At 42.7% G+C, this 243,793-nt stretch overlaps 1 protein-coding gene, 2 long non-coding RNA genes and 1 pseudogene across 23 annotated transcripts; all 4 read right to left on the bottom strand.

The window, feature by feature from the left end:
• Positions 1 to 691: 691 nt before the first annotated feature.
• Positions 692 to 167,044, bottom strand: LOC141575745 (ankyrin repeat domain-containing protein 26-like). Of its 21 annotated transcripts, none has more exons than XM_074355877.1 (32): positions 166,902 to 167,044; positions 148,602 to 148,774; positions 53,096 to 53,225; positions 52,630 to 52,738; positions 52,394 to 52,504; positions 51,827 to 51,960; positions 50,488 to 50,624; positions 48,445 to 48,480; positions 44,990 to 45,104; positions 44,655 to 44,828; positions 41,391 to 41,497; positions 39,953 to 40,090; positions 38,415 to 38,497; positions 36,186 to 36,338; positions 35,529 to 35,580; positions 35,077 to 35,146; positions 30,676 to 30,769; positions 28,201 to 28,229; positions 27,943 to 28,015; positions 24,500 to 24,573; positions 23,867 to 24,008; positions 21,514 to 21,724; positions 20,154 to 20,334; positions 19,167 to 19,301; positions 17,214 to 17,726; positions 15,603 to 15,755; positions 9,436 to 9,801; positions 8,665 to 8,855; positions 6,887 to 7,097; positions 2,140 to 6,146; positions 1,132 to 1,294; positions 692 to 977 (listed from the first exon to the last, which is right to left on the bottom strand). In XM_074355877.1, exons 7-29 carry the CDS (start codon positions 50,601 to 50,603, stop codon positions 6,905 to 6,907), a joined length of 3,399 nt encoding a protein of 1,132 aa, XP_074211978.1. In that variant the 5' UTR covers positions 50,604 to 50,624; positions 51,827 to 51,960; positions 52,394 to 52,504; positions 52,630 to 52,738; positions 53,096 to 53,225; positions 148,602 to 148,774; positions 166,902 to 167,044; the 3' UTR covers positions 692 to 977; positions 1,132 to 1,294; positions 2,140 to 6,146; positions 6,887 to 6,904. The 21 variants fall into 21 exon arrangements, with proteins under 21 accessions (XP_074211978.1, XP_074211979.1, XP_074211980.1 ...); XM_074355878.1 differs by having other exon boundaries at positions 1,132 to 1,258; XM_074355879.1 differs by having other exon boundaries at positions 692 to 1,294; positions 2,140 to 2,178; positions 5,986 to 6,146.
• On the bottom strand, positions 92,864 to 94,647 carry LOC141575780 (NEDD4 family-interacting protein 1 pseudogene; annotated as a pseudogene).
• Positions 167,045 to 168,720: 1,676 nt separating the features above from the next.
• LOC141575794 (uncharacterized) lies at positions 168,721 to 184,345 on the bottom strand. The gene is made up of 8 exons (XR_012503629.1): positions 184,115 to 184,345; positions 177,601 to 180,957; positions 177,220 to 177,414; positions 176,680 to 176,807; positions 175,802 to 176,517; positions 173,318 to 173,418; positions 171,194 to 171,317; positions 168,721 to 168,931 (listed from the first exon to the last, which is right to left on the bottom strand). It is a non-coding gene; the product is annotated as an uncharacterized LOC141575794 (long non-coding RNA).
• Positions 184,346 to 208,450: 24,105 nt separating this feature from the next.
• On the bottom strand, positions 208,451 to 212,025 carry LOC141575812 (uncharacterized). Its single transcript, XR_012503698.1, has 3 exons — positions 211,782 to 212,025; positions 211,135 to 211,619; positions 208,451 to 208,512 (listed from the first exon to the last, which is right to left on the bottom strand). It is a non-coding gene; the product is annotated as an uncharacterized LOC141575812 (long non-coding RNA).
• Positions 212,026 to 243,793: the final 31,768 nt, after the last annotated feature.

Genomic DNA, 243,793 nt, shown 5'->3' with positions numbered 1-243,793 from the left:
CAGATTACTGTGAGAAAAAAATTACGTATGAATACATGCAAGAGTTCACAAAGCAATGGGATTTGAAGGGGTGGCTAGAAGTGGGGGCTTATATGCAATTTAATATGTGACAGGAAAAGGATAAAGGCATTTTCTGAAAAACAAATGACTTCTTGGTGAGAGGGGAGAGAAAGGGCATTTATGGTAGAACAAGTGACATTTAGGGAAGATAGATAACGCCTTAGGAGAATGTATGGGAGAGATGGCAGGTTTGTGACAATGTCCGTTTGAGTCTGGTGCTCGGAACTTGTCTCTAATTTTAAGACTGTTTCCAAAAAGTAAATAGAGAAAATGAAAAGCCGGAGGCAGATTTCATTTCTCCATGAGGAAACATCTGTGAGTCAGTGTTTAAGGTAACAGATAGAAAGCTTGATGGCACTGTAGCGATTGTTGTGATCCATCAGAACACTGCAACAGCCACAGCAGATCCAAACGCTGTCTGTCTAAATCTTTAGGTCTATAGACAGTGCTTAACGCTGGAAAATTCAAAAAAGCTATCAATCAACACGGCTCAATATCAACGACAAGTTTGGTGGGTGGCTGGGTGCTGTTTAAACAGCTGGCATCTGGGCTCAGTTTGAGTATATAATACTCCAAAGTGCTGGGTTTTATTCCCAAAATCTGCTTAAAAGTCAATGAGATGCAGAGAAACGTGGTTTAAAATACTACATCAATTTTAATCATGCACATATAATACAACAAGAGTATTTTCCCTTAATAAACAGTGTCAGTATCTTACATAACGGGAAATAACTAAAATGTTAGGCAAACAGCCCAGCAGGTAAATGTTTAGTATTTATCTTGCAGATCATATGCTTATTCTTCAAAATCTCCACATACTCTTCACATGCTTTTGAAACCAGATCTGGACTTAGACTTGACTCGTCCATCAAGGCTACGAGAGAGTCTGCAGGACTTAGATTCAAGTTCAGTAGTAGCTGGAAAGAAAATGAAAGAATTAGATTCTTTACTTAAAATACTTCATAGGTAACTAAATGTCAGTTTATTTTTTAAGAAAAGCTGAGACTCTTCTAAGTTTTAAGAAGAATGAAAAATACCTACATACAATTACAACACAAAATACAAGATTACCACTCTAGACTTTGCCCAGGGCTGCACGTTGAATTAACTGCTCTTGTGGCTAAGGATCAGAGCCCCTGGTTTTCTCATTCTTCATTCATTTACTCAGCAACCATGTGCTAAGGCACTGTGACAAGCACTGGAATCACAAGATGGGAAGATGACAGAGTCCACCCTGAAAAATCATGTACCGTAAACTGGAAAAATAGATGAACAGGCAATTTTGGTACAGAGACATAAATGCCATGACAGGCATAAAAGAGGGCACAGTTGGAACACTAGAAGGGACGTCCAGCTTTGTGTCGATACTGTTCCCTCTGGTGGCCGTGATGTGTAAGCAGATACCCGAAGGAGGAGGAGAAAGTGTGGGAGGGAGAGGCAAGAAGCAAACACAAAGAGCGGAGGCAGGAAGGGCGCCCGCGGAGCTGGACGCAGTCTGCCCAGCCGCTGGAGCCAAGGGGCAGAGCAGGGGAGTAAAGGGATACGGCTGAAGACTTTGGCAAGAGCCAGATCGATGTGGGCGTTTTTCTTCCAAGCTAAGGAATTTGGAATTTTTCCTGAGGGCAAAAGGTTAACCCCTGACAAAGTGAATGACAGGGAATTAATTGTCACCCACCAGGGGACAGGCACATAAACTATGATTGCTTGAGTCTGGGTTTTTGGCCTCAGTCACTACCAAACTTGAGAAGCTGATGACCTCCATGCTTTCTGAGAACAGGTCCGTGTGCAGATGACAGGCCCACGGGGACAGCGGGAGAGGAAGGGCACAGCCAGAAATAGAGAGAGAACACAGACTTCTTGAGATTTTTTTTAAAGCTATGGATCATGATGAATAAATGAGGAATAAGAACATTTATCATTATGAATGAAATTATGCTTTCACATTTTTCATTAGATATGTGTAAGAAAAATTTAACATAGTATCTGTTATTCAAACAATAGAAAGAGGTGCCATTTACTGTTTACAGTGCATTTCGGAAATCAATGTCTAAATTTAATTCAGAAATGTTGGCAACATACCTTTAATCCTCTAGCTATATTATTCATTGACTTCTGCATCTGAAATAAGTCAAATATTATTTTTAATGTTTAAGTTAAACAAGAAACACTATCATAGGAATGACAGCTAGTTTATGAAATGTGGCCTTTAAATAAATACTTTTAGAGACTTGACCTAACTTGGGGATTGCTTAAATAGAAGAAATAATCTCAGGAATAAAATAAAATAAACTCCTACTTACTTTGATTTTAGATAATAGAGAACATGTATCTGTAAGGCTATTTAGATTCCCCTGATGGAAAGCACAGTAAACACTGCCCTGTCAGATACACGTAATCTCAGAGGGCGATGCCCGATCTTATGAGCACAGAGTTTAAACAATTCAAGTCACGTTCTACACTGAATGCATTACTTTGCAGTTCTCAGAAAAACTGCCCTTTATAAAAGTTTAATTTTTCTAACGTTAATGGATTTTTCCTTAAAATGAGCTTTCCATTCCTGCACTTTTAGAAAACTAAAATTTTAAGGTCTGTCCTTGCTAATGTTTTTAGCACAGAATCGTAGATGCATAAAATGAAGAAAAGGGTTCTGTTATAATGTCAAGTGAAAATTCTACTGGCAAACAAGTTAAGCAAATGTATTTTGCTCTCTGTATATAACTAAAATATTTATATCAGAAAATCTGCTTGAAGAAAAGAAGAAAGGCTAGCACCAGTTTTCAAAGTTGGTTTCTGATTCACAACTTCCTAGAGTTAGAAATCAGGAAAACAATACGTAATTTTTTAACTATAACTTTGTTTCTATTCTAGAAATTAGGGCCAACTTTTTGAAACTTGACTTAATTAGTTATGTATTTAATTATGAAATGTGTGGGGACATTTCAAACTACAGGTGTCCCCACCTAGAGTGTTCTTTTAAAAATCTGTCTTATAAAAGTCACCCACTCACTAAACAGGGTCTAAACTAGTCCACCAGACATAATAAACACTGTGGTGATAACAATGACACGAGAGCCGAGGCCTTTGTAAATGTTAGGTGCAAAGACAAAATTTGGGGCTACCATTTGCCAGTATTTTCAGAGACTATTTTCCGTAACACTGCCTGACAAGAGCATTCTACAGAGGCCTTCTGCCATCAACAACGTGACAACAGTGCCAGGTGGGTCTGGTGAAGTGAAAAACGCCTAACAGAATAAGGGAGAAGACTTTACTGAAATAAATTCATATAACCGTTAATAAACACTATGCAAAATGTAGATCACACTTTTACATGAGCTGAATGTAAGATTACTATCTTTTCCTCTGCAAAGCTATTTTCCTAAATAGGTACTTCTGGGACCTTTATGTTTATTTCTAGGTGAGGACCCCCATGTCCAGATGGTGGAAGTGGTCTGAAGCCCAACATTAATAAGGAGAAGACACCTGCAGTTTTACTTAAACTTTTCCATTTAACAAAAACACAGAAAGGTGAGAAAATTATACACAGGAAGACAAATGTTATCAGCAAGTTTTAATTCTAATGATTTTTAATTAGGAGGATTCTCTCATAACTGGCAGTTTGCAGACTATGTCCCATAGAAATGGAAGATCCCACTGGAGACACTGCAGGATTGAGGTCAAAACTGAGGTCACAGGCTGGAAGATAATGCTGCCCTCTCTTTCCAAGATCAATTTGATAACAACACACTTGCCACACACGTATACACACATGTTCATTTCCAAAGTGAATATGTTTTCAGATTATTGATAATTTTCAGTTAAAATTTGGTGTCATTCTTATTTTAAATGTTATAAAAATAAGTACAATTCCAGAAATGTAATAGAATCAAGTCATTTAACCGCTTTGATTCATTATCCTGTTGTAAATAAGTTAATGTATGAAGGAAATGACACTTGTCAGTTTGTAACTATTAAATACATGTATTCTGCTGCAGAGAAAAGAAATGAGAAAGAATTTGTTGATCAAGGAGCTAAAAACTTAAGTACAGAGAAAAAAGTGAATGAAAGAAAAAGAACTGGAAGAAGTTGAGTGATTGTCTTTCAAAAGATAACACGCTTCCTCATTTGTCCATTCAGACAAAATGAAATGAGGGCAGGAGGGAGTCCACAGGGCAGAGAGCTGATACCAGAAACAAGGTTACTGAACTCTGCCTCTGCCTTATGAGAAGTGAGCTTAACTACTGTGATAGTTTGATTACAATTAAAATTCAGAGTGGATGTTCCCCGCCTTGGAAGCCTACTTTTAAAAGAAACGTGACCAGATTCTGCTGAGATGCAGTGCTGCGTCATGTGAAAAGTTAAAGTCTTAGAATGTTAATCATTTTAGCTCTGGTGCACTGGTATAATCTCATTTAGAAAAAGGGCTGCTAAACTGAATGGACATTTGAGAAATTTAAAAGTTACTTAAATAAATCATTAGAAAATGTTTGAAAGTGTCAGTAATACACCAAAAGTCCAAAATCAATCAGTGTAAAATTTAGTCTTCCTATTTAAAATAGATTTGAAGGACATTTATTAACTATGGCCATGCTTCATATTAGGCACACCAATACTTAAAAACTCTTGAACATAAAAAAATCTTTAAAACAGAGAAACTTTGTCTGTTATAATATTGTCTGGAATCCATTTTTTAAGTTTTCAGTTCTCAGAAAAAAATTCTATGTGCAAGAAAAGCTAACAGTGATGTATCTGCTCGGCTAATTTTAACTTTTAGTATTTTATAGTAATATAATTAAATAACACAATTGAGTAAAAACTGTAAAGTTGCTTCTGACGTGTAGGACAAAACATCCCAGAAATAAACTAGAATGTGAAATCTGAGGGTAAAAATTAACAAAACAGATACGGGATCCATCTGTCACCACTACAACAATGTCACGTGACAAGGCTATACTTCATGCAGCAGTAAGAGAGGCAATAAACCCAAGTGTTATGAACTGGAAAAAACTTGCTTCGACAACCAGCACGACTGAAATCACAGGCTTAGAGCAATACTTGTCAAGTTAGAAAAAAATGCTGAGTAAGCTGGAACTTCACAGTAGAACAGTCCAAAATGTTAAAACCTTGCACATAAAGGAGAATGTTAAATTCAATCCCAATGCCATTTTTAACATTTTGCTTTCTAGAGCCGTAGCTGAAAAGCTACGGAAGTCTGTTGTTTTGTTAAGCCCCATGCAAAAACCCATCCCTTCCTGTCATTTTAAACAGTATGTTCACACCTCTCATAGCATTACTTTATGTTTTCCCAGCAGAAGTAATTACATCCCTAGCCATTCCACAAGGCACCTTCTTTCTCTAAGTCTGACTAAGAAATCTGTAAGCAGTAACTGTACAGTAACTCCTGTGAGGCGCCCGACAGTGCTGAGGGAGACGTGTCTCTGCACCCGGACAGAGCGGGGCTTGTTAACCTCCCTGCTAAACCTAGCATGATTCGGCCCCTCGGCCCCACAGAAGAACTATGTGTACCTCGGAACTACGACACTGAGTTTAAAATAAATCATTTTCCGGTGTATCTAGAAGTACTAAAACATAGACACCTCTTTCCCCCAAAAACATTAAAGGAGAAAACTGTCCTCAGGAGCTTTCTCTTGCATTGCTTTTGCACTCACACTCTTCCACCATCATCCTGCAAAGTGATACACTGTCGATTTTTTGGTGACAACTAATGAAAACATTTTGAGTTTGCATCATGCTTAGCCACTGGCGGAAGTGTCAGCCATGCATTTTTTTTTTTAACGCCACGCAGTCGTTTCATGACTCTGAAGCACTTAGACTCAATTTACCCACAACACTGTCTACGAAACCTGAGCTTTTTTCTTCTTTGATTTATTATGACATGAAGCCAAGTGAGAAGAAACAAGTTGAGACCTCACTTAACAAGGGCCCGTGCTACCCTTCTCTGGATCAAGAAGATCATGAAAACACCATCAAACCATAAACCAACCGCTTTAAATGGCTATTTTAACAACGATACACGATGAAAACTGGTTGTAATTTAAAGACTCCGTATTGTTGCCACCTCGGTATTCCTGCAGGTGAGGGTAAGACAGAGACATAAGTGAACTTCATTTTAAAAATTTAAGTATTTGCTTTACTTGACTACATATTTAGAAATGTTCTACAACTGCTCAGTAAGACATTTTATAACAATTAAAACAACAACGCTATAAGTAAAATAGCAATTAAGGATGTACTCTTACAGAAGAAAATGATAAAAATTTTAAACTTAAAAATGGAACTTAATGTTTTTAGTGTTACAAGTTTATTGAATTCATAAAAAGAATTTATTTTGTATTCCTTTAAATAAAAAACATCCGCATGTGGTTAAGTAGCTCAATGCCAATCATTTACTTATGCTTAGGGGTAGAAAAACTGGGGTGCAGCAAAACTTGAAAATTACTATCAACCAATGCCAAACTGAAATCAATCAGAAACTAAGCCAAGCACTGGAAAGTGGATCTCTAGTTATTTGGCACTAATACTTAATTTCTAAAATAGAATTTAAAATGGAGCTTTTTAAGAAACTCAAAATTTGTCAGTTTAGTTGCATTTATTGAATAAAGTTAATGACAGGTATCTCTTGAAAATTACAAGTCCAGGGACTTTAAAAAATTATAAAATTTCTGTCTCCTTTCTTTATTAGCACAACTAATTATGGCTTTTACTTAGTGTGCATAAGTCAAATAAACAACTCAGAATTTCATCAAATTAAAATCAAGAATTATATCAGAAATCTGAAACCCAAAGAAAAAAACATCATATAACTAACCTGGAACAAGTGATCGCTCTAGGTGGTTGAAGGGTCTGAAAAAGTCCTGAAGTTCCTTCTTCGAGTAGGACTCCTTTTGGCCTCCACGCTAGTACCAGCGGCAGAAGGCGGTCCGCCAACAGGCCTTGCAGGAACAAAGCCAGGGAAAGAGCGCTTGTGCTGTCTCTCCAGCAGAAGCTCAGTGCTCACCTCGGCCAGCCTCTCATTAACCCTGCGAGGATCACAAAGCACACATTTCATTCATTTCATTTTCTTCCTAAGTGATGTGTATTTTTAAAGTTGCTATAATAGTAAACAGATTGTCCCATTAAACTGCGTTTTAACACCAAAAATACGTCAGTGAAGACCTACTGTAAACAATTACAGTTTAAAACTGTCCTAAAGAAGGACGTATGTGCCTGGGGGGGCCCTTAACTAACAAGTACTTCAAAGTGGGGAGAGTCAGAGATGGAGACGCCCCCACAGAGGACCCCCACTGCCTTCTGCACCGGCTGCATCTAGACATACTCACCCTCAGGAAACCAGTTTAGAAATAAAAAACCATCCCTCAAAGCCATTTTCAAGCATTTGCTTTCACTCCCCTTATATACACATCGCACTCATTACCTGGGAGAAATTAAGCATGCGGCACTGAGCAACAGTTTAGAGCCACCACCTCTGGGGGGCACCAGGCGGCAGAGTGGATGGTGGGAAAGAACTACCACAGTGCCAGGGGCAATTTCAAGTGTCCCCCAATTTCCCAAAGCTCACTTTGTTACTTCACTTTTACCAGAGGCCTACGTCGGCACGTTTTCCATAACCAAACAAAATCTCAAGCGGATTTTCACCTTTATGGAAAAAAAGCAAAAAGCCAGAATAGCGCTGGGTGTTTGTTTTAGCCCAAGCCATCAGAGGGGCAACGAGCACCCCGAGCAGCGAGAGGGGCCCCACCGAGCTCCTTCCCCAGAACCACACTCAGTGTCCCGGCATCACGCCGCCACGGCTTTGGACTGTGTGTGTGAGCGCCTGTGCTTTATGCATGTTTATTTCATGCACCCACCAGCAAGTTGCGTCCTAAGGCAACTGCCTCTTTGCTTTACACTGACAACTTTCACAGGAACGCTCTACTTTCGGATAGAGGGGAGACCTGTAGCTTGTAACACTGCTATGTGGGACCCACCCTTTCTGTCTTCCACACACCCCCTCGGGCAGGCCACCATATTCTTAGCCACTTTGTGAACCACTATGCTGCCCTTCACCCCTATGTGAAGCCCCCTATTTCCCAAGCATGCCTTTATGTAGCGGAGACAAACTTGAAGGGTACAGCACTTCGTCTCAGGGCGCCCACGAGCGGTGACACCAAATATCACAATCAAGAAAGTAAATTCATCAAACACCAGCATGGGGCCCCTTGGGTTTACGTTGTGCTCTTCCAAAACACAGTTAATTTTACTCATTAACATTTCTATTTATGGGAATTCCAGCTAGAAATTTTGTGATAATATGGCTGCCTAAATTACAAAGTTTGCAAAACCCCTAGCTTAAAGACTAGATCAGGTTAAATATATGCAAATATAAAAAATAAAGTCATGTAAAAGCAACAAAAGGCAGGGAGATGCAAACTGCCCTGGACTGGTATTTTAAAGGAGAGTTCATTTGCTAACATCATTTCCCAAAATTACACCATCTAGTTAGCTTTCACTTGCTACTCACCGCAAGAACCTGGCTCAATAAGAATTATGCCTTAGAGGCAAATTAACGACCTAAATTATTTTCTATAATTCTATGTTTTGACTTACGAGGTTAGCTGACTTGACAAAGACTTTCTATTTTCTAGCTCTTTCAGGTACAGTTGCTTGTATTTTTCCAATTTGTTTTCATTAGAATCACTTTTCAGTTCAGGTTCCAGGTCTTTAACTCTGTGTTCCGTTTGACTTACTGAAGCACGTTTATGCTCTCTTAACACGTTTTCTTGAAATGCTGCTTGTGCCTAAAGCAAATTAAAAGGATACAATTTTAAAAATAATTATAACCTAAGTAATTACAGTCTATTTGTTCCCTTTAGTTTTGAGTCAATGACTCAGAGAGCAATTTTAAGTGTGAGAAAAAAGCTGAATGTTAAACTACTTATCATCAATGTCAAGTGAATTAAATCTGAATTACAAAATTAAAGTTGAATCACTCTTATATTAGTACTCATGTAACATGATAGTTCAAAGAATAATAGGATCAATTTAAAATTTTAAAAATTGAACAATACAACCTAAGAGTAATCCCAGAGTGTGGCACAGTATTTACACCACAATATATTCTTCTCCTCCTAGTCGTCTTGATTTACACCAATTGGTCTTAAAAATGATTCTCTAGTGAGAATTGTTCTGAAAGATCAATTTAGTGATAGTGATGATGGAAACTGAATTATTTAAAGGGAGTAACAAATGCGGCCTTCCTTCCAGAAATCTACAAAACAAACTGCTATATGGGAAGTAGAGGAAACACATAAAATGTACACATCCAAACTGTCATTCTCAGCGAAGTGAGTTAGAGCACGTTACAGATCAATGTTTCACCTGTAAAAACTGGCTGATTTCTTTCAGTTTTTCTACTACACCATGTCTTGCTTGCTCTTCAGTTTTCTGTCTGTGCTGCACAGCTCGCCCGAGTTCTTTCAGTGCTTCTGCTACATCCCGTCTTGCTTGCTCCTCAGTCTCCCGTTCGTACTGCCCCACTTGACTGCGTTCCACTGGGTTCATTTCGAGGTGACGTCTCAGGTTTACTGCTTCTTCCTCCAACTTCTTCTTCTCCTCCTCTAGTGCTTCACATTTCTTCTGCATCTCTTTCACAGGTAATAACTCCTTTAGAAGAAGCTGAGTTTCTGCACTCAGACGGAGAAGTACTGAAGATGTAGATTCCTCTTTTGCTGGAAGATCAGCATTCTGCATGAAAAAGATAAAATTGTTTGGTAATGAGGTTATTAGCAGACTGAGAACAGCCTAACTCTAACCCAGCATCAAAGGTTGAAATCAATTCAGTTGCAATAAAATGGTGTATCTACCTTGTGGCATGGAGAAACTCAGATTACTCAGAAAATCAAGAAAAAGAGTTCAAACCACCAAGAGTCACAAAAATATACTGTTCACTGTCATCATCTTTGTTATACATTTGTACTTGATTTTACACTTATTTTTCTGTAATTGTTTCATGTCTTTCCTATATAAAATGACTATAAGGCACCTCTTAGTAGAAAGTCTCTTACCCCTTCCTTCCCCAAGTCTTAACTCTTCATCATTTTTAAAGTTTTAGGGAGATCACATTGAGTTACTTAGGGCTGAATTAATAAATGCCTCCCAAAACAAGACTTTGAAAAAAAGACTGCAATTAACACATCTTACAAATATGGATTCTAATGCCATAAGCCTTTCTCTGAACTACAAATATTTTATGCTAGTTTGAATTGCATTCCAAGGAGCAATGAATGATTCACAGAGTTAAGGAGAAATCCATCTCCTAGTGTAGAGGTTTAGTAAGATGACCCATACATTTTTCTAAACAAACAAACAAAAAAGCCTTAATTCTTGTAATCCTTTGTGGCTCTCCACAAAACAAGAGAACATACTCAACAAAAACAAACAAAAAAACTTGCTGGAATTTCAGTGACACTGACTTGGGAAGAACTGCTTTCCTTCAGATAGACGCATTATTTGGTGAGACAAGGCAGGTGGAGGTGGTGGTTGTAAAACATCTCTACAAATTCCTTGACACTTCCCCTGCGAAATTCCCTCCCCTGAAGTATGTACTGGCCTCAGTCAACTGCTTTCTAGGGGACAGAATGTGGGGGCACTGCTGTGTGATTTCTAAGGCTAAATGGCCTCTGACTTTCACTCCATAGGGATGCTCACCCTTAGAACCCAGCCATCACGTTGTGAAGCCCAGGCCACCTACTGAGTGTACATGCAGCTGTCCCAGCTGATGACCCCAGGGAATGTCCTTAACCCAAGCCAGCTCCAACTTCCAGACATGTGCATGAACAAGCCTTTAGATTATTCTAGTGCCTGCTTGATGCCAAGTGGAGAAGAAATGAGCTGGCTCCACTGAGCCTTGTCTAAAGAGACTTTGGAACCAAGCAAATACTGTTTTGAGTCACCAGGTTTTGAGGCAGTTTATTATATAAATTAGCAATAAATAACTGGCACAGATATTGATGTTAAAAATGGGGCACAGCCATTAAAAAAGAACCCAAAATGTGGGGATGCCTTTGCACCTGGAGGTAGGTGAAACCTGAACAGATGTAGAGAAGAGTAAGAGTGAAAACCCAAAGCGTTCACAAGACTGTGAGTGGAAGCCTGAGGGCCCTTGAAGGGCTGAGAGTGAAGGCTTCTAGGCCAGGGAAGAAAATGACACTGAAACCGGAGGAAACGGGACTCTTGCTACCGAACAGCTGGAAGTAAAATTGACAAGAGAGATAAGCTAAAACAAACAAAAAGATTATTAAATATAAAGGAAACAGGACTCACTGGGTTCAAGTATCTGTATCCCATTTAAAGCATCTCCACATGCCCAACTGTCACATAATGGGTAAGCAGAGAAATGGCTTCTGGGCTAAGATCAAATCTAGGGTGCTGCCAGGAAAACGGTCTAAAGGTGAAGCCAAGACTTTAAGACCTTGGAAAGATTTAACGTGCTGCCTCAAATTCCTTTAAAGACCTTAAAAGCATAAGAATTTCAAAGGCATGGTCCCACAACAGCTTCACAGGAAGCCCAAGGTGAAGAGTTTATCTCAAAAAGATGTGAGAATAGCTTTTCCAATGGCAGGGACCCCAATAAAATTCACAGGAAACTCAGTTTTAAAGAGAACTGTGGTAGCAAAACTACTACTTGCTAGCTTGGACTGAAAGAGACAAAGTGCAAAACGGAAAGAGGCCTTTGCGTTTTTCTTAGGTCTACAAGGAGGAAGCTGGCTCGAGAGAACTACTCAGCTGCAAACACTGGTCACTGCTCATGAAAGGGACAGAACAAAGAGCTCAGAGAGGGCGGCGAAGGAGAGCCCCCCCCCCCCCCGGGTTGGGACTAAGTCCTAGTCAAAGAGCCGGCAGCATCGGGCTGCACTTCAGAAGCCACAAAGACTGCTTAGGTGTTCCAGGGGAGGTGGTCCACCTGCCTGCCCCACCTAAGCCACAGCCCACCGCCAACATCAACCATCAGACATCAACGGATGAACCTTCAAGTGATTCCAGCCCCCTGCCTTTGAGCTGCCCCACCTGAAGCTGAGAGGAATAGAGGCCAGCTGTCTTGGCCACACTTTTCATAAGTGTAGGTTGTGAACAAAATAAATGCTTATTTAAGCCACTGAACTTTGGGGAGTTTGTTAGGCAAAAACAGATAAACAGAAGAGTGGATGAAAAAAGACAGTGAGAAATGTAACTTGAATATAGTAGAAATTGGTCTCCTATAAACTGGAATATAACAAGTGTTGAGATTAACTTATTAATGACAAAGTGCTGATGAGAAGAAGCAGATAACTGAAAGAAAGACCTAAGAACTAGTGAGAAGGAAGATACTTCAGAGTTCCCTCCAATTACAGTTTCTTACACACTGGCATGTATTTCACAGTTTCCCCTCAACTTTGAGGATAAGGAACACTGGTAAGCAAGGAGACATAGGATTTGAAGTCTAGCAACTGAAAAACAACTAGAAATAGTCAGTTTACCAAAATCAACCTTTTTACCTCATTTCAATTAACTGAAATTCTAAGAGACAGGCAGCTTTGAGAACTTATTAATCTAACACTCACTCTTCATTTTCCTTTCCTCAGAGAGAAAATAAAATATTATGGAATCATAAATGTAGTGTCCTTTGGCAGTATTTAAATACCATTTTTCCTTTACCTTACTTCAAAGCTGGTTGGTAAGGGAAGGTAAGACTGTCTCAGCTTCATGTTGTAGCACACTGCTTCTCCATATCACAGATTGGCTTTGAACTTTTGAAATTCAAATTACTGATCTGTTATCTGTTTCTGATAAACTGATTGTATATTATCTAATTTTTAACAGCTGTACTCTTGGAAAATTTTCCTTGGATGGGATGAAATATTTATTTCATTAATTATGCATTAAGCTATAGAATACAGCTAGGCACCTCTCCTTTTAAGTAAAAGGAGGTAGACACAGGAAGCTGAGAATGCAGGATCTACACCAAGAACAAGATCGGCACCAGTGTTACATAGAAGAACCAAGCCAAAAGAGGACTTCATTGTGAACCGCAAGATGATGGATTAGAGAGGCTTCCAAAGAGGAAGGTTGAATTAATCTTTTCCAGGCTTAATCTTTTGCCTCTAGATAGTGAAATCTGTGGATGAGTCTATGAATTATAATGAGTGCAACATAATGAAGTATATTGCAGACTGAGTCAGCAGATCCCGTGACCATGATTTGATGGAAACTGGAGTGAAGTGGGAGGAATTGGGTGAGAAACTAAAGGCCTGAATGGGGGGGAAGGAATGGACTTTATCTTTGCAAGCCTACTTTCTGTCATGTCACAGAGTCAGCAAGGCATAAGCTGGCCACAGGCTCCTTCAGGAAGCAGCCCGTCTCCACAGAAGTAGTTACAGACATTCCACGACACTGACTTTTTATTATTATGTAAAACAACTGCTAATATGCAAGAAGACTCAGAAAGAGTTCTCATAACATCTGAATTGGTACTGGCACAGGACAGACATAGATCAATGCATCACCACTGAGAATCTAAAAGAAACCCTCACACTTACAGTCAACTGATTTTCAATACGAGTGTCAAATAACTGAATGAGACAATAATAGTCTTTTTAACAAATGGTACTGGGACAACTGGATATCCACATGCAAAAGAACAAAATTCGACCTCTACCTCATACAATATATATATGAAATTAACTCAAAATGAAAAAGCTAAAACTACAAAATTCTTAGAAGAAAACACAGGCGTGTGTCTTCATGACTGGATCTGGCACTTGTTTCTTAGGACAGTAAAAGACAGAAATAGATTAACTGAACTTCATCAATATTAAAAACTTCTACTCTTCAAAATACACCAACAAGAAGGTAAGAAGGCAAGCTCCTGAGCAGGAGGAAATACTTGAAAATCCTACATCTGATCAAAGACTTGCACCCAGGATACAAAAGAACTCTTACAAGTCAACCATAAAAAGACAATCCAATTTTAAAATGGGCAAAAACCTACACAGACAGGTCTTCAAAGAAGGTACACAAATGGATAAGCACACGAGAAGATCCCCAACATCCTTAGTCATCAGAAAAATGCAAATGAAAGCCACAAGGAGATGCCAGTTCACACCCACCAGGAGAGCTGATGACCAGCGGTGACAGGAATGCACAGAAATTGGGAGAATTATACACTTTGGATAAAAATGTGAGATGGTGCAGCCGCTCTGGAAAACAGTATGGCAGGTCCTCAAAAGGTTAAACAGTTACCATACGACCCATACGACAGCATTTCCATCCTTAAGTCTGTTCCCCAAAGAAATGGAAACATGTTTACACCCAAACTTGGACAGAAATGTTCCCAGCAGCATTGTTAGCAAGAGCCAAAACGCAGAGGCAGCCCAAAGGTCCATCGACGGATGGGTAAATGGTTTAGCCCCACAACCGAGTAATGTTCGACAATAAACAGAAATGGAAATACTGACAAGCGCTGTAACATGGATGAAGCTTGAAGACGTTCTGTCAAATGAAAAAAGCTAATCATGAAGGACCACACAGCATGAGATTCCATTCCCGGGAAACACCCAGAACAGGCACATCTATAGAGACAGAAATCAGAATGGTGGTTGCCGGGGGATGAGGGGGCTGCGGTGCTGGGGGTGATGGCCAAGGGATGCAGGCTTTCTTTTCGGGGTGATGGGAATGTTCTAAAATTGACTGTGGTGGCGGCTGCACATCTCTGAATATACTAGGAGATACTAACTATGCATCCTAAATGGGCGAATTATATGATACGTGAATTTTTTTCTTTTTTAGTGGAGGGAAGTAATTAGGTTTTACTTATTTATTTTTAGAGGAGGTACAGGGGATCGAACCCAGGACCTTGTGTATGCTAAGCATGTACTCAACCACTTGAGTTATGCAATCCCCCTATAATATGTGAATTATATCTCAACAAAGTTAAAAAAATCCAAAGGCAGGATCTAGACAATTTTCTTAATTCTCTATTTTGGGTGTACAGACGTGATCTGAACTTCTCCATGCTTTGACAACATGTCTAAAATGAAGAGAAAATGAAGGCAATGCCTAACTTCAACTGGTCTGTATAATGACCTTTCAGCACAAGGTATTCTGAAATCCATGAAATAAATACACACAGATTCTATATCCATTCACAAAAGTGAAGATGAGACATGACAATTTTCTGGAACATTCCATGAAACATTATCATACCTCTGATTTTATCTAGCTTGCCTCATTGTGGTGAGAGATCACTAAAAAATACTGTTTAATAGGAAAAAAAGTTAACTTCTGTGAGGAAAGAGATATAATTCTCAACTTCTCTAAGGGTAAATATTATAAGAAAAAAATAAAGAAATGGCAGAATGAAAGTCAAAGTTTAAGAAACAAGTGCATTATAAAGATAATAAAAGTGTAATTATAATGAAGATGCAAAAGAAAGCTGTCCCTGAAAAGCTCGTGTCCTGCAACACTCTGCGCTGCACACTCACGGCCGACGTGCTCAATTTCACACGTACTGGGTTCGCAGTTCCATGTGACTTCCTCTCTCCATCCCGTCTCTTGTTTTCTGAATTACTCTGATGATGTGCTGTCACCTCCAGGGACGCTTCCAACATGGACACTTTCTTTCGGGTGTCAGTCAGCTCTTGTTGAAGCTGTCTCATACGGGCCTAAAAAAATAACTCTGTTACTGAATTTCAAGTCACCTTATCATTGAGTTACTTAATAATATATAACTCCAAAAAATGGACTTTGAGAACTATCCCCACAGACATCAATTCACCTTCTTTTCCTCATAGGCACACATTCCTGTTTACTGAATTTCGTTAAAGACACAGAAGGCGAGACCCTCCTGCCTTATTGACAGTAAGTTAACTTAGACAATGGATGCAGCCCCACCAGCCATTCCCTGCCCCTCCAGGAAGTGGCCAAGCTTTACCCCCACTGAAGTCTCAAACAGAAAGGGGTGTGTGGGTGGTATGAGTGGTGGTAAATTCCACACTGTGGAACATTCTCCCTCTTTCTCATTAGAGGCTTAAGTTCAGAGTTCTTCACATATTCAATCTGGTGTTTAAATCCTTCCAATAGACTCCCATCTCACAATAAAAATGAGGTTATTCCAACAGCCTTTGGGGACCCAAGACAACCTGGCCTCCCCTGCCTCCTGGACTGCAGCTCCTACAGCTCCCCCCACCCTTCCCACTCACTCCCTTCCTGCCACTCAGGACTCTGGCTGCTCCTGCTTAGTCTGAAAATGGGACCCCAGTGCCAAACTCAAACATCACAGAGCACTCCAGTTCCTCTGTACTGGACAAACTTAGATCCAAATGACAGTAACTGAGCCTTGCAATGAGAACTGTGAGCACATTATTTGAAAAAATGTTCAAAGTAAATTATAAATAGAACAGGGGAGACTAAGTCAAACACAGTTTTGCTAAAATTTACATTTGTCCCAAATTATGACTGACTGAAAAGTAGATGCCTTTAAGGAGTGGAGAGGTCATAACAATACATGATTTGAGATGGAAATATTTCTAAATTTAATTCCAATTGACATGAATAAAAATAAAGTTATATCAACTAAAAATGTATGAAAAGCTACTGAAGGAAAAGTACTGCAAGATACAGCATTTACACATCAGTTCATCTGGGAAATCTGGATTTAACTGTCAAGGTAATCCACACAGTTGAATCTTTTCTCTCTCTCTCTCTTTTTTTCTTTTTTGTTTACTTTTTTGTTCACACAACTGAATCTTAATTTCAAAATACTCATTTTAGGTCTGACCATTTCATTTATCTGCTTCACGATACTAAAATGTGGTGACAGAAAGATTAAAATGATTTGGGCAGTATAAATTGCTAAGACCTGCCTGTACCTGTCAACAACTTATAGCTTAATCTCTTAGAATTTCAGGTGACACGGCATCTTTACTCAAAGTAAAGCACCTCTCAGGTCTAATTTTTGTTTGCTGGATACAAGAAATGCCTTTAGGCTGTTTTACAGTGTATATATTTATAGCCCGCACATTTCATATATTCAACTAGTTTCAACGTTTAGCTTTCATCAGATACTACTTTGAATTTTCTTTGAGGAAGTCTGAAAATTGGTTCCCTTTCTGGGTACTTACTTCCATTTCTGCTCTGTCAGTTTCATACTGACACAGTCTGTGCTTTAAACATCTGCATTCATCGATTAGCTCCTTGTTTCCTTCCTCCAGCATCAGAACTCGTCTGCTCATGGCTTCAAGTTTTCCCATGTGATCCAGAAACAGCTGTGGGGCATTAAGTATTGTCTCTTCGCTTCCGCCTTCATTTTGAGCAACTTCCAGTCGCTGTCGAAGCAACGTGTTTTCACTCTGTAGTTTACATACTCTCTCCTCCAAGAACGCCTGCTTCCCAGTGTATTTGCTGACTTCCCCTTGTTTGCTCTGAGACAAGGGTTCAGTTTCCTTGTTTGAACGCTGGGCTTGGCCTCGGTCTCTACGCACACATTCTAATACCAACGTCGTTGGTCTAAGAGCATCTCTCCTGGGATGGAGCTCAATTTCTGGGCCACGGAATTGACGTTCAGCTTCAGGAAGTTGCTGAGGAAGCACCTCGCTGCTATCTTTTGGGTCAGACAGCTCAAAATCCATTGTGTCCTGTAAGTGAAACCCCTCATCTCTTACTCTTTGAACTGTACGCAATAAACTGACATATCATAATTTCCTTTGAAGTCAAAGACTAATCTCTAAGTTTATACAACAAAAAGTTTGCAGTAACTGGGTATCCAACTGGAAAAACTTAAGGTGGATACAAATCTCAAACTTTAAACAACCAGAAATGCCCCAAAGTTCAAAAGTTTAATTAAAGACAGTGAATCCATGAAAGTAAAAAAGAAACCACAAAAGGATGTTTAAGAAGCTCAGAATCGGAAAGGCCTTTCTTTCTCTGAAATACAACAAACCCAAAAGGCTTAAAATAGAAAGTGAATAAATCTGACTACACTCAAAAATTATATCTGACATCTAACCTTTACAGCTACCCCCAAAGTAAGAGCCTTAGCTCTGTATAAATTGGGACAGGTTAGATTTCCTAAAAAATTCTTTCCTGAGGAAAGAATTTCTCCCTTTCTAACATTTTTAGAGCGAGTTACAAGAATTACATCTACAGATAAGTGATAAATCTAAGCACTGTACTAAGCACGTCTACAAACATCAGTTAACTCAGTTAGCTGTGACAATTCTGGAATAAAGGGTTAAAAACACAAGCAAGCTGCAGGGTTTCCCCCAGGGCTTCTGACTCTCTGACTCTTACACCAAACCAAAGCTACTTCTCTAGGATAAATACATGAACACAAGAGAAGCCTTCTATTTCCCTAATGGTGAATACACTAAAGGTAAAGAAGGTCAAATTTACAGAGCTCTTCTTAGAAAACCAGAAGACTATTTGCTTCTGCAATAATTTTTATTTCTTCTTCATGGTGTTTATAACAGTAATGGATGTGAAATAGCAGGGAAATACAGTGAACTGTTTTATTAAAAATAAAATACTGATATAAATAAATTATCATTAAGTATAGGTTATGGCGTATCTATCACTATATTCGAAAGCTCCTTGTACTGAAATCGGATACCACATGGAGCAGAGCGTTACTTTTTATCACACGTAGGAGAATGACACCCAAACTACGGTTTCTGAGCTGGCTATACTTTTCCCTCCTTACCATCACTGGAAATGATAAAGTAACCTCTCCAATCATCTATCAAAGGAGTGAGATCACTGCCAGAAACTGGAATGCCTGCCGTTAGTAGCAACAGTTTTGAGATAATGGAAAGTTCATCAATTCCTATGGACAATATTAACAGCCTCTCCTTGGATGAGGCCATTGTGAATGTCACTACATCACTGTTGCCGGCAAGTGGACTTGAATTCAAAATATTGCTTTATCCAATAGACCGGAAATGAAACCTCCAGAAAATATATTTACATATATAGGCTTTTAAAACCCTCTATACTTTGGGTACCTACAGTATTGGTTTTTAAACTATGTAAGTATACAAATTCATACACACACGTTTGAAGATGACTAAAGAAAATACCTCAGCATTCATTTTCTTAGCCTTTTCTGCCTCCTTTTGTTGGGAAAGATGATGGGCCAGGATTTCATCTTGTATTACTCTGGCATTCTGCTCTTGAGAAAGTTGTCTCTGAGCGTCATTTCGCTCTTCTAAAACCTGGAGACATATTACATTAGGTTTTGGGTTTTATACCATGAAAAAAAGTCAAAAAAAAGCTTAGAAGGGGAATCGTTCAAAAAAAATTTTTAAACCTGTTAAAAAGAAGTAGCCTTTTTAAGCACAGGGACCTTTAATGCACATAAATAACTCAAATTCTAATATACATGATAGCTAAATTTATCACAGGGCAAAAACACAAGGGATGTAGTACCATGAAAGAAAAACTTTTTAAAACACTTTTTAAATTGAGTTATAGTCATTTTACCATGTTGTGTCAAATTCCAGTGTAGAGCACAATTTTTCAGTTGTACATGAACATATATAGATTCATTGTGACTGTTTTTTGTTGTGAGCTACCACAAGATCTTGCATATATTTCCCTGTGCTATACAGTATAATCTTGTTTATCTATTCTGCATATGTCTGTCAGTATCTACAAATTTTGAAATCCCAGTGAAAGAAAATTTCTTTATAAGGCATTTAACCAGTTCCATCATAGTCTCAAGGTGATTTAGCCTGGATTTTAACTTCAAAAAGCCAAAATTAACACATGGATTTGAATTAGACTTGTTACTTTGTTGAATGGACCAAAACAGTCAATCCTTATGTTAATGATTAAGCTCCATTTAACTTCCATTCCTTCATTCAGAAAAGACACAGAGCATCTATTAGATGCCAAGAACACCAAGAAATTAGTAAATTAAGCTCTAAATGTCATAGTTCATATTTAGGATGAGATAACTTTTATTTGTTTTAAATGAAAATATAGATTAATTCAAAAGAATATTATAAATAATATTGATGAAACAGTGTTAGAGATATGAAACTTTCACATTAAGACTAATTTACCTGATTTGGTTTATTCCTTACGCTCTTCGGTTTGCATTCGAGTGCTCGGGCAGTGCTTTCAAGCTGTTGTTTCAGGTAAACTTGCTCATTGTCTTGTTTCTCTTTTCTTTTTAAATCATCCTTAGATTTTTCATATAATGTATAAGCATTTTTCTTCTTTGTTTCTTGTTCTAATGTGAATCTGCAGTGAAATATGCTTACCTTAAAATTTATTTTGTTAGAAAATAAAAAGTTCATTTTATGATCTGGTTCTTCACATGCTGATTTATTACCCTAATGGAATTTCTATGTTCTCAATTTTTTTTTCAATTCTAAGTCTCACATTTTAAATTCCTCACTTCAATCTCTTCATAAAGATACACACACACACACACACACACACACACACACACACACACACATTTGAAAAGTAGCAATGAAAAGACATAATGCTACTGAATTTCAGTCAAGAGTAACTCTGGTCAATAGTGTAGGAAAGAAATTTTGCAATTATTCAGTAAGGTTTGAATTGAAAATTACCCTTTTTCCCCCACATAGTCATAAATTACTCCTTCACTGGGACAGAGGATTTAGTTACTAATTAAAAGAGAAGTTGCTATTTAGAAACAAGTTTATAAGTTCATGAGAGATAAAATTTCAACTTCATGAAGTATTACAGGGACTCCTACATGATCTCCAGCAGAAGGTAACATCCGCAGGCGTCTTTTCCAGAACACAGACCGGCTAATTAGCATAATCCAAGGCGAGGCTGGGGAGTCTACTCCCTGATGCCCTACATTTTGTTTCTTCTTTTGCAACACTTTGAACTTACCTTGTTGAATATTATTTATTTAGTTAATCATTTTTAAATCCCTTTTGGTACAAGGCAGGATCCATAGTAAGTAATTAAAAAGTAAAGAGTAATCCATGCTTTCAGCATAGACCTTTTAACTAATCATCTCTGTATGAGAGAGATGCTGAATAAACTAACCAGTAATCACTTTCCACTTTACTTTTTAGTTCATCCATTCATATGTTAAGAATCAAACTGCATAAATTTTTTTTAAAGTTTCTGCCTTGAGAAAAATGGTCATTTCATAATTCTGCAAGTGGGAATGTAAAGTAATATAAACTTTCTGGAGGACAATTGAGAGAGAAGGATCAAAGATTTTTTTTAAAGAAATATAGAATGAGGAGATACATATATATATATATTGCTGTGTTATTTCCAAGAGTCTCATATTCCACAATATTAATGAAATTTCCTCCCCTGTAAAATCCCAAAAGGTAAGTTAGCAATTATGACTTCTCCTACATACCTACAGTATTAAAGTAAATATAAAGAGTTCAAATATTTCTTTAAAACCAAGAAATTCAGTACCTCATGTGGCGGAGCTCTCGTTCCCACTCCACATTTTGAAGTTTTAACTGTGATTTTGCTTCTCTTGTTTTCAGCAGCTCTGTGTGTAGCCAGTTCACCTTGTTTTCCATTTCTTTAAGTTTTCCTCTAAGTCGTGTAGAGTCAGATTCTTTAAGTTCTACTGATCTGAATGAATCAACTGGATCCTGAATTTTCAATAACCTATCAGAATCTGCATTAGGAGGAAAACAAAAATAGAAACAAAATATATGAATAATTTTTGTGTCTAAAGGACTGCATTTTCACATTCATTCATCCATACATTGAACAAATGGATATTGAGCATCTATAACGTGGAAGACATTCTTCTAAGCTCTGCAGATATTAAAAGAATGACAAAGTATTATGAACATTATGCAAGTAAATTTGACAATTCAGATGAAGTGGGTAAAATTCCTTGAAAGAGAGGAATTACAAAAGCTCAATTAAGAAAGAACAAATAAGCTAAAAAGCCCTACATCTTAAAAACCAAAAGTCCTATTTAAAGACCTTACGACAAAGAAAATTCCAGTCCCAATGGTTACACTGGTGAATTCTACCAAATATTTTAGGGAAATTTAATACCAATTCTACACAAGTTCTCCTCAAAAAACGAAGAGGAAAAAATATGTCCTCATTCTATAAAACTGACATTACCCTGAATCCAAAACCAGACAAAGGTATTACAAGAAAGAAAACTAATGTCATGAAAATGGAGGTGAAAATTCTAAACAAAACATTAGCGAATTAAATCCAACAATACAGAATAATTCATCGTGACCAGGTCAGGTGTATCCCAAGAATGCAGGGCTGTTTTAACACGTAAAAATCAATGTTATTCATCCTATTAACAAACTAAAAAATAAACCATATGATCGTGTCAGTGGATAAAAAGAGGCACTTGCCAAACCTCAACATCTATTCCTGATAAAAACTTCCAGCAAACTAGGAACCAAGGGAACGTCTTCACTATGACAAAGATCCGTGCTAAGCCTACAGCTGACACCATACGCAACGGTGAAAAACGGAACGCTTTTCCCGGAAGTTGAGGAACCGGACAGGAGTGGCTTCTGTTACTCCTTCTATTCAGCACTGTACTGGAGCCAGTGCAATCAGGCAGAATAAAGAACCAAAAGGCATCTGTGTGGGAAATGAAGAGGTAAAAGTGTCTGCTAATCAGCGGGGAATATGATTACATGGTGCGAGTCAGCTAACTCCAACCTGTGGGCTGGGTTGCTTGCTTTGGTAAATAAACTTACTGAAATACAGCCACGTCCATTAACTTGTGTATTGTCTATGGCTACTCTTGTTGCAACGGTGACAGAGCTGCTTAGCTGTGACAGAGAATGTATTTATTGGCTGCAAGTCTTAAATGTGAACTATCCTTAGTAACACAGTAGTTTAAAGAAGAAAAAGCTTGACAACATTTGGTTATGTAGAAAATCTGAGAGAATCCATAAAAACACTACTAGAACTAACAAATGGGTTCAGCCAGGTTGGAGGGCACAGAGTCAGTATACAGAAATCAACTGTATTTCTATCATCAGAAACTAAAATTTAAAATATATTATTTTAAAACAAATAAATAAAAATATACTACTTATAACCTCACTGAAAAATAAGAAATACAGGTAAACTCATAAAAGATGGAAAGACCCAGACACTAAAAACTCTAAAATATTACCGAGAAAATCAAGGAAGACCTATATAAATGGAGAAATAAACTTTGTTTGGGTTTAAAAATTCCATATTGTTAAGAAGTCAATTCTCCCCAAATTAATCTACAGATTCAACATAATCTACATCTCATTTCCAGGACACTAGCAGACTTTTTTTTTTTTTACATTGACAAGCTGATTCTAAAATTCATGTGGAAAGAAGGGTAATAAAAGGAAACAAGATGAAGCCAGAGGACTGTGGCCTTTAACCATGGAGCTACGAGAAGCAGGAGCTGGATTTTAGGCAAGGAGGTAACAAAGACCTGAATTTTAAAAACTGTCTAGTAATCATGGTTGTGGTGTAGACCAAGGTCCCAGGAGGCGGAATGGCGGAGAAGAAAGTCCTGAGGTGATTTCAGTGTTCTAGGAGGGAAGTAGTGATACCCTGACCTTGGGTGAAGGCGTAGGAGCAGCAGAGTCAACAGAAAGCACAGGGAGAGGGAACGGTCACAGCCCCTGGCTGGCAGCGCACAACACGTCTGCTTCTGCTTTAACACAGAGCGGGTTTCTGAGGCGCAGCAGACTGTAACGTAGCCGTGCTCCCTGGGGCAGTACTAGGTGTGCACACGTTACCGCGAGACACTTAAAAAGGCTGTGTAGTCACACAGGGGTCCTACCTTTACTCTCCGGGCCAAGTCGTTCGATTAGCCTCAGGGTGTTCTTATAATTAGGGAAAAGCGACTCGCAATCCTCGGAAGCTGTCCCCGGTGACAGAGTTAAGTCATCGAGGCCATCCACAGAATTCATCTGCTCTTTGACCTACAAGTAAATAATGCTATTTCACAGTGTCTCCAACATAGTTATAAAATACGCTCAGTGTACAGAGGTGATAGATATCCATCTTTTTATGAGAGCAAAAACAGACACTTCTCGAAAGAACTGATTTCTGTCAAAAGGCTAACTTTATCAGTAGTGTTTCTAAATGATTTTTAAGTAAATGTTTCTACAACAAAGGAGGACTTTCTGTTTTTCCACTCGATCTTTTATAATTTTTTTTTTTACTACAGGAAAACAATATTCAGGAAGGTTTTTTGCCTCAATTCCAAGGATAAAATTTAACTATAAATTATTATAGATCCTAACAATACTTTAAGTTTTGTAACTAGATAAAATGCTATTAAAAACTAGATATTAAATAATTATTTATTGACTCTAAAGGTCTAGTTTGAAAGGCAATTTCTTTTGAACTGTGGTATTAAAGCACAGAAAACAGTATTAAACAAGAAATTTAAATTTACATTTTTACATACCTGTGAGTGGTTATTTTCACTTCCATCAAGTCTTTCTTGCTCTTCCTCAGATGTGCTTTCTAAGTCTAGGTCTGCTGAAAAATGAATATGCTTAGTTAAATTTCACTACTTAGAACAGCTAGATAAAAGGCATCATCTTTATAAAAACATAAAACACATTTCATCAATTGACAGTTTAAATTAAGCTTAATCTTTAGCTGGATATTTGCTTCTTTAAGAAATACTTCTAATTATTTAAAACTTCAACAAACTATTTGGGAAATACTAGATGTTACCAGATTAAAGGCATACAAACATCTCAAAGTTTCACTCACAAATTGATTCACCAGACATGAACAAAACAAAGAGAAATAAAACGAGATTTAAAAATACAGTAGAAATATACAAAGTCACGACAGACTCTATTCTCTACCTCCTAACAGTACGTTTTTAACAACATACCAAGCTTCAAGAGCAATGTTATTCATGGTTTCCAAAATTACTGTTACTTTTTATGCTTTTATCTTTCCTTTATCTGAAAAGTTTCCCTCTATTGTTCTGACAAGTTCCTTTTCCTCTTTGAAGACTCAGCCTGCTCTGTGAAGTCCTTGATTACAGCTTTCTGCAGAGACACAGGGATCTCTTTCCTTGGAGTTACCTTGGTACTTCACAGATTTTTCTAGTGTGTCTTCACCAGCTGAACTGTAAACTATTTCTTTACATGTCTGTCCTCTTTGCTCCTCTGCTGCCGAGGACGAACTCTTAAAAGTATCTTTGTATAAACAGTATTTATTAGAAAAACTTTGAGTTTATAGCTTGTAGTGACTACTATAGGAGATAACAGAATTTTTTGTAAATATGACATTAATTCTACAGGTAAGGATACAAAAGATAAAACTATAGGAGCAGAAAAAATACTGTATGATTTATTACTACAGCTCTGATTATATCACTGATTAAGGCACTAAATTAATTGGTATATAAAGTAGAACACACATTAGATGTGGTTAATCAACAGACCAGGTATCCTAGAAGAATTAGAATTGATATTCCATATATTATTTTTAAGTGATAAACCACTCCTTAAAAACCAACATCCTTTTCAACCTATCAATCCATTAAAAATAATAAAACAAGGTGATATACTATGTGGACACAGTTAAGAAGGAGGTCCTGTGTAGCAAATTCCCAATGTCTGCCACTACCGCTGGGAAAGCTACTTCTAAAATACAGAAAGGCAGAGAATATACTAGAAATATTTTGATATTTAGTTGCAGAGGTGCTTTTTCAGTTACACTGAATATAGCTATAACTAATACTTATAAATTCAGAGCTAGATAAAGATAAAGCTAAGAAACCGTATTTTCAGAAGGGAATCTTTGGATGTCCACTTAGATTTCCCAACTAGACATCACTCTCCTACCCACTCTCAGGAGTATGCTAAATACTAGTCTAAATGAACTTACTTTCTCCTAATTCTCTTTGCTATTTAACATGCTGCTTTGGTCAGAGGATGAATGTAAATGTCATGCCAAAAGGTATTGTCCCGTTGCAGGTTGCATAAAAGGAGTAAACACAGAGGAGATCCTGCCAAATGATCTCTGCAAAGTCGGAGGATGGTGAAGCCACGCACAGGTAGACTATGGCTAGCTCTCTATGCTGCTTTATTACCTTTTTTGCTGCTTCTGTTCTCTGGCAGCTGTGATTCACACAGGCCACGGAGCGCTGCATTTTCTGACAGAGACACGGCTCCAATATTCATCCGGTCTTTATCTATTGGGTTCTCTTCCCAGAGCAGCAGGCCCACGTCCTCCTCTCCCCCCAAACACACTACTCCTTCCCAGCTGGTTGTACTTTACATGTCACTGCTGTTCACATAGGGAACCACTGTCTCTCTTTTTCCTACTTTTAATTTCCTAGTATTACTTATTTGGATTCACTCATCACTCTCCATAAAACAGTCTATATTCCGTAAGAGCTTTATGAATAATTATATTTCTTCAACATATGAATTTTTTCATTAACAAAATGTATGTCTAACCAGCCATTTACCAGATGTTTAAATATGCGTAACAGTATTGTGTCCTAGAGACATGGGCTTTAAGAAAACTTTTACTGAATGGTACTACTTAAATTACAATGAGACAGTCTTTCCTCATGTACCAATATCTTCAGAATTCTTACCTTAAGCCTTGGATAAACATCATAAACTTATATAAGAAAGGATAGCCTTGAGTGACTAATTTTTTCCATATAAAAATAGGGTAAGTCTAGGTACAAACTAGATCCAAAGAGTACAGGGTGCCACGAGACAGGAAATACGTAACAAAAAATGTTTTCCTTTTCTTAAAAGAATTAAGTTGTCAGATTTAAACTTTTAGAGACGAGTTACAGAAAAAAAGGCAAGAAATGTAGACGTGAACTTTAAAGCCCACTTCATCACAAGGGCCCCTTTATCATTTCACATCCATGAACCCTGTTTAAAACAGCAGTTCTCAAGTGCCATCTGAGAAGCCCTGAAGCCCCAGGTTCCCTCCATCTAGGGAGTCCAGGAGGTCAAAACTAATTTCACAATAATACTGAATGCTATTTTCATTCTCATTCTCCGTTAAGTGTGCAGTGGAGGTTTCCAGATACATGACATGTGATAACATCATAGCTCTAATGGCTAATGGAATGTTTCTGTGTGCTTGTTTTTTAAATCTTTCAGTTTTATTTTCTAATATACTAAACATCAATAGATACAACCCACTTAAAAGTTCTTCAGAATTCTCAATAATTTTTAATAGTATAAAAAATATCCTAAACCCCAAAACTTTTAGGATTATTGTTTTAAAAGATCATGTCTACCAAATACTAAGGTAGGACTAATAACTTCCATCATTTTTAATAATCAAAGACACCACACACACACACACACACTCTCTCCTAATCAAAACATCCAGTTGGCTTAAGATCTTTGGGCTAGGGAAATAGCTCAGTGGTAGAGCACATGCTTATCATGCACAGGTTCTGGGTTCAATCCCTAGGACCTCCATTAATAAATAAATACAGAAATAAATATCATCAATGTGATAGCACTAGATGAAATAATTGAAGTGAAATATGACTGACATGTTAGCAAGTGAAGCTTTACCCTACGTAAAGGTCAGAATTCAATTAAGCATTTTAAAACTCTGGAAAAATCTTAGAACCTAATAATCAATCTTTCAGAATCCCTGAGAAGTATAGGGACTCCAAACTGAGCACTTTAGTGTCTCCCAACATCAACAGAAACATCCGAGTCAAAGTTGACATTTTAAAAATCTATTTCTTATGCTTATATATATTTTTCAAACATGGATACTGATCATAACATCTGCCTTACTTATGTCATCTTTCAATTACATTTGAAAAAATAAAAGGAATTAGGGATAAGAAGACTGTACTTCATTTCAGGCTTAAATTTGTATTGCAAAATTTACCTGATTTGAATCTTTGTAAATTCTTCATTGCTCCTGTTTTCTTAGGAACAGAATCTTTCACTCCAACTGCAGGCTGAATGGTTTTTGAAACAAACCGATTAATAATGTACATTTGATACAATCTGTAGTAATAATTCAAGGGGGGAGGGCCTAGCTCAGTGGCAGAGTGACTGCTTAGCAGTGCATGAGGTCCTAGGCTAAATTCCCAGTACCCTCATTAAAAAAAAAAATTCAAGATAAAAGTATAAAAGTTTTTACCTTCAGGTGAGGATATTTTTCAGTAGACTCTAAAAGCGAAAAGGGACACATAATCAATTACAAGTAAATATGAAAGCCAACTATCCAGTCATGCAATTAGTACTGAGTGCAATCCTCATGCTTGCTTTGGAAATGAACACGTTAGGTTTCGGTGTTTTGTTTTTCAGGGGCAGTTAGGACAGCAACAAGGCAGAAATATGAGTCCATTATAGGTACTGAATAAAGAGCAGGAATACAGATTTAACAAAACATGCAGTTAAGATTTCAAAAGTACGATTATGTTTCAAATGACTTTACAAACTAGAAACGTGCACATATACAAGGGTGAACATGCTGCCTGAGGAGGAGAAAAGCGATCTTTAATCAGAGGAGCAAGTCACGGCTCCAAGAAGACAGATGTGAAAGCTGACGGTAAAACGCAACAGCACATCTTCCATGCGACTGACACCATTAGACTACAAGTATTTATCATGCTCTTCAATTCGTCCTGTGATTTAGGAAGTCCACAGTTGTGATGGCAGTTCATTTGAATGTGCAATTCACTTCTCGTCACAGAAAGTGTTATGAATTGATCAGCTTGGATACACACTTGTAGAATAATCGTTCATAAAAATATTCATTTTTTCCCATACCCACATGGGCTACTGGTCTGCCTACATTTCTTGGATCCTCTAGCCGTCAAAGTTTCTTGATCCACTCATGCAAGAAAGAATGTATACTGAGTTTTCAATATTGAAATCTGGTGATCAAAAAAAAAATTTCATTGCCAAAGAATTATTAGACATTAAAAGTCTTTTATATTTCAAAACCTGTGTAGTATTCACTGAAAATAACAACTTTAGCATTTATGGAATGAAGCCTATTAATTTCTTTTATTTCCAAAATTGGTTTGGTAAATCAGACTAATATTTAAAAGGATTTTTGTGAAACAAGTATCTTATCAAAAAATTAGGTTATCATTAAAAAAAAACAAAAACAACAACAACACAGCCAATGCTTCATATTCAAATTAATCTCACTTGAATAACGAATACCAATACAACATGTATCTTTGAAGCCTGAAAGGAGGAGTGGCTGTGGTTTACCCCAATTCTAGGCCCCCTCCTGATTCCAGTATTCTCTGGAGTGGCAGTGATCTAACCTGGCTTCAGTGCAAAATATACTGATGCCATCGAAAAGGAGTTCTCTCAAGTTTCCCCTCAATTCCAAAATCACCTACCTGCGGCCTTTTTTCCCTCTTTCCTTCCTTTCACTTTCCTCTTCAAAGGTACCTCTAGATCTGTGGTCTTAATTCTTCCCCTTCTCTATTCTTTGGACGGATGATGCCCACCACTTCTTTTCCCTCTCTGCTTAGCGGCAGTAGCTTACGTCTCTAATTTCTACTTCAACTCTTTGCCTCGCTCTGGCTATGAATGTGCTCAGAAAGAAAAACAAAATCATGCTTTTCCTTGATGCTGTTGTGTCTTTAACTCCCCAGTGGCTCTTCTTCCAGATTCCCCTAAACACAAGTCTACCCTCCGAGCGTGATCTAAAGACCAGCAACAAGGGCATCACCTGAGAACTTATTAGAAACGCAGACCCACTGCTCAGAATGTGCACTTTTCACTGGGTCCCCAGGTGACTGAGTGAAATGTGAGAAACTCCGGTCTATACCGAGTCTGCTTCTACAGCACTCGGACTTAACTGATCCTTCTGAAATCCAGCCGCACGTGTCTCACTGTAACACTTCCCCAAAAGCTGCAACAGGAGTGGCAGACTTTCCAGTGGACTCTTTACCGGGCTCCAGCTCCCCTGACCTCCCCGGAACGCACCCTGCCCTCTTCCTCTTTCCCACTCTCTTCTGTTGGCCTATGAGACACCATCCTATAAGGCAGCAACACACTGCATGACACGAAGGTCCAGACATTGACAGCTGACCACACACGCCTGTGCTCACCCACGGCAGGCACACCCAGCTCTGCGTGATCAGGTACCGCAGTCCTCGCTGCCTTCCTAAGGGTCAGGGGGATGGGGGAGTGGAACATTCTGCTGTGCTTCCCGGACAAGCTTTGGTGCTGGAAGCAGCTCACTTCACACCCATCTCATTTCAAACACTCCTCTTCCTTCTTCTAAAGAACTATTCTACATTCATTACCACCTCCTGCCAGGGACCCCCCCCCCCCCACTTTTCCTTCATTTACTCCCCTCCTCTCTACCTCTCTCATTCTTCGCTCCCTCCTTCCCTCCTCCTGATTTCCTGACTGTCCTCAGGTCACAGAGCATCTTGAAAGAAAGCTAACAACTGAGCTCCTTAAACAGCATTCTAGTTTAATCTGTTGCTGACACCTGATAAGATACACAATTTACTTCCTTTCCTCCTCTTTTTTCTCCCTATACGTTCAACAGGTGATTTTCCTTGGCTGAGAGAATAGATCCAAATCCATGTTTTAAATCAACATTCTGTCAAATGAGTTTTTTATAAAATACAGTGCTTACTTTCTGTTTGTCCATTTAATGTATTTTTTTCTCGTAGACCTGCAGCTCCAGATAAATGGCCAACATGCTTTGGTAGTTGAATCTCAGAGGTACTCTGTAAAAATTAATATTAATAATGAGTTGCATAAAGATTTCCTGATCCCTTTCTAACAAAATACCTGTGTTTCCTATCTTATTATTATTTTTTAATTTCCTACTTTAAAAGCAATTAGACTTAAAAACAAAATAAGCATATCCTGGAAACCCAAACATTTAAATAGAAAATTTCATATACACTCTCTAGATCAAGTCTATCTTTTATCTTTACTTGGCTTTTGACTCTGTAAACTGAGCATGGAAAGCCAGAGCAAATATTTTCATAGACAAAATACTGACCTATGTGCAGATTTCAACAAAGAATTAACTTCAAAACACCTAATTCCATTTTGCATTCCTCGACAAAAGAAGAGGACATTTTAAAAAATACATATTTTTATATGTATAACTGAATTGCTTTGCAGTACACTTGAAACTAACATTATAAACTGACTACACTTCAATAAAAAATAAAATTAAAAATACACATATTTAAATATATTCTTTAATAAGTATATGTGCTATAAATTTAAAATGTTTCTTAGGACAGATATTGTTTTTAATATTAAAATAACATACTTGGCATGAAAAGAAGCCTTGGGTTCTGTCATGTTGACTATTAACAGATCACCGTAGAAACTGCTACATTTCAGTAAACAAAGGCTTAGCAGAATCTAACAATTATTTGATAAAACTTTTATTGATAGGAAAAATAGTGGAATAAAGTACCGAAGTAGAAAGAAAAACATTTACGTTTAAATTAACAGCAGAGAAATTTTAAATGTAGTTACGCAGCTCTTCAAAAAAGTACCATAAGCTTTCCTTTACTAAGGGAAGAATAAGAACACTGTTTAGTGACCATCTGCATGTGCCAGGCCCTTATTATGCACATTCTCTTCTCTACACACAATTATAAAACTGATTCTAAGGACGCTTACCCACTTGCTGCTTCCTGGCCACTCCAAGATGCTGGAGCACCGTGATGAGCAGACGTGACCTGCTGTTCTCTCTGTCCGGAACATCCCTCCCCTGGACCTTTGTGTGACTGGCTCCTTCCTGTCCATCACCTGGCAGCTTTGGTCACACTCAGCTCTTTTCTGACTACTACATTCCACCCTTACTCCACCCCCGTCCTAACTACAAACTCCCCCACTGTTGTCTAACCTAACGCTCTCCACGTTCCTGAAGGACTTACTGTCCCTGATAAAGGGTTCCTGTTTACTTGTTCTTCTGTTCCTGCCACTACAGCCTAACCCCTCAACTGCTACATTCAGTGCCTACCTGCCTAGTGCTAGTTGGTGTTCAGGAACAGGAATTTACTTAAAGTCAAAACATCTAAAGTCCCCAGAAGGCGTCAAGTACCAAAGCACTACATACCTATCGGAGATGTCCGATAATAGTTTACTGACACTTAACGTACCCCAAATGAGAACTCCCCATGCCCGCTCTAACTTTCCCATTTTATTATCCTTCAGATTTTAAAAAAGTGTCCTCAACATTTCAGTAGGTCCCTAGTGGCCACTGTGATCATTCTGTCTTACATTTCTATAGCACCCTTTACAGTTGACAATGTGTTTTCACATTTGTTCCCACATTTTTGTTCATGACACATAACCTGAGAGGTAGGTATCAGTACCATGTTTTTGAACGAGGTCACTGACATTCAAGCAAGTCAGACAAGTGTTTCCAAGATCCCACAGTGGGTCAGAACCAGGATGCTACGTCTGCTGACTTCAAGTACAGTGCTGTGCCACTAGGCAGGAGCTGCCGGGATCCAAGGGCTCAGGCTCTTACCTCTTTCCACGGCTATCACCTTGGAATAGGTCATCACTACCCTGCACTTAGCTTCCTTCAAGTTCGGTCGCCATAAAGGTACTCAGTGCACGCTATTTTCCCTACCCAAAATGGGCTGTCCTCATTAAAACATCACTAAACCAAACTGCTGGTATTTTAAACCCACATACTTATTACTATTCCCCATGCTTTTGCTTCTCCTGAAATGTTCTCTGCAGCTCTAATTGACAATCCAAATATAATAATACTTTGAAGTCACAAGCACTGTCTTTTCAAGGTCAAAGTGGTTAAACAAACAAAAACACTGTTTCGTTTTTTTTTTTTTTAGTACAACCTGTTTCTGTCTCAATCTCACTAAGAGTTTTACACATTCATTTATAACAAAGAAACAGCTGGTCACAGGCTGACCAAGAATTATTTTCTTTAGTTTTTAGAAAATTTAACTTCAGAACCCAAGCTGATTCCCTATGACTTCTAAGCCTTGGTTTTTGCACTACATACACCAGTTTCATTAGGTGAGTCTGGAAAATTAACAGAAGTGCAGTCTGCAGCGGTATGACGTGTAGCACGGAATGACTTTACTAAGTGTGGGTTAAAATGAGGAAAAAATTTTGCTGGGCAAATGTAAAAGTGAGAAAGTGACATCCCTCCATTTATGTTTTAACATGACTAGTCAAGTACAAACTTAAGGCAAGAAAAAAAGGAAAATGTAAGTATAACAAGGTGTGTGGAGAAATACATGTATTTCAGCATTTATAGATAATAGATCGGTGATGTGTCAGTATTGTCAGGGATATACTATGAATGAAAGCCTCTGTTTTACCTTTTTATTATATATATAAAAATATATAAATTACATATGCAAGTATATATATTATTCTTCAGCAAATTTTATAAAAATATCAAAATATATGATATATAAAACAAAGGCCTTTGTTCATAGTATATCCCCAATAATACTGACTTGTATTAATCCACAACCGTTTGTTTGTAAATACTACTTTAAGTAAGAGTTAAATTTTGTCACTAGTAGTCACTCAATTGAACACGGTCATCTCGCACTACCTGAGCACTGTGAATTATTATGAGAGAGAGAAAAACAGATGTTAGAAAGTTCCTAACACATCAACTTTCCACCTAAAGAACAGGTAATGAGGATTCTGATAATATATAGCTTGAAAAGATATATTGAATGGAACATGAGAGGGGGCTAAAAAGAAGGTTAAAAAGTTTTCATCTCAAATTCTAAGCTCACAATTGGTAGATACTGAAAAACAGACTGTAACTTATTCCTATTCATCATATACTTCTTATCTATTTCCTTGGCATTTATGACTATTTCCTGTCATAACAACTGAACTTTTACAACCTAAACAAAGGGAATAGAAATTTAAGTCATATTTTTAGAATTCAAAGAGATTTCATTATGACATAGTACATGTATTATATTACCTGTAACCATCAAATGGATTTCATTATGATAGAGTGTGCATGTTATATAACCTGCAGCATGGTGAAGAATTCCATGTCTCTTCCATTCACATTCAAAAAATACTAAAATGCTTCTTACATTTAAGACCTTATTCTAGGTGCTCCAGGAAATGCACAATTACATTCCCTAATCTCTAGCTCTGTATACTGACGCAGGGGTTATAAAATGAATATGTAAATAACTACACTACAAAGCATCTGAAACTTGAAATTTTAGAATGGGACACGAGGACTGGACATACTTTTTTAAACTATACTACAAAAGAATTCTGAAGTAGGTTTTATCATATGGTTGTTATTAAGAGTCTACTTTGAGAGCTGGTTGTTATTTCAGGAGAAACATGTATTCTTCAATTAGATGAAGAGTTTTGAATATACTCTTAATGGGATAATTTAGAAAACACAGAGGAATCTATAATATGGATTTTGAGAAACAGAATTTTAATTTCTAAATTTCTATAATTTCAACTATTATTTTAGTCTTAATGCAGAACCAGAGAGAGAAATAAAGTAAAACAAACAAACAAAACAAAAACCTCTTTCCTCACAGCTCTATGATACCAAAATAAAAAGTGTCCAAGGGGAAAGAAAAAGACACATGCTATGCAGTTTTGGAACTGAAAGGCCCCAGGAAGAGGCCATGATTATCACAGTAAGTAGCTGTGTACATTGAAGATGTCCCTGAGGCATGAGTATTATACAAGCGCCGTCAGTGTGGTTTAAAAGTCAAAGAACCCTTATCCTTGGCCAAGCTTCACACTTCCTCTGTTGTGGGAAACCTTTTCACAGTACAGATTTCCTGTCACTATGTATCTTCTAGTCCATTTTGCTTCAGCCTTATCTTCAGTATTTACCAAAGTAAAAAAAAAAAAAAAAAAAAAAAATCAACGTGTCGTATTTTTATAAAATGGTTTACTCTGACCAACTTTCTAATACAAACGTAAAACAATGATAGGCAGACCACCACTAAGTTTTAAGAGTAAATACTACACAAAACTAAATTCAGAGCAGAAAAATTAATTTCACAAGAGAACACTTTACCTTGGGAGCAAGAGCTAAGTCATCATCTGATGGAGGCCTTGAATCATCAGTATCATGTTTGGGTGAAACTCTTTGGAGCAAAAATACACATCAAAAATGAGTAAGTTCACTTCTTTAAACAAACAAGTCACAAAAGTCTATGCTGAGGGATAAGAAAGCAGATTTGGGAGCCTGGCTGCCTGATGGTCAAGTCACAGGTCAACTACTTGCTAACCATGGAATCATGGGTCAACTAGTCAACCTCCTTAAGCTACAGTTGCCTAGTTAACTAGCAGTAAGCTGTAACAGCACAGCTACTCTGCAAAGCTGTTGTGGTGACTGTACGAGGTTAACAAATGTCAAGTACATAACACGGTGTGTCTAAGCCAGAGTAGGACACTCAACAAGCCTTGTTTCTTTTCTCTGTGTTCCCTTAGTCAACATGTAATTTTTAAAAATCCATAAAATCCTACCTGATGACAGAGATATCTTCATTACTTGGTGAAACCTCAACCACTAAATCTGCTATTAAAGAAAAAAGTAAGACTTCATATCAGCAAGAGAAAAATACAGAATACTGAAAGTATAAGACCAATGTTCTGTTAACAAGCATTCCTTTGGGACCACACCTGGAGACTACACACTTGAGTGAATACTGAGTATACTCCTGGTAGGTAATTAATGCATAAAAACCACTTCCCCTCCTTTATATTTATCAAAAACAAAGGATGTTTATCCAAATTTGGTATCTTGAAGTGAACTGCTGTTTACAAGGACCAAAATCCCAACCAAACTTTATGAGACTCACAAAAGAATAATCATTAGTAGAATCAGTATCCTAAACTGACACTGTCAAGCTCACACAGCGTGGTGTTTCTGGACGACACCCATGGGACTAACCCACCCTGCCATTTGGCTTTGTCAGCCTCGTGTTATCTGGGTACGGTCATCCTTATTCGCTCACATACGGTCTAGGGCTGCCTTCACACTGCAATGGCAGACATGAGTAGATGTGACAGACACCACATGGCCTAAAATATTGACTCTCTGGCCCTGTATAGAAAAAGCTTGTGCATCCCTGCTTTATGACATAACCAGGAAACCCTAAGATTCAAATCGAATCTTCTTACTCTTCTGCTCAACATTCTTCAGTGGATCCACGCGGCTGCCATTGCTGGTTCCCAACTTGACAACCATTTCTTCTTTGTCGTCCTTGCCGGACAATTGCAACTTTTCTTGGATGTTTTCTGCCCCAGTATGCGAAGAAGGTAAACTCTTCTTAGCTGCAAAAAGAGAAATGATTATTCTGCGGTCATCACAGTAACTGTATCTCCTTCCCCCGTGGCTGGTTTAGGAACGAGCATGAGATGTAGCCCAGCCAATAAGATGCTAGGGGAAGTCTACCAGAAGTGTCTCTGTTTTCTTCCTCGTTAACAGGAAACATGCAGAGAGAAGCAGCCCTCCTCGCCTGCAGATACTGTCATGTGAGAAGATGACGCTTGGAACTGCTGCCAACCAGCAGACCAGAAAAGGTGACATCAAACACCAGCAGCCTCACAGCTGAAGGAGGGACAGCGTCTGGGATCCTGACGACATCACCGAACCTTCTGACCAATCCTGACTCCTGTTGCTGTAGCCACTGTTACTTAGGGCTCCTATTGTTATTTGTGGCTAAAAGCATTCTGACAGATTTCCCAAGGTCTACAGCAGACCTCCTCCTTTCTATAGTACTAGAAAGGCTTTCAGAAGCGTGCCTGAGCTAGGTAGTCACCTCGTTCCCAACCATTCCTACAGCATCCTTCCTGCACCAACAACATGAAACTCATAGATCCTGCAAAGTTCACTGGCACATCTTAGCCTTTGCACCGCTGTCCTTTCTGCCAAGTGTAATCTTCAAAGATGTTCTGCCCACCAAACACTGCCCTTCTGCCTCCTTCCCTGGCAAACTTCTACTCGCTCTGCATGGCTTACCTGACATCCTACCCACTTTTAAAAAACTTCTTTCCTCACCATGGACTTAAAGTATTTGGCACATATTAAATACCAATAAAAATATATATAAAGACAGTTACAAAGTCCTAGTGGGCTCTGGGACACAGTAAGCACAGAATAAAGTAAAGCAAATCATAAAAATGGTGATGACAGTAACAAGCTCCTGGCGGCCAGGAACTGTGCTTTTGACCTGTTTGCATTCTGTAACGTCAGAGTGCTGCTTAGTACCTAAACGACACTTGAGAGTCATCTGTTAAGTGGATGAATTAACAGATAAGAATGTTTTCTTTGAAAATCCTGTTTAAAAATAATACAGACATTTACCAGGGACAACTCTGTTGTGTTATGAGCACCTTGAAGACCAAAACTGTCTATTCCATCTTTGTATTTCCTACAACAGAAGTTCTTTGCTTGATCCAGGTCTACCAAGTTAAAGGTGCCCTCATACAGTTCAGACCGAACAGCACGCTAGGGGTCACATCTAGGCAACACAGTCTTTTTTTTTTTTTTTAATGTGAAGCACTTCTGTGCTTTTATTACAATTTGTTGAGTCCTGAGTTGTGCTATTTGAGCATTTATTATGACAATCCTTTAACTAATGGCAATAGAAAATCTTGTTCCAACAAAATATAGTTTCATGACAAGTATCCCCCAAAAAGAAGAAAACATCTGACTCTCATGAAGGCAACATATCTCATTCTGTTTGCACTTCTGAGGAATGCAATCGGTAAGAAAGAGACCTTGTTGGTGTAATGATGCGAAAAGTAACCAGTGCTTCTCAACAAGGCACTGCTTTCCTGATTTCTGCACTATCACTAGGTATCTTTAAAAAACAATCTCTTATTAGTATGCTACACACTGGCTCAGCTGTGCAGTTCTAATTGTTGGCCATTTGTTTACAGCACCAGGAAGGTATTGCTGAGCTCCCAGTTTTAAAGACAGTAACTTTTTAGTGAGACTACTCATTATGCAATAACTAGCATTCATTTGCCCGATGTAATCCATTTGCTGTAAAAATTAAAAGATCCAGTTCTGTAACAAGGCCAACTTGTTATAATGTTAGAGGAAATGTACAACAAAGTTAAAACCCTGTTTTTCTTATTTACACAAAGATATAATATGGGATTTCAGGAGCCATGATTAAATAAATGAATTTCTTTTCAGACCATATTGTCTCAGATTTTAAATTACCTACAATTAACTTCTTAAGTACTTCTGAATACTAGACCATTAAGAAAAAATTAATGAAAAAAATAAAAACACACATGAAATTTACACACTGGCTTGTTTCACTGCTCTTTCATTATCAAAACTTCCTCACTCTTACTTCCGTATCTATGGTGGGCCCAACAAGAGTAACTTATTACCAGAACTCTGTCCTGGGTCGCTACTTTGAGGGGGAATATTTGGTATCTTTCCGTCTTTGTAGTCGACAATCATCTGGTAAATGCTATGTATAAAAAAATGGGATAAATAAATATTACTACTTGAATACTAATATGAAAAACAATTACCAAGTATATTAAATTCTTAGATTATTTCAGACAATATCAGAGGTAATATCAAAACTTCAACTGTCCCATATACTTCAAATTTGTACAATCTACACTTTTAAATTTAGGATGTATAATTAAAAAAGAAAAAAAAAGTAAGGTGAAGTAGTCATGAACTGAGGGTAGTACAGCTCAGTAAGTTAACTAGAGCGAGCCTGACATATGGAAGGTATCTTGAACTCAGAAGCCCCAGCTCTATAACCAACAGCTATTTGTTCCTGGAAAAGTTGCTTCTCTTCAGCTCAGTCTTCCTTTATAAAACTGGGATCTTACTGTCTTGTTAGGCAGTTAGTTATTAATACTCATAAGAGTATTACGAAGATTTAATGAGATAATGTATCCCCCAGATGCTCAGAGAAATAGTGGAAGAATGGAATAATCTGTTCTTGAACTTTAATGCTGGAACTATTTGAGAATCCTAAATAAAACCCAATGTGTGTGTTTTTCATAGGTGTAACATTTAAATGTGGCAGTTTTCAGAAAATGTTACAAATTATGGTGATTAGCTGTTCTTCATGGTTTATAATTCAGGGCACCTCAGCTACTATGTAACTCGTAGCTAAACTCATTTATAAATATATGACCTCATACAAGCATACGTATGAGAACTAAACAAGCTGTCACGCTTAAGTTTACGTGTCGATCGCCATGAAGACCGCGGAAACTGGATCAGCACAGGCATCCCAGGAGCAGAGGTCAATCATGACCCGACTGAAGGACCAGTTTCTTTTTCCTTTTCTTCTTTTAAGATTTTATTAAAGGTCTTTAGAGAGCAACATCCAGACCCCAGACTCAGCTGCCAAGGAGATCCTGTTAAAACTAGTTTTAGTACCAACGCTGCAGCAACAGAATCAAGGGAAACAAGAGAATGATTAGCATGCCCTCACCCTGCCCCAATGCCTTGTGCGAGAGGATTGTCACTGTGGCCTTACGGAATCCCTTAGGTTCTTGAAAAATTCAAGAGGAAGATTATAGAAGAAAGCCCCCAAAGGAAAATACAGGATTTTCTGCTCTACTAAACATTTCAAGACCCAAATAACTAGTTAGAAAAATCAGATATGTGATATTATTTGGACCCCATGCATAGGGGTTACACTGGAATGAAATGGAGACCAGTAGGACCCTAAGGATAAAGGTCTTACAAACCCCGAGATAAAGAACCCTGTGCCCACTGCTCCATCTCACTAGTCTGGCCTTTTGCTGGTTTCCAGCTGGTGATGTGGAGTGTCTCACTGCCATCCCCAAAGTTCCTGCTCCCAACTAGGAACTCTCACCTGTCACGTAACAAGTAACAGTTAGGTCATTTTCAACCTCAGTTTACATTACAGTGCCAGTTATCTCTAAACACTTACTGTTTAAAACCATTACAACAAGCATATCTTTCAGCAGACCATCCTTGAAAATCTAGAGAACAGGCATTAACATGCTTCTGAAGAAGCAGCTTGACTATGTCTGGTGAGTCATGATGTGCAGCAAGCATGAGCGCTGATCTAAAATAAAAGAGACAACTTCACCCTTAGGAACTTAGCGTAACTTAAACAGTTAATTTGGTCTAGTTTACCAAGTTAATATCCTGCCCACCCCTGGAGAACTGACCACTTACATGCTCGAGTGCTCATCTTTGCAAATTACCTCCAAGGCCAAAATGGAGGGACAAAAAAGAAGCCTCCTGTCCTACTTGGGTAGCACATAGTAGAAGTTGCTAATTTAAAGTCCTCTGATGGACAAGAAAGGATGCTGAGGTCACTTATCTGAAGTAGGTAAAGATTTAAATAAAGGATTCCCCATTTCTTCCCTAGTCTGAAATATAATACTTTAAAATCAGCTAGAGGTCAGGTAAGGAGAAGCTGTTTGCAGGCTGAAAACAGTAATATGAATAAAAATGGCAACAAAAATAGTCACGGCTGCAGTTAACCACGCTGAGAAGCATGTGCCCGGCACTAACCTGAACAGTCTACGTATGGTCTTTCTTTGGCACAACCGCCCTTGAAGGATGTACCCTCCTTTACGTGTCAGGAAACATACTGGTTGGTGCTAAGTCATGTACCCCAGGTAACACACCTGGCCAGCAGGAGAGCTGGGAATTCAACCTCGTCTGACTCTAAAGCCCAGCTCTTTCCTCTTTATCATCCACCAATGACTTGTCTTCTTTAAAGGGAATGTTTATTCAATAATTAAAGCTATTTTTCTTCCTTCTACCATTATCAATTAAAAATAAAAACATCAAAATGTACTAGAAATGAAAAAGGATAAAAACTGATGAGCCCACAGTATCTGGTCATAGTTACTCTCTTAGTGATATTCACTTAGTGATAACCTAATAATATCAGTATCCTTCAAAGAAAGTAATTTAAAGCAGAATCATCCAAAAGGCAAAACAAACTCCTCTGTTTAATATGCATCTTTTAAGAAAAAAATATACACCAAGTAGAGGTTAAAAAAATTATAAAAGAATGAAGAAATTCAACACTGTCTCATAAGGTAAATTAAAATTACAGTCCATACTAATAAAACTAAAATGAAATCCCTGAACTACTGTAAGATCATATGACCAAAAAAGTCAGGTTGCAAACGACAGCAGTCACTATTATAAAGGAAGATGAATCCTGCTGCATACCGTTCGTTCTTTGACACCAGGCAGAATAATTGCTTTTCTACCTAACTGATGATGTGTTGATTCTAAGTTAATCCTCTTCTTATTAAGTTAATCTTTCTGATTGGCTGTTACTACTTTAGAACAACATTAAGATTAAACAAAAAAAGAGAGGGAGAGGGAACAAATTATTGTACCTTTGCCGCATGTCGACTGCATGTACATTTGCCCCGTTCTCTATCAAAAATTCGACCATCTCTTCTTTGTTCTCCCTGACGGCGACTAAAAATGGTGTGAAGTTATACTGTAAAATAGTAAAAAACAGTTGATAATGTACAAAATTACATATACATTTCAAAACTGAATTTAAAAACTTAAGTCTCTGAACTTAAAACATATACTATAAAATAGTAAATAACAAGCAGCCCCTTCCTCCTTGCCCATCTGTGCTCCTTCTCTTGAAAAGGTTCCTCCTTGACCTCTTTGGAAGTTTCCCTGTGAAGTCATTCTCTGAAACTCACTTCAGACATTTGCTGGTTCCAAGAACCTTCGCTTCTATCGCAGTGTGTATCAGGCATTCTCTAGTTACCTTACTGCTCAACTACTACTCCTGACACTCTAAACACTGCTCCAGAGAGAACCATTTAGCTACTGAATCAACTACATTTTTAAGGAGCCACGCTGAGGAGAAAGATACCATACTGTCTGCAACATGCTTAACCTATCCAATTACAACTACGACTAATCTCATAAAGCTTGCAGACATTCCAATGGGAATATGACTATTTGCATGTAAAGAAAAAGTTTTTCTTAAACCAATTTATAAATCCTAATTCGAAAAATTCCATCCCACTCTTAAGGGATTATTATAAAATATGAAGTAGACTATAAATTAATATACTGTCTTTAAAATATTGAAATATTTATCAAAATATACAACAGGAATTGTAAATTCAAATGCTTACAGAGGCGACATAGGTGGCCCAAGTAAGTGAAGATCCCAGGTGAGGACAGCACACCGGAGAACACACGCCCCACTGAGAAGGGGCCACCTCTGCAGGGCAGACCGCATAGCAGCCTGGGCTCAAGGGGGACCAGATTTGATTCTTTAGGAGAAGTTCTGAAGTGCAGATTTCTGCACGTCTCCTAAATTTTAAATGTTGACTCAATGTGTGGAGACAAACTGAACATACCCAGGGCCATGTTTAGTCTATAGCCCACTTGTGTTTTTATGTTTGCTGTGTTTCCAAACAGTTGGGTATAAATCAAGTATTTGTATGTAAAACCTTGCCTTTCTGTAGAATCATGTCTTACACACAAAAACACTGGGCCCCAACATGTAATAAAAATTGTGATTAAGACTCATAATACCCACTTCAAGAATTTTTCCAATGCCTGCTAAAACTACAATCTACCTGTATCTAATTCTCCCTGATTGTTAATCAAATGGATAATCAGTTGATAAGATGGCCGAAACTGAATTATTACAACAATTCCAATTTGTTACTAATGTCATGGGTCTTGCTGTTTAAAACTGCCATCTTGCATGGTATACTTATATATAATGGAATACGACTCAGCCATAAAAAAGAATGAAATAATGCCATTTGCAGCAACATGGAAGGACCTAGAGATTCTCACCCTGAGCGAGGTAAGTCAGAAAGAGAAAGACAAATCCCATAGGGTATCACTTATATGTGGAGGACTCTAAAATATGATACAAATGACCTTATTTACAAAGCAGAAACAGACTCACATAGAAAACAAACTGATGGTTACCAAAGGGGAAAGGGAGTGGGAGAAGAATAAATTCGCAGTTTTGGACTAGCAGATAGAAACTACTATATATAAAATAGATGAACAAGGTCCTACTGTATATACTACAGGGAACTATACTCAATATCCTGTAATAAACCGTAACGGAAAAGAATGTGAATATATATATGTATATACATATAACTGAAAAAGAATATATATAACTGAATAAGAATATATATAACTGAGTACGAATTTTATATATAACTGAAAAAATATATATATAACTGAATAAGAAAATATATATAACTGAATAAGGATAACTGAATAAGAATTTTATATAACTGAATAAGAATATATATATATAACTGAAAAAGAATGTATATATAACCGAATAAGAATATATATAGCTGAATAAGAATATACATACATATAACTGAATAAGAATATATATATATATGTATATATATAAAATAGAATCACTTTGCTGTACACCAGAAACTATCACAACACTGTAAATGAACTAGACTTTAATTTTAAAAAGCTGTCATCTTGATTATGCTAGGGCTCAGTGAATCTAACAGATATATTGCAAGAATCTGTCACACAGCTTTAACCAAAAGAAGGCTCATGATTTCCTATTACTGCAATCAGAAAAACCCTGTTGACCTAATGACCTGGATGGGAACAAAAGGTGCAAAATCTTCAAAGGGTCCGACTCTACTTACTGAATCACTCACCACGACCAAGTTTCTAAGACTGTCTGAGTGCCAATGAATGATCAGTGGTTAGAAGGGAAAAGGAGCTATTCTTCAAGGCAATAGACATTGCCAGTAATATTGCCAGGAAGAGACGGATAAAAATCAGGCTAACACGGCTGGAAACGAGAGCACTGAATGAAGCAACATCTATCAAACCCCCGCTCTTCCAGAGACGTCTTATTTTTGAGATCTGTGAATTTACATGTATTACACATATCCATTCAATAGTCCTTAACTGAGGGTTGTATCAGAATCTCAGGGAAGTATTTCTAAATACCTGTGTCCAGACCTGAGTAGACTTATTCAATCAAAATCTTCAGGGGAGAGCCAGGAGGAAAAGCAGGACCAGCTACGCCATCACTTGCTCCCCACCTACAGCCACAGCCCCACAGGGGAGCTGCACCCGGCTGAGCGTGGAAGACCCCAAGGTGTACGTGGAGGGCCACGTGGCCACCAGCACAAGTGAATGCCCCTGCTGGCTGTCAAACATGACCTGACCTCACTTGCCCAGATTCTAGAACCTGGGATCCTGGGGTGCTCAGGGCCTGCGGTTTGCCACCTCCCCTGCCCAGGTGCAGTCACCCAGCTCCCCCTGCCGGGTACTGGGTTCCTTCCTCCTCCCACCCATCCCCAGGCAGGCAGCCAGCCCTTGCCATTGCTTCACTCCCTGCAAGCCTTCATCTTCTGTAGGCTCTGAGCCTACCACCCACTCCCAGGCACTTCCTAATGGGAAGTTGTTCCTTCTGGGGTACAAGTGCGGCTGGGAGACAGAGCTCTGCCCTTTCTGTGGGCACTACCTCTAGCCCCTGGCCTTGGCTTTGGAGTTGTTTCCATGATAACAGGGCCTGATGTATTCAGTATATATACTACTATAAATAAAACACCTGTAACTAGAAAAGGCCCTGTATTTCAAATATCTTGTAAATAAAGTCAGTTGAGCTATACCTTGTTTATCGCCTCGATATTTGCCTTATAGCGGAGCAGCTCTGCTGCAACTGATGTATCTTCAGCCAAGACGGCATAATGCAGAGCAGTGTTTTGACAGTCATCCGCAAGATTTGGGTCAGCACCCCGTTTCAGCAGGATACTGACACACGCTTCTTTCCGGCATTGTACAGCCTGTTGGTATCACGCCAAGAAACAGACTGTAAGTGCTAGGCATTCCAAGTTAACATTCCCCAAGTTCCAGCAGTTCGTTATATTTAAAACAGATAAATTCATTTTTATTCTAAATAATAAATCGAATCCATCTCACGTGGACACGGTTGGCTGCTACACACCTTGATGAGAGCTGTCTTGCTTTCCTTGTCACGAGCATCCAGGTCACACTTCCACTGGATAAGGAGAGCCACCACTGATGACCGGCCGCTGGCGCAGGCTAAGTGTAGGGCAGTCCTGCGAACATGAGAGGACTTTTTAGGAAATTAAGAGCATACTAGTTCAAAGATACAGTTACTCGTGTAATTGTAAACATTCAACAGCATGCTATTCCTACCCCTTTAAAACTAACATTTGGTCTTCTTATCTTAGTTCTTTCTATGGGGAAAGAACAATATTTATTAGCTCTTATTACTCACATTAATGGAAGAACTACCTGTTTGAATAGGAAGGGCATGCCGTTGATATTCAGCTCAACTTGGGTCTGACTTCTCCTTTAACACTGTCACTTATTAGCTCTCACTTAGCCTGTCTCTGCCTCAATCTCCTCATCAACAAAATGGGCATGAAGTAGTAGTTATCTTACAGGATGCCACTGTGATGCTTAAATGAAAAGCTATGCAAAGTGTCTGGCAGTTGAACAGCTCAATGTTAGATAATGTTATAATTGTTACCGTTACTATTTTACAAAGACAACATTTCAATTAAGTAAGATGATAGTGTATCTACTTTGCTGCTGCAAGGATGAGAGGGAACACTGTACTTCAATGATTCTAACATGCTCACTGTCTCACACTTCAACACCTCTGACATGAAAAGGCAATTTAAAATTCATGTCTTACAACCACAGTTGGCAGCTCCTCCCAGGCCCGCCCCGCCCCGCCCCGCCGCTGTTACCTGTTCTGCCTGTCTCTGCTGTCTACATTTTTCTTATGTGACAGCAACTCCTGCACTGTACGCGTGTCACCTAAATATGCGGCTTTGTGGAACTCCTTTAGCTCACACTTATGGACGTGATACCCAGGCACGGGCTTCTCACGATTCCTGCGCTCTCTCTGATGGATGCTGAAGTCCACCCAGCTCACGAACTCAAAGAGTCTCTTCTTCATCTGGCTTATCGCCTTCCGACACCGCTCACTTCCCTCCTGGCCTCTTGCCACCTCCCGATCTCAGCGCTGGCGCTGCAGAAGAGCCACAGAGGTCTCGCTGCCACACCTTGGCTGTGAAGCTCAGCGGCTTGGAATGTTTGGTCCGGAACACTCGTAGCCTAGCAACAGCACTGACCCTCAACTGTCCCTCAACTGTCCCTCCAGAGCCAGTGTCCCTGTGAGTGCGCACAGAGGCCCGGAGGCCCAGTGTGCCCGGTGCGCACGTGGGCGCCTAAGGCATTTCAGATCTCTGCAATTGCTTGTGGGCCATTCTGGATTCCCTTCAAATGTTGGTGCTAGGTGGCTGAGTGTTTTCGGACATTTCCAGAAGTGAGGCTTGCCCCTGAGAAAGCCGTGTTTGTATGCAACTGTGGTTAGAGTAGGGTGGAACCACAGGATGCTGAAGGCCTAGTCCCCCAGAGAGCTCCCCACCAAAAATCTCTACATCTCCTTATCCCTCAGTTTCTTTCTTTCCCCATCCCTCTGGGCCCCAGCCAGTCTCCAGGGAATTTAGCAGATGCAAACAGCAGAAAGCTGTTTTCATGGTTTCAGAGATTGTGGCAATACGTATCATTAAGTACAAACTTGAGAAACCAACACACGTTCTCCAGATGAAATGATGTGTTTCCACATGTCTGCTGACCCTGCTCTGTGGCTCAGCCTTACGTTTACACACTTTCTTCACTATTTTTTTTGCTTTTATTTCCACCAACTAAATCTTGAATCAATCCAAGATTTATTTGGGAGCATGGTATAACATTTGAGAACTTTTTAACCACGTAACTATGAAAACACCACGTCAGCTACTCAGCGAGGCCACGCTGCTGGCTGACCACTTGCAGGAGAGGGGGAAGGCAGGGCAGGCCTCTTCTTCCTGCCTAACTCCATCCTTCCTCCCTCAGCTGGCTAATTACGGCTTCTGGCCCTGCCAGGATCAAAACTGCAGGGGGCGGTAGAGTTCCTAAGTGGCTGACACTCCTGGGAGCTGGTCTTGAGTGGACTGGACCTGGCAAGTGTTTTGAAGCTGACTCTCTCAGGGGCATTTCTGTGCCCCCACCTGCCCTCACCTGCAACTCCCCTGACCTAAGGGAATGTGGTGTTACTAACTTCCCCTGTTAATCTATCTTTTCTATTAGCATATACTGTTATTTCCCTCATCTTAAAAAACAGAGATGAGTTCACATTCCAACTGCAGCCCCATTTCTCTGCTCTCCTGTACGAACGTCTCCTGACCCTGCAAAGGAGTTGTTCCGATTCGCTTTCTCTGATTCCTCTCATTTTCCATCCAAGCAAGTGTGTCCACTCACTGCAACTGCTCACGACAGGGTCACCCACCACCCACCAGGTGCTGATTCCACGGGGAGCTCTCAGTCCTCTCCTCGCACGGCCCGGCAGCCACCCTTCCCACCGCTGCTCTCCCCGACTTCCTGAAGCCCTTTCTTCATGGGGCTTCCCCGGCCTCAGGCTGCTCTGGTTTCCTCCCACGGCCCTGGCTGGTCTTCTCAGTCCCAGCCCCTGAATGCTGGCACACAGCACCCCTGAGTCTCAGTCTTCTGGCCTCTACTACTGTCTGCTGCCGCCCACATCAGCCTTAGGGCTTTATGTATTATCTACAAGTTGGTAACTTCCAAACTGCTATTTCCAATCCAGACCTCCCTCCTGTATTCCCGACTCAAATACCCATTGCCTCTCAACGTCATCTCTTGGAAGTTTAATAGGACTTCTCCTGAGCCTGCCCTCTCTTGGTCCAGCCCTCTCCTAGGCCTGCCATGACCTGGGTCTGACCTTACCCGGACATGCTCTCACTTGGGCCTGACCTCTCCTGTTCCTGCCCTCTCCTGGGCCTGCCCTTACCTGTCTTGCCCTCTCCTCTGCCTGCCTTCTCTTTGGCCTGCCCTCTTCTGGTCCTACCCTCTCCTTGGCCTGCCCTGACCTGGGCCTGGCATCTCCTGGTCCTACCCTCTCCTAGTTACTGCCCTCTCCTGGACCTACCCTCACTTGCACCAGCCTTCTCCTGGGCCTGCCCCCACCTGTGCTTAGCCTCTCCTGTTCCTGCCCTAAGCTGGGCCTGCCCTCTCCTAGGCCTGTACTCTCCTGCACCTGCCCTCTCCTGGGGCTGCACTCTCCTGCACCTGCCCTCTCCTGGGGCTGCACTCTCCTGCACCTGCCCTCTCCTGGGGCTGCACTCTCCTAGGCGTACCCTCACCAGGGCCTCCCTGTCCTTTGCCTGCCCTCCCCTGGGCCTGCTCTCACCTGGGTCTGCCCTCGGGTTTGTCTGCCCACCCCTAGGACTGCCCTCTTCTGGTCCTGCCCTCACCTGGCCCTGCCCTCACCAGGTCCTGCTCTTTCCTGGGCCTGCCCTCTCCTGGTCCTGCCCTCACCTGGGCCTGCCCTCACCTGGGCCAGCCCTCTCCTGGGCCTGCACTCACCTGGGCCTGCCTTCTCCTGGTCTTGCCCTCTCTCTCCTGGGGAAGTAAGCCAGAAAGAGAAAGAAAAATAACCATATGAGATCACTCATATGTGAAAATCTAAAAAAAAAACCCCAAAATATAAATACAAGACAGTAACAGACTCATAGAATACAAACTCGTGGTTGCCAAGGGGGTGGGGGGTGGAAAAGGACAGACTGGGAGCTCGAAACTTGTAGATACTGACAGGCATATGTAGAATAGATAAACAAGATTATACTGTATAGCACAGGGAAATACATACAAGGTTTTATGGTAGCTCACAAGGAAAAAAATTGTGACAATGAATATATGTATGTTAATGTATAAGTGAAAAATTGTGCTCTACACTGAAAATTGACACAACACTGTAAACTGACTATAAGTCAATTAAAAAAAATGTTAAAAAAAGAAAAGGTGTTCCATTCAGAGATATGGTTACATTCTGATCTTTTAGGGACAGAGACTAGGTTGGAACCTAAATGTACAAACTGGGAGAGAAAGGGATTTCAACTATTCTGACCAATTCCTGTTGAATGAAACAGAGAGGCCAAGCCCTCCCATTTCAAAAGTGCCCAGTTGGTGAGAAGACCCACCGCAGGGCAGGAGAAGGGAAGGAACCTCCTTAACAAAGGTCCCAGATGAGAAAACGGCCCAGTGACACTCACTCAGCCCAGAGGGCCTTCAGCCTGAATGTGAACGTGAGGAACCCGGGCAGAAGTAGGCGTGAGCCCTTCCCTCACCTGCACAAGGTGCAGGCAGCTTTCAGCACCCTCCTCACCACCCACCTGCCCAGCCTTCCTCACTGAGTCACAGGGGAACTGGGTGGAAAGGATTTCAGCCTGTGTTTGGCCCTGGGCGGGGCTGGGGTTCCCCTTCCATCTGAGTGGAGGGCAATGATGTCCCCAGAATAGGGTGTGTCTGGAATCAGCTGCTCCAAGTGCCCCATGTGGGTGTTTCCTGGCACCACAATCTAGAGGGGAGGACCTGACAAATTCTGTCTGACGACAACCTAAATGCTTACCGAGTCTTTTATTAGTCAGCATTATAACGTTTATAGCAAAGGGCTGAGCCCAGACACAGCAGAAGTCAACCTCTGTGCCACCTCATGAGATCTGCCCAGGCCACAGCACTGGATGTAATTTACTCTCATAAATTCCCTCTGCGTTAAATGTGAGCTCACACTTGACCCTTAGCAACTTCAACAACCTCCCATTTAGGTTCCTGGGGAAGGTTCTCACATACAACATCCAGGGCTTATGATAGTGACCCCAAAGCATCCCAAATGTTAGAGACATGTACACCTAAGATACACTTCTCGGGGAGAGATCTCTCTATTAAAACAGCTACTCCAGGCAGTGGATAAGAGCAGTGTTGTCTGAACATGTCTTGCCACACACAGGATGCAAGTCAACATTCGGACAGGCTCAAGTTTTGATTATCTTTGTTCATGGTCCCTGCTTCTTTTTGTAAAGTCTTGTAAGTTTACTTGCCCTCCGATGTTCTGATACTCTTCCTACTCAAATTAGTAATTTCTGCTCTCTGTATTATTATTCTACTTAGAAAATGGAATAGTACTAAGACAGATTGGCAATCTGTTAAGAGCCAATGAAGGCAAACTTTCAGGTAGGTTCCTAACAAAGACGTGTCTATTACAATGAAAGCCCATATTGACAGGGTCTATGAATGATTTGCATTTACTACTGGGGTTTTTTAACTCATATATAGCTAATCTGCATTTTCCCCAAATTCATTTTTGCTTACTAACCCTACAGTTGATACCCTTATGACTTAATTCATCAAAAGCAATCACTTAAGCATTGTACGCAGGCATGTTTGTGGCCTGCGTTCTCACAGGCTGCCAAGCACGACACAAACATGAGACTAAGTTCATCAAGAAATGAGTGTGCACGTGACCCAGGGCCACACCAACTCATCTACTGCCCTGCGTCAGCAACCACAGCAGAAGGCACCATAAAATCTACAAAATTCTTCTGCCAGCTCTGAGCCAACAACAGTACTTACAGGTTCCGGAGGCCTCGTACCAGCCAGGGCAGTGCACACACGTGGCGCTGCTGCACCGGCCAGGGGCAGGGTCCAGCCAACGTCCCCGCTGTTCGGTGGATCGTACGCTTGGACATTTCTGGCCAGTCCTCTCACCACTGAGAAAAGAAAAGGCAACACATACTTCTTATGCCTATTTACACATGGCAAGCTATCACTTACCCCGAACTTCTGCTCTGTAGTAGGAGAAATACTGACTTCCTTAAACTTTGAATTATCTACACACAAAAGCACATGAAAACTCTCCAGATCCACATTTAGCCAAACTCAGCCAACTAGGGCCTTGGTCTCTACAGAAGCTAAATTGTCAATAAAAACAAGGCAGTAAAAGTAGTAATACTGGGTTGGCCACAAAAGGACAAGGGACAAGGGGCAAGAGCGAGAAACTGGAAAAGCAGCTTCAGTCTTCCAGCACAGGTCATGGAAAGAGAGACAAGAGGATTCTATCATCTCTGCCTCTAAATGAGAACTGACAACACGGAGGACGCCCATCTAATCTGGGCAGCTAGATTAGCTGGTTTCAATCATTCATTTCTTCTCATTCAACAGACACTGAATGTCTTCTGTGATTCAAAGAAAAGGCAAACATAGGGAGAAATCAAAGATACACTCAGTTCTCAGTTAACTGCCCCAATAGGGACTTAGAAAAACATGCAAATTAAATCCATGTATTATCTCCAAATTCCACTTTAGGAATAACATCATTTTTCTAGACCACTAATCTTTTGCCAAAAGAAGTCATCCATACTTGCTTTCTTTGAGCCATCAGCATGTATATTCTTAAGCCAAAAAAAATATTTAGAGGTATGCACCAAAGCCTTTAAACAATACTACAAAGAATTGTAAAACCACTATAAACTGGTTTCTCAGCATGTTAATAAGCAAATGAAAGCACAGAGATTTTCAATGCCAAAAAGCACTTCATCAGCAGAGAAATGTGCTATCAAGTAACATGACCAGCAGATTTCAACAACTGACACTGAAGGCCAGTGACAAAACACTGCTTCGTACAAATTTATTGAGCACAAAGCAAAGCTCATGAACTTTTGTCAGTGACAGAGAATATTGATAACTGTACACACATTTAGAAATCCTGAAGTTACCACTTCAGAAGAATGTCACTTTTATTTCATACACTAAAATATTAACAATTGGTGGGGGTTGGAAGGTAACTATGTGTAATTGTTACATTTTTATTCCATCATTATATATTTCCCAAATTTTCTTTCTACTTTAAACTTTACGCTATACTAAAGAGCAAAATGCATCATGAAAACACTGAATTTGTCTGCCTTCTTACTTCCATGTCCTTCCAGTGTCTGGTGTACGTCCTCCATCACCCTCAGGATAAAGGGGAACCACTGTAACAGTGTCTGGGACATCTGGCTGCAGATTCCTAAGAACGGCATCATTGGTATTCCCAGGGATTGGCACCTAAAGATTTTAATAAAATGTAAAGTACTTGATTTGAAAACCTTGTATAAGAAATAATACTTTGAACAACCAAACACTCAAAATACTAACTGAAGACCAAGTCGAGAAGCAGGTTCTGTACTATTGGGACCTAAGGATGTGCCCCCATACAACCTGTTCTAAGAGTTGATGAAGGCCTCTCTGCACACGCTCAGCTCCTTCTTGAAAAGCCCCTGGAATGATTTGATCCCCCAGCCCCAGTCCCCCAAAAGCCCCCATCACCCAGGCACTGAGGCCCCAACCGACTACCCTCCGTCAGGTTCTACAGAAGGAACACGAACTCCTTCGGCGCTACGGTACACTAGTTAACTCTTGATCCTCACTTCGCAATCTACAGCTGAAACTAACACACACTTTTCCCTACAGGAAATAGTGACCAGTTCCTCCAGACCACCTGCTGTGGGTGCATAGAAGAGCTTGTACTGATGAGGATTTTGCTCTGTGTGCTCCCAGCGAACACTCAAAGTGCTGGTGGAAGAGTCGTACACCGAGGTATTCAAAGGTTCTGAAAGGCACAGAAAGCACACCACGCGTGACCCTAACAACCGAGCACACACGAAGCCCAGGTTTACTGATGGGTCCTGGGAACCCTAGAACCCAGGATCCCTTTAGTAGGCACCCCACAAATACCTGTTGAAGTAGTGAATAAAGGAAAAAATGTGGTCATCAGGTACATGTTTCATCCCTCCACAAGGTATCTTGGCCTCAGAGCATAATTTGTTCATTTGTCTGTGTTATCCTAGAAGGTAATAAACACCTTTCTCCAAGACCAGAGACAGGTAACTCCAGTAAGGATATTAAAAGCAATTTAGATCTTTGGGGGGAGGGTATAGCTCAGGGCTACAGTGTATGCTTAGTGTGTGCACGAGGTCCTGTGTTCAATCCCCAGTACCTCCACTAAAAAATAAATAAAACCTAACTACCCCCACCCCCAACAGAGATAAAAAAAAAAAAAAGAAAAAAGAAAAAGAGCATTATTAACATGCATTTTAAAAGTTTAGCAAACCTCTGTGTCCCCCCAGTGTTTCCAGTGGAAGATGTGATTCCATCCCCATGACGGTTACTAAAACAGCCACAGGAGTCCAGGTTCACTTACTGGTCTCGCCTCTTCCTGTCATCGGACCTCCTTCCACATCACAACACAGGGAGGACAGGGTGATGGTGTAAGGAGTGTCAGGCTTCAGCTTCTGCAGGACCACACTGTTCTGCTGTCCACCTATCCTGGTCTGGAGTAAAACAGGGATAAGTGTCAGCTTTGCTCTCTCCAGCTCACTCATTTGTTAGGAAAAGCTCTTTCTCTGTTAGAGGCCTTTGCCAAAATCTGGAAACACGCCCCACTGTGAAAGTTTAAAATGTATCCTAGGGTATCATTTTAAATGTAAACGAGACCCCTTAAATCATAAAAAGGATTCTAAGCCTTAAAGTACTGATCTTAAAAAGATATTTCAACTGTCAAGAGACCAGCACTGTGAAATTCCATCCAAAAGCAAAATAATAATAATAAGTGGGGCTACAATAGACTAAAAGAATGATGCACAGCAAAAGATACAATAAATGTTATGATAACTCACAGAGAAAAAAATGTGACAATGAGTGTGTTTATGTCCATGAATGACTGAAAAATTGTGCTGAACACTGGAATTTGACACAACATTGTAAAATGATTATAAATAAATAAAAAATGTTAAAAAAAAGATACAATCAACAAAATGAAAAGGCAACCTATGGAATGGAAGGATATCTTTGCAATCCATCTATCAGATAGGGGGTTAATATCAAAGTAAATAAGGAACTCACACAATTCAAGAGCAAAATAAAAGCAATCTGCTTTTAAAATTGTACAGAAGACCTCAGTAGATATTTTTCCCAAGAAGACGTACAAATGACTAACAGATAATTGGCATCACTAATCATCAGGAAAATGCAAATCAAAACCACAATGACATATCACCTCCACCTGTCAGAATGGCTATTATCAAAAAGACAAGAAATAAACTGGGGCTGTGAATTTCACCACTCACGAGAGCAGTATGTCAGAGTTTGGGTTAATTTAGTAGGTATCGATTTCCTTGACTGCGCCTTTGAAACTTGTTTCAGCTTCTTCTAGCCATGGCTTTATTGTTGTTTTCCTTACTCCTCATTATTTCCTTTTCACTGACATGACATATTGAATTAATGTAAATTAAATGTGTTTATCATGTAACTCCACTGTACGTTCTACATTCATATTATATGAGTAGTAAAGGATGAAAGGATATATGCAACCTGTATGTATGTGCTGTATTTGGGCATTTTCTTGAAAACTAACTAATAGCCAGCTTATTTATGATTATTAGTTTAATAAGCTTCTGTGTGGCAGAAAAAAATTTAGATTTAAAACTAACAACTAAATCATGGTTTTGGGCTAGGATCTAAATATACAGGTTTAAAGCTTGCTGCAAACTCTCAGATATATTTTGATAGACGTGTTACTCCATGATGGAAACAAGCAGGAACTAAATAATCAAATGTCATCAACCAAAAATGACTGAAGAATCAAATGTTGGAGATATTTTTAGATGTTTTTGTTACTAGCTATTTTGAGTTCAATGAAAACAAAGAACAACAACAACAAAAAGACAAGAAATAACAAGTGTTGGTGAAAATGTGGAGAAAAGGGAACATTTGTGCACTGTTGGTGGGACTATAAACTGGTGCAACCACTATGGAAAACAGTATGGAGTTTCCTTAAAAAAATTAAAGATACAATTACTAAATGATCCAGCAATCCCACTTGGGGATATAGATTTGAGGAAAATGAAATCAAGATCTTAAAAAGATATCACCACTCCTAGGAATATATATCACTGAGAAGCTCTTGTACATGTGAACCATTACAATACGAACAGGACTGTAAAAGCAAGCAGAGTCATCCCAAATTAGAAAGTATTTAACAGGTAAAATGGAAAACTATGCTGCGGTAGAATCAAACAACAGAAATACTCTACAGTAATGCAGACGAACGAGCTAGAGCTACTGGCAACACTAGTGACTCTTACAGACGGTTGAACAAAAGAAGTAAGGTATAACAAAGTAAATCTATGATTCCATAGGTCCTATTAATATGCAACTCAAAAATAAGCAAAACTAAATTGTATTGTTCAGAGGTGTAAACATAGGAGATATGACCATAAGGCAAAGCAAATAAATGGTTATTACCATGAAATTCAAGAGTATGATTGCATACAAACTGGAGTAAGATGTTTTGAACTTGAAAGAACATGCATATTCTTTCTGGGGACCTGCAATTTTCTATTTCATAACCATTGCATTCGCGTTTGCATTGTAATACTTTGCTCAATTGTATATCTATGTTTCATTTACTTCTTTGCACATACACTGTGTTTCAAAATAAAAAGTTTAAAAATTGTGTATTACTTATCTGTTGTATAGAAATTGATCACAAAATTTAACAGTTTAAATGAGCAAATACTTATTATCTCACACATTTCTGAAGGCAAGGCTTTAGGGAGTGTCTTAGGCGGGTGGCTTTGCTTTGATGTCAAGTCATCGGCCAGGGCTGTGGTCATATGAAGGCTTGACTAGGGCTGAAAGATCCACTTCTATGAAAGTTTACACACATGTCTGTTGGCTGGAGGCCTCAGCTCCTTTCCATGTAAGCCTCTTCATAGGGCTGTCACTTTATCACATACTATTCATTAAAAGGAAGTCATTAAAGCCCAGTCCATGCTGAAAGACAGAGGAATTTACCTCCATCTCTTCAAAGGAAAGTATGAAAGTATCTGTGTACTTAAAATCACCATAAGTTTTATAGAAAGTCTACTATAAACAAGTTCAGTGTAGAGCAGCTATATTAGGGAAAGTATCTGCAACATCTATGAAAGCAAAATGATTGAATCTATTATAAATGAGGAAATGAAATGAAACACAATGAAAAAGACAAGACATTCTCATGAGATTGTAAGAGGAGAAATACAAACATTGCTAGTGAAAATGAAAATCTGAGTTTCCCGTTTTGGGGGGAAGAAACATCACAATGTATTTTAGCACGAAGACTTCAGCCACTTAACATATGAATGATTTATTCTTAAAGGGGACCACCATGAATCAAATATGTATGGAGATCTTTACTTCACAATATTTGTAGAAGTAAAAAGCTGAAGCCAATTGAACGACCAATAAATACAGAGAAGTTTGAATAAATTATGACACATCTGTGCTGTGGAAACATTTTTAAACATTCTACTGAAAAATACTGTACATACAGAAAAATGCAATATTGCATGTCTAAAGCCCCCCAAAATATCACAATCTGGTCAGACTCATGAAGTCAGCATTCTCATCAAGTAAGAGAACAATACTGGGACCCCCAAAGCCCTCTCAACTTCCCTCTAGCCTGAACCTCTCAGGGTAGCCACCGTCCTGACATCTGAGAGCACAGATTAGTGTTGCTTTGTTTTGTACTTTGCACGCATGAAATCAGATAGTGTGTTATGTGGTATACTACACACAGCTGACCCTAGAATGCACTGTCTTGGACTGTGGGTCCACTTATATGTGGCTATATTTCAACAGTAAATAGTACAGGACTACATAGTCTGTGGCTGATTGAATCTACACAAGCAGAGTAACCGTGGATACAGAGGGCCGACTGTAAGTTACACACAGGTTAACCCGTGTGTTGTTCAAGGATCAACTGTAGTTTTATTTTCCTTCATGTTGTCTTTGTCAGATTCATCCGTATCACATGCAGTTATAGGTATCTGATTCTCATTGCTGCACAGTAGTTTAGTGTGTCTCAATTTGTTTACCCACACCACTGTTGACAGATAGTTACAGTTTCCAGCTTGGGACTATTATGATTAATGCTATGAACATTCTAGTACATGTCTTTCGATAAATCTATGTGCATATTGGTGATAGATATAGACCTAGGAGTAGAATTGCTGGGTCATGGGGTATGCACGGGTTTGGCTTAAGTACACTCCACCAAACAATGTTCCTAAGTGGCTGGACCAATTTGTGCTCCCATCAAGAGTGTGTGAGATTTGCTAATGCTCCACATTCATGCCAACACTTGCTTTTTCCATCTTTTAGATTTCAACTATCAGGTGTGTATCATGAAGTGGTTCTCATGTTTTAGCCTAGAAGTCAAATCGTTTTTTCTTCACATTTAGGTACGCAATCCATATGGAGTCAGTTTTCACGTATGGTATAAGTTAAGGGTCGAGTCACATTATTTCTTTCATATAGATATTCAACTGACCCAGCACCATTTGTTGAAAAGGTTAGCCTTTACCATACTGTTTTGATGAGTGTAGCTTTGTAGTAGCACAGTTTGAAGTCAGGGAGCATGATACCTCCAGCTTTGTTCTTCTTTATCAAGACTGTTTGGCTATTTAGGTCTTTTGTGTGGGAAAGTATACTGTGTTCATATATTGGAAGAATTAATATTGTTGAAATGACCATACAATCAAAGGAAATCTGCAGACTCAATGCAACACCTATCAAAATGCCAATGGCACTTTTCACAAAATTGCAACAAATCATTCTAAAATTTGTATGAAAACACAGAAGATACTGAAATAAGGGAAACCTCCTAATTCATTCTATGAGGCCAGCATTACCAAAACCAGATAGTCTTCACAAGAAAACTACAGACCACTATCTCTCATGAAAACAAATGCAACAATCATCAACAAAATACTAGCAAATCAAAACCAACAATATATGAAAAGAATTACACACCAAGACTATGTGAGATTAATCCCAGTTATGCAAGGTTGGTTAACATTTGGATATCCATTAATGCAATCCATTACATCAGCAGCTAAAGAAGAAAAAAACCCACATGATTATATCAATGCATACAGAAAAAAATCTTTGACAAAGTTCAACATTCATTCTTGATAAAAAAAAACTCTCAGCAAGTTAGGAATAGAGGGGAACTCCCTCAACTTAATAAAGAATAGCTACAGTGAACTGATCTTAATGAATCACAAAGGTACGACAATGGAGAAAAGATAATCTCTTCAACAAATGGCAGTGGAACAACCAGACATCCACATATTAAAAAACCTAGGAGTCTAGAGACAGACCTTATACCTTTCAAAAAAAAGTAACTTAAAATGGATGATAGACCTTAATGTAAAATGCAAAATTATAAAATTCCTAGGAGGTAATATAGAAAAAATTCTAGATGGTGCTCGGTATGGTGGTGACTTTTTAGATATAACAGCAAAGGCACGGTCCATGAAAGAAAGAATTGATAAGGTACACTCATAACAACAACAACAACAACAACAAAGTTCTTCTCTGTGAAAGACACTGGCAAGAGAATGAGAAAACAAGCCACAAACTGAAAGAAAACATTTGCAAAAGATTTATTCAATAAAGGACTGTTATTCACAATATACAAAGAACTCTTAAAATTAAATAACAACCTGATTTAAAAATGGGCAAAAGACCTGAACAGATACCTCACTGAAGAGGATAAACATGAGAAATTAGCATATGAAAAAATGCTCAACATTATATACCGTTAGAAAGTTGTAAACTAAAACAACAGTAAGCTACCACTACATACCTATCAGAATGGCCAGACATCTGTAACACTGAGAACACCAAATGCTGACAAGGATGTGGAGCAACAAGAACTCTCCTCTTTTGCTGGTGGGAATGCAAACATGGAACAGTCACTTTGGGAGACAGCTGGACAGTTTCTTACAAAGCTAAACATACTCCTACCACACGATCCAGCAATCGTACCCCTCGGTATTTACCCAAAGGAATTAAAAGCTTGTGTACCTGCACATGGATACAAAAACCTGCACATGGAAGTTTATAACAGCTTTATTCACAATTTCAAAAACTTGGAAGCAACCAACTTGTCCTTCATTTGGTGAATTAATAAGTAAACCATGGTACATCCAGGCAATGTAACGTTATTCAGCACTAAAAGGAAATGAGCTCTCAAGCCATGGAAAGACATGGAAGAAACTTAAATGCCTGTTACTAAATGGAAGAAGACAATCGGAAATGGCTGCATACTGTATGATTCCAATATATGAAATTCTAGATCAGGTACAGTTACACAGACAGTAAAAAGATCAGTGATTTCCAGGGGTTCAGAAAGAGGGAGGAAGGTAAAGTAACTCTGGAGCACAGAGGATTTTTAGGGCCGTGTAACTATTCCATATGGCAGTATAATAGTGATACATGTCACTATACATTTGTCAAAACCCACAGAATGAACCCTAATGGACTTTTGGTGTAGTGTATCAATGATGTACCAATTTAGATTGATTATCCAATAACATACAAATGTACTCTCTGGTACAAGCGTTGGTAGTGGGGGAGGTTGTGCATGTCTGGGAGCAAGGGGTAACTTCTGTATTTTCTGCTCAATTTTGCTATGAACATAAAATAAACATAAAATAAACACAGCCTCTTAAGAAAATATTTTTAAATAAAAAATAGAAAAAAAGAGACAATCCCCTACTCACTTTTGAGGCTAGTATTAGCCTTAAAAGACCTTGTAAGAAAATTACAAATCAGTATCTTATGAAAACAGACATACAATTTTCTAGTAAAATTATAGCAAATTAAATCCAGAAATTTATAAATGGAATACTACATCACAAACAAGTGGGGGGGGGCGGTTTCTTGTGATGCAAACCTAGTTAAAGAGACATCACTGATGTAACCCATTATATTAACTGACTAAAGGATGATGCAGCAATTTTTTTCAGTAAAGGACCAAACAGCAAATATTTTAAGCTTTGTGGGTGACATACACTTTTTACAGAATATTATTCTTCTTTTTACAATCCGTTAAAAAAAATGTAAAAAATGTGTTTTAGCTTGCTGCCTCTACACAAACAGCCAGGGGGCAGGATTCAGTCTGTGGGTCACAGTATGCTGATCCCTGGACTAAGGAAAAATCAAAACCATATGATTATATCAGCTGATGCAGAAAAATAACCTGAAACTTTCAAAATATATCCATCATTAAAAACTCTAGCCAATTAGGAATACAAGGGGACTTCCTTAATCTGATGAAGGGCATCTACAGAAAAAATCTACAGCTAACATCATACATAGTAGTAAAAGATTTAATGTTTTATCCCAGAATCAAGAACAAAGCAAGGATATAAAACTTTTACCACTCCTGTTCAACATCCTACATTGACTAGTCAGTACAATAAAGCAAGGGGGAAAAAAGCATAGAAATTGGAAAGGATGACATGATCATGAAAGTAGAAATCTCCAGAATCTATAAAAAGTTGGAATTAGTAAGTGAATTTAGCAAAGTTGCACAATAAAAGGTCAACGTACAAAAATTAAATTGTAATGTATAGAATATTAATGAAAAATAAGAAGCCAACTTTTTTTAAATGCCACTTAAATAGCTTTTTTTTAAAAAAACAAATACTTTGATACAAATCTAAGAAATATATGCAGCGCTGTATACTTAAAACTAAAAAAAGCTAACAAAAGAAAACAAAGGATGTCTGAAAGTCTAAATAAATGGAAAGATAGATCATGCTCATGGATTGAAAGACTCAATAGAGTTAAAATATCAATTTTTTAAAACAAAAAAAATCTATAGATTTAACCCAATTTCAATAAAACCCCCAGTATTACCTATTGTGTATATTGACACATTAATTTTAAACTCTATACAGAAAGTGATAATAACTAGAATAGCAAAAATATTTTTGAAAAGAAAAAAATCTTATTTTAAGACTTACTACAAAGTGACAGTTACGACACTCAAGATAATATGGTACTGATGAAAGGAAAGACATACAGATCAATGGAACCAGACAGTTCATGAATCCACACAAATACAGGCTTTTCTATTGAGGTAAAATTACATAACGTAAAATTCATCATTTTAACTGTTTTTAAGAGTACAATTCTGTGCTATCTTTGGAACTAAGGTCTGTAGTAATTTCCTTACTTTCATTTCTGATTTTAGTAATTTGAGGCTTTTTTTTTTCTGATCACTCTAGCTAAGGTTTTGTCAATTTTGTTGCCCTTTTAAATGATTTTGGTCCATTTATTTTCTCTCGTTTTTCTATTCTCTATCTCCGCTACAATCTTGACTATTTCCTTCCTTCTACTCATTTTGTATTTAGTTTATTCTTCTTGATTAATTGATTTGAGATATTTATTTTTAATATAGACATTTAAAACTATACATTTCTCTGAGTATATACTTCATTGCATCACGTAAGTTTGGGTACAGCAAGTTTATGTTTTTTGTTTTCATTTGTTTTAAGGTATTTTCTAATTTCTCTTGATCTTTTTTTTTTTTTTTTTGGTCCATTGGTTGGTTGTGTTGTTACTGTTGATGTATATGTGAATTTTCCAGTTTTTCTTCTCTTATGTCAGGGACACTTTCATGGGAATTTCTCTATTTCCTTGGGCAGAGGAAGGAATTCATGAGTAGACCAGAAAAAAGCAGAACAAAGTGGAATGGATTCTGGCCACCTATTCACAGAGCTACTTGTCTTCAACATTTAATAAAATAAGTTTATATTTTATTTAAATGACTCTCTCCAGCAATGACAGTGACAACTACAGTGACAACTACAACTGTTGGTGAGAATGAAAAATGGTACAGCCCTATTGGAAAATAATCTAAAAGTTACTTAAATTTTAAACACAGTGTTACTATTTGACCCAACAATTTCATCACTAGGTGTAAATACCCAAGAACAATGGAAATAAATAGACTATGAGAACTTACACACGAATGTTAAGAGCATTATATATAATAGCCAAAAGTCAAATCAACCCAAACATTCATCAACTGGTGAATGGATAAATACAATTGTGGTGCACCCCTACGATACAGTATCACTTGTCCATAAAAATATCAAAGCCCTGATACATGCTACAACTTGTATGGACCTTGAAAACATGGTAAGTGAAAGAAGCCAGCCACACAAGATCCCACATTATTTCTTTTATATAAAATGACAAGAATAGGCAAATCCATAAAGTAGATCAGCATTTACTTAGGATCTGGGAAGACCGAGGCATTGAAAGGTGATAGCTAATGGGCATGGGCTTTCATTTTTAGGTGATGAAAAAAGTTCTAAATTTGATCGTGGTTATAGTTTCACAACTATGTAAACATTCAAAATATCATTGAATTGTACTCTTTATGTGAAATGTCTGGCATGTGAATTTGTGAATTCTATCTCAGTAAAGCTACTTACAAAAAAAATTGTTGTCCATATATGTGTCACTCTATTTCTAGACTTCCCAATCTTTTTTCATTGATTCACTTGTCTATGTTGTGGTAAAAACACACCATCATAATTTTACAGGTTTATAGTGACTTTTGAAATCAGGTTTGCCTTTTGACTTTGTCCTTATTTTTTGAAAGTTATTGTGGCAATTCTAGGTCCTTGGAATTTCTGAATGAATTAAACCACATGTCAATTTCTATAAGAAGCCTGCTGAGATTTTAATAGTTACTTTATTTATCATTTACTTTAGATATATTTGACCTCATCATAATGTTAAAAGTCCTGAGACAGGACCAAGGTACCCATCTTTTATTTTAGCCTTCTTTAATTGCTTAACAGCAATCAACAATATTTTTAGTTCCCACTTTGCAGGTCTCATACATTTTCTTTAAGACTTACTGTATATTTGATATTATTATACGTGTTATTTGTATTCTAATTTCAGATTTTTAAAATTTCAGATGATTTTTTTATATTGGCATTACATCCTGCAACCTTCCTATATTCATACATTAGTTCTACTAACATTTTTATAAATCCATCAGATTTTCTACATAGATTATTCTGTAGTCTGCAAATTAAGATAGTTTTACTTCTCGCTTTCCAATCCGGATACCCTTTTTCCTATCTTATTACACTTACTAAAACCTCCAGCACAATGTTAAATAGAAGTTGTGAGAGAATGGATATACTTGTCTTTTTCCTGATTTTAAGGGGAAAACATTGTCATTTGCTCTGAATTAAGATGCTAGCTGTAGAGTTGAGGTAGATGCTTGTATCAGGCTGAAGAAACCCTTTTCTCCTAGCTTGTTGAAACTTTCTCTTATCAAAGGTGAATTCTGGATTTTGTTCAATTTCTCTTGGATATAATGAGATGACTGAAATTTGCCATGACTAATCAGAAGCAATCTCCAGCTCAATATGGGAGCACCTTCACCTCAATCACACATTAGAGGAGTGAGCACCTGAAACAAATTAATGGAAGCGATGGATTTGGGGTAGAAACAAATAGCAGCCATTCACCTGTCTTTCAGGTGAAGCCACTTTTTCCTATCACCCAAAACTTGTCATCAGCCAAGACTGAAGTGCTCAGAGCGTACTCTTTTAGGCTTCTCTGCCTTTGTATATTCTGTTCAGTGTTTACGATTTATTTGCACACTCTCAATATCACCATGTGCATGATGTACCTCCAACCATACTTTGTCTCAAAAATTAATTAGGACAGCAGCAACATGGATGCTCCTGGAGAATGTCATTCTAAGTGAAGTAAGCCAGAAAGAGAAAGAAAAATACCATATGAGATCGCTCATATGCGGAATCTAAAAAACAAAAACAAAGCGTAAATACAGGACAGAAATAGACTCACAGACAGAGAATACAGACTTGTGGTTGCCAGGGGGGTGGAGGGTGGGAAGGGATAGACTGGGATTTCAAAATTGCAGAATAGATAAACAAGATTACACTGTATAGCACAGGGAAATATACACAAAATGTTATGATAACTCACAGACAAAAAATGTGACAATGAGTGTGTATATGTCCATGAATGACTGAAAAATTGTGCTGAACACTGGAATTTGACACAACATTGTAAAATGATTATAAATCAATAAAAAATGTTAAAAAAAAAAAAGATCACTAATCATCAGAGAAATGCAAAAAAAAAAAAATTAGGACATGTTTTACACAGGGAGGCAGTAACTTCCTTTCCAGGCTTCTACATGGAAACACAAATGGAGTGCTGTACTTTTTAATACAGAACACTAATAGTACAATATGGAGAGTATTTTGGGAACTGAGTGAGGACTTCACATCACAGCAGCAACTGGGAGCTAAGTAATATTTTGCAAAGTGTTTAGAAATTTTCCATTTCACTGAGACACATACTCTGCTGGGTCATTCAGAACTACATTTTGGATTTTAAAATTCACTAAATACTACTTCCACATAATCTAACTTGTCTGAATCTAAACATTTCCTCTTGGTTTAAATGTTGAATAAAATATGGTCATCAGAGTAATGATAAATACTGCAGAGTTTACCAGAGTGTCACTAGATCTCAGTTCTCCTTTATTTAATACTATTTACAAACTGTCCTAAATGAAGTAATGAATAGTGTAACAAGGCGATGCTTATGTAACTTTAAAATACAGAGTTTCTAGGGAAAATAAAATCACAATCAAATAGATAAAATCATGGATTTTAGACAGTCATTGTGACTAATCCATGGCTATTAGAAATGATAACATATAAAAGACTTAAGATTAATTAAAACATTTCACAAAGAATAGTGATATAGCATAGTCAACAAACGAAATAAAATCTATAAATATAATAGTAAATACAAAATGAAGAGACATCCTGTACTAAGACTGGAAATCGATATTATCACTGGTGGGACTGCAGCTGCAGTACTGTGTTAGTTCTGGGGCACTTCAATGCCAGGCACGTGTAGCAACACTGGAAAAAAATCCAGGAAAAAAAACAACCGAATAATGAGAAGGAAAGACTGATTTATGGGGGGAGATTAAAGCAACATAATATTTATAGCTGGGCTAAAGGAATTTGAAAATGATCTGCAAATATTTGAAAGATGTAAATAACAAGTAGAAAAGGAATTCTCGAGGAGGAAGCAGAATTAGAGGCGATGCAATCTGAATGGGAAGTGGCAGGGTTATTTATGCCAAGTAAAGATTAAAACACACATATAACTTCCTGACTGGACTACTAAAAGGAAGAGCACGCTTTCTCCTTAAGCACTGAATGCCTCCCTCCTGCATGAAGCGCTAAAAGGTGTTATTTTATGGATTACTCATGCATTGACAGGCAGAGAGTGTGAATTATTTTATCAAAATCAGAACAGAAATATATAGGATATGTCGTCTGACTCCATCTGAACCTACCAAGTAGAATTCCATTTTTTGCTTTGATTTAGGAATGTAGAGACTTATTTTTTGTTTTTTAAATCCTTCACATAAGAAGTTATTTGTGATGACTGGGAATTAGTCATCACTAAAATCAGCAGGGAAGATTTATACAGAAAAGCTGTACTAGGATCCTTCTCCAAGAGGAAAGGACGGATGATTGGCATTTAAGTAGACCTACAGATGATAGCGTCTCCAGTGTAGTGCTTCAGTGTGCTCATCTATTAATCTGGCTTCTCAATTGCTTGAATTTCTCTCTTCCAATTATCTTACTTAGCAACATGAATTGATGATATCGCTGGCAAAAACCCATTATCAGGGAATAAAAATGGAATTTAGGGAGAGTTCTGGTCAAGATGGCAGAGTGTTAGGACCATAAGCTTACCTCTCCTTGTGACTACAATGAAACCACAACTGAATGCTGAACAACCATCAGAAAAAGACTGGAACCTAGCAAAAAAGATCTCCTGCAACTGGAAACATAAAGAGGGAACCATAGCAGGACAGTAGGAGGGGTGTGCTCATGATATAATGGGGACCCATACCCACAAACTGAAGATTTATTAAGTCACAGAAGCCCTCCCACAGGAGTGAGGGCTCTAAGTCCCACGTCAGGCTCCCCAGCTCAGGTCCCAGCATTGGGAAGAGACCCCAGGACATCTGGTTTTGAAGTCCAGTGGGGCTTGGCTCTGGGAGCCTTATGGGACTAGGGGAAATGCAGACTCCATTTGCTTGAGAAGTGTACACAGAAACTCACGTGCACCAGGTCCAAGGGCAGGGACAGTGATTTCATAGGAACCTGGGCCAGACCTGCCTGCTGGATTTCGAGGGTCTCCTGGGGACATGGGGACTGGATGCGGCTCACTCAGGGGACATAAAAGCTGGTGGTGGACATTCTGGGAGTGTTCATCTACATGAGCTTTCCTCGAGGCTGACATCTTGATTGGATCATTAGCCCCAAGACCTAGCCCCACCCAACAGCCTGTAGGGAATAGAACAGACAAAAAATTGCTTTGGCTGTTTGGGGTCTTTTGTGGTTCCTTATAAATTTTGGAATTGTTGTGGGTATTTTGACAGGGGTTGCACAGGATCTATAGACTGCTTTGGGTAGTGTGGCCATTTTGATAGTGCTGATTCTTCCAATCCAAGAGCACAAGAAATTTTTCCATTTCTTTGTGTCACTTCAGTTTTTGGAGTATAGGTAACCTCCTTGGTTAATTGTATTTCTAGGTATTTTGTCATTTTGATGTAATCAGATGTTTATGCTGGTTATAAAATTCTGGTTTTTGAAGTGAAAAAAAAGTGGATGAAGGGCCACAAATGGCAGAATATCCTTCTTTCTTATGGGTGAGTTGTATTCCATTACATGTATGTATGCTGCATCTTCATTATCTGTTCAACTATTGATGTGCTCTTAGGATGCTTCCAAGTCTTGGCAATTATGAATAATGTTGCTGTTAATAGCAAGGTGTATGTATCTTTGTGAACTAATTCTTATTTTCTGGTTGGCTCTAATCTTTTGATAACTATGTAAGTTTAAAAAGCTAAAATTTTAAACGTTCTTAGAAATAATGAATAGTATATATATGTAAATTTTAAAAAGTATGTGCAGTGAAAAAAATGAGCTATCAAGCCATGAAAGACATAGAAGAAACTTAAAAGACATATTACTGAGTGAAAGAAGCCAGTCTGAAAAGGCTACAAACTGATTCCAACCAAATGACATTCTGGAAAAGGCACAGCTACCGAAACAATAAAAAGATCATGGTTTCCAGGGGCTTGAGGAGAGGGAGAGAGGGAGGAATAGATGGAGCACAAAGGATCTTTAGGGCAATGAAATTATTCTGTATGATGCTATAGGGGTGGCTACATGTCATTATGCATTTGTCAAAACCCATAGAATGTACAACATCGAGAGTGAACCCTAATGTAAACCATGGAATTTGGTAGATAATAATGTGCCCATGTTGGTTCATCGATTGTACCAAATATGCCACAGTGATGAGGGATGTTGAGGGTAGGGGAGTATGTATGTGTGGGTGGGGAGGGCTATGTGCGAACTCTGTATTTTCTGCTCAATTCTGCTGTGAACCTGAAACTGCTCTAAAAAAATAAGTCTATTAAAAAAATGCTCTCAGCAATGTTTTAAGGGAAAGGGGAGGCAGAGCCTATAAAAAGATATATGGAATACATGATAGTGTTTAAAAAATGTATATTATAGGGGGAGGGTATAGCTTAGTGGTCAAGTGTGTGCTTAGCATGCACGACGCCCTGAGTTCAATCCCCAGTTCCTCCATTAAAATAAATAAATAAATAAACAAATAAATAAATAACCCTAATTACCTCCCCCCCAAAATTTTAAAAATTGTATACTGTAAAACCACCAATCAGAAGAAAGATAGAATAGCTGCATGAATATCAGAAAAAAGTGCACTTCAGAACAAAGACTATTACCCTACAAAAACAGGTGCGTTTCATAATGATAAAGGCAACCTTTCAAAAAGAATAATCCTAAGTGAGCAGACATCTAATATCACTGCCCCAAAACACATGAGCTAAACCCTGAGAGAACGGAAAGGAGAAACAGATCACAGGCAGAGCTCAATACCCTCACTTCCTGAGAGACTCTGAAGGCATAAGAGTCATCAAGGATAAGTTATTTATAGAAGATTTTATCCAACCTCAGAATATACTTTGTTTTCAAGGTCACATGTTAATTAATCAAAGTGAACACGATTCTGAGACATGATGCTAATCTCTGTATATTCAAAAGGACTAAAATAAATTATGTTCTCAGACCAATACACAATGAAACTAGACAATAATAACAAAGATATTTTGAAAACTTTTAAATATTTGGAAATTAAGCAACATACTTCTAAACAATCAATGGGTCAAAAATAAAATAAATAGGAGTATTTTAAGCAATGAAAATTAAAACACATCATATCAAAATGTGTGGGATGCAATTAAAGTAGTGCCTGGTAGGAAATTTATAATATGAAGTGCTCATGTTAGTAAAAAGACAGATCTCAAGTCAATGATCTAAGTTTTCACCTTAAGAAACATGGAACCCAAGAGCAAATGAACTTCAAAGCAAGCAAAGGGAAGGAAAGTTACATGTTTTAAAAACATTCATTCATTCAGTTCATTTAATATCAGTCATCAAGCTTATTAACTTGTTCAGATTATTCCTGTTATTCTTTTAATGTCCATAGGATCTATAGATATGTTCCCTTTATTCATGATTTTATTTGTTTCTTCTCTTTTTTCTTGATTAATTTTCTTAGGTATTATCAACTTTATTAATCATTCTGAAGAACTGGTTTTGGGCTTCACTGACTTTTTTCTAGAGTATTTTTGTTTGCTATTTCATTGATTATGCAAACTCTTTCAGAAATTATGAGGTGGGAATATTTCCCACTTTATTCCATGAGGTTAGCAGTACCCCAAAACCCACACTGGAAAACAATACTACAAAAAAATATAAACCAATATTCCTTACAAACACAGATCCAAAAATCATTAACAAAATCCTAGCAAACAAAATCCAAAGTAACTTTAAAAGAATAATCCCCTGTGATCAACAAGATTTATCTGAGGATTACAAAGTTGGATCAACATTTGAAAATCAACAAATATGACTCACTGTATTAACAGCTTAAAAAGAAAAATCATACGATCATCTCAATAGATGCAGAAAATGCACTTGACAAAACTGAGCACACATTCCTGATAAAAGTTCTCAACAACCTAGGAACATGAGAAACATCCTTAAACTGATAAGAGCAACTATAAATAAAACATAGCTAATACCATTTCAAATTATGTTTTAATTAAGGAAGAACATGCTTTCTACTTAACATAAGGAATGAAGCAGAGATGTTTGCTGGAATCTCTTCTGGTCAACAATTGATTGCAATAGGTCAAGAAAATGAGATAAAAATTATGTGGATTGGAGAGGATGAAGTGAAACTCAATTTACAGATGACACTATGGTCTACATAGACTATCCTAATGAACCTACCAATAAGCAACTCAAACTAATAAGCTCAGCAAGATTGCAGTATGGAAGGTTAATGTGTACAAATAGTTGTGTTTTTTTATTCTAGCAATGAACAGTTGGAAACTGAAATGGAACAAATAACAGCATTTACATCAAAAACAAATACTTAATGATAAATTTAACAATGCACATGGCAAGTCTTGCCTACCAAAAACTATACAACATTGCTGAGAAAAATTATAAAAACCCAACTAAATGGAATGTTACGCCATATTCAAACAGTGGAAGATCTGATGTTCTTAAGATGCCAATTTTTCCCAAGTTGACCTATAGATTTAATGTAATCCCAATCAAATCTTAGCAGTCTTTAAAAAAAAATAGTGGTAATAGTTTCTTTTTTTATTTGAATATACTTTAGGAAACGATATACATAACCGAGCTTTCCCACCATCACCAGGTAACAGCAGGAAGCTCCAGCTACACACATTCAGCGTTTTGTGATGGCTGAGAACAGCAGTCAGCACCAGACGTGAACAGTCAGCTGCGACACAAACATCCTTCCAAATGAAATGTCATCATAGCAAGACAGGTAAACCAGGGTTTAACAAGTGACAGCCATCTGGGACATGACTTCATCATTCTTGTTAAATTTCACATTTCATTCAGTATTCTTACACACAATTCTCTGTTTATAGGTTTTAGACAAAACCTCCCTTAATTATTTCAATTAAGTATAAATGTTCAACAATAGTTGAACATTTCTGATAAACACTAGTTGAATAGTTCTGATAAGGAATCCCCAGGCAGTTCAAATTCTAATATGCATTGACCAAAGGAAAATAAAAATAACAATTTTTGTTTGTTCTAACATGTTAATTACAACAGATACATTTCACATCTGATCAGCTTTTCTCCCCCTTTCCCCTCCCATAACCATGTTTATCAGGCCATTTCCCTATATTTGAGCAAACCATGTACTTTCAGCACACATGCCCAGCAGTGCTTTAAAATCCATTCTTACAAGGTGCAAATGGGTTTCAATAATTTATACACACAAGTGGGTTATGCTCAATCACTGCAATTTTAAGCTACTGTACACAGGAATGGAAAGGTTACAGAAAAGTGCCATAGCCACAGTGCCTGAAGAAAGGAGGGAAAGAGGAGCCTTAAAAAATGGATAAAATCAGATGAAGGATTTCAGAGGGAAATGGAACACATGGGCAATGAAAAACATTCCTCTGCAAAACAAATGGAGAAGCACTGCTCTTGACCATCAGGTGCAAGTGTGGGAACAGGTGTTTGATGACATTGTATCCACTGCCTGTATGGTTCACAGTCATATCTTCAGACACAGATCACCTGATGCTTGCACTGAATTTTTGAAAATACAAGATTTCTAAATGATAAATTAACCCGCTAATTTTGCAGACAGGTTTACACGTAAAAGGCTAAGTATTTAGCCGCCTCAGCATTGATTAGTTTTGGGTGTCTAAGCTCTGTTACACATGACTTCCCATGTGTAACAGATGAAGAATGCATCTACAAGAAACCTACATTTCAAGGGTTTTACAATCAATCTTGTATCTTTCCCCTGAATTGAATCTCACAGACTGCCGTCCCCTTGTCATTTGTTTTGCCCAGCTTAACAGTCTTCCTCTACTTAAATGCAGCTCAAAAATGTTATGATTGGGCAATAGATTTACAGTTCCTGTACTCAACACCATGTGCAATTATGAGCATACTTGGTAATGACTGGCTCATACCTACAGGAAATGGTAATTTAAAATGAGGATCAATGGGCCATGTGATAAAATAAACTCTAGTTTAAGGTCAATATATACTTTATCGACTTTATAATTTGTCTGGATTAACATACCTGGGAAAACAATTTTACATAGGCCCCTGAAAAAGTAAGGAAAAGGCCCCACCAAAGGGTGACTAAAAAACAGCATTCATTTATAGTTAAAAAGGAAAAAGTGCACTAATTTAAAAAACCCATGCTCAAATATCTAATTTACCCAACATGGTGAAAGGCCAATGTATGCCAGATAAGTGATTTTCTCAACAGAAAAAATGTTCAGAGTATCACAACATTTCTAAGACTTAAAGGAATTTTACTCCAGATGTGGTACACATTTGGAAAATGCATGCCTAATTGCTCCTACTTCAGATGACTTCACTTGCTTGGCTTCTGGAGTTTTCCATCCTGCTTTTAGTGGCATTTCTCTCACGGCCATCACTGTCAGGCTACCAGCAACCGATTCGTAGAATGATGGCATATTAGCTTTTAGAAATCGGAAATCTGTACCCCTCTGTCACTTGCTCTGTTTGTCTTTTTTAAAAATAAAGACAACAACCCGGACTTTAAACCATCATACATTCTAGCCTATTTCAACAACATAAACCATCATAACTTTTTTAATTAAAAAAAAAAAAAAAAGAGAGAGAGAGAGAAGTAATACTAAGTGAAAGCAGAGTAAGAGCTGGTAGGCTTTCCTGGGACTCCAGCTCCCTCAGTGAGCAAACTTGTTGGCTATTCTAATATTCTTCCCTGCTTTCTAAGTTTCTGATTATATCCTCCTTGGTTGAAGCCATTTGAAATCCAACCTCTACATTACTGGTATATTACTGCACTTTCAAAGAAAGGGGAGAAATCCCTTTTCTTGACACTGGACCCTGTGGAGACCCTGAAATGAAGCCCACAGGTGGCTTCCCACACAGGCCTGAACATCAATGCAAGTTGTGTTTCTCTTTCTGATTTTTAAAAACAGCTGCTCGGCATCACGGTGGAAGATAAGCCATTTTCTCGTGAATTCCTTGCCCAGATTAAATTATGCTTCATAAAAAGTCCTGTGTTAATAAGCAGAAGTATTCTCCAACGCTGGAATCTTACATGATTTGCAAGTTCATCTACTTCAAAAGAATCCAAATCTAGTCCTGATTTTATAAAAGGCCTTTTGTTATTTTGCTATTTGCTATTCTGTTAATTCATACACTCAATAATTCAGATGTTCCTAAACGGATGCCACAAAAATTTAATTATATGACCACAGAGATCTTTATAATGAACGATCGAGATGTTTTCATCAAGTTGCTGCATGGGATGCTACTATAAGATTGAAAATTAGCACCATGAGGAAAGTTTCATTTTTCAACAGGACTTTTAAAAATATTATAACTAGAAACGGCACCTAGAGATAGAGACAGGAAGTGGGGTCCCTACTCTGGAAGCAGGTTCCATCAGCGGCTCAGGTGGCAGTGGGAGAAGCAGGGATGGGTTTTAAAAATGCCAAATGGACTGCTCTGGCTTTATCCTATTCCCCTCATCCTCCCCCAAATCTCTCAGGAGGGAAAAATGGTCCCCATTCGAGTTACAAAGTCAGAATAGAAGGGAGAGACGCAGGCTCTGGGGGTGGCCCTGTGTGAGGTGGGGGAGGGGCGGGCAGGCAAGCAGCAGTGATCACTTTGGAGATTATGAATGTATCACTGTGGACCGAACAAAATCCAGATAACCAGAGGTCTGTGCCCAGTTCAAGGACAGTAGTGCTCTGCCACTTGAGGGAGATTTAAGATCTAGAAGCACATTGAAAACTGGAGAGAGAGTTAAGAGATGGTGTTCAACTCCCCTGTCTTGCTTCACGTGCACTCGGAGACTCGGGCATGTCACCTGGACTCCTCCTCTAATCTGAAAAAGCAGCCTGAAGTGCAGTCTTTGCAGCTCCCTGAGAGTATGTCACCCAGACTAAGTACTTCTGCATCTATCTCAGAACACAGCGTCTATAATCCTGGAATGAAAACTACGTCCATATGTTCAGACGATACTAGGACTTCTTTTAAATTTCAAATATTCTCTCATTAGCAGGCTATTTTTTATTCCATAGCTGCTTTACTGATTTTCCCCTTATTTCTAGGCACATAATATTCATCCTCAATCGTATCATTATCAACTATTTCATACAACTTTGGGCAACTTAAAGACACATTTTCAACTCCCAGTTAAAATTTCTGATCACTGATTTAAATATATCAAACAGCCATGGTATACTGAAATTGAAAACTTCAATACTGTCAAAACAGCAGTTCCTGCAAAGTGACAACACGGCAATGAAACAGATGTGTGTAAACACCCATGTTGTATGAGCTTGTGATTGACAGATGTAAAGCCAGTCAGATCTACCAAGAACCCCAAGAACGCACAGCCAGAGCTTGTTCATACTGTTCACCTCATGGAAAACTCCGGTTCTTCCGGTAAGTCCAGCAAACCTGTCTTCCTCCCAACCACTACCCACCCTCAGTTTTAACTAGCCCGTCTGGTAACCCCCTAGATCTTGGTCAGAGTCCCCACCGTAACACCAGTCATCATCTGTGGTGGTTGCTTGCACGTTTGTCTCCTCTCCTAGCTCACGAGTGCGCCAAGGGCAGGGTCTGTGATTTGTCTGGCTTTGGGTCTGGCACGCTGGCTGCCAGTAATGGGTGTGAAGTAAAGATCTGCAGGTGACCGAAGACAGGTTAGCTCTCTTGAACAACAATAAATTGTCATATATATATATAATACATAATACATGCATAATATAATACATATGTATTATACATACATATATGTGTCCATATATATGTATATATAAAAACAAATGTCAGAAAAGTACTTGTGAAAACTCTGGATTAGTAATAAATGAAAAAATAGGATTACTAATCACTGCCCCTTCCCTCAAAAGGCAAGGCAATCTGATACAGGAAACAAATATTGAATACCCATTTTTCTTAAAATATTCTATGAAAATTCCACCCTTCAACTATATCTTTGAGACAACAAATTGTCCATCAAATCATAAACCAGAAATTAAGCATTATACATGCTAACCACATAAATATAAAGGAGAGCTCTAAGCAGATAAATAAGCATGCTATTTGTAAAATGTTTGAAGAGATTTGTAACTTTCCACTTTTAAACTCTAATGCTATGCATTATTTTCTCAAAGTATAGATCCAGTAACACACTTCAATATTACTGACAAGTATTTAATTAAATCTACTTCACCGCCATCCCTACGAAGTGCCGCCTGCTGACACACGTCACACAAAGTGACAGAGGGGCTGCCGGGGCTTGTCCACCAGGAGCACCAGAGCAGACAGACGTGCTTCCAGGCGAAGGGTCTCTCCTGCCGACTGACTCACGCAGATTTATCCTCACACTTCAAACGTACGCCTGTCTTTTCAAAGATAAACATTTACACAGCCTTGGTTGACTGATTCTTGCAGCTGACTTTGTAAATAAATGAACAGGAAAAAATTTCCCCCAAAGCCTGGCTACAGATAATAAAAAGGGCTTGAGGGGGCTTGTGAAGGAAAAGAACTCACTCTGTAACGTGTGCGCTCCGGTCAGTTTGGGTTATGTTAATTTATGGATGTAAATGCAAGCAAACCTGTTAATTATTTAAACAAAAGGTTGTGCGTTTTCAGAGCCTGAAGTGATTAATAATTAGTTCAGACAGGTTACATATTACAGAGGAACATAGCCACTGACCAGTTCCAGGACCATAAAAATAATAAAGCTACTTCAGGAAGATAGATGTATCATTCAAATGTGATTTTTCTTTTCTTCTTTCAAATGTGGCTCCATTATGGAGGTAAGAATAAAAAGTAGTATTTTGGTTTCCAGAAAATACAAAAGTTACACATTTTGTGCTCTCTGAAATTATCATTTCACTATGAAAGTTGTGGTGCTTGGGCAACAAATATGGAAAGAAGAACTAAGAAAATCTGATCAAAGTTGGTGAGGCTGAATAGAAGTCTATAACCTACAGACAACCATAGGGACCTGGAGAGATGAACTTTAATAGGTAACTGTACATCTGACCCCTACATACTCATTTATCACCACTTTGGAATTGTATATAATTTTAAAAAATACTTTTCTGAGACAAAGGACAACTTTGTTAGGTGAAAAAATTGTTAAAAACTCAAAGGAAATCTTAGAAAAGAGAGAGAGAAAAGAAACTAGGATTTGTTTCCTCCTACATGTTAGGTGACTGGGCCGGGGGTGCTACACATTTGTAGGTCCATGCCCTGCAAGTCTGTGACACAGGAGCTGTTAAAACTCCAGTTTTACAAATGAAATAACCATGACTCAGGGAGGTTGGTTACTTTACCTAAGGTCACACAGTCAGTAAGTGGTGGAGCTAACATGTAAACTTTAGTCTGTCTTATGCTTCCCCAAACTGTTTACCTAAATCATGTATTTATTGTCAAGAACTTAAAGAGTTGGTTTCCTAAAACTACATAGGTTCGCAACAAAATAAAGGCAACACATCTAATTGAGGAAAGCATTATTCTAAGAATCAGGAAAGAAACCCTAATTCTAGGTCCTCCTTTTTTATCTATTTACTAAGCTATGTCCCGGAAAAATTAAAACAACCAGGCCGTAGGAACCTAAGATGAGTGGGTGGAGAAGGAGCAGGACATGGAACTCAGGTTGGTCTCTCTTACCTGTAAGTAAATGCTATGGACTGAATGTGGCCCCCAAATTCATATTCTGAATCCTGACATCCAGTGTGATAGGGATTGGGGGTGTAGCCTTTGGGAGGTGATCAGGTCACCAGCGCCAAGCCCTAATGAATGGGATCGATACTCTTATGGAAGAGGACCCCAGAGAGCTTGCGTGCCCCTCAGCCACAGGAGACCATGGTTAAAAGACCCATCTATGAACCAGGAAGTGGGCTCCATCTATGAACCAGGAAGTGGGCTCCATCATATACCAAACCTGCCAGCATCTTCACCTGGAACCTCCCAGCCTCTAGAACTGTAAGAAGTAAATTTCTGTCATTTATGAGCTCCCCAGTCTCTGGTATTTTGTTATAGCAGCTGGAACAAATTAACACAGTATAACTTCCAGCAATTGAATTGATTCTGATTCCATAGTCTTAAAAATAACAGAGTAACAAACTTGTATCATTCTAAAAGTATAACCAGAACCCAGATTTCTAAATTTTAAATCCAAAATATGCTTTGCCCTATTGTCTCTAATATTCTGAGCCACTGCTTCATTGTTATTTCAAGAGACATAGGACCCTCTTACATGCAAATGGGGGGAAAAGGTATTATACCAAAAATAAATGTAAATGATGTAAAGTTATTTCCCACATTCTCCCAAATTATTCATTACATGTAAATAGGATATATAACAACTTTGTGATAAAACCTGAAGCCTAATTTTTAAAATTTCCTCAATGACTAAAGTTCAAATTAATGTATTTTTTCTTATTCAGGGAATGACAGCTTTTAAATTCAAAAAGCTAAACCAACAACACTGATTGATTGATTGCAGGGGGAGGTAATTAGGTTTATTTATTAATATTATTATTTCTTCTTTAATGGAGGTACTGGGGATTGAACCCAGGACCTCATGCATGCTAAGTCTGCATTCTACCACTTGAGCTATACCTTCGCTCCTAAGACTTCCTAAAAACTTTAATAACTTCAACATCCTTTGACCCTGTGGGCTATAGAACATACCATATTGAAAAAGGGAGGCAACTTTGGGAGCTCTGATCAACATCAAGAAACTTTATCACCAGTACTTTGGAGCCAAGTGGCTTTTTATTTTCTTTCCTTAAAGAGAAAATAAAATACATATACTTCAACAAAAGTTCTTTTGAATTATGCAATTTGGTCTTTAGAGGAAAAAACCTAAGAAGCCAAAAAGTATGACCATAACCTAATTAAAAAAAAATGTATAGTTTATAAGCATTTAGGAGTATACCATTTTCAAGGCTCAAAACCCCACTATGCCACTTATAGGACTTCCTAAATCAAACGACACACGTAAGTATTTTACAATCCTTTTTTGCATCCAACTACCTATGTTTTTAAATTCGACATCAGGGTTTCTGACTAAATCATCACAATTTTGGTTTAAGGGTTAAGACTTTCAACAACCACTGATCATTATTATTTTGAACTGTCTCTTGAAGTCAACGTTTAATTTCAAGTACTACTTGAAAATTATGCAGTTGTCAAAAATCCAGAAGACAGTACACTTTTCCTAATGGCATAGCTTGAGAAAATACACTCAGAAATGGTACTGTGTGAAATTAAATTGTAAAAATAATTAGGGTCAGCTAGGTGACCTACCACTGTATGGAAAGAATCTAGAAAATTGGAGTTAAATATACAAATTTATTTAAAAATAATCTACAATGATTTATATTCTATCCTATGCCATTTATACAGTGCTAAGATGTCTGAAATTTAAGCACTATTGTGAGCTTCCCAGTGAATGCCAATAACTGGTCAGAGTTTTCTCTAACTAAACTATTAAACCAACAGATTTTAACATGAATTTGTGGCTACATAAACACAACCTACATCTTATCAAAAATGAAGTTATTTTCTATACTGGTAATTATAACATTTTACTTTAAAAAGAAGTACATTGACTCAAAAACCATATAGACTTCCAGTGAACTTTTGCAGAATATCATAGTTAGATCAATAAAGATATTTGGAAACAGAGGGTAAAAAAGGGAAACGGAAAGTTTAAAAATGTTCATCTTCAATTTATTTCATACGTCACTGTTATCCCAGCTAATAAAATAATTAAAAACATGCAAGCAGCTGGTACTACAGCTAAACAGATGAACGTAATAGTCTGTGGTCATATGTGCTGGCAAGGGGCTTGCCTCTTTGGAGAGGAGGAGGTCAGCTACCCTTGGGGAGGGGAGTCGGGGAGAGGGAGCAGTCCCTCCACCAAAGGGCCAGGAGCTGCAGTCCCTAAGTTAAATGTCCACTGCCAGCTGTGCATCGGCAAACTCCTTTCACACCCAGCAATGGTCTTTAAGTTTTCATGGTTAAATAAGACCCGGAGAAAGCTCATTTCATCTAACAGAAAACATTAAATGGGTCTTTAAAAAGCACAAGACAGGTTGCATAAACCAAGTTTTCTCAGTTTTTATGATCTTTCCACTTTAATGCAACATCTGCAAATGAGCTGGGTGATAAATAATCAAATTTTAACAAAAACTTCCACGACAAAATCTAGGCTATTATTACCCGGGCATCACGGAATGACCACACTGGTGCCTTAGGAGTTAAATGCAGCTGGGCTCTATCTGAATCAATGAAGCAAAACCACAAACCCGAAGTAAAACCTCCTAGCCTATGAACAACACGTCTGTGAGCGTGAGGCACATAAAGCTATGGTTAGGGTCCATCGATTGTAGATTTCAAAATTTGCCAAAATTCCAAAAACCCTCCTCTGAACTTACACCGGTCCTAACACAACTGCCCTCTCTCCCTGCTGCGCGTGTGCGTCTGTCACACGGGGAGCCTGGAACACAGGGCAGAGGCTGAGAGCGCCAAGCCTCACGTGGCACTCGTCTCAGCCCCCTCTCTGCTAACAGACAGCTGTTATTTTCCTGTAAGACGTTCTGGGCTTCAATCTTCCTTTTGGTGTCTAATTCTACAGTGCCTGAAGACAAGCGGTGGTGACGGTGATGATGGCATCGACTGGGAGACAAAACCAGCTCATACTCACTCGGCATTTGCCACACAGCATTATCCAGCATTAACTCCTTGAAGCAAGTGTGATTTCTCACCCTCACGCCCGAAGTGAGGAAACTAAGACTTGTCCAAAGTCTCTGGGGTCAGACATGCACCAACTCACTATGTCTACATATTATTACCAAACGAAAACTGAAACAACAAAAAGCAGACTGTGCCGTTTTAAAACTGACCATGTGAGACCACAATAATGTAAGCAAATAATGGAAAGAACACAGATTTAGGGGACGAATTCAAGACTGGATTCAAAAGCTAATAAAGCCTCAGCCTATACCAGGGTGCACACAGAGATGACGGCAAAAAGTTGCCACTTTCCATGAGGGGAACACAAAGAACTACAAATAGTAACGCATGGTTTTGCATTCAGATTTTCAAAAGGCTTCATCTTACACAATTCTACCGCAGTCTTTAAAACAGCTGTGACAAGGAAGCAGGCTGGACACTATGATGTCCACTTTACAGATGACAGAGCAAAGCCAGTCACTAGCGCAGACACAAGCAGAGGCAGCTCGAGGGTGTCGGGGCCCAGCCCACAGCCAGAGCTGTCTGTGAAGGAAGGTCCGGATTTCTGAGGCGGTTTGAATAGTACAAACGTAGATCTGTCAGGCTGAAGGACGTTGGGGGCTGGAACATTCGTATTTTTCTAATAACCTATTTCTGGTTGATTTAAACGAGCTATGATAGTAACAAAAAATTTTCATTTTCAAAACTGAATTTCACTGACACTTCTTATGGCCATGTTAGTGTGATTCTGCAACAGTTCCTGGCTTTCACTGGTTGACCTTATATGAAAATATGCCCCAGAGCTGTGCTGCCATGAATTCTGCATTTAAGCCAAGTGTCAGAGTCACAAGTAAGCTCAGTATGTTGTAAGAGCTTTTGCCCACTGAGTAGAAAAATATTCATTTCACACCTTAAATGCTGTACTACTACTTAATAACAGCACTGGCCTGCCAACGATTAAAAGCTCATTTTTATATACTGTACGACTTGAGCTTTTTATCTTGCCATTTTAATTACCACAATAAATTAGTATCTTAACATTACAACACTGAGAGGCATTGATTAAAACTATTAGTTAACAACATTAGTATTCATTGTGCAAAGTTGTATTAGGAGTTTGTTTCAAAGTACAATTATCATTCAGTAATACTACGCTACTATAATCTTCAAACTACTCAAGAAAACGAACTACAAGACAATACTGTGCCTTCACATTGACATATTTCTCTTCACTTTATATTATGTCCATTATTTATTATAATTAGCTAAACTACAAATGTATTTGTGAAATATAATTTACCAACAAAATTTATATATACATGAGGATTTTCCTTCCTTTGCAATAACATCTTTATTTTCCTTTTGTCTTGGGCTTTTTTAAATTGTATTTATATCTAATGCTATTTCCACCATGTATTTCACATATTATCACATTCGCATTCCTCAGTTACATACCAAACATGAGTATTTATTTAAATACCTCTTAAATTCACATTTTGTTGCTGTTGGGATCAACATGCTGAGATAGAGGATTCCACCTATTATTTAATATGTCAAATTCCAAGCTTTCTACTGCACTTCAGTACTAAGAGAGGGATCTGGAGCACTCTAACCCTTACCAGGTGGGACGGGTGCAGAAAACGTAATGACAACATACGAGCTTTACTGCCACAATACCCTTCTACAATACCACGGGAACATAGGCTTTTTGTAACTCCCGTGACACTTGAATCACTGATTATTTCGAAAGACCCCAACTGGCATAAAATAAAGATGTCAAGCATCTCAATTACCATCTCATTTCTGGAATTCATAAACAAATTGTAAAAACCTTCACAATCACTGCATTCTTGTTAGGTGCTTCCTGTGTATAAGGCCCTACTGTGGATGTTAAAAGCTTGCCTGGGAGCTGAAGAAACAAATGATACACTTCCAATCAGGGATACAGAATATGTAGTCAAGAATATAAAGAACCTAACCACAAATTCCATCTTTATGATACAAAAGAAGGGATTACAGCTTAGTATTTGAATGTTTCCAAGTGAAGAGTGGTTCCTGCATAGATTTTAGAGCGTCAGTGCACAAGAATCAGAACTTATTAACCCTAAGGACAACGCACTCCAATCAAAGGATTTCTTCAAGAATCTGCACTGCTACCTACAATGCCAAAAGGTATTATTATTTGATCTGTACTTTATTCTCCCTAAAAAAACACTGCCCAGTTCTTATATCACTCTGGTTCAGTAGATGGATTTCTAATACTACTGGAAATACTTTAATCTTTCCACTTCCTAGGTTTCCCTATTAAGAAGATACAAAATCCAAAAACATTTACTCAAGCAAATTCAAGTTACATAGAGAATATTAACAAATGACTAGATAAGATGCATGTTTTCTTAATTAGTGTATCCTTTTTAAAAATTGCTAATTGAGATATAACTGCCCTGTTTGTTGAGTGAAACGGGGTATTAACAAACAGCCCTTAACATAAGCATGGATTACATTTCAGACTCTCTCAGATGCTCATAAGCAGGTACTCTGAATTACTGGGAAACGTAGGCAATCAAAGGAAGCCTTTAGTATCATAAGAGATATACTGGAAAAGCAAAAATAAAAATGAATTATGATGAAGCTTAATACTACACGTGCATTCATTCCAATTATCTTGCTATAGGATAACAAGATATTTACAGTGAGTCCATTTACTCAAGAACTAAGAATGGTTATATTTTCCTCTACTCAATCAGCTTGCAGAACAACTGTGTATCACAATATTGTTTGCATTTGTCATATTAAAAGCACAGATTACAGGTCCTCACAACTCTGAGATTAGAATCCTGTAAGATTAGGCATCTTGTACATTATCTTATAATATTATGTATCTGTGTATTCATTACCTACCTGTAGGAATTAGAAGTCCCATCAGAATCTAACGTAGAACTTGCTCTTCTTCCATTTTTGTTTGAAATCTCCTGGGAAAAAAATTCTGAAACACTGAAATAATGGAGATTATGAAACTGCGTATTTCAGCTGAAAAGTTACTATGATAGGTCTACGCAGTACGCCGAGTCCAGAAACATATACCCTTTACCCTCCCCCAAATATCTTTTGTAATCAGAAAGCTTTAAGGAAAAAATTCATTTTGATGCTAAAATATAGGCTATCACCACAAGTCCAACTTGGACAGGAGCACTACACCACGGTCACTGCTAACAGGAACGAATGAAGTATACAGTATAGCCATTTTCTTCTGAATAGCAGACAAAACCAGAATTTATAAACCATTTAATCACACACTAATGTTTACAAACAAAGCACAGCTTTTTTAAAAGACATTTTTATTGATGTATAATCATTTTACAATGTTGTGTCAAATTCCAGTGTAGAGTACAATTTTTCAGTTACACATAAACATATATATAGTCACTGCCACATTTTTTTCTCTGTGAGCTACCATAAGATCTTGTATATATTTCCCTGTGCTATACAGTATAATCTTGTTTATCTATTCCACAGTTTTGAAATCCCAGTGTATCCCTTCCCACCCCCCCACCCCCTTGGGAACCACAAATTTGTATTCTATGTCTATGAATCTGTTTCTGTTTTGTATTTATGCTTTGTTTTTTTTAGATTCCACATATGAGTGATCTCATATGATATTTTTCTTTCTCTTTCTGGCTTACTTCACTTAGAATGACATTCTCCAGGAGCATCCATGTTGCTGCAAATGGTGGTATGTTGTCAGTTTTTATGGCTGAGTAGTATTCCATTGTATAAATATACCACATCTTCTTTATCCAGTCACCTGTTGATGGACATATAGGCTGTTTCCATGTCTTGGCTATTGTAAATAGTGCTGCTATGAACATTGGGGTGCAGGTGTCATCCTGAAGTGGGGTTCCTTCTGGATATAAGCCCAGGAGCAGGATTCCTGAGTCATACGGTAAGTCTATTCCTAGTCTTTTGAGGAATCTCCATACTGTTTTCCACAGTGGCTGCACCAAACTGCATTCCCACCAGCAGTGTAGGAGGGTTCCCTTTTCTCCACAGCCTCTCTAGCATTTGTCATTTGCAGATTTTTGAATGATGGACATTCTGACTGATGTGAGGTGATACCTCATCGTAGTTTTGATTTGCATTTCTCTGATAATTAGTGATATTGAGCATTTTTTCATGTGCCTATTGATCATTTGTATGTCTTCCTTGGAGAATTGCTTGTTTAGGTCTTCTGCCCAGTTTTGGATTGGGTCACAGAGCACAACTTTTATCAGTGACCAAGTCACCCATCCTGTCCACTGCTGGGGTCGAAAGTGAGCAGGCAAAGAGCAGACCTGGAATGTTTCCCTGGCCCGGCCCTCCACGCTCTAGGAACGTGGCCAGCAGACAGGGAGAACAAAGAGCTGCCTGGAGAGATGGTGATCAACAGTGCCTTCCAGTGAGTTTTTAATACACCTTCATAATCTTCCCCAAACTTTTATGTCTTAACTGTGGGCAAAAGTTCAGCAGTTTAAAAAAATGAAAAAAAAAAAAAAAACCCCAGAAATCAAACAGCAACTCAGCATCAAAAGGTTATTTCTGCCTCATGCAGTAGTATCAAACTTCTGGGAAAAAACATTTGCACTCGAGCTTATTCAAAAAATTAGACTGAGAACAAATTCTACCTATCAGTTCAAAGATCACAGAGTAAAAATACATTTTCTAAAGAAGTTAAAAACATGCTTACCAATGACATAAAATATTCTTATTGAAAGAAATATAACTTTAGCTTAAATTTTAAAATATGTACTTCAAAGTGTACTTTTTATGAAACCATAGTGTGCTACTACTAAACATACCATTTATTCTTAGAAACAGATTAAAAAGACCAGATTCTGATTACATTTTATACTAATTCCTGTTATGTAACTTTCAAACATCAGGTTATATTCACTTTTATGATATTTAAAGCCTAATAACTTAATGATTTCTTTAATTTTAACTTATACTTTTAATCCATTCTGAACATTCTAAGATACCACTGGAGGTCATCACAGTGGTCTTGTTAAGTCAAACAGCAATTACACAGTTTTCAGTTTAGAGATGAGATTATTTTTAATTACTGAATACAGCACTTAAGGTACCATACTTATATGATTATGCTGCTCATTAAATGGTTATTGAAAGCTAAAATGTAATTTTAATGACAGTTGCCTATTTTTCTTTGCACATTTTATAGTCGACAGATTAATCAAGAATGTTGGTTCTCTTCAAAATCTTTGCAGCTGCACCCAAAGTGTTTAGAAGAAAGAGAACTGGTCTGAACCCATTTGATTAACTTTTAAGTCTACTCTTTCTTCAAAATGTACTTTGAGGTTTTTTTTTTTATTAAACAAAAATCCTGAAATTGATTACAGTATTGGAAAATGTTGCCAAATTCTATAGAAGAAAAGAATCCAAAACACTTAAATGTTTAAGAACAACCTCACTGAATGTATTTTCTTAATTCTTGGAAAATATGGGTACCATAAGATAACTCAAACAACATATTTCATTTTCCTTTTTAAAAAATTAATGGTGTTATCATAAAGAAATGAAACAGATTTAAGGAAAAATAGTCTCTGTCTTGCTAAGTGAAAATTTCCTACAACACATGTTACTTAACAGCTTGCAGACATTTCCTGTGAAACTTTCCATAATCAGCACAGAGTAAGTACTATATCATACGTTTAAAATATGAGCTTTCATTCTCCTTAAAACTAAAGAGTATGATTACTTAAATATACAAAAATCTCACCAACACAGTATCTCTTGCCCTCTGCTGATATTTATCATATCAACTATAAAATATTTCAAAATTAGGAGACTTCCAGTTTTTAAACAACTAGGTTTTGCCATCAAAATATATTACAAAGGTTTTCTTCATTTTATACCTGTTTGGAAATGAATATATCACATTGAATGTAAACTTCAAAGATGATAATAAGGGAAAAAAGCAGTTTTACTTTCTCAAAAACATATTGAATAAGGAATGCAATTGTTACTCTGAACAATATTACAAGATTTCAGAGTTTGCTATACGGGGAAAAGGTAATAAAGTTTAAGTGGGAAAAACTGCTTTGTTCCTTCAATCCTCTAGTTGAAATTAATTATAGCAAATGTTTATGAAAACATCTGTTATAAATTCTTATAAATTCTTAATTTTAATATGGATGATTACAGACTCTTATTTTGGACGGAAACTATCTGACAATTGAAAGGTTTACAAAAGAACAGTCAGAATTTGTAATCCTGGAAAACTGTATACACAGGGTGCTATGTCCTGTACAGATTTTCATTTTTGTGTGTGAAATACTCAGAGGGGCTTAAAATTGATATCTAGGAAAAATCAAAGACAAACACAAGGTCTCATTTTTCATTTAAGCTGTTATGCAATAAAAAGATATCTGTATCATGAGAAAAAATAACTAAGAATTAAAAACAAATGCTCCTTTACTATCTGGAGGTAAGTATAATACACCAAGTATTAATTTTATCAGAGATTTTAGTTAGTCTAATGCCAATATAGTCATAGAAAGGAGTGTGTGGTAATCCCCCAAAATAACAACAGAGGGTGCAAGAGAGTTTAATATGATGTGTTTAGTTGCTGTTTCGATTACTGAACCAAGTTGTCAACTGTAACTGTAACAAGGATGCATAGGTTGTTTTCAAATCTCTCTCTTGCTCACAACCCCCCCCCACACACACATTAGTAATCTCGCACAAAGACCTTTAAATGATCAAACAGCACAAATACTTAAAAATGTTTTAAGACAACAGTCTTTCACTTGCTTGAAAAATAATTTAACCATAGACTAAACTTTAAAAAGACAATTGTGATTTTAAAGGTAGTTGATATTTAACTTAAACTAACCAATAAAATAAACTGGATATATTTATTGAGTAATTTAAAATAAATAAACAAATTATATACAATATATAATACAAGTTTTATATGTCACTATGTATATGCATAACATTGTACAACATATACATTTATAGGAACAGTTCATCAATTACTTGTGACAACTACAGTTAGAATTTTACATAACACATTCATTTCTCATTAGTTCGTAACTTTGTAAAATGAGTTCATAACATTCACAATGAAAGTAAGCTGGCTGATTTGAAAAAAAAAATGCTTGTAGTTATATTATTTTTAATGAAGCCACAAAGAGCATAGTATTTTCCATTAGTAATTCCCAAAATACATGTATCTAACTTGCTAAGCCTCTAATATGTATAATGGTGACTTAAACTTCAAAAATAGGATAAATTAAATTTGGACTCCTTTGCAGTGTTTACTGCAGTCATGTCTAGCTAAGGGCATTTACAGTATCTATCTGTGCATGTTGAAATCACGTTAAATGAAGGTTTACAATAGATTTCTATAGTGCTTTTCATACACAAACATCTGCTTCCTGAAGGGAGAACAAGATTTTAGACTAGGTGAGGTTAAAAACAGCTAGAATAATGCTATAATTATATATATAACATATATATATATAATTAAACACATCTACTTAACTGTACCTTCACTTTACACATAAAAAAAATCAAGTTTAAAAGTATGTCACACTAGATATGAGTTCTGAGAAGTACTACATAATAAAAAAAGGTTGATCTCTGAATTTAGAGAAATGTCATCAAGTGTGTGTGATAAATATTTAATAGTAAGAGGAAGAAATATTTTATTCAAACTAAGTTGAAAACAAAGCTATAGGTAGCCATATTTTAGCTGTGACAGGGTAATAAGGCATAAATGAATAGTGTGAACACCTAAAACCTTTTGTCTTTGAATGAGGATTACTACTGAAATGTTTTAGATAAATTTAAAATCCCATTCAAAGTGAATGATGCAAAAAAATCTATCAATTAAGTATATTCATGTGTTGATACAGTTAAAGCAAAGCATAGTAAGTAACTCAGCATTGTCTATGAAGACAGTAGCCACAAAGGATACTTATTACCTTATTTTAGAAATCAGGTAAACAGCAGTCTCTCTGGGCTAATTATTTATGCTAAAAATCTAGGACCACCTATTAGGTGTAAGAGCCAGGGCTCAAGTACACACAAGAGATTTGTTTACTTAATAAGTCTTCCTGTCCTCTTAATTATTGTTAATATGTCTACATTCTAATTATGTAAAGGCCATATTTAGTTCTCTAATATTTTCAAGTTATTAACTAAGATAATGAAACTCAGATGTAAAACAAATACGTAAGATCAATTTTAAATAAGTAAAATTTCAAGTGGACAATTTTAATTTAGGAAGATAATACTGGTTACTTCTGTTCAATTATCAACAGAATTCTTCTTAAAAAGAAAGCAGAGTGACATCAGCCGAGTGGAAGAAAATACAGCTCCAAGTTCTCATCCTCCCGCAGAAACACTGAAAAACAGGAAGTCACTATCAGGACCATCTATCTAATAGCTCTGGAAAACAAATGAACAATGCGCCAAGAAAAAGGCAACCTGAAAGCTCTGTGGGGCTTTGACTTGCTTGCTCTGCCCTCTCCCTAGCCAGAGTGTCAGCCGTCCTGAAGAAGGAAGCTAGTTCCCAGAGTGGGAGAACAGTACCTGGTTCCGGAGGGGGCAGAGCAGACTATATGTGCACAGTACTGTGTAAATCAATTCTCACTTGTTAGGAGCTACCTGAAGAACTCATACAAGACAAATGTTTCTTTTTCATCTAACTGAAAAAAAAAAAGAAGAAGAAGAAAAATAAGTAGATGGACATTGCTCTTGAAAACGCTGCAAGTCAAATTGAGAGCCAGCAGATGCCTGTGGCAAAAGGTTACAAATGAACATAAAACAGACCACCTAAGGCCTGGGAAAAAAAGCTAGTGAGAGTTTCTCTGAGAAACCAGCACATTCAAAAGCACCCACATATACACGGGAACGTAAAAGGCCTTGCACATGCCAGGAGAAGATGCACGGTGATACAGAAATGGAGAAGACCAAAAGTTTCCACCTGAAGCTGACCACTAGGGTGAGTGCAAGCCTGGCGACATGATGAAGGCTGCTGCAGCACAGAGCCGATCTGCAAAGGCAAGGAGAGGTTCTGGGTTTTGTTGGTCTTTTAGCAACTGGCATTCAAAAATCTGTCAAAATTCTAGCTGAATACAACTTTAGAAATAAAGACTTCAGTGACTACGTATGTCAAAGAGTAAGTATTTGCAAAAAAAAAAAAAAAAACCTCAGGAAAATAACTAAACAAATTGACTGAAACAATCTTCAAGAATATAAAAAAGCCAGCAAACCCTGGAGAAGGGGATAATCTGATTTCCAATATCAAGTCGTCAAGAAAAACAGTATCACGAAGCATACAGAGAAACAGGAAGCATGGCTTAGCAGCTCATCAAAGGAACAAAAGTAAATTGACAAACTATCCTTGAGAAATCTAAAAACTTGATTTACTGGACAAAGATGTTTAAACAGTTGTCTTAAGGATGTTCAAAGAGCAAAACAAAAACATGGACCAAAAAAGGAAACATGATGCAGAGAATAAATTAACAAAATGAGACAATCAATAAAGAGGTAGAAATTAAAGAGGAAATAGAATTTCTGGAGCTGAAAAATTCAATCACTGAATTGAAAAATTCACTAGAGGGTTCAACAATAGGTGGGAGAAGGCAGAAGACAAATAACAAACTTGAACATAGGACAATTGAAATGATAAAGTCTGAGAAGCAAAAAGAGGGGGAAAAATGAAGAAAAGTGAAGAGAGCCTAGGAGACCTGTGTGGCGCCATCAAGCACATTAACATGCATTATGAGAGTCTGAAAAGAAGGAAAGAAATAGAAAGAAAATTTGAAGAAATAATGGCCAAAAACTTCCCAAATTTGATGAAAGAAAAAAAATTTACAAACCCAAGAAGTGAAGTTAACTCTAGGTAGGATTAACTCAGCAACTTACATCCATTATAAGCAAACTGTTCAAAAACAAAAACAAAGAAACAGTCCTAAAAGGAACAATAAAGAAGTACTTTGTCACAACAGTCACAATAAGTAACTAGTAATCAGTAAGATTAATAGCAGATTCCTCATCAGACAACATGCAGCCAAAAGAGCAGGGTGATACACACATATTAAAGTGCTTTTTAAAAAAAGGCAATCAACCAACAATCTTATCTCTAGCAAAATACTCCTTTGAAAATTAGTGAGAAGTTAGGATATTCCTAGAAACACGAAAGCTGAGACAAGACATGCTTTAAAGGAAAGCTAATGGCAATCTTTCAGATCAAAAGGAAAGAACAGTAGACAGTAACTCCAAGCTGTGGGAAGAAGTAAAGCTCTCTGGTAAAGGCAAATAACGTGAGCACGTGTAAAGCCACTATTATTGTATTTAAGCTTTGGAATGTCACACTTTGATTCCTACAGGATATAAAAAGTAAACAGAAAAAAACTGTAAGTTGATGCTACTGAGCAACAATGTATAAAAATGTAATTTGTGATACAACATAAAAAGGGAAAAGGACAGAGCAATATGGAAGCAGATCTTTCTGCAGAATTAAGTTTGGTTATCAACTTGAAGTAGATTGTTAGCAATTTAGAATTTACATGTAATCTCTATGATAACCACAAAGAACATACCTAAAAACATTACCCAGTAGGAATGAGAAGGGAACTCAAATGGTCACTACAAAAATAAACAGACAAGCCAACAAAAAAACACTAATGGGGGAAATGAGAGGAAATAGGGTCTAAAAGATACAGAAAACAATAGCAAAATGGCAGAAGTAAGTTCTTTCTTATCAGCAGTTACTTTAAATGTAACTGGATTAAAGTTTCCAATTAAAAGGCAGAGATGAGCAAAACTTAATTTAAAAACAGCATGATGCAACTGTATGCTGTCTGCAAGAGGCTCACTTAAGACACAAAGTAAAAGTATGGAAAAGATATTTCATGTAAAAATAACCCAATACAGAGATACTGTGGTACCAATATTAGACAAAACAGACGAAGTCAAAAACTGTTTCTTTTTTTTTTGACAAACAAGGACCTTTATATATTGATAAAAGTCAATCCATGAAGAAGATACAATGATTTCAAACATATATGCAGCAAACAACAGAACATGAAAATATATAAAGCAAATATCAACAGAACTGAAGGGAGAAATAGAAGGTTCTACCATAAAAGTTGCCAGAACATCTAGACAGATCAGCGAGAAAACCAAGGACTTGAACAAGGTTGTAAACCAACTAGACCTAACAGACATACATAAAACACTCCAGCTGACAAGAGAATATGCAATCTTCTCAGATGCACATGGAACATTCTCTAGGACATACCATATGTTAAGCCATACAACAAGTCTCAATATATTTAAAAAGACAAATCATACAAAATATCTCCTCTGACTACAACAGAATAAAGCGAGAAGTCAATTACTGAAGGAAAACTGGAAAATTCTCAAGTATAAGACATGTATCTATAGGTGGAAATATAGACAGATATATAAATAAGTGGGTACGGTCTGTATGACCACACACTGGTTGTAAATTTTAAGCGAAAAAAAAAGCCGACAATGATCTCTGATTAAACTTTGAAGTAATTTCCAGGAAAAAAACTTAAACAATTGGTAAAATTAAGCTGTCACATTTAGTGTAATGAAATTGCGAAGTAGAGGCATTACAGCATTGGGATTAAAGGCTACGGCTCAGGCAGGATGCACCTGAGTACATGCTCCACCCTTTACTTACCCTGTTACTTAATTGTTCAATAGCTGTTTCCTCATCTATAAAATGAGGATGCTAACAGTCTCTATCACAAAGCGTGGTTAGGAGGATTAGATAAGTGCAAATAAAGAGCTTAGTACAGCACATGGTACAATATAAGTCCTCAATAAATGTTAGTATCATTTTTATGAACATTTTAATCAATGAATGTGTTCAAAATACTGGCTCCAGTGAAGGAATACAAGTAGAAGTCTATTAGTTCTATGTAAAGAGAATAAACTTATTCATAATTTAAACAACTGAAAATTGCAACTATTCTTAGTGTTCTGCTTTTTAGAAGGTTTCCTAGATTACTGTGACAACCCAGAAGTCTTTCCCAGTACAAAATAATAAACTGTTATGGTGCTAAAAGTGACAATCTCTTGTTGAAGGCCATTTAATTTGCCCCAAAAAGAATGTCGTTTGTGCCATCATTTACAATGAACAATCAATGTAGCATAATCTTTGATCACATTTACCAGCGGTGGTAATGGACTGCTTGCTGTGAGCTACGCCAGTTCTGAACATGACCCTAACATGATCAGTCGCATCAATGGTTATTGGGAGAGGGTGCAGAAGGGAGATGCCAAGCAGAGCACTGCTACTGGCCTGTGTGGTCCTCCTGGGGACCCCTTGCGTCTCAAAAGCGCCTCCTACAAAAGAGCTACACAATGCCAAGGCTATATAACTCAGACAACGGCACAGTTATAGGAAGCAGATAAACAGCAAAATAGATTTTACAAAGAGCTTCCTCAGAAGTAAATGTGGACAAAGAACATCTGAAAATATTGCTTTAAAACTTGAAGAAAGAGTATCACGGCCAAGGATGATTATTACATGATTTGCCCTTTGACACACTTTTTCTCTTAACAAAAATACAAATAATAATTTGGTTTAAATTTTGACTAATATTTTTAGATTTTCTGCTATTTTTATGCAAGTTTTAATGAAATATCTCACATCTACATACGAACAGACAAACAGAAATACACAGTAGCTTTACAAAGAGAATCTAACTGATACCCAATGGAACTCTAAACCTGACATTAAATTACCTCTTCAGTGACCAAATAATATAGCAGAAATAATGAACATATTATTTACTAAATGAAATAAGAGTATACCTGCTACTGAAGTCCTACTTCACCTTCTATAAACTTTTCACAAAATAACTCATAGAACGTGTATTAATTATTCTTTCTTCAATATATAAAGGACGTATCTTTTTCTGTAACACAGATTCCTTTGAGCAACTCTCATTTCCACCATTGATTACAATCAATTCCAGACCCTTTAATGGATGTTCTAGAGCAGGGTTTGACAAACCATGGTGTGGGCCAGCCACATGGTGTATTAAATTTTACTGAAACAGAATCATGCCCATATGTTTATGTACTGAGGCTGCTTTTGTACTACAATGGAAGAGCTGGGTAGCCGAAACAGAGGTCATAAAGCAAACAAGCCTTAAATATATATTATACTGTCCTGTAAGAAAGTATTTTCTGACTCTTGGTCTACAATATATATATTTAATACATCAGAGCTGTCCTCAAACAATACTATACAGCCGTAAGTAATGCCAGGGCCTTCTTAAAGGAGTATATTCCCAATTCTTCCCTCTCATCCTCTGCGTCACTGTCATCTTATATTTCACTATTACATATGCTGTAAACACACAATATATTGCTCCTATTTTTGTTTTAGACAGCCATATTTTTAATTAAAAAGAAAAATGGTTTTATTTTACTTTCATTCACTCCACTTCGTATGTCCTTTCTTTTCCTTGTACAAATTCAAGTTTCTTTGTCCTATTATGTTCGTTCTGACAATCCTCCTGTAACACCTCTTATAGGGGTGGTTTGCTAATAAATTCCAGTGCTTTTTGTATATCTAGAAAGTAGATATGTCTTTCCCATTTTCTTAAAAATATTTTTTCATCAAGTATAGAAATCTGGTTTGAGAAGGCAATTTTTGTTGTTTTTTGTTTCCCTTTCAGCATATTAAAGATGTTACTCTGTCGTCTTCAGCTAGCATGATTTCTGAAGAGAAATTTGCTCTAATTCTTACCTAGTTCTTATATCTACATGTGATTTTTTTATTAGTTTTCTATTATTACTGTAAAATTTTTTTATGGTTGCCTTTATTTATCTTTTGACTTTATCAGTTTGAATATAATGTGATCATGTTTTGAAATTACTTTTATTTATGTTTGTTCTCTGTGTTTTTTATGCTTTGTGTTCTCTGAGCTGCTTCGCTCTAGTTCGGTATCTGTCATTAATTTGCGGCAATTATCAACCATTATTTCTTCAACTGTTTCTTCTGAGATTCCAATTACATGTACCATTTGATATTGTTTCATACTTTTTAGGTGTTCTGTTTAATTCTTTTTTTTTTTTTTTTGGCTACACAAGAGACATTTATTAATGTTTTGTTTATTTACAGTTTTAACATAGCAAACCAAGGAGAATTACCACTTGGCAGAAAGCACATCACTCTACATTTGTAACACATTGGTCTCTGCTAACACCTTGTAAAAGCAAGGAATACAGTATGTTAGGGATCATCTCAAAAGTTCCAAGCTAATTCTTTCTTTGCTCCTAGTACCTAATCCCCTCCCTACTCCCAGCCCCTGTTCTAATCATCAGGAGACAAAAGAAAAAAAAGGGCAGGGTCTATAATCATACAGAAAGTGTCAAGAATTGCATTTTAGTAATTAGGCTGCATTTGTCCTTGTCCTTTCTATTTTATGCAGTGACAACACCTTTACAATCCCTTAGGCACACAACACAGAATAAGGTACTGCAAAATTAGAATACAGACTATGAAAAATTAATGCTTATTATTTACCAATTAAGAATATATTCTTGACCACACCATAAATGTATTTTGCACTATGACTTTGCTTCCAGGTGTTCACAGTACAATTAAATAAATTTCTAGATTAATTTTAACAGCAAAATGGATTATGTGCAGAAATGCAGTCGTAACAAAAGTTTTAACTTTTGAGAAAACCACTTTTAAATGGCCAGCATTATACATATCTTACACTAAAATATTTAATTCCAAATTCATTTTTGAGATGGAGGATGAATAAAGCAAGATTGCCCCCTACTGACTACAGGGACAAGGCTCATGCTATTTAAAATGACTACAAACAACAGATAAGGCATTATTAATACATCACAGACTTGATTGTGAGAGCTTTTTCAAACATTAACCACTAATGATTCAATGATTACAGAATTTTGCATTAACTATTAAAATTTTACACCTAGAACAAATAGAAATGATCTTTTTCGACAGTACATTATTTTTTTAAAGCAGGTAATTATTCCTCTGTGTTCTGCATCTTGATTCACTTCCTGCAGGTGTTCTCTTGCTTCTTGAGAGAGAATTCATAAATGCAGGAAGGCCTCTGCCAGAAAACATCTTTAACAAATAAAGAGAACTCTGGTCCTGGGGAGATTTGAGAAGGTATCTGGCATCTTCCGAACTTTTGCATAATTGATAAATTCTCTGAGAAACAGGAGAAAGCCTAAAACCAGGAACACCCACCAGAGCCAGTACTGACCATCAAAATATCCAGGGAAATAGGTGGAAGACCTGACAATCAGGATCCACTTGATCAGAGAGAGACCAAATCCTGAAATGGCCCCATACCTTCCTGCAGCTGAAGTGGTCAGGCAAAAAGACAGGAAAAACCCAATCCAGTTAAAGAGGAATGCCATGAAAAAAGTTAACATGAAAATCCCATCGTTTCCTATCCTCATCTGGTCAGGATCATCAAAATCACCCCGACCCACAAAATCCTCATCTCTTCCAGGTACCAAAGGGTTCTCTCGGCTTCATCATAACTGGGCAGTGTGGTAGCCACATTGTAAGAGGGAAGCTTTGGAAACCCAGACTCACCTTTGTAGTCAAAATATGCTGCACTCTCTGCGGAGATGCTGCTGTAAGGTGGAGGAGCGTCCCCCGCAGCCTGCTGCGGCTCTCCAGACTCCTCTTCATTCTGCAGCTGCTGGTACCGGCTGCCAGAGGCCGGCTCGACCGCCGCCAGCGCCGCCAACGCCAACGCCATGGCGCAGCCGGTCGCAGGGAAGGAGGGTGGGCGGGCGAGCGGGCGAGCGGGCGGGCGAGCGAGCGAGCGAGCTGAAGGGGCGCGGGCGCTGAGGCCTGGGGGCGCCGGGACGCTGGCGGGGACGCGCCTCGGGTGGGTCTCAGTGGCCGCCGCTGCTGCTGGGCCAGCGGTGCTCCGCGGGCTGTCTGCTTAATTCTTATTTCTCTTTGTTTCAATTTGGTCATTTCTATTGATATATTTCCGTTTGTTGATTCCTTTTTTTTTTTTTTTTTTTGCTTTGTCAACTCTACTGGTGACCCTTGTCATAGACATTCTCTATTTCTGTTACTGTGTTTTTCATTTCTAGGATTTCAATTCAGTTTGTCGGTATAATTTTCATCTCTCTGCTGAAATTAACCATCTAATCTTGCATGTTGACCAGCTTTTCTACTAGAGCATCTAACATCATTATTTAAATTTCCTTGTGAGATAGAGCTAACATAACTGTGCCTGACTCCGATGAGTACTTTGTCTCCTTTGTGTGTGTGTGTGTATGTGTGTTTTGGGTCCTTTTCCCTTTCATATGCTTTTTAATTTTTTGTTGAAGTTCTTATGAATTACTGTCATCAGGTATACGGTAGTAGACACTAAGGTAGTTTTTATGCTTAGAAATGAGTACAAACTTCTAGACCTTCCAGAACTCTAGCACAGGGGTTTGAGTTAACCCAATAAGGAGTTGAGCTAGGTTTGAAGTTTACTGTTGCTATGGTTACACTTGGGAACCATAGGCTATAAATTCCTCTCTATCGTTTTAGGGATGCGGGATTTAGTTTGCCAAAGGTTTTTTTTTTATTATTATTATTCTCATAACTGTTCCATACTCAGTCTTAAGACTCTGTGTTCCAAAAAGGCCTGTCTCCAGCAAGTTACTTATTATTTGACACTTGTTATCCTGGCAACAGGGAGCGAAAAATGGAGGAGAGTGTTCTTTGATCCTCCAATTAAGTCTTAGTCTTGGTTGAGCACTGTGTCCCTAGGTCTCATGTGTATGCCTCTCCTCAGTGATCCTTCCCCTTGCCTGGTATAGTTCTGGCTCCTGTAGATATTCTTGCCTCTGCCCTGAGGGTTGAGGTTTATTATTTTTTTCCCCTGTTCCTAATCCTTAGCTTCAGAGAAACTCCACTGGTGCCCTAGGGCAACAGTAGTTATTTCAGCTTCTCAACAGAGTTTAGTTTTGTTCCATAGAAGAGGGAGAAGAGTCCAGATGGAGTTTATTGCTCCTCTTGTTATGGCTGCTGTGCCCCTACCCTAGTTCTTCACCACATGGGAGATTTTCTTTGGCTGATGGGGTTCATGAAGAAAAATGCACACAAGAGGTTGTGGAGTCTTCCTATTTTTGTGCCTTTCAGTGGCTTCACTTCTCACTGGTACACACCTGCTTCCATCATTCAACAGCCATTTTAGTTGAACTCTTTATACAGGTGTCTGGCTGAGTCTGGCCCTGGTAAGTTAATACTTGCACCCTGCCTCCCTCTGCAAGAGAAAAATCTGTGTCTCCCTAGACTCTGGACCAGGTCTTTGCCTTGTACCTTCAGCACTCAGTGGGGTCATGAAAAGTAGTGAACTTGCTGTTTCTCCAGCTTTTTACTGTTGTAAGGTTGTAAATGATTTTTTCCACCTTCCTCCACCTTGATCAGAAAACAGAAGCCATTGCAACTATTTCTATTTAACTCCGCATGTTATGATTTTCAAAGCTTACCCTCGTAAGTTTTGACTTAAGCTCACTCACTCATCAAATGTCCACCTAAAGCTTACTATGTGGCAGGCATGGGAGCAGAAGCTGATGACTTCATTCTGCCAAAGTTAAGCAGCTAACTACTATCTGTCATAGAAATGCCCCACCAAGACCAGCTGCCCCAACCTCTAACCTTAAGGGTAAGTATGCATGGGTCAAGGAAAAAGATTCCATGATTGTATTTACATGCAGTTAGGTTTAGACAAATATTGTACTTTAATTCAAACAACTTAAAACACTTCTGTGTGGTGCTACAGAGAGTATAGATATGAGTAAGATAAAATACTTCATCTCCTGTCTCTGTATGACTTGCATATAGAGAATAGCTCAAACATTTAAAAAAGACTGTGGAGCAACTTTACTCCTCAGTTTTATGTGCTTAGGAGCATTTTAAGGCGTGGCTAAGTGATTAAGACTCACTATTCACAGGTAGCAGGTTGATGAATTGAAGCCAAAAATGCCTTAGAAAAATATGGAGTTTTCTTTGCAAAATTAATCCTGTAAGTTTACAGCAAACAGCAGTCAAGGTCAGGATTAAAGAAAATAACCCAGGAGGATATATCATTTATTTTATATTATATTATGTTATGTTATGTTATGTTATATTATATTATATTATATATTATATTACATTATATTATAATCATATCTTATCATACCATATTATATTATATTATAGGAATTTACTGCATGGAATTGAGGGCAGCCTTCATGGAATGTGGTCTGTTTGTCTCTGTACCTCTAGGGCTCTAATGGCAAGTACTCAGCCTTAAATCCTGAAGGCTGAGTTTTTCAGTACATCTGATTTTCCTGAAGGCAGGTATTTCAAGCCAATTCTGTTCATATAAGAAATTAAAGTATATGTACCAATTAATGAATGTGTTTTATGTGGAGCCAAAAAAAACCCCAGAATCTGTGAGAAGATCAAATATTTGTGAGAGACTAAAAACTACAGTCTCTACACGTAAGAAAAAGTACCTGGGAAGTCAAGGTTTCAGAACAGAAGTTGACAAGGAAAATGCCACAGTTTTATGAAAGGAAACTAGGAAGATGCTGCTTTAAATGGCTTCAAAGTCTTTTAACTTGATACATTCATCCTTCCACACCTCTGGAGATAACTATTGGGAACATTATGGTTTTCTAAAACAACTGCTCCTTCTGTAGCTAATCCTCAAACGGTTATTACTAATATTTACTGCTTTCCATTTCCCTGTCACAGATTAAGTTATTCCCTAGGGATGCCAGCATCGTGAGTCACATCACACCCAAGGCTGGATCTGGTCTCTGTCATTTTGCCTCTCTAATATGGCCATTCCTACTATGCCATGTATTTTACATAGATCTTATCATTTGAATCTCAAGAGGTAATGTTTTAAAATTTTTCCAGTTCTAAGTATATATTCCCCACTATTTCATTTCAGTATATATTATGAAAGAACAGAAGATTATGAATTGTTTAAATACCACTTAAATATCAACTCATGGGGCTACAAAAGTTAAGTAAAAGAAAAGATACTACACAGCAAGGTTGGTAATCATACAATAACAAAAATTTGCTTCAGTATAATAGTGGGTCAAAGAGATTACTACACCAGCACATGTATGATTCAATCTTTGATTTAAAAAAGCACTGTAACTTTGAGTTATAAAAAGCTCTGAGAACTGGAAACAGAAATGCAGTCTAGGATAGATTATTCAGACTAATATAGAAGCCTTGGCATGAATAAGGAGAGAACTGTGGTCGACCCACAGAACAGTTGGATTATGAACCAGAATATGCAAATCAGGTAACTACGATAATTATTAAAATGTTAACTTGCAAATAAAGCACAGAAAGTAACATTCTACAGTAGGTTGATTCAAGCACAGTACAGGACAAGACTGTATGATTAGAAGTAGACGTACTTTATGAGATGTTATTTCTCCGAGGCATGTTAGTACCAAAGCAGTAATGCAAGCACAGTCTGACTTCTAGTTTCAGTTAGGCTAAGTGTCCATGACTTCTCTGCACATACGCACACAGGCAGCGGGAGCACACACCCACACAGACCTTTCCTCACATTTCCAGCGGTTTCTGTATAACTGGGTTTCATGTATTTACAGTAGGTTTCTCTCAAATCCCAGACTTGCAAGTTCCCACTCTTCCACCTCTGCTGGGTAGTTCCTGAGCTGTGCCGGTTTACTCACTGCCCACAGTGCTTTCAAGCTGCTCACACGGCTGGTTCTCCATCTGCAAAGCCACCACACTCTGCCTTCACAGCCTAACCTGCGGACTGCTGCCGCTCAAAGGATGCGTTGTCTGCTTTCGTTTTCTCCCTTAATAGTTCTAAAAATAACTATCAGAATAATCTTCACATAAATAACCATGTTTATCAAGGTAAGACGTAAGTCAAGGGCTTACAATGCTCTGTGTGTGCGTGTGTATGTGGTTTTACCTGATGACTATTCAAGTCTAAACTCCCAACCAAAGAATCAAAGGTCCTGGGAAGTGGTTTCCTATCTTGCTTCACTCCCAGTTCTAGAATCCCAATGTTCTAGAAGGAACTTTGTTTTTCATCACACCTACTGCTTCATTTTATACAGTCCTTTCAATTTGTCCTGTCTATGCTTTGAATTTCTGCTTTATTGATTCTGTTCTTTACTGCCTTTAATGGGTATTTCATTTCAGCTATTATATTTTAATTTCTTTCCAGCTCCCTCATCTTTTCCTATATTCCAGCCAGATTTCTTTCACCTCAGTATTTTAGCATCTTTCATGCTTCGTTTCAAAAGAACGTGTATGCTTATTGAAAATATTTTAACAAGAGTTACTTCTTTTTCCTAGATTTAAGTCTTTTGCACAAATACGTCTTTTCTCTGTCCCCTAAGAACAGTGTTCTCCTGATTTTGCACTACTGTATCCTTGGGTCTTTGTGGGGCTGTTTACTCATTCCTGAAAAAATCAACCCTGTCCTTCACTAGTAAGTGGGACAGAAGAGGATGGCGGCAGTAAATTAATTTTCTTGGTTTCCTTCATTACCCACATACTTCTGTTTAAATCTTTTAGGCCTTAAGGACTTTTGCCAAATTTCTAATATTACTTGTCATTTGCTTGCTATGGCTCTGAAGAAATGAGCTCTCCTGGGCTCCACTGCATCAGTCTACAGGAAAAAAAAAATCCTGGATAAACTGAAGCATTACCTTCTCTTTAGAGGTACAGCAATAAAAATGCGAAGCCAGACAGTATAGATTCCACAGTTCAACACACCTTCCTGGCATTAATTTTCCTGCTTCAGGATGAAATGTGCCATTTACCTAGCTTCTTTTACCTTGGCCACAACACGTTATCCGGAACTTCACTTCTGTTAAAAGCAATGGAATTAAAAACAAACTAAAACAAAAAAAATTTAAAACCTACTGCCATTCTGCCTCCACATCCATTTACATTTTGCTTTGGATAAATTCTTCATGGTGTTTGGCAGATTACTGGAAATTTTTCCAGATTGCAGCAGTGCTTAATTTTGAACCTATTTCTACCAGCATGCTGAAGGTGGCATGAGAAATTACGGACTGACTCAACCCGTAACTTAACTTGCTGGTCTCATTTTGCCTGCTTCTAGGTTCTACCGCATCGGATACTGAGGTCCATCTTCCCAAGCTCATGTTCTCTAAGATCCTGTGTTCTGGCTTCTTTGATAACCAGCTATGTTCTCCGAGTCAATCATCAACTCTGGAAGACCTCACTGTTTGTTCAACAAATTTGGGCTGGGATTAGGGTGAAGTGAGCGAGGAAAGTTAGGCACTTATGTGGCTCATAAAATTTAAGGGGATGCCAAAAACTCAGTTAAGATAAAAACACTTTTAATGTAATATATTTTAAAAATCACATGAATGCTAAAAAAAATCAATGATTAACAAAAGAAAAATTTAAATGAAGGTTAGTAACACTGCTATTCCAAGCCACAGTGAAGCCTAAGACAAAGGAAAAAAATCACTAATACTGATGCTTTCAACCTGCCTCATCCTAATCTGAGCCATCTTAGTCTTGAAATATGATTTGAGCGACTCTGCTTCTCAGCCACTGATCTGTGCTCTGGTCACTGCAGAAGGAAGACCAGGCGGCCTACTGACAGGATCCACCCAACTCTGTGATCCTATCTCAGCTCTATCCTTTTCTCATGTTGGTGATTTTATTAATTTTATTTACAGATTATTTCTCAAATTCCTCATCTGTACTTGCCCTCCTTACTCTTACTAAGTAAACTAAAATCAAGATCATTGAATAAAAGTTACTGGTTGTTCAACTGAAAGAATCACCGCATTCTTCTCATACTCAACACTTGTCTGAATTTTCACCTACTTTCTTCTGCTTCTCTCCTACCTCAGAGGAAAAGGGTTTTCTCTTGATTGCTGATCTTTTATTCTCTCTTTTCTCCTCTACTGGGACCTTTTCCTTCAAGCACTCATTTCTACATCAACTTCAAATCCTTCCTCTTTCAAGGGAAACTGGGTCCCACAGGCTGAGAAGTCCTTTCTAGAGCTAGAGCATTCTTTCTCTGACCTTATTTCACTGACTTCACCACTGCTTCCAACAGTGCTGCACAGACACTCCTTCCCCCTCGTCTGCGTGCCCACACACGTGTAATTCGTGGCTTCTGTCCCCACCACCTGATTAAAACTATACAAGAATCACCTTGTCCAGTTTTGTATCTCTAACCTTTCTCATCCAGAATCACTTTTTCATCTATATCCTTCTTCCATTATCAGCACTATGTCCCTTCTTAACAGTGCCTTCTTAACATCTCACAGCCAAATGAAACAGCCTGCTAACTGGTGACCTGTCCTTCTAACTAGTGGCTTGGTTCTCTCTCTCCATTTTGTAATCCACTCTATACTTGGCCACTCTCATTCCCTTCTCTCTCTGCCAACACCAACAAGAAATCTCTGCTCTGCTCAAACCCAGATAATCACCCTTTTCAACATGTTGTATGCCTCTTTCTGCCATCTTTAATTTTTCACCCCCTATATTTTGAATGCTCCTCCCATTCCTCCCTAGTAAAAGCTAGCCATGTACAAGGTACATTTTAAGTGAGATCTTTATTTTCTCACCAGATTATAAATTCCTTGAACCCAGGGGTTTTCTCATTCATTCCGATGTTCCCAGCACCAAACAAAAGAATGTGCCCACCTTAACAAAAAGGAACAGATGGGCCAGTCCCATACTGTACAGCTATCTTCTTTGGAAAACTTGAACTATCTGGTAAGTAATTTGGTTTTCTTCAAGATAATGACAGATACCATCAAAATCATAATCTATTGAGAAGAAAAGGAATTTTCAAGCAAGCAAGGCCCAACTGTGATTCTTCCTGAACAAAAATTGAGATTGGGGGTCCTCAAATTACCACTGCTTTATATATGGCCTAATGAGCTAAGAATGGTTTCTATATTTTAAAATATTTTTAAATCAAACGAAGGCTATTTTGTGACCCATGAAAATTATATGACATTAAAAGTTGAGTCATCATCAGTACAGTCTTATTGGAGCACAGCCACACTCATTCATTTACATGATTCCTGCGGCTGCTTTCACATTACAAGGACACAGCTGAGTGTTGCTGCAGACCATATGGCCTGCAAGGCCTAAAATATTTACTATCTGGCTATTTACAGAAAAAAAATCTGTCCACTCCTGCTCAGGATCAGCAAAGTAATACTGTGAGAAACATCCCCACCAAGAGGCAAGGGTGTTATGTGAGATAAAGAAAGGCCCTGGGGGCCACAGCAAAGAACACTTCTTCTCTAATGTCCAACGGGGAGTTTTCTGTGAGGGGGAAAGGCTTGAGAGGAAAGTCCTAGTGGTTGACAGAAAGCAACCAGGTAAGGAATAAAACTTGACTGTTCACTTTTCTATCATTCCTCATCCTCAGAAAAAGAAACTGCCTCCCTCCACTCTCCAAATTAGCCCTCCCACCCCAAAACTTACTTTAAATTTATTTATACACTTTATAAACATGGATATACTGACACCCAACTTCCTGGCTGTGGCAAACAGGAATATACCTACAAATAGATTATAAGGTTACATTATCATAAACTGAGAAGTATTTCAAGAAGCAATGAATCCTACAATGTAACCACTGACAGTAAGAAAACTCAGTATCAAATATAGCCAAATTCAAATCTTTGTTTTTGGTGGCCACTTTCTAGTGAACAAGTGGTAAATGCCAAACAAAGTCCATTAAGCAGGGCAATTCCTGGAAGAATCATATTTTTAGCCAGTTCCTTCGGGTTCAGTAAGAGGAGATTAACTTCGACTCAGATGTTGTGCAGACCTGAGTTGCCTAATGACAACTGATTACATGTTCTCTTCATACTTTCCAGTTCCTTGCCATCTTTTGTGGCACACGACTCTGAGGTATCAACACAGTATTTTTTTCACATGGATTGCCTCTTGAAAAATATTTTGGCTCTGTCTGTAAGCATCCCTGCAGTCCACATCAACAGAAGAGCAGACCGCAGCGAGAATATACATTGGCATTCTCACATCACGACGATACGGGGCTGCCCTGCCGTAAGCATTTTGGTAGCTACAACATCCGAGTCAGTTTATTTAGCAAAACCTTACCGAGCGTCTGCTGTGTGCCTAAGGGAATTCAGGGATGAAACACAACAGCCTCTGCTTTCAGAGAACAAATAGTTTAGCTGGGAAAACAGATGAATAAACCAAATACACAAAATTATCTGTTCAAGATGCTCCTGAACTGGTAACTCCATAGTTCCAATTAAGCAGCAGAGACAGCCAACGTGTCATAAAAATCATCTAAGGCAACATGCAGGGAAACTTTTAAAAAATTACCTCATTTCCTTTTCTCTTCTCTATTTGCTTACTTTCTCTTTTCCCTAACTCCAGGAAACAGTGATGGGGATTTTAGATAGTTTATTGGCTAGGAATATAATTTGGGTTGGCAGACAGTGATCTAATACAGAGTCTAGCCAGCATTTCCTTAAAGGATTCTTTTTTCCCCCTTCTCTTTGGACCAAGTGAGACCGTTAGACAAGAGATTCCTATAAGAATAAAAGGGCCTAGATCTGACTGGCTTAGGCCCTTCCCTGAGAATTTTATATATATATATATATATGTATGTATTTTTTTTTTTAGGAATTACACTCTTAATTTTGTTTTTTACTGTTATCAAAGGTGGCTAAAGTAGTCCATCTTCCATAGGAACAGTTAAGTTACTGAAAAATATCAGGATTGGAAAATTTATCACCAAGAAATTTTAAAGTTTATCATAAAAACAGGATGAGGAAGACTGAATTTTGAAGGTAAATTTTGGAAAGCCCCAGTACATATTTTGTTTTCTAAAATAAAGCAATAATACTAAAAAGAAGATATGCTGTGTGATTCCTGTGTAAGAATAGTGGGTACGACAATCCATTTCCACGTAGCCACTCTTGTTTTTAAAAACCCTATCAGGCTCTCTCTTCCCCTCAAATTTTAATGAGATGATTACAAACACTTTGCTTTGCTACAGATAAAATAGACACTGAGAAGTATTTCCAGTTGTTCTTATTCTGGGTCTTACCCTTCATCCAACTGTTCAGTGCCTTTCTGACTTTATCAGGTAGGATGCTGACTCCAAAATTAAGCAAGACAGGGTCCAGTTTCTGCCACTCCTCCTAGCCGACCCTCAGTTCTCTCCCCCGCGACAGAGGGAACAGTTAGTTTCAAGGTCAAAGGGGTACAGATACAAAAAGCTACAGTTATTCCAGAGAACAGGATGATGAATCATGAGCAAATCTTTATGAATATTTATCCATTTTCTTTAAAATATACTTATCAATAACTTTCAAAGATCAATGATTAGATAAGAGCCAATTTGATTGCTTCCTTTTGAAGTTAATGCCAAGAAATACTTTCTTAGTAATGAGATACTTTTTCTTTCATTAAAGGCTCAGAACTGTGCAAACCATAGTGTTAAACTTCTGTCCTGGCCGGGAACCTAAGGCTTGGCGTCTCTGGGGGATTTCATTCATTTCATGGCAAATAATTATTGGGCCCTGGTGTTGGGAATCCACAAGTGAACAGAACAGACAAGGGACCAGCTGCTTGTCTAAAATCCTCTTAAAATTCCCTTTTTAAAGTTTTTCAAAATATTATTTTTTCCCCTTTCTATACAATTTTGGGTCTCAGTGACGACGCATTTCAGTATGTAAGACTGTTTTTCTCCTAAACTAACCCAGCAAAGGTACTTATAGCCAATATTCACTTCCTTTCACATCTGCGAGTTGTCTTAGAAATTAGAACTCCCATTTCTAAGAGAATGTGTAGGAACACGTACTATGAAGTCTTTAAAAACAAATTAACAACTTTTAAAAACAACACAACCAATTTGTAATTATAAGAATTCCTATCCCAGCCAATCATGTGTTTAAAACACACGAATTCCTTAAGATGGCTCCAATAACTAGTACCAGATCACCACAATATGAAAGTCTCATGTAAACAGGTGTTTCTATCAAGGCTAATAGTGTCTTCTGAGTAACTGCAAGGCTCTGCCTTTACCTGACCGTCTACACAAACACATGTTTATCTAGAAGCCTTTCCTTTCCCACAACAGCAATAGCATAAACTCCGCCCAGAGTTTCCAGCTCATTAGGCTAGGAAATCCCTCTGCTTTCCCAGTTGACCAGACAGTCTTTACTCTTCCAGAAAACTCCCCTCCCAAGTTCTGTAGTTCTCCCTTGCTGGCCTGGACTACCCTGGTTCTTAGTATCTTTCCCCAGGTATTTCCCGGTGGCGTAGCTGTGGGCATTTGGAGCAAGGTGGTTCTTCCTTATGCGGAACTGTTTGCACTGCAAACCTTTAGCACTTACTCACTAAATGCCACCGGAGTTTCCTAGTTACCCTGACTACCCCTCTACCCACCCCAACTCCTCCCTAAAAAACCCTGCCCTACATGTCTCCATAGGCTTGGGCATGTGGGTGGGAGGGGAGAGGGGTAGGAGTACCACTCCCAACTGACGACTAACATTCAGTGTGTGGACCGTGGACCTGAATTCCTTATTTTGCGACAGCTAATTTGCTTGGTTTTCCTTACTTTTAGAATCTGAACTCTGTATCCCCTAACTGAATCTCCTACCTCCTAAAGCTCCTTCTTACATACTAGAGAAAATCCTGCCCTTGCCTCTGCTTAACTCAATCTCTGTTAAGATGAATACAGAGACTAAATCAAAAAAAAAGATGATGTCAGAAGGGAAGTATACACTCTGAATACACAGTACAGAGTAAGTGAAGTGCCTGAAGATGAATGTCTAAAGGTAACAATGACCAAGAGGTCAGATGATTCAGCCAACCTGGGTCAAGTGTACTGTCATTTAGGCAAACCTGAGGAGTCTAACATCCACTGGGGGTAGGGGAGGAGAAGTCTTACAGTAACTTACATCCCTCTATGCTTACCTGACTCGCAGAAAATGATTGGCAGCTCCTGCCCAGGACCTCTGTGCTTGCTACTTCCTCAGCCTGGAAGGGCCCTGCCCCCAGCATTCACATGGCTCATGCCTCCATTTCCTTAAGTCTTAGCTCAATTTTTTTCCCAATAAGACTACCCTCATATTTAATTCTGCAGCCTCCTGACTCTGTGTACACTATCAATCCCCTTTAAACTGCAATGTTTCTTTTTCCCAAAGCAATTCTCACTTTCTAAGACGCTATCTTAATTCTCTATTATGCTTGTTATTTACTGTCTCCCTCTGCTAGAACGTAAGCTCCACGAGGACAAGGATCTTTGCTTTGTTCGCTGACGCACCCCAAGCACCTAGAACACAGCTGCGGAACCCAAAAGGCCTAATGTTCACACTGATGACCTTGACTTGCAGAATGATGGATGTAGGCTGTAGCGAATCCAGCCCTGTCTCCCCAAACCAAAAACATGACTCCCTTGAACCCCGAGGCTCTTGCATGGTGTGAAACAAACGCTTTTTCTTATTCACTAGTTTATCACTAGAGGAAGACAGCAAACCCCTTCCCTTACAGACCCGGGCACTATCTGAGCCCGTAAGGCCTTTAGTTAAGCAAATCTCTGAATCCTCCACTGCAATAATGCTTCAGACTCTGCACCAGGAAAAATCCAAAGCCACGTTTCTCCTTCCACTTACCTGAAATGACTGGAGCCTGAAAAGTTGTGGAAAAATGTGTTACAGCTCAGTTGCGAACCTGGATCCAGGCGAAACACCAAGCAGCACTCGGATAGTTGGAGAACTCGCGTATTTACACCAGCAGGCTCACAGGAGTTAACACCTCAAGCTCAGGACCCCGTCTGTAGGGTTACACAGGCCTTTTATAGGCTGCCAGATTTACACTTTGCAACATCATATGCAAATAAAGTACAACAGAAGATGACCAACCAGGAACAAGTGTTGTAGAAACAAACCAATCAGGAGTGAGCTCCATGCAAATGAAGTACTACAAATGGACCAATCATAAGTTAGGGAAGTGGACCAATCAGAAGTGAGAGTAACAACCAATCAGGAGTGAAAGTAATAACCAATCAGGAGTGAAGGAAATAACCAATCAGAAGTGAGCTCAGGGAACCAATACAATTCTAGATTAAGTTAGCCGCTTTTAGAGGCAAAAAGTGAGGTAGAGCCTCTGGGCCACGGAACCGGACGGTGCTGGGAGGAGAGCAGCGGCCCTGCCTAGGGGTCCTGCCTGTATTTTAATGGGGCTTACCGCCTCAAAAGGAGGAAATTCATACCTCCCAAAGTCATCTAGCAGCCAAGGCAGGGGCCTCAAAGCAGAGACCCACTGACACCCAATTAAGCGTTTAAGTATGGCCTTTCTAGTTCAGTTCCACAATAGTTTATGAATACTGATTTAGAAGGGTCAGAAAGAGCACAGGTATCAACAACTGGAAAAAAAATTTTAAAGATACATTTTAGACTCTGAAAAGAGTAGTATGAAATGAAGAAACAAATTTCATTCTTAGGAACTAAATAAATACAGGAAGAGAGGACGTGAAATATATTTAAAGTTAACTGCTATGTCACATGTTTATTTCCAAGAGAAATTTCCCATAAGCATTGATCATTTTACAATGTAAAGACAGAACTTCCCAAAGATTCCTACCTCACATCCAACCCCAGATGCACAGCAACTCACATGTCCCACTGTTTACTGCATGTGCGGGCCAACCAGCCTGCAGATGATTCAATTAATCTTAAAAGTGACATACCAAAAAACCCAACAACAACAACAACAAAAAAAACAGATGTGGCATTAAGACTTACAAAGTTAACTGAAACTTTTAAACAAGTAAAATGCATCTTTAAAAAAAAAATCTTTACTTAGCTACACCACAATGAGGAATAAAGGGGTTTACATATGTTCCAGTTCTAAACCTATCAATCAAACCCATGTTATTCCTTTGGGAACTTACTTACATGCATATTTATCACCCTCACATGCTAATTCCCTGCTGTTTTATACCTACGAGGCATGTTTATGAGTCCTAATTGTTGATCTCATCTGACGTATTTCACTGAAGGAAGGTATTATTCAGTTATGTGGTCTTATGTCAATGAGTTATGAGGACCCAATCTTCCAAATGCAACTTGCTCTTCAATTTTTATTAGGACATAACATTGCACAGGAAAAGAAGTATGCTAAAATAAGAGAATAAATGTTTCATGTAAAGAATTTAATCATCTCATTTTTGATCCACCTGACCTCTTATGTTCAACATGAAATGTAGCCGTAAAAATCAGGTCACTCCCTTAGTCACTTACTTCACTCTTGTATTGAGCCTTCACTTCCTAGTCTGCCGTCTTAATGTTCAGGACCCTCCTCCAGTTCACACTAAAACCTGTTTTCATCCACCGACTCTTTTGTCATATTCCTTTACTATCATTTTGTTTTTCTTCTCAATCAAGATTCAGTGACCTTTTTGGTCTGTCCTACAAAACTCCACTAGCCACACTATTTTCTTCAACTCACTTAAAATGTTACTTCAGGCAGGAAGTCTTCCTGAAATAGGTACATTGGGTAACGAGTAACTATTCCTACATTCATTCAAACCCTTAGAAAATACTAAGTCTCCACTGGTTACTTCACAATATCACTAATTTTAAAAAAGTAAGAACACTCTATGCAACAAAAAGCAGAAAAAGCAGAACATAGTTTAGTGGAGACATTCAGGGATGGCGCACACTAAGAATGTTTGTTATTGTGAAAGATAAATGGAATCTACTGCAGTGGACCTTTATTTCTACAGTTACCAGTTGGTACTGCAATCAGGTGCTTTTCAATAATGAAATAGACTAGACTGATGACTATAAAACATTTGTAACAATGTCACAAGGGTCTTGAAATAACAGCTTCTACCCACCATGAGAAATCTAACTTTAAAACCAATCTTTGGGACACAGACTCCTGTAAAGAAAATAGTATGTTTTTCCATACCCAGCACCTTTGGGGTGTAAATACATCGTACTACTGAAATATCTAGCAAAGGGTCACCACACTGGGTGGGTTCAATGGCACTGTGACTCGAGTAAGAGAGCATGAAGCTCACCTCCGCTCCCCCCTCCCCCAGGGGGTCCCACCACCGGAGCCACAGCTAGACTGAACTGAAGCCCCGAACATTAAGTGTTAGAAGAGAGGCACACTTGGCACGTAGATAAATGAAGCCCAGTAGACTTTCTCTCTTCTCTCGACCTACATGTGAAGAATAAAAATTTCAGAGCTTTCTATTCTTGAAGAGTATTGGGAAATGTTTTAATAGCAGGATTAAAATGTTAGAATGCAATAAAATATTATTAGTATTAATTTTTGTATGCTCAAATAATTTTTTAACAGTTTGGCTAATCAATAAGCTAAGAAAAACACATTTCAGAGGAAAAATCATAAGTACAAAAAAAGCTGTAACAGAAACTACTTAGCTTTCCCCATTTCTTAGCATTTGTGAAAGATCCAGGAGAAGCTGACAAATAATAGCACTATACAAAGAGCATTTTTCAAAACTCAGACTAAGTAAATTGATATCCAGAACAGGTACTCACAGTACCAGGGGATCTGAAATGTACTTTAGTGCATTAGAACTACAGGTTAATAGAACTTGATTGATTTCCTTTGTGCCACAGAGATGAAACCAACCAAATTATATATTTGCTGCAGTAGGAGGTCGGAACGTTAGTAGCGTTACCACATAAAACAAGAATATTTACCCTTTAAAATACTATAAATACATAAGAAACTATACTAACAGGACACACTAAAGCAATGGCGATGCCAGTTCCAGGATATTATGAGTTTTCCAATATTCTTATCACTGTTATGTAATTAGAAGACTAGTACAATTTAACACTAATCTAGTATGTTCTTTAAATACACTGGGTTTCATGAAGGAGATGTTTTTAATTGGACACTTTCTTCAGGTCTTTGACCCAGTAAAGGAGGTTTCCTGCTGCTCAATAAAAACCACAACACACCATTCACTTCCCACCCTGTCTCCTTGCTTCATTTTCCTCCTTAGCCCTCAACACTGCTGGAGTGATCCTTATTTTACAGATTAATCTTGTCCACAGTCAGTCTTTCACTAAACCCGCAAACTTCCTGAGAGCAGAGATGACTGTGTGTTTTGTTCACCGCAGTCTCTCCAGTATCGACAGCAGAGCACGACACAGAGCAGGCACTCAACGAATAGCCACCGCACGCGGTCATCCTTACAAGATAAGTGAACCTTACAAGGAACATCCGAGGACAACAGAGGTAGCAAACTTTTTTTACATTGATAACCAAACCAGAACACTTAAGAAGGCTGGTGCTGAATGTCTGATACCCCTAATAAATCCTAAGTCATCAGAATATGTGTGGCCAAGTTACTGGAGCACCTTAACCTGCCCCCTCATCTTAGTTGAGCTACTCAACCTCTGAATTAGAATTAAGAGAAAATATATCACCAACCACTAATCCTATAAAAAGCTACAACTTAGACCTTACCCCCCAAATAATGATTTCAATTAAAACGTATGGAAAATGACTGTCAATTCCCTGAAAGTATGTTGGAATTATTAGAGATTAAATAAAAGAACAATTATTGATGTTAAACAATTTAATATCCCTAACACACTATTAAAAATATGTGACTTTGATAGAGGATTAAATAACTTGCATATTAATGTACACATATGAATTCACACACAAGTTCACAACAATAAAAGTTCACTGAATATTCCAAGATTAATTCTTTATGTATTTAACTGTACTTTAAAAAGCTCAGATAAGCACATAGAGTATAAAACACTCAGTTCTGGTAGAGTACTTGCACATGGTCGGAAAGAGGGTTTTGAACTTTTACAAAAAAAATAAATTTTGTAGGTGGTTCTGTAGCTCAACATACTTAATTTTCTTCTTCTTTCTTCCATTTACACCTGTTCTGGCCATGAGTCACTAAATCAGATTTGGTGAGAATTTAGTTGGCTTTAAGGTGGAAATGTCTACTGCTGGACAAATTTGTGGCTTTTTTAATTTAATAGAACCTAGTTTTTATTTAGAAAGTAAACAAAAGTACAGGTTTTATAAATAAGACAAATGCATATACTGGCCAAATCCTGTCTTACAATTAAATTTTATTTCACTCTCTTAAAAAGGTGTGGCTCTTCACCTGTTTATAGCACATGCTGGAACAAGCAGGCATCTGCCCCACGAAGGGAAGGACGCATGAACCTCACCTTGACATGAGACGTAATTTTCAAATATGACGTTTTCCCCTTAAGGAATTTACCTAGCAATGGTGAAGAGACATAAAATTTAAAGATAAGAAGAGAGACTTTAAAATGGGAACCATCTTATAATCTACTAAAGGTGCACATGGCCAAACTCAGTAATCATTTGGTAAGAGTTATGCTGGCAAATTATTTTCCTGGAATATTAACTACTTATTCGTCCAAACAGATCTCTGAGTTGCAAGCCTTACTGAGATAACAAGCCTGATCACAATCTGAGTTTATTTATGTTTGCTGTAGGAGAGCTTTCATCGTACCTTTGTTTTTTTTCTGGGCAAAATGGGAAAACCATACACTACCATATACTACTTTCTACTTAATTCAATTAAAAAGTGAATGTCTTAGTCCATTCAGGCTGCTACAACAAAAATACCACAGACTAGGTGGCTTAAACAGCACAGACTGTCCTCACAGGGCGGGAGGAGGGGGAGCGCTCTCAGGGGCCTGTTTCATGAGGGCACTAATCCCATTTAAAAGGGCCCTTCCCTCCTAACCTCATCACCCCCCAGAGGCCCCACCTCCTAACACCATCACTTTGGGGGTTCAGATTTCAATATATAAAATTTGTAAGAACATCGATACTCATTCCGTAACAGTGAACATTACAAAATTTATTTTAAATAAGGTCCTCTGGGCTAGGTAAGGACACAATTAGCAATATGTGAAAGGTGGAATAAATTCATTATCCATTAGGGGAGAAAAGCTGGGAGGTATGTGAAACTAAAAGAAATAAAGAGTAATGCAAACACAGAAATTTAAAGAACTAGTCCAATCTTCAGAAGACATGTTTAGACAAAGTTCCAGATGAATAAGGACTTCACATTCAACCAGTTACCCATATTTTAATCCCTTTTGTGCCTCACTGACAGTAAAAGTAAAAAAAAAAAAACAGTAAAAAAAAAAAGGGGGGGGGAACCCCACAGGATTTCAGAAGGACAAAAATTAAACTGGAAAGTTAATAGACAAGGACAAATTAAGACTTTTGATAAATGCTGCCAAACTGAGTGCTGGAAGGATTATGCCAATTTATATTCCCACTAAAAGCAAATGATAATGTACATCTCTCTGGACCTCAGCCAGAGTCCAGTTTTATTATGTTTTGAATCTTTTGACAATTTGTCTAAAAAAATTGTCTTGCCTTAATATCATTCTTTAGACAGAAAATGAGGTAATCTTCTATATAATTATTAAACATCTAAAACACTAAACACTTTGTGAGAATTGATATATGTTCTTTGGCCATTTTTCTATTATGTTCATCTCTCTTTTTTATTACTAATTTTTCTGAATTCTCAAACACTAAGGATATCAAACACTTATTTACCAACTCTAAAAGGTTAGAGTGTCTTGGCGCTCCTTGCCCCCACTATTTACATGTTCTCAAATTCAGTAGCATCCAAGTGCTGACATGTCCCAAATCCAGACCTCAAGACTCTGTATTGCCAGAATTTTTGACTCCCATACCTGTCTGCTCCATGAACATCTGGAAAAGAATGTAAAAAAAAATCTTGATTTTGTCTCCCCACTCCCATTCTCTCCAAATTAAATTTTCCCCCAGTTTCCAACATTTCAGTAGAGCATCACCTATCTAGTCAGTTACCCGAGGCAGAAACCTAGGAATCTTTCTGGATTCCTCTCTTACACTCGCAAACCTGCCATCAATTCACCAGCAAGTAGTGTTCTCTGCTCATTTCAAAGATACGTCCCTATGTACTTCTCTTCATGTCCACTGCCACCACTGCAATGCAAAGCCACCGTCACCCCTCTCCCGAGTAGAGCATCATCTCCTAACTGACCTCCCTGTTTCTATTCCTGCCTCCACATTATTCACACAAGACCAGAATGATCCAATGAAAATGTGAATCATAGTTTCTAATACAATTCCAGCATGATTATTTAAGGATACAGAAAACCTTGTTCTACAATTTATATGGAGAGGCAAAGGATAAAAGAAGGATGAAGGAAGGATAAAGGGAGAAATCACACTACCTGATTTATAACTTAGTATCTAGCAGTGTTTCTCAAACTTTTTTTTCATTATCACTCCTATAAGGAACACTTTTAGACATGTTTTCCCCCAATTGCTCCCCACTCATGACATTTTAATGCCACAAATATACTGTATTTCTGTTATACCCTGGGGCCCTTTGCAGAGCCACAACCATTGTGAGGTCTAAGATTCTCCCCCAACTACAAGAACACATTTTTGCTCCTTTGGGGGCAACATCACCCTGCGGAGAATGTAAGCTGTATTCCTGAAGTGTTCAGGACAGTTCAGTACTGGTGGAGGGATAGACACGTGGCCAATGGCACAGAAAAGGCTCCACAAATAGTTCAGAAAAGTACAACCAACTGATTGTTGGCAAAGGTACACAAGCACCTCAATGAAGGAAGAATAGTCTTTTCAACAAATGGCATTGGAACAATTCGAGGGGCAAAAACATAGACCCTGATCTAAACCTCACATCTTAACCAAAAATACACTTACATGGATCATGAATCTAAGTGTAAGATACAAAACTTTTAGAAGAAAATAGACAAAATCATCAAGACACAGGATTAGGCGAAGAGTTATTTGACATGAGTTCTTAGATATGACATCAAGGGCATAATTCATTAATAAAACAAAATCAAAATCAAATAAATTGCTCTGTGAAAGACTCTGTTAGATGAGATGACAAAACAAGCCCAAGATGAGGAGAAAATATTTGCAGATCACGTATCTGACAGAGCACTGGTATCTAGAATATAGAAAGAACTCTCTAAACTCAATAGGAAAAGCAAAATCCTTTCTGGCAAATAACTTGAACAGACACTCAGGGAACTATCCACAGGCCTCTGAGAGCTACTAATTAATACCACATCACCATCATGACCTATACACGTCTAAGGCCTGGACCAAGCTCCAGGCCAATGTTTTCAACTGTTAACAGACACTTTCATTTGAGTATCTTGCAGCAAATCAAACTCAATCACCAGCATTACGCTTATCCTCCCAAACCTGTTGTTTCCTCTGAAGTTCCTATCAGTCCCAAACGCGTGTGCGTAAGCCCTATGTCCAAGGCTCTTTCTTCAAGGAGTGCACGGCCTAAATGAGGGGAAAACACAAGGATACCAGCAGACACATTAAGTGTTGCAGAGAGCATTGCAGAAGATTTGGTGAGCACACAAAGCATAAAGTGTTGATGGGGATGTGTCTTTGAGAAAGGCTTCACTGTCTAGTAGACATCTGGACTGAGGCAGGGTGGAGCGGGGGGATGAAGGACCCAAAACACAGAGGTGTGATTGATAGCACAGGAGAGTAAGTGGGCAGCACAGAAAAGAGCTGGTATCATGATAAAAACAATACCTCCTTGTACCTCTGGAAGGTTTCTTAAAAGTTTATCTTCTCTCCTCAGATACAACTTAAGCTTCCTGAGGGAGTAGCCACAACTTGTGTTTGTCTTATAACTCTCACGATAAATTGCTTAACTGTTCACTAGAACAAAAATGAATAACTAAACTGTGGAAGATCAACGCAATTAGAATCCTCAAGCTCCCCTAACAGAATATTTAATCGAACAGGCACACATGCAAAAAATAACCAAAACTTCAGGTGAATACAGTACTGAGGGAAGGAAAAAAGCAGATTTCAAAAGCTCCTGACTTCCTGTTTCTTTATGATAATTTCTTAATATTCATTTTAAATGATTTAAATCATCTTAAGAGAGACTTGAATCACATTTTGATAAGGTCAGAACATGTTTGATTTCCTTTTGTAGCATCTGCAAAAAGTAAAATAAAGGAATCATGAAGAAGGCTGGAAGGAGTGAGTACATTTAAGATGGTAATAGACACTGGGCAACATCTAGTCCGTGAGCATCTCTCTTCTGTAGGTCTTCAATAAAAGAGATGTGGATATCGACAGCTTCAGCATGGGTGTCATGTACCAAATCAGCATCCCTCCTCTCTTCCTTTCGTTTCAGTATTGCTCTCAGAATCCTTACTTCCTTTTTCTTTGGACAAGCTTGTTGTCATTTTCCTGAATGAAAGCTGGCCTATTCCCTTTGCCCTTCTAACTTCTTCAACAAACAGTTAACATGGCCCCTCTTCTCTGACCCCATGACATGACATGGAATTATACTAGTTTATTTCTCTCTGCTTCTGTAGTTTTTGAGCCACTATAACATTCAATACATACTATAATTACTTATGTACATGGCTTTCTTCTTGATTAACTACTGTAAAGTCTGAGAGCAGGCTGGTCTTGCTCATTTCTGAATTTCCTAGTGACCAGCTACAGCTACAACACCTTGCCCACAGAAATGACCCAATACAGGGTAATGGAACTAAACTGGAAAACACATGGCAATGTACTGAAGACAGTGGTCCTTCATTAAGACCCACCTCAGGTGCCGGCAAATGAGACGGTCAATGCCAGAGAGGTAGATTCTTTCAGCACTCAAGAGGATACCTGGCCCAGCACAGAATCAGGACTATGATGATGGCAGGTGCCTAACATTTTAGATTTTATTCCAGCACTTTCCTGTACTTGCTGGGTGACCTTGGGCAATTTACCCAGTGTTTTAGCTTTCTCACTTATAAAATGGGTTACCTTGTAATTTTGAAGAGGTTTAACTGAATTAATACATGAAATATCTTAAAATCATCCCAATATCTTAGTGTGTGGTATTTAAAAGTATTCAAAAAAAAAACCACAGCTATTTAATTATTATAATTAGCAGTTAACACAATTTTAGTTAGTTTCCAATAAACTGTCCTATCCAGAGTACACTGTATAATACTTAAGTTAGCCTGTGGATATAAAGGCAGATAATACATATTTGTTAAATAAACAAAGACATTAGATGCAATATCGGAATGTGATATCCTTACATATAATGATATCTACCAGCATTTAAGAATTAAAAAGCAAGAGGGCTGTATCATATCCAGAATTTTATAAGAGCTGATCTACTATTCAATCATCTATTTTAGAAAGATCAGTAAAGTGACACCTCATTGGGAGAAAAAGGTTTTCTTCCAGCAATTAAAATCAAATGATTAATTTAAAAAGATTCTTCAAAACTTTAATAATTAAGAAAACTAAACACCAACATGGAAAACTCTTAATTACAGAATATTCAAGGGGAAAACACAGACCTGTATCTATACATCCAGTGATTATAATCATTTAGAATTCACATACTGTAAGTGAACAAGAACCAGAAAACGTGTAGGTGAAACAGCTCATTTGTCAGAGTAGCCTACAGATTATTTTCTTCCCTAAATGCTGTAGGTGTTAGTTGAGCATTATGAGAGCAATTTATTTGCCTTCAATTATTAGGCATTCCGACTTTGATCTATGAGAATTACACTGAAATTCTAGTGCAACGAAAGAATCTGCCAACTCTGGTACTGATGCACAATATCCTTTCTAAAACTGTGAACATTTTAAAGTTAATGGCTACGATCTAGGATATCATGCACAGAATGTACACTGAGCAGCAAACACTGGTTTAATAACTTAAATAAAAAATGCACCATGTAAACTATCAATCAAGGAATTACAAATAGTCATTCATATGTTCAGTGCTGATCTGAGCAAATAAGAAAGTACATGTAAAGAGAAGAGGAAAAATGGTATATTACACAAAGGACACAAGCAGACATACAGCAGAAGAACCTTCTCAGAACCTGATCACAGGAAGAGAGGGATAATGGTACAGCCCTCTGCATTTAAAGAGGAGGCTTCAGGACGCATCAATAGACTTAGCTTCTCATAATAGGAACTACTGGGACCACTTGGAAAGAACTGAATTTTAAAATCAGTGTATTAGGTTAAGCCATATGACACTGCCATTTTTGCATGTGAAAATCAGTAAAATAGCAGCAATTTCATATGGTTCAAACTAACATAACTGAGCAGAGAATCCACACTGAGCATCCTAAAAAGATCAAAATGGATCCCAGGACCCAAGATCGGGCATTAGGTAGACTGAATGAATCAATTTAACTTACTGAGGAAAAAAAACATTTAACAGTCAGAAATGGGCTGGTCAATCATGAAAGCACAGGCAAAGGATAATTGTTAGAACAGCAAAAGGAAACCTGGCCTTTCTCATTCCAGCAGTGTTTAGGAGAGGATTCTAAGCCACAAGGAGGTTCTGGAGCATCTGTATTCTAACTGGGAAGAACTAGAACACTGACAGAATCCCTGTGGCAGGGACTGTGCTAAACACTGCACACTACACTCTACCTAATGCTTCCAACACCCTACCAGCAAGGCTCTGTTATTACCCATATTGCCAGAGAGGTAACTGGTCTCTGAGAGGTTAAGAAAAGCCTGACTCCATTACACATTCCACACATATTATGCCACTTGTTCTGCCTACATACCCACTAAGCAACCTTCTAATTATAATGTGGCTTCCCATGTGGCAAAACCTATGGGGAAGAGAATGTGTCAGCTAGGACTTGAGAATCTGTTTCTCATGGCAGTAATTTTTTTCCACTGTAAATTAATATATTGACATTTTGATTTTTATGTCAATCTCATGAGGCTTTGATAATATGAGCCTGATTCCAAAAAAAAAAAAAAAAATCAATTATCAGAGTCTCAGACCCTTTACCACGGCAAATCTACTAAGGGATGCAATCCCTCTCCCTTGAGGGCCCCTTGGGGGACAGCCAATCCTCATTCTCCCAAGAGAGGGGATACCTCAACAGTCTCTTCCCTTTTGAAATCTCTGGAGTACAAACAGGTAACAATGAAGTGACCGGATTCCAATCCTGACTCTGCTGTGCTAATATTTAATCCTTGCTCTCACTTTTTTCACGGGTAAATGGAGGAGCTGAGCCCTTTCTTATCTAGTACTAATGGCTGCCTGCCCCATGAAAGAGTCCTGCCTTGCCAACCATGCACACTTTTCTAGTTTTTTTTTTTATCTATTTCTCTTAATGTTCCTTCCAGTTTCCCTGACAGGCTCCCCCATGCACTTCCTGCCTTTACACCCATCCAGGTAAAGTCTGGGGTCCTCCACTCTTATGTCACCAGCACTCAACAGTCATGACTCTAGATTTGTCCTTACAAACACTACCTGTACTTCCCATTACCTGACTACCGTGGATTCCATAGAGTCTAGCATGATCAGTTATACATACTTAAGGTATTGAAAAGCTATGCCTTTATCTGAAGGACCCACATGCAATTCAATAGTCTTGGGTTCAGAATTATAACTGGGTATTAGTATTTTCTTTTCCAGGTTCTGTCTCGCTTCCATTTAGTTTACCCACCAAACTATACTTTCAAGCCTCATTTCTCACTCATCTCCAAAACCCTGACGGCAATTTAATTTTCAGTTATAACCTCAAGCTCAAACCTCAAAACTCCATTCCTATTACCAATCCCCAAATTCCTCTAGAACAGACTTTTCCAAACTGGTGCCCTAGAGAAGGCTAATTTACCATATGTTAAGAGCTGTGATGTGAAAAGGTCAGCAGGGCAAGTAGGTTTCTTTGGTCAGACTTTGCAGAATCTACAAAAGGGAAATATTATATGTAGCATTTCCTGAACTTATTTTTAACTACTGTTTTTTCCCTCCATGAGCACCTATTAATATCTCCTGGAACCACTATTTCACAGAATATTTTAGGAAACACTGTTCTGTTGTTTCATACATCAGTCAAAGTATTGACCACTTAAACTCAAAAGCACCTCTGATTTCTCATTCTCTCCCCAATATCCAGTAAGTAGATAAATTCCTATTCCTCCCTAACCGAATCATTTCCATCTTTTGCAGTCCCTTTAAAACACTGAATTTCAGACCCTGTCCTAAGAGTGACAGACCATGTCTATAAAATAAGTATTAGATATGTTACTATCAACCCCTCAAGGCTGTCATGAGGATTAAAAGAGAATGAATATGGTATCTTGCATAATGTGTCTTTCAAAAACCAATCAACATTTCTCCCTGATAGCTGGAATCTGTTCTCTATTATGGCAAATTTTACCTCGAAGCTTAAGGATAGCCTTATCTTCTTAATAAAGGCAGCACTGATCTTATGCGTATCAGTTCTGACTGGGGACTTTTAAATGAGGTAAATGAGAAATACGGGTAATACGAATATGGTGTGAGTAACAACAGTGGCAGGGTGGGCGTCACTCCTAGCACTGGGTCACTTCCCCTTCAAAATACAATCAGCAGTTATAGAACAGGTAACAACTTACAGCTAGTTTTCTCATTTATTCAAGCAATTTAAGCTGGGTTTCTCTAACTCTGTATCTGTAAACTGTGTACCTCCTCAGCTAGCCTGTAAGTTTCAGAAGAGGTGAAGACTGTCATTCATGGACTCCTTTACTGACATTAGTATGAAAAGAATAGGCATGTAAACATTTTACCTCATTCAAGGTGTATTTGGGTGCTTGGTGTTGGAGACACAGTGGGAAACATGACAGAATCCTCCTTGTCTCCACACAACTTACGTTCTTTTCTAGAATATATATCAAACTACTTACTAATTACACAATTATTTCATTATGATTGTGTTAGGTATACGGTGGTTGATTTCTTTTGAACCTTTGGTTATTCAAAATTTGGAAGAAGAAGAGAAGTGGGCATTTAAGCTCATAAGGGGGTATGTTTCATTAGAGCCTTTTGGATTAGCTAGAAAATTAAAAATGAACACAGGGTATTTAGGGGAAGACAGGGATGGCTAAGTGGGGAAACCATTGGCCAAAATGTAGCATTAAAAGCAGATTCTTTGACATTGCACCTATGACAGCAAAAATACCTCAGAGTACTATCTCTGTGGCTTGTTGCCAAATGTAAAAGAAAAACCACCCAATTTTGAATGTCTCCTACACAGACAGCACTGTGCTATCAGCTTTACATGAAGCTGAACGATGATGATGGTAACGATACTGATAACTGACATTCCAGTGTTTCATGGAACACCATGGCCCTACGAGATTGGTACTGTTACTTTCCACTTCATAGCTGAGGAAACTGAAGGGAGGTAGGGTAAGCAATTTGTCCAAGGTCATGACACTGTTAAGGGCAGGGCTGGGGTTCACACTCAGGCAGTGCGGTTTGCTCCCCACCACTCCTCCCTAACTGCCTTTGCATATATATATTCACATATATACTGAGGCATGGTACCAGACTTTTCTGAGATGTTCATCTATTTGGAAATTCAGCATATATAACTAAGCTGTCACTAAAATTCTCTGGGAATTTTAATTCTGAAGGATCATATATTGAAGAGATCAGGAATTTTCACTATTATCAATATTTACTGCAGCTCATTATGTAAAAAGCATTATACCACAATTATAAAAATACAAAGAGGCTATAAAAAGGAAAAGGTGCTATCCAGTTTACAAACTAAGAGGAGAATTCTTCATTCAAAATAGTAAGAAAATCTCAATTTGTTCTAGCAATTAAGCTCACGCTTTTCACAATTAGACATATATGTAACAGTATACAGGGAGTCGTATCACATAAATGTCAGTGTATCTCTTTCAGCTTTTCACAATTAGACATACATGTAACAGTATACAGGGAGTCGTATCACATAAATGTCAGTGTATCTCTTTCAGGGTCAAAATACTGGTCTATTATGAAGGATGACATACTTGTATCTGAAGGCAGCATTACTATTCTTTTTTTAAAAGATACTATGCTGACTTTGAGAATATTTCTGTTCTTGTTATATTAACAATGAGCCTAAGGAGAGCAACTTTTACCCACATAGTGGAGTATATGGTATGGCACAAGGTAAGCACCTAAACGTTTGGTAAATGAACAAAAGGTTCTATTTAACCATAATGCTAGAAAAGCCATGCAAATATAAAATTTGTACCCTCCCCAATACTGCTATCATATAACCTACAACTGAAGCAATGAAGTGCTTTTACTACATTCCAGAAAAGTAGCTCCCCTGTATTCAAGTTCATAATCATGAAAATATTTCACATGATTCAACCATTAGTTACCACTATGATAAAACAAGTAAGAAAAGGGTCCTTCCCAGGCTGCCCCAGAATCTATTTCAGTTCTAGCGGTAAATGTGCTGTTATCTTTCTGGGGGAGATACTGTTTGTTTGTTTGTTTTTTAACCTTAAAGCCCTAACTAGCCAGAACTTATTTTTAGGTATAATTATTTAAAAAACAAATAGTAAAAGGTTCCAGGAAAACAGTGCTATTTCAAGAATACTTAACAAATCTATTTCAGCCAGAAGAATTGTTTTTACAACCTCAGAGATTTATTGTCATCAGAATGTTTCCTCACTGGAGGGAGAGGGTAATTAATAGAGAGGTGTTAGCTTTGAAGGCAGCTAAACCTGTTGCTTGTGGGTGTCCAGAATGTAAACCACAGACTCCAAGTTGAGGGTGGGCAGTGGGGCAGGGAAAGAACTGCAGGGATGGAGGACTCCCCGATCTCCTCTCCCACTGCAGCAGCTCTTGGGACTTTCTAGGACGTACACATTAAAGGGCAAAACCCAAAGGTTTTTGATTTACTCTCAGCAGTATTTCCTGATTTCACCTTGGGTGTACAGAACCATATAAGGCATTGCAAAAGAATTACAGACATGGTTTATACAGCTGATGGTTGGCAGAACTACGGGTGATGTATTTTACTGACTTTTGTGGCAGCATCAGATACAACTGCGTGTGACTCAGAACACTCTCTTAAAAATTTTAACATTCTCCTAGAAAAGACCTGAAAAGTAAGCATTTACTATACTTCAATTTTTAAATAAGAAAAGTGTTTCTACCATTGCTGTTTTTGCATATATTACTTACATTAAGAGGATAACAAAGTGGTATGCAAAGTCGGGGGAATACCAAGTCTTTTCTAAGTGAAGACATCATGTGTACTTATCTAAAGGTAGAAAAACTGCAAATAGTCGCAGCTTATTCGTTTTACAGCTGTTGCCACATTTTGTATAAAACAAAATTTCTGGCTCCCACACACCTATAAAATAGTTACCCTTCTAAATTCACATTTTAAAAACAATTAGAATTCCCAAATTTACAAGGCAGCCACTTATTATTATTACTATAGAACACAAACAAAAGAAAAACTATGCTTAAAAAAAAAAAGTTTCAAATCATGTTCTCCCCTTAGAAGAAATCTCTGTAGGAACAAGAATCCACCATGGATCAAAAATTTTTTCATAAGTCTCTCTCAAAGACAAAAAAAACAACTCCCCCACCGGAAAAAAACAAAACAAAACAAAACAAAACAAACAAACAAACAAAAAAAAAATCATAGAACTTGTTGAAAAGTATTTCACAATTTTGACTATTAAAAATAGTTCATATATCCAACAGAGCCAAGATATCACTGCCAAATGATACTGAATACAGACCCTGCAGGATATTAAACACCTTGTATTTTTCATGGATCCAGGGCCCAGCTTTTGAGGTATTCCTATGCAGAGCCCAGCTGTTTTGAGTGATTTATCCACAGGAGTTTAATTTCAATTGTGTGCCGGTAAGTGGGAGGCAGCGATTATACCCTCCCCAAATCTTTCTAGCACACTAATGAACATTTTAAGGAACAGTTTCCAACTGAGATTAATTTGCCCTTCAAATATTCTCCTCCTAACTCACTAACAGCAATATCTGAATCAACATACTTTAAATGGAAGAATACAGGACCAAGTTATAATAAAACTTGTGCTTTATTCATCTGAAGACTGAAAATGACAGAGAACAAGTGTACTCTCTCTGCGTCCTCCCCTACTATCTTCACAGGGAAACTGTCCAGGAAGTAACACTACTTACACTTCCTTGAAAATATATCAACACATTCCTTCACCTCTTTCTGCTCTATTTCTGGTACCAAACCACACCAGTGCTCATTTCTCCTTCTCTGTAGTACCAGCAAATCCTAAGTTCACCAGTGGCAAACTACCAGTTAAACTATACTTTCATCCTGTCCATTGTTTTTCATCAAAAACCTCGATGTACATTTAACAGACACACAATTTTCAAATGCCACAACTAGGGGACATCTCATATGCCAGATGGCACGTTACATGTTCGCTCAGTGGGACAAAAAAGGAACAAGATGAAATATAAATAGTAAACCCTGCATTTAGAATTTCTAAGGTGGGGGGGAGCCATAAGTACAGAGAAATTTCCAAAAAAAAAAAAAAAATCTAGCAGTTTTTAGTTCACTACATATTCAACCCGAGCCTGCCCACATTAACATTACATGAAATAAGGAGGGAAGGCAGCAGTGATCTTCAAAGTTGCCGGAAGAAACTAATTCAGAAAAAACATTATTTCCCTGAGTAGGTCTTTGATACTGAGGAAACTTGGCCAGTTTTAGAAGTACTTGGTTATATATTTGGTGGGGGGGGGAGGCGCTGAGTGCAAGACTTGAAAGCACTGAGAAGAGCTCCCTTCTTGTGTGGGTCAATGGCTAAGAAAACTTCAGGATGAAGTCACTTTCACAGAAATCTAAATTCACGTGCCTTTATGGGAAAGCATAAAACCACCCTCCTATTTAAAAAAGAAAGACAAACAAGAAAACCATCCTCCTGTTATTTTGGCAATCAAACAAAAGTACAGGTAAACACAACTCTCCACGACCTAATTCACAGAACTGAACACTGCAACTTTATTTTAAAAACTGTTTATGGTTTTCCCAATTATGGTTACAGAGACACTATTATGCGCTTACCCTTAATGCTGAAATGGTCCTTCCTTATAAAAACTTTACTCTCACAGCACACGGATCAGAGATAGAGCACGTAAGAGGTACCCCCAGGTGCATTTCCAAGATCAGCTGAATTCGCCCATAACTTCCTCAAGAGGAGTGGAGTGGTGTGGGGGAGTTACACCATTGTTTATATTTTATCAGTAATGAAAGAGATTATAATTGAAATAAAAATCATACACATGGGCAAAAACTTCCATTTATTCCTCAAAATGTGTCCTTTGTGTGCTAGGCTGTACTTTAGGGACCCAGAACTCAGTGGTGAACATGACTGTGTTCCTGCCCTAATGAACTTTGAATTCTACTAATTATGTGCCTCCTCCTTCTGTTTTATAAGAATGATAAATACACGAAAGGACAGTGTGCAAGGGAGGAGCGCTACTTTGGTGAGGATGAAAAGGAGTTCTTGAGAGCGTCCTCAACACTGACAAGGAAGAAGCCTCAAGATGTGGGGGAAGAGCATTCCTGCTGGAGGGAACACGAAGGTCCTAAGGCAGGAACAAGGTTGAAACGTCCCAAGAGGCAGAAAGAAGGCCAATGCGGACAGCGCACAGTGCATGATGGGGCAGAGGCCACTGGGGGGTGAGCTGGCAGAGCTGGAAGGTAGGCCATGGTGGAGTATGAACATTAATTACAGGGTGATATCGTCTGATTGGTGTTTTCAGCTTATTCTGGCTTCCATGAGAAACGGACCATGATGCCAGGAAAGGGAATGAAACTGTAACTACTTCTGTCCATTCTTCTTGTTTAGGTAAGGAAATGAAAATCAAACAACTCCAGAACACTGGAGATGTCAAGGATACTGCATCAAGCAAAATCCCTAACCTTCTGACTGCCCCTTCATCTTGCACAAAGTAAAAGTCTGCGTGAAAGACTTTTAAACACTGAGTCTAGCAGTGAATAATGATAAACAGGATGATCAGTCACCAAAAATAATGCTAACATAGTGCCTTTTTTTTTAACCCCACGCTTCAAACCACAGTGATTCCACAATGGAAATCAATCTCTCTCTTCATGGATTACAAAAGGATTACACTATGTGACTCTAGAAGTTTCAAAGGGCCATTTTTTGGTTTTTTTCAGTGGCCATTTGTCCTTCATTTATGTTTTCTTCCAGTAGGTGGACAGAGAAGAACCTGAATGGAATTCAGAGATGGCTAAAAAGACTAATAATGAGCCGGCTATTCAAGCCTTGTTCCTTCTCATTCCACAGTGCTGCTGTTCATACTACTTAGCTTTCCAAAATGGTCTTTTTCTCCTCACCTGAGACTTTTGCTATAAAGCCAGCTTAAAACTACTGCTAGGGAATCAGAAGTGGTAAGAATGCTCATTCACACACAGTAAGGGTATCATGCGTTTCTCCAATACATTTAGACAAAATAATAACAGCCTTAAGACGAAGAGCATGCCCTCTGGCCACAGGGAATAGGAAGCTATTTTGCATCTGTCTTACTAACACAAATCAACAGTTGCCTTAAGAAGCAACTGAACCCATATACTGCCAGGAAAGCTCAATATCAGCTGTGCAAAAAGTCAAAATAAATTTGGCATAAATTCTTAAAATTTAAACAAGTAACTTTAGAGTCATATTTGCAACTCTATGGGCTCCTCATTCACATATTCATAGACACTGTGCTGGTCAACATGCCAGGCATCCCTCAATACTCCTTGAAATCAGGTATTTTACAGGAATCATGTAAAGTTCTTCTATTCTTAAAGCAGCTAACCAGTACTACCAACATCTCCGTTTTCCATTTCATATTGTCACTTCCATGCTTTTTGGCTTGTACCTCAAACCATCTCTTGGTTTATATTCCTGAGACCTAAAGCTGCTTAAGGCACTGAAAATAGTCCTTGTTTCAGGCTCTCAGAAAAATGTGAACATTACATTGACTTTTAAGTCAAGTTCAGAAAAAGGTACTGAAGACGTTCTACAGCAGGGGTTTGTGAAAATCGCCTATAGCTTGCTTTTGAAAGGTCTAAAGCTAAGAATGATTTTGAAAATCGTTTTAAAGGGTTAAAAAAAACAAAACCCTATATGCAGCAAAGACTGCACATGTTCTTGAAAGCCTAAAATACTTACTGTCCGGCCCTTCACAGAAAAAGTTTGCTGATCCCTGGTCTAAGGCAACATTTCCCAAAACTAGCTCTGTATCCAAATAATCTAAGGGTTTAAAAAAAAAAAAACACACACAGAGTCTTATACCTCACTCCACACCAACAGAGTCAGAGTCTCTAGGACCAGGAGGATCTAAGAATCTTAATTTTAAAAAAGCTCCTCTGGAACTTCTGGGTCAAGGGGATAATGGTAGTAGCCTGAATCCCAATCTCTTTTCTCCAAAATATATAAAATCACAAAGAGTGCAAATAAAACCACACATGACCTCCAGTATTACTAAGAGACAGAATACCACAAATTTCAAATTACCCACAAGAAGAGAAATCAGCACAAAAATCCAACAGTGCTTCCACTGGCTTTGCAAACCTGCTCCCAAAAGGGCACGCTTGAGAGACTCTGAAAGAGAGAAGAGACCAGGGGACCCAAACAAAGCACAGACAAAATCACCCACAGAAGAAGACAGTCCAACACCAAATGTCAAAATACTCAACACTGGAATTTGGTAGTTCACATCATCAGCTACACAGAAAGGGACTGAAAGACAACAGTAACAAAAACGCAGGCTCAAGCAAGTAGTACTTCTGGGGAAGAAGAAGATCAGCAGAGAAGGGTGGTACCCCTTGGAGAGACAGCAATGATAAAGAAAGAAAACTTAAGGATCCCGAAGAAACCAAAGAGAAAAAGACATACAAATTCCTCCCTAATTCCCTTCATACTGCCATCATTCATTAAAAAAAAAATGTCCTTCACTATTTTGACAGAAGGCATTTAGGAATGAAGAAACTTGTCTACCAAATGCTTAGGAATAGGGATGGAAATCAAACCAATTCCACAGAGAGCTACTGGAGGAAGAAAAAAATGCAAATCACATTCCACCTAATGAACACTCCCCACAAAACAACAAAGACAACACACACCAAAAACCATGAAACACTAGGAAACTGGAAAGCAATATTTCAAATTCAATTAAATACCCTCAAGTATTCGAAAACATTAAAAACAAAACCAAAAATCACCTAGAACCAAATACTCAAAAACTAAACATGGAAATGAACAAAATTCCAGGAAGAAATGCAATGGGAATTGATCAATCTCAGAGAAGGAATGAAAGAAAAAAAGATAAAAGCATTTCTGAAATCAAGAGTAAATTACAAAATGCTCAAGAGAGAATGGATCTGAATGAAAATCTAATAAAGGACACTGAAGAAAAGGCAGAAAAATAACAGAATGAAAATGAGATAAAGGAGTAAAAAGGGTCAGAAGAGAGTATGAAATTTAAGGCACACAAAAGATCCAACACTATGTAACTGGAGTCCTTTAAGAAAAGAAAAACAATGGAACAGAATACTGGAAACTATTGTTCAAGATACAATCTTTCCAGAAACATGGGAAAATCTAAACCAACACCCTGAAAGGGTCCACTGTATACCCGGGAAAGCTAATCTACAACAATCTACTTCAAGACACATCTCAGTAAAAACACTGGAATTTAAAAACAAAGGGAAAAATTCTCAGAGTAAAAAAATCAAATCACTTTTAAAAGTAATAAAATCAAAAACCAAAAAAGAAAAAAAAAAAGACAACAGTGGAGCAGAGCAGTATTTTCAAGAAATTTAAGAACATGGAAGCCAAGCTCCCCTTAAAATATTAAGTCTACAGAAAGAAAACAGTTGTGAACACAAGAACTCAGAAATACAATATACATGTGCCCTTCCTGAACAATTTGCTACAAGATGAACTTCATGCAACCAAGGGATCCTTGGGGAATCTTCAGCAAAAAGACTAAGGGTGAGCATTTAATATATTTAACTACAGAACTAAGACAAAGGTGGGAACATGATTAAAAGAATAGAATGTATGTGTTATACATGCTGACAAAGTAGAAAGAATGCACAAATATACTAAAATGAAATGACAGAGAGGAAATAACTATGCAGAGGAAATTTCAAAAAATAGATTGATAACTTCTATGTAAGTAAATATTAAAGCTAGAGGAAATGGTTAATTTCTTAAAAAATACAGCTTACCAAAACTGACCACAGTAGAGATAAACAGAAAACATTACCAAAGAAAAACCTTCACAAAAGAGCACCAGCTCTAGAGGGTTCCATGGAGGATTATACCAAAACTTTGGAGACCAGAGTCTCAATGCTACATAAATTGTTTCAGGGAACAGGAAATAAAGAAAACTCGCAAGTTTCTTATGAAGCAAGTATAACATTGATATCTAAACCTAATAAAGATAGAATAAAACTGCAGACTAGTATCACTTATGAAAACTGGTGCTAATATTTTATTTAGGATTTCTGTAGACTTCAATACCACATTAAAGAAAAAATAAAGTGATATTTATACCAGAAGTGCAAGGATACTCCAATATCAGAAAATCTATTAGTTAACATAAATAAATGCTTAACATATTAAATTTTATCTGTCTATATATCAATTCTAAAGTCAGTTAATTAATGGGGAAACACTAGCATGCAATATAAGGTCAAAAACAAGGAAAGAATGCCCACCATGTCCACTACTATTTAACATCATTCTGAAAGTATCAGCCAATGGATCAGAAAAAAGAAAGCTACTAGAGTGATAAGAACTGGAAAAGAAAAATAAAGCAATCTCTTTAGATCCCATGATAATATATCTGGAAGACCCTAAACTCTAGAACTAAGAGAATCAATGAAAACTAACTCAATATTGAACAACTGAGTAAGGCTCAAGAGTTAAAATTAACATGCAAAAATCAATGGCCTTTCTACACACAGCCAATAATCAATTAGAAGATATAATGGAAAACCCCATCACAATAACAACCAAAAAGATTAAAAATATTTTGGAATAAACTTAACAAATGTTCAAAATCTATATTAAAAACCCCTGACACTCTTGAAAGACACATGCAGACTTGACCAAATGCAGACATTCTTTGTTCATGATTAGGACATCTCAACATCATCAAGCTGTTGGTGTTCCCTAAGTCAATTTGTAAATGTAATGCAATGCAAATAAAAAATTTTTTTTCTAGAACTAGACAAGTCAATGCTGAAGTTTATATGGAAAAATAAACACACAAGAATAGACAGGAAACCACAGCAACAGAAGAGATATGATGGGGAGACTAGCCCTATCAGACAATAAAACATACTGGAAAGTCCCTATGAATACAAAGAGTGTGGTACTGATACATGAACACACCAACGGACTAGAATACAAAGACCAGAAATAAACTTAACTATATACTGAATGTAGTATATGATAATAGTGGTAACTCAAATTACCTGAGAGTAAGGAAAAGCAAAGATAAGCTTTTTCATAAATTGTATTGGGACATATGATCAGTTATTTAGACAAAGATAAAATCAGACCTATACATTCCTTAGACCATGTAAGAATAAATTCCAAATGGATCAAAGAAATGGAACTATGCAAAAACTAGAAGAAAAAACAGTTGAATCCCTCTGAAACTGGAATATAAGGAAAGGTTTTCTAATTATCAATTACAATTCAAAGGCATTAAATAAGATTGATAAATCTGACCACAAAATTAAACTTCTACATGGTAAAACACAATGTAAGCAAAGTTAAGACATAAGTAACAAATATGGATAAAGTATTAGCAACATCACAGAAAAAGGGCTAATTTCCCTAATATATTGAAGACATAAAAAATGCTTTTTAAATTAAGGCATAGTTGGTTTAAAATGTGTCAATTTCTGGTGTACAGCCTAGTGATTCAGCTATAGATATACTCCTTTTCAAATTCTTTTTCATTATAGGCTATCACAAGATATCAAATATGGTTTCCTGTGCTATATAGGAGGAACTTGTTATCTTTGAAGACATTTTTTAAGTTAAGGGGGAAAAGACCAAATATCTTACAGAAAAATGAGTAAAAGTCCCAGACAAGTCACAAAAATAGAAAAATAGCCCTTAAAAATAGGGAAAGATGTTCACTGTTACTTATAAGAAAAATGCAAGTTAAATCTGTGGTGAAACACCATCTCTTGCCAAACATATTAACAAAAATTCAAAAGCTGGAAAATGTACTGGTTAGTGAGGCTTTGGAGAAACAACTGATGCACCAGCAATGTATGCAAAACGTCACGTGGCAGTTTTAAAACAAAGTTGCAAAATTTTTGACACTACTCCCATAGAGCGGTGAGGTCTGAATCCCCACCCCTGAATCTGGGTAGTTTTGTGACTACTTCCTCCAACAGAGTACCACAGAAGCAATATTATGTGACTTGAAACTAGGTCATACAAGGTGGTGTAGCTTCTGTCTGGTTGTCTTGGGGTGAATGCTCACTCTCCTGAAATGCATGCCTTCCTAGAACCCAGGAGGCCAATTCTGTGGATAAGTCCATGCTCACTAAGAGTCCACGTGCACATATTCTGGCTGAGTCTGAACTGACCCCAACTTCAGTCATCTCCGTACAGGCACCAGATATAAACAAAGCAGCTGTCATATAATTCCAGTCCCTAACTGTTCTAGTCACCTCATTGCCATCTGAGACTTCCTGATGGAAGCTCTGCAGAGACAAGCCACTTCCATATCCCCTACCTTAATTTCTGACCTAGAATCTAGAAGCACAATAAAAGAAATTGTACACAATTAAGTTTGGGGTGGTATGCTAAGCAGCCATACATAACTAGAGCGTGGCATATCCCTAATCTGAAAATAGCTCGACAGAACGACTATTAATTGACCCTTCAACTCAGCAATCTCACAAGAATCTACTGTGAAAATATATCTTTAGAATATGAAAATACATATGCAGTTATTCATTGTGGCATTATTTATAACTTCAAAATGCTAGAAACTACCTAAAACATCCAAACATAGGAGAGTGGTTGCAGAGCACATGCGGCAGAATACCATGAAGTTATAAAAAAAAAAAAGAGGAAGACGTCTACAAGCCAAATGGAGGGATGTGCAGGAAGTATCGAGTAGGGGGAAAAGCTGAACGCAAAGCATACACCACTCTTTGTGTAAGAAAAAAGAAGAAACCATACACAGTCTGTTTATTTCTGAAAGAAGAAACACAGAAAAAAAAAAAAGCCAGAAAACAAGAAAATTGGTTACCTGGCAAGAAAAAGCAGGGGAGTGGGTAGAAGGAAAAAGGAAAAGGACTATTTTCAGTATACATTTTTTATGTGCAGTTTTGACTTCTGGCTTGTATTGTTTGTTTTATGAGGGGGAGGTAATTAGGCTTCTTCACTGATTTCCGGTTGGAGGAGGTACTGGGGATTGAACCCCTGACCTCTTGGGTGCTGAGCATGCACTCTGCCACTTGAGCTATACCTTTCCCCCAGTTCTGACTTTTGAAAGCACATTAGTAGTCTACATATTCTAAATACAAAACTGAAACAAAATAGGTTGGGGGGAGTTAAAAGGGAATACAACTAAGTAAACGAACTCAACCATATTTCAAATGAATAAAACAACTCAAGGGTCGGGGAGGGAGTGGAGAATCCAATGCAAGTTAACTTTCAGATACAGTATTATTTTTACTACACAGTCTTAGTCTAGGGGAAAAGAGAGTGTAAACAAGTCTTAAATTTCTCTTAGTACCTCTGTTTGTCATAGTGGCACAGACGTAGAAGTTCTCAAAGAAAAGTGTTCATGTTGGGAGCTACAGTCCTCACTGCGGAGATAGAGAGAGGAAAAAAAAAGTGGAATGGGGGAGGCAAGAAGAGCTCTGTGGGCTGGACTGGAATGGGAGCAATCAGTATGAATTCACAATTTCATGTAGTATATGAAACTCCTCAGTCTTTGAAAAGACAAGTTGGGTTACTTTGGAGCATCTAATACAGAGCTTTATGTTCACCCCGTAAAACCTAATCTCTCTCGGTCCATCTGAGATTGGGTGGGGAAAGGGAACTTGGTTTGGCTGCCCTCCCTCCTGCCTGCTACCTCGTATTAACATACTGGGGACTCCCAAATCTCAGGCTAGTACAATACTAGCAACTTACCTTCATTTTTGGATTTTGTTGACCAACTGTTATAGTTCTATTTCTATGAGAAAATTTGTTTCAAAAATGAACTTTTGGAGTACAAACCAATTTTACTCACTGCCTACACTTTAACCAAAAAGTCTGTTTAAACTAAGCAAACATTAAATTCTTAGCTTCAGGCACTACTCTATCTAATTCGTATTTTTCACTAGAGCACCTGCCTTGGCCCTCTGCTCTTGGGATAAAGTCTTTAAAGTCACAGATGCAATTTAATAGGATGGTCAGGGAATGCTTCACCAAGAGGGGGACATTTCAACAAAGATTTGAAGGATGTGATGAAGATTCTGGGAATTAAATTCCTTAATAACCAAGTCTTAGAGTCAATTTCCCACCCATAACAGACAACAGAAGTGCCTGCTTTTTCAACATCCAAATGTCTCTAACTTACTGAGAGTAAACATGATAGCCAGTGAGCAGAGCCAACATTTCTCAACATTTCTACTATGTCTTGTATGTCCCACTGCAGTCCATCTCATCACTCCCATCCCCAAGGAGAAAATTCCTGTACTTTAGAGGCATTCTTCAGCAACTTCCCTCAATCCAAATGGGAACTATAACAGTGATTCTCAAAGCATGGTCCACAGAGCAGCAACATCAGCATATTCTGGAACTTGCTAGAAATGCAAATCCTCACATCCACTCCGGACCTACTGAATCAGAAACTCTGCAGAGGGACCCAGCAAGGAGTTTTATCAAGCCTCTAGGTGATTCTCACGTATGCTAAAATTTCAGAACCATGTTCTAGTTGACTAAAATTACACTTCAGAGTGAATTTCTTTGCTTTCCCTGTTAGGGACTGAATTGTGTCTCCTCAAAATTCTTTGTGTAAATTCTAACTTGAAAGGTGACTGTTATTGGAGATAGGGCTTTTTAAAGAGGTAACTGGGGTTAAAAGAGGTCAGGAAGGCGGGGGCTCCAATCCAATAGAATCAGTGTCCTCATAAGAGGAAGAGACACGTCAGGCAGGTGCACAAAGAGAAAAGGCCAGATAAGGACACAAGGTAGCCATCTACAAGCCAAGAAGAGAAGCCTAAGGAGAAAATTCATTTTGCTAATCTTGATCTGTGACACGTCAGCATCCAGAACTATGAGAAAATTAATTTCTCTTATTGAAACCACCCAGTCTGTGGTTATCTTGTTATGGTGGCCCTCGGAGACTAAGACCTTCCCTTTTACCTCAAGCAATACTTAATTTTGATGCTTTTTTTTTTCTTTAGGTGTGACCTGAAAATACTGGTCATTGTTAAAAGAAAACTGTCTGAAATTCCCTTGGGCATTTGTAAAACTCGTTCTTCAAGTCACTCTTTCACTCTTTTTAGATGATAAAGGAAGGGTTATCTTATACCCTACTTCCCTAAGAAGATAAACCAGAAGCATATGCAGCTTAACCTGTCAGAAGTCTATTTTCAAGCACAAAATGGTGCTGCTTCCAGCCTACTTTGACTTTGGTCTACTCTTTACCCTGTCTAAGCAAAGACTGGACCCCTTTCTCAAGTTCTTGTCCCCTACTCTCCCTTACTACAAGAATGCCAGATAACTAATAGGCTTTTTTTTTAAGAGTTTTAATTAATTAATTAATTTTGTATTGAAGTACAGTTGGTTACAATGTGTCAATTTCTGATGTACAGCACAATGTCCCAGTCATGCACATACATATATTCATTTTCATATTCTTTTTCATTAAAGGTCATTACCAAATATTGAATATAGTTCCCTGAAAGGCTTTTGAGCACACTCACTTTTATTTCAGTTCATAGCTAAGTGTTTTTAAATCACAACTGTATTTCCTCCTTTATCCAGTTTACATAGAATGTGATACGGAGCATACCACAAAACCTCCTAAAAAATCCAAAAGGAAACATCAGCAAAAATATGTTACATTGAGTACACTCTTCATTAAGAAATACTAACAAGTAACAAATAAATATTAAATCAACCAAACATATTCATAAACAACCTAACCAGCCCAAGAGCACCCTCCAGGCACAGGCCATTTCCCCAGGCATCACTATGCCTACATCAGTGCACAGCCTATTTATGTTCAATAGCAACATTACACTACATGATTGGAAGAGTTTCACATTCCAAGTGGAGTGTCGTGTGTGTGTGTGTGTGTGTGTGTGCACGCGCACAGACACATGTAGCAAGGTTACTTAGCTAAACTGACAGTAAGTGCCACCACAGTGGCCACATACATACTAAGAGAAAACAGCTGGGTATTAAGCCAAATAAAAATATGATCCTGTCTCTACCACATATCCATAATTAAACATAATACCCTTATGCGGCTACTTACATTTTCTAGAAATACAAATGATTCATTTCTTTCAACTCACTAGTGAGTAACGTCAAGAAAGTGGCCAATTTTGAGATTTACACACGTTAGCCACTATATATAAAAATAGATTAAAAAAATAAGTTTATTTTGTATAGCACAGGGAACTATGTTCAATATCTTATAATAACCTCTAATGGAAAAAATATGAAGTGAATATATGTGTATATATGCATGCCTGGGATATTGTGCTGTACACCAGATATAGACACAATGTAACTGACTGCACTTTCATTAAAAAAAAAAAGTGGCCAATCTAACCACCTAGTCTCTTTCTCATTTAAATAATACTGACAGTATTATTTTCCCATAAAGATACGACCATACAGAACACCTTTTAAGAATGTACAGAACTCTTAATTAACTAGAATTTAACCCAAATGGTTATTGATTAGAACATTTTTGCTCTAATTTAAAGAGGCAAGTTTATAAATGAGATCCATTTTAAAAACACATACCAAATTTCACAGAAGAGTATACATTTGGATCATTATTCCTCTTACTATACATCATCTGCTGAAAAACTGATGGTAAAAATTACAAAACTGGGGCAACTGAATAAAATATTATTTTATCCTATATATTATACTTGCTAAGACAGAAAGAATATGAATTTGGGGGGGACAAGTTCAACAAGGGATTGAAATAAAATTACTCACCCAGTGATTTTAGTTGCTAGATTTTACAAGTTAGAATACTATTTATTTTTTCAGTGTTTACATGAAAGATCATCCTTTCCATCAATTTAGTCATATGCAGAAGAATACTAAGTCAGATGTTTAAAAAAAAAGAGCCCAAAAACATTTAAGAACATTCTGCTCCAAGTGAGGAGAGAAAAACCAGGACTGTATTGCTGACCACCTGAGAAGTCCTATATAAGCACTCAAAGGCACCCACCTTACAAATCAGACATCATTCTAGAACAAAGTCCTTAGTGAGCACCTAACCAAAGAAGATGATGAGGCTTTCAGCCAAGATTTTTGTCTGTTCAGTGTACCAGGGCACAGATTTAGAGCACTTTCTTTCATATAACCACTGAGGTCTCATCGATATTACTCTTGATTATTGAGGGTAACTGACTGAACTATAAAAGAACAGTTAACACTGATCAGTTGAGCAGAGGCTTTAAATTATAAAATATTTGGAGACTCGTAAGAGTTTTGGCACAATTGTTACAAACTGCAGAACAGAGGGATGAGCTACAGGGATCAGGCGTCAGAGCTCTACCACTGGTTTACACACGTTAATGAAACCATTTTACCCTAGTGTTCATTTAGCATCAAGTGCCTACAATAAATAAATAGAAAGACAATAAATTTCCATTTAAACAGGACAGAGACTACGTGCTTTAACCAATATCATCCCAGCACCTAGCAGAGTACCTTGAATTACAATGAACACACATAAAGCTGGCACTCAAATAGTTTTCTGAATGGGTACTATTTCTGTCAGAGTTTAGGAAAGCCACCCACTGAACAGTGGAATGGGCACTAAAATGGGAGTCATATCTGGGTTTTCATCCTCACTGTACAATCTTGGGCAAGCTGTGGGGTCCCCAGCTCTGTTTTCTCATCTAAAAAAAGAGGACTGGACCAAGCTCTCTAAGATCTTTTTGAGCTTTCAAATTCTTTGCCCTCAAAATGCTGCCCCTTATTAGCTCTCCCAGTCCAAGTGCAAAAACATCAGTGCTCCCTTCCATGGATTTAGGGCTACTCTTACCTTTTGCTTATAGTCTACCAGAAAAAAAAACCAAGAAAAACAAAAAAACATAAGAAGCCTGAAGTTGAGCTACAATGTAGAGTCAGTATCAAGTTCACTTTAATGGTTCAGAGCCTTGGCTCACTGTATTGACTTCAGTTGTTTCATCCAGAGTCTAAAAACCTCCTGTCTACACTGACTGGCAATAAACAGATGCTCTTCAAACTTTCTTTTCAATACTGGCATCCTTTTAAAAACCTATGTATCGTCCATATTTCAACTTCCTGTTTTCCAACTTAGAGGAAAGATTCACACTGCTACTGCCTGTCTTGTCAGACCCTAACAGAGTTGTCGAGTGAAATATAGAACATCCAGTTAAATCTAAATTCAGACAATCAACAAATACTTTTTTAGTATCAGTATGTCCGTCCAATGTGTAGAATATTTATACTAAAAAATTAACTCATCTGAAATTAAATTTAACTGGGTGTCCTGTATTTTTACTTGCTAAACCTGGCAACTCTAATACCGATTTAATTATTAGCGGTTTCCAAACAAATTTTAAAAAGTAGTTTAAACACTAAATGTAATCATTTTTCTTTGATTCAGAAGGAAATTAGGCCTTTCAATAGCTAAGCTTCACCTCACTCTGGTTTCCCAACTTACCACACTTAAAAAACATTGGAAACGAATTGTCAAATAGCTTCTGCCAGCTATATGACATGCCTTCCTGGCTGCAGACTAATAGAATAAATAACCTTCATGCTTCTAAGACGAAACTTAAAAACACCAAATTCCCAATCTACAGCTCAGAGGCTGCCTTATTTCACATGGCCCATATTCAGTATGTTTTTTCAATTGAGATATAACTGACATATAACATTATATTAGTTTCAGGTCTAGATACAATTATTCAATATTTGTTTATATTGCAAAATGATCACAAGTCTGCTTAACATTCATCACTATACACAGTTACAATTTTTTTCCTGTGGTAAGAACTTTTTTAAAGATCTACTCTCTTAGCAACTTTCAACTATACAATACAGTATTATTAACTACAGTCACCACGCTGTGTATTACATTTCCAGGGCTTACTTATTTTATTACTAGAAGTGTGTACCTTTTGACCACCCCAACTCATTTGCACCACCACCCCCTCCAAACCTCCACAATCACCAATCTGTATCTGTTCATTTGTTTTTCAAATTCCACATATAAGTAAGATAATACAGTATCCATCTTCCTACGTCTAACATTTCATTTAGCATACTGCCCTCAAGGTTCAACCATGCTGTAACAAATGGCAAGATTTCCTTCTTTTTATGGCTGAATAATATTCCACTGTGTATATATACACACACATTTTATATAAACCATCAATATAGCTTCTTAATCCACACCTATTCTTTAATTTGCTATATAAATACTTATATTCATCTTTTTTACCCAATACATCATAACCAATCAGGGAGACACTTCTTTTGTATCCTCACCTTCATCTCCTACCTTACACCACACACATAGTACACACAGTGTTCACATACAAAGTTTAGCAAGTGTTTTCTAAATTCTGAAAGTCATTCTAGAATAGTATAAATACAAAAGCTATAATGGTCTGCACTGATCCCATCATAAACCCGGAACTCACTTTTTGAATTAAATTCTTATCAACTGCTTAACTCATAGTTTAAACATAAAATGTATAGAAATTCCAGTTAGGAACTTTCTGGATAGTTGGATTATTTCTAGTAAACATTTACTAAGCATCTAACAAATCTAGACTCTGTCCTGGGTGCTGCTGACTATGACTATGCAGTATGACTATAAAATAATAACTGATATGTCAAAATATGTATCAGAAATACATAGCCTAAGATGCCCATTTTTATAGTAAGTATAAATTACCTCAGCTCATCCTAATAAGGCTGTCATTGCTGAAAACATTTCAAGCACTCCTATTTTGAAATTTCCTTTAGAGTGTGAGGCACTTTTGAAAGAAAGTATCCTCAATGATAGCAAATCTTCAATTTTTGGAAGATACATCAAAAATAATTTTGCACACAAGTTTCATTAATAAGTGGATGGCTCACACACTGTTACAGGGACACTGGTGTAAAAAAAAACTATCATAGAACCTGTTGTATATCAGAGGCAAGTGTTTATGAAAGGCAGTATTTCTTAACACAAAATCTCCTCACTCAATTCAGAATGTCAACATCCTAAGCCCAAATGAATTGTTCAATCTTGAGGAAAGGATTCAACAAAATTATGCTTTTTTAAAATTAATAAACATGTGTTTTACCATTTATTATTTATCACTTATTAATGTTGACAGGAATGCTTTCTTGAATCTCCAATGCTGTGTTTCTACTACAGACCTTAACTTTTTCCCCCCAGATATCATCAGACATATCACACTTCATCAACAATTACTATTTCCTCCTAATATCTCTGGTTGTATAAATTCTCCTTTTAAGATCAAGATAATATCAAGTCTTCAGTGTCACTATAAATGTGTGGCACAATCTACCCAGAATCTAAGCAGAAGCAGATTTAAATTTGGACTTCTATAATCAATATTTAGAGTCAATCAGATTAAGCCAAATCTCTAGCCTCCTGTACATTTTTTTTTCATCAAGCCTTAGGTAAGCAGGTAAGCATTTAAAAAATCATCCAAGAGCATTTTAATCCTACAGAAAAACAAAACAAAACAAAACAAAAAACTGGCCCTTGACATTACTTTAAACGTCTGGTAGCATGTCAGAGGCTCAACACTGTACAGCAGGAAGAGCAGCAGACAAGGGAGTTAGAGGGCTGGGCCCCCAGGCCTTCTCTGCCACTGAGCATCTGGGCAGGTGAACTGACTCATTTCTCTACCTCCAGATAGAGGCCATTATCTTTTCTGGAGGGCTGCAAGACAGAATGCATGATACCAACTGTTACATGCAACATGTTCTGACACAATCAATCCTCTTCTGACTACCAAAGAGGATCTTTATCCTAATGACCTCAAATATTAAGGCTAGTAAGCCAAATCCATTTTCTTTACAAAAGCAGTGTTCTGAAGCCGGTGACTGTTCACTAGTATAATACTCAGTCTTCATGTCAAAAGTACTTATTTAAAGGCAGAATTGGCTTGTGAGCTATTTATTCGCTTTGCCATGAGATGAATTTGATCCTTATAAAGAAAATACTTTATTTTAAATATTTTACACAAAAATCTTCCAAAAACATACTGCAAAATTATCTTGGACAATTTGAAAAAGTCAAACATAATTAAACCAGCAAGTAATCACCAAGGATTACTACTCTTTTTTTTTTTTTTTTAATTTTTGAATTTTTTTTTAAGACCTACAGTGTGCCAGGTACTATGCTAGGTCCAGGGGATATAAACCACCCCAACATAGACTCCACTCTTGAACTCTGTTTAACAGTAAAATGACAGATAAATACACGATAACAAATAGTATTTTAGAAGTACCATACTTCCCTGGATTAAATGTATTTCGGAAATCATTCTTTCCACTTCCCAGCATTTTTAGCCCATAAAATTAGGAAATTCCACCCTTGTTGAGTTGACGGGAATCTGAATCCCCAACTTTCACGTAAAACAGCTTTCAGAAGTTTATAATTAAAGAAGTAACAGTGAAACCAAAAACGAGTTATACAGATTGTCTGTCACATACCAAGCAAAGCAATTAAAGGGAACAGAATTTGCTACCTCTCAGAAAAATCACAGAATTATCAAATGAAGGAAAGGCAGTGTTTCCTTTTTCTGTATTAAAACTCAGAGTTACTATTACATTAAGGACAAAAAAATGAAAACATACAAAGAGAATTAAAAAAAACTTGAGTTTTAAACCAACAGGAAATGCAAACAAAACCTATCTACTTACTAAGTTTCAAAATTACATGTCAACTGTCAAGGTGAGGAGGTCAAGGTGGCTAAGGAGGTCAAGATCACAGAACATAGGTTATAAAAAGCAACATATTACCATGTTGTGATTCTTAATCAATGGCCAAAATGTTTCAGATGACTTAAGACTCAGAAAACACTTTGACTCAGTTTTCTATATTAAAGAAAGCAGAATATCACTATAATATGCTTCTATTAGTAAAAGTATTTCTGTATGCATATGTAATTTTCCCTTCTACTCCCCACAACTATTATTAAATCAGTAATTTATTTCCTAAAGGATGTTTCAGAATCAAGGAAACATTGACTTAATACAAAGCAATGGCAACACCTGCGTGGGGAAGGTGGGGAATTTAAGAGTGTGTGTCTTGAAGAAAAAGTAGTATTTTGTAATATGAGGAACTAGGGCAAAGTATGATGTACAAAGTATGTCCCAGATTAACAAGCAGGCCAGCATATCTGTGACACAGTAAGAACTCCTGATGTGCCTGCAGGTCATCACTGTGACGGCAGAGATGGGGTCATACAGGGGGCTCAGAGCCTAATGGACACATGAGAATTCAGTAAGTGCCTAGAGAGAAGCATTTCATTTTCTGGAGAGCTTGGGAGGCCTTCATGAAGGAGTTCCATCATGAGTCCTAAAAGACAGCTAGTCCAGATGAGGATAGCAGCACAGAGTTACTGTTTTTGAACCAAATTTTCCTTGACTATTAAATTTTGTGAATTCCTATTTTTTAATTTTAAAAACCTTTTTCACTATCAAGATACCAATTTTCAATTTTTCTTTTTGGTACTTTTTGTGCTTGCTTCTGAACAACCTTTCCAGTTTCTCCACATTTGTTCTCATCTGCAGTGAGCTGGGAAACCAGTGATCAAAATGCTATAAAAGTGTATTTAAAATACTAGTAAACAAACCAAGTAAACACCGAAAGTGGAGTGAGGCACTGAGAGATTTGATGCTTGGACTCCTGGCTTCTAAGAGGGCCCGTCTGCCAATTTCCTGGTTCTCTACATGTTTTACATGGTTCAGGAAGCTAGACAAATAATACCCTTCAGGCTAGGAAAGAAATTATCCCACACCTCTCCCCACTCTTCTGGTCTCCTTCCTCTTTCATTCCTTTCCTTTCAGAGGCATTTCAGATGGCCACTGTTCACTAAGTTGCATTCCTTGACAAGAAGACTATTATTCACAGACTTCAACATTAGAGGAATGTCATGATAGTTATTTTGGCACATTTTATGCTTTTACATCTTTAACTTTCTAAGCAATTAAGAGGCAGTACTTGACAAAGAGAAAAAAAAAAAAACACCTGCTCTGAATATTCAAATACATATATGCTGATGTCTATCGACTAACCGGATGCAAAAAAATTACATTCAATCCCATAATCCATCCTATTCTCCCTCCCCCATCACATCCCACTTCTACAGCTGCCATCTTAAGGTCCTCAACACCACTACAATCTATTGACTTTTGATGACTCTAATCTCTTTGTGTACAACTGCAGCTTTAAACTAGAATCTCTCTAGACCCCCAAAACCATTCCAAATTTTTTCCTTTCAACTCCCAGTTGCATCTGCTTTATAGGGCTACCTAGTATAGAATATACTGGAGGGGCACAGTCAAAGAAACTCCTCAAAAGGAGGAGTTTTCCCTCATTTTAGCACAGAGACCTTCACCCACACAGCCTCAGCTAGGGGAAACATTCAGCTGGAATCTTCAGACAGACATCAAGAAAGGACATGGTAGGGACAAGTCCAAGATTATGATGCAACTCAGAACTGACAGTCTGGCTCTCCACCTCGGCTGTCTGTGGAATACAAGCTGAGCTCAGTACAACTTGAAAAAAAAAAAAAAAACTTCAAAAGTAACAGTGACAGAAAGAGAGATCACTATCAAGAGTTCTAAGAACAGGACAGGATGGTAGCAAAACTATGGAGATTTGAAGGTTTGACAGCTGACTGCAAAATGCCCTTCTTCCTTGTCTAAGAATAGCTGGAAACGATATATCCCCACTCATTACAGCAAGAGATCAAAGACCAGGAAGGGGACATGTGCGTATGGGCATACACTTAACACTGGCTCCTTGGAAGCATACAGCACCCGATGAATCACCGCACAAAGAAGGAAACCAAGGAGGAACACTGGACACACCAAGTGAGCTGGACTGAAAGTCCTGCATAACAGCCTCTCTTCTTGGCAGGCCACAGTTGTTACTGCCTAGCACAGCGATCACATAAATAACTTTTGAAGGAACTTTTATATGCAAAATCTTAAATTTTCCAAAGTCTGAGGATTAAAAAAAAAAGTTCACATATAATGTCACAGGAAAAGCCTGCTAGGACACCTTCCTAAAACTTTAAAATTCTACTTCATCTACAAACACAGAACCTCTTTTCTGGATTAACTCAACATATATTTGCACTTAAATGCTTAAGGTCAAACTTTTGGAGAGTTTTCTCCTCTGGAAAAAGAAAAGATTTATTAATCTGTAACAAGTATTTTAGAAAGACTTTTTCTATTTATCTATTCATCTATATCATCAGCATTTTGAAATAAAAGTAACATCCACTTCCTTGGGCTGCTTCTTAGTATCCTACTCCACTTAGTAAAGTCTATCTTACCCGTTAAAAGCAGGCATAGTGGAACTATCTCAAAAAGAGTTAGTTATATAGCATGGTTGTAACAAAGTATTTCTCATCTTCAGTTGTGTGGTTCAGCTAACATATTATTCAGCTTAAGTTAAAAGAAACAGGGCCGTAGAACCAGAAGGAAAAAAAATCCTCCCTTGACCCTCAAAAAAAAAAGGACAAAGAAAAGAAACAGGGCCCTGTGATAAACAGTCACCACAAGCATATTACAGTTTCTAAAGAGAGACAAAACAAGCATTTTACCGGAGTCCAATGTCAGTGGATTCAGGCTTAAGACTGGACACAAGATGCTCATTCAAGAGTCATTAGGAGTATCACAGGTGAAAAGTACTGTGCCAGAGGCGAGTAATTAACAGTCCCTGCTCTCAAACTGAACATCTCTTGGAAGTGTCAAACATGTAGACAACAACAAATTGTGAATTTTTAAAAAGGCTATGAGAATTTGAGAAAGTAAATCAGAGAGCTAGAAGCTGAGTGGCATGAAATGTACAGACAGCAGAAAAAGACAAAGAATCCCAAATACCTAACCAGCCTCACAAAGAGGCTGGCAGAAAAATTTAATCAAAAGACGACAAACTACCAAAGTCCTTTAAACTCAGTAATTACAAAGAAAACAATCACAAATGAAGATAAACATCTACAAAAAAAGATGTTCACTGGAGGATTATTTAACAAGAGAAAACCTCAAAACCCAAACATCCAGTAACAAGGGAAGAGCCGTGGGATGAAATATCACACCCACTAAAATGATGCTAATGAAAAAAAATTTCATGACTTGAGAAAATGATATAAAGCTTTTTAAAATCATAGTTATACCTACATTATCTCAAGCATGTTAACAGGTATACAAATTTTTTTAAAGATCAAAAATAAATCAAAATGTTAAAGCTATTTCTCAGAGGTAGTGATTCTGTTTCATTTTTACACTGTTCTGTATTTTCCAAAAATTTATACAAGCAGTGTTGCTACATTTTAAATTGGTAGAAAAGTTAGGTAAGTCACTGTATTCTAGGATTCCTCTTTAAAACCATTAATAACTCTTTCCATCTTTTCCGGTAGAGAATCTCCCTCCCCTAAATTCCACAGAACCCACTAATATAAATAGGATAATATTTGTAAACTGCCTGCTAACAGTACCTGGCAGATAGAAAGTAATTACACAAGGTTCATTTTACTCAGTATTTCTAAATCTCTTTATCTAGTCAAAATAACTAGTGTGTTTTAGAGCTGGTCTATTTTTCATGGCACCTTGACAAAAGAACCATGTTTTTTGTTCTTCTCTTCTGAATTCCAACATCTCTTAAGAGATGACTGCTATCTCCCTCTGAGATTCTTCTTTCAAAGGAAGAGCACGAGGAAGAAGTTCTGTCAAATATTAAGTTCTTCAAAGGGAAGACAGGAAATTACTGAAGGGGGTGAAATTTTAAAATATAGTAAATTCTCAAGACACACCTACAAAAGGATACTCCTTAACATATTGTATTAAAGAGTCTTTCACAAGTCAACACTTGATGGGATTGATCTAACACTAAGAGTATATACTGATCTAGATGAAGAAATGGAGAAATCACATACCAGACTCCTATGAGGGACAGGGCTGTATGCAATTCTTTGGAGAAAAAAAATCTTCATATATTCTTATGAGCTGCTTGGGGTGTGTGTGTGGAGTAGTGGTGGTGGTGGTGTGATAGCAAAGGACATCCCAGGGGAAACTCAAGAAACCAAAGATGGCAACCAACTGTTCTATGTAATAAAGAAGTGAAAAATTTGAACTTGCAAAGTGGAGGAAGACGTGTGGGAGAAATTGAGGACCATAAGTGGACTTAAGAGGACTGTCTTCCGTAAACAAGTTTTTAATCAAGTCCACATTGCTCACTTTTGCTTTTGTAAAAATGGATTCTTTTATCCAAAGTACTACTGAATACTGCATCTAAGTTGTACACAGACAAGACTGCACACAGACACAAGAACTGAATGACAGGGGATGTATCTGGCTTATGCATACACACAAACTTACTCCATATATGCATTCATTTTTAGTTTAGTCAAACTTATAAAAGTAAACAGTTTGCAGATACAAATCCATAAGGCTTTAAAAAAAATAGCAGTCTTTTTAGTCCCCTTACCACACTTTCCATTCAGAGGCAATGAGAAACAGGGGCCTCTCATTTTAGTACCTATTTTTACAATATTATTTGCAGTGCTCCTACTTGCTTTAAGTTTTTGTTGAAAGATTTGAGATATATATATATATATATATATATATATATATATATATATGTATCATTCTTTCCCCTCACCCCCAACACAAACGCTTCCCAAAGTACTTTTTATGTAGAGTATATAAAGAAACTACAATTTAATAATCAACAGCCTAATGAAAATTGAACAAAATATCTGAGCAGACACTATATGCTATTGGACACCAAGATGTCCATCAATGGGCAAATGGATAAACAGACTGTGGTATATTCATGCAATGATACACTGATAAGCAATAACAAGAACTGATCTATTAAATTTATGCAGCATAAATTTCAAATAATTATGCTGAATGAAAGCTGGACAAAAAGAGAACTCATAACTTATGATTCTATGTACCTAAAACTCTAGGAAGTTCAAATTACTTTATAATGACAGGAAGCAGATTAGTGGTTGCTTGAGGGAAGGAGATGGGAGAGAAGGGAGGGAAGAGGATTACAGAAAGGCACAAGGAAATTTCTAGGGAGATGGCTGTGTTCATGAACGTGATTATGGTGAGTTTCACTGCAGCATACATACATCAAAACTCAAGTTTTTCACTTTAAATACGTGCAGTGTATTATATGTCAATTATGCTTTAATAAGGCTGTAACAATTTTTTTTAATTATGAGAGAAAAAAATAGGACACAAATAAGCTGAAGAGGATTCTAGACTCACAAGTAGGGCTTTCTGACTAGAGTCCACTGTCAGGTGATCAGACTGGGACACTCTCTTTGGACATCCCCTCCGGCAAACAGTGTCAGAATCTTTAGGTCCTTTCCCTTGAGCTGGTCAGAGTCCTCAGAGGAGACACTTCAACTCCGGCCAGCATCCTGAAAGTGAGGTGAGGGAAGGCAGCTGGGGGTCTGAACATAAACACTGTAAACTCACACTCACTCTCATTTTCATATACTGTGGCAGAGAGCAGAGTCAAATGCCAGCAAAATGCCACTTCTTTAACTGGAAGTCTTAAACACATTTATTGAAAAGCTGAATTATCTTCCTGAATGAAACAGCGTATCACCAATGAAACATGAAAAGATAAACTAGTTAGTTAAAAGGCAAAATTAGAAGGGAAGCCTAAATGATAAATTAAATGGTTGATAATTTGGGGTGAGGTGTGGGGAGAAGGCAACCCACTATGGACATACATATTGTCTTAGAAGTCAAAACTTCCAAGAAAGAAAATTAATAAAACTCCCTGATTCTATATTTTGTACTTTTGGGGGAGGTAACAAAGAAACCAAGGGATTTACCCAAGGTCACATGGCTTTTTAGTGGCAAAATTTATATCTGGAGAGGTCTCAAGACAACATCAGAGTAAAAACCAAAATCGGAAGTTTTAGGTCTAGTCACACACAGGAATACCATCAAGATATACAGGCTCTGAGAAAGGCAGGCATTCCTAGCAAAAGGCACGAAGCAGCGAGAGGGTGCAGAGGCAAAAGAGAATCAGGTAAGTCCCAGTGTTCAATAACATATATAAAAATATTGGAGTTCAAGCTTAAAGGCAGATGAATTTAAACTTTACCCTAAATCCACTCTGCATGCGGAGAAGGGTTGATTGGTTGATGGATGTTTGTTTTTCTGATACCTGACATTCAGAGTCTGATGCTGGAGATCTCCTTTTCCTGGACTTTGCCATCCACTCTTTCCCATCTCACTGACTGACCTTCCTTGTTTTCGGCCCTCTATCTGCCTTTTAACTCAGTAGTTGTCCACCATAGTATTAGTTGTCAAGAGTAGCCAAAGAAAAGGACCTGAAGTTTGTGACTCACTTTTTAAACAAACAAACAGCAGTTAAAGCATCACTCACTTGATTTGGGGCATAAACAGAGAAAAAGACAGAATTATAGCAAAGGAACTGAAAATGTTTCATAACTCCAGGTATAAGCAAGGGAGCATGGACTATATGCCAGTGTCACCCATGTGTGTCCCAAGAAGAAAAGATCATCCTCTAACCCATCTCATTTTTGCTGGATCCAATGATTTCTGCCTTCACAGATTTTTTTTCTTTTCACTACCAAAACCATTCTACACTTCTCTTTTGATCAACATTTAAGTCCTTCTATAATATCTTAGCAACAATTAGGTCTATAAAATATAACAGGGTTGGGAGACTACTCAAGAGCGACGCACCTGTGCGCTTTTGGCTGTGCTGATCACTGGGGAGTAATCTCTGGAGGGCAACTTCTTTTGAGCATACTGATATGTAACAGTTTGCATCCTAAATCTACAGGAAGCATTAATTGCTCAAATGTCTGAAATTATGACTCCATGAGCATTTCAACAGAAATGATACAAGTACAGGCTTTCCTTTCTTGACCTAAGTAAAGCAGTTAGAGGAATAACCACATTGCTATGCTTCAAACTTTCACGAAAACCATACACCTAAACCCATTCCTGATGCCTACCATGATCCTGTTGGTCATGAGCCAACTGTTCACGCTCATCTCATGGAAAAGAACTCTCAGAAAAATCAGAACCTGCAGCAAACAGACATTTAAAAACCTGGCTCCAACCATTTTCCTGTTGATAAACAGTAACTACAAGGGTATCATATTTTAAATTTTAGATCAGAATATACGCTTTAAATTATGGCATTTTACATTATACACAGTATGATAATGAATCTTATGATAATGATAAGATACGTAACACACGTATCTTGAGAACATCAATCCTGATGAAAAGAAAAGATGTCACAAGCTAGAGGAAAAGTGAAACTTGTCATTTTAAGATAAAAATTATAGCTACTATAATGACTAATTACAAGAAAATGTTTACATATTTAACTGTTTATCGTCCCCTCCTCAAATTAGTTTTCCCTTAGTATTGAAAAAGAAGGTATTCCTTGACCCAATTTAATCCTGGGCCTGGTTAGAAAAAAACTTAAAACAGGAGATGTGGGTTCTTTTACAAATGGTTCCCACTTTTACGTTATCTGTCCTTTTTCCTGCTACTTAAAAAACTAAAAATAAATTCCATAAAACTAGATTTTTAACTACAGCTCATCTTTTCCTTCCCACAGGACTACTTAGTAAAATCCTCTGCACTCAATAAAGAAATATGGTTATACATGGTTTGTATAAACCACACATAAATATGGTTTTGTGTCAGACTGATAACGACACCCATCTCCTCTTCTGGGCACACACTGGTCCATGTTCCCAGCCTCCTGTGCAGCTAAATGTGGCCATCAGAAAAGGAGTGATATGACCACATCCAGGCCTGCCCTATTAAAAACTCCCAGGGGAGAAATCCCATGCTCTTCCACTGCAGACTTGGAAACCATGTATTAATGATGATGGAGCCACAAAATGGAAGAAACCTGGGTCTCAGCATCTCCACCTGGAAGAGCATCTCAGGAACACCATTTTGGACTCACATGCGTGAGGATTAGAAGTGTATTATGAAGTGGGAAGTAAGTGGGTTCTGTTTGCTTGTCCAAAGTTCTTTCAAAGTAACTTAAGTGGTTGATGTTTACCGTGTGAAGAATTTTTTTTTAGTTAAGGAAGTAAGTTTTTTGGTTCTAAGGTGCCATCTCTTAAAAATGCAGGAAAAGAAAAATAAACTAGAAAAAATGAAGAGCGCAATTAATCAAGATGTTACTGTTTACCAACTTTCTCTTTTAAGAATTCTGAGGTAGATAAATAAAGCCCTTCTCATATGAAAAAAAAAGTGTATCATGTAAGCTACTGAAAATGCAGGGCTTCTCCATTAACTCTCCTAGCACACAGCTTTATCAACATACTCCAGTTACTACTGCAGAACGGCCAGACTGCTGTTTATCTTACCTTTTTCAAAGACTCCTTCTGCTTCCAGCACAGAGACGGTGAGGCTGGCTGACATCTTGACCAGCTCCACCTTCACAGTGACCTGTGAGGGGCTGTGTTCCAGAAGCTCCACCCCAATAGTCACATTTCTTCCAGGCCTGACGATCCCTGGGGCTGTCACCAGAAACTTGGGCCTAAAGGAGGGGAAAACAAAGTTTCTTAGCCACACATCTCTGTTCTTTCAAGATCCTCAGCTTTCATAGATAGTGGGACAGTCTCCCTGTGCTGTGCCAACTGCAACCATTCCAATTACTGTTGCCCCACTGCTCCACTTAGCAACGGCACTGACACGCTATTATGACAGTAACACCCATAATCAATTTTTATCCAGCTTTATTGATGTAATTGACATACAGCACCATGTAAGTTTAAAGTGTACAGAGAAGGATATGACTTACATAATATCATGATTATCCTAAGTTTAACGAATATCCATAATCTCATTTAGATACAAAATCAAAGAAATAGAAAAAGTAGTTTTTCCTTATGATCAAAACTCTAAGGATTTACTCTTAACTTTTATATATGACATACAGCTGTGTTAGTTGTATTTATCATGCTGTACGTTCTCATAATCAATTTTAATGTAGTAATTCACGCACCACTAGAGGATGGCCTGTGTTATAATTTCCGTTTTATAAACTACAAACAGCACAGGACAGCTTACCCTGGGACACGCAGAAGTTACTGCCAAATATTAAGCCTCTAAACTCCTTTACAGAAGATCTCATCCCAGTGTGACTTTTTTTTTCTTGGCTTAAACGCGCACACACATTTTGCCTGTTTCTTATTCAAATCTTCATGCTTTGGCATCTACTCAAGAAAACACCATTTAACCAACACCACTGATTAAAGTATACCATCTGAAATTCAACTATCCTTGGTGACTTTACCAGGCACGGAGCATAAGAACTGCTAAAACAGCACTTTCTCTGCCAGAGCTAGGGGTCAGGGCTCAAGAGCAAAAGCCTTTGCGGAGGTGGGGGGCCGGGGGGGTGCAGGGGCTTTCTATTACTTGGGTGTCTCGCGAGTTACCTTCCTACAAAGTCTGTACCTGAACCCATGCTTCAGTCACCTCGGCCGCACCTTGCCAATGCCAAAGTCGGGATATCTCGTTTAGGGGGGAAAAAAGTCTTCCAAAGAAAAAGGCACATTATTCGGGAGGAAGAAGTTGAGAAAAATGCAGAGGCAACATGGACTAAAAGTATAACAACCGTCTTTAGAAAGCAGTTATGGGCAGAGACCTTTCAGCAACCTCCTGGGTGGAGAAAGTAACTGTCCCATGGGACACCGAGATCAAGAGACAGACGATCAAACCTCCTGGCCAGGGTCTGGCTAGGGATCACCTCCTGTGCCCCCAACCCCATGTGCTCCTACCCGAGGGTGGCGGCCAGCTCTGAGCTCCATAAGCAGAAGAGGTGGGGCAGAGGTCACCATCCAGGGGCCCGGCATCTCGGCAGCCTGTGCCCAGGGACTGTGGGCTCCCGAGGAAATTTGCAGGCACTAAGGGACGTGGCCTCCAACCTCCTCTGAAATTTCCCCCAACTCTGGAGTTTAGCAATCTGCACTGGGCACGCCCCAGAGCCCAGCAGAGGGAAGGATCTAAATTGAGCTGGAATTTGGTAGCTCCATCCCTCCCAGCCCATCATAATGGTGCTCCTTGCTGCCCTGGCAAACATCTCAAACCCGGGGCAGGCCGAGTGTGGTCAGCCCAACCTGGCTCTGGCCCCAGCATCCCTGCTCCCTGAGGAGAACACACGGCGCCCTGGCCCACGGAGCTTCTGGGGCTGTTCACATTAACGCTCCACCAGCGGTGCCCAGTGTGTACAAACAGGCCCATCCTTGAGTGGAGAAATTCATAGCAGTTATGTGAGGTGGAAAAAAATCAGTCATTGTCCTCCAGACTATGAGTAAGAATTTTAGAGAAAAGGTGAGTGTGCGTACACGCTCACTCACACACACAGGTAGTTGTTTAATGTATATGAATAGGCACAAAAACCACTTTTTTCCTTGAAACAAAAGTAAGGTCTATATCCAAGAAAATGTGGTTTCTCAGCTTTAAAAAGAAAAGGGAGAAAAGAATTCTGGCACACGTGGAAGTCAGGTGTCGCCCCTTGGATCTCTGAGAAACAACTATGGGGGAAGACACTCCGTACTCTGGGCTGTCTCTAAGCACATCTGCTACAGGAAGAATTCATCAGCACTGCAAGGCTTGGAGCAATTTGTATCAATCCTGTTAGGACAAGCGTGGCTCTCCTGTCCCCAGGAGGGCCAGTGGCCCAGGGTGCCCGGCAGTGGCTGGCCCCAGCTCCTGCAGTCTGGCTTGTGTGCAGCTCCTTTTCAGCTCCTTGGCACTGTCACCATCTTTAGATGACTCAGGTTCCACCAGGACTACACCATAAAAGCCGGGAACTGCCAAAAACTGTCAGAAACCAGGCACATTCAGTCCCTGACAACGTAACATTTCTAATTTTCATGGAGAAAAGGTTTAGAAGGTGACATTTTGATACGGGGCAAAATGCAAAAGGGAAAGAGGTCAGCAAAGAGTCGTCTCAGTGGCAGAGCTACGGACTAAATGGGGGGGAAGCAGCACCTAGACACGCTGTGGTTTTGGCGTCCAGGAACTGCCTTCCTTCCTTTCCTGTGCCACCCTTCCTCACCCTGCTGAGCAGCCTGCAGGGGTCCCTGTGTCCTCCTGTCTCCTGCACGCACCTATTTTAGTGGCCGCCTTCCTGTGTAGGCAGGGCTCGGGTAAAGTCAAAGAGCAGGAGTGGGCACAGGACCTTGGTACAGACCCTGTCCCTGACACAGCTGTTACTGCTGGCCTGGCCTCCTCACCGCTGTTGTTCAAGGTCCAGCGTGGGCTGTGTCAGGGGCTAAATCAGCGCTTCTCAAGCTCTGTGTTGTGTGCATGAGAATCAGTGAAATGCAGATGCGGATCCAGCAGGTCTGGAGGAGGGACTGAAGTTCTGCTTTGTTTCCGTGTACAGTGGGCCGCAGAGGGTCTAGAGGCGATTTGGGGGGCACTCTGATGAGAACAGAAGTTGGACTTGAAGTTTTACTTCATAAGATGGATTGGTAAATCCAGGCATATTCTAGACGAAGGCAAATATAAGAGGGACTCCCAAAGATGGCTGATAATGCTGCATTCCAAAGAGACTTCTAGAAAGGTTTACAAAATCCTATTCCTTTTATACAATTCAATCTAGGTAGATTTTAAATTGATGCAACCTCTTTGTTTATGCTTTCCTTGTCACAACACACATGGAAAACTTAACCACACAAAAGTTTAGCTATGTTTAGAATTTAGAATTTGCACAGAGACGACACTATGACCTGCCAGGAACAGAGAAGCTACTCAACAAAACTGGTTGAAAGGATTAATTAAAAAATGTTCTTCTCAGAGTTGGGGTTTTTTTTTAATTAATTAAGAAAAACTGAAATTTGTCTGAGAGCAACAATAAGAAATGGGGTTAAATAAGTTATGGTACACCTAAGTAAAAGAACACTGTGAAGTAATTAAAAAGTATGTTCTTGAATTAGGGCTATTTAATTATCTAGACATAAATATTCTTGATGTGCTTGCTCTTTGGAGGAGTCTTTTACAAAACAATTTAAATGTGATTCCATTTTTGTAAAAAAATAAAGTGTGCTTATGTGTATATATACATTATAGACAACATACATTGAAGAAAGGCTTGAAGGGTGCTCACCAAAATGTTATTGGTATCTGGATAATTACCTGGCTCTGCCAAGTTTTCCACAATGAATATACATACTTTAAGAAGAAAACAAACAAAAATGATAGGTTTAATGAGTAGTCTTTAAGGGAGCATCTTAGAAACTCTTTGGAATAAATTTCATGAATTTTGATACAAAAAGTATATATGTGTTCCTGCCAAGAAAACTGAATGGCCTTTGGCATAAGAACCCCATACTGTTCCCACGTCCTTTCTGACATGACTTTAGGGTGTGATTCAATGAGAAAAGCAGAACCACGAGGAGACAGATCCTGCGCAACTGTGGGAGCTGGTGGAGTAGCCACGGCCTCTGTGTCAGTGCGAAGCCTAAGTCACTCTAGACAGCCAGAGGAGAAAGCTGCCTGTGCACCAGAACACGGAGAGGTGAGGGTGAAGCAGAACCCATGCTTCTGTTACCACTTCCAATGCTGACATCATGGGATGTCACGCAGGAGAAGCTGACTGCACATGCACTGGGCCCGGGATTCAAAAGAGCTCCAGGAGGAGATCCTCTGAAGACTGGAGGAGCTATGGGCCCCGTTGCTGCCCTACGCCCACCAAGTCAGCTAGCACATCAGTGACAGTCTAGGCGAGTGGCCCACCTGCCTAGCATCCTGCACCGAGCTTCAGAGGGTGAAAGATATGGCTTCTGCTTCACTGCTGGCTTCTACAGTGGTTACACTTCCTTTTTTATCCAGTTTTTTCTTTTCCCTAGAGTTTTTAAATTTCCTTCCCTTCACTGCACACTTTTACATTATTATAGTCTTGATTTTCTCCCCCCATTTTCCATCACATTAATCTACTCTATTAAGATCCTTTTTTCCCCCTTGAGACCTTGCTCCTGGTGTTCTTCCTTTTGGAACTTCTCTCTTCACTACTCTCTGGGATTATAAGTTTTTCCTGAATCTTACATCTTCCTATTTTGTGGCTTATTCTATTGGTTTGTTAAATATGTTCTCTCTTAAAGTAACTTCCTGAAAAGAGTTCGTTGAAGGCAACATTTCTGAGCCATTCCATTTCTTACTTGATAATGTAGTTGGACACAGAATTATAACCCAATCCAAAAATGGGCAGAAAACCTAAACAAGCAATTCTCCACTGAAGACATGTAACTGGCCAACAGGCACATGAAAAAATGCTCAGTATCACTAATTATCGGAGAAATGCACATCAAAACTATACCTCACACCAGTCAGGATGGCCTTCATCAAAAAGTCCATGAGCAACAAATCCTAGAGAGGAGAAAAGGGAACCGTGCTATGCTGCTGGTGGGAATGTATTTTGATGCAGCCATTATGGAAAACAGTATGGAGAGTCCTCAAAAAACTAAAAATAGACTTAGCATATGCTCCAGCAATCCCACTCCTAGACATATATCCAGAGAGAACTCTTAAGTCAAAAATATACGTGCACTCCAATGTTCACAGCAGCACTATTTACAATAGCCAAGACATAGAAACAACCTAATAATCCATCAACAGATGACTAGATGAAGAAATTGTGGTACATTTTTACAATGGAATACTACTCAGCCATAAAAATAAAATGCCATTTGTTGCAACATGGATGTACCTGGAGACTATTAAAGTAACCCAGAAAGAGAAAGAAAAATGCCTTATGAATATCACTCATATGTGGAATCTATAAAAAGAAAAAAAGAGTACACTAATGAACTCATCTACAAAACAGAAAGAGTAAAAAAAGACCTATGGTTACTGGGGGAAAAGGGGTGGGAAGGGATATATTTGGGAGTTTGAGATTTGCAAATGTTAGCCACTATATATAAAAATAGATGTAAAAAATTCTGTATAGCACAGGAAACTATATTCAATACCTTGTAATAACATTTAACAAAGAAGAATATGAAAACAAATATATGTATGTATATGCGTAACTAAAACATTGTGCTGTACACCAGAAACTGACACATTGTAACTGCTATACTTCAATTTTAAAAAGTCAGAAATAACAGAAAAATAATAAAATGATCAGATTCAATATTTTGAAATCTTCTGTAATTTTTTACTAGTGATTAGTGAATGAGTGTAATAGCATACTTTGCCTTGGATAGAATTCAGTTCCCCAAGGGCTGATTGATTGATTGACTCATTTTCTTTTGGAATTTCAACACTCCTCTATTAAGCCATGTGTATCACTGAAATATAATGGTCTATATAACTTTAAATCTGTTCCATGAACACAGCTTCAACAATCATTTGACATACTTTAGGTGCTATGCTAAAAGCAAATAATCTAACAATAGCTTTAACAAAACAAAACTAATTTTGTTCAACTCAAAAAAAAAGTGTAAGATTCTGGTCAGTTGTATTCTATTTTTTTGACGGGGTAAAAAATTATTGGATTCCCTGTCCTCTGAGCATCTGGAGTATCCCTGTTACAATCAAATAATACAAAATGTTATTGTTGGGGGAGGATATAGCTCAGGGGTAGAGTGAGCGCCTGCCTAGCATGCACGAGGTCTTGGGTCCAATCCCCAGTACCTCTGTTAAAAAACAAACAAACTTAGTTATATCCTCCCTCTAAGTATTATTGTTAAACATTTAATTACATAAGGAAAAAATGTTGACTTCATCATAACCAAGAGGACTACTAGCTTTGGTTACTATTAGATTCAACTATCATTCTTTACCAACTTTCCTGGGTAGCTACTAAAAGCCTGGCACTATTCTAGGCACTGGGGATACAATGAACAAATAAATAGTAGTTTTTAATATTCCAGAGACTTGCACTCTGCAATGGGAAACAGACAAACACACACACACAAAGAAAGATATAAATGTGGTAAATGCTATGAAGGAGACAGAAAGGCTCTGCCACAGGTTAGTCTCTGAAAGTTAAATTATAAGATTCTAAAACCTAAAAGTAAAAAAATTCACGAAGAGTTACATCAAGATGACATGGATCCTACAACAGACCTTTGCTCATGCACAAGAAAGCTACAGACATTGTGAAAACAGATCGATCTTTCATTGTCAAAGCTACTGGATGGCATCACTTAGCAATAGAGTGGCCTCAAAAGATAATTAACCTCACAGCTCCAGAGTTCAAAAGCATGTAAATGCATTACCAAAAAAAAAAAAATCTAAGAGGCATCTAAGTAGACACAACAACTAAACGTAATGTGGTATACCTAACTGAATGGTGAAATAAGAAAAGATAAAAACTAAAGAAATCTGAATAAACTATAGGCCATATTATAGTTAGTAATGTATCAATATCAGTTTAAAGTACCATACTAACGTAAGATGGTAATAACAAGGGAACACGGTGAAGATACATGGGAACCCTCTGCATGATCTTAATTTTTCTGTAAATCTAAGACCGTTCTGAAAAAATCAAATCTTAAAAAAAAAAAAACCACTAAGATGGTTTCAGGAATTACAGTGGAAGCGGGGGAAGTTAGTAAAGACTTAAAGAAATGAAAAGCCATAAAACTATGCAATGTGAATTAGAACATAAATACTGAAGACATTCAAAGGAAACATGCAAATACTTAAGTAATCGTGTATTCATACTAAAATCTTCCTAGGACAGAGATTAATGGATTTTTCATGCACACTAAACAGCTCTGCATCACAACATAAGGCAGGCAGTAACATCCCTAGACGACACAACAAGCACTTCAAACCATACTTAACAATAATGACCAAAAGGCTGTATCTTATGTATGGCAATGTCTTGAAGTTGTCATAAAATATCTGAACAAGGATCCACTTTATAAATCTTACTAAGTTACTGAAAAAACAAGTTCATATTTACTTCTGGAAAAATAGGCAAAGAGGAGACTTGGTTAAAAGGCAGGGAGGAAAAATTATGTATGAATGGAGAAAAATGATTTCTCAGGTCTAACTGGAAGCGATTTTGCAACTACTATTAACCTACTTTTAAAGCCATATAAATTAGTTCAAGGTGGTAATAAAAGCTCTGGATTTCTATTAGCTACCTTCTTTCCAGTCAAAAGAAATAAATGTCTTACAACCTAACCTAAAACACCTAGCAGGCAACTCAGTGTCTGATGACTCTGGAAGAACTAATACCTCAATGTCTCAACTTTAAAGACAGGAAAAGTGTGAGAAAAACAACAGAGGATGATCATCTCTAAATTATACAGTGTGAAGTTTGCTTAATACAGCATAAAAGCACAACTATCACAAGAAATATTTAGAGACAGCCATCACGAAATTAGAATGTTAGACCTCATATAGAATACAGCGACAGCAGAAGCCTGAGAGATAAACGGCATAAAAACTTCACTCATCAGATACTATGAAATATTAACCAAAAAGAATCATTTAGCCAAAATGGCACAACATTTAAATCTAATTTAGATAAATAAATGATAAATCAATTCCTTCTCTAATACTCCCTAATTCCAAAGGAAATCCTACAAAACAAAGATGTTCGTTCTGCCTTTTCTCTCAGGAATCCTGACTATATCACTGGAAAAGTCAAGAAACGGAGTAATTCCCATTTCCCCAGTAATCCCTGCCGTCTGCACCGCGAGGAGAATCATAGACACAGCTTCATGTTGGAAAGAGAAAAATGAGATGACATGTGAAAAATTCCAAGTCAAAGCATCACGATACAGTATCTGGCAGAGACTGGAAAACCTTCAACACTGCCAAACGAACTGTCGGGGATGAAAGTCAAGACAAGAAAACCAGGTTTTCCAACAAGCCGCAGCCTAACCCAAGGGCCACAAATCGCCACTGCCGCCGCCACTCCCTCACTCCCCGACCGCTCCGTCCTCCAGTCACCTCCGAAAATATATCCCCTGGAACCCAGAGCAAGCCCCTACCCAGGGGAAAACCACCCGAGAATGTCCCAGGACCCCATTTCCCGCCTTCCGTAAGGCCCGCACTTGTCCGGGCCCAGCCTCAGGGGAAAGCGACGCCTGGATCCCACCCTCCCCGCGCCAGGTTGAAGGGGGCCGGTCCCCCGAGTGGGGCTTCCCGGTGGCCTCGCAGAGCTGACGCACCGGAAGCGGAGCGGGAACAAGGGTGCGGCTCCAAGAAGGGCGCCGGGGTCGGGGAGACGCCGGAGACAGGGAGGAAAGGGATGGACGGGCGGGGTGAGGACCGGGAGGGCAGGTCGACGGGAGCGGGCGGCGTCGGGGACGGAAGGGTCACATCAGCCCGACGCACCGGGGCGCCCGGAGGACCCGGGGGCTGAGACGGGGCGGCGAGCACGGACAAGGGCCGGGGATGGGGCGGAGCGCGGGCGCGGGCGCGAGGCCAGCAGGGAGGCTCCGCGGACGGCGGGGCCGCACGCGCGGCGCAGCCGGGCGGCCGCAGCCGGGGGCCAGGAGAGGGGCGCCGCACTCACCGCTCTGCTCCCCCACGAGCTCCAGCTCGGACGTCCTCCGCGGAGACCCGGATCCTCCGCCCGCGGACACGGTGGAGCCGGACAAGCGGCCGCCGCCGCCGCCGCCGCCGCCGCCGCCCAGAGACCTCCCGGACCGACGCCGCTCCGACCGGCGGACGCAGAGGCCAGAGGAAGGGCGGGCGCGGGGCTCTGTGGGCCCCCGCGGGCTGCGGCGGAGCGAGGCTGGAGCGCGGGGCTCCGCTCCACCGACGGGCCGCCTCCGCTCGGGGCCGCCCAGCACCCGCAGCTAGAAAGGAAGGGCGGGCGGTGTGGGAAGCAGCTGGGGGTGTGCTCGGCAGTCTCAAGGCTGCCGTCGTTCCCTTCTCAGCTCCGGGCAGGAGCCCAGAGGAGCCGCAGACGCGTCTGGGACCTCACACGCCGCGCCTCAGCGCCTCAGCCGCCGCCGCCCGATCTGCTGAAAGCCCCAAACGCCGGCGCGGCGCCGGGAGAGCCCGGGCGCGAGCCCGCCGCCGCCGCCCCGCCCCCAGCCCCGCGTGCGCGCGTGCGCGCCACAGCCAGCGCCCGCCTGGGTTAGTCCGCTCTCCCCGCTGCACCTGCAGCGGGAACCAGAGCCCGTTAGGTTTCCACTCACCTCCGGTAGAAGCAGACGGTTGGGTTTTTTGTTCGGTTTGGTTTTTACACATAAAGACAATCAGCCAGTTGACCTAACACACTTGCTGCCACGTGTTTATTTTTTATGTAGATAAGAAAAAAGTGACAATTTCTTTGACAGTATGATTCCATAAAGATGCTTGTCTTTTTGTATTTAAAACTATTCGAACAAATTATTTCTGAGCTGCAGTGTTTTAAAGAAGCTATTCTCAGACTTTTTTTAATTGAAGTAGTCAGTTACAACGTGTCAACTTCTGGTGTACAGCACAATGTCCTAGTCATACTTATACATACATATATGCATTTTTGTATTCATTTTCTTTAAAGGTTATTGTAAGATTGAACGTAGTTGCCTGTGCTATACATATGAAATTTTTTCAATGTTTTTACACATAATGGTTAATATTTGCAAATCCCAAATTTATCCCTTCCCACCTCCTTTCCCTGGTAACCGTAAGATTAGAAAATAGAAGGCAAGACATGCAGTTGTGTGTTGATCTCCTTAATGCCTGCTGATAGAAATTTTATTTTTTTCTTAGATGCAATACTTAGTTTATTTTCATAATTTTAAAATACAGTATTGAAGTAACAGGCTATAAAGTATTTCTGAATATATTAATTCCCCATAAATTTAGATGTAAGTATTCTGTTAATTTCCAAATAATTTGTCATTTTGGATTTGATTTTCAATTTGACCCAGGAATCATCTAAAAGAGAGTTTCTTAAGTTTAACTATTTATATTTTAATTTTTAATGTTTTATTCATTGCACATTCTTACTTTATCACACTAGGATCAAAATATGGGATGAGTAAAATATCTTTCCTCCACTCCCAAATGTATCAAGTTTTTGCCTATGGCTACAGAAATAACTTTTTAATAAACGTTCTGTAGACACAAGAGAAAAATGTGCATTTTCTGTTTACAGAGTAGAAAAGCACTATATTATTACCACCGTATATCATTGTTTACTTTGTCAAATTATGAAAAAAAATTAAAATCCCCTAATATGGTTATAGATTAATCATATTTTCCTGTAGTTCTTTTTATTTTTTGCCTTAAAATTTCCATAGCTATGGTGGCCAGTGTACAAAGGATATGTGTGTAATAGTGTCCTTGTGAATTGTACTCTTTATCTATAAAAGTATCTTTTTTTCTTATTTAATAATTTTGGTCTCGGGTTCCATTTAAGCTAATGTTAATATCCCCACTTCTGCTTTCCTTTTATTTGCTCATGCTTGGCATGTCCTTGTCCATTTCTTCACCTTCAATGTTTTTAGTTGTTTTCATTTGGTTTTAGCTGTGTTCCCAACAAATAGCTTAAAATTGGATTTTTGGTTTTTTAACCAATCTAAGTCTGTCATTTGAAAAGTGATCTCAATAAATTCACTTCTATTGTGATAAGACTATATTTGGTTTACTTCCATCATATCTGTTTTCTCTTAATTACACTAATTGTCACTGCATTTATTTTTATTCATTGCTTCTTTGCTAGATTGATAAAGTTTAAAATTCTATTTTTTCTAATAATTAAGTTTTTATCCCACATATGTTTCCCTGATAATTATCTTTCCATTTCTAAAACATTGAGTCCATATATTTCCATTAAAAAAATAAAATGATGCCATCCCACCATCCAGCCATTTCCCTTTGGTCTACTGTGGGGGGCACAGAGCTGTGGATGGTAAAATTTCTCATTTTTATGTACCACATTATGTCTTCTACCACATCTTATTTCTAAGCAGTTTTCCTCTTTTTCCCCCAAGAGTACCTGTCTGAGGAATTACTGAATTATTACAATAATAATTGTGTAAACCGTCTGTGAATGAAAGCCAGTCACGACTGGTAGAAAAATATTTGTACTGAGAAGGAAAAACCAAAGTTGATTTGGTTTTGCTCCTACAGCAGTTGGCAAAGCTTTTCTGGGTCTATTTCAACTTCTGTGGAGAAAGCCAAAGCAACACAGATCTCCTATACGCCCCGAAAACAAGGGACAGCTGCTAGCTCACCCCAAGGCCCTTCCTCTTCGCTGTGTTTGGGGGCGCTGTGTCTGCAGGGAAGTCTGAAAGAACAGACAGGTGGGTAGGCAGGACCCTGAAAGAAACGCACCACTGGAGGGGGTGGCAGACACTTGGAAGAGTAGAAAGAAACTGAGCAGGCAAAACATTTTTGTCCAACCAAAGATTTTCTAGGGTTCTAGGCTAATAACCTTAATCGTCAGCAAGTAATAAAAGTCACTTCAAAATAGGCACCAATATAAACGTGTAGCTAGAGGGCAAACAGGGGTGAGATGACCACTTGTGACACACTCCTCACCCAGAAGGGAGATTTACCCCATCATTGACTCCAGCACTTCTCCATGGAAGGTACTTCGGGGGGAAACAACAGTAAGTTGGTGCTTTAAAAAGAGGCCAAAACAAAAGCAGAGAGAGAATGGGCACGTCTTTAACGGGATCAGGACTGAAACCTCTCACTTGGCTTTGCCTCTAACACATATTCAAGCATCACAGTCCAAGGGCTTCTATGGAATGTTCTTTAAAAAATGCAATTAAAAGTTTGAAAGAAAGAAAAAATCCAAAGCCAAAGGATCATAAATCAGCCATTAATCACTGAATATTCAATTTCCCAAATTGTGGTATGTGTTTGGTTGCATACAGGTTGGAGACAGCCTGACAGAGGGGTGCTTCCAACAGTCCAACAGTCTAACTGGAGAACCAAGACTAACGGAGTTGTCTGGAGGAGAGGGGCCGACAGGGTCTGGAGTCAGCCATCCTCAGGGCCGGGTGAGACGCCAGGTGTTGGGGAAGGAGCGGGAGTGTAGACGGAAGTGCCTGCACTGCGTGCATCCTGGAAGGTGGTGACAGAGGAGGGTTACCCTGGCCTGATGGTGGGGAATCGAGGCAGTGAACAGTCCCAGGCTGGATGGCCTTTTGAGCCGACCGCAGTATGACGAATTAGAGAACACCTGTTGAAGGCTTGGCAGTAGGAAGCCAGTAAGTTTTTTTAAAAAAAGTTAATACTTAAGAGGAGACAAGATGAAATGGGAAGGGAAGACCAGATATAGAGTGAATGTAGCAGCTGCTGCAATGGTCATGGTGATGGGAACCTCGAAGGCCAGGGTGGAGCCGGAGACTGAGAGGATGGAGCCCGCACGATGCTGACAACGAAAACACGGTCAGAACCCGGGCACTGGCACGGCCTGCAGGGGGGTGGGGTCAGTCAGGGTGACCAGCTTCACTGACTGAAGATCACAGGAGCTCTGAGAGCAGCTGCCTCCCTGCCTGTGGTACCCCTCCCCACCTCCATCCCAGCCTTGGAATGAACTGAGGGGGCCCACCTGGCCCCGGCTAAACCACTGGATTATCCACATCGAGAACGTTCCTACAACCCAGGGACTGAATGGTCAAGTGGGGTGGGCCTCAGACCTCTCAGCCAGGTAGAGCCAGGACCAGCCAAAGTCACAGGAGAGTAAAACTAAGAGCCTGGCAATTTAGTCAGACTGGGGGATGACATACAGGCAAAGCCCTGTGTTCCCAGACAGAAACAGCACAACTGCCCGGCAGCACCCAGCCCCGTGAATCCAGCCACAGGCCCTGCTAGCAGCTGGGCTCTGGAAGAGCCAGGCGTCTCCACAACACATCCCCCCTCCCCTTGAGCCCCTTGCAGGGGAGCCACACTCTCCTTCACTAAGAAGAGCTACTGTCAATAAGCTGCCAGGGCTCTAGCTGAGGTCATCGCCCCCTCCTCCACCTGTCATCCTCTCTTCTGAGCCACTACCTGGGCAGTTTCCATCAAAATACTCAGGACACCTAGGGCAGTCTACCCAAGCAATAGAAAGAAAAGCAAGAATAAGCAAATGGGACCTAATTAAACTTACATGCTTTTGCACAGCAAAGGAAACCATAAGCAAAACACAACCACCACCTACGGAATGGGAGAAAATTTTTGCCAAAGATGAAACTGACAAAGGCTTGATCTCCAGAATACATAAGCAGCTCATACAACTTAATAAGAAAAAAACAAACAACCCAATCCAAAAATGGGCAGAAGACCTAAACAAACAGTTCTCCACAGAAGACATTCAAATGGCCAATAGGGCACATGAAGAAAATGCTCAGCATCACTCATTGTCAGAGAAATGCAGATCAAAACCACAATGCGATATCGCCTTACACCAGCCAGGATGGCCATCACTGAGACGTCTACAAGTGACAGATGCTGAAGAGGGTGTGGAGAAAAGGGAACCCTCCAGCAGTGTGGGTGGGAGGGTAGACTGGTGCAGCCACGATGGAGGACAGTATGGAGGTTCCTCAAAAACATGAAAATAAACCTACCATGTGATCCAGCAATCCCACTCCGGGGAACATCCGGAGAAACAGAAAATGCAAAAAGACACGTGCACCCCAGTGTTCACACCAGCACTCTTTACGACAGCCAAGACATGGAAACAACCCAGATGTCCATCAACAGATGCCTAGATAAAGAAGATGTAGTACATCTATACAATGGAACAGTACTCAGCCATAAAACAAGAATAAAATAATGCCACTTGCAGCAACACGGATGGACCTGAAGATTGTCATTCTAAGTGAAGTGGGCCGGAGAGAGGAAGAAAAATGCCACATGGTATCATTTCTATGAGGAATCAAAAAAATAGTAACAGTAATAATAAGGTCACAAATGGACTAATTTTCATTTTGATTTCTTCAATGTGTGTAAGCACATCTGACTGTCCTCCATGATCGTATTACCGCGTTCTGTTGATTCTCATTTTGTAGTTGGCTTTAGTCCCTCGATAACTATCTAAGTTTAAAAACCTAATCTCTTCCTAGAAATGGTAAGTAGTACATTTACGGAAACTAAAAAAAAGTGCAGTACACTGTATATACGTATCTACGTGCAATATAACGTGTATGTGCGGTCGAACTGTAATAATTTTACCTAGCAAAACTGGAAAAGGAGGGGAAAATAAAAACAGACGCACGGATCAAGGAAACAGAATAGAGTCCAGAGAGAAACCCCACAAACTTCTGGTCAATTAATCTTCGACAAAGGAGGCAGGAACAACATACAGTGGAGGAAAGACAGTCTCTTTAGCAAATGACGCAGGGGAAACTGGACAGCTGCATGGAAATCAATGAAGTTAGGAGACTCCCTCACACCGTGCACAAAAATACATTCAAAATCGCTTAAGGACTTAAACATAAGACGAGACACTACACGCCTCTCAGAAGAACACACAGGCAAAACATCTGACACACACGTCAGCAACGCTCTCCTCGGGCAGTGTACCCCAGCAAACAGACATGAAGGCACAAATACACAAACAAATGGGACCAAACTGAATTTATCAGCTTTCTGCACAGCAAAGGAAACCATAAGCAACACAAAAGGACAACCTATGAGAGGGGAGAAAATATTCGCAAAAGATGAGACTGACAAGGGGTTAATCTCAAGAATATATTAACAGCTCATACAACTGAATAACCAAAAACCAACCCAATCCAGAAATGGTCAGAACTAAACACGCCTTCCTCCAAAGAAGACATACAAATGATCAACAGGCATATGAAAAAAATCCTCAGTATCACTCATTATCAGAGACATGCAAGTCCAAACTACAATGAGGTATCACCTCACACCAGTCAGAAAGGCCTTCATTCAAAAGTCCACAAGGGAGAAATGCTGGAGAGGCTGCGGAGAAAAGGAAGCCGCCTACACCGCTGGTGGGAAAGGAGTTTGGTGCAGCCACTGTGGCAAACAGTAGCGACATTCCTCAAAAGACTAAAAAGACACTCGTCAAAAGCTTTTGATCTCGGGGGGGGGCAGGCCAACAAGCTCCCAAAGGCCCAAGCCTCGCCCATTATTCTACCCCAGGCCGCCTGTGCCCAGGACGGTCTGGGGCAGCATCCGCTCCCAGGGCAGGTCCACCTACTGCCGGAAGGCCACGGCCTGAGGGCCAGCCCGGCGCCCTCCCAGCTCCTGGAGCTGTTCCCACTTCCCCAAACCCGCATACGAGCGGCGGCGAAGACGCGGGGTTCAGGGAATACTAAGGTGGCGGGGAGGGGGCACCGCAACCGGGGCGGCGGGCCCGGGACCCGCCTCAGGGTCCTGACGGGCCGCGCAGCTGGGATCTCACCTCCGCACCCCTCCCTCCCTGTGCGCCTCCCCAGCTGCACAGCCCCGGCCTCTCCCACCGACTCCTCGACCTGCGCGCCCCCACCAGCGCCCCCTTACCTGCTCGGCGATGGCAGCAGAAGCGACAGCAAGCGGCAGCCCAGACCCCAGGCCGCGTTCCTCCTCCGGGAGCTGGTCCAGGAGCACCCGGCTCCCGCCCAGCGTCCGCGCGCTCTGGGCGCGCTCCCGCGTCCGCGCCTCTCCTCCTCCCCCTCCCGCCCGCAGCGCGGACCCTCGGCTTGGGGCTCCTGCACTAGGGTCGCTGCGACTGGGGCCGGGCTGCGGGGCGGCCGGGCAGCGGGCCCACCCCAAGGCGTGGGCCGGCCGGGTCCCCACCCCGCCACCGACCAGGTCCAGGCCACACACCCCAGCCCCACTCCCCCTGCTCGCCGCCCGCCACCCAGTCACTGCCTCTCCACCCTACCCCCCCACCCCCACCCGCCAGGCCCAGTGCCCTACCTGACCCCCAAGACAAGGCTCCTTCTCCTCACGTTTAAGTACCTGCCCCCAGACTCGGCCCCACTAGGTCCTAAGCTACAGCCCTCAAAAACCAAGTTGACCCCTCATGCCTCACCCCACGTCCCCCCACCATCCAGAGATGGACCCCTCCCCCCTCATCCCGGGGTTACCCCCCTACCCCTCAGCAGGGTACTCCAACTCCAAGGAGCCCTAGCCAAGGCTGGCCCCCTCATCCCTCAGCCTGCCCCCTTCACCGCACAATCCGCCCATACCCAGAGTGCACGGCTACCTCAGCTGAACCCTCACCCCTCACCTTGCCTCACCTTGCGGGGGGCGGGGCGGTCCAGGCTCCCATCACCATGGTGACAGCCACCAGACAGGGATCCAGGGCAGAGTGCAGGCCGGCAGGGTTGGAGGCAGTTCCACTTCCCGCCTGGGTGCCCTGCCCCGCTGTGCCCAGGGCCTCCATCTGAGGCGACGGGTCAGGGTGGTCCCGGGCTGCACACTGCTCGCTTGCTCGCCAATGGGCTTTGGATGGTCGATGGCGCTGCCAGAGGGGAGGGTGCAGCCAAGCCCCGGGATGGACAGCAGGCAGCCACGGAGGCCGTGAGGGGGGTGCCCTGGCAGAGTCTTGCTCCCATCTATCCCACGGCCTGGCCTGGGGGCAGCCTTGCTGCCCCAGCTTCCTGGAAAGCGCTTTTCCCTGTCAGTCTGCTCCTGACAGGCAGGCGGGGTGCAATCACCTCAGCAGGCGGCTGCTGTGGCGAGAGGGCAGGATTGGGGCTGCCCCTGCTAGAGCAGGGATTTTCTTCCATTTCCCGATGTCGCTGCCCCTATCCAGCACACTCACTGCACCGCTGCCCGCCTCTCAGGAGCAGGCTGACTGAGGACAAGCCTCCAGCGAACCTGGGGCAGCAGAGGCCGCCCCCGGGCCAGGCCGCGGGGGAGACGGGAGCAAACCCACAGGCTGGCACAGGGCAGCCCCCCTTCTCCCGCCGCCTCAGCTGCCACCTCTGCCATCTTCCCCGCTCCCTGACCGAACCGCGCAGGCTTCCAGGAAGGAGGCTGACCTACACGTGTCAGTCCTGCAAACCTGGGGCGGCAGAGGCCGCCCCCAAGCCAGGCCACTGGGGACATGGGAGTACACACAAGGGCTTGCACAGGACAGCTCCACTCCCGCCACCGCTGCCCCTGCCCCCTGACCGCACCATGCCAGCCTCCTGGGAGCAGACTGACCTAAAGACGTGGGTGCGGTGAACCTGGGGCGGCAGAGGCCACCCCCAGGTCAGGCCACGGGGCAGATGGGAGCAAATGACTGGCTCCCGAGGGGCAGCCCCCTTTCCCCGCTTCCGCTGATGATGATGCCACCGCCGACGCCCCCACCACCGCCCCCGCACCCAGACAGCAAGCGTCTGCCTCCCAGGGACAGGCTGACCACCAGACGTGCACCCTGCGAACATGGGGAAGCAGAGGCCGTCCCAGTCCAGGCCGCGGAGGAATACCGAACACATCCAGGGGCTCGCACGGGGAAGCCCCCATCCCACCGCGGCCACCGCCGGGACCCGCGACAGCAACGCACCCGCCTGAGGGCCAGTCGGAGGTGCTCCCTGGCCATCCAGAGCCCTCTCACCTCCCGGAGCTGCACCTGCTTTTCCACCCCCGGGTATAAGAGGCAACGAAGACGCGGCGTTCAGGGGCTACTAATGTGGGGAGGCGGGGTACACTACGAACCAGGGCGGCGAACCCGGACCCGACTCAGGGCCCTAACGGGACGCGCGGCCGGGACCTCACCCACGCACCCCTCCCTCCCTGTGCGCCTCCCCAGCTGCACAGCCCCGGCCTCACCGGCCGGCTCCTCGACCTGCGCGCCCCCACCAGCGCCCCCTTACCTGCTCGGCGACGGCAGCAGAAGCGACAGCAACCGGCGGCCCAAACTCCAGGCCGCGTTCCTCCTCCGGGAGCTGGTCCAGGAGCGCCCGACTCTCGCCTAGCTGCTTCACGCTCTGGGCAGATTTCGGCGTCTGCGCGTCTGCGCGTCTGCGCGTGCGCGTGCGCACGCCCCTCCTCCTCCCGCCCGCAGTGCGGCGCTGGGGCGGGGTCTCCTGCTGTACAGCTCTTGGACAGTGGGGCTGGGCGGGGCTGGGCGGGGCTGGGCGGGGCTGGGCGGGGCCGGGCGGGGGGGCGGGATGCCCCCCCTGGCCGCCCCCCTGCCCATCCCTCCAGATCTCCATCCCCAATGCCCCCACCCCACCACCAATCGGGTCCACACTCAACCACAACCACCACTTGCCCCGGGCGGGGCCACAGCCGTCGGCCCCACTCCCCTCGGCCCCACTCCCCTCGGCCCCACTTCTGCTCTCCTCCCTCTCCCCGTTACTGCCCCCCAAACCCTGGCCAGGCCCAGTCTCCGACTGAACCTCCAAGATGGGGCTCCCTCTCCTCACACCAATAAGCAAGCACAGGGTCTCCCTGCAGGGCTGGTGGAACTGGACCCAGTCCTGGACCTTCTGCCGGAGCAGGCTCTGGGTTAGGGTTGGGGTTGGGGTTGGTGTCCAAGGTTAGTGTTAGTGTTGGGGTTGGGGTCGCGATCAGGTTTAGGGATTTGGGGTTAGGGTTAGGATTTCAGGTGAGGGTTGAGAGGTTAGGAGGAGGGGTAGGGGTAGTTTTAGGGTTAGGGTTTTATGGTTAGGCTTATTGCTAAGGTTACGGTTTGGGAGGATGAGTAGGAGTTAGGGTTAAGGGTAGGGGTAGGGATAAGGTTAGGTTTAGGGTTAGGTTTAGGGGTTAGGGGTCAGGACCAGAGCCAGAGTTTAGGGATAGGTTTGGGGTTAGGGGTTGGGGTTGGGGTTAGGGCTAGGGTTAGGGTTAAGGGAGAAGGAGGAGAAGGGTTAGGGGTTAGAGGGGAGGAGGAGCAGGAGGAGGATAAGGTTAGGGTTAGGGGTCGGGTCAAGTTAAGGTTTGGTATAGGATTAGGGTTTGGGTTCTCGTTCGGGTTTGGGGCTCTGGTTCAGGCTAGGGTTAGGGTTAGGGGCTGGGTTAGGGTTAGGACTTGGGGTAGGGGTTAGGGTTCGGTGTTAGGGGTTAGTGTTAGGACTAGGGCTAGGGCTAGGGCTGGGCTGTACGTGGGGGAGGGGGAGCCAGACGAGGATGAGATGTCAGTTGGAAGATCCCAGTCCCTGCAGATGACAGCAGCCACAGGGTTGGAGGAGAAGGACACTACCCACAGGAAGGAAGGAAGACCCCAGTCCTGGAGGCTCCCTGGTGTGAGAGGGGGCTGCCATCAGTGGTCCCATCACCGGGAGGGAGAGAGAACCACTGGGAGTCGCGTGCTCTGCTGACTCAACTCCCCGGGAGCAGAGGGGACCTTACTTTCACTGTCTCACCCTTTCAGTTGCATGTATGGACCGGCCAGCAGCTAGGTGCCTCACCAGGACAGCACAGCCTCTGCCGGTATTGGCAGGAAGGGCCTGTCTGGGAAGAGTGGTAGCAGGACAGTGCATGGCCCCAGGTCCCGCAGTCCAGTCTGGAGGAGGAGGGGCAGGACGAAAGCCAGGGACCCAGTGCAGCTAGAGAGACAGCCTGTGTGTGGAGGAGTAGGCTGGGGCTGTGCAGAGTGGAGGGACATGATGGGGAAAGAAATCCCCTAGCCACTGATCTAAATTCTACAAAAATCAAGTTCACACCTATGTTCATCTTACAAGCATTGAATAGTTTTATTCATAAATCTGACCTTGGAGAGGACTGGAGATCATTTGGTCCTGCAAACAAGCACATCAAATGCAACAGGAGATTCACAAAGGAGCATCACGAGGAGGCAGCCTGGGCCTCGGGGATGAGGGTCCCTGCAGCTCTTCGTCTTCCATGGAGACTCCGCTCCTCTGTCTGCAGAGCTCTTCTGCCAGCACAGCCCAGGACAGTCCTGGGGAGACCGAAGGGAGCTGTGACTCTCTGGGGGCTTATTTTATCTCTCTTTTTCTAAGGAACTCAAATGAATTCCCAGAAAGATAAGGTCAAGAAGATTTACACCTAGAAAAATGAAACTACTGAAAGGCAAAGAGAGAGCCTTGAAAGCAGCAAGACAGAAGGGACTCATCACGTAAGACGCACCCGCAATGATATTAACAGCTGGTTTTTCATCAGAGACCAGAGGCCAGAAGGCAAGAGGATGACATAGTCAAAGTGCTAAAAAGCAGTCAACCAAGAATTCTATATGCAGCGAACTGTCCTTCAAAAAAGAAAGAGGAGCAAAATGGCAGAGTGAGGAAATCCAGATGTTTATGCCTCGAGGAAATCATGACTAAACTAGCAAAACTATCACAATAAACTTTTTTTGAGTTCTGGAAACTAACCCAAAGCATTCAGCAACCAAGGAAGTACTTAAGAAAAGCTGCCTGAAACTCTAAGAAAAGAGGGTTTACCTCCCTGGGTCCGAGTCCCTGCCCCCCAGCATGGCAGAGGCTCTGAGGATGACCACCCACAGCCTTGCACCGGGACAAGGACAAGAAAGGGCAGACTGGACCCAGGCACAAAGAATGGTTGCTGATCATCTTGCCTGCCTGTGCCTTCCTGGGGACCAGCTCAAAGGGCTCGCCCTCTTCTCACCTAAGTGGTGTCTCCCAGGGCTGAGGTGGCTCCTGGGAGCACTTCTGAGACATTCACATGGAAGTGTATTAGTCGCTGCTGCCCGGGGCAGTGTGACTTCAGTGTCCGCAGCAGTTTCTTAAATGTGCCACTAAAAGCATAGAAACTAAAGAAAATACTGAACTTAATAAAAATTAAGAACTTCTGAACTTTAAAGGACACAACCTGCTCTCATTTCCTGTCACCCCCACATCGGCCCCTTGGGATACACTGGGCAGGTGCTGAGACCCACGTCTTAGGGCTCATGGCACTGAAATGCTGAGATTTGAAGTGACTTTCCTGGACTCACAATGCTGATGACAGATGGATGCAGGACAGGGATGTAGTTGGCTCCCTGGGGACAGAGGTCCCTGAGCTTCCCCTAGATGGTGGCCTGGACACCTGAACCAAGGGCTTCCCTCCCCTCATTCTCTAAATTCTCTAGCTCCATGGCTGCCTCAAGGGTAGGAGGTGTCTGACCAACAGGAGGGCAGACGCCCGACCCAGCCTCCACCGTCCGTGTTAATCCCCGACCCCAAGGCTGTCAAGCGTCCCTGAAAGAATGTCCCTCGAAGGATGAGGGCATCGCATCTGGGTCCCTCCCCTCCCAGAACCTTCACACAGCAGCCACCTCAAGCTGAGCCTCCTGCTGGTCTGCCTGGGGGTTGGCTCGGCTCCCGCATGGCTCAGGGCCCCGGCTTCTCCAGGCCCACTACCCACACGGCACCTCTCTATCGCATTGGCATGGCCCCCGATGACCAGCCCCAGGTGCACCGTTAGTGCTGGTGAATGAGGACGGTGGCCGGCTGGGCTGTGCTTTGGAGGTTTTGTGGGTGAAGCTGGCGCGCCCCACTGTCTGCTGACTATGGATGTGAGCCACTGTCTGAGGAGCTTGGCTACACGGAGACAGGGCCATGGTGCACCGTCCCGGCTCACCTGCCCCATCAAAATCCAGGCCCCACCAAGCCCTCGTCCATCCCGAGAACCTGCGGTGGCACAAGAGAGAGTCCCCTGTCCTCCTGGAGGGACACCCCCCACAGCCACAGCCACAGCCCGGAGACCCCACCCCAGGACTGTCCCTGAGGATGACGCAGGCCCTCCCAGCCTCTGTCAGCAAACGTTCATTCCACTGAGCCGATGGCAGTGTCTCTCCCACTCCCAGATGCCCACTGCTCTCCCAGGCCGCACCCAGACCAGCAGCCAGTGATCCTGTCCACAGCAACCCCCTGAACCACCTCTGCGAAACCTCAGTTTCCTTCTTTTCTGTAAATCTCCAGATTTAGACTGACAACTTTGTGGTTTGCATGTGGACATCTACATTCAGGGCAGTTTAGCCCCAAATCCCCCCTTTTTTTAATTCCTGTTGCTGGAGTGATTTCAATATTCCCCTGGTCTGATGCCAGGAGCGTGCGTCTGTTCTCTCGGTGTCCGTTCTCTGGAAGAGAGAGTAGGAGGCTGGCTTAAATGTTTCGTGGCAACCAGAGGAAGCCCCCAGAGCCTGAAGTTTACTTTGTGTAAAACTTTGCCTTTTTTTTTACATTTCTTTCTAATTGAAACTTACTGGGTGTACTGCACACGGCACAGATCTTAGGTGCAGGACTTCACGGCTTCTTGTCAGTAGAAACACATCTGCTTCCAACACCCCGGTTAAATACACAGGACGTCTCGGGGCCCCTGGCAGCCTCCTGCAGGAGGAGAGAGAGAGATTAATAAGGTTACAGGAATGACCTCAGTTGCTCCATGTAGATTCCAGGCAGGCTGGTTTGCACACAGTTGGCTCAAAACGAGTGTGGCCGCGACCTCGGAAAACAGTGGAGTGAGCGGGGAGAATCCAAGCCCTCTGGGGTTTTTTCGCTGCGGCCGTCTGGGGCCGGGGTAAAGGGGCTGGGAAACGCTGCTCAGAGGCATCTGGGCTTTTATGGAGGGAGAAGCTACTGCTACCCGGAGAGTTGCGTCCGTCCTGGTTCACGGAGCCCTACTTCTGTTTAAGGTGCTTTTCTACACTTGCCTGTGTTCCATAAATATGTTTTAAAAATAAAACCCCCAGGAGATCCCTTTTGCTTCACGTGGAAGCCTCCAACGTTGAGTGCAGCACACGCACCTAAAACTGAGGCTGAGTGTATATACGGTTCAGAGAGAAAACAACCAGCTCAGAATCGGTGACTTGGCAGCGGAGGGGCAAGGCGCCCGTTCCTCTTCCTCAACCCGATGTGCAGACACTGTACGAGCTCCATCCCCTCAGAATCTCAGGCTGACACCCCCAGGTCACCGCCATCACTGGTATCAGACCAGAACCTTCCACCCAGACACAGGTGCTGGAATCAGTGGGAGGCACAGAGACGCAGGGAGGTGGGCTCCCTGGGGTGGGTGTGCCGGGACCCAGCGGGGTGACTCAGACCCTGGAAGTGACCTTGGGCCCTGACGTCCCCAGGGCTCAGATCCTCAGGGCAACTGGGCCTGTTTGCTGCTCTTTGCCAAATGTGCCTATACACGTCCCACAGGGGCGAGGCAACCCGGGCACTTGGCTGGGCAGCGTTCCAGTGATTGGCCCCCTAAAGAGTGGAAGTGATGCAGAGGATGAGGGAAGGTCTGGGACTCGAGGACCAAAAGCCCAGGGCCCTCCCCCTCGGGCCCTGTGAGGAGCGGGAGGTCTGCTGACACAGGTGGGAGTGTGGACCCAGTCCCTCCAGCCCACATTGCACACGACCCGTCATGAGACCTGTGCGGTGCAAATGGCCAGAGACCTGCCACGTTCCCCTTGCCCTTAACGACCACCTCTCTCTCTCTAACACCGGGGCCAAACTTGCCTGGGCCTTTAAAGTTAAAAATATCCCGAAGCTGTGGCAAGAGAATCATAAATTTTATAGCTTTACTACAGCCCAACACGAAAATCTTATAGAGGACACTGCTTTTCAGGGTGTAATAAAGCCAGATATTTTGTATGTTATTTAATTCTAATATCAGAACACAAAGAAGCACAAACATAACTTGGAATCATGGCCTTTTAACTCATCCCCAATAAGCACTGCTCTGAACTGCCTTCATGGGTTTTTTGCACGTGCTGTATTCAATGTTTACACAGGTGTGAGAAACGTATAGAAACTCAGGTTGAGAAATGCTGCCATGAGGTCACCCAGGCCCTCCACGGAGCTCCACAGATGCTGAGGGGCCCCCGGGGACTGGGGACTCCCAGCTGAGTTTGGATCTGGCAGTGTCCCCTACTTAACGCCCGGGCGGCCACGTGTCCACAGGGAGGCGGCCGCTCGGGGCCAGGGGAGCCGTCCTGCTTGCAGGAGAGGGAGCTCCCCCCACCTCCCCCGGGGCCTCTGTCCTCCTCACCCTCTTCCCAGGGGGCCTGAGCTGGGGGGGTACCGGGGCCACTCCCAGCGTCTCACCCCAGCTAGTAATTGACTGGGGAGGTTGCCTGCTGGCCCTGGTGGGTTGGAAGGTCCGGGCTGGGTCCTGCAGAGGGAGAGGCTGAACCGCCCCAGCGGCGCTCTGCACAGAGAGCACAGTGTGAACGGCACGTGCAGGAGCCACGCTGCACGTGGAGGCCCAGCAGATGCCGCCACCCCACCCCCCATATGCAGGAGCTGCCAGACCATGCAGCCTGGCAGCCTCAGGGGCTTCTCTGGCTCGGGGACCCCTTCCCTGGCGAGAGGCACTCAGGCCATCCTCCACTTGCCTGCGTGCGTTATTACCATCCTCTTGTCTCCATGTCTTGTTTTCTTTTTTGGACATGCAACGGTGGGTACTTCCATGCTCTGCTCTGCTGGTTTGGTTTCCCTGAAGCACCAAAAAAAAAAAAAAAAAAAAAAAACTTAGGGCTGCGAGTGGGAATGGACCCACTTACGCACCTTCTGCTCTTCTTCCTGCCCTCCCCACACTCACATTTCCTGTTCTGGTTCTTCCTCATCCCCTTTTCCTTCATCCCTTCTCATGAATCCAGGACAAGAGAATTTCCTGACAGCTGGAGGGAAGAGAAGACTCTGAGCGTGTCCCGAGCTGCCCAGGGCAGGACGGCACGCACTGATGGGGGTGGGGGTACAGGGCTGAGTCACACTTCATGGGGAGCTGGGGGGCCCCTCTGGCAGGGTGGGCACACATTTCTAACTCCCAGCGCCGCCTCCTGCCTGGGGACCACTCGGGGTTGCTCAACAGGATTCAGTGCTGCCGTTGGGGTGGGGGTGGGAGTGGGTCAGGAACCAGGGCGATGCTAAGAGAGTGGGGGAGGGGGCCTGCGGAGAGATCATACAGATTTGAGGGAAGGGGACCAGGACTTCAAGTGCCTGGGTGAGACCAGGTCCTCCAGGATGACAATCATAAAAGGAGGGACGAGGGGAGATGGGGAAGTGCTTTTAAAAAGGAGCTTATGAATCAGAGAAAGAAGACAGAGAAGTAAATCACACGCAGATTGTCGCTCTCGCTCTCGGAGTTTTCAAAACCCACCAAGTGGCCCTCCGCACGGACTGTGACAGAAATGGGGTTGGGATGGCCTTGGGAAACGAAACAGGAAGCTCAGGGTCGAGGTGAGGACTCAGGGTCCCGCTGCTCCTGGCAGGTTAAAGCCTGGGCTTTGGACCTTCTCAGCCCCCACTTCCGCAGTCACCCCCTAGGGCCTCGCCTGCATCACCTCTGCAATGAGGGGGTGGGTCTCGGATCTCCGACATCACTTTTCAGCCCTTCAATTCTATAACTGGGGCCAGGAATGGCCATCTCGTGCCTCCAAGAGGGCAGCCATGGTCCCCATGAGTCACTGTGCATGAATTCCTTTCTGTCTCTCCGCCTCCCTTCACTACTTACTTCCCTGTCTGTTTTCTCTCTTCAGTAAAAGCCCGCTTTCTACCTCCCTGTCAACTCCCATCCGTCCCTGTTCTCCAATATGGGCCACGGAAGGAGTAACGATGGGTGTGCCGCCGCCTCCTCCAGGGCATCACTCCACCGCCCCGTCCCATCCCGGGAAGTCCCACCTGTGGTCGCACTGGGCTCTGGGGGAGACAGTGACAACCAACTGCACGTAGCAAGTGACAGTCCTATCCCTGGGGGTGATCTTAGGATCTTTAGGCATTGCCAGGTTTACAGGAAGAACACAGATTTTCTGAGGATGAACCCAAGCTCAGAGGGACAGTAACTTGTCCCAATGTCCCTAGTCTCCAAATGGTGCAGCAGGGACTCCCCAGCAGGCGTGGCCACATGCACACTCAGTTCCTGCCAGGGTGTGTTCTGAGCCTTGGAAGGACCGGGGAGGGGACTTGGGCTTCCCTGCGATAAAGTGACAGCTTGGGCGTGATTGGGGTGTGGGGGAGCAGAGGCAGCACCTTCTGGCTGGAGCCGAGTGTTCTGACACGAGCAGTGACGCCCTGGCCCTGCTGCCGGGAGGCTCTGTCCTGGGGCTGCTCCGTCTGCTGAGGGCAAGTGTGTGAGGCCAGCCTGTCCCCTAGGATCCCTGCCGGCCATGCGGGGCTCACGGGGCAGCTGGACGCGGCCTCTCTCAGATGGAAGCACGTGCAGGCTGTATTGCTGGTCCGAGGATTTGGGATTTGAGGAAGGATCGGAGGCGAGAACTGTGCCTCCGGATGTGCCCCTACCCCATCCCCCCTCCAGAAGGACCTCGGAGCACGTGCACAAAGCTGGGAGGTTGTCGTCTCTAACTCGCCCAACCCTGGGAGCGCCCTTATTCAGAAGTAGCCATGAGGACAGGACGCCGAGGTGCTGTCCCTAGACCCGCAGGGGCAGCGGGGGAGGGGCTACTTCTCACCCGGCACCTGGATCCCACACAGAGACCTGTGTCTCCAGGTTCAAGTGATGCATCCACAGGTCAACCCCCACACCCGGCCCAGTAACGCTGCTGCTTTCTTCCCAAGAGATGCCAACCACGCAGAAGCAAAGCCTTGCCTCTGGCAGTGGCACCAGCAGGAGAGGGCAGTTCTTAAGGAAAGAGAGCCTAAAACAGCAAAAACACACTGGCAGCCCACGCACAGACGGTCCCTCTGTGACAGCAGTAATATACGCAGGGCGCAGAGCAAGCCTGCGTACAGATTTCGTCGCCTTCTTCTTCTTCTTTTATGAAATTTCATATCCCTGTTCCCTGGTCTCCAAAGCAGCCTGTGTAGCCCTGCTGCCCCCGGACCCCTCTCCCCTAGGTCCCTACCCGGGGGTCGTTCCCCACCTGGAGAGTCTTCATCCTCGATGGTCACATGTGCTCTCCACAAGCTGTTCTTTAGAAACACGAACACGAGCCATCACATTAGGAGAGGGAGGGGCTCACGCGGTGTCACCCGGCTCTTTGCTCTGGGATCCCAGCCATCCCCGGGCTCCGTGGAACCAGAGCCCTTCACCGTGACATTGACCACAGTCGCAGACCTTCACGTGAGAGAGAGGGACCCGCTCAAGCCCTCACCTGCCCGTTTCCGCCGGGGCATCCGAGCTCAAGCCTCTGATTGTCTTCGCCTGTACTTGCAACTGAGATGCACGTGCTTCAGCTTAAGCAGCTCTGAGGATCAGATCCTGGAGCAGACACAGTGCTGCTGCCCAAGAGAATGTTTTGGGAGGACAGGAATGTGCTCTGTTGACTGGGCCCCTGAAATGCGGGCCGGTGTGATGCGGGCCTGCATGTGTCATTGGATCTCCTTTAGTGAATTTAAATAGGAGCAGGCACCTCTGACTCGTGGCTCCCACTGGCCAGTGCGAGACTAGAGATGAGAAGATGAGGAAGACATAAGGGCCCCTCCTCTGGTTGCCCCGCGCTGCGAGCAGTTCGATGGTGCGATCTGACGATGCGTTTGCATGTTCTTTCTGGGCTCAGCCCCTCTGCTGGGGCCCCGGGGACGTTGCGATAGTTAGGCCAGCACGCAGGTCCTAGCGGCTTCCTGGCATGAGGCCCACCTGTAAGCAGAGGCGATGAGCACGGCCCTGCACACCTGTGCTGGACGTGCTCAGAGCAGCGGGGTCGGGGCCGGGGAGGGAGGGGCACTTTGGGAGCCCACCCTCCTCACCCCTGATGTCTCCGGCCCCGCTGGGTATTCTGAACTGTCCCTGTAGACTCACCTCCGGGCCCATCCCAGCTGGATCTTGGATCGGGCCCGCTCTGCCCACGAAAGCCAGCACTTCTTTTTTCCCTCAGTAAGTGAGTGGGTCCAGAATACGCCCCACTTCTCCCTTCTTTCTGATGCCACCTGCGGTTACAAAGAAATCGCAGTGAGGACCAGACCCCGATGGGTCCCCTTTGCACAGGTCTTCAGGTCTCTTGCTGACTTCATCAAACCAGACGGGAAGCTGTGGTCAGGCCGAGGGCCCCAGAGCTCAGCTTGGTGGGCGATGCTCAAGTCCTTCACTCAAGGAGGATTCCTGCTGCCCTGCAAAAGGCCCTCCAATGCGCAGGCTGTGGGGGACGCTGGCCTTTGCAAACGCCCTCTTGGGTCAGGGCTCAGTCGGCAGAGACTCCCGCGACAGTCCCCCACCCCGACCACGGCAATGGTGTACGGTCATCCCCGGGGACTCGGCCAGCTTTTCACCCACGCATTTGACTGAAAAGGAAAAGAAGCCAAGAAAGCAGCGTTTCTACCCCAGAAGGAGAGGCGAGCTCACCTTGGTACTGGATGGGACCTCTTCTGACCACGTTTTCCAACATGTCCCTGGGGGATCTCGAGGGGGGTGTCTCGGAGAAGCCTCAGGAATTGCTCAGGGAGCGGTGCCTGGCGCGGACGCGGGGGCGGGAGGGTGCGGGCGGGGCTGCTGAGCAAGCAGGGCCCGAGGTGCTGCGGGGCCGTCCTCCTCGTCCTCCTTGGGGACGTGCAGGAAGGGGAAGGAGAGAAATGCAAAAACGGCCATAAGAAACAGAGCCCTTGGCTTCGTCCCTAAAGGCGCCCTAAGGCACCGTGAACGGGTCAGCCTTCACGCACTGTCAACCGCGGGCAGGGAGCCGGCGGCAAGGTCCCCACCGCCCCTCCCGCCCGTCCTGAAGCTCACCTGGCTGCTGCCGCCTCCCTGCCCTCTTCCAAGACCATTTCAGTCTCCAGGACACAGCGGTGCCGCGGCGGCGTGGGAAGTCACGCTGCATGGAAAACAAGAGTTTTCTCCATAGAAGTGATGTGACTGCAGGCAGCGCGGTCTCCTGTGCACGCTCGAGCATCCTGCGTCATGGGGATATTCCAGCCCAGCACATACGAGGTCACCGAACAGGTGTCATTTAGAAAAATGACGATGATTGGCTCTATGTTCCTCTCACCTCCAGCCTTCCCTCTCTCTGTCACGTGTGTGCACTCGCTGAGAGCGGTGGCCGTCCTTGCTCAGGTGGCCGTCCCTGGGTGGGACAGCCCGCGATGGAGAGGACATGGGGCTGAGGATCAGTGCTCTCCCCTTGCAGCCGCACAAGAGAGTTGGAGCCAGGAGGGCGGGCACCAGACACGTTTAGTTCTTAGTCGTCACAGTCCTCAGGGTGAGCAGCTCAAGGATGTTAGGACTCCTGGGGCTCCCGGTGGTTATGCTGCCAAATACACTGACCTTAACCTGCGCGGGGCAAGCTGCCCAGGAGTGGTGCCCCTGAACCGGCAGAAGGGGACCCCGTTGTCCTGGTTGCTGCTGCCTTGGGTGCTCAGAACCTGAGCGCTGACCAGGAGCACGTGGACTCTGTGTGTGTTTTTCACGCTAATGACAGTGGTCCAGGTGTGCGTAAAATGCACCCATCATGGCTGCTGGGGAGGCCGCCATGCCGAGAACCGTGGCCTCTGGGATGGCGTGCTTGCTGCACAGGGTCCAGAGCATCCGTCCTCTGTCGCTTGGCCCCAGATCCCTCTTCCTCATTGGGAGAAGAACCTTTCCCCCATCCTGCGTCTGCACTGAAGCTCCTCCTCCTGCCCACGTGTGTGGTCCCATGGCACCTGGCCTGTCCCCCTAGGGTAACGTGTAGTCCGCTGCTCCGGGAGCGACCCACCGGCCACCGGGGACCAGCACACACTGCCAACACTGGTCACGCCCTGTCGCCTCTCCTTTCTGTGCGTGAAGCTCGCTCCAACCCATGATGTGTGTGTGGGTCGTCCGTGGAGGCGCCAAGCCCAGGGGCAGCTGATGCGGGGCTGACGTCTGCGGGCTGCTTCTTTAGCGGTTGGTATTGTGAGGTTCTTTGCGGTCCTGCCCGCGCCAGGAGCCCACTCTGGGCACTGGTCCTGGGCCTCCCTGCCCCATGGCTCCTTTGGTCCAGGTGACCCTGAGGCCACTTTCTAGTGATGACAATGTCTGGGATCCCTGTGGCCTCGGGCACTTCTGAGCACCTGCAGCGACGCTGGTGACTGTGGTCGCTCCACTGATGAGTGACAGGTGCCTGATGGTCCGAACCACAGCAGTGGGGCCACACGCCCCAGTGTTCCCACTTTGCCTCTCTCACTCAGCAGCTTGAGACTGGGACACATGTGTATCTGCACCCCGATTTCTCCACCTGAGGAGGGGGGATGTCGGGCAAACCTGCAGGGGTGGGCGTGGCGGGGGCTGAGTGAATCAATGTGGGTGAAGAGTGCGGTGGGCATGGCCGTGCCCACTCCATCCTGCGGGAGAAAGTCAGCCCTGGCCCTTGTGCTGTGTGAGCGGGTCGTGCCTACTGGGGAAGCTCATACACTGCTCACGTATTCACAATTATCCCATTTAAACTGACACACAGAAAGCCGCCCATACTCATGCTCCTGTCCCCACCGCCTCCAAGAGAGAATGCAGCTGTTGCCAGGGACCGCAGGACACCGCAGGACACTGCATGACACCGCCAGAGGCCTTCGCCCGCCCAGAATGAAGGTTGATTTCACCGCACCCCCGCCCCTCTTTCCCACCAGGGAGCTGTCCTCAGGATGGCTCTCCAGACCTACAGAAGCCAGCAGAATAGCTTCGCCTTCCTCATCCTCTAGCTTTTTCCTTCTTAGCAGTTGAGTGCTTCCAGAATATGTGCTGTTTTCACTGCTTTTGGGGCTGCCCTGGATGGCAGAAACCTTAGGCTGAGCTCACTCTATCCCTGGCACAAGGAAACGTCAATCACCTCTGGTCCCTCAGTGTGGCAAGGAGGCGGGGGGTCAGGGTCTCTCTTTGGAAGGGCAGCATCCTTGGGCTCCTCTGGGGAACAACCCTCAGCTCTTCAGCTCCTTTATCTTGGACAAATAACTTCCCCCACAGCCAGTTGGGTCTGATGTTAATCTTTCTGAGAGGTCACAGAGCTTGAGGACACACCAGCTTTCGTGCAGGGGTCCTCTTGGAGTAAACTGAGGCAGTGGGGGTGTCTCCACATTTCAAGCACACGGCTTTCTTTCTCAGGGAAGGCCAGCACACAGGACATCTGCTTGCTTCTTTGAAGTAATCAGCTGTGGTGGCTGCCTGGAGGGAGATCCTGGGCTGTCCTGAACAGCACCATTCTCCTTTGTCTCTGAGTCTGACTACAGTAGGTGCCTCATGGAAGTGGAACCACACGGCACACGTCCTTTGGAGACTGGCTAATTTCACTGAGCACAATGTCCTCAAGGTTCATCCGTGTTGTACCCTGTATCAGAATCCCCTTCCTTTTTAAGGCTGAATAATATCTCATGGTATAAGTAAACCAAATTTTGCTTATGCATTCATCTGTCAATGGACACTTGGGTGGTTTCCGCCTTGTAGGTTTTGAAAATTGTGCTGCTGTGAACATGGGCATACAAATATGTCTTCAAGACCCTACTTTAGGGTAGATACCCGGAAGTGGAATTGTTGGGTCATACATTAATTCTATTTTTAGTTTTTTGAGAGGTTGGCCATACTGTTTTCTGCTAATGGCTGTACCATTTTACATCCTCCCCTGCGACAGTGCATAAGGATTCTAATTTCTCCACTACCTGGCCAACACTTGTTATTCTGTTTTATGTTTTTGAATAGAAGCCATCCTAATATATGTGAGGATGGTACCTCCCTCAGGATCAGCGATGTTGAGCTCATTTTATTTTATGCGCTTATTGGCCACTTGTGTATCTTCTTTGGAGCGATGTCTAGTCAAGCCTTTTGCCCATTTTTCAGTCAGACTGCAGTTGAGTTGTAAAAGTTTATATATTCTGGATAGCAACCCCTTTTCAGACCTATGATTTGGAATATATATTTTTTTCCACTCGTGGGTTTGTCCATCACTGGGCTGAGGTGGAAGAAATGACCAGCCTTGTCTCCAGCTACCCCAACAAGCCCCCTTCGCTGGGACACTAACCAGGAGCAGGGCTGAGAATTGTAAGGAGCTGGGGTGGCGGAGGGGGGCAGGGGGTGGCGGCGGTGGTGCTGGTGGGCACAGTCCCCCTTCCTCGAGGTCCGAAAGTTACACGCAGTTTGAATTTCCTAAAAAAATAAAACAAAACAAAATACACATCAGAAAAAAAAGAAAACAAAAATGGTGAAATCAACTTAAATCACAAATTTTTCAACAATATATCCAAAATGCTGGAACGTGTACATGTGGCCCATGGCCTATGGCCACATTTGTAGGGCTCAAGGGTCACACAGAGCTGGTGGCTACCATATTGGACAGGGGGCAAAGCTGCATGTGATTGCCGGGCAGAGGGTTGGGTCTCAGTAATGGTTTAGTTATCAGTGTCCAGATTCTAGCCACCCTTTTTAAGAACCTGAGAAAATTTAAAAAAATAAAAACGATTTGAGGCCTCCCCCCTTGGCTTGCGGACGGCTGCCTTCCCTCTGTGTCTTCACATGACCTTTTCCTCTGGGCTCTTTGTATGTTCTAACCTCCTCTTCTCCTAAGGACATCGGTCACATTGAATTTAGGGCTCACCTGTTGGCCCTGTTTGAGTCAAATCACCTGTTTAAGGTCTTATCTCCAAGTACAGTGTCCTTCTGAGGTTACGGGGGTAACAGGTCAACATATGAATTTGATGGGGAGACACAATTCTCCTCATAACAGAAGTTAAAGTGCTCTAATTTTTCATGGTCTTGTGAGGAGCGGGTAGTCCAGACATCCTCGTGATGAAGAGACAGAGATGTTTACTAAACTACATAGTCATTGGATCAGATGCGTCTTTGTCTCCTGGTGGAGATTTCAGACGTTTGAACATGGGCAGGGAGCTCAGGTCAGAGCAGGGAAGAGTGAAGCCCATTCACGTACTTCAGCTTACCCCAGCTTGCGGGGTAGCTGTCAGATAGCCTTGAAGTACTGTTTTTTATTATTGCATTAGTCAAATGTTGTTACATTGCAATAGTCGCTCAAGAACTAAAGGCTGGCTGGGTTTCTCATATTTGAAGACAAAAGGCCAAAAATATATGGGGGAAGCGTTTAACAACAGCATACCCTCATGTTTCGCTGGGGATTCAGCAACATGGGTCTTTAAAACACGTACAATTTATGCACTGCCGTTGTGGCCTCCTATGTTGAATCTTATAAGTATTTAAAAGGAGCTTCATGACTTTTAGGACACCTTCATTTTTACATTTTAATGCACAGTGACATAAGACGGCTATTTGAGATTTCTACTTTCTAGTCATTGAGTGTCAATAAAATCAAGGCGAAGAATATCGCGCAGGACGGGAATGACACGTGGCCAAATCTCATCTCACCTCCCGCGGGTCCGACCTGATTCCTTAGGGAATGTGTTGTGTGTCCTTCAAACTGGACCCACATATTCTGAAGAGTTTAGTGGAAGTGGGAATTTATATCACGTATTAACAAAGGGTAAATATTAATTAGCAAGGCTGAAGGTTTTCATCTTAAAAAAGTATGAGTCTATATTAGTGAGAATTTTACCTACCATCATGTGGTTTACGGATGAAGCACAGAATATTTCCAAATGTATATGAAGTAATATTGACTAAATTGCAACAAATTAAGCAATGCAAGTGCCATTCATTTTGAAATTGTGGCTCAATGTTAAATAAAAATGTTCGTGATACTTTACTTCAATAAAAACATGTTTGTGGTACTTCCCTGTGTTTTGTAGAAAATTCTCATTTTTTCCAACATTAAATACACATCTAATTGGATTCAAGAGGTGAGGCCTGATGCGATCAGAGTGAGAAGAGATCCTTCAATGTAAAAAGCCCCTTGGAGAAGAAGTGGTATATATGCACAATGGAATACTACTCAGCCACAGAAAAGGATGAAATAATGCCATTGGCAGCAACAGGGATGGACCCAGAGGTGATCAGACTAAGTGAAGTAAGTCAGACAGAGAAAGAGAAATATCTTATGATATCACATATATGAAATCTAATAAAAATAGACAAATGAACTTATTTACAAAACAGAGACTCCCAGACATAGAAAGCAAACGTATAGTTACCAAAGGAGACAGGGGGGGTACGGACAAATTCAGAATTTGGGACTAGCAGAGACAAACTACTATATATAAAATATACAAGGTCCTAATGTACAGCACAGGGAACTACATTCAATAGCTTGTAACAAACTATAATGGAAAAAGGACATGAAAAAGAATGTATGTGTAACTGAATTACCTGCTGTACCCCAGAAATTAACACATTGTAAATCAACTGAACTTCAACAGAAAAAAAATGAGCATGAAATATTGACACACAAAGATAGGTATCTAATGTTATATTTATATTGTACGTCTATATTTACATATAATGTACTAAATATATATATATATATACATGAAACAATGAAGTAGAATCTCTAGATTTAATTTTATGACATAAACCTCTCCTTGAGGTCAAAGGAACATCAAGAAACAATGAACACTTGCCAACAGCAATACATTGTGAGATTGGCAAACACTTAAAAAAACTTCTAGGGGGGAGGGTGTAGCTCAGTGGCAGAGTGTGTGCCTAGCCTGCACAAGGTCCTGGGTTCAGTCCCCAGTACCTCCATTAAAAGAAAGGAGAAAAAAAAAACATCTAATTACCCCCCAAAAAAACTTTTTTAAAAGAAACTTCTAAAAGTGTGAATTTAAAAATATTCAACAATGTTTAAAAATGTAACAATTTGGAATTTTTATTTCTTAAATTACATTATCAAAATACTATGTACATAATTTAAAAGACTAAAAACAAGTCAGTTTGGATTATTGGTAAAACAAACCAGACGTTATCCACAGTGAATTTTACGTGATGACACCATCAATAGTTTCAATATGCACAAAGTTAACTAGATAAAATAGCAAGCAAAATCTGAAAGCTTGGCGCCCCTGCTGTCCGATGCTCCTGTCCCCGGTGCCGACCTCACAGCCCACCCACTGCCTGGGTCGTCCTCCCTGGCTCCGTGCAGCTGAGATCTGTCAGCGCCTCAGCCCCAGCCTCCCATCAGCCTGCCACCAGGTGCCACAGAATTGTGGACAGTCCCCCACAGACCCCACGAGTCCTGGACCCGATTCTCTGAGGGTTCCACCCTCCACTTCCATCACCGGAGTCCGCCTCCCTGTGGTTACGCAGCTGCCTGGCTGGACCCCTCCGCTGGGGACTGGGCCCTCCCAGTGTCTGCCTGGGGCCATACGTGGATTCACTGCAGGGACGTAACTGCCGGGCCTACCCCATCATTGCTCCAAGACGTCAGCTCCTTGCCCTCTTGTTATTTCCCCCCAAACCATGGCTGTCTTCTTCCTGGGCTCAGCGTCCAGCCATCCCTGCCGCCCCGCAAGACGCTCAGCAGCACCGTTGCTGGGAGCGAGGCAAACAAACGCGTCCCTCCTTCCGCAGATACAGAACGTTGTCCTTGCGCCCCCTAGTGGAGGTCCTGTGCACGCGCCCATTCACGTGGTCGTTAGGGTTCCCGTCTTCCCTGCAAATTAAAAGCACACGATTAATGAACAGCCTATGTTGTTTTCACTCGTTCATTGAAAACCACATGACCTCCTTTGAGCCCGGAGAGGAGCCTGTTTGGCTTTCAAAACTCCACGAAAACTCCAAGCCCAGCTCAACGGTTGCCTCCTATGTAAACTTGTCCTGATAGGGCTATAAATTATTTCCACCATCATTTGCTTTTCCGTGAGAAACTGAACACCCACCTCGCAGGGCATCGGCCACAATTTTTAGTTAGAGATGTGTGGTTTTCAATTTTTCTTAATTCGATAATACGTGAGGGCTGGGCTCTGTCTTTACAATGACCAAAGAATGCAGCAAAAGGTAACCCACCCGAGGACTCCTTTATAGATTACTTCCTCTGTTTTAATTAAATCGAAGTCTGATTAAGTTAGAGAGGTGGGAACAGGGAGGGGAGCGACCGGGCCAATACAAGGTCTTTTCTGTGTCCATTTCCCACCAGACCCGAGCCACTGGTGGAGGCCAGTGGAGGACAGAGGAGTCAAAGGCAGAAGAGGTGAGTCCACTTTCTTTATTTTGATTTTACTTGTCAGCTGTCTAGAAACGGCAGTTGTGACTTAGGAGGGTAAGAGGAACTTAGTAATTAATGAATTCCACAAATGTTGTCTGAGTGTTGACTCAATGTGTAAGAATCATTCTGAGGGAACACCCTCCAACTCCGGGAAGAGTACTCAGTCCCAAGGCTGCAGAGAGGGTGTACTTCCTATTTTCATAGATGGAACTTTTGCTTGGGTAACTCCAGGAAATGGTGAACGGACAGATTGTCCACCGCTTTTAACACAGATGCGGCCACGTAACACATGCAGGCGGGAAGCTCCCTGTAAGCACGGACCTTTCTTGAAGCTCCGCTCAAGGCTCCATGAGGATTTGCAACTCCCTTTCCAACTTCAAGTCCCCAAAGATGGAGAATGTGTGCTTTCGTATCTGGCCTCTCATGGCCGTGTTCTGGGGGTGATAGCAGTCAGGACACAGTCACTCTGTGCATGTCAAGGTTGTCACTTGTCAGAAGGACTAGTCATTGAACTCTTGCAAAATCACTCTCACTTTCCATGTGCACCTCCCCCCGGCCGTGAACGGGGCTGACGGCATGGACGACACCAGCAGACGTCCATCCGTCGGGACTGTATCAGAAAACCAGTGTGTCTACAGTGTAAACGTATGATCTGCCTCAAAGTGCATCATTTCATGCATGACCCGTCAGGACTGCAAAGGGAACTGTTTGATTTGTTTACAAACGTGGAAAACAAAAGCATGGAGTCACGCCCCACATAACCTCTGCACTTGGAGTAGCAAAATGCAGAACCAGAAAAAAACGTGGTTTCACACTGCTAATTCACAGTCTTAATTTTTGAGAGCGCTGGGGACTTGAGGGCAGCGGAGCCAGTGCCCTGAGCTGGACCGAGGGCTGACGGAGAACATCAGACAGGAATCTCTGAGCCCACAGGATCCAGAGAGCCGGCACCCAGGGCCGCCCGGGCAGAGGGAGGAGGGCCTCCGTCAGCACGTGGGGCTCAGGCACAGGGGAGGGCGTCCCGGGCGCCGACAAGGGGGCCTTGTGTGCCCTCCTCTGCTGGGGACACCAGCACGTGCCGGTTACCTTCGTGGGTTCTCTGCCAGCCTTGAAAACTGTCTTCAGAATGTCCTCGTGATACTCTGTCACTGTTTCTTCTCCTCCACTAGATGGTGGTGTACATCCACCGAAGACAACCATTTCTGACCCCTGAGGGTCCTGCTGCGGAGGAGACAGAGAGGTGATGGGGTCCATCTTCCTCATTTTCCAGACAAGGAGTGGGGACCGGAGTGTGTAGCATGGCTACTGGACGTAACTATGCAGTAGTTGTAACTGGACACACACTCACTGTGTGCAGGCTCTCTTCTCGAATTAACTCCTTAAACCCCCGTGAGACCCTGTGGTGTAATTTCCCGCCCTACATCCCAGGAAATTGAGTCTCAGAGAGATGATGTGACCTGCCCAGAATCGCACAGCACAGAAGTGGACAGGCTGGGATTTGACAAAGTGTTTATCCAAGTCCAGATGCCAGAGACATTGTGCTGTCCTGTTGCCCAAGTTAGTTGCTATCTATTAGGCTCCTGCTATGTGCTGGGCACTGTGTGGGGCTTGGGAAATACAGAGATGAAGAAGACAGATGCATTCTATGGACAGCTTGTCCCGTGTCATCCCCCCAGGGTGCCTTGAGGGCAGTGCCCTCGTGTCCACAGCGCCCAGCACGGAGCCTGGCACAAAGTACGAGCTTGTTAATGTTGGGTGAATAAATGAGTAAATTGCTGCAGCTTCTAGAAGAAGCACTTAAAGATGATTGCAGCTAAGACATCTTGCTCCTGGGAGTGAAAACAAAATTATATTTGACCATCCTTTTTCCACAAATGATGCCGGGTCAATTTTCCATAGGGAACTCTTTAACCTGACCTCAAAAGTCATTTCCAGAAATCAGTCCCAGATTTATTGTGGATCTGATTATGCAAGGTAGAGCAATAAACTTTTGGAATAAAACAAAGGAGACTGTTTTCATGACGTTGAAGGTAGGCAAAGCTTACATAACTAGGATATAATGGTGTCAACCACAAAGCGGGAAAAATCAACTATTTTAAAATGAAGACCTTCCGTGCATCGATAGCACCATTAATAAACAATTAACACCATGAAGAGAAAGAAAAGGCAGAAATGGAGTGGGAAAGGGCTTCCCAGGAGCTGAGAGATACCAATCATATGTATTGAAAGCATGTGTAACTTGCAGTTCATGTTAATGTGAGCTGGCCTTGAGATGAGTGAAGGCCGTGGGACCCAAGGCCACGATCAGAGCATGTTTGTAGTATGCAGTACATAATGGCTGTATGTACGCGTCAATTATAGAAGATTTTAACAATGAAAATAGTAGTACTCATGCACTAGTTATATTCTGTAAGCCTCATGAACGAAGAAACTGACACTGCGCTTGTACTGGCAGCAAATTGATAAAAGCAGGACGGCTACACCATGGGGCGTGCGCACCACCTTGTGGAAACGGAATAAAGGGCTGTAAACTCCATGTTCGCTCTGGGTGAAGTCTGCTTTGTGCTCTGGCAGCTCCTCGTGCGTTTTTTTGGTTGGACTGCTCACCTCCTAGAATCCCACTCCAGACGCCCTCGGCTGACAGTTAATGAACGCTTCCATTGTATCCTCCAATTCGTATGCTTTCAGAAGGTTATAAAAAGCCTCCAGTTTCAGGAGAGACCAGTACTTGGATCTCTGCAGGGGGATGAAAGAACACATCCTTATGCGGATCCTCAGTCCCTGATGATTTTTTTTAATTTTTTGGTCATAGATGATTTTCATCATTTTGATTCTGAATTAATCTTGTTTTCCACACTAATGGCTTATATTTCTCCAAACAGGTGGTTCTCTCAATGTATCATCCAGGAATCAGGACAAGAGCTGGTGGACGGGCTGAGGGCCTGCTTGGAAGATCAGCGTCTGGCAGAGATATGGTCCCCCCTCCCCCGGGACATATGGCAATGAGTGAAGACACTGTGGGTTCTCACAACAGGGAGGCAGGTGCTGTTGGCATCTGGTCTAGAGCGAAGAGGTTCAGGGATGCTGTTAAACGTCTTGCCCCGACCACCACCAAGCGTCATCTGGCTCAAAGTTTTCATACTGTTATTGTCAAGAAGCCTTGGACTAGACTGAGGACTAAAGCAGGGCCCTAAAAGCTACCATGTTGAAAAATGAACCTTAAGTTGTCAGATAGTGGCCACTCTGTTCCAAGCTATGGCTTATTTATTTCTGTGTGTTTCTGACTTGCTTTTCAGCTGCCCTGAAGCTCTGGGGTGATGGAAATTTACCTTGGCCCCATTCTGTTACCGTGTATCGAGATGGAGTGGGCGACGGCCAGCTGCAGTCCCTGATCGACCAGGAGCTGGAAGAGATGAAGTCCTACTTAGAAAGTGTTTGCGGAGAGAAAAAGTAGGTTTATCAACTGTGAGGTGCAGATTTTATCTGCTCTACATTTTAGTCTCCAGGAAAAACAAATCTGTAACAACTGAAATGGTACAAATTAAAGCACTTAATAGAGAGGCCGTCAGTGGATGGGCAGGGAGAAAACAGACCCTTCCCGCTTGTGTTTGATGCCCAAGACAGAGGAGGAAGAATTGGAGCCTTGCGGTAGCAGCTTGTTGCCCCGCATGGAACCCAATGAATCTTTTTCTTTCTCTGATCTCCCTCCAAGCCTTGATGTAGGAGGGCGTGTTAGCCTGGATATTCACTAACGTCCGTGAACACAGCCTGTCAATGGTTTGTACTTAATCGAGCTCCTTTATCCTAGAGTTCGGTACATCTCAGGGCTGGGAAGTCTGCTCAGCTCCCCTCTGGCCTCATCTGCCTGCCAGTGAGGCGTGGTGCCCAGCATAGACAGTGCATGTAGTCCTGACCTGGGGAGGAAGGGACCCTTCTCCTAGGATCAGGGTGGCTTGAAGAGAATCCTCCTTCTCTGCCTGAATCAGGCTTGTGGAGCTGACACCGTAAAACTGGGGTGTTTGGAGAGCTGCCACCTGCAGACGGTTTTTTAATGGATCCCGCGTGTGGTGTTTGCTCTGCGTTATCTCAGGAGCATTCAGAATGTCAGTCAGTGACACTGATCATAATTTTTTAAGCGTCAGGCTAACTTTCATCGTGGTGGAGAAGCGAATAAACACAAGATTTTTTACCGAGTATCAAGGAAGACTTCAAAACCCACAACCAGGGACAGTATACTGACTTAGAGGTGACCAGGGCGGAATGATAAGCCACCTTTATTTTAAAGATAGCTTTTTACTCAAATAATAACTTTTTTTTTAAGGTTTGCATGATTTGGAGGAGAAAGGAAGAACTGACCTAAAGAAGGTTAACAAATGATCAGTATATTAGGTGATAACTTTTTCTGTCTTCATTTGATTTCTCAGAATTTTAAAATAGACGTATCGATCACTGTAAGTTTCCCCAGTTGTTAGGGAGAACGCTAGAACTTCTGGTTAACCTTAGGCTTGTCGAGTGGATTACGCAAATGAGAAAGTTATGTAGAACCACAGCAAGAAATGAAACAGGACATTCATACCGACAGATAGGGAGAAAAGAACCAAATTTAAAGAAATGAACCAAATTTTAAAAAATGAACCATTGGTCTAGTGAAGACAGGAAAGAATTACAGGAAAAAAGCCGATGAAGAGGATGATACACATAAAGGATAAAATGATCATGTAAGTATTGAACTTTTATGTACACATTGGTTAATCTTAACCCCTTGTAGGACGTAGTGAGTTTGAATAGATTCCAGTGGCAAGGATGGGAAGTACCCAGCCCTGCATCTCTGAATCACGTTCCCTACAGACCTGTCTAATGTGCTAATTTGATGTTTCTGCCTCTAGGCTTCAGTGCACGTGCTCTGACGTTTAAATCCCTTGAGCGTTCTTACTCGTGTCCGTGACTTCACTGTCCTTGGTAGATCTGCTTTAGCAAATCGTTGCTCAGCGGTTAGCCAGGCTTCTTAATAGAACAGAAACTGGAGAACGGGTTTCTGTAAATTGATGTTCCTTCAGAGACTAGGCTGGCTACACTATTTTTCTTCTAAAATAAGCTGATCCCAACGTGTGCTATAATTCCAGGTATGATTTCTTTATTGTGAGTCAGTCTGCAAAAGAAGGCACCGTCACTCCCACTCATTACAATGTCATCCATGACACGCTTTACTTGAGCCCAGACGCAGTACAGAATCTAACTTACAAACTGCCACATGTATTACAATTTGTCGGTAAGGCTTTTTTCTCTCATCTGGGTATTGCGCATCTGTGAATCCCGTCCTCCCAATTCATCCCCACCCTTGCCTCCTTTGGTAACCGTAAGTTTGTTTTCAATGTCTGTGAGTCTGTTTCTGCTTTGTCAATAAGTTCATTTGTGCTATTTTTTAGATTCCACATATAAGTGACATCATGTATTTGCTTTTCTCTGTCTGACTTCACTTAATATGATGTACCCTGGGTCCATCCATGTTGCTGCAAATGGCATTATTTCATTCTTTACGGCTGAGTAGTATTCCATTGTGTGTGTGCACACATGTGTAGGTTGTATATGGGTGTATGTTAGGTTGCTTCCATGTCTTGTCTACTGTAAATAGTGCTACAGTGAACAGCGGGGTGCATTTATCTTTTCGAACTACAGCTTTCGCCTTTTCTGGATCCATGCCCAGGGGTGGGATTGCTGGATCACATGGTAACCCTATTTCTAGTTTTTTAAGGAACCTCCATACTGTTTTCCATAGTGGTTTTGCAGTAAGTCTTTTTTGATACTGGTTTTCCTTCAGATGCATTAAATTGTTCAAAATTGAATCTATACTTAGAACCTTTAATATCAGTAAATATCTGAATTTAGGGAATGCTGTAAAGGTTAAAAAAAAAAAGTGGTTTTTTGTTACTCTCTCTCCTAAAGGGCATCATCCGAGTGCCTGCTCCCTGCCACTACGCCCATAAGCTGGCTTCCCTCGTGGGCCAGAGTATTCACCAAGAACCGCATCACTCCCTGTCAAAACGTCTCTTTTACCTTTAGCCTACAGGAGGGCAGGTGCGATACTGAAAACCACACTGTTCAGATTTACTGTCTCATTTTGAAGCTGTACATCTGAGATATTTTCCTAGATGCATCGTTTTAAACTCTAAGCGTTCTTGATTGGACATGGAATAGGTTCAGAGCAGTGTTACTCTATTTTCAACATTACCACTGACTTAACACGAGGCAGGAGAACTGACCGTGAGGGTTTTGTCTTAAAACTGACCTCGGTAATGTGTCATACGACGTGATAATCAAACGTGCCAGAGCCCTTCGCCCTGCAAGCAGTCCTGCTCTGCTCATTGTAACAGCTGGGCATTCGTCACATGGAGAGTGTATCTATGAGCAATTAAATTCTACTTGGAGGATTCTAATCTACTTTATTTTTGGAACAACGTTTTTCCTAAGGACAGCAAAGACGTAAAAGTGGCAAAATTAAATGGTGATTGATTTGTTTTGTTTAATATCTTGTATGAATGAAATGACCTCATATGAAATAGGTTGTTCTATGTACCCATGTGGGAATTTGAATGTGTTTTTGGTGGTGCTGTAGTGAGGAGAGCCTTGTGATTTAAAAGTTGGCAGCATTTTATCACTTTTTCCACAAAAAAAAGGGAAATTAAGGGCTTTGTTAGTGTTTAATTTATTCCCTTGTGCATGTTCTAAGTGACAATATCATGGTAGCTGTGCGACCATCAGAGAGTGTTTATGTGAAGCCATCAAGTTTTTCCTGAAAGCAGACACTTTTTTTTCCTCTTTACTTAAAAACTAAATAGACTCAGGTAATAATATGTGAAAAAACTTTGTCTTCTTATGGTTCTAAATAGTGGTATTTTTTGGTGGGGAGGTGGTTGAGGGGAGTAGACTGGCTTCAAATACATCAGAAAGGGTCAGTTTAAAAACAGTAATTGCTTTGATTACAGATTGATCAGTTCAGGTTTGCAATTTGAAGCCCTATTATGAGAATTTAAATTAAAATAAGTCATTTAACTATATTGTAATGCAGATAATGTGCTATCTGGCAGTATTGAAAATGATGATAAATCATTAAATAGAAGACGGCACATGACGTTCTAAAGCTAGAATTTGATTTTCAGTACATGGATAATAGTGCACTTGTAAAGATCTACAAACATCATTTGGAAGCAACAAATTCAAAGTAATGAGGCCTTCTGGATGTTTCCTGTCCATGTCATACAAATATCATTTACTCATAACACTGCATAATTTCTTGACTTATAAATTTAAAATGTGATGCAATAAAACGTTCATGGTAAATCACTGAACACTTGGGTTGTTTACACTCGAGCTATTATGAATCGTGATGCTGTAGGCATTTCATACACCAAACTTGGTGGACACGTTTTTATTCCTTTCAGGAAAATAACTAGGGGTGGGCTCGCTGGGTCATAGGGTAACATTGTATTTAGCACATTGAGGGAATGCTAGAGAGTTCCCCAAGGAGACCGTTCCATTTTACACATCAGTATGTCCTTTATTTCTAGAAGTGAACCAAAACATCTCTTGTGGGCTCTGTGTGCCGAAATTTAACGCTGACTATCGGTTCATCCCAGTGGGTGTAGAAGTGTATTTGCTCCAGAGCAATAAGCACAGATGTGCACAGCTCAGGTCTCCGGCTCCCCCATACAGGGACCAGACCGGGGAAGGCGGGGCAGGGAGAGTGACACTGAGGATGGCCATGGGATTTGCTGGTGCTGAGCTGAGGCTCCAGGCTCACTTCATCTCAGAGATCCTGAGCCCTCTCAGTCCATGGGAACCTCACACACACAGTGCTGGAGGCAGGGCTGTGGTCAAGCTCACTGACACGGGAAAACACAACCGCATCTCGAGGAAACCATCTTACGATCACACCTTCTAAAGAGAACGTTGTAATAGCGCAGGCAGTCCACCGAGCAGGCCTGGTGCTCTCTGCGGAGGGCGAGGGTCACCTTCATAGGCTCGTTGTCCAACTTGCTGACCACTTCCTTTCTCTGAGATAAAGGAAAAAGAAAAACGAGGAAGGTTCAGAGGTTCTTCCAAGGAGACTAAGCTCCACTGCGTCACAAATGTCACTTAGTTATCAACCCCCCGCCGTGGGAGGAGACTTCTCACCCACAAAAGGGCCATGCATGTAGGGCACGTGATTTGCAAGACAGAATTGAAGAGTCAGAATTAAGTATTTAAATCAAAACTATTCTTTTTTACTTAAACAAACTTGTATAAATTATTTGGTTAATTACTGCAGAAGTTTATAGAAGGAAATACTAAGTCCTTCACCCAATGTTTTTTTCTGTTGAAGGTTTGGAGGGAACAAGAAATAAAATAAAAAATAAATTACTCAAAACTTCATTATCAGCATTTGAGACATACTGTGCCATTAAAAGGGTAAAAGATATATATATATATATACACACATATACATGTTTTACCCTTATATGAAATTCAGTTTACGTGCTGAAACAGACACGGGACAGCATCAGCGATAATCAGACATGGCACATTGTTTTCTTACAAGTCCTGTGGGCAGGAGACGTCAGGGTGTTTCCACAAACTGCTGCAAAGGGACAGTGGGAGTCTGGCTGTCATAGAGTAAAAATGGGAGAAAGAGAATATCAAGAAAATATAGAATAATATTGCGTAACTGTTGCCCCCAGTGAGTGAGGTAATGAGTTTCCGTCATATATATGACGGTTTCCCAGCAAGGTTTCCAGTTGAGAGAGTAAAGCTTCACGGTCTCTCCCATCCTCTACGTCTGGCGTGTAGGCGACATTGTATTTGTACGCGTTCCCCTGGAGACAAGACTTCAGTCGGAAATGATTCGACATGAGCCTCACTGCACGACCTTGTGTGCCTGAAAACTTGAGCCGTGAGTCATTAATGAAACACAAAATAGTGTGGACGGAACAACACTGAGAGCCAACTCAGATCAAACAAGAGGGCTGGCAAACAACATAAGCGATTATATACACCAGACACTCAGAAACCTGACATCCAGTTAGGTGAATCCTGATGCAAGACCACATATGGGAAGTTCAAGGACTGAGGTATTTAACAGTGGTAAAAATATCCAAATAAAACCTCTGCAGCACAAGGCTTCCAAAAGCGGGCAATGTGGGGGGCTGGGAAGCCACTGTATGTCATAATGGTCAATTTTTTATTTCTTTAAACTTCAGCACAATCAAAAACTGGGCCATTTATCTTAGTGGTTAATAAAAGAGAGAAAAATGAAGAGTACACCCAGGACTCTAAAATAAGTCTTCATTTCTGCAAAAGTGAATGTTCTCACAAAGCTGTGAGAGGGTGGGAGGGGCAAGGGCACCTCCACCTACAGGGATGGGATAAAGCATCGCAGGGAGTCCAGCACGAGCTAATCACTAAGCGGGGCATAAACTCCATAAAACTGGGTTGTTAGTGGCCAGCGGACCTCTTGTGGACCTTCTAACACGGTCCAGGTCCTGCCGCGTGTTCACCACGCAGTCTTGGTACCATCTCCCGACATCGCTCCTCTCCCGCAGCCTGGACACCAGCTGAAGCACCTCTGGACATAAAGGAGGAGGGAAAGGCGGTCCTTCACACGGTGCAAAGGGAAGCGCAGCTAGGACGGGCAGTGTCACATCCCCGCTACTAAGTGGAAGAGTCAGTTTAGGGTAGAAAGGATGTCAAAGGACCCAAACAACATTACCTCAGCAGTAGGTCATCAGGAGAGACGAATGTTACCCGGAAGCCTTTCCCAACAGGCCCCCAGTCCGCATCAGCGCTCGCCTTAGCGCCTCACTCCTCCCTGCTCCAATGCTTGTCTTCATTCACCTGGTCTGGGGCTCAGAGTACAAGATTCTTCAACAGCAGAAATCTCATCCCTGCATCTTCCTGGGCTTGTCACCTGGCACCACACTGCCCTCTAGAGGCCACCAAAAAATGCTGCCTGCAGGAACAGTTCATTTGAAATATCTAGATTACTACCTTTTGATGAGGGAACTCATTTTTACTTATTAAAAATTTAAAAAATTTTTGATATGTTCCTTTTATTAACAGCAACTGGGAAAGGCTCTCATGCTATTTTATTACATTCTAAGATGCATACATGTACTATTTCATGACAACCCCTCAGAGATGTGACACAGATAACAGAAAAATAGGTGTTTCAATTTGGGATGCTCAAATTTATGATTTCATTTTATAGAGACTGCATTTTGTATCAGTTGACATTAACAATATTTACCTGCACTTCTCTTAGTTTCTTAGTGTTTAAAGCTTTGAACCACCACAATTCAATATTGATTTTGCTGTAAGAAGCAGAGTGACGCAGAGTGACATCTGCAGAACAGACCCCCGGACACTCTGTTGCCAGAGAACACACCAGCTCAGCAGCAATACTGGGATGGTTCCCATCGAGAGAAATCCAGACTTAGCTGAGAGGCTCCTATACCCCGGGCAGGTGAGAAACCAACCCCGTAGAAGCCAGCAGGAAGACTGGACACCCCTTCTGGCTGTGAGCCCCGGCCCCGGCCCAGCATCCTAGGAGGAGGAGACCACAGCGAGCCCTTGTCCCTGACGAGCGACAGAGCTGGGCCGCACATCCCGAGTCCCAGCCTCCCTGGGGGCTGCCTGCAGGACTGGCTTCTGTCTCGCCCGCCTCAAAGGGATGAGGGGACCCAGCATGTGTGAGAGGCCCCAGGGCTACAGAAAATAAAGCCAGTGGTTTGAAGCTTCTGGGTACTTCCCATAGCTCACCACTACCCCCAACTCAGCACAGAGAGAGTGGGACCCTCAGAGAACAGTGTCAACGGGTATGTGCTAACCAGGTGACGCAGAAGAAATGGATCAGCTCTTAGACATGCAGCCTGCCGGGGCGGGTCATGACGTCTGAAGAGACCCATAAGTATTTACAATATTGAATCGGAAATAAAAAACCTCCAAACAAAGAAAAACCCAGGACCAGCTGACTTCGTTGGTGAGCTCTGCTAAACATTTATAGAGGAATGAATGCTAACCCTTCTCAAACTTGTCCCAAGAGTCGAGGAGCAAAGAAAACATGCCCCAAGTCGTGTTACAAGCTCAGCATTATCCGAATCCTAAAGACAGACAAAGGCACCAAAAGAAAAAAGACAGGCCATATCTCTGATGAACACAGACGCAAAAGCCCAACAAAATACCAGCAAACCGAATTCAACAGCACATTTAAAAACATCACCCGTTACAACCAAGTAGGATGTATCCTTCGGCTGCAAGGATGATCCAGGGTGTGAAAATCAGCGAACAGGGCACACCCACATCAACAGAATGTAATCCTCTCAACAGAAGCAGAGAAGGCACTGGACACAGGTCACCACCCGTTCATGATAAAAACTCTCAATAAACTAAGGAGAATGCCCTCCACGTCGTAACGATCAGACGTGAAAGGCCCACAGCGAAACTGACGCTCCGTGATGAAAAACTGAACGCGTTTCCTCTCAGATCAGGAGCAACGTGAGGACTCCCGTTCTCACCACTTGCGCTCATCACAGTCAGGGAAGTTCTAGCCGGAGAATTAGGCAGAAATTAATAATAAAAAAACTCAAAGACATCCAAATTGGAAAGGAGTAAAAGCGGTCCCTGTTTGCAAACAGCATTATCTCCTATTTAGAAAGCCCCGAAGACGCCACAAAAAACAAAACCAAACCTGTTACAGTAAGTGTATCATGACAACCTTTCACGTCTGAGGATGACACCGTGAAGGTCAAAAGCATCTGAGACCGGCTCAACCTGTCAGTGAAGCCATCCACAAACCCAAGAAGCCGTGTTTCCAGAACTCCTAGTTACCGAATGACCACACAAACGCATTTTCTAAATTCGAAAAGCAATTATGCTGAATTGGCTCGTGAGTGATGATGTCCACTTCCTCTCCCAGAAGCCTTAGAATACAGCGGGCGGAGGCACTGACCGCCAGGTGATCCACTGTGGGAGGGCCTGGTAAGCTGGCCGTGTCTTCCCATCCTGCCAACCTCGCAGGAGCGGCGAGGCTGTCGCTGTAGAATGTTCCTGCTGTCACGTGCCCTCGTGCGTTAGCATCCTCTCCCCTGCACCGGATCCTTCTTCTTCCTTCTGTTTACCTGAAGGCTGAGACGTTCCTTCTGCTTCTCTTAGTCGTTCAGCCCGAACCGCTTGGCTAACCCACGACAGAGACTGGGCTCCAGGCGGGAATTGACGGGGCTGCCGGATTTGACGAGGTGGCCGAGTCTGCGTGTTTTCAGACATGGAAATAAAGAGTAATGTTATCCACGTGTTCGTCCATCATGTAAAAATTACCATATGCCTGCCACATGCCATGACGCGTGTATCAGGGCGTAAAGCAAAGGAACCTCCCTTGAAAATCTCACATTCCAGGGACAGAAAATAAATTAAAATGACTTTAGCTTACATAGCATGAGTATGATGATTGCTAGGGAAATGAAGCAAAAAGCAGAAGGCAAAGATGGGAATTTGGGAGCTACAGGGAAGGTGGGGTGTGACGGGGCTGGCGGCAGTAATTAACGGGGGACAAAGCAGAGCCTCAGTGAGAAGGCGACACTGAAACAAAGGCGGGAGGCGGGGGGATAAAGCCACACCAGCCGCAGGTGGAGGGAAGCCAGCAAAGCCCCTAAGGGCACAGCGCCCACGGAAAAGCAAGGCGCCCCAGGGCGAGGGGCGCAGGGGGACTGGAGCGGTGGTGGGAGGGGGACCAGCTTAAGGAGTCTGCCTCTGCCTCGGAGCAAGTGGGACCCTTACAGGGTGTTGGGATAAACTTGAATCCAGTCTGTCTGGTTCTGTGTTGGGAACAGACGGAGGCTGAGACCAGGGCCAAAGCCAGGAGACCAGTTAGGAAGGAGGCCCCCTGCGGGGTCCAGCCAGGGACGCTGGGGGTTGGAGATATAAAGACGGGAACCTGTCCCCATACCAGATCCCACTTAAAGCCATGACGCTGATGTGGTGACCGAGGTGTGAGTACAGGGACCAGGGAGAGGAGGCCCAAAAACTAGATCCTGAGCTTATCGACAGGGCAGGAGGCAGCCCAGCCAAGGGAAGCTGCAGAGGCGGCCAGTGAGGGAGGAGGAAATCCCAGGCTGTGCCGTGACCACCACACGGAGGGAGTTTATCAAAGGAGAAAGGAGGGGAGAGTTCTTCCAGGTACAAGGGATAGGCAGGACCAAGGAGGCAAGACCGAGGAGGACTGAGGACAGACCTGGGGATGTGACCATGTGGAGCATCCCGGGGAAGCACAGCAAGAGCCGTTTCCATGGAGCGACAGGGAGAGCGCCCCAGTGGAGGGAAGGGACGGGAGGGGGAGGAGGGCTGGGGTTCAGAGCAGAGACGGGATGTCTTTGCTGGGAGGCAAAGAGCGAGGACTGACTGTGGGGAAAGCGGATGCAGGAGAGGACTCTTGCTGGCTGAGAGCACACTCAGCTGGCTGCAGGCAGGTGGGAGTGATGTAGGAGAGCAGAAACCTGCTGACTCTGGAGAAGAGGGGAGACTTGCAGGGGAGACGCCTGGGGGTAGGCAATTGTTAAAGGACCCTTTAGGGACGAGCAGAGCTCGTGCCCTAGGGTCTCAGGTGAGGGGCCGAGGCCAGGATGAGGAGAGGCCCTGAAGATGACGTGGAAGTTCTGCTTTGATGTCTGTTTGTCTCGGTGACATAGGAGTTGATGACTAAGGCTGGGAATTAGGGCGGAGGAGGAGGGGGAGGAGGGGTTGTGGCTTGAGCAGGTGGGGGGAGGAGGAGAGAGGAACAGCAGTCCCAGGGGAGAATGAAGGGACCTGACGGGGTCACGTGACTGCCGGGCCGTGCAAAGTGCATGTGGGAGAAGAGAAGACAGAAGTGCATGGAGTCCGCAGGGACAGCGAGTTGTAAAGAAGGCGAAGAATTCTATCCAGCCCCGTCTGTTCAAGCACTTGAGTGTAATTTTCTGTTTTGAAGACACTCCCAAAACACAAGTCACTGACTGAAGCTACGAGATGTAGTTGCCTTTCCGTCCACCGGGGTTGGAAGAAAGGCTGTTTGCATCAGGGAAGACACATGGAAGGGAAGCGATGGGGAGGCTATCTAGGTAGGTGACGCCCACCCACACGTCAGCCTCAGACTCTGACTTTCCTTAAGAGACCTGTTTGTTCTCTCGGCAGGAGAGAGCCCTAGACCTGACCTCTACTGGCTCAGCAGCCAATTCTCCCTCCTGCCTGGGGAGGCAGCATCGTTTACATACAGGCAGTAACACTAGGGAGCTCACTGCTGTGCGGAGGCTCCCTGCTTGGGCGAAGCTCACTGCTGGTGGCGCTCCAGGCACCCACGGCGATCCGGGCTTCCTCGGCGCTCTTGGCCCTCGGGGTGTCCCCCGTACCCTTGGCGCTCCGGGTACCCCTGGCGGCTCTCCAGCGCTCCGGGCGCAGCATGTTCCTGCGATGCTTGACCACGCGCTCTGCCTCGGCCTCGAGCCCTAGCCCTGCGGAGCATTGCTGTCCTGAAGGCGGTGACCCTCAAGGGCAGAGGCCCTTAAAGAACACGGTTATGTCAGGCATCTCCGTATAGTTGCCTGAGAATTTTTTTAACTATGACATCAAATAAAGCATCCGTTTACTAACTACACACGTTTTCCAATCACGCCAACAGGAGGGACTGCCCCGAAATTGTCAGAGCTGTGTCCTGTAGTAAAAGACAAGGGGCCCCGGTAAGATATTCATGGGAATGTGAGAAAATTGTTGATTATGATTCTCTTCTCCACACAGATTCACAGGACACTGTGGGTCAAGCGCTCGCGAGTACGAGGCGGGTGTGTACCGGGTTCTTCTCACCTACTAGGCGTCCCCACAGCACAGAGAGGGGCCCTAGACGTTCTCTAACACACACACACACACACACACACACACACACACACACACAGCCCGCACAGCTCACCCGCCTTCCTTCCTCCCCTGGAATTAGGAAGCCCTGGCGCTCAGGTCCCGCTCCTCCAGCCCCGCAGCGTCTGAGCGCTGCTCTCCGCGGGGTGAGGGAGGCAGAGCTCCTTCCCAGAAAGGTCAGCGCTTCCCGGGACACAGCCCTGTGCCCGGGAGCAGTCAGCGCCCCGGGGTGGGCTCGCAGGGAGGACCAGCCTGGCCGCTGGGCGGGATGCGCGGCCCACACGGCAGGGCCGGGGCCGCGCCGCCCCAACTTCAACTGCAGCCCCGCCGGCCCCGCCGCTCCCGGCGCCGCCCTGCAGCGCCGCCCCGCGAGTCAGGAGGCGCTGGAGGGCGGGTGGGCTGGGAGCGGGGGCGGCTCTGCCTGCCCTTGGCCCCGCTTCCTCTCACCCATCAACCCTGCGCCTGTTAACCTGCCAGGTGACTCTACCAGATGATGTGCACTTGGAACTCCAGAAACGTTTGTCCTTCCCACTTCACACTTGAACTAAGTCCCTGCTGCTGCCAGTATAACTCACTCACAGCCGCTGAGGCTGTGTTTGGATTCAAGACTAAGTCTCCTTGGCACAGACCCTACAGGTGGATGTGCAGCGATTTGGGTGCAAAGTATGAGGGGGTCTTTTTTTTTTTAAATGATGTTTGTTATGTCGTTCTTTTTGCTGATTGCTTCCAGGTTTCTGTCATTCTTTGGCCTTGAGAATAAAAATGTGTAAAATCACTCATCTTTCTTTTAATATATTTATAATTGCATTGTTTTGCATTTAAATCCTTGGTGTACACAGTGATTATCCATTCTGATTACAAGAAGGAGAGTTATCTGACACTTTTTCTTGAATAATCCTTTCCGTACCTACTGCTGTGAAATTCCATTGTTACCCTGCAGACAGTTGTGTGCATGCTCAGCTCTAAACCTAAAGTCGATTCTGCACTGTCCATGGTGCTCTGATAACACAATGTCTTGTCTGCTGTATCTTGAAACTCTCCTGAAGACCAAAAAAGCCTGTATGTGCTAATGGCTCAAAACTTCCTGGTTCTTCCTTTAAATGTATTCTTTCAAACGCATGTTAGATTCATTGCATGGGGTTCTAGACTATAACAAATTCTGTTTTCCTGTTAATTTGGGGCTATATTGAATTTAGACTTTGATGTAGTTCCTTCAAGTTCATTATTTTCTTCTATCTGATTAAAAAGGATGCCCCATGAATATTACAAATCTATGTTGGTAAGCACACAATGTATAAAATTGTCACTTATATGACACTAACAACATGTAGGAGGGTACACAGAAGAGATCCAAATGTGAGTAGAGGTGTAAGTCACTGAAATTACTTTGGTATTGATCTAAATTAGAACGTTACAAATTCAGGTGTTAGTTGCAGTTCCCTGGGAAACCACTAAGACTATGACGCAGAGTATGTAGTCAGAGAAATGACATGGGCGTGCAGTTGACGCCCTGGAGAATAACGAACAACAGAAAGCAGTGATGGAGGAATCTTAGAACAAAAAGATGTAGCCCGTGTAGAAAACACATGGTGAAAGAACAGAGTCCAGTGCTACCTGACTGGTGATTAATTTAAATCTACATGGTTTGCAAATGCCAATTAATAGGCAGATATTGGCAGAATGGGTAAAAAGCTATGATCGAGCTCTATGCCATCTACAAAAGTCACACTTTAAATTCAAGACACAAAGAGGTTAAAAGTCAAAGGATGGATGAACACATACCAAGCAAATATTAACCAAAAAGGAATTAGACTGGCTTTATTAATATACGGCAAATACACTTTATGATAATATTTTTTCTAGAGACAAAGAAGGACATTTTATAGTGACAAAGGGGTCCATGTTTCGAGGAGGTGACACTTGTAAGCATTTTGCACTGAACAAGATAGCTTCAAAATAGACGAAGCAAACTGACAGAATAGAAAAGGGAAACACGCCCCTCAGCCATATGGCTGGGAACGTCCACATTCAACTTTCCATAGTGGGGAGGATCTGTGATTTCTCGGGCTGCTCCCATCAGCACTGTGGGGTGGACAGCGTAGGGGCTGAGACCCCTCGTTGATGGCTCAGGGCACTGAAATGTAGGGAGGTTTATCTGCCCAGAGTCACAGCACTGCTGGGTGGCGGGCCTGAGGCAGGGGGTAGAGTTAATTCCTGGGGGTAGTGATTCCCAAACACCTGGACATGAGATCACGCCCTGGACACCCAAACCGACAGCTCCTCACTCCTCTCCCGCATCCTCCTGCTCTAAGGTTGCTGTGAAGAGACAGTGGGTACCCGGAGGAGGTGCCTGACCCAAAAGAATGGCTCAAATCTTGACCCAACTGCTCACTCCATGTTTCAATCCTGACCCCAAAATACAATGCCTTTCCCCCAAACGAAGACCCCTCAATGGACTGAGGGGATACAGACAAATATCCATCTCCCCCTCCCTTGCCCCTCAGCACTCGATCCCATCAGCTGCTTTGCCGTGAGGTGACCACCCTGAGTGACCAATAGACTGCTTGACTCTCGACTCAGAACCCGGAACATTCCAAACCAACTGCCCACGTGACAGTTGCCCAAAGAATATAACCGTCTTCAACTGACCAAACTGAGATGACGAGCTGTTCATATTCACTAACTGGGAAAGGGGTCTCCTGGGCTGGGGCTTTGGTGGCTGAACGAATGAAGTCTTTGGTAAAAGTGGGTCCTTCTCTTTTTGTGATCATAGACCATGATGAACACTGAGAGAACCGTTGACCTATTGCTTGGAGAAGACCCCTGGGAAGTATCCGTTCATTCCCAGGTCACACTCCTCTCCTTGTTTCCTGGCTCCCTTGGGGGAGGCGGCTGGATCAAAGCTGGGCTGGGTAAGAGGGAAGCTGCCTCACTGCGAGTGCTTGAAATACTCAAAGTACCCATCAGACTGACTGTGTGGGGCATGACTTTATTCAGATGACAAATATTAATATAGAAGGGGAGGCCCGCACAGTGACCGAGAGCGTGGGAGCTGGTGCCTGACAGTTTGGGTTCAAACCCTGCTTAGAAGCCACATATATTATCTGGGAAATTTATATAGACCCTCTTGTCCTCAGTTTCCTGTTCTGTGATAGGAAAATGTTCATAGGGTCTACTTATGGCTGTTATGAGGCTAATAATACATGAACACAGATAAAGCCTGAGGAAAATGATCAGTACTTCATACATGAACCGATTATTGAAATATTAATAGTGAGAAACAATAAGCAAAAACAGTGGCAGTGATGCCTCCAGAGGAACGGCTGTGAGTCAGGAAAGACGGAAGGTTACTTTTCAGCCTCTCCATGTGTGAAAGGCTTTGCAGCTCAGGGGAGTATCTGTTATCACGTCCTGTGAACTCCACGTCAGCGCTGTGGGGTGGGCAGAGGAGGGGCTGTGACCCACCTTTTGTGGTGCAGGGCACTGAAGTTCAGAGGGGATCAATGACTTGCCCAGAGCCCTAACCCTGATGAGTGATGAATCTGAGACAGGAATGTAGTTGGCCAGCTGGGGACAGAGATCCCCGAACACCTGAGACCTCTAGATCATGCCCTGGACCACTGATCCAAGGGCTCCCCTCACTCCCTGTCCCGCATCCTCCTGTGCCTGCTCCAGGGACGCTGCGGGGAGACCGTTGATGCCCTGGAGGAGGTGCCTGAGGCAGGAGAAGGGTACATGCGTGACCCAGCCTCTTGCCTCTACATTCAAACCCCTGACCCCAATTTATGCACATGCAATCCACCCTCCATCAAAGGCCCTCTGAATGATCGGGGTGTTCACTTTGTTTCTCCTCCCCCAGTATCTTCAGCCTATGGGAGCGTTCCTGGTGCTCAAGCCATCACCCTAGATGGCCAGTCATCTGCTAACTTCCCTAACTGGCTTAGAACCCATTAGACATTTCAAACCAAGCATCCATATAACAGATCCACAAAGACTTAGCTTCACCTTAGCTGACAACTCCCGATGAACCGTTAAAATTCACCAACTGGGAAAGGGGTCTCCTGGGCTGGTGCTTTGGTGGCTGAACAAATGACGTCTGCAGGCCACCAGGGTCCCGATGACTAACCCCTGACCAGTCGTCCGAGCAGCCCAGACTGACGCCTGGCTGAGAGCGGGCAGCGGCTGTGCTGGCTCTGACTGGGCGCCTTTTCCGCCTGGTCCTTCCTCGCCCGGACCCAGGCCCTGTTGTGCACCACAGGCGTCACCCTGGAATCTACTTGTACTGTTTCCACAGGGCCTTCCAGGGAGAGGTTCGCGGGGGTGACGTTTGTGGTTGTGCCCTGTAGTTTGGCCAGATGCCCATCCTCAAGCTGCTGAACCACCGCTGGGGACCAGCGGCTGCAGATTATACTGATTGCAGATGGCGCTCTGGTGCATCCTGGGTCTGATTCCCGCATGGTCCTTCTCTTTTTGCAATCATGTGCCATGAGCCTGGAAAACACAATGAATGTTGAGGGAATTGTTGACACATCATTTGGAGAAAACCTCGGGAAATATCAATTCATTTCCAGGTCATACTCATCTCCCTGTTTATCCACCCCCTCAGAACTGCCAACTGGGTCAAAGCTGGGCTGGGGAAGAGGGAAGCTGCCATGGGGTGTGTGCTGGCAATACTCAAAAATATCCAGCAGACTGACTGTGTGGGGCATGACTTTATTCAGATGAGAAATATTAATACGGAAAGGGAGCCCAGCACAGTGACCGAGAGCGTGGGAGCTGGAGCCTGCCGGTCTGGGTGCAAATCATATCAGAAGCCACGTGAACACTGCAAGCCCCCCTCTGTCCTCCGTCCCCTGTTCTGTGATGCACAAATGTTAACAAGACCCACTTATTAGCGTTCCCTGATGGAGGCTAATGTCCGAAAACTCAGGTAGACCCTGAAGAAGAATGGCTGGTGCTACCCAAGGAGCGTCCGAATATGAAACGTCCGGCAGAATAAGCAAGAACAATGGTCTCGCCTCCAGAGGGGGCTGGGCTGCCTGCGGGGCAGGGGAGGGTGCATGGCTGTGGGCGTGATGCTTTTACAGCCTGCTCTCATCTCCTGTCACCCCCACGTCGGCCCCGTGGGATACACTGGGCAGGTGCTGTGACCCGCGTCTTACGGCTCATGGCACTGAAATGCTAGGTTTTTAAGTGACTTTCCTGGAGTCACAATGCTGATGACAGGTGGATGCGGGACAGGGATGTAGTTGGCTCCCTGGGGACAGAGGTCCCTGAGCTTCCCCTAGATGGTGGCCTGGACACCTGAACCAAGGGCTTCCCTCCCCTCATTCTCTAAATTCTCTAGCTCCATGGCTGCCTTAAGGGCAGGAGGTGTCTGACCAACAGGAGGGCAGACGCCCGACCCAGCCTCCACCGTCCGTGTTAATCCCCGACCCCAAGGCTGTCAAGCGTCCCTGAAAGAATGTCCCTCGAAGGACGAGGGTTCTGGGTCCCTCCCCGCCCAGAACCTTCACACAGCAGCCACCTCAAGCTGAGCCTCCTGCTGGTCTGCCTGGGGGTTGGCTCGGCTCCCGCATGGCTCAGGGCCCCGGCTTCTCCAGGCCCACTGCCCACACAGCACCTCTCTATCGCATTGGCATGGCCCCCGATGACCAGCCCCGGGTGCACCGTTAGTGCTGGTGAATGAGGACGGTGGCCGGCTGGGCTGTGCTTTGGAGGTTTTGTGGGTGAAGCTGGCGCGCCCCACTGTCTGCTGACTATGGATGTGAGCCACTGTCTGAGGAGCTTGACTGCATGGAGACAGGGCCGTGGGGCACCGTCCCGGCTCACCTGCCCCATCAAAATCCAGGCCCCACCAAGCCCTCGTCCATCCCGAGAACCTGCGGTGGCACAAGAGAGAGTCCCCTGTCCTCCTGGAGGGACACCCCCCACAGCCACAGCCACAGCCCGGAGACCCCACCCCAGGACTGTCCCTGAGGATGACGCAGGCCCTCCCAGCCTCTGTCACCAAACGTTCATTCCACTGAGCCGATGGCAGTGTCTCTCCCACTCCCAGATGCCCACTGCTCTCCCAGGCCGCACCCAGACCCGCAGCCAGTGATCCTGTCCACAGCAACCCCCTGAACCACCTCTGCGAAACCTCAGTTTCCTTCTTTTCTGTAAATCTCCAGATTTAGACTGACAACTTTGTGGTTTGCATGTGGACATCTACATTCAGGGCAGTTTAGCCCCAAATCCCCCCTTTTTTTAATTCCTGTTGCTGGAGTGATTTCAATATTCCCCTGGTCTGATGCCAGGAGCGTGCGTGTGTTCTCTCGGTGTCCGTTCTCTGGAAGAGAGAGTAGGAGGCTGGTGTCACTTCTGTCTTAAATGTTTCGTGGCAACCAGAGGAAGCCCCCAGAGCCTGAAGTTCACTTCGCGTAAAAATCTGCCTTTTTTTTTTACATTTTTTTCTAATTGAAACTTACTGGGCGTACTGCACAGGGCACAGATCTTAGGTGCAGGACTTCATGGCTTCTTGTCAGTAGAAACACATCTGCTTCCAACACCCTGGTTAAATACACAGGACGTCTCGGGGCCCCTGGCAGCCTCCTGCAGGAGGAGAGAGAGAGATTAATGAGGTTACAGGAATGACCTCAGTTGCTCCATGTAGATTCCAGGCAGGCTGGTTTGCACACTGTTGGCTCAAAACGAGTGTGGCCGCGCCCTCTAAACACAGTGGAGTGAGCGGGGAAAATCCAAGCCCTCTGGGGTTTTTCCCTGCGGCCGTCTGGGGCCGGGGTAAAGGGGCTGGGAAACGCTGCTCAGAGGCATCTGGGCTTTTATGGAGGGAGAAGCTATTGCTACCCAGGGAGTTGCGTCCGTCCTGGTTCACGGAGCCCTGCTTCTGTTTAAGGTGCTTTTCTACACTTGCCTGTGTTCCATAAATATGTTTTAAAAATAAAACCCCCAGGAGATCCCTTTTGCTTCACGTGGAAGCCTCCAACGTTGAGTGCAGGACACGCACCTAAAACTCAGGCTGAGTGTATATACGTTTCAGACAGAAAATAACCAGCTCTGAATCGGTGATTTGGCAGCGGAGGGGCAGGGCGCCCGTTCCTCTTCCTCGGCCCGATGTGCAGACACTGTGCGAGCTCCATCCCCTCAGAGTCTCAGGCTGACACCCCCAGGTCACCGCCATCACTGGTATCAGACCAGAACCTTCCACCCAGACACAGGTGCTGGAATCAGTGGGAGGCACAGAGACGCAGGGAGGTGGGCTCCCTGGGGTGGGTGTGCCGGGACCCAGCGGGGTGACTCAGACCCTGGAAGTGACCTTGGGCCCTGACGTCCCCAGGGCTCAGATCCACAGGGCAACTGGGCCTGTTTGCTGCTCTTTGCCAAATGTGCCTATACACGTCCCACAGGGGTGAGGCAACCCGGGCACTTGGCTGGGCAGCGTTCTAGTGACTGCCCCCTGAAGAGTGGAAGTGATGTAGAGGATGAGGGAGGCTCTGGGACTCGAGGGCCAAAAGCCCAGGGCCCTCCCCCTCGGGCCCTGTGAGGAGTGGGAGGTCTGGTGACACAGGTGGGAGCGTGGACCCTGTCCCTGCAGCCCACACTCCACACGACCCATCATGAGACCTGTGCGGTGCAAATGGCCAGAGACCTGCCGCGTTCCCCTTGCCCTTAATGACCACCTCTCTCTCTCTGACACCGGGGCCAAACTTGCCTGGGCCTTTAAACTTAAAAATATCCCGAAGCTGCGGCAAGAGAATCATAAATTTTATAGCTTTACTACAGCCCAACACGAAAAGTTTATAGAGGACACTGCTTTTCAGGGTGTAATAAAGCCAGATATTTTGTATGTTATTTAATTCTAATATCAGAACACAAAGAAGCACAAACATAACTTGGAATCATGGCCTTTTAACTCATCCCCAATAAGCACTGCTCTGAACTGCCTTCATGGGTTTTTTTGCACGTGCTGTATTCAATGTTTACACAGGTGTGAGAAACCTATAGAAACTCAGGTTGAGAAATGCTGCCATGAGGTCACCCAGGCCCTCCACGGAGCTCCACAGATGCTGAGGGGCCCCCGGGGACTGGGGACTCCCAGCTGAGTTTGGATCCGGCAGTGTCCCCTACTTAACGCCCGGGCGGCCACGTGCCCACAGGGAGGCGGCCGCTCGGGGCCAGGGGAGCCGTCCTGCTTGCAGGAGAGGGAGCCCCCCCCGCCTCCCCCCAGGGCCGCTGTCCCCTTCACCCTTTACCCAGGGGGCCTGAGCTGGGGGGGTACCGGGGCCACTCCCAGCGTCTCACCACACCTAGTAATTATCTGGGGGAGTTGCCTGCTGGCCCTGGCGGGTTGGGAGGTCCGGGCTGGGTCCTGCAGAGGGAGACGATGAATCGCCCCAGCGGCGCTCTGAACAGAGAGCACAGTGTGAATGGCACGTGCAGGAGCCACGCTGCACGTGGAGGCCCTGCAGATGCCCCCACCCCCCATATGCAGGAGCTGCCGGAGCATGCAGCCTGGCAGCCTCAGGGGCTTCTCTGGCTCGGGGACCCCTTCCCTGGCGAGAGGCACTCAGGCCATCCTCCACTTGCCTGCATGCGTTATTACCATCCTCTTGTCTCCATGTCTTGTTTTCTTTTTTGGACATGCAACAGTGGGTACTTCCATGCTCTTCTCTGGTGGTTTGGTTTCCCTGAAGCACCAAAAAAAAAAAAAAAAAAAAACAACTTAGGGCTGCGAGTGGGAATGGACCCACTTACGCACCTTCTGCTCTTCTTCCTGCCCTCCCCACACTCACATTTCCTGTTCTGGTTCTTCCTCATCCCCTTTTCCTTCATCCCTTCTCATGAATCCAGGACAAGAGAATTTCCTGACAACTGGAGGGAAAAGAAGACTCTGTGCATGTCCCGAGCTGCCCAGGGCAGGACGGCACGCACTGATGGGGGTGGGGGTACAGGGCTGAGTCACACTTCATGGGGAGCTGGGGGGCCCCTCCGGCAGGGTGGGCACACATTTCTACCTCCCAGCGCCGCCTCCTGCCTGGGGACCACGCGGGGTTGCTCAACAGGATTCAGTGCTGCCGATGGGGTGGGGGTGGGAGTGGGTCAGGAACCAGGGCGATGCTAAGAGAGTGGGGGAGGGGGCCTGCGGAGAGATCATACAGATTTGAGGGAAGGGTACCAGGACTTCAAGTGCCTGGGTGAGACCAGGTACTTTAGGATGACAATCATAAAAGGAGGGACGAGGGGAGATGGGGAAGTGCTTTTAAAAAGGAGCTTATGAATCAGAGAAAGAAGACAGAGAAGTAAATCACACGCAGATTGTTGCTCTCGCTCTCGGAGTTTTCAAAACCCACCAAGTGGCCCTCCGCACGGACTGTGACAGAAATGGGGTTGGGATGGCCTTGGAAAAGGAAACGGGAAGCTCAGGGTCGAGGTGAGAACTCAGGGTCCCGCTGCTCCTGGCAGGATAAAGCCTGGGCTTTGGACCTTCTCAGCCCCCACCTCCGCAGTCACCCCCTAGGGCCTTGCCTGCATCACCTCTGCAATGAGGGGGTGGGTCTCGGATCTCCAACATCACTTTTCAGCCCTTCAATTCTATAACTGGGGCCAGGAATGGCCATCTCGTGCCTCCAAGAGGGCAGCCACGGTCCCCATGAGTCACTGTGCGTGAATTCCTTTCTGTCTCTCCGCCTCCCTTCACTACTTACTTCCCTGTCTGTTTTCTCTCTTGAGTAAAAGCCCCCTTTCTACCTCCCTGTCAACTCCCATCCGTCCCTGTTCTCCAACATGGGCCGCGGAAGGAGTAACGATGGGTGTGCCGCCGCCTCCTCCAGGGCATCACTCCACCGCCCCGTCCCACCCCGGGAAGTCCCACCTGTGGTCGCGCTGGGCTCTGGGGGAGAGAGTGACAACCAACTGCATGTAGTGAGTGACCGTCCTGTCCCTGGGGGTGATCGATCTTATGTTCTTTAGGCATTGCCAGCTTTACAGGAAGAACACAGATTTTTCTGAGGATGAACCCAAGCTTAGAGGGACAGTAACTTGTCCCAATGTCCCTAGTCTCCAAATGGTGCAGCAGGGACTCCCCAGCAGGCGTGGCCACATGCACACCCAGTACATGCCAGGGTGTCTTCTGAGCCTTGGAAGGACCGGGGAGGGGACTTGGGCTTCCCTGCGATAAAGTGACAGCTCGGGTGTGACTGGGGTGTGGGGGAGCAGAGGCAGCACCGTCTGCCTGGAGCCGAGTGTTCTGACACGAGCAGTGACGCCCTGGCCCTGCCGCCGGGAGGCTCTGTCCTGGGGCTGCTCTGTCTGCTGAGGGCAAGCGTGTGAGGCCAGCCTGTCCCCTAGGATCCCTGCCGGCCATGCGGGGCTCACGGGGCAGCTGGACGCGGCCTCTCTCAGATGGAAGCACGTGCAGGCTGTATTGCTGGTCCGAGGATTTGGGATTTGAGGAAGGATCGGAGGCGAGAACTGTGCCTCCGGATGTGCCCCTACCCCATCCCCCCTCCAGAAGGACCTCGGAGCACGTGCACAAAGTTGGGAGGTCGTTGTCTCTAACTCGCCCAACCCTGGGAGCGCCCTTATTCAGAAGTAGCCATGAGGACAGGACGCCGAGGTGCTGTCCCTAGACCCGCAGGGGCAGCGGGGGAGGGGCTACTTGTCACCCGGCACCTGGATCCCACACAGAGACCTGTGTCTCCAGGTTCAAGTGATGCATCCACAGGTCAACCCCCACACCCGGCCCAGTAACGCTGGTGCTTCCTTCCCAAGAGATGCCAACCACGCAGAAGCAAAGCCTTGCCTCTGGCAGTGGCACCGGCAGGAGAGGGCAGTTGTTAAGGAAAGGGGGCCTAAAACAGCAAAAACACACTGGCAGCCCACGCACAGACGGTCCCTCTGTGATGGCAGTAATATACGCAGGGCACAGAGCAAGCCTGCGTACACATTTCGTCGCCTTCTTCTTCTTCTTCTTTTTTGAAATTTCATATCCCTGTTCCCTGGTCTCCAAAGCAGCCTGTGTAACCCTGCTGCCCCCGGGCCCCTCTCCCCTAGGACCCTACCCGGGGGGCGTTCCCCACCTGGAGAGTCTTCATCCTCGATGGTCACATGTGCTCTCCACAAGCTGTTCTTTAGAAACACGAACACGAGCCATCACATTAGGAGAGGGAGGGGCTCACGCGGTGTCACCCGGCTCTTTGCTCTGGGATCCCAGCCATCCCCGGGCTCCGTGTAACCAGAGCCCTTCACCGTGACATTGACCACAGTCGCAGACCTTCACGTGAGAGAGAGGGACCCGCTCAAGCCCTCACCTGCCCGTTTCCGCCGGGGCATCCGAGCTCGAGCCTCTGATCGTCTTGGCCTGTACTTGCAACTGAGATGCACGTGCTTCAGCTTAAGCAGCTCTGAGGATCAGATCCTGGAGCAGACACAGCGCTGCTGCCCAAGAGAATGTTCTGGGAGGACGGGAATGTGCTCTGTTGACTGGGCCCCTGAAATGCGGGCCGGTGTGATGCGGGCCTGCATGTGTCATTGGATCTCCTTTAGTGAATTTAAATAGGAGCAGGCACCTCTGACTCGTGGCTCCCACTGGCCAGTGCGAGACTAGAGATGAGAAGATGAGGAAGACATAAGGGCCCCTCCTCTGGTTGCCCCGCGCTGCGAGCAGTTCGATGGCACGATCTGACGATGCGTTTGCATGTTCTTTCTGGGCTCAGCCCCTCTGCTGGGGCCCCGGGGACGTTGCGACAGTTAGGCCAGCACGCAGGTCCTAGCGGCTTCCTGGCAGGAGGCCCACCTGTAAGCAGAGGCGATGAGCACGGCCCTGCACACCTGTGCTGGACGTGCTCAGAGCAGCGGGGTCGGGGCCGGGGAGGGAGGGGCACTTTGGGAGCCCACCCTCCTCACCCCTGATGTCTCCGGCCCCGCTGGGTATTCTGAACTGTCCCTGCGGACTCACCTCCTGGCCCATCCCAGCTGGATCTTGGATCGGGCCCGCTCTGCCCACGAAAGCCAGCACTTCTTTTTTCCCTCAGTAAGTGAGTGGGTCCAGAATACGCCCCACTTTTCCCTTCTTTCTGATGCCACCTGCGGTTACAAAGAAATCGCAGTGAGGACCAGACCCCGATGGGTCCCCTTTGCACAGGTCTTCAGGTCTCTTGCTGACTTCAGCAAACCAGACGGGAAGCTGTGGTCAGGCCGAGGGCCCCCGAGCCCAGCTTGGTGGGCGATGCCCAAGTCCTTCACTCAAGGAGGATTCCTGCTGCCCTGCAAAAGGCCCTCCAATGCGCAGGCTGTGGGGGACGCTGGCCTTTGCAAACGCCCTCTTGGGTCAGGGCTCAGTCGGCAGAGACTCCCGCGACAGTCCCCCACCCCGACCACGGCAATGGTGTACGGTCATCCCCGGGGACTCGGCCAGCTTTTCACCCACGCATTTGACTGAAAAGGAAAAGAAGCCAAGAAAGCAGCGTTTCTACCCCAGAAGGAGAGGCGAGCTCACCTTGGTACTGGATGGGACCTCTTCCTCTGGTCAGGTCTGACCACGTTTTCAAACATGTCCCTGGGGGATCTCGAGGTGGGTGTCTCCGAGAAGCCTCAGGAATTGCTCAGGGAGTGGTGCCTGGTGCGGACGCGGGGGCGGGAGGGCGGGGGTGGGGCTGCTGAGCAAGCTGGGCCCCAGGTGCTGCGGGGCCGTCCTCCTCGTCCTCCTTGGGGACGTGCAGGAAGGGGAAGGAGAGAAATGCAGAAACGGCCATGAGAAACAGAGCCCTTGCCTGGTCCCTAAAGGCGACCTAAGGCACTGTGAACGGGTCAGCCTTCACACGCTGTCACCCGCAGGCCGTGACCCAGTGGCGCGGTCCCCACCGCTCCTCCCGCCCGTCCTGAAGCTCACCTGGCTGCTGCCGCCTCCCTGCCCTCTTCCAAGGCCATTTCAGTCTCCAGGACACAGTGGTGCCGCGGCGGCGTGGGAAGTCACGCTGGATGGGAAACAAGAGTTTTCTCGATAGAAGCGATGTGACTGCAGGCAGCGCGGTCTCCTGTGCGCTCTCGAGCATCCTGCGTCGTGGGGATATTCCAGCCCAGCAGATACGAGGTCACCAAACAGGTGTCATTTAGAAAAATGACGATGATTGGCTCTATGTTCCTCTCACCTCCAGCCTTCCCTCTCTCTGTCACGTGTGTGCACTCTCTGAGAGCGGTGGCCGTCCTTGCTCAGGTGGCAGTCCCTGGGTGGGACAGCCCGCGATGGAGAGGACTCGGGGCTGAGGATCAGTGCTGTCCCCTCGCAGCCGCACAAGAGAGTTGGAGCCAGGGGGCGGGCACCAGACACATTTAGTTCTTAGTTGTCACAGTCCTCAGGGTGAGCAGCTCAAGGATGTCAGGACTCCTGGGGCTCCCGGTGGTGATGCTGCCAAATACACTGACCTTAACCTGCATTGGGCCAGCTGCCCAGGAGCGGTGCCCCTGAACCGGCAGAAGGGGACCCCGTTGTCCTGGTGCTTGTTGCCTTCGATGCTCAGAACCTGAGGGCTGAACAGGAGCATGTGGACTCTATGTGTGTTTTTCACGCTAATGTCAGTGGCCCAGGTCTGTGTAAAATGCACCCATCGTGGCTGCTAGGGAGGCCGCCATCCCGAGAACCGCGGCCTCTGGGATGGCACGCTCGCTGCACAGGGACAGGAGCATCCGTCCTCTGTCGCTTGGCCCCAGATCCCTCTTCCTCATCGGTCAGTCCTCTCTCCCGTCCTGCATCTGCACTGAAGCTCCTCCTCCTGCCCACGTGTGTGGTCCCATGGCACCTGGCCTGTCCCTCTAGGGTAACGTGCGGTCCGCTGCTCCGGGAGCGACCCACCGGCCACCGGGGACCAGCACACACTGCCAACGCTGGTCACGCCCCGTCGCCTCTCCTTTCTGTGCGTGAAGCTCGCTCCAACCCATGATGTGTGTGTGGGTCGTCCGTGGAGGCGCCAAGCCCAGGGGCAGCTGACGTGGGGCTGACGTCTGCGGGCTGCTTCTTTTGCGGTTGGTATCATGAGGGTCTTTGCGGTCCTGCCCGTGCCGGAAGCCCTCTCTGGGCACTGGTCCTGGGCCTCCCTGCCCCATGGCTCCTTTGGTCCATGTGACCCTCAGGCCGCCTTCTAGTGATGACAGTGTCTGGGATCCCTGTGGCCTTGGGCACTTCTGAGCACCTGCAGCGACGCTGGTGACTGTGGTCGCTCCACTGATGAGTGACAGGTGCCTGATGGTCTGAACCACAGCAGTGGGGCCACATGCCCCAGTGTTCCCACTTTGTCTCTTTCACTCAGCAGCTTGAGACTGGGACACATGCATATCTGCACCTCGATTTCTCCACCTGAGGAGAGGGTATGTCGGGCCAACCTGCAGGTGTGGGCGTACGGGGCTGAGTGAATCAATGTGGGTGAAGAGTGCGGTGGGCATGGCCGTGCCCACTCCATCCTGCGGGAGAAAGTCAGCCCTGGCCCTTGTGCTGTGTGAGCAGGTCGTGCCTACTGGGGAAGCTCATACACTGCACACGGGTTCACAATTATCCCATTTAAACTGACACACAGACAGCCCCCCACTCATACTCATGCTCCTGTCCCCACCGCCTCCAAAAGGGAATTCAGCTGTTGCCAGGGACCGCAGGACGCCGCAGGACACTGCATGACACAGCCAGAGGCCTTCGCCCGCCCGGAATGAAGGTTGATTTCACCGCACCCCCGCCCTTCTATCCCACCAGGGAGCTGTCCTCAGGATGGCTCTCCAGACCAACAGAAGCCAGCAGAATAGCTTCGCCTTCCTCATCCTCTAGCTTTTTTCCTTCTTAGCAGTTGAGTGCTTCCAGAATATGTGCTGTTTTCACTGCTTTCGGGGCTGCCCTGGATGGCAGAAAACTCAGGTCGAGCTCAGTCTATCCATGGCACAAGGAGACGTCAATCACCTCTGGTCCCTCAGTGTGGCAAGGAGGCGGGGTGTCAGGGTCTCTCTTTGGAAGGGCAGCATCCTTGGGCTCCTCTGGGGAATAGCCCTCAGCTGTTCAGCTCCTTTATTTGAAAATCAACTTCTCCCACAGCCAGTTCGGTCTGATGTTAATCTTTCTGAGAGGTCACAGAGCTTAGAGGGCACAGCAGCCTTCGCGCAGGGGTCCTCCTGCAGTAAACTGAGGCGGTGGGGGTGTCTCCACGTTTCCAGCACACGGCTTTCTTTCTCAGGGAAGGCCAGCGCACAAGACATCTGCTTGCTTCTTTGAAGTATTCAGCCCTGGTGGCTGCCTGGAGGGAGATCCTGGGCTGTCCTGAACAGCACCATTCTCCTTTGTCTCTGAGTCTGACTACAGTAGGTGCCTCATGGAAGTGGAACCACACAGCGCAATTCCTTTGGAGACTGGCTAATTTCACTGAGCACAATGTCCTCAGGGTTCATCCGTGTTGTAGCCTGTGTCAGAATCCCCTTCCTTTTTAAGGCTGAATAATATCCCATGGTATGAATAGACCATATTTTCTTATGCATTCATCTGTCAGTGGACACTTGGGTGGTTGCCGCCTTCTAGCTGCTGAAAATAGTGCTGCTGTGAGCATGGGTGTACAAATGTCTTCAGGACCCTACTTTGGGGTAGATACCCGGAAGTGGAATTGTTGGGTCATACATTAATTCTATTTTCAGTTTTTTGAGAGGCTGGCCATACTGTTTTCTGCTAATGGCTGTACCATTTTACATCCTCCCCTGCGACAGTGCATAAGGGTTCTAATTTCTCCACTACCTGGCCAACACTTGTTATTCTGTTTTATGTTTTTGAATAGAAGCCATCCTAATATATGTGAGGATGGTACCTCCCTCAGGATCAGCGATGTTGAGCTCATTTTTTTTATGCACTTATTGGCCACTTGTGTATCTTCTTTGGAGCGATGTCTAGTCAAGCCTTTGCCCATTTTTCAGTCAGACTGCAGTTGAGTTGTAAAAGTTTATATATTCTGGATATCAACCCCTTTTCAGACCTATGATTTGGAATATATATTTTTTTCCATTCGTGGGTTTGTCCATCACTGGGCTGAGGTGGAAGAAATGACCAGCCTTGTCTCCAGCTACCCCAACAAGCCCCCTTCGCTGGGCCATTAACCAGGAGCAGGGCTGAGAATTGTAAGGAGCTGGGGTGGCGGAGGTGGGGAGGGGGTGGCGGCGGTGGTGCTGGTGGACACAGTCCCCCATCTTCGAGGTCCGAAAGTTACACGCAGTTTGAATTTCCTAAAAAAACAAAACAAAACAAAATACACATCAGAAAAAAAAGAAAACAAAAATGGTGAAATCAACTTAAATCACAAATTTTTCAACAATATATCCAAAATGCTGGAACGTCTACACGTGGCCCATGGCCTATGGCCACATTTGTAGGGCTCAAGGGTCACACAGAGCTGGTGGCTACCATATTGGACAGGGGGCAAAGCTGCATGTGATTGCCGGGCAGAGGGTTGGGTCTCAGTAATGGTTTAGTTATCAGTGTCTAAATTCTAGCCACCCTTTTTAGAACCTGAGAAAAGTTAAAAAAATAAAGATTTGAGGCCTCCCTCCTTGGCTTGCGGATGGCCGCCTTCCCTCTGAGTCTTCACATGACCTTTTCCTCTGGGCTCTTTGTATGTTCTAACCTCCTCTTCTCCTAAGGACATCGGTCACATTGAATTTAGGGCTCACCTGATGGCCCTGTTTGAGTCGAATCACCTCTTTAAGGTCTTATCTCCAAGTACAGTCTCCTCCTGAGAGTAAGGGGGTTAAGAGGTCAACCTTTGAATTTGATGGGGAGACACAATTCTCATAACAGAATTTAAAGTGCTGTAATTTTACATGGTCTTGTGAGGAGAGGGCAGCCCAGATATCTTCGTGATCAAGAGACAGAGATGTTTACTAAACTGAGCAGTCATTGGATCAGATGAGCCTTTGTCTCCTGGTGGAGATTTCAGACGTTAAAACAGGGTTAGGGAGCTCGGGTCAGAGCGGGGAAGCGAGAAGCCCTTTCACGTGCTTCAGCTTAGCCCAGCTTGCGGGGTAGCTGGGAGATGGCCGTGAAGCACTGTTTTAATTATTGCACTAATCAACCATTGTTAAATTGCAATAGTCGCTCAAGAACTGAAGGCTGGCTGGGTTTCTCATATTAAAGACAAAAGGCCAAAAATATGTGTGGGAAGTGTTTAACAAGAACAAACCCTCATATTTCTCCAGGAATTCAGTAACATGGGTCTTTAAAACACGTACAATTTATGCAGTACCGTTTTGGCCTCCTATGTTGAATCTTAAAAGTATTTAAAAGGAGCTTCATGATTTTTAGGACATCTTCATTTTTACATTTTAAGGCACAGTGACACAAGATGGCTATTTGAGATTTCTACTCTCTAGTCATTGAGTGTCAATAAAATCAAGGTGAAGAATGTTTCACAGGACGGGAATGACACATGGCCAAATCTCATCTCACCTCCCACGGGTCCGACCTCCTTCCTTAGGGAATGTGTTGTGTGTCCTTCAGACTGGACCCACATATTCTAAAGAGTTTAGTGGAAGTGGGAATTAATATCACGTATCAGTGAAGGGTAAATATTAATTAGCAAGGCTGAAGGTTTTCATCTTAAAAAAGTATGAGTCTATATAAGTGAGAATTTACCTACCATCATGTGGTGTATGGATGAAGCACGGGATATTTACAAATATATGTGAAGTAATATTAACTAAATTGCAACAAATTAAGGAATGCAAGTGCCATTCATTGTGAAATTGTGGTTCAATGTTGAATAAAAATGTTTGTGGTACTTTACTTCAATAAAAACATGTCTGTGGTACTTCCTTGTCTTTTGTAAAAAATCTCATGTTTGCTAACATTAAATCAACATATAATTGGATTCAAGAGGTGAGGCCTGATGCGAACAGAGTGAGAAGAGATCCTTCAATGTAAAAAGCCCCTTGGAGAAGAAGTGGTATATATGCACAATGGAATACTACGCAGCCACAGAAAAGGATGAAATAATGCCATTGGCAGCAACAGAGATGGACCCAGAGATGATCAGACTAAGTGAAGTAAGTCAGACAGAGAAAGAGAAATATCATATAATATCACATACATGAAATCTAATAAAAATAGACAAATGAAATTCATTACAAAACAGACTCCCATACATAGAAAACAAACTTATCGTTACCAAAGGAGACAGGGGGGTACAGACAAATTCGGAATTTGGGACTAGCAGATACAAACTACTATATATAAAATACACAAGGTCCTACTGTATAGCACAGGGAACTACATTCAATAGCTTTTAACAAACTATAATGGAAAAAGGGCATGAAAAAGAATATATGTGTAACTGAATTACCTGCTGTACACCAGAAATTAACACATTGTAAATCAACTGAACTTCAAGAGAAAAAAAATGAGCATGAAATATTGACACACAAAGATACGTATCTAACATATTTATATTGTATGTCTATATTTACATATAATGTACTAAATATATATATATCTATATATATATACATGAAACAATGAAGTAGAATCTCTAGATTTAAGTTTGTTATAAAGCTCTTCCTTCAAGTCTAAGGGACATCAGTAAACAATGAGCACTGGCCAAAAGCAATACATTGTAAGATTGGCATATACTTAATGAAAAAACTGCTAGGGGTTAGGGTGTAGCTCAGTGGTAGAGTGTGTGCCTAGCGTGCACAAGATCCTGGGTTCAGTCCCCAGTACCTCCATTAAATGACGGGGGAAAAAAACCCATCTAATTACCCCCCAAAAAAACTTTCTTAAAAAGAAACTTCTAAAAATGTAATTTTAAAATATTCAATAATGTTTAATAATGTAACAATTTGGAAGTTTTATTCTTAAATAACATTATCAAAATAATATGTACATAATTTAAAAGACTGAAAACAAGTCAGTTTGGGCTATTGGTGAAACAATCTAGACGTTATCCACAGTGAATTTTACGTGATGACGCCATCAATAGTTTCAACATTCACAAAGTTAACTAGATAAAATAGCAAGCAAAATCTGAAAGCTTGGCGCCCCTGCTGTCCGATGCTCCTGTCCCCGGTGCCGACCTCACAGCCCACCCACTGCCTGGGTCGTCCTCCCTGGCTCCGTGCAGCTGAGATCTGTCAGCGCCTCAGCCCCAGCCTCCCATCAGCCTGCCACCAGGTGCCACAGAATCGTGGACAGTCCCCCACAGACCCCACGAGTCCTGGACCCGATTCTCTGAAGGTTCCACCCTCCACTTCCATCACCGGAGTCCGCCTCCCTGTGGTTACGCGGCTGCCTGGCTGCACCCCTCCGCTGGGGACTGGGCCCTCCCAGTGTCTGCCTGGGGCCATACTTGGATTTACTGCAGGGACACAACTGCCGGGCCTACCCCATCGTTGCTCCAAGACGTCAGCTCCTTGCCCTCTTGTTATTTCCCCCCAAACCATGGCTGTCTTCTTCCTGGGCTCAGCGTCCAGCCATCCCCGCCGCCCCGCAAGACGCTCAGCAGCACCGTTGCTGGGAGCGCTGCAAACAAACGCGTCCCTCCTTCCGCAGATACAGAACGTTGTCCTTGCGCCCCCTAGTGGAGGTCCTGTGCACGCGCCCATTCACGTCGTCGAGGGTTCCCGTCTTCCCTGCAAATTAAAGGCACACGATTAATGAACAGCCTATGTTGTTTTCACTCGTTCATTGAAAACCACATGCCCTCCTTTGAGCCCGGAGAGGAGCCTGTTTGGCTTTCAAAACTCCACGAAAACTCAAAGCCCAGCTCAATGGTTGCCTCCTATATAAACGTGTCCTGATAGGGCTATAAATTATTTCCACCATCATTTGCTTTTCCGTGAGAAACTGAACACCCACCTCGCAGGGCATCGGCCACAATTTTTAGTTAGAGATGTGTGGTTTTCAATTTTTCTTAATTCGATCATTCGTGAGGGCTGGGCTCTGTCTTTACAATGACCAAAGAATGCAGCAGAAGGTAACCCACCCGATGACTCCTTTATAGATTACTTCCTCTGTTTTAATTAAATCGAAGTCTGATTAAGTTAGAGAGGTGGGAACAGGGAGGGGAGGCGGCCGGGCCAATACAAGGTCTTTTCTGTGTCCATTTCCCACCAGACCCGAGCCACTGGTGGAGGCCAATGGAGGACAGAGGAGTCAAAGGCAGAAGAGGTGAGTCCACTTTCTTTATTTTGATTTGACTTGTCAGCTGTCTAGAAACAGCAGTTGTGACATAGGAGGGTAAGAGGAACTTAGTAATTAGTGCATTACACAAATGTTGTCTGAGTGTTGACTCAATGTGTAAGAATCATTCTGAGGGAACACCCCCCAACTCCGGGAAGAGTACTCAGTCCCAAGGCTGCAGAGAGGGTGTACTTCCTATTTCCATAGATTCAACTTTTGCTTGGGTTACTCCAGGAAATGGTGAACAGACAGCTTGTCCACCGCTTTAAACACAGACGCGGCCACGTAACACATGCAGGCGGGAAGCTCCCTGTAAGCACGGACCCTTCTTGAAGCTCCGCTCAAGGCTCCATGAGGATTTGCGACTCCCTTTCCAACTTCAAGTCCCCAAAGACGGGGAATCTGTGCTTTCGTATCTGGCCTCTCATGGCCGTGTTCTGGGGGTGACAGCAGTCGGGACACTGTCACTCTGTGCATGTCAAGGTTGTCACTTGTCAGAAGGACTAGTCATTGAAATCTTGCAGAATCACTCTCACTTTCCATGTGCACCTCCCCCCGGCCGTGAACGGGGCTGACGGCATGGACGAAACCAGCAGACGTCCATCCGTCGGGACTCTATCGGAAAACCAGTGTGTCTACAGTGTAGACATATGTTCTGCCTCAAAGTGCATGATTTCATGCATGAGTTGTCAGGACTGCAAAGGGAATTGTTTGATTTGTTTGCAAACGTGGAAAACAAACGCCTGGAGTCACGCCCCACATAACCTCTGCATTTGGAGTAGCAAAATGCGGAACCAGAAAAAAACGTGGTTTCACACTGCTAATTCACAGTCTTAATTTTTGAGTGCTGTGCAGTTGGGGGCAGCGGAGCCAGTGCCCTGAGCTGGACCGAGGGCTGACGGAGATCATCAGACAGGAATCTCTGAGCGCACAGGATCCAGAGACCCGGTACCCAGGGCCGCCCGGGCAGAGGGAGGAGGGGCCTCCGTCAGCACGTGGGGCTCAGGCACAGGGGAGGGCGTCCCGGGCGCCGACAAGGGGGCCTTGTGTGCCCTCCTCTGCTGGGGACATCAGCACGTGCCGGTTACCTTTGTGGGTTCTCTGCCAGCCTTGAAAACTGTCTTCAGAATGTCCTCGTGATACTCTGTCACTGTTTCTTCTCCTCCACTAGATGGTGGTGTACACCCACCGAAGACAACCATTTCTAACCCCTTAGGGTCCTGGTGCGGAGGGGACAGAGAGTTGATGGGGTCCATCTTCCTCATTTTCCAGACAGGGAGTGGGGACCAGAGTGTTTAGCATGGCTACTGGATGTAGCTATGCAATAGCTGTAACTGGTCACACACTCACTGTGTGCCAGGCTCTCTTCTCGAATTAGTTCCTTAACCCCCCACGAGACTCTGCGATGTAATTTCCCGCCCTACATCCCAGGAAATTGAGTCTCAGAGAGATGATGTGACCTGCCCAGAATCACACAGCATAGAAGCGGACAGGCTGGGATTCGACAAAGTTTTTCTCACAGTCCAGATGCCAGAGACATAGTGCTGTCCTGTTGCCCAAGTCAGTCACTATCTATTAGGCTCCTGCTATGTGCTGGGCACTGTGTGGGGCTTGGGAAATACAGAGATGAAGAAGACAGATGCATTCTATGGACAGCTTGTCCCATGTCGTCTCCCCAGGGCGCCCTGAGGGCAGTGCCCTCGTGTCCACAGCGCCCAGCAAGGAGCTTGGCACAAAGTACGAGCTTGTTAATTTTGGGTGAATAAATGAATAAACTCTTGCAGCTTATACAACAAGCACTTAAAGACGATTGCAGCTAAGAGATCTTGCTCCTGGGAGTGAAAACAAAATTCTATTTGACCATCCTTTTTCCACAAATGATGCCGGGTCAATTTTCCATAGGGAACTCTTTAACCTGACCTCAAAAGTCATTTCCAGAAATCAGTCCCAGATTTATTGTGGATCTGATTATGCAAGGTAGAGCAATAAACTTTTGGAATAAAACAAAGGAGACTGTTTTCATGAGGTTGAGGGTAGGCAAAGCTTACGTAACTAGAATACAATGGTGCCAACCACAAAGGGGAAAAAACTATTTTAAACTGAAGAACTTTCACTCATCAATAACACCATTAATAACACAATTAACACCATGCAGAGAAGGAAACGGTAAAAATGGAGTTGGAAAAGGCTTTCTGCAGTACACATTTCCAACAAAGGATGTGGCAAAAACAAGAGAAAATCGGCAAAGGATGCAAGTAATTTCCCAAAAGAGGCTATCCCTTGCTAAAATTCACATGAAAATGTGCTCAACCTCATTTGTCTGCAGTGAGACGTACTTTGACACACCAGTGTGACACTTGCGCATTTTGTCCAGAAGGTCTGTAGTAAAAGTTGTCAATATCTAGATTTGCCGAGGATCTGGAGGAACTGGAACCCCATTCAGGGCTGACAGTTGGATACACTGACACAACACTCTGGGAAACTGGGTGTCAGCATCTCCCGAAGCTGAGTACATCCATACCTCAGACCCCGCAGACTCCCCTCTGTGTAGTCCCAACACCGACGCGTACTTATGTTCAAAAATACACATGTGCTGGAATGTTCACAGCACCACGAGCCCTAAGAGCCCCAGACAAAGTGTTCAGGTGCCCATCAACGGCAGAACAATCAAAGCATGGCGTAGTCACACAGGGGGACACTCCACACACACAGAATAATGAAACCACCACCTCATGTAACAGTGTAGACCAATCTCACAGAGGAAGGGAATCGGACCCCAAAGGGTACCTACCTCCTGTTTGCCAGCTATTGTGATAGGCAAGTTACACACATCATCTCATTCAGTCCTCATTCCCAAGACTATGAGTTGCTGTAATGATCCCATTTTGCTAACAGGGAGACTGAGGCTCTGAGAGGATGTGTCCCCTGTCTATGTTCCCACATAGAAGATGGTGCATTGCTGATTGTTTTCCAGTAGGACTGCATTGCCAACAGAGTTCTATTGTACGAGCATGAACTTCCTCCAAACTGAACCCCATAGCGTGTTCACTAAGGGACATGGTCCCTGATCTTGAATATTCGGGGCTTGAAAATTGGGAGGACGGAGGTTTGGGATAGGACATTTTAAAATTGGGGCTATTAAGGACGTGAAACCCCACCACCCATTCACTGTCTCCATGATTTCATAAAAGAAAAGGGTAAGAAGGACGTAAGTTCAGAAAAAAAACAAAACAAAACAAAAAACAAACAAACAAACAAACAAACAAACAAAAAACTAACCATAGCCTTTCCGAGGCAGGGACACCTGGGGTTTGCACACTGACAGTTTTGCTAGAGAAATCTGGGGCCGCTGGCTTATAGATTTGAATCTTGTCTCCAGCACTTCCTAGCTGTGTGACCTTGCGTAAGCAGCTTCGCCTCTCTGCGCCTCACTGCTTCCTTCTTGGGGTCGTTGTCAGGATTAAATGATTTAACCTACGGAAAGCCCTGACTACGCTCCATCAACCGCGGCGGCTGATGTAGAGTTACCGCCTCCGATGCTCACGGGGAAACAGCGCCACCTGGTGGTCCTTCATGCCGGGGACAGACGAGCCGCTTCTGCGGGGCGACAGTGAGGCGACCGCAGGCGGGGAGAGGGGGCCTCGGGCAATGGCCCAGGACCAGACAGGAAAGCCGTCAATAAATATTCATGGCATCATGTAAAGCTCAGGCCTGGCCGTCCGAATACAGTTTGTTCCTCCGAGGCGACTGTCCAAGCCATCAGCTCTAGAAGAGGAGAGAAAATGAAATCTCTCTTCCTGGCGTCCCCCCTCTCCAGGGTCGGGGGAGGTCTGCTTTATTGGGGGGGGCGGATTCTGCTTTATTTAGGGGTGGGGGGCTGTCTCTTCACGGTGGCTGACAGGGCAATGGGGCCTTGGTGCTGTCACCTACTGGGGCTGGGGCTGGGGCTGGGGCTGGGGCCGGGTGTGGGGTCACTGTCAGTCCCACCTCCTTACCTTGTGCGTTCCTGCCAGGTCTGAAGATGGGTAAAGGGGACAGCAGACTGAACGTGGGAACCTTTTGTGACTGTCACAAAACAGGGACACGGGTAAGCCCTGTGTTCTCCCCGATAAGGTTCTTACATAGACAGAGCCGTTAACCATTGGAAACAGCCCTTTGTCCCCAGAAGAGTAGCTGCAGGAGATGCTGTGGGATCTGAAAAGAGACTGGAGCACGCTCTCTTTCTTCCATTCCTTCCCCAGTGTGGGAGATTAATACTGATTTTTCTTTCCTGTCTCTGCCTGCAGACTTCCACATAGCCGGTGAGCCTGGGAAGGAAGCTGGCTCTGGGAGAAGGCAGGCTTGCCTTGGAATCCCGGTTCTGATACTTCCTGACCGCATGATCTTGGGCAAGGCACTGTCTCCTCCACCTTGTTTCTCATCTGTAAACTGGGGATGATTACAGCACATCCCTCAGGGATCTGCGTGTGCGAACGTATCCCACAGCCTCAGGTGCCCACAGGGGCCAGGCGGGCATCGTGGATGAGACAAGTGGGCCAGGTGCAGGGCAGCAGGGAGTAGTGGGGACTGGGGCAAACCAGGAGCTCTAACCCTGTGCAATGGTGGCAGCTGCTGGTCAGCGTCATCTCATCCAGGGCACTCAGGCATTTGTTCCAGGGATTCTAGAAAACCTCAAAATCCCAGAATTTTTTTTTCTTCTCAAGCATCTGTGGGTGGACTCTGGCACTGCCGGGCTTAGCAGAACGGAGAGAACAGATTTGGTTGCAGTAAAGTATGACAGAAAGAAATGAGAGCCCAGTGCTGACAGTTTTTTTTTCCCCCCAGCATTCACAGGAAATCATCTCCATTTTTCAGTGCTGGCAATTGAACAACATTTAAAAAGCAATGCACTGTGGTCTGTATCAAAACCCTGTGTTAGCCCACAGCCCTTGGGCAAGTCTCTTAATATCCCGGGGCTTCTGTTTCTTTGTCAACAACAAGGGTAAGAACACACCTAGCACCTGATCTTAGCAATTAAATAGCCCGCTTCACTTAAGCTTTCCCTCCGTGTGATGAGGGCTCTGTTAGCTAATATCCCTCATGTCATAGACGAGGAAACAGGCACAGAGAAGCTGAGTAGCTTGCCCAGAACCCCACAGTTAGTAAGGGGACAGGTTATGGTGAGGCTTAGAATAATATAATGCATGGAACATGGTCAGTGGCGGGGAGGGCATAGCTCAAGTGGTGGAGCAGATGCTTAACTTTCACGAGGCCCCAGATTCAGTCCCGAGTACCTCCTCCAAAGAGAAAGAAGTGAAAATAGTCAGTGAGTGCCACGGTCGCGATGAGCACTATTATGGCTAACAGACATGTCTCACGGTCTCACGGTCAGTTCTCACACTTAATTCAGTGGCCAAAATTAACTGCTACGCCTTTGATCCGTCAGGACCACGGCCAGCTCCGAATCACGTGGCATATATTTTTGCAGGTAGCTCTCGGTCATCTTCATAGCTCTATTCAGGTAGACGTTGGGTCACACTGCCAATGGGTTTTCTGGAATGATAATGAGATTTAGACCCCTGGTGCAGTGGCGGGATCCTCATCTCGGGGTAACCAAGCCCATCGTGACCAGTTATTTACAGCTTGAGTTGTTCTGAGATCAATACGAATTTGCTCTTCATCGAGTGGGCTGTAAAACACGGGTGAAAGGCAGCCCTGAAAAGCAGCTGACATGGGAGTGAGGAGCTTGTGGGGCCTGGAGAGGGGCCAGGCTATCAGAGGAGAGACGAGGTGGGCGGTGGAAGGCAGCGGACAGAGGCTGACCTCTGTCCAGGAGGCTGTGGCCAGAGTTCCCAACGGGACCTGTGCAGGACATAGTCTTACTGAGAGAGTAGATTTGATTGGCAGCGAGGCGTGGCAGAAAGAGAACAAATTTTGGAGTTGGATGGAACTGGATTTGTATTTCAGCCGTGTGATTTTCTGCCTGCGATACTCCTGGGGTATCTGGGCTCCGTTCCCTGATACTTGGTATTCTCATCAGTAAAATGGGCAGTTAACAGAATCTCTTTCACAGATCACGATGAAATGAGTCTGTGTTTGCAAAGCACTAGTGTTTTTGTTTTAGCACAGTGCAAACTGTCAAGTGCAGTCCCTAAGTGGCTGTGGGGTCAGGCAGACCTGGGGTGGAATCCTGCGTCTTTCACCTCCAAGCTGAGCAACCTTGGGAAGTCACTCCACCACTCTGAGCCTCGGGTTTCATATGTAGAGATAATAGGAGCCCCTGCCCAGGGCAGCTGTGATCATTAAATGAGATAATGCACAGAAAGATAAATTAGCACCGTGCACAGATCACAGAGTGAGCTCAGCAAGAAGGTGGCATTACTTTTGTCCATCTGATTCTTCACCACCCCACACTGGGCACAGAGGGGGCTCTCAGCAAACACTGGCTTCCTTGCACAATGGATAAATGTGTTCTTCAGGAAACTGGATAATGTGAGGGATTTAATAAAAAAAAATTAATGACACTAAAAACATTATTTAAATAATAAATAGCCATGAAAATGACACATACACACACCATTTCCAAATGTGTGGAGGGGGCACTGGAAAACCAATGTGGGATAGTGCTGTAAGCCAGGGTTAAGCTGGTGGGGAGCCGTTATCATCCTGGAGTAGCCAGGATGAAGGTTCCAGCACTTCTCTTCCTGAGCCATGTGATCCTGTAGTACCTCCCTGCAGAATAAGAATGAACATCCCCGGTCCATCTGGTTCGGGCTTGGCCACGTGACTTGCTCAGGGTCGGCAGACTAGGAACTAGGCAGTGGTGTGAGCGGAGGCTGGAGGTGTGCCTGCACACCTTGGCTTGCCCACCTGTGCTTCTCTCATCTGCCATGAGAAGATACACGCTCCAGGTAGCTGTGGGCCTCGGAAGGAGGACAGCCACCTTTGGAGCAGATCTGAGCCCAGCTGGCAGCCTGGACCAAGGTCAGCTGAGCCCAGAAGCACCGAGGCTGACCCCCAGACCCACGAGCAGAAAACCAAGCATGTGCTTCTGCAGCCACAGAGATTTTGAGGTTGTCTGTCATGTGGTAAGAACTGACTAATGCCCACGTCTAGACTAGGAGGGGGCACGGGGAGGTGCGGTCACTGCACTGGGCTGCCCGGAAGGAGCTGTGACCTCCGTAGAGGAGAGTGGATTGGTTACCTACACTTTCTTCCCTCCCTCCTGTCCCCTGCTGGTGCCTCAACTGAACCGAACCGGCTGAACTCAACCAGAAGCAGACAGAAAGGGAGACACGGAAGGTCAGGCCCCTGGGGCTCAGTGCACGGTAGAGGGTGGGGCGTGGGTGTGGGCGGGCGGATAGGAATGGCCCAACACGATTAAGAAGGAATGAGGGTGCGTGTGGCTCTTGAATTCTCAAAACACTGTGCTGAGGGCTTTGCACGAGGAGCCCCGTCTGCATACAGCTCCTTGGGCACCTTCCCAACTCCCTCCTCCGCCTCCCTGCTCTTCTCTCACTCTGCCCACGATCGGGAAGGTTCCTTGGGATCTCTCCATGGACTCAGTTAGCAGGGCCTCCCTGAAAAATCCTACGATGATTTCAGGAATTTTCCCCCTTCCCCAGGCCATCAGCCAAGCAAGAGGCGTTCCCGGGATTAGTATGGTTGAGATGGAGATTTAGAGAATATTTTTTGGAATCTGTTGCCTCCCAACATCTTTATCAAAACCATGTGTTCCAAGATATTGTTCACAAGAGTCCCAGCTCTGTCCTGTCCCCTCCAAGTTTCTTGCTAGTCAGGAGACCAGGCGCTCCTTTTCTTGGGCAGGAGCAGTTGGGAACACAGCGCAGAGCAAGAGCTTTGACGTCAGATCGAAGTGGTTGTGAAGCTCGACCTGCCCTCTTAGCAGCTGGGTGGCCTTGGGCAGGTGGCCTCACCTGATTCCTGAAACAGTGGGGAGAATTTTAGCAGCACGCTCTAGGGCCCCTTTGAGGACTTGGTGGGATTTACACATTGGTGCCCTTGGCACGGTACTGTGTTAACGTTTGTTGAACTGCTATTGCTACGCATGTCTTAAAAGAGGTTATTGTAAAGGCTGTGTGTCTGGAATGGGGCTGGAGAGCCACAGAATGCTCTATCTGATGTTATAGCATTTGGTACCCCACCCCTGGTACAGGGAGGGCTATGCACCGTTCTTCTGTCAGTGAGATCCCATCACCTCTTGGAAAAGCAAAATTCCTCTCCTTTCCAGGCAGGTAAGAGCTGAGGCATCCCTTTGTCCTCCAGGGCTCTGGAACTGGGCAGGGGACTTCTCCTTGGATGAGCCGGTCGGTGGCCTGGTGTCATCCATTCATTAAGCAGCCATTCAGCTCAGTCCATCCTAGAGAAATAGGGATCTGCCAGCCCTTGGAACATCCTAGGATTTGTGAGTTCTTAAATCTGAATATACATTTATGGGTATCAGGTCAATGATGAACGTAGGGCAGCCTGAATCTTGTAGATAAATGATAGGTACAGTATAAGATAATTGCAGGGGGGGGAGTGTAGAATGTCTAGGAAGCTATTCAGATAGGAGAGAAGCGACTGTCTGTTTCCACCCACTTATCTTATAGCCACCCCCATCCAAGACCAACTCAGCCACACACTCATCCCTCCACCGACCACCCACTCCATATCCAACCAAATACCTACCTCCCCATTCTTCATCCATCCATTCCTCTACCCACCCCATCTCCCTTCAAACCCACCCATCCATCCCATTCATGTATCCATCCGTCCATCCATCCATCCACTAACCACTCACCCTAGCCCTCATCCATCTATTCACCATATATAGGCTTTCCTTCACCCAGAACCCATCCCATCCATCCATCTATCCATGTATCCATCCAGATGTCCACCATTCACCCACACTATCCAGTCATTTAGCAAATATTTATTAATTATTCAGTATGTGCCACAACTTGTGTTATGGACTTAGGACACATATAACTTAAGACCTGGCTCCTTCTCCCAAGAGCCTCTCTATTCTGTGTCCAAGAGCTATATTCTAACATAAAAAAAGACAAAATAAAATGCAGCACACAGGCGGCAGCATCTTGTAGTCGTTATGCACACGCTTTGCAGCCAGACCAACCTGTCTTGGTTTTGTGCTTTGCCACTTACTAGATGAATATCCTTGTACCAATCAAAGCACTTTAGTAAACCCCAGTTCCCTCATCTACTGAGTAAGAATGATAAGTGCATCTACCTCAGAGGATGCTGATAAACACTAAACAACTTAATGATAAGGAAGTTAACACATTGGCAGACGGTCACATAGCAAAGAGTTGCAGACATCCTCTGGGAGCTGAGAGCAAACCCAGCTGACAACTAGGAAGACAATGGGAACCTCAGTCCTACAACCACAAGGAACTGAATTCTGCCAACAACCTTGTGAGCTTGGAAGGGGACCCCAAGCTCTGGAAAGGAGCCCACTGACACCTGGATTGAAGCATCGCGGGATCCTAAGAAGACCCAGCTAAACCATGTCTGACCTACCGGCTCATGGAAACCGTGAGATATTGAATGTGCGTGGTTTTAAGCTGCTAAGCTTAAGGTAACTTGCAACGTGGCAACAGATAACTAAGACATTCAGTAACTTGCCCAAGGCTACATAGCTCCTCAGTGATAGGGGCAGGATGCAGAGCAAGAGCGAAGCACCACACACTTCCTGGAAGGTAACCAGCCAGAGAGGTTAAAGTGCAAGGGGTGTTCTGCTTACTCTTCAGTCGACTAGAAAATTCAATGAATCGGAACCTCGAATTCCTGGACCTTATGGTTACTCAGGAATTTCCTGGATTTGACATCAATTTTCCATGGCAGTTGGGGCAAATACCATAGATGCCCTGATGATGCTGGAGAAATGCAGCCACTGCAGAGTTGCGAGAAGAAGGTTCTTCTTTTCATGCAAAGGTCTGATTCAGAGCAGCGAAGTGTTTCCATTTTGAAAATGTGACAGGGGTTGCTTCTTGAGTAATAGCCACGTGACTTTATTATCCCTCTGCTGTTTTTCCCCATTGGACCCCAAGGGCTGAAAAGAGTTCTATCTCTGGATAGAAGACTTCTTCCTTTTCAAGACAGAGAACGGCTCCTTGGGGGAGGGGGTGGTCTGCCAATCACATGGCCATCACCACTATCAAAATGGCAGGAGCCGCTCACGATCACCCAGCCCTTCCCTGAGCCCGACCCAGAGGCCGCCCGAGACCTGGCTCGGCTCGTGCCTGGGGCGCTTTATATTGCCGAGCCTTAGTGTTTATTTACCGTCTTTTTACTGGGGGGCCGGGAAAACCAAGGCTTCATGAATAGCACGGCATCCTTTGTTTTCAAGCTCAGAACGTGGACTAGATACTTCACCCAAACACACCAGGAGTGGAGAAGGAGTCTCGTTTATTCATTCACCCCCTGGGGCCAGCATGGAACCAATGATCTGAAAAGATTGGGCAAAATATCCCGCCACCCCTCCCCTGCTCCCTTTCTTCACTTCACTTTTATCTGCGGCTTCTTAGGAGACAAGTAAAGGGATCAGCCTTTGGGTCAAGAAATAAATCTCATCCCCAGGAACGAGCCCCGTGCCCTGCGCCAGTGCCGCGCAGAAATCTTCAGCCAGACCGGGAGCTGACGCGGGTGAACAGGGTTCTAAACATTTTCATGTGTGTGTGTGTCTTGTCTGCTCAGAGTAAGGGGACGGGTTTGCATTTTGCCAGCTCCGAGTGACTGTAAACCTGAGTTAACTGAGCCCACATTCCCACCCTAGTCCGGGGGTGCTGGAGTGCCCCGCTGCCTGACCCGCTGCCCCCTTAACCTGCTCAGTCCCTGCTGACGGCTTTGATTAAATCATCTCATCTTTTCCCCCTCGTCTCTTTGTGACGCAGGTGCCATCATGGGCCCTATGTTCTTGGTGAAGAAACCGAGGCTTAGCGAGGCCAACAGATTTGCCCAAGCCCAGACAGTCACTGAAGGCTCAGGTCTTATTCATTATGCTGGATGTTCAAAAGCAGAATGCAGCATTTCATAGGTGCACATTCATTATTGTTGGGTGGGGGCGCTATATCCAGGGTGAGCCCCCAGGGCAGCCCGGGTGAAAAGAGAAGTGAGCTGTTTGTTGGGAGAAGCAATGCAGGGAAAAGCCACTGGGGGAGCCACTCCCCTGAGCCTCTGCCACAGGCGACAGACTCAGTGTGAGGTGGGCAAACCTTGGCTTTAGCACAGCTCAGATCTGGTCGATACCCACCTATCTGCATACTTCTCATTCAATCCATCCATTCATTTGAGATTTATTGACCAACATTGCTTCAAGCACTGAGTTGTGAATTAGACAAAGTTCCTGCTTTCCCAGAGCTTGGGTTCTACTATGAAGATGTAAGAAATAAGCATGAGAACCAACAAATACGATTTTAGACGATGGTAAGGAATGTGGAGGGGGCACAGGTGACGTGGCAGAGAACAGGAGAGGGATCTCCTTGGAGAAAACAGAGGGCCTGTCTGAGATGACAGCAGAGCTGGGACATGAATGGAGAGAGGGAGGGAGCAAAGCTAGGACTGGAGGAAGAAGAGCCTTCCAGGCAGAGCAGGTGCAAAGGCCCTGGGGCAGGAGTGAATGTGTCCCAGACAAGGAGGAGGAAGGATGCAGTCAGGAGACTGAAGCACAGTGCGTGTGGTGAAACACAGGCGAGCCTGGTGTGGCGTGAGGCCAGAGGTGAGGTCAGCAGGGGTCAGTGAGGGCAAGAAAAGGAACTTGGACTTGATCCTGCCGAAAGCAGGGAGCCGTGGAAAAGGAGCAGCTGGTATATTTTCCAATGATCTTTCTTGCTGCCGTGGGGAGAAAGGAAAAGGCAGCCCCAAGAACAGTAATAAGGACAGGCAGGAGACTTGTAGTGGTCCTAGCCCCCAGCATTCTGAGGCGCTGCTTGTTTCACCTCACTGGGATTCTTGACAGACCCTCTAACTCACCAAGCCCTTTCTTGGCTCAGGCTTCCTCACATGGAGGTCCCTCGCCTGCAATCCTCTTTCAGCGTCTTTCTCTAGCGATCTCTCCAGCTCTTTTCTTAGACCTTCTGCTCTCATGTCTTTTCATCAGGAATCCTTTATTGATCCCAAGTCCAGGTGGGTGTTCGCAGCATCTAGCTCTTCGTCTTACGAGCACTCGCTGAGCTTGCCACATCCACCTACCCCTCGCTTCCCTCCTGTCAGTGCAAGAACAGCATCACTGCAGCCCCACACAGAAAGCACATGGAAGGCTCTCGGGAAGTCTCTCTCTGGTGAAATAAAACGCTGTTGCAGTTAGTGGCAGTCTGAGTTTTATGCCGCTGACCCTAAATGACTTTTAAACAATTAAGTACGGTCAGTCTTTCCAACAAATGTGTTTTTAGAGCAAGAACCATGACTGGCTGCATGCCTTGGCTGTACCAGGAACAGTGTTAAGCTCATGAAATCCACTCCCTTCTTTAATCATCTCAATAGCCAAGCAAATTAGGAAATTTTACCTCCACCTTTTGGATGGGAAACTGCGGATGAAGGTGGTTCCGTAACTTGCCCATGAACACCTTATGCCCACATCATGGAGATCGCAATTTGAGTCCACATTCGTCTGGATGCAAAGCTCATGCTCTTTTGACCAGTGACTCCCAATGATCGGCACAATCAGTCCTAAATTCAGAAGGATTTAGCCAGTATCAGCTTTGGAGGTGGAAGAGGATGGGTTGTGTAATTAGCCAGAGTTCCTGCCTTCCAGGCGATAAGGCCCTGGAAGAAGAGATGATGGCTGGAGAGAAGTGTCCATATAATGCTTACAGAGCAGGGATTCACATGGCCTGGTCCCCAGAGCTGTTGAGGTCAACGGAACACAGTCTAATGACCTCAGGAGTAATTTCGAAAGAACTCACGTGCACTTACTGTAATTCTGCAACACTATGGGGGGTGGGGAGGGTGCTGAACATTGACGGAGCATTTCTTAAATCTCTTTTTCTATCCCAGCCACACCACCACCTTCTCCACTCTTAGCTGATGCGTCTGCTCCCTCTTCTTGTCTTTTGTGTTAAGATTCCACGTCACTGAAGCTCCACACAGCTGATGACACCCAAGCCAGCCCCTTTGACAACTCGATAAAAAGCCATGGACTTTCTCCGAAGGAAATACTCAAATGCATGTGTGTGCAAGCAGACACACACACACACACACACACACACACACACACACACACACACACACACACACTGGTTTCACTGGTTTGCCAGCCATTTCAGGGAGTCTACAGGAAGTCCTGAATCCTACCCACAGTTTCTGAGTGAGAACTCCTGCCATTGGTAATCCAAAAACCCTTCAGCTCCTTAGCATTTGCCAAAGGAAAAGAGCTTCTCCTCTTAACATGCGTGTGAGAGAACTTCAGAAATTTATGTCAGAATAGGTACAACTCCAACCAACCAAACCCCAGGCTTGCTGCTTCAGCAGCTTGTCGTTCTGCAGTTTGCAGCCTGAAATGGCTTTCTCTTCCAGGGAGCGGGGAGCTCAGTCGTTAGCAGGACAGACGACAAAGGCCTTAGCAGCTTTCTAGCTGTTGGCACCCCGGCAGGAGGAGTGGGGCCAATTCTCTCATTTTCCAGCCTGAGTTCAGGTTCTTGATACCCAAGGTGGTTTTAATTCAACCACAAGTCATGGTCCCGTAGACCAGGCTTTCTCAACCACTGCACGGCAGGCATCCCTGCTGGGTGGCCATCACTTATCAGGGATGTCGGAAAATAATCTGAATCCGTTGGTGAGATACCCCAAATTGGCAAATTATTTGCTTAAAAAATGAATTTGAGAACATTCATGTTTCTCTCTCTAATGATGCTGTTTTCAGGGCTTTGCTTTCAAATGTGCTTCCCTGCAGGTGGGGGATGGGTGGGAAAGGGCAGTGGGTACCATCTGGGGAATTCTGAACAACCCTGGGATCCCCGCATGACTCAGTCTTACCTTCATGGTTCCTGATTTTTTTTAACGTTTAAAACATAAACCTATGTTTATGCTAAGCACAAGATTTGCTTTGCTAACCCCAAGACTTTTTATGTCACCATTGTTCGCCTTCTAGAACAATGCTTCCCAAACCCCAGTTATTTTAATATCTCCCTGAAGAATTTTTTACCCTATCTTAAGTTATACATCATTATTATTTTTAAAAAAGATTTGTTCTAGTAGTCAGCCCTCAATAGCCTTGGCCCAAACAAATTCATGAAATCATAGGGCTGTGGTGTTTTTGATTTCCCCTCAAGACCCAATAAAATAAGTGCACAGCTTTAAAAATACAGCTCACCATCCATGTTCCATCAGGATCACTCCCTACGCCCCCGCGGTACATTTACCGCAATTTGAGGACACATTGTTCTAGTAAGTGCCTTTGTGAGTTGAAGAAATGAACTGTGATGCATTTATTCGTTTGTAAATTCCAGTTCTTCTTTTAAAACCATACACTGGATGCTTATTACATACCAGACACTGGCGGGGGGCAGGTGCACCCTCAGTGTTTCATTTAATCCCAGCAGCAAAACTCTGAGGGTGCATTTACTATTCCCATTTTACAGGTGGAGAAAAAGAGGCTCAGAGAGGCCCGAGAGTCTTGCCCAAGGCCACACAGCCTGTGATTTCCAGGAAGACAGAACCAGGTGTCCATTACAGAGCAGTGAGAGACTCCCGGCCGTGATGGAGGTGCCGGTTGACCTTCTCAGGTACTTGGGTACCGGGATTCTAAGGCGGCCCCAGTTCCTCTAAACAGTCAAGCCGCAGTGGGGACATTTGTTTGTGAAATATGTCTCTGTGTTCCAGCAGCCTAGATTCTTTCCAAGAGTTTCTCAAAAATTCAGCAGAATAAATATCAGATTCTTTATTGCCCACCACATAATAGGAATATAACTTATTACCATTGGGGTGCCAGCCTTTCGGCAGCCTCCATAAATCTGGCGCTCCAATTGACTCCATATGCATTTAAGCAAAGCCCGGCCCACGTAGGGGAGCGGTGGCTGTAATTGGAACACGGAGCGGGGCTCTTGGATTAATCATATTCTGAATATTAACTGGGCATTATGCTGATTTCCCTGTAAATATATTCAGAAACCCCAGTGTGTGTACCTGACTTGGGCTTTATACAATCAGAACAACAAATGTCCCGAACGTGGGCTTGGAAACAGTCCCAGCCGCAGTACACGAGGCTGAGTCTCATTTCCCTTGAGAAAAAGAATATTTCAACCCTCTCCAGGAGGCCTGAAAACACAATGGATGGTTTTCTGACATCAGGGGAAGAAGCAATGTTTGTTTTCAGCTGCCTGCTTCAGAACGGATTTTACTGAAGAACAAGACTGCATTTTGCAGTGAAATCTTGGAGGATTTTTTTCTGGTCCTAGAACCTCTTTGAGAAAAAGCCATTCTGTGTGATTGTCTTTGTTGGGGAGGGTAGGCGGTGGGGTTGGAAGGTGAAGAGGAGGGACCAGGATGGGGAACAGCGGGACCAGGATGGGGAACAGTGTGACCAAGATTGAGATTTCAAAGGAAAAGCCTGAAGGACTCCCAGCTCTGCCAGAGGCATTGCCGGGGTCACCTTGTTTCATGAGGACAGAGAGTGACCTCCCTGATCCACACAATCCATCATTCATGAAGCCAGGCTTGAACCTGTACAATCTCATCTAATACTCATGGCAACTCTGAGAAGTAGGTATTAAGATACCCATTTCACAGATGTAGAAACTGAGGCTTGGAAAATTTTGCTTTGAGGAAACATGAATAAACGAGTCATGGGAGGAGGCACAAAGACTCAGGCACAAAGTTAAGGGGGCACCCAAAAACTCAGTCATCAAGAACAATGATATTCAAATGCCTTATTTTTAATTATTGCAAAAAATCTGTGATGAACAAAATATCAACAGTTTAAATTAAGACAGGATTAATATCAGTGCTTTGCTGAGCCCTATTGAAGTCTCAGGCAAAAGGCAATAGCTGTAATACTGATTCTGTCTTTATTCATCTTGTGAATGAGTCTTTTCGGCTTCTACTTAAATTTTGTGCCTGAAGTGGATGCCTCACTCATCTCACCCTCATTCGTGCCCCCTCGTGGGAGCCAGATTTCTCTCCCTAAATCACACATGCGATCATGTCACGCCCCTGACTAAATCCCTCCGGGGGCTCCCTATTACCTACAGAGAAGAGCCCAGATGCCCAAGCTTGGTTCAGAGGGGCTTCCAGAATCGAGGGGGCACAGACAGCATGCCTTGAGCCGAGCTGTGGTTTACATACATCAAACGATGAATAATCTTTGCGCTAAGGGCACAGCCTCCGGACTTAAGACTGGGTCCTGGGTTTGGATCTTGTTTCATCATTTACTAGCGGTGTGATATTGAATGAAGCCCTTGAAGTCTGAGGGTCTGAGTTTTCTCCCCTGGAAGAGGGCAGGGGACAGTCATGCTGGTCTCATAGGGTTCCTGAGAAAATCCAATAAGAAAAAAACAAGAATAGTAAAGATAATATTCACTGAGCACCAGTTTCCCCAGCATCTAGTGCACAGTAGGTGCTCAATTAATTCATTCAGTTAATAGTTGTGAAGCATCTACTGTGTGCCACGTACATAGTGCTGGAGATTCGGGGGCTCAAAAAAATTCTATTACTATTCTTCAGTCCTCACAGCATCCCACAAGGTAGGTACCACTATTTTCATCTTCATTTCACAGGTGAGGAAACTGAGGCTTAGAGGGGTTAAGTAACACACCCAAGGTACGCCAACAACTAAATTGAGAAGGTAGGATAAGGCGCCTGTAGCTGTGGCTCCCAAGTCTGCAGGGTTCTCAGTGAAAGCTATGGGAGACTTTCCTGAGTGCATCTGATGACGAGCTTCCAGTGGGCAGAACCCATGGTGTCTTCACCCTCGTGTCTGCCTCAGGCGTAGCAAGAAGCTTTGTATACAGTAGGTGCTCAACAAATGGCCAAAATAAACTGCACCTGGTCTGGCAGTGTTCTCGCGCATGCTTTGTGGTGTGTGCCCTGGTATTTACTCCCATGATGGAGGATGAATGTGGTTCTTCTCAGGACTCCTAAGTTTCCTTCAAGGATAGAGAAGCTGGCTGGGGCGGTAGAGGTGAGTCCAGAATAAGACTCTTCTTTCTCCCCCATGCACCTGTTCCTCCTCAAGGCTCCTATTTCAGTGAACCTAGCACAGTCCAACGACGGCTCATACAAGACACCCGTGGACCCCTTTCCCTCTCCTCCTTCCCTGGCCCCTGACAACCCCTCACCCTCCATGTACAGGAGAGCCCACCTCCTAAGTTCTTTTTTCTCCATCAGCCATTTCTCTGCATCCTCCCACCACCCTCGTCCAGGCTGCCATCATCTCCTGCTTGGATGCCACTAACCCACCTCTTTGCTGCTCTGCCTGCTTCCAACGTGGCCTCCACCCCATTCCATTCTCTACCGGCCAACCAGAACCTCTTTTCAAACCAGTGATCTGGCCCAGCCTCTCCTCTCCTTCAAACCTGTGCCAAGGCTCAGCATACGCACAGCAGTGGTCTCTGAAGTGGGACATCCACAAACCGGGGGTGGTGTAGGGTGATCCTCCCAGGTGTGGGAAGAAGGTATCAGAACTTCTGTGTCTGTGTATTTTCTATTGTCTCCATTTTGGAAGTCCTATTTCTGGTTATGTTTTAGGATGCCCTGTCTTAGCTCAAGATCCCTGGAAGCAGAGCCTGAGGCAGGGATTCAGATCCATGTGACTTACTAAGGGGGTGATTTCAGGAGAAACCTATGGGAGAGTAAGGGAAGCAGGATGGAAGGGAGGGAAAAAGCTAAGCAAGGCTGTGACCTCAGCTGGGGTCTAGCTTCAGCCTGATCCATCTGGGGGCTCTGGAAGGTGAATTGCACCATAGGGGGTTGACCTTTTGAGTACCTCTGTCAGCCAGCTGACCCTAGGGTGGTGGGGTGTCAACTTCCAAGTGAAGCATCTCCTTTTGGCCAAGGGCAGTTGCTCAGATGAGAGGGCAGCTCTTTTATGAATGAATATACTGTGTGGGAAGGAGAGCAGGCACCAAGCGTGTCAACTACATATACAGGGGTGTGGGAAGGGAGTACTAGACTGTCTATATTTTCCATTTCATCCTTTCACATTTTGTGTATTTCCTCCATGTTTTGGAATAGACACATCACCACATCACACATGGTGTGTTAGAATAGGACTATGTCTGTAATTTAGCAGCAAATACATCACTGTTGCAGGGGATTAGGACAAAAGCTGATGTCTTTTTGACTCCCTGGGGGATATAGTTGAACTTGAACCCATATCGGAGTCCCCAAGCACATGGCTGGAATCAAATCACGTATAGAAGCCAGGGCTGGGCTGGGCAGGGGGTGTATCTCAAGGCAGCTGACATCGAGACATGAGAGGGGTCCAGGCTCGTTTATTTTGGAACCCAGCTTCAGAACACTTGGACCCAGCCTCTTCTGGTCCCCTCGTTGGGAGCGTGGGAAGGGGATGATTGCACCACGGGGAGCCCTTGCCGCTGTTTGTAGGGGGTCTGACAATTCTGACCTCCTCCCACCTCTTCCTATGCCTCAGCCCTTCGTGGATCCTCCAGATGCCGTGAAATCCACAACCTGTCTCCTCCTTGGCCAAGAACAGCAGCCAGGGCAGAAAGCACCTTTGGGACAGGGGACAGAATGGTGGCGCTCTGTTTCAGTGTTGTAGGCACTGGGTTCAGGACTATGTTCAGTTTATAAATATTGAACAAGCAACATAATTATGATCTGTGTAATTTGTGTTACCCTTTCATAAAAAGTTTACCTCCCTCCCCCACAAAAAAGATCCAAGTCTTCTAGGATTGGACCCGAAGTTTGGATCACCAGCTTACAAGGGAGATGGCAAAGTGAGTTTTTGGCTTTTTCACTGGGAAGGAGAGACTCTTGACAAGGGAAAGTACCCCCACCCAGGAAGAACATTATACTGATGCCCACTGGCCAAAAGGTATGAAAAATGTCCCCTCAGCAGGTGGAGGGGGAGGGGAGAAGAGCCTCCATTCTTAAGTGCCAAGTGCTGTGCTGAGTCCCTCTGTGAGCACTTTTTCATTCAAGCCTCACCTCCGCTCAGGAGGTACTACTGCCTCATCTCATGAGCTAAGTCCTGCTGAGGAAACTGAGGCACAGACAGGGGCCAGAACACACACCCAGGTCTCAACGGCTCCAACCCCAAGCTCTCAACCTCCCAGGGTAGCCTGCAGATGGGTGGGTGTGTGGGAGCAGCTGTCACCCCAGGGCCCTGCGTCTCCGGGGCCTCCCCGGAGGAACGTGGGTACCAGGCAGGTGAGAGGAGTCTGGGCTTCACAGCAGGCTTGCACGCCCAGCCCTCCTGCTCAGCCTCGTCTCTGCCTTTGACTGGCATGCCTTGCTTTGCAGCGAGAGAGAAACGTTTACAGTGTTAACAAGGCAAACTGTTAATTAAGACAGCGGTACCTTCAGGGGGTTTTAATTTAGGGTAGGCACCAACTGGGATGAAGAAGACGTTCAAACCAATGGACGTGCGCCGTTTCTACACCCAACTGGCTACCACGTGGAATTTTAATAAAGATGACTTCTGCTTTCTAGTCATGATTTCCAAAGGCCTGCAGACAAGGCCTTCGCTATCTCAGAAGGGTTTGCAGTCTGCACGCGAGGTGCTAAAAGCTTAGCAAAGGGAGGACTCTGAAGCAGCGAAGGGGACAGTGGGGTGGGCAGGTAAGCTGCCCTGGTTCAATTCCCAGCTCCACCACTTGCCAACAGTGATGAGTTACTCAGACCCTGCAGCCATAACATACGGTCAATCTGCCCAGCTAACAAGGCTTTTGGGATTATTAAATTAGGATATATATGTCCACATTCACATGTGGATATACATAGAGATACACACATCTCATTTGGCACAGTCCTGGGCACATAGCAAGTGCTCAGTGACTGCTGTCGGTTATCAGGACTCTGCTCGCGGCTCGCTGTCCCGGGTTCGGCTCTGGGAAACTGACCCAGGTGTTGTAAAGACCTTAACTTCAGTGCAGAGAAATTACCTGAGTTACCCAAGGTCACAAAGCTAGCAAGCTTTGGTACTTGGCCAAAGCGAGGTTGGGTCCCAAACTGTGTCTGACTTTTAAGTCCCTCCTTTTCCACGGCAATCTCTTCCAGATGTGACCTGCGTTTTGATCTCACAATGCCATCCCAGAAGCTTGGGCTGGAGCGATTTGAATGGAGGTCCCGGGTCGGCACAGAGCTAGAACCTCCCCCGCACTTTTGTTTCAAAGCAGGTGTCACCATTGCTGTTCTTGGCCAAGAAGAGCATCTGGAGTGCAAAGCCACTTTGGGACAGGAGAGACAATGGTGTGAATGGAATTTATATACATACATGGAAATGTAAATTACATTGTGCATGTGGCTGTGCTTCATTCTCATTTCAGGGCAGTATTCCACTGTGTGATCATACCATAGTTAATTCATTAATTCAGCTGCTGATGGACATTTGGGTTGTCTCTAGTTTTCAGCTAATGCAAGTAGGGCTGTTACGAATATTCATGTACACGTGGATTGGTGAACACATGCATGCATTTCCCTTGAGTAGAGCTGCCGAGTTATACATGATATGCATAGTTGGCTTTAGCAGATAATGTAGAATCATTTTATAAATTGCTTGCACCAATTTACACTGCCACTGAAAATGTCTGAGAGTTTGCAATTGCTCCAACGTTTGGTATCTATGTCTTTTAATATGTTAGCCTATTCTGGTAAGAGAGCTATTACATTGTAGTTTTAATTTGCGTTTCTCTAATGCCTAAGTACTCATTGGCCAGTTGAATATCATCCTTTGTGAACTTCCTGTCCATGTCTTTTGCCCAGGTTTTCCCCTTGGGTTGTCTGTCTTTTTCTTACTAATTTGTAGGGGTTCTTTTTAATGCTTTGGATAAAAGACCTTTTTGAATTTGCAAATATCCATTCCCACTCCACTTGGGTGTGTGTTCATTTTCTCTGTGGTATCTCTTGATTACTATCAGCGGTTGTAGCCTAGTTTATCAGTATTTCCCTTCAGGTAGCACTTTTGCGACCCGTTTAAGAAATCTTTGCCTACCCCAAGGTCATGAAGACACTCTCCCATGTTTTTGCCTAAACGTTCTATTCTTTTTCCTTTCACATTTTAGCTGTACAAGACATCTGGCATTGATTTCTGTGTATGGTGTGAGGTAGGATTCAAGCTGAATTTTTTTTTTTCCAACATGGAGTGACCCAGCACCAGTATTTGAAAACCACATCCTTTCCTCTCTGTTTCTAGTGAATATTGTTACAAGTCAGGTGACTATTTATGAGTGAGTCTATTTCTGGACTCTGCTTTGTTCCATTGGTCTATATGTCAAACCTTTAGGAAAGCTCCAATATGGAAGACAGGTTTGTGAAGAAGGAGGTACCCCCAAGGAATCCACGTTTGGTAATGGTTGTGTGAGAGGCAGGAAGAAATCTGTCCAGCTTCTGGAAGCAACTGTGGCAGGGTCCTTGAGCCTTGGTGGTATGGATTATGGTGTGTGATCACTCAGTGGCACTGGCTGTAGGATTTCCTCTGGAGTAGTCTGGGGGTATGAAATGGGCATTGCACTTGATCTTGTAGAGTTAATTCTCTGTCCTTTCTGTAAGGCTGGATGCAAAGAATTTGAAACCTCTGTGCACACTTTCCTCTGAAACCAATTTGCCCCTGCGTGCTCCTTCCCCAGTAAAGTGTGAAATACAAGGTCTCCCTGTAACACTTTTATACACTGCTCACTGCAGTTTAATATATGAGACACTGCATCATAGTCTGGAGGTTCAAAATTACCTCGAAGTAATCATTTCCTAGAGGGCTGGTAGTAAACATTCTGTCACATAGCTATAGATTGTCACCTGTCACCATCAGTCAGCCCCCAGGGAGGTATCGGGGGAATGATATGGGAATGAATTGAGAACAGGTGCGCGTGGCTGCCAGCTCCCTACACAGGGTGACAGGCGTGGTGGCCTAGGGCAGGCTGGCTTTGTAGGGGGCGGGCTCCATCTGCACCACAGCTCGAGGCTGTGGGTTTGAGCCCTGAGTGGCCTGTTGGCATAACTCAGCTCCAGGGTCATGGGATCCTTCAACCCTAATCTCAGCCTTCTGATATTTTCCCTATATGCTTCAGACCAAAGCCATTACCTGCATTTGCAAAATAATAATAATTGCCATTTATAAGCACTCACTCTGCTAATCCTTTTCATGCTGCTCTTCAGAGTAACCCCAGGATGGCATTATAACGTGAGCCCTATTACACAGCTGAGGAAACTGAGGCTCAGAGGTGTGGCGAAACATGGAAAGTCACCCAACTGGTCAGTGGCAGAGCCAGGATTTGAACTTGGGTGTTCTGCCTCCAGAGACCAAGTGCTACATCCCTACTTACTGCCTCTGTTAAACATCCAGCTCTGCACTGAGCCCATTAGCTTGTACCCTTGCTAAACTTTTATTCATGCTGTTCTTGTCCCATTGTACAGTTGAAGAAACAGGCTCTGAGACATATACAACCGCTCATCCAAGTCCAGCAAGTAGGAGGCATTGCTGAAATTCCACTCCAGGGTTCTCTGGCCACACACCTAAAACTCCCCCCTTGGGAAGGCAGGTAGAGAGCAGGTAAGCCATCACTGCCTGCCGAGTCGCAGGACATGTGCAGCTTCACCTGGGGGACCTAGTGGCTCCGTGAACTTTGGCCTAAGTCTCCAATAGGGTCAGATCGGATTTGAGGGACTGAAGCTGATACAATGTGAATGATCCTCTTAAGAAAATTAGTAATAAAACGTAGGTATGGGCATACATATTTATTTGGCAGGTGTATTCAGATAAGGGTCCTGAAGCTTATACTTCACGAATGTCACGGTCAGTCCACTCTGGTCCCCAGGCTCCTGTGGGATCCTGTCTTGGATGCTAAATCTCCAGCAGTCAAAGGCCTTTCCCTGCATCAGTTGGCATTTCAGGGATCTGAGAATGGAAAGAACCATGATGTGGCTGATTTAGGGGCATTCGGCATGTCAATGTCAAGTTTGAGCTCCACCTAGAACTGGGACTAGGAGGGGTCAGGGTCCCCCTTGGCTCCAAGCCAGTGCCACTCAAAGTGTAGCCTGCGTGTCTGTGAGCTTTGCCAACAGTCCAGGACAAGATCAATCAGACACTTGAGAACTGGCATGTGGAAACTTTTATAGCGATTCATCCCTGCACAGCGGCCAAGCGTACTTGCCTTGTTGAACCGAGCCTAGACCAGTTTGAGTGCTGTTGGAATTCAGTGGTGAGCTGCCTGTGGTGTGAGCTGGAATTACTCATGCACAGTAGGATCACGTGACTAGCAGCAGCTCCACGTATGACTACAGTCCGTTCATGATGCATGTACTGGGGGAAAAAAAAACCAAAGCTGGCCCTTCATCCCAGACAGCTTGAGATGCACTGGTCTAAGCTTTATTTAGGGATGTTGCTGTTTTGAAAACACACAGTCAACAGAATTTCATTTCACAAACAAGTAAACTTCAAGATAACAACAGCTCAAACCTAACCTATCAATAATTTGAGGTTTGGTTTAGTTTCTTTTTTTTTTAATTGAAATATAGTTCATTTACAATGTTGCATTAATTTCAGGTGCACAGCAATGTGATTCAGTTATATATATGTAAAGCATCTCAGGGAAAATTATTAAACTAACTCGGACTGGTTGGTATGTTGAATTGCACAGAAGCATTGTCAAATGAGTGAGAAGCCTCCTTGGATT

This window comes from Camelus bactrianus, chromosome 32, assembly GCF_048773025.1.
Source record: "Camelus bactrianus isolate YW-2024 breed Bactrian camel chromosome 32, ASM4877302v1, whole genome shotgun sequence".
Classification (NCBI taxonomy): Eukaryota; Metazoa; Chordata; class Mammalia; order Artiodactyla; family Camelidae; genus Camelus; species Camelus bactrianus.
This window is presented reverse-complemented; position numbering and strand designations above follow the sequence as displayed.

What these genes read in the sequence shown, in the direction of transcription:
- LOC141575745 (XM_074355873.1), bottom strand. Translation starts at nt 50,603, where the DNA reads ATGTCCAAGCGTACGATCCACCGAACAGCGGGGACGTTGGCTGGACCC. An exon ending in GTGAAAATAACCACTCACAG is followed by an intron (nt 24,009 to 24,499) that starts GTATGTAAAAAT and finishes ATTTACTTGTAG; the next exon opens with GTCAAAGAGCAGATGAATTC. An exon ending in CGAGAGCTCCGCCACATGAG is followed by an intron (nt 20,335 to 21,513) that starts GTACTGAATTTC and finishes ATTTCACTGCAG; the next exon opens with ATTCACATTAGAACAAGAAA.